General features: G+C 41.1%; 6 protein-coding genes across 10 annotated transcripts in view; 4 read left to right on the forward strand and 2 right to left on the reverse strand.

The window, feature by feature from the left end:
• The window catches only part of LOC105921311, a 9,919-nt gene extending 5,122 nt beyond the window's left edge, over positions 1 to 4,797 (forward strand). The window contains exons 5-9 of the mRNA XM_036146825.1: positions 1,742 to 1,805; positions 2,161 to 2,204; positions 2,337 to 2,521; positions 4,352 to 4,435; positions 4,555 to 4,797. Coding sequence (XP_036002718.1) covers positions 1,742 to 1,805; positions 2,161 to 2,204; positions 2,337 to 2,521; positions 4,352 to 4,435; positions 4,555 to 4,797 — 620 coding nt within the window. The remainder of the gene's footprint in view (positions 1 to 1,741; positions 1,806 to 2,160; positions 2,205 to 2,336; positions 2,522 to 4,351; positions 4,436 to 4,554) is intronic.
• Positions 4,798 to 18,151: 13,354 nt separating this feature from the next.
• Positions 18,152 to 58,662, forward strand: LOC105921310. The gene is made up of 10 exons (XM_036146826.1): positions 18,152 to 18,448; positions 20,549 to 20,789; positions 24,440 to 24,625; positions 24,775 to 25,443; positions 27,824 to 27,884; positions 27,964 to 28,037; positions 34,095 to 34,149; positions 44,967 to 45,152; positions 47,174 to 47,671; positions 58,188 to 58,662. Exons 1-10 carry the CDS (start codon positions 18,440 to 18,442, stop codon positions 58,660 to 58,662), a joined length of 2,454 nt encoding a protein of 817 aa, XP_036002719.1. The 5' UTR covers positions 18,152 to 18,439.
• Positions 58,663 to 62,684: 4,022 nt separating this feature from the next.
• Positions 62,685 to 108,113, forward strand: otud4 (OTU deubiquitinase 4). Of its 4 annotated transcripts, XM_036146731.1 has the most exons (22): positions 62,686 to 62,848; positions 62,950 to 63,122; positions 63,404 to 63,487; positions 67,431 to 67,481; positions 67,569 to 67,615; positions 70,726 to 70,798; positions 72,306 to 72,387; positions 75,491 to 75,653; positions 75,825 to 75,876; positions 90,164 to 90,266; positions 91,726 to 91,790; positions 91,876 to 91,973; positions 92,054 to 92,148; positions 93,755 to 93,938; positions 97,071 to 97,203; positions 98,933 to 99,007; positions 99,137 to 99,662; positions 101,834 to 102,406; positions 103,124 to 103,164; positions 103,256 to 103,913; positions 104,014 to 104,117; positions 107,081 to 108,113. In XM_036146731.1, the coding sequence occupies exons 2-22, from the start codon at positions 62,982 to 62,984 to the stop codon at positions 107,489 to 107,491; spliced, it is 3,759 nt and encodes a 1,252-aa protein (XP_036002624.1). In that variant the 5' UTR covers positions 62,686 to 62,848; positions 62,950 to 62,981; the 3' UTR covers positions 107,492 to 108,113. The 4 variants fall into 4 exon arrangements, with proteins under 4 accessions (XP_036002626.1, XP_036002624.1, XP_036002623.1 ...); XM_036146733.1 differs by having other exon boundaries at positions 62,685 to 63,122; positions 104,041 to 104,117; XM_036146730.1 differs by having other exon boundaries at positions 62,686 to 63,122.
• A 3,258-nt stretch (positions 108,114 to 111,371) lies between these two features.
• On the reverse strand, positions 111,372 to 129,259 carry abce1 (ATP-binding cassette, sub-family E (OABP), member 1). The gene is made up of 19 exons (XM_036146734.1): positions 129,124 to 129,259; positions 123,841 to 123,973; positions 123,693 to 123,778; positions 123,497 to 123,594; positions 122,012 to 122,129; positions 120,445 to 120,582; positions 120,298 to 120,367; positions 120,127 to 120,223; positions 119,940 to 120,029; positions 119,750 to 119,871; positions 117,566 to 117,690; positions 117,192 to 117,288; positions 117,056 to 117,115; positions 116,929 to 116,987; positions 116,725 to 116,835; positions 114,448 to 114,590; positions 112,931 to 113,053; positions 112,740 to 112,851; positions 111,372 to 111,767 (listed from the first exon to the last, which is right to left on the reverse strand). The coding sequence occupies exons 2-19, from the start codon at positions 123,941 to 123,943 to the stop codon at positions 111,720 to 111,722; spliced, it is 1,800 nt and encodes a 599-aa protein (XP_036002627.1). The 5' UTR covers positions 123,944 to 123,973; positions 129,124 to 129,259; the 3' UTR covers positions 111,372 to 111,719.
• anapc10 (anaphase promoting complex subunit 10) lies at positions 128,445 to 138,007 on the forward strand. Of its 2 annotated transcripts, none has more exons than XM_036146735.1 (6): positions 128,445 to 128,536; positions 129,807 to 129,922; positions 130,419 to 130,509; positions 131,464 to 131,584; positions 131,658 to 131,711; positions 137,673 to 138,007. In XM_036146735.1, the coding sequence occupies exons 2-6, from the start codon at positions 129,808 to 129,810 to the stop codon at positions 137,850 to 137,852; spliced, it is 561 nt and encodes a 186-aa protein (XP_036002628.1). In that variant the 5' UTR covers positions 128,445 to 128,536; position 129,807; the 3' UTR covers positions 137,853 to 138,007. The 2 variants fall into 2 exon arrangements, with proteins under 2 accessions (XP_036002628.1, XP_021168814.1); XM_021313139.2 differs by lacking the exon at positions 128,445 to 128,536 and adding an exon at positions 129,288 to 129,443 and having other exon boundaries at positions 137,673 to 138,006.
• Positions 138,008 to 162,441: 24,434 nt separating this feature from the next.
• LOC105919674 (F-box/WD repeat-containing protein 7) lies at positions 162,442 to 194,978 on the reverse strand. Its single transcript, XM_036146736.1, has 13 exons — positions 194,665 to 194,978; positions 186,254 to 186,336; positions 185,241 to 185,376; positions 184,363 to 184,497; positions 184,150 to 184,273; positions 178,647 to 178,783; positions 178,439 to 178,552; positions 170,580 to 170,761; positions 168,380 to 168,605; positions 168,227 to 168,293; positions 165,483 to 165,626; positions 165,201 to 165,350; positions 162,442 to 163,211 (listed from the first exon to the last, which is right to left on the reverse strand). The coding sequence occupies exons 1-13, from the start codon at positions 194,701 to 194,703 to the stop codon at positions 163,072 to 163,074; spliced, it is 1,677 nt and encodes a 558-aa protein (XP_036002629.1). The 5' UTR covers positions 194,704 to 194,978; the 3' UTR covers positions 162,442 to 163,071.
• Between the last annotated feature and the right edge of the window lie 15,081 nt (positions 194,979 to 210,059).

Consider the following 210,059-nt stretch of genomic DNA (forward strand, 5'->3'; position numbering starts at 1 on the left):
AATGTTGCATAGTATGCCTTTAAATGGAGAGTAGCTCCAGGGTCTAAGTGAGGTCATCTGGCACATTTTTTTTTTAATTCCTTTGTTATAAAGCATTTACACAGAAAACAAAATAATTCAGGTCAAAAGAACTGGCTAAGGAGCATTAAAAGCCTTTCTGAACAAATGCATATTTAATTGGCTTTTAAAAAGTGTCCGGTTTGGTGATGGCACAACGGTCCAAAAGAAGCTGGTTCCAGAGTTTATGTGGCTGATCACCAAAGCGTTTATGCCCAGTCCCTGGAACATCCAACAGAAACTGACTGGATGGCCTCAAAGACCCGACATGCACAGAATCACTTAAAAGTTCAGCTAAATATGGAGGTGTGAGGCCGTTGAGAGATTTAACCGCTAATATTAATGGGTTAAAATCAATTCCAAAATAAACAGGAACTCAAAATCCTTTTCAAATAATACCTTTAGAGTGATAGGTGATCTAATTTAAAGTCGAAGTACTGACATCTGAAGTGTATTTGCCGCCAAAATGAAATACCTTCAGTCTTCTGTTTGTTTAAAACAAAAAATCCTGGCCCAGCCGCCCTCTGGCAGCAGTAATGCAATCCAGTAAGGAGCATGGAGCACACTACTTCCTCCTGACTTCAAAGATAAGTAAATCTGTAGATCATCTGCGTAGCAGTGGAAGGATAACTGCCACTGAGCCATAATAGATCCAAGTGGCAGCAAATAAAGTGAAAACATCCTATTTAAAGAGCTGATGATGGCATGAAATAATAACAAAATGCCTCTGGGGTAGTGTTGTTGACTCCTAATAACTGTGGCAGGTATCTTGGGTAAAACATGGAAGGGACAGTGGCACCAAATCCATCATATCCATCCTGTGGCACTGCAGAACCCTCGTTAGATTGTTCAATTGAAAACGTTATAAATGCTGTGCCATGGTAAGGTCCCTTGCAGGAAAATGTCTACACTAAGTCTCACATCTAAAAGTGTGCACATACCTCCAAATTGCACCTATCGTTACCTGTGCTGCTTGTTGAAAGACTAGGGGAAGTTGTAACATTTTCCTGCCTGCAGCAACATGAAGCCCCAGGGATATAATCAGCATTGAAAATGGGGGTAGAGATAAAGGAAGAGGGAAAACTGTGCGTGAGCAGCCGGCCAAATTGTTGATACATTTTCAATAGCTGCAGTGTGACTCATAAAAAAACTAGCTTTGGGGTTTAGGGAGTTAACTGGCTCACAATTATCAGTAAATATTAAAGATCTTTGGTGCATGACTGGTCCTGACCCTGAACTGTTCCCATAAAGGCGTCAACACAACCTGTTGGACCAGGTTGAAATTATGATTGCATGCTTATGCAATGTGAGCACCAAATACTTTCACTTCCATCCTGGAATGCTGCTGGTAAACACGTTTCCTTCCCCACAGCAACGATGAAACTAGCACAGGAGCAGAAGCCTACAGTAATGATGGAAATTCAACATCATTGATACAGTATAGCACATGTAAACTCTGACAGGTTTATGACGCTGGGAAAAGCTATTAAGTTAGTACTAAGAATGTAGCAGTGTCACCATAGCTTACATAGTCAAATATGGCTAATAGCAATTGTAGGTCCTAGAGATCAAACCTACTATTTTCTTAATCTGATACGATAAGCTAAATATAAACTAAAACTTTTCAAGTACTGTTAAACTCAAGCGGTGCATAAAAAAATACTCAATGTGCCTTTGCTTTTAGCTGGAGAGCTGCAGCACACCCCCTGTGGAGAACTCCTGTTCTACGTCTGCACCACTTCACCGAGGTAGGCCAAAGTCCAGAGACGATGTCCGAGGAGGTTGTTTAAATTACCTTAATGGGGTTCCTTTATCCCAGAGGTTTGTTGCGTCTCAGTGGCACTGAAAATCCAAGAAGACTTTACCTTGAATGGAAAAGTAAAGCACAGAGTGCACAGTTTAGGAGAGTGTCGTCAAAACACTGGAAAGGGACACAGATCAGCACACAAACCTTAGGCTTGACACAGCTTCTGGGCAACTAAAAAGCAAAATCTGAAGGAGAACAGAGTTAATGGAAGCAATAGATGAAAGGAACGTAAAATGCTGAGTTACGACACTAGAGTTAGTCTCAAGTCTTCTAGTGCTGTCTCTGTTTTATTTCAGGTTCAGCTCCACCAGCCTCAACAGCCAAAAGCTGCTTCAGCCAGGTGAGACGGTAAAGGACCACATTTCCTGTCAGCGTAACCGTCAAATAGAGGCTATTAGAACCAAAAATATATAAATATGTCTGAGAGGAACCCTTCAAACGTTACCTAACTCTGCGTCTCCTTCCTGCTCAGGAATTGTCCCCGGGGTGCTTTTGTTTGACCTGATGTGGGACTCCAGCTCTGCTGAAGCCGAGGCGATTTTTTACTCATCCTCTCTGCTCCGGGGGCTGAGGTCTGGACACCTGACGGAGCGCTGCTACTCCAGGTTCATGCAGCAGGAGGCGCTCTACCTGAGCAGAGTTAAAAGCACACTAGAGGTAAGAAGTCGCCAGCGTTACCAACTGTAGACCTCGTTTTGAGTCTTTGGGTCCGGGCTCTTCCTAAATCCTTTCATGCAACACATCATCTGATATCAAGTCTTGTTTTGAGACTTTAAGACGACATCCTGTGTTTAAGTGCAGCTTTAGTTTAACGACTCACAAAGCCTTTCCAACAACATCCACTCACGGTCCGTTGCATTGTGCCGCAGCTCTAGTTCGTCCTTCCCAACACTTCACACCTGCTCACCAACTCTTCCCAGTGTCTGCCTCCTTCAGGGGCCGCCATTCACCTCTACCTCCTGTTTTTAGCCTTTTTACATCTACAGTCCGAGGCCTGCGGACCACGACCTGAACCGGGCTCCTGAAGTGTCTTCTGGAAGAGGGATTTCTTCACCTCTCTTTAAACCTTTTATTTTAAGCTAGTTGGAATGTATTAAACCAGTAATTCCCTGTTACAGCAATTATTTACTTTAATAACACTACTAGAAACGCTACTTGCTACTAAATAAATCACAAAAAAACAGAAAACGAATGAAAATAAAAGTCAGTAGAAACGTATTAATTGTAGAGGTAGCAATTCGTAATCAATTCACAGATGATTAAAATTCTATTGGATCCAACACTGAACAATCACCATCAACGTAGCAGCACTTTTTGATGTAAACAGCATTGAAAAACGGTTCACTAATAGCTTTGACGTAGATAAAGGCTAGCGTACACACTTACACCAGGTCTGAAGCCAAGATGGCGGACACTTCGGCAAAGCTATCCACTAGCGGTGTTAGCACTGAGCTATATAATACACTGGAGTGCTGATTTTACCGAAAACCTGAAGTCACTGGCCGCCATCTTGCTACTCCCTACTCTCACAGAATCCCACAGGATTTGGTTGCAACAAGCAGTTTTCTGGCTGTGTGAAAACGTTTCACAGGTAATTCTACAGTCAGTGGATGTACTAACACTATTAACTACTAGGAAATTAGGTGCTGAAATATTTTACATGTTATTCATATTAAATATATATGTATATATAAATATGTGTATATGTATATATGTATACATAAATGTAAAAATATGTTTTTGTATATTGTTATTTATATATTTATAAATTTTATATATATATATATATATATATATATATATATATATATATATTTAAATAAATAAAATGCTAAATATTTCAGCACATGACTTTCCCATTACTTGATAGTTTTAGTACATAACATAAAAGTATAAGCCATTTGACATTTTAAAAGTTTTAACCCCCCCCCCCCCCCCCCCCCCCCCCCCGAACATAAGAATACCTTCATTATTCGATGCTGTAGCGCACATATTCCCTAGTTACAGGGGGAAAATAGGGAGTACCAATATGGCGGCTGGTGGCTTCAAAGCGACTCATTCTAACAGCGGGCGATTAGCACTCCAGTGGATAATATAGCTCAGTGGGTGTTAGTCCGTGCAACGGTTAGCTTCTAAACCGTTCTTTTTTTAAACCTTTTTTTCATATTTCTCTTTGACCTTATACGTGTCTCATTCCATTTCATCATCCCTGCATTTACTTTCCTATGTGTTTTTTTCAATTGTTGAAAAAACAGAGCGACACTTATTCATTAAACATTAAATAACTTTAAAACAGTGCGCAATGGCACAACACGATCAAGGCTGTAAATCTCTAAATATTAACTCAACGCAATTAACCCTTTATTGCGTTGAGACCTTATCTGGAGCTGCTAACTGCTGAATTTCCTCCTTCCATTGTTTGCAAAGTTTTGGCCGTGTTTGCTCTGCAGATTAAACCTCCAGTCGGCCGCTTGTCTCACGGTGCAGGTTCTGATTAGCGGCCTTCGTGAAGACGGCAGAATAAGGTCACTCCTGCTGGACGTGTTCAGACAATACGGCACGAGAAAGCAGGTGAAACACGCGGCTGTAGCAGATTCCAGATAAATTACCGACGCTATCGCTGCTAGTTACTTTAAATCAAAACAATGTATTTTGGCTAACTTTGTGAGCTTCACATCCTCCTCCTGCAGAGCGTGCAGCCGTCTCCTCCACCCCCACAGTGGCTACAGTGGTCCCTGCAGTCTTTCCACCGGGTGGTTCTAGAGGACCCGGTGTACTGGCTGGTGGCGCTGTCGGCCCGGGCCTGCCTGCAGAACTTTGTGGCTCAGAGGCTCCACCGGGAGCTCGGAGCGCAGCCTGCGAGCTTGATTGGGAACCGCTTCTACCAGACGTGGAGGAGAGAGAACGTGATGTTTGTCTGGGTAACCAGGTGAGCAAATGTGGGAAACGTAATCAGTTAAAATATTGTATAGAAAGGTGAAGATTCTCAGTCGTCCAGGTCATGATCATTCCAAAAAAAGTAAAAAACCAAAACAACTGGACTTTTTTTCCCGAAGTTTGAAGACGTTTTGCTTCCCATTCAGAAAGTTTCTCAATTCAAAAGTCTGGAGTTGGAACTCCACACTACTCCAGACTTTTGAACTGAGAAAGCTTTCTGGATGGGAAGCAAAACATCTTAAAATTTCGGAAAAAAAGTCCAGTTGTTTTGTTTTTCCCTTTTTTTTGGAAAAGTATAGAACCTTAACATTTAGTGTAAGTATTTCCAGTTGGTGCAGGTGTACCCCGCCTCTCGACCAATGAATGCTGGAGATAGGCACCAGCACCCCTCGCGACCCCACAAGGGACAAGCGTGATGGAAAATGGATGGATGGGTGGATGGATGAATGGGTGAAAGGAAAAGTAGCCTTAGTTTTAGATTCTTTTACAAAATAAAAATCTTGAATGTAGGGCAAAGACTTGCATTCATCCCCCATTAATTGGATACGCCTGAATAATATCCAATCAGATGTCACCTAATTACTGAGGAGAGTCCGGCTGTATGTGAGCGACAGGACGGGGATGATGGGAGAGTGAATGTTGACTTCACCTGCGAATGACAAGGATGTGAACACGACGCGCAACACACCTGTGTGCCGCGCCCGACTTCCTGCTGCTCGGTTCACGCCTGGACAGCATTCATGAATGGTGGTGGCTTCCTGGTACGCTAAAACAACGGCGTGGTGAAATTCAGCGGCTCTGGCCTTGGCTTTAAACATCGTACCCGGAAATACTTACTGCAGTCAGAACAAATTGACTACTTAATGTTGACGACAGTAAGAGAATAAAATGGTCACAGGTGCAGCGGTTAGCCAAAACAAAGCAAAGTTTTTCTTGACCGTTATAGAGAGAGGAGAGAGAATTAAAAAAAAAACAGACAAGCTGAAATAAATAAATGAATAAATAAATACAAGACATTCAGATAAATAAACCTCCAGATCTTTTTCAGTGAATGCCTTTAATATCTTAGACTCCATAAGAAGGTTCTCGCCCGGTGTTTCTCCTCCAACGGTATAAATGTGTGTCTCATTAAAACCCACAGAGGCCCCTTTAAGCCCAGACTTTCACCGACTACACCATCATTAAAACCATCCAGAACAAAGGAAGCCCCGAATGCTGCCTGGGTTGAAAATAACCCAATTTGTAGCCCAGGCCTGGGTCACTTTTGGACCGAGCCGACACTGGGTTGTTTCACCTCAGCAGGGTTGGGTTACTGGGTTAGATAGCTGTCTAAAGATTGAGTTAATTTGATCAGAGGTAGGTTTAATCGCAGGAGTTGCTTCATATAACAAGGAATCTGACTTCAGCTCCACTTTGCTCCCAGTTAAGAAAGGTCGGAGCTCAGCTCAGGGTTCCACTATACTATCATAATACTATACTATACTATCATCTTATTATACTGTACTATACTATACTATCATAATAATATATACTATACTATCATAATACTATACTATACTATACTATCATCTTATTATACTATACTATACTATCATAATAATATATACTATACTATCATAATAATATATACTATACTATCATAATAATTTATACTATACTATCATAATAATATATACTATACTATCATAATACTATACTATACTATACATACTATACTATCATAATAATATATACTATACTATCATAATAATATATACTATACTATCATAATAATTTATACTATACTATCATAATAATATATACTATACTATCATAATACTATACTATCATAATACTATACTATACTATACATACTATACTATCATAATAATATATACTATACTATCATAATATTATACTATACTATACTATCTAGCTCAGGGTATACTATCATAATAATATATACTATACTATCATAATATTATGCTATACTATACTATACTATACTATCATAATATTATACTATACTATCATAATATTATACTATACTATACTATACTATCATAATAATATATACTATACTATCATAATACTATACTATACTATACTATCTAGCTCAGGGTATACTATCATAATAATATATACTATACTATCATAATATTATACTATACTATACTATATTATACATACTATACTATCATAATAATATATACTATACTATCATAATACTATACTATACTATACATACTATACTATCATAATAATATATACTATACTATCTAGCTCAGGGTATACTATCATAATAATATATACTATACTATCATAATATTATACTATACTATACTATCTATATTATACATACTATACTATCATAATAATTATGATTCATTTTATTACAGTGGTGTTGGGAACTAAAAAAGAGTAAGCTCCAAACACAATGTCTGACTTGTTTTTTCATATATGTAAAATCCGTATTTGCTAAAGACTATACGTCCTTCACAAAGTGCGTGTGGGGACAGACTTCCTCATGGAAAACGCCGGTTAATGACTTGTTGATGTCAGACCGGTTGCCCTGATTATCTATGATTAGGTGGGTGCCCTCCACGTATGCTGATTTGCATATTTAGGCGCGGGGACAGTCGGCCTTAGATAGACGTGAACTGCTGCATTTTTTTCTTCCAGCCCATCCTGTTTTATCAAGCCAACACATACAGTGACACATCCACAACGGCTTTCTGCACCTGACGGTTTTTGTGTGATGCAAGTTTCAACAATTATCGCCACCGCCGACTTTCAGCATGAAAGCTGCACACTCTTTTATGCATCAGCTGACATTCCAGTTGTGTGAAGAACGACGTGGCTTATCTCCAGCGGTCATTTAGCGAAGGGGGGGGGGGGGGGGTACAACCTGGACAGGTGGCCGGGACCATTACGGGACAACACAGAGACATACACCATGCACAGTCCAAAAACATGTGGGAGGAGGCCAGAGCACCTGGAGATGACCCACACGCACACAGGAAGGACATGCAAACCATGCAGGAAAGCCTGGATTTGAATCGAAGCAACAGTGTTACCAACTGTGTCTCTCTGCAGCCCTTCAACTAAGGGTGGGCAAAATAATCGTCATGACGATGCATCGCAATTCTAATTTTCGCAATCTACTGCATCGATTCTTGACGCCAAGTATCGATTATTAATTAAAAAAAATAAAATTGCATGAATGGTTGGCGCACATCAGCCAAAAACAAGTGGAATACAACTTCATTGGTTTAAAGGACCAGTGAGGCCATGTAAACGGCACTGATTATCCTTATTTTGTTCCAAAAAAAAAAGTAAAAAACAAAGCAACTGGACTTGTTTTCCGTAGTTGAAGACGTCCTTATTTTGTTATTTTAAGTTTTATAAATCCTAAGCACTTTTTGTCAGTGTTTCCAGTCCAATAATAATATTTATGTCCAGTAATATTAACAGTAATATGTGTTTTCATGGCAATACCTCCAAAAGTCATTTCAATAAATACAGCTATAGATGAATTCAGTTGCTTTCAGTTATGTATCAATTGAAGACACTATCCATACACAGCCAGTCAGCCACGGGTAATGGCTGTAATTTTTTCTAACAGTGTTCAGTGAAAATATCGCAACGCATCGCGATGAATCGCAATAATTCAAGTATCGTGATGCATCGTGATAGAATCGGATCGTGGCATGTGAATCGTGACTCGAATCGAATCGTGACTTTTTTGGTAATACCCACCCCTACCTTCAACCCAACCAGCTGGTACAGATTTCACCCAAAATGTCATCAAAGCAGACCCAACCTGTGACCCAACAGAAGCAGTAAAGATGGTGGGTCGATGAAAGCACCCGGCCCATCGCCTACCCAGCTTTTGAGCTTCTGAGAACTAACCTGAGGAATGTCCTAACAGCTCTGACCCAGCAATGAGTTAAGAAACTAAGCCAGCTTCTTTTTAGGTGTGTAAATTCTTCTTATTGGAAGTCATTCCCAGTCCCAGGTTTCTTTATATATGGAAAGCAGCAAGTGTCCGTCCAGTCTAATATGGAAATCTCTTGTCAGTTTGCCCTTACAGACCTACAGTATCCCCGTTCTACCCGCAACTTCTAATGTTGCAGACAAACCTGCTGTGCAACAAGTAATTACAAATGTGAGCGATACCTCCTTTCACACAAGACAACGTGGCCTCAGGGCACAGAACTGCACAGAAACTGGCACCGTGCTTTTCGGAGGAACTTCAGCTGGATGTAGCGCAGGATTCCAGGCGTTTGCGCTCCGTGCCGCGTTTCTCAGTATAAAGAGTTTTGATTATGTGAACCGGCAAGTGTTGTTGACCAAGCGAGGTGAATTCAACCTTTTGTCAGGTACCATAAAATAGTTTAACAACGCCTGCCCCCTCCGTCTGTCCACGGGTTTCCCGCAGGGATGTGTTCTAGGACCGTTCATGATCTCCTGAACAGCGTGGTCAGATCAGTGCTGCGCAAAGCTAAACGTGACCACAACAGTATCTATGCTCTTCTCCAGATCTATCAAATTCAAGTGAAATTCTTCATGTATATGTGTCAGGTATGGCAAGCCGATGAGGCCAATTATCGTCCGTACAATAACGCGCAGTTCCAACCCGTATTGGAACGCGCGTTTTTTACGTCACCGCGTGTTTCCAGCCATAACTACGTGCGGTGGCGTTAATAACGTTTGGTGGTGTTTTTTGCATATTATATCATCAGGAGGTTGTCTTTTATGTGCTCAGCCACTAGATTTAAAGGTGTTTTACCCAATAAGAACACTGCAGCACCAGACACAACCAGGAGGTCCATGATCGTTGGGGAAAGGCAGAAAGAAGATGCACCTTCCTTTCTGTTCCTGTCTAAATCCTGCTTAGTTCAATAGTACAGTCTGATATTACACAAAACTCATAAATACAAAGCATACAGAAAATGGCCTCAAGGAAGTGTTCGATAGGTGAGGAGCAGCAGAGCTGGTTGGAGGAACACAGGAGGGAAGATCTTGATGACCTGGGGTGTGTGAAGGATTAGGGAACCAAATATTTATTTTAAACATGAAACTACCAAAGCACAGGCCAAGTAGTAGAACTAAATGTTGAAAATAAATTAAAAGTTAAATAAAATAAACCAGGTCACTTAATAAAGCTGCATTTTCTGTATGCTTTGTATTTATATTCACATAATGATATTTTCAGAATTAATAATAACATTTCTGTTAAAGATTTCATTTATCTTCTGCACCAAGGGCATAAGTAGGGAGAACAAGCAGAGTGAGTTTTGTGTAATATCAGACTTTATTATTGAACTAAGCAGGATTTAGACAGGATCAGAAAGGAAGGTGCATCTTCTTTCTGCCTTTCCCCAACGATCATGGACCTCCTGGTTGTGTCTGGTGCTGCAGTGTTCTTATTGGGTAAAATACCCTTAAATCTAGTGGCTGAGCACATAAAAGACAAACTCCTGATAATATAATATGCAAAAAACGCCACCAAACGTTATTAACGCCACCGCACGTATTTTATAAAAACGCGCGTTCACATAAAATACGGGTTGGAACTGCGCGTTATTGTACGGACGATAATTGGCCTCATCGGCTTGCCATAGTCGGGAGCAGGAATACAAGTTGTTCCACAATATAAATTCATTGTAGTTTTCTGGATTTATATTTAAATGTGTGTTTAAATCTCTCGTTTGAAAAGCTCTGCAGTCGTAAACCTGCACTCTCTCTGTCTCTGCCATGCCGCCGTCTTAATACCTGGTAAAATGTCCGAAGGTTTCAGCATTTAGCGTTGTTGTTTTAGTATTTTATCCTTTCTGGGACCACAGAAGAAAAACAGCCTTCGGATTCATGTGCAGATGTTCTTTTTATTACTTACAATGTCCCTGGAATGGACTCGTACGTTGAATTATTCTCAGTACTAAACCAGCTGTCCTGTTTCTGACCTCAGAGGTTTACTAGTGAACATCCGAAAAACAAACGGCACCATGAAGAACCAAGGTTCAACCAGGGTTAGGTCGGGAAGAAACATCTCAAGATTTGAAGATCGCATTGTCCAGGGCTTCGAGAGCTGCTGTCCTGCAGCTTTTAGGTGCATCTCTGCTCTGACACAGCTGATTTACATGGTCGATTTACTTCTTCGGCATGCCACCAAGTTCGGCAATGGCCTGAAGATGAGCAATGTATTTGATCCAGGGTTATTAAAGCAGGGATGCATCTAAAAGCTGCAGGGCAGTGGCTCTCGGGGACTGGAGCTGGAGAATACTGAAACTCACAAGCTGAACGAGGAGAGCATTGATCAGGGAAGGTACCCTGGAGAAGCTGCGGAGATCCACAACTCATGTAGGAGAATCCGTAACGACAACAACTGTTAGGCCTGCATTCCACAAATTTGGGCTTTATGAGCGGCAAGAAGAAAACCAGCGTCAAAAGAAAACCATGAGAAGTCCTTCCTCGGTTTGTAACAGGTTGTGCAGGTGGCACGGCAAAGGTGAAAGAAAGAAATAACCTCTATGAATTAAATCCACATCTGGGGTAGCCACGCTATCTCCACCTGGTGGCAGCATCATGCTGTGCACTGCAAAAACGGAACTAAAAATAAGTAAAATGTTCTTAAAGTTAGTGCATTTGTCCTTGATTTGAGCAGGTAAATAAGATTATCTGCCAAGGGAACGAGTATTTTGACCCCTAAAATAAGATAATTAGATGTCCTGCACTTGAAATAAGATGATTGAGATGAATTGTTCCTATTTTAAGTGCAAAAATCTAATTCCATTGGCAAATCATCTTATTTACCTGCTCAAATCAAGGACAAATACACTAATTTTAAGAACATTTTACTTATTTTTAGTTCCGTTTTTGCAGTGTGAGCATGATGTTCTGCTGCAGGGAGGAGAATCTCGTCAGAGTTAAATACCACGGTAATCCTGGTGCCAGAGCTACACTGTAGTAGTTCAGGTATACGCATGTGTTCAAGTGGTCTAGTCAAAGTCCTGATCTAAATCTAATTAAGTCTGTGGCAAAAACCTGGAAAAGAATGGTGACAATTGCCGTCCCTCCAGTCTTACTGAGGCTTAGCTCAAAAGCACATGGGAAAACATGTCTGTAGACGTGGAAAACTGACACAGACAATAGAAAAACAGACTTACTGCTGTCAAGGTGGTTCTGCATTACAACACCTGGCAGACGACAGACCAGTTTTTACATCTTTTTTCCCCCATATGCTGAAAATGTCTTCAAGGAATTAGAAAAAAAAAAGTGTACATTTGGTTGTTAAATGTGTGGTTTCATATGAATTTTTGATTTGCTTGGCAGGTTCAAAAAGGTGATGGAGGAGCATCAGGGCCGGATGGACCCCTACAAGGCCGTCAACGTTTTCAGAGAGCACATGATGAATCAGAAGAGCCTCCATAAGGCCGTGTAAGGAGCACGCCCACCCGGCTGTTCACCGACGCGCCCAAAGAGTCTCTGAACGTGTCCTTGTTGTTGTTTCTGCTGCAGGAACTGTGAGGACGAAGAGGACGAAGAGGACGAGGAGACCCACAGCTGGGCTGATGTTTTGTAGACGCCGTTTCCTTCAGATCTCACATCAAACGTTTGGTTCCTTGATTTTAACGTTTTCTGACAGGATTCCTCCTTTGAATGGGTTTCTTGAGTTGTTTGATCCTCGAATATTAAAATCAATGTGAAGTTTATAAGGCTTGCACCAAAAATGCACGGGAGGTTGAACCAATGACCTCGGATCATTTTGGGGTGAGGGAGAGAACTTGAAGCAAACCAAGTAGAACTACTTTTGCACCTAAAATCCCTCTGAAGACTTTAGAAACTAAAGTTAACCTGTAGCTCTGCAGGAAGTTACCGTCACGGCGAGCCTACGACAGCAAAATTTCCGTTCTTCTGTTTGTGGAGATTTTGTTAAATCAGAAGTACTTCTACATGTTTTGTTTTTAGTCATATTGTTTTGTGAAGCTTGTGCCTAAAGTTTCTTTTTAACAGATCAATGGTGCTAGCTGGGCATAAAGTCTCCATATCTCTCCTCCTCTCACTATGTCAACATTTAGGATTGAAGGATGTATCCAGTAGCTCTCTGAGACACAGATCATTGCCCGCCTTAAATAAAAAAGCATGTTTTTACAGTTTTCTCTCTTCTCTGCTGCTTCCTGGAGTGAAAGATTGTGGCATAACTGGCTGACTGTGTTTCCCTCTACTGGCCGATACATGCAACTGCACTCATCCAGACGTCTGAGCATGTGCTATAATTAGAAATAACCTGATTCATAAAAGAGAAAGCCCCTTTCATATATAATTTTATTTATTATCCAAAGCTGCCTGGTCTTATGTGAGAAGGAAGCGGCTCTAAACCCGACAACTGCTTGTGAAGCCCTTGGCAGCAATAGCTGCCCCCTGCATCACTGCGCAGGGGGTTTAGCTCTCTCTTCTCTGTAGAGTTGTTTCAGAGAAACAACGTGGAAGGAGTTTTATGTCTGTCATGTCACAGTATCTCCATCAGATTTAAGTTTAGACTTTGACTAGGCCACTCTTGTTTTTTTTTTTTTTCCTTTCTTTGTTTGGGATAATTTTCTTGCTGCGTGACCTTCTGTATTTTCTGAAGCATGCCTAGACCATCACACCACCAATTCAATTCAATTCAATTTTATTTATATAGCACCAATTCATGATACATGTCATCTCAAGGCACTTTACAAAGTCAAATTCAATCCAATCATACAGACAGATTGGTCAGAAAGTTTCCTCTCTAAGGAAACCCAGCAGGTTGCATCAAGTCTCTCCAAGCAGCATTCACTCCTCCTGAAAGAGCGTAGAGCCACAGTGGACAGTCGTCTGCATTGTTGATGGCTTTGCAGCAATCCCTCATACTGAGCATGCATGAAGCGACAGTGGAGAGGAAAACTCCCCTTTAACAGTGAGGAAAACCTCCATCAGAACCAGAACCAGGCTCAGTGTGAACGCTCATCTGCCTCGACCCACTGGGGCTTAGAGAAGACAGAGCAGAGACACAGAAAGCACAGAAGCTCACATTGACCCAGGAGTACTTTCTATGTTAGAGAAGACAGCAGAGACACAGAAAGCACAGAAGCTCACATTGACCCAGGAGTACTTTCTATGTTAGAGAAGACAGAGCAGAGACACAGAAAGCACAGAAGCTCACATTGATCCAGGAGTACTTTCTATGTTAGATGGTAATAGTGGATGATCTGCATCCCCTGGATGATGTCACAGCTAACAGAACGCCAGACCAGGTGTACCTTCTATAAAGAGAAAAATTACAGAGAACAAAAAGTTAAAAGCTGAAAAAACAACAAACAATGCAGTAGGAGAAGACATCAGAGTGAGAAAAATAGACCCTGATGTCCTTCAGTAGCCTAAGCCTATAGCAGCACAACTATAGAGGTAGCTCAGGGTAACATGAGGCACTCTAACTACAAGCTTTGGCAAAAAGGAACGTTTTAAGATTAGTCTTAAAAGTAGACAGGGTGTCTGCCTCACGGACTAAAACTGGGAGTTGGTTCCACAGGAGAGGAGCCTGATAGCTAAAGGATCTGCCTCCCATTCTACTTTTAGAGACTCTAGGAACCACCAGCAGACCTGCAGTCTGAGAGCGAAGTGCTCTGTTAGGAACATACGGGGTAATCAGAGCTCTGATTCTGGTTCTGGGTTCTTTTCCGACCTCCTGGAGGAGTCCCTCATGCCCTCTCTGAGTAATTTTGGTGGGCCAGCCGCTCCGGGGGCAGTTGGCCACTGTTCCATGTTTACACCATTAGAAAACATGGAGAAATTGCTCTCTAACCCAGCCAGCCTGATCGGTAATTCAGCTTTTCATCTGTTCTTGAAATTCATAAGCGCAAAATGTTGCTTTTTAAACTCTTGTGGCCAACCTTATGTCGATAGTTGGGTCCCTTTTCAGTGCCAACTACATTTTCCATGGGGGCCAGGTTAGTTTGGACGTAAATTAATTCCTCATGTGAAACTGCATTTGGTGTTTATCCTAAAATGGTCAAGTGTAACAAAAACTGAAATAATCTGTCAGGAAGCAAATACTTTTTCAGAGCAGTCTGGGACGCTGATACTACAACTCTGATGTTCTAATATAACTGCTGTACAGAATTGTAAGCTTGGTTTAGAGGATTTTTTTTCACACCTGTAGTCACACGTTTACATCAACACTAAACTGGTTGGGTGCAACAATACAATCGCCCCCACAATTCACCATATATTTAATGTTTTACTCTATTTTCTGCTGTACTTTTTTAGTTAATTGGTCATGTGAACTGGAAAGACTATGGTAACATGGTATAGTGCATTTAAAACTAGTCATTTTTAAAACAAGACCTCACGTCTCATGAGATTTTACTTTGTAAATAAAGGGGAAATTAAAGAAAATACACATTTAAATACTTAATCTAGATCTCAAGGTTGATCGCATTGCTTCCCAACAACTCATATGAAGTTATACAGAATATACTTTTCAGATAAAGTGTTTTACATTCCATAACCTTCCTATTATGTTAATTCTTTCGGACCTTCAGCATATTTGTTTCCATTAGTTTTAGGCACATTTTGAAGGTATGTATTATTGTAAAAAAATAAATTGAAGTCTTTAACTCGGGGTGTTTTTCCATCCTTTAAGTCTAAGTTAAGCAAAAAGTTTGTCGACGAAATAATTTTGTGAATAAAGTTTTAAAATGAGACCGGATTTCGGGATCATTCAAACTCATTATTTCTAAAATCTAAATTACTAAAATATTATGATTTAATTGAATACCAAACTGTAGTATTCATGTTCAAAGTAAGACATAGCCTATTGCCTGGGAATATACAAAAGATGTTCTCTGAAGGGGAGGGTACGATTTAAGGGGAAGGGGAAATTTTAAGACAAATAGATGTAGAACTACAAGGAAAAGATTACGTTTATCAATTTGCGGAGTTAAATTGTGAAACAAACTAAATGAGAACCTAAAGCAATGCCCAAACATATTCCTTTTCAAAACAATGTGCAAAGAAATTATTTTCAGAAGGTATAGATAAGCATGGCAGAAAGTCTTGTTTGTGTTTTGTTATTTGTATATATGTATGAGGTTATATGTATATATATAATTATGTGTGTAGCTATGTATATATATATATATATATATATATATATATATATATATATATATATATATATATATATATATATATATAGCAACATAATTATAAATATTGTAAATTGAAGAAATAAAAGAATTAAATGGGTAGGAGTACATAAGTTTTACTTCTTCCTACTCCTTTTCGCACATGTAATTAACTCAGGAAAGAAGGGCACCTTGTTTATTGTTTTCTCTCCAATGTTTTTAAACATTGTTTTTTTTCTTTATAGTTTAATTTTTATATACTTTCTCCTACATGTTCGAAATAAAGATATCAATAAAAAAATCATCTCTAAGTGAGTAAACGTTGCTAATATTAACAAGAAACCCAACGGGTACAATGAACAACCTGGACTCTACCACGTATGGAAGGTTCTCGGGTGCATTTCTGCCCACGTTTAGCTGATGACTTTAAGTACAACTATTTGCTGTAGAAAAGAAATTGAACCATAAGTTGATGCTGTTACTTCCAAGGCACAGCATTGCTTTGTTAGTTTGGTTTCTGCTCACCTGTTGTTACCTGGAAGGCCAGACTAGGTCTTGGTGGACTGGTGTTTTCCCTCACTGCATCGGACCCAAGTGCTAACCGCCAGCTCCTCTGTGCGCAATGACCGGCTAGAGCCTCGGTTCTCCAGCAGGTTGCTGTTTACGGTTGGAGTAATTAGGCTGTTGTCAGCAACTGTTTACATGTTCCATTCTTGGATCTCTGTCTTGTAGAAGCCTCCCACTCACATTCTCCTCGCACCAAGCAATCTCTTTGCTTCTGTTTGCTGATCTTTTCGTTTCTTCAGAAGACCGTTTAGCGCCCGTCGCATCAACTCAGCTGCCTGTCCATCCTCTGCCATCAATGCTACCCTGGACCCCGGCTGGGTCCAAGAGCTTTCCTTTTGGAGCTCTTGGATGGATAAACTTTTCTCCTCTGAAAAGCCGTCCACCCATCCATCCATCCATCCATAATTGAATTTTCTTCCTCTTGTCACTGGTGCAACAGGTCCAGGGCAGACTCAGTTGAATTTAGGTCTGGACTTTGACTGGGCCATGCTAAAGCATCTAAGGGTTGTCGTCTTGACGTAAGATCAACCTTCTTCTTGCCTCCATAAAGTCTAGGTTTGAGCAGAGGCCTAACCGTTGTCTTCTCAACAGATTCCCCCACAGGAGTTGTGGTTCTATACCGCCTCTCCCAAAGTTACCATGGACCTCTTGGGTGTTTCTCTAAATGATGATGTCATTGTTCAGCTTGGGGGTTCAGACGTAGGTCTGCGGTTGGTCCATCCTCTTTACATTTCCTGACGACGCATTGAGCAGTGCTCAGTAAGAATAAACTACTAATTACGCGTACTTCGCTCACTTAGGATTTTGTTTTGCAGTCCAAAGGGAGCTCTATCCCATACTGAAGGTAGACACATACAGTTGGAGGGTATGGAACATCTGTTAGGCAGGAACGAGCTGCCACATGCAGTGGTTGGCACCCAAAAAAGTTAACTATGAGGCAACCAAATCTGCTAAACGTAGATAATGGCGAAGCGGTAAAAACGACCGGCATCCATATCTCTGATCTTTAGAGAGACCCCCTTGCTCCGGAGGATTTTTGAGCTGTAGACGTGGCTTTGTCGTCAGATCTTGGACCGGACATACTCCGGACTTTACTCAGAATCCACGGTGAGTATTTACTCTCTTTACAAGTACGTCCAGACAGTTTACTTTCATGGCGACTGCGCCGGAACAAAAGCAGGGAGCTGAAGTCTGGGAATCAACAGACCAAAGACAATCTGCTAGATCTTTAAGTCTACTGCCTACCGAGAACGTACTAACCGTCCCTACGGGCTATTCTGGTTGCTGTGTACAGACGCAAGACTGACCTCTACGCACTACCTACTCTGTCGCGCATCCCAATGAAAAATACTGAAGTTGGCCGTCGTATAACGCGACAACGTCTACATACGAGCGCGGTTTTCTTCCAGGACCTCCTTTCAAGGAGTTATATATATATATATATATATAGCCTGCTGCGGATGATAATGCTTCCGTTGTTCTCTAGATGTAGACTTTCGATGCTTCCTGGCTTCTTCCGAGAAGCCGAGAACTGTATGAACCGGTACTACATGTACATGTAGGAGAAACAGTGATTCTCCTCCTCTCCGTTACACACACACACGCTCACAGAGAGAAAGAGAGAGAGAGAGGGAGAGAGGGAGAGAAAGAGAGGAGGCGGAAACCTCCATCTGCCCTGCTCGGTGACCGACCCGTCATCCTCAGGAACCGGGGAGGAGACGGATCATCTCCTCGCTTCTCTTCCCTTTATTCCCTTTACTTTATATAACACTGGGTGCAGCTGCCGGGGTAAATACGGAGGAGGGCTGAGGTGAAGAAGTAGAAACAGCAGATTTAATATGGATGAGATCTATAGTCTATATATAGGCTATGCCCCGGACTGCACCACCACCACTACCAGCAGCAGCAGCAGCAGCTCCACCGCCACCAGCTGCCCCCAATGGTACCGGTAAGTCACGGAGGGGACCAGCGGGGGATCGTCTCGTCCCGGGGCGGGTCGGTCCCCAGCTTTGACCGGGCGCTGATGCTAGCTGACCCGTGAAAATGACTTTTGAGGTCTTGTGAGGTCGGGTTACCGTTCAGCCATGTTGCGGGAGAGGAGGCGGGAGGGAAGAGGAGCGTTGGTGTGTGTGTGTGTGTGTGTGTGTGTGTGTGTGTGGTCGCGCGCTGACACCTGCCCCTGTTCCAACGGTTAGCGGGAGGCAGCGCGAGCGGAAACCGTTGGAGCAGCCGCGCATCGCTCCAACGTCCCAACCCCGGGAGATGACTTCCTGACTCCGCGTGCCGGGGAGTCTGAGTGAGCGCCGTTCAGCCATGTTGCAGCAGGAGGGAGAGAGGGGAGAGGTAACCGACCAGCTCACGTTCAGCGGGGGGGAGGAGGAGGGGGGGGGGCTCTGACACCGACCGACCGACACCGAGGGGACCGGAGGAGGGAGGGAGGGTTGTGGAGAAACTGGTGTCCGGTGAATTTTTCGCTCCCCTGCCGGATGCGGCGGCGGCAGCAGCCCGCCTGGTGTCGCCTAGAGACAGGGGCGAGAGGCTGGAAGAAACGGGGTCGAGGGCAGCGAGTACACGGGGGCGGAGAACACAGCGTGTTCCTCTCTTTTTCATTTATTTCCGGGGAAAAAAACATCGCGTTCGAGGTTAAATATATGTTTAAAATAATATGTTTGTGCTTATAGTTGTCTGAAATTTTTATTTGGTTTAAAAAAATCAGCTTGTTAATTCTACTCTAATGTTTTATTTAATTTTAGGTTATAATATTATATAAAAAAAATTATAGAATTTTTAAAAATGTGTTTTATTATTTGATCATATTGTCCTTTTGAAAGAATTAAATGTAAAATTTGGATAGCTGTGATAATATTATTTTATTTGCCTTATCCAATTTCATTTTTATTTAGCCCTTTGGTCGCTAAAATTTATTGTGTTTATAATTGTAACAATATTTTATATTTTCATTATTTCTTTTGATCACATTTTATTATGTATTGTTTTGTTAATTTATCTAATAATTACATTTTAATGTCATGTTGACAGTATTTAAAAGTTTAATTTAATCTAAACGCTGTTTTAATTTTTTCCCCTTCAAAATATTAATAAAACATATTAGTTTGATACATTTTATTGTCAAACTTTTGTATGTTTTTAATTACTTTTTTTTAACATTTATGTTGTATGATCTGCAGTTACTTTTCTGTTGATTCTTTATATTTTGTTTACTTCGTCATCTTTTGTTGGAAATGTATTAGTTGAATAATTTATATATAAGATCATTTATTCAATTTCATTGTCATATTGACAATATGTAAATCTAAAAACTTTTTTATATATATTATAGTATATATATATATATATATATATATATATATATATATATATATATATATATATATGTATGTATATTTTCTAGTGGTGTTTAGGACACAGGCAGGATTCAAGTGCATGAAGAGCTCAAGACTAACAGATGGTGGCAGGCTGAAGTGACGATTATTGATCGTAATTGATGATTGTTTGTCGGTGGGAAGGTCAGGGCGGGAGATGACACAGCAGGGTTTGTTACCATGGCGGTAACCGGAAAGATTTATCCCCTTATTATTATTAGGCTCTATCTGCTCAATAATTTATTCATTCACAGATTCACTTTGTTCGTGTCCCTCTTCTCATCCTCCCTTCCACTTTCTCACCCTTGTCCTTCCTCCTCCTCCTCTTCCTCCTCCCCGCTCGCCTTCCTCTCTCCCCTGTTTCACCTCGTTCCCCTCCATTCGTCTCTCTTCTTTCTGTCTTTCAGGTCAATGAGAGGCAGCAACAGCTCGGTGTGAAGAGCAAATCCTTCCCTCTGCAACCCCCTCCTCTCCTCCTTTCTCCACCATGCTCTCCTCACTTCCATACGTTAGGAAACACAGCCTTCTTATTTTAGCAGCACTGCCTTCCTCCTCCTCCTCCTCTTTTTCCTCCTCTTCCTTCTCTCTTGCCCTTCTCTTTCTCTGAGTTTTGACTCTTGTTTTTTTTTTTTTTTATTCTCCGTCAAACACACACACGCTGTAAGATGAAGCGTGGGTCGAGTGTGTTGCAGCCTCCCTCCGATGCAGCCAAACGACACACACACCCCGCACTCACAAAGACACACCGTAGCGACGACGCCGTCTCGCTGAGCGCGTCCAACGCATGCGCCGAGGGCACGCCGGACGCGCGTGCCGCAGGTTCGAGCCCCTTCCCGTCGGCCACCTCTCTGTTCAGCCCTGATGTCAGCACCAAGATGGCGTCTGACCTCCTCATCAGGCTGTCAGGTAGTCACCCACACTGATGCGTCCCGCTTCACGCGGCCTTTTTCATGCACGTCATCCCCGACTGGTTGTGTTGTCCTCGACGTTTTCCCGAAGACTTGGCCTGTTTTCGTTTGCTCTCATCATCACGGAGGGTGTGTTAGATATCATCCAGATTGGTCTCGTCAGGGCAAAGGGAAGCGGAACCTCTGCTAAAGAGCTCCAACAGATGTGAGGGTGGAAAAAATTGGCAAAAGTTAGCTGAAACTGGGAAGACTTAATGTAATGTTACTGACACTGTGGCGAACACGAGAAAAAGCAGCCGAATCGTTCCAGCTGGAGTTGAAGAATGACCCGACCGACGGGTAAAGCAGCAGCTACTGAGACTCCTAGCGTTGAAGCTAGCTAATCTAAACCGAGCACCTGTAAACTCGTCAGACTCATCGAGATTACAGCGAAACTACGCCATGTCATGGTACAGAGCTGCATTTAAATGGTGACCCGCCATGCCGCTACGTGCCCAAACAAGCGGTGTCCAGATATCGGTATCGGCACCAACACCAGCGTCAAGTACTCATACTCAATTCAATTCAATTCAGTTTTATTTATATAGCGCCAATTCATGAAACATGTCATCTCGAGGCACTTTACAAAGTCAAAATCAATTAGATTATACAGATTGGGTCAGATTATACAGATTGGTCAAAAATGTCCTATATAAGGGAACCAGTTGATTGCTTCAAAGTCCCGACAAGCAGCAATCACTCCCGAAGAAGCGTAAAGCTACAGGAAGAGTCGTCTGCATTGTCCATGGCTTTGCAGCAATCCCTCATACTGAGCAAGCATGAAGCGACAGTGGATACTCGTACTTGTAAAAGCAATCCGATACCAATCTTGTGCTTGATTTTCCTCTTACGCTGCGACTCAAAGGCTGGACGCCTCTCCGTACCGGGTGGTGGTGCTATTACACCAAGAGGGTGTTTGCTGACCCTCAAAAAAAGAAGAAGAGGAGATAAGTTAGCTAGCAGGAGGGGCCGAAAATTATCCGTAGTTTGGAAATATTTCAAGGTAAACACGGAGGATAGTAAAATAGGAGACTGTCTGCTGTGAAGAGGTGCAAAAATGGCGCCTTTTAACACAAGAGTTACATGAAGCATTTCAAGACTAAACATGACGCAGAATTCAACACAACCAGGATTGCAACAAGTACTCCAGAAAAATACCCGAAGTCCCAATGTATTAAGTAGTCAGAATCGGTACTTGGAAGCGGCAAGTATCTAAACTGATACTGCCAGGAAGAAACTGAAGTTACCGCCTCAAACTTTTTTTATTGTATCTGTTTTGTTATGAGACATACCAGCACAAAGTAGTGGCTAAATGTAGAATGGAAAGACAAAGGCTAAATGGAGAACATGAATTAGAGGCACCTGGTAATGCAGAGATCCACAGCTCAGGTGGGAGATTCAGGTGATCGAACAGCTATCAGTTGTGCGCCCCAAAAATCTGGCCTCTGTGGAAGCGGTACGACAAGAAAGCCATTGTTGTCAAAGAAACACCAAACACTAAACTTACAGCCAGAGCTGCAGTGGAATGGCTCAGATTAAACCAAAGGTATGTGCTGGACTGGCCTAGTCAAAGTCCAGATCTAAAGGAAATTTTAAACCTGTGGCTAGACTTGAAATTTGATTTTCAACGAAATGCATAGTCATAATTTCTGATGCGCTTGCAGGAAAACCCAACTCTAAAAAGTATCGCCTCAGGTGGCATTTCAGATCTTTTTTCCTTTAACATCGTGCCATTTTGCTTCCACCTTCCAGTTACACGCTGCCTTGTGTCGGGTCTCATCGCACCAGATCCAGTGAGACACATTAACATTTGAGATTCGAGTGGAAAAATGTTCAATAACTATGAAATACTTCGCAACGATGCTTTAATATCCTTTCAAATTAGATTGTGGAGAGCGGGTTTTGGTAGTATTTGGTGGTTAGATGCATTAGAAAAATCAATCATTTGTTATCTGAAAAGGAAACGGTTGTCCTGTGGCAAGTGCCTTTGCTGGGAGAAGGTGCCTAATCAGTTTCTGATCAGAGGTGCTAATGACTCTTTGAATGAAGCGTGGAGGTAAAGTGTCTCGTATTCTTTGCAAGTGATGGCAGAATGAGGTACGAGGGGAGCTGATTATTGTCTGTCTCTCATGAAGTCATTTTTCTTGTCCGTGAGGGAGAGGACAGAGCCATCAAAGAGGCAAAGCTCTGCATCCCAGACCTCAGTTATACCCATGAGACACAGGTCATGATGGAAAGCATAAGGAGATGGATACTAGCTGCCTCAGACATAGGAGGAAAGTAGTCAGCCGAGGTCACCGAATGGCTTGGGATACTGCAGAAAACATCACTGGGGAGAGGGACAGGTTTACCTCCTGGGCCTGTTACCTCTGCAACATCTCAGATCACTAGAAAGCAAAGGATAGCAAGCTGGAGAAGCCTTCTGAACTACCTTTCACCATTGGCAACATCTCTCACCGTTGTTGGCGGGTCATTGGTTGCACCTTCAACGTCAAAACTACTATCTCGTAGGACCATCCATCAACTATACGCACGTATCCATGCACGATTGCTGATGATTATCTCCAGCAGTCTTCGGTCAAGAGGTTGGGTCCACCATGGACAGGTCTTCAGTCCATCACAGACAACCGTGCACACTCACCTTTACCCAAGGTCAATTTGGAGAGACCAATTAATCTACCAGTAATGTCTTTGGGCTGTGTGGGAGGAAGCCAGAGTACCCAGAGATGACGTGCACACTGCCCACACTGGGATTTGTACCTTCTTGCTACAAAGCAACAGTGTTACCAACTGCACCACTGTGCAGCTTTTGTTGACCATGAAGGCTACATTTAGAAATAAAACCAAACCAAACGAGAAAATATTAGTGGGAAAACACTGATAATGTTGATGATGACAACCCCCCTCAATTAAATCAGGGTGATTATGCTTGTTTTGCCAGTGTGGAATCAAATCATGGGCAGAAGAATTAATTCTTGAAAAACAAGACTAGAAGCCTTTAATATCTCATCCTCAGCAATATTCCAAAAAAGTTAAACAACAAACACCTTTCCTACTCTGCACATTCTTGTATGAGGCGATGTGGCAAGTGAATTTCTCCATTGTGAGATCAATAAAGCCTATCTTATCTTATCTTAAACAACAGGACTTTCTTTCCCGAAGTTTGAAGACGTTTCACTTTCCATCCAGAAAGCTTTCTCAATTCAAAATGTCTGGAGTAGTGTGGAGTTCCAAGCGTTATAGTACTGCCCAACAAAGGCCTTGTTATGGCTTAGATAACACGCAAATTAAACTGAAACAGGTCCACCCCCCTTAGTAAAAGGGAGTCGTTAGGGTCATTGCTGGCCTGCAAATTGAACCGAACCTGGTCCACGCCTCTGTACGTGAGGATTGAAGTGATAATTGGAAGGAATCAACTCTATTGCTGTGACGTTTTTGAGGGTTGAGAGTTGAAACCTAAGTCCTCCTCCTCTGTTTAAGGTTGGTTTTTCACCAACCTCAGCAATGAGCCCAGTTATCGTTAAGATCTGTGCAGACCTTTGACCGTGCAGGTGTAAAGACGGTTCTGTCATTGATCACCCTGTAACCAGCGGATCTCTGTCCCTTCAGAAGCCACTCAGAAGGCCCAGATGCATCCTGGGAGCCGAGAGGAGGCGGAGCAGCAGGACGAGCCTGGTGTCGCCCTCTCACCGGACGGGCCCGGGGCGAGTCCCGAGCCGCCGTCGTTGACGCACACCCCGGAGGGCAACGCCGTCACGGACACGCTGGCTTCAGACCTGCTCAGGAAACTGGCAGGTACAGCTAGCTGGCTAAACGTTCCCAGAAAACATCAAGCAGCAGTAGTGCTGCTTGATGTTTTCTGCCTATGCGATGAAAATCCACTTCTTTAGCATGTCCAGAAGTAAAAGAGAACCCCTCATCACCTGTTTGCCCCCCTGTTGCAGAGCGCCAGGAAGTGAACGTCCACATGTTGAGGCTCAAAGAGGAAGAGGAGCCGCTGGAGGTCGACGCAATGACTCAAAATCAGCCAGTCATCGAGGAGGCCACTCATTCCACCTCGAGGGTGACGAGCCGCCATCTCTTCACCGTTAAAGCAGAAAACCAGGGCCTCGCCAGGAATAAGCCAGCTGAACAATTGCACCCTGGGGCCAAAGCGGTGGACCGGTACAACTTCGACGTTAAAACAGAAGAAGGGTTTTCTGCATCCAGCAAGGCAGACTGCTTCGGCGACGCGTCAAACGGTGTTCAGTTTCAGGTGAAAGTGGAGGATTGTGGGGCAGCTGGAGCCACGGTGGAAGGTCGCCTCCATGCCAGAGCCGCCATGGACGACCTTTTCCCCGTTAAGGCGAAGATCCCCGAGACGCGTCTGTCCGGAGCCAAGATGGGCAGCAGGTTTTTCTCTGGCGTCAAGAAGGAGAACCACTACCCGTCGGGTGCGGCGCTGGAGAACGGGCTCGTGTCCGGAGCCAAGATGGCCGCTCAGGTTTTCTCCGGAGCAAAAATAGAGGAGCAGTTTCTGTTTGGAGCCAAGATGGAGGACCAGTGCCTCAGAGCAGTTCTGTGGCAGGACATGTCAGTCAACCTGGCGTCTACGCTACTGCACCAGCTCTCCGGTAAACAAATAAATCCCTTATTTTGGTCATTTTCGGGTCGATATTTATATTTTCTTGGGACTTTTACTGTCCAGGGTTGAGACGAACTCTAAAAGGGCAGGAGGGCGAATGAACGGGAATCAGGCGTAACATTATGACCAGGTGAAACATACCTTGAGTCCTTTTAGCTGCCCCTTTATTCAGGGGTCGTCATGACTGGGCAGAGATTTTGTCCTTCCTGACGCAACCAGGATTCAAACCCAGGTCCCTGTATCATAGATCCAGACTTAGCCCGCTACACCACAGAGGGACAATACTGAATTAAATGTATGCCGATGACTATCTCTTTAATATGGTACCTGTTAACAGCATGTGTTAAAAGCTAAAAAATGGGCAAGCATAAAGCTTTGACCAGAGCCTAGAGGATCAGGTCATCTCCAAAACTCCTCTGGGAGGTTCCTGGTTTGCAGTCGTCAGGGTCTATCAAAAGTGGCGCGAGGAAAGGAAGGAGTAGTGAATGGACGACAGGGTCACAAGCGGCTGAATTCAGCTTAAATTGCACGAGAATTTGATGGTAGGTTCTCATAGAAAGGCGTCAGAAAGCAGAATGTGTCATATTTAGGTGGCAGAAGTATTCTCTGATGTCGTATTTCAGCAACAATAACTGAAAAGGAACGGTTGGATTAATTCAATTCAATTCAATTTTATTTATATAGCGCCAAATCATGAAACATGTCATCTCAAGGCACTTTACAAAGTCAAGTTAAATCATATTATACAGATTGTCAAAAATTTCCTCTCTAAGGAAACCCAGCAGGTTGCATCAAGTCTCTCCAAGCAGCATTTACTCCTCCTGAAAGAGCGTAGAGCCACAGGGAGAGTCGTCTGCATTGTCCATGGCTTTGCAGCAATCCCTCATACTGAGCAAGCATGAAGTGAGCCAATCAGAGGAGGAAGCCGGGGGGTGCCAATGGAAGCAGTAGGAAAAACTAACTTTACCAAATAAAACTAAATTCAACCTCAAGACAAATGTGAAAGTAAACTCCAAAGAATGCGACCAAACAGGGTTTTGGTTTGAGGGTTTTGTCTTTTTTTTTTTATTAGGGTTGCACGATACATATCTGCATTAACATCGGTATCGGCCAATGTCGCATTTTTTTAACGTATCTGTATCGGCCCCATAAGTAAACGGGGCCCATATCGCCAAATGACGTTTATATGTGTGTAGTTGCCATTTGTGTGTGTTTTGGGAGGGGTGGCGGTTGGCCATGTGGTTTTTGTTTGGTCATGTGACCAAACAAAAATCGAAAAATCGATACAAAGATCGATATTGATGTTTTCAAAAAACGATTTAATATCAATATTCTGGCTTTCAGTAGCGATATACCTCCCAACCCGTAGGGGGCGATATTACAGAGTGACATTGCTGTTCACAGAAAGGAAGAGCAAGTGAGGTGAATTTGCGGAACGGCCGACAGGATTTTAGAAGCACCTTCGTCCCTAAAATCAGACGTTTGGGCACATTTTTGGTTTCCGTGATACATTAAATGCATTGAACCAAATGCACTTTATTTTTATTATCAATTAATTGAACATAAATATAATATTTGGCTGGTTTTGTTGATTGAATAACTTTGAGCATTAATTTGAAAGCAATAAATATTGATATTCAAGTCAAATCAAATCAAGCTGAGCTATATCGAGAATCGAGATGATACCCAGCCCTAATTGATTTATGGGTATTTACCTGAAGCTGAGAAACAATGTTAGCGGTTCTTTTGTCAGGCTGTCGTAGGGTAGGGAATACACACACCGTTCAGTAAATACTGGTTATCAACCATAAAATCAATATCAACATCCATATCGGCCCATATTTTCACATCAGTGCATTCCTAATTTTCTATTTCTATAACTTATCTGTAATTTCATGAAAATACAGAACCACCAGGAGAAATAACCAGACCGGCCAACTTGTTGAGGCCTGCTGAGGCTTCAGCACCTGGACGTGCGTGTTTTGTGTTTGTTTATTCCTGGCAACAAACCGGGGAACCTTGACGTAATCTGACATTATAACGCGGCAGAGAAGAGAGAGAAGAGCCTAAATGTTGTCTTAGACAGTGAAGCTGTCCTGCTTGGTTCTAAACCGTGTGATAACGGAGGCTGCCATAGAGGAAGCTCATTCTGTAAGCACAGGTTAACTCGTGAGGGAATCAAATGACCTGCTTTGAGTTTAAAAGATCAAAGCAAAAGCTAAGAAGGTTGCAACTCAAACTAAGCATTAAGCATCAGCTGTCGCGATCTTTAGCTGTTAAAATGACTCGCGCTATCTGGGCTTTAATTGAAGCGAGGTCTTGTTTGCGCGCATGGAGTTGTAAAATGACTTCTCATTGGTTCTTGACAGAGAAGGTCAGTAAGTCCAGCTGTCAGCAGGTGGAGAGGATGGCGCCGCCCGTCAGAAACAGGTAGCGTCGATAATAATCGAACAAATCATGAATAATACGTCCCATGTGTGCCTGACTCTGTGTGTGTCCTTCTCTGTAGTCCTGTTGCGAAGATCGGGATGGAGCGCGTCCCCTCCTCTCCGCTGCTGGGCCTCCGAGAACCTGCTCCATATGGTAAATCGCTATCTGCTCGCTTTCACGGTTCAGCTTGAGACTCAACGTCTGCCTTTATCCACCGAATTTATTTGCCATCAGCAGAGTGTAAGCTTGACGGACTGAGCACAGAGAAACGTGTGATGGCGACAAGTGAATGGTGGCATTTGTGGCAACGTGAATTGGACGTCTTGCCCTCGTCCGGACACAAACCCATCCACAATCCACCCGAATCCGGGTTGTCTTACGCTTATCTGAGATCAGGTTGTGGAAGTAATGGTTCTAGGAAGGGAAACCCAAGAATCTCTCTCCCTCAGAGATACTCTCCTGTCCAATTAGTGGCCTGAGCAGGAGAGGAAGCGCTCCCATTTAACAGGAAGAAACCAGAAGCAGGATGAGGGCCCGCCTGCACTGCAAAAACGGTACAAAAATAGGTAAAATGTTCTTAAAGTTAGTGTATTTATCCGTTATTTGAACAGGTAAATGAGATTATCCGCCAATGGAATGAGTATTTTGACCCCTAAAATAAGATAGTTAGACATCCTGCACTTGAAATAAGATGATGGAGATGAATTGTTCCTACTTTAAGTGCAAAATTCTTATTCCATTGTCAAATCATCTTATTTACCTGCTCAAATCAAGGACAAATACACAAATTTTAAGAACATTTTGCTTATTTCTAGTTCCGTTTTTGCAGTGTGGCTGCTGCACAGCCTCAACTTAGTGAAGAAACACACAACAACCACTCTGTGGGGATGTACAGACAAAACTGTGGGCCACGATCCACTGGTGTCTGTGTTTAGTCACCTTTAAATCATTTATGGGTTTATTAGTATTATTATTATTATTACAAGGTCTTGCCATATGTAGCTATTGATTATTCTCATTGGGGTTTTGCCGTACAGGGTTCAGAGGTTTGTGTTTACTGTCCTTCTCATTTCTTGTCCTCTTTCCTCCTGTACATTTTAGTTGATTCTCTCGTGTTGATTTGAGGCTTTTTTTGCTTATGGCTTGTAAATCATTTTAAGTTTTGGTTCAGCTCCCTTTTCTGTTAATTAGTCTCCCTCCCTCAGTTTCCCTGCTCTCACTCTGCCACAGCCTCTCCTCTGATCAGCTCCTACGTCATTCTCCTCTCCTCCCTCAGTAGTTAAGCTCCCTGGTTTCTGATTGGCCATCGCTGGATTCTTGTCTTACTGTCATGGTCTTTTTTTATTATTATTATTAAAAATTATTCACTGGGCCTTTCTGGTCTGGTTCTGCCTGCATTTTTTGTGCAGAATTAAAATCCAAACATGACAACGTGTCTTGATTAAATGGCAGTTTAATGTAATAATATCCTCCCTGAAGCTCGTTACGCCTCTGTTGTCATAAAGAAATGCTCACCTCTTCATGCAGCACATGGGAGTTATTGTCTGCGATGATGATATTTCTGGGGCAAATCACGGATAAGTGATAAAGCTGTAAACATTTGGTCAATAATGTTTTATTTGAACATAACACTCACACACAAACACACGCTAGGGATGAAGATGACAGCACTGAAGCCCTCGGTTTCTCCTGCTTTGCTTCAGGATGCTGATGTCGATAACAGCCTCAAGGGGATGTTTCCTTTCAATTAAACACAGAGTCTCTGTGTGAAACTCGTCACCTGCAACTCCCAACCTCATTTTGAATTATACCAAGTGTCACTCTACCAGAATGAAGCACTAAGCACAGAGCTACCATACTGATAGAACTGAATTTAGTGAAAAACAATGTGACAGTTTAAAAAAAAAAGGTTTCTGAAATGGGAAAACGCAATGGAGAAGTCTAAACAGTGTCTGAGGCGGAGAGAGATGCCTGATCCTTCAGGGATCGTCTGCTTAATACCGATTTTTAAGTTGGATGTAAATCCTTTCCCGTGTCTGGTCCTTTTTTACAAATCGCGAGATAGTCTGGCTGCTTGAAAAGAAACATATAATGGAATGAGAAATAATTTAGGACGGCTTCAGTCATGATTTATGATGAGGTACTAGAGAGGAAAGTCTGACTGTTTGTTGAACTTTCTGGAGGAGAAGCGTGGTTTTCATTCTGGTTGTGGGTTACACTGCACCAGTACTTGGGTTGTACTCTTTAGACGTCCAGGCAGTATTTATAGGTTTTGTGGGCCTGGAGGTTTCTCCCTCTTGGTGTTTAGTGTGAGGTACATTGGCAGTAAGGGGTTTCCAGAGTGGCATCATTGTTCTCATTGCCAGCACTAAGCAAAACTCACCTGTTTGAGTGTTAAACTCCACCAGGGTTAACATTTGTGATTAATTCTGTTAATAACATACATTAACTATAAATCTGGTGTTTTGAACATGCAATGCTTGGAGGAGACCAACAGCTGATAGCCTAAACTCAGGGAGATGGATGGATGGATGGATGGATGGATGGATGGATGGATGGATGGATGGATGGATGGATGGATGGATGGATTGTTAATGGATGGATGGTTGGATGGATGGACGGAAGGAAGGATGGATGGATGGATGGATGAATGGATGGATGGATGGATGGATGGATGGATGGATGGATGGATGGATGGATAGACTGATGGATGAAGGGACGGACGAACGGATGGATGGATGGATGGATGAATGGACAGAAGGAAGGATGGATGGATGGATGGATGGATGGATGGATGGATGGATGGATGGATGGATGGATGGATTGTTAATGGATGGATGGTTAGACAGATGGATGGATGGATGGATGGATGGATGGATGGATGGATGGATGGATAGTTGGATGGATGGAAGGATGGATTGTTGATGGATGCATGGATGAATGGACAGAAGGAAGGAAGGATGGATGGATGGATGGATGGATGGATTGTTAATGGATGGACTGATGGATGGACGGACAGACGGATGGATGGATGGATGGATGGATGGATGGATGGATGGATGGATGGATGGATGGATGGATTGTTAATGGATGGACTGATGGATGGACGGACAGACGGATGGATGGATGGATGGATTGTTAATGAATGGATGGTTGAACGGATGGATGGATGGATGAATGGATGGATGGATGGATGGATGGATGGATGGATGGATGGATGGATAGACTGATGGATGGACGGACGGATGGATGGATGGATGGATGGATGGATGGATGGATGGATGGATGGATTGTTAATGGATGGATGGTTGGAAGGATGGACGGAAGGATGGATGCATGGATGAATGGACAGAAGGAAGGAAGGATGGATGGATGGACGGACGGACGGACAGACGGATGGATGGATGGATGGATGGCAGACCCGGCGGCATGGGCGGGCATTGGGGGGCCGTGCCCGCCCTGTGAGCCAGCTGTGCCCGCCCTGGACTGGAAGCTGTCTTTTGTTTTTATATATATACCTCGGAGTGGCCATCGTTCTATTAGTACTATCTTTGATGTGTCAGTCATACAATTTAACCAATCAAATCAACGACTGAAGGCAACATGCTAGCCAATCACAGATGGAGTGGGGCGGGACACCGAGTTATAGCCTTCAGTCGCCGACGCGGACGCGGTGTTCGGCTGTGGTCACCGTCGGTGTCGGTAGAGCGGGATGGAAATTTGGTCTGATTACCAAACAATTACAAAAAGTGACAACGAGACAGACAAGAGCGAGCTGGAAGCAGCGCAATTAATTACTGTTTGAAATGTCAGCACTGAAGTCTAAAGTGGAGTAAACATTGACGCTAGGAGGGTTAGCTACGACAGTTAGCAGCACCAGGAGCAGATCTACTGCCAAACTGGAGAAACTTGGGTTACTTGCAGACAGAAGGGAACTCTGCTTTGTTCTGCTCCATACCTGCTGTAATTACAGAACCTTTTTTAGTGTGAATTTTTACTTCAGTCAGTGTTCAGCCTGATCTCATGCTAATAAGCGTGTAGCTTATGCTGGACTTTGAGTCAAGACACAGCACTACAGGTTACCCTATCTCACTGATAGTTTCCAGTAACCCAACATAAAACCTGCCCAACTTAAAAGAAAAAAAAAGCGCAAATCTCAAACTCTCACGTTAAAAGCACAGAACTATTAAACACATAAGAACTATTAAACATAAGAATATGCCATTAGCACACAACTGCACTGAAGCAAAGAAAAAAACTGTGCATACGGCCTCCGAACAAAATATGCAATCAGACAACCAAATAACACACACAATCTCTTTAACAATCATGAAATATCAACCGGAAAAAAAATTATTTACAAATAGCTTCCCAACATGAGTTGTAAATCTACCTTAATATAAACTTAATTTCTCTCAGTATAGGTCAATTAAACATATCTCTTACACGCAGTCATGAAATATTTTTAAGTTGGTAAGTAGAACTCAACCCCTCCTGGGCGTTTACACTGACTAAACACTTGATTAACCATTATTCTTTTCTTGTTTTATCATACCAATCAATATTATTCATTATAACTACTATTCAATGATGATGTCAGATCGACAGATTTGACTTATTTAAAAAATAAATTGACCAGTATGAGTTGTAGGAGATGGCATTTTATTAAAATGTTTTGGTTTCCTGTCTGACGTTGACAACTATTTTGATATATTTTGTTAGTAATTCTTTCTAAAAGCCCAACAAATGTTGTGAAAAGCTTCCCATTTTTTTTTACAACCTGCCCATTAACTATTTTTGTTCCAGCTAATTGGAACAAAAATTAGGCTTTTGTGTTCAAAATTGGTTGGAAGCCTGCCTAATTTGACAAAACTGACTACACTGTTGCTATATATATATATATATATATATATATATATATATATATATATATATATATATATATATATATATATATATATGTATATATATGTATATATATATATGTAATAAAAAACTTTTTAAAGTGTGCCCCCCTAAAAAAATGGAATGCCCCCCCTGTGATTTGTTTCTGCAGCCGGGTCTGATGGATGGATGGATGGATGGATTGTTAATGAATGGATGTTGGACGGATGGATGGATAGACTGATGGATGGACGGACGGACGGATGGATGGATGGATGGATGGATTGTTGATGGATGGATGGATGGATGGATGGATGGATGGATGGATGGATGGATGGATGGATGGATGGATTGTTGATGGATGGATGGATGGTTTCCAGCCTTATAGCTGTGAACAGGTCAGGTTGTGACTCTCAGTGAAACACTGTAAACTAGTTTATTTCTATGATCTCCAGTTTATTTCTATGATTTATAGTTTATTTCTATGATCTTCAGTTTATTTCTATGATTTTCAGTTTATTTCTATGATCTTCAGTTTATTTCTATGATCTCCAGTTTATTTCTATGATCTTCAGTTTATTTCTATGATCTCCAGTTTATTTCTATGATCTTCAGTTTATTTCTATGATCTCCAGTTTATTTCTATGATCTTCAGTTTATTTCTATTATCTCCAGCTTATTTCTATGGCAGATGAAGGTTTCAGCTCTGAGGAACTTCACATCCTCAGGAAATGAACCCATGTAGCAGCCATTTGCTCCTGTGTTCAAACAACGAACACGAGTCACAGTGTTGGTCCATTTTCTCCTGAAATGAGCGTAAATCAGGCTGGAAATGGCGTCTTGAGCAGCGTCGCCCCGTGAACCCTGCAGACATGCAGATACTCTTCACACCCTCCACACGTGTGAAATCTGAAGTGAGGACGGAGGCAGGTTCAGACAGAGGACTTCGTTAATTACCCTCCATCAGAATCCACTCTGGGGTCACTGCAGACAGCTTCATTTCAGTTTCCGCCAGCACAAACGGTCCTGAATGAAGCATCTTCAGTGAATTGTTTTATTCAGTTAGCCTGCAGCAGGTTTTTGTTGTCCCTCTTATTTGTAATGTTATTAGTTTTTAATGACCGTCTTCTGCCGCGCTGCTTTTGTTTTGGGTTATAGATTCATGATCCCGCCGCTTTGTCCTGTGGGTTTATAATAAAGATGCTAGTGAGGTTAAATTACCTAGTCAACAGCAACAACTCCCTAATGGATTAAATCATTAATCGGTTTATTTCGTGAATCTGTTTCTGTTTTTATGAGCACACAATTTGCTTTTTTCTCCCACAGAAACGCAAACCCACGCCGTTAGAGATCAAACCACAGCTTCTTCTTACTTCTTCAGGTAACACTCAAATATTCTGTCCTTTTACTTTTCAAAGCTCGAGGAAAACCCACTGAGCTATATTATACACTGGAGTGCTAATCATCGTCTGTTAGAAAGAATTGCTTTGAAGCCACCAGCCGCCATATTGGTACTCCCTATTTCCCCCCAGTAACTAGGGAATATGTGCGCTACAGCATCGAATAACGAGGATTTTCTCATGTTCAGGGGGGGCTTAAGACTTTTAAAATGTCAAATGCCATATACTTTTATGTTATGTTCTAAAACTATCAAGTACTGAGAAAGTCATGTGTTGAAATATTTTGCATTTTATTCATTTAAATATATATGTTTAACATTTATAAATATATAAATAACAATATACAAAAACATATATTTACATATGTGTATACATATATACATATACACATACTTATATATACATATATATATTTAATATGAATAACATGTAAAATATTTCAGCACCTAATTTCCTAGTAGTTGATAGTGTTAGTACATCCTTGCTGAGCCGTTTAAGCTGGTGTAACTAATAGTTCGGAGTTTGTGATCAAAGTGAGAGTCTAATACTGGAATGTGTTTAAGTGTAGTTTCTGCCTCAAGAGTCTTTTCTTACTTAAGAAGTCCATCCATCCATCCATTTTCTAAACCGCTTTATCCCTCATGGGGTCGCGGGGGGTGCTGGTGCCTATCTCCAACGTTCACTGGGCGAGAGGCAGGGTACTTAAGAAGTCATCAATTAAAAAAAAAGACCACTTCTCCAGGGTAAAGGACTGGGAGGACCACCAACAGGGGGCGGTAAACTTTACACCTTCCACCTACCAATGTTACCCTACTTTGTGTTGGCCTATCAAATAAAATAATTTTAAGGCCCTGTCCACACAGAGACGAGGCTAGGTGTGTCTGCAAAGCTATTTTTGTCATTTAGGCCGTGCGTCCACATGTATGCGACGTTTTGAGAGATTGTAAACGTTAATTTTTTAAACTGGGTCCCAGAGTCGTTACATTTATAAACAGCAGTTTCATTTTTCCACACATAATCGTGTGCCGCATCTTTACTTCGTAGCTTCGCCTCTCTCTGTCACCCCCATGCGCCTCACTTTAGCAAACATCAACAAAGATGGCGCCGTCGGTGTCGCAGCTTTGATATAGCTGTTAGTAGGATCCTCGGACTTGTACGTTTTAACGAACCCTCGCTACACCGCTTGTCCCCTGCCACCCTGAATAAAGATCAAGTTTAACATGCTTAAATGCTGGAGTCTAATCCCCCACCACGGCGCTGTGTTAGCTTTACATGGGTTGTCTGTGCATGCCTGGTGTTTTATGTGTGATTTATTCACACTGTCACAGCGCCACCAATGGGCCTGGCATACATACTACAGCCATTTCAATTTGTGCCGCGTCCTCTCGTGTGGACGCCCATTTATTTTCTTAATCGTTTATGAAAATTTGTCATGTTCGTCTGTCTCTGTGTAGACAAGGCCTAAACACATTAGGATTTTAACATTTTACCACTTTCCTGAATAGCGGAGTATCTCTGATTGGTTGCAAAAACTGCCTACAAATGCAGGTAAACGTGGACTGACTGTCTTTGTCTTTACAAGTTATTTAGTGAAAATGTTTTTTTTAGATTTTATTTGTAGGTTTGCGTAAACCACAAATACACAATCAAGTAAGTTTCAAGTAATAAAAAATATTTACTAGAACACTTACCAGAGTCTGATATACTGTATATCCAATGTGTATATTTTCTGACGTCTAAAACCAAATATGGCTTTCATGCACATCAATCACAGAAATAAATCCAGTAACAGTTTATTAGCACTTCTTACGTTTTTCATGGTGTGTAATGAGTTGCATGCATAGCACAGTGCTATCTCTGTGTAACGATCATGTTGCTGCTGCAGTTGAATCCATAAAATTCTTAATTTTACAGATTATAAGATGCATTAAATATTCTTCCTAAGTGTGTAATATCACTCCGCCTCTCCGCGTACACACATATTACCTGAGAGGGAGAGCTATCCGTCTCTGTGGGGAGGACAGAGTAGCTGGACTACACTGCCCTGTTTCTAACATAAGGCCATAATAAACATAACTTTTATATTGAATTAACTTAATAGGTTTTGTTGCTAGCGTGTACTCGAGGCTGCCTTACGTGAATGCACTTCTAATTTAGACATTACAGTCAGGCAGTCTTGTAGACAGCTCAGGGGTCCTATCAGGTTGCGAGATTGTGTACCGTAATGCTCCGAATATTCATTAAGCGTAGCGGCGTCATTGCTAATCAAAGTCATATTTAGACATTTTAACAGATTTTTTATAGCATTGTACCACATAAAATTGGTCAGTAAGCACAACGGTAATCATATACAAGGCACACCATCAATTTTTGAGAGAATTTAGGAATTTTAAGTGTGCCGTATAGTCCGAAAAATACTGTAGTATCCTCTTGTGTTACTAAATGTCTTCAGTCTAATCGTCCAGCTTAACAATCAGTTATTCCTGCTGGTTTTACTTTTCCACTTCATAGAAATATGTTGTATTGTGTAAGAGCCTGAACTTACATGAGAATCACTATCTTGTATTACTTAATACTGCCAAGGGGAGAAGGAGTTAATCGAGGTATGTGATTATGGGAGTGTGTGTGGTAGTGTGATGTGTATGTTCCCACCCCACGACTTAGAATAAAAAAACAGTTTAAATAAACAATTATGTTTTATTAGAGCTCTAAGCTCAGAGACTGGTAAATGTAAATGAAATAATAAAATAGTTTGTTTTCATTGAAACAATAGGACAGTAAAAAAAAAAATAAAAATAAAGAAAATTGTCTCCAGTAATTAACATAAAATTATGTTACCAAATAGCGTTCAGAGGCACCTGAACACACCCTGTTCCGGGTGAACCAAACTCTTATTTTGAAATCAACATTAGAAACTCCAAGCCATCAAATATGTCCTGCGACCGTACTAACTGAAATGATGAATCATTTAACAGTTCACCCCGGTTGGAAATGTGTAAACCTTGGTAAGCCAACCCCAATTTACTCACTAGAACTACCAAAGAGGAAACTACCACCACATAAATGAAATAACATGAATGTTACCATTAGTCTAGGCATACACATGCATCACCACCATACAATAAAACAATACAGGCAATAACGTCACGGTGTCCCGACTGTCCATTAACGCAACAGTAAGCACAGTTCCTTTAAATCAAATATCCTTCCTCCGTTCTGTGAGGCTCTGCTCAGTAGGCGCACAAAAGTTCTGTCTTTAAGGTGTTAAAAAACTCCTTAACGCAATGCTGCCTTCCGTGAAGTCAGGTGGCAGGGTATACTCACAGTCCGGTGAAGAGGGGAGAGGGGAGGAGGGAGGAGGAAATGTTCGACCTGTTCGGATCGGAGCAGACCAATGTTCATGGACCCCGGCGCCGTCTTCTCGCCGAGACTCGCCAGCTGTCACCACTCGCACGGTTTCAACATCCGAACTTGCTTAGGACAAGGTTGCCTGTCAAACATGGAACTTTACTGCGCCAAACTCCTCTGGTTGCCGGTACCCGCTGCCATGTTTTTCATTCTCTCTTTCTTCTCCTCATTTCCCCGCCTCCCTGTTTTCCCTCCAAACCTGACGTCTTCTCTCATTGGCCGAGCGGCAAGTCACTCTCTTCCCCACATTCCCCCTTTTCAAACCCTGCCACCACCAAGACTTCCCGGCAGCACTGAACCATGTTGATCAATGTCCACTCGTACATTATAGTCCAGGTGTGCCACCGGAGAGCTTTCTCTTCTTTTCTTCATCAAACATACACAAAAGTAGCATACAGGGCAAGAACATGAACATGTAACAGCAAAACGGAACATACACTTAATTCAAGATATAGTCTTTGAATCTAAGGGGAAGCTGACCCCTAGAACTTCTCTGGGGCCTAGTAGGTAGAGGCTGATTTTCACCATCAATACTTGACTCATCTGCATCGTCAAAAGACGCATCTGACTCCACTTCAGTACAGTGGTCTCCCATTATACCCGAATGTTCACTATTGTCTTCCCTCCCACTTGTGTCAGCGTCTCTGTGTGGTGTACTGCTGGATGTACTGTGGGTGGGTGAGTGCAGCATTTGAGGCTTCGGGTGAGTGTCAGGCAGTTGTTGGTTAGGAGGGGTAGGGACCGGGCTATGTGGCACATAAATCATGTCAGCATCATCAGACATGAACTCATCTGGGGCCCTACGTGAATGACAGGGTCGGGGACTTTTCTGCAACCTGGGGCACTCGAAAGTGCTGGGCTTCAATTGATCCCTGTGCACTACCCGCGTAGGGCCGCCAGCCTCTGGCTTGATGGTAAAAACTGGCATATCAGGGTGGTTTTGTGCCACCACAAGGAAGGGCTCTGATTCCCATCTATCCTGAATTTTATTTCTCCCTCTTGGGCGATGGTTCCGCAGAAGGACCCTGTCTCCAGGCCTGAGGAGTGCTCCGCGCGCTTTGCGATCATACATCCTTTTCCGTCTTATGGAGGCATCCTGCCCAGCTCGCCGAGCTGCGTCTGCAGCTGTCTGCAGTCGCTGGTGATGACCCAGGACCCATTCATCAAGGTTTTCCGCATCGCTCACTTCCAGGTCCTTGCCTCCCAATATGTCCCGAGGTAGCCGTGCATCCCTCCCAAAGAGCAGATAGAAAGGGGAATACCCAGTTGAGCGATGCACATGACTATTATAAGCCAGGGTCAACTCTGGGAGATGTTCTCTCCAGTTTCTTTTCTTTTCAGTGGGGAGGGACCTGAGCATGTCGTGCATCGTTCTGTTAAAACGTTCACACTGGGCATTTCCCTGGGGGTGGTAGGGAGTCGTCCGGCTCTTGGCAATTCCATATACCCGACAGAGATCTTTAATGACACTGGCTTCAAAGTTCCGGCCCTGGTCGGAATGTAACCTCGCGGGACAGCCATAATAAACAAACCAATTCTGGACAATTGCATTGGCAGTTGTCCTTGCCGTTTGATCTTTGGTAGGAACCGCAATGGTGAACCTTGTGAACATATCGGTAAGCACAAGGACATTTTCATACCCCCCGACCGACGGCTCCAAAAGGGTATAGTCCATTGCCAGCACTTCCAAAGGGGCGACAACATTGGTACAAGTCATTGGCGCCTGAGCCTTGGGGAACACGTCTCTTGCGAGTGTACAGCGCTTGCATTGCTGTGCCCAGCACTTGACGTCTTTAGACATAGCGGGCCAATAGTAGCCCCGCCTAAGGGCCTCTAACGTCCCCTTGTCACTGAAGTGTCCCCCATGGTCATGTTGGGTCTCAAACACTGCTCTCTGCAGAGACTCTGGGACAACCAGCTGACACACGTCTTCCCCATCCCTGGGGTCCCGCAGACACCGGAAAAGGACGCCATGCTGAGTTTTCAGACGGTCCCACTGTCCTACAAGCCGCCGCTGTGACCAGTTCATTGCCCGCAAAGCCTCTTTCATTGGCTTCTGACATGCTTTCAGCGCAAGCAGGACCGGGCGAATGCCAGGGTCTTGCATCTGTAGTTCTCGCATCTCCTCCCAGCTACCTCCACATATCTGGCCTCTCACCTTTGACTGGGCTGCTGAGTGAACCGGTACTTCCTTCGCTTCAGCGCCACTAGTTGGCCACAGACAGGCACGCACCTCATCTTCTTTTATGACCAGGAAATCCTTCTCTCTGTCTTCAACCTCTGGCTCCGTACCCACCTGGATACGGGAGAGCACATCTGTATTTTGGTTCATCCTGCCTGGTTTATAGTGAACTTCAAAGTTAAATTCAGCTAACTGGGCCACCCACCTTTGCTCAACTGCGCTGAGGTTGGCAGTCTCTAAGTATCTTAGCGGGTTATGGTCAGTAATGACTGTGAACTTAGAGAAGAGCAGTAGGTCCCGAAACTTTTCAGTTATTGCCCACTTAAGAGCAAGTAGCTCTAGCTTGAATGCACTGTAGTTTCGGTCATTTCTCTCTGAGCCCCGCAGACCCCGACTAGCGAAAGCAATGACCCGCTCGATGCCTTCCTGTTTCTGACTCAAGACCGCTCCCAGGCCTAGACAACTTGCGTCTGTGGTTACGATGAAGGGGAGACCAAGATCAGGGTAGGCAAGTATAGGTGGGGTCATGAGACACTTTCTGAGACTATCAAAGGAAGCCTGGCACTCCTCATCCCACTCAAATAGCTGTGACCTGGCATTTAGTTCGCCCTTTTTCTGTTTGCCCATCAGAGCGTGTAGGGGCCTTGCTAATTGAGCAAAACGGGGAACAAACCGCCTGTAGTAAGACATAAAGCCCACTACTTGACGGACTTCTTTCACCGATTGTGGGGTGGGCCAGTCTTCCAGGACCTTCACTTTTTCCATATCTACTTGAACCCCTTCTGCCGAGACCACATGGCCAAGGAACTTGACCTCCTTTCGGAACAAGAAACATTTCTTAGGCTTGAGTTTGAGCCCATGTTCCTGCAGCCGACCAAGCACGAGATCTAAGCGCTGCAAGTGGCTTTGGAAGTCCCTCGAGAACACGAGAATATCGTCCAAGTAAACCAGAAGCATTTCAAAAGCCATGTCCCCCAACACAACTTCCATTAGGCGCTGAAATGTTGCGGGGGCGTTACAGAGCCCAAATGGCATGCGGGTCCATTCATACAGCCCGAATGGTGTTGTCACCGCAGTTTTCTCCTGATCCTGGGCAGCTACAGCTACTTGAAAGTACCCGGCAGTGAGGTCCAGAGACGAGAAGAGCTGCGCCTGGCCCAGGGCATCCAACGACTCCTCCACTCTAGGGAGGGGGTACGCATCTCTGTGAGTTACATTATTGAGTCTTCTGTAATCACAACAGAACCGCACTGACCCGTCTTTCTTCATGACCACCACTGCTGGAGACGCCCATGGACTGCAGCTCTCCCTAAGCACTCCCTGTGAAACTAGATCCTGTACATGCTGCTTCACTTCTTGGAACACGTGAGGTGGCACCCGACGATGTCTTTGTTTAATGGGGTGAGCGCTGCCTGTGGGGATACAGTGAGTAACGGTAGTGGTGTAGCCATAGTCCCTATCGTTTTGAGAAAACACAGCATGGTGCTTCTCCAACAGGTGATTAAGCTGATGAACCTGGTCTAGGGTGAGGCCCTGCAGGTCTGCTTGCACAGGGACGGCCAATGGCCCTGGCTCTTCCAGCTTAGGTTGCAGCTGGCTCACAATGGCTTTGACCCGAAGTTCACCTGCTACCTCTTCAAACGCCACCACTTCTTTGGGCAGCACTTTATGTGGCTTATACAGCTCAGCCACTCTAGCTCTTGGAGGCAAAATAATAGGCTTGGGGCTTGGGTTCATTATTCGGACTGGAACCTTCCCACCCACTGAGTTTGCTAAAACGTTGGCTACTAACAGCCCAGGAGGCGTGTTCACAGTGGGTGAAGCCTCCACCAAGACTCTGCATTTTATTTTAGGGGACACCCGACATCGCCCTTCAATGACTGTTTCACTGCGGGGGGGAACGACAACAGCCCGCCTACCTCCTACTTTGACAAAGCCAATCCTCCCATTACAGTCCACTAGTTGGTCCTCCTTGCCCATTTCCACAAAGACACGATGAAGGCTCGCACCCCCACTCCGCTGGCCATGCCTCTCCATCTGCTGCACCCCATCTAAGCTAGCAAATAGGCTACGAAGCTCGCCGAGCACATTCATGCCCAGTATGCCTAAGGCTCCCCCTGTGCTGTCAGTCTGGTCTCGAAGCACAAACACACACTTTCCTGGAAGCTTCTTTCCCAGGCACTCGATATCAGCATACAGACACCCAATTATGGGGATGTCCAAGCCGTTGGCAGCAGTTAGTTTAATCCATTTTGCAGGCGACAGGGTCTTTCCCTCAAACTGCCTTTTAAAGTGAGCCTCGGAAATAGTAGTCACTTCTGAGCCAGTATCTAACAAGCAGCATGTCCTCACTCCATCTATCAGTACATCTATTGTAAAGCAATTGCCGAAAGCATTTTGCGGGTCCCCAATCTGTTCTACCCCGGACTGATCAGCAGGGAGTGTGTTGGGTTTTGCAGTGGCTGTGCTCATTTTTGCTTGCGCCTGCTCAGTCTGCTTTGGCTCAGTAACTAAAGCATTAGCTTGGGGCAGGACCCCCTTTCTCTGTGGGCAGTTACGGCTTGTATGTCCCGGTTGACCACAGGTATAGCAGATCAGTCTGCCCTCTTGGTCTCGTAGAGGTGGCTTTTTCCCTTCCCCTTGAGGGCTATTGTGCTGCGCAGCTCTTTGCAGTGCAGTAAAAAGCTCATCCTGTCTTGCTGCAAGTTTTTGTATGGATTCATGAAGCGACTGCAGTGACAGCCCGGCACAGGAGTTACTTTCCGCAGAAGCAGCGCTTACCGTGCCCCGGTTGGGGTTCTTTGCTGGACCAGCTGACAGACCTTCTTCCTCCTCTGACCAGTCGATGGCGGCCTGCATGAGCTCACTGAATTTTTTAGGTTCCTTCCCCTTGATCTGCCTCTTCATCTCTCTGCGTAAGGAATCGTCATGCAATCCTAACACAAACTGCTCCATGAGCATTGAATCTGGGTCTTGGAAGCGCTTTTCGTCCCGTCTTATTAATCGACAAAGTTTCTCCTGGAGGTCATACGCAAAAGCCCTAATTTTTTCGCCAGCTACTTGCTTGCGGTCGTAGAACTCTCTTAGCCTTGTGCCTACAGGGACTTTGTCACCATACACCTCCTCAAGGATTTTGAACACAGCCTCAGCATTTGTTGAGCTACTCTCCAGCATGAGCTTAACAGTTAGTTTGGCTTCTCCCTTCAGGTGTTGCTTTATGAGTTCCACTTTATCCTCTTCAGGGATTTTACATACTTTAAAGTATGACTTAATTGAAGCTATCCATTCTTCTATACATTGCTCATCACTTCCTTTACTGCCTGTGAAATCTGTGCACTTTCTATCTCTCTGTATGTAGACAGTAGGTTGGTTTTTCTGTTCAAGTACCACTTTTGCCATCGCCATAGCCTCTCTTTGTTCTTTTCTGGCCTGTTCAAGTAGTGCCGTTTGTTCTCTCATATGCGAGGATTGTTCATGAAACCTTGCTTGGAGTTCTTCAAACTGCGCCCGCAGCTGATTCATTTCTTCTGAGTCTGACATTTTAACTGGGCTTGCTAATAAGTAACACAGATATTCGTGCTGTTCGTGTACGCCAAATGTAAGAGCCTGAACTTACATGAGAATCACTATCTTGTATTACTTAATACTGCCAAGGGGAGAAGGAGTTAATCGAGGTATGTGATTATGGGAGTGTGTGTGGTAGTGTGATGTGTATGTTCCCACCCCACGACTTAGAATAAAAAAACAGTTTAAATAAACAATTATGTTTTATTAGAGCTCTAAGCTCAGAGACTGGTAAATGTAAATGAAATAATAAAATAGTTTGTTTTCATTGAAACAATAGGACAGTAAAAAAAAAAATAAAAATAAAGAAAATTGTCTCCAGTAATTAACATAAAATTATGTTACCAAATAGCGTTCAGAGGCACCTGAACACACCCTGTTCCGGGTGAACCAAACTCTTATTTTGAAATCAACATTAGAAACTCCAAGCCATCAAATATGTCCTGCGACCGTACTAACTGAAATGATGAATCATTTAACAGTTCACCCCGGTTGGAAATGTGTAAACCTTGGTAAGCCAACCCCAATTTACTCACTAGAACTACCAAAGAGGAAACTACCACCACATAAATGAAATAACATGAATGTTACCATTAGTCTAGGCATACACATGCATCACCACCATACAATAAAACAATACAGGCAATAACGTCACGGTGTCCCGACTGTCCATTAACGCAACAGTAAGCACAGTTCCTTTAAATCAAATATCCTTCCTCCGTTCTGTGAGGCTCTGCTCAGTAGGCGCACAAAAGTTCTGTCTTTAAGGTGTTAAAAAACTCCTTAACGCAATGCTGCCTTCCGTGAAGTCAGGTGGCAGGGTATACTCACAGTCCGGTGAAGAGGGGAGAGGGGAGGAGGGAGGAGGAAATGTTCGACCTGTTCGGATCGGAGCAGACCAATGTTCATGGACCCCGGCGCCGTCTTCTCGCCGAGACTCGCCAGCTGTCACCACTCGCACGGTTTCAACATCCGAACTTGCTTAGGACAAGGTTGCCTGTCAAACATGGAACTTTACTGCGCCAAACTCCTCTGGTTGCCGGTACCCGCTGCCATGTTTTTCATTCTCTCTTTCTTCTCCTCATTTCCCCGCCTCCCTGTTTTCCCTCCAAACCTGACGTCTTCTCTCATTGGCCGAGCGGCAAGTCACTCTCTTCCCCACAATTGCAATATCGACATGATGACATCACCATTATGTCTAACAGAGGGCACGTAATTCCTGGCTCAACGTCAGAGCAATTGGTGGCGGTTCTTTACATCATACTAATGAGCTACAATATCATCTGCATATTAACAAACTCAAAAGGAAGCATTAGTTTGGACACAAAACGAACACTTTCACAGCCAAAATGTCCGTCTCAAGGTTTTAAACATTGATTGTTATTGGTTGTATTTTTACAGACCCACTCACTGTTGTGTTAGTTAACCAATTATGGACAAAATCAGTGTGACAAAATAATAGTGTGTCCTACCCAGTTGTGTTTATTGGGAACAGCTACCTCTACTCATTAATTTACCAGAGTATGACTTATTGGTAAAATATGATTAAACATTTGTGACTTAAAGCTGGAGTCTGTTGCTGTTACTGTCTTCCTTAGATAAATGAATGCGTTAGCTTTTTGCGCACTCCGTCCCTCCGTTTAGGTGCCACGTGTGCGGCTTTGAGACCGAAGGCCACGCCCTTTTCAAGAGTCACATGACGGAACACCGCCAATGGGAACACAGCTCCTTCTCGCTGCACTGCTGCAGGTGCGACCACTCGACCAATCAGGAGGCAGAGATGATGGCCCATGTGGACACGCACATACATGGCGATACGGGAGAAATGAGGTGGGTTCGATTTCTGTAGCTCCTCTTCTTTTGTTTTATATTATAATGATTCTAAGATCTGTTCAACAATTGTTTTATTTATACATTTTAAACTTCACTATCAGAAAATAAAAATGTTGTTGCAATTTCTGTTATTTTTTTATGGTTATGGCGTTTAAAGTAGATACAGTTTTACCTAAATGTTTTCTATTTGAGTTTAAAAAAACAAAACTTTAATGAATGTATTTATTTTAATAGACATTATACCTACTCTAATCAGATGTTTACATACATTCATTACAGACATGAATGTCATATAATTTTTTTATATCATTTATTTTAACTTTTCTTCTTCAAAGTGGAGGAGAACCATTAGTTGCACAAGTTTAAATTGACTGTTGATTTTTTCTAATCCAAACAGAGTCAAAGTCATAAATACAGGTTTGAATATGTATATAGACCTACAGTAATATTTTTGATACATTTTCTTACCAAGTAACAATTAAACCATGTTTTTTTTTTGTGGCTGACACCAATGTGCCGGTATATTTACAGCAAGTTATGTGACGTCTCTTCTTGATAGAATTGATAAAGCTGATGTAAATTATTTCTTTTTCTGGGAAAGATGCATTATCCATGTAATTTTTCAAGAGTTCAGGTTGGAACCATTCCTGAAGCTTGATGTCAGCCATCTTGATCCGTTTTAAAATCAGTTTAGATCCGTGTTTGAGATGATAGTCCTGTTGGAGAAACCCACTGTCAAAGTTCTAGCTGTTAAATTAAGATGGATGGATGGAGGGAGGGACGGGTAGATGGATGGATGGATGGATGGATGGATGGATAGATGTGAATGGATAGATGGGTGGATGGATGGAGGTATGGATGGATGGAAGGATGGATGGATGGATGGATGGATGGACAGATGGAGGGATGGATGGATAGATGTGAATGGATAGATGGGTGGATGGATGGAGGGATGGATGGAGGGATGGGTGGGTGGGTGGGTGGACGGGTAGATGGATGGATGGATGGATGGATGGATGGATGGATGGATGGATGGATGGACAGTTGGACAGAAGGAGGGATGGATGGATAGATGTGAATGGATAGATGGGTGGATGGATGGAGGGATGGAAGGAAGGAAGGAGGGATGGATGGAGGGATGGAAGGAAGGATGGAATGAGGGATGGATGGTTGGACAGACGGATGGATGGATGGATGGATGGATGGAGGGATGGATGGGTGGGTGGGTGGATGGATGGATGGAAGGAAGGATGGATGGATGGAAGGAGGGATGGAAGGATGGTTGGACAGACGGACAGATGGATGGATGGATGGATGGATGGAGGGATGGATGGAAGGAGGTATAGATGGATAGATGGATGGGTGGGTGGATGGATGGATGGAAGGAAGGATGGATGGATGGATGGATGGGTGGACGGATGGATGGATGGAAGGATGGATGGATGGATGGATGGATGGGTGGACGGATGGAAGGATGGTTGGACAGACGGACAGATGGATGGATGGATGGATGGATGGATGGAGCGATGGATGGAAGGAGGTATAGATGGATAGATGGATGGGTGGGTGGATGGGTGGATGGAAGGAGGGATGGAAGGAGGGATGGAAGGAGGGATGGATGGATGGATGGACAGAAGGAGGGATGGATGGATGGATGGATGGGTGGGTGGACGGATGGATGGATATAGATAGATGGAGGGAAGGATGGATGGAGGGACGTACGGAGGGAGGGAGGGACAGGTGGATGGATGGATGGATGGATGGATGGATGCATGGACGAAAGAATGATGAATGGATAGACAGACGGACAGAGGGATGGATGGATAGATCATAAATGCACACCCAACTTTGCAGATCTTTATTGTGAAAGATACATTTGGTTCCTAAACATAAAATCCCATTAAATACGTTAAAGTTTATTGTTGTAACGTGACACAGTATGCTGGGTGTGACGCTGGACGTTCTGCTTCGTGTCTCTCTCCGTTTCTCGTCACGTAACGCGTGTCCGTGTCTTCCAGACGGCCGGTCCCACTCCCCGCCGCCTCCACCAGACCTCCGCCGGCCGCCGCGCCGCCGCCTCCGCCGGAGCAGAGCTCCTCCGAGCACCGCTGCCGCATCTGCCAGAGGTCGTTTCCCGGGCAACAGGAGCTCCTGGTCCACTTCCAGGGTCATCGCCAAGGCAACCAGTACCGCTGCGACCGCTGCGGTCACCTGACGCGGACGGCCAACAAGCTGGTGGAGCACGTGCGCGTGCACACGGGCGAGCGCCCGTTCACGTGCGGCCTCTGCCCCTACAGCGCCAAGCGGCGGGACAGCCTGCGGCTGCACTGCAAGGTCAAGCACGGCGCGCACGGCAGCGGCGCCGCTGACGCGCCCCGCGACGTGCACACGCACCGGACGTACGCGCACCCCGGAGACGGCCAGCGGTCAAACAAACACGTGCAGCGGCTGCACACGCCGGCCAGCCCTCACACTGCCTCCTCCCGTCCTCCTCCGCTGCTCCCTGACCGCGCCGGGTGGAGGGATTTATCCCCGCTGCTCCCCATCACCACGCTCCTCTCTCTGAAACCTCGCCCCCCTTCCTCCTCCTCCTCCTCCTCCTCCTCCTCCTCCTCCTCCCCGCTGCCTCCCTCCAACAAGCACTCCTTCCTGGGTTACCTGGGCCTGGCGTCTTTGTGAGGTTCAGCCCTCTTCCTCCTCCTCCTCCTCCTCCTCCTCCTCCTCTGCTCTCCAGCCTCCATCAGGATGGACGTGGAGCTGTAATGAACCCCAGGTCCTGTCACTCAGCACCGCCTATGAGAATGTCAACCAGCCCCTGTTATGCTCAGAGCACCCCCCCCCCCCCCACAGGAAAACTTTTCTATTTATTCAACTTCTGCATCATGCTCGTGGTTTTTGCTGCATTCCTGCCTGCTTTACCCCTCCATATAATCACTTTACTCTTAGCTAGGTAACCGTGGGACGTATTTATTGCCTGTCTCACCTCCTCCAGAAACACGAAACCTGAAAAAAAAAATCCTGAGTTAGATTCTCTCTTTCTCTCTTTCTCTATAGTTCAAGCGCCCCCTTTTTCTGACGGGTAAAATCTGTTTGAAGGAAAGATCGGATTAGGGAGAAATGAGGCGAGCGACATTCTGGAAATCAAGCCGAGCAGCATTTTTTTAAAGTTTATCTTTCAGTAAACAAAATGTCTTCATGCTGTTAGCGCACTGAGGCAACTGAGGTTCTTAGAGATGAACCGTAAACTTTAGCGGCCAAACAGCCTAAAAACTACAAGAATAACATCATTAGATTGTCAGGAGGCTTATAGGAGGAGCAGGTATTTGTTTACAAGAACTCTGGCAACACATTTAAACAAATATCCCCTTTTCTTTTTCCTATGGATGGCTGGACAATATAGAAAAAAAAGCATATCGATAAACTAGAAATCATATTTATCGATATTGATATTTATTCAAAACATATATTTTATGTGCAGCCTTGAACATTTTATGACGTTGCTTAGCGACATATTTTTAGATACGGACACAAAAACTGTATTCAAACTCAACCCTTTATTCAACCAACCTTTTACCAGAAATGCAAGTTTTTAAAAAATAAAAAAGAACCAATTCTCTCTGAACCCTTTGAAAGGGGCGGAGCTTGGTCCCCGGGTCTGCGTTGTGATTGGTTGGGAGGATGTAATGACTGTAATATTAACCTAAATGGCTAGAAGGCAAAAGGAAGGAAAACTGTTATTCTATTGAACTTTTTATTGACTCTTTTTTCATCGATATACATCTATAGATCGATATATACATCGTTATTGAATTATCGTCCGGCCCTATGTAGTCATGATGTAAAGAAAGTACACCCTCTTTTTATTCCAGTGTGTATCATACTGCGGCATCAGAAACATTATCCACTATTTTAAAAAGTTCAGAGAGCTGATGAATCAAAAATCTCAAAAAACAGATGTGACACTGACGTTGTTTATTAAACCGAGATAAAGACAAACAACTAAAAACAAAGTGCACCTTATGGTTTGGTAGCTTGTAGACCCCCGTCTAGTAGGAATGATTCATTTAGTTGTTTTTTACTCCAAATGTTACTCCACTCTTCCTTCCAGCATGGCTCAGAGTGTTGGGAGCTGCAGACATTTCTGAAGCGCTCTCTGAAGGTCCCACCACAGCTTTTCTATCTGGTTGGCTTCTGTACTTTGACTGGACCATCACACCTTGGTTTCTCTTCTTATTTAGCAGCTCTGTGGCATATTTGTCTCTGATTGGGCCCATTGGTGACTCAGTTCAGCTCACCAACAGGGGCCTGACAGCAGGACTGTCAGGCAGATGGCCTCCCATGTGGACCAGAATGGGTTGGTGGTGGAGTCGATGACTCCAGGTTACTCAGGTCATGACTCCTCCTCCACCGTGCTTCACAGGGGGCGTCTATGCTGACAGGTGGGGGGGGTTGGTTTTCTCCCAACATGTTGCTGTGTATTACGAAACATCTCTACATCGCTCTAATCTGTCCTAAAGAGAAACTGTTGGGTGGCTCTTGTGTTTTACTCACATCCAACTTCGCAAACCTGAGTCCCTGAGTTCATAGCCTGAGATCGAGAAACCCAGACATCCTCCAGTTCATTCTGAGGGACGCCAAAGTGTTCCCAGGCCAGACACGATACATATACCGTATTTTCCGGACTATAAGTCTCTCCGGAGTACAAGTCGCACCAGCCATGAAATGCATAATAAAGAAGGAAAACACATATATAAGTCGCATTTTTGGGGGAAATTTATTTGATAATATCCAACATCAAGAACAGACATGTCATCTTGAAAGGTAATTTTAAATAAAAATAGAACGTAGGCAACAACAAGCTGAATAATTGTACGGTTAGCTTACGCTACATGACACAACTGAGAACGTGCCTGGTATGTTAACATAACATATTAAAAGCTATTCAGATAACTATAGCATAAATAACATGCAAAGAAGTTAACCAAAACGCCCGTGTCACTCCAAATAACTAAAATCCAGTGAAATCTTCATCCTCTGTGTCACTTTCAAATAACTCCATTAACTCCGGAGGTAGAAGATGCGGCATTTCCGCTTCTACGTCGCTTACGTCTGATTCAACACAGGCCTAGAGCGCCCTCTGGCTGTTTGGTGTGAAAATAACAGGTGTTATGATATACCGGTAAAAATGTGTAATAATTTCACACATAAGTCGCTTCAGAGTATAAGTCGCACCCCAGGCCAAACTATGAAAAAAACTGCGACTTATAGTCCTGAAAATACAGTAGTCCCTCTAGCACAGGAGTCACCAACCTTTTAGAAACTGAGAGCTACTTCGTTGGTACCGTGTCATACGAAGGGCTACTAGTACTGTGCTTTGAACTAGCAGAATCAGCGCTCACCTTAACTTTACGTAATATAAACATGAACCTCAACATTTAACAAGCTAACTTACAGACCAAAAAGCTCACCAGCTTTTGTCCTGTTTTTCATCTCTCTTGCACAGTCTGACCTTTGGGTGAATTGTTAGGATGATCGGTCCTGGGAGGACTGTCAGTTGTCTTAAGTATTTTCCCCTTGAGAATAATCACTTTCAGTCTCACATGATGGATTTAAGATATTTGTAAATAAGATTATAACCGAGTGATGGGAAGGTCATTGCTGATATCGTTCTCTCTTGGGATTGTGTTAGCAAACACCAGTATGGTCCAGAGCAGCCAGCTGACATTAGGTGGTCACATTGATGATGGTCTTTAGATTAACTAGTGGCTAATAACAGTGAGAGAGCTGTCATCCTTTTTGTAAACTTGAGATTTGATTTATTTAACTTTACATCAGATTTAGGTGCTATTATGTCCTGATAGGCGACTTGAATGCTAGTACTGAATGAAGGTGTTGGTTGTTTGCAGGACCAAAGTGCAAACAGGAACGCAGGAGAAGCATGATGAATAGGATTTTCTAATCATAAAAGGCCAAACTCACATTAAGGCACAGGCCATGTAGCCCTGGCAGAGGAAGAGGCAAATAAACAGAGTGATGAAGGATTCAAGCAATGAACAATGAGAACTGGAGAGCTTATATACTGAGGGAAGAGAAGAGAATGACATTGGGTCCAGATGAGTTAATCAGGAGGAGAAGGTGGAGCAGCTGAGGCGAAGGAAAGCAGGGAGACTGAGGACAGGAGACTAATTAACATGATTTGAGCTGAACTAACATCCAAATAAATTACTAAACTAGAAAAAGCTAAAAGAGATCTAATAGAAATAAATCAAGTTCTCTAAAAAACAGACCACATTAATAAACCAAGAAACTAAAAACAAAGGAATTAACCAATATGGCAACACCTTAGAGAACATAATAAACAGGAAATGATAAAAAGATACATAAAAGAAAGCTAAGGATTGTAAAATGTGTCCTTTCTTTACACCATGACTATATTTAGGTTTCCAATGTCACGTCTTCTTTTGACTGAAAGTATTTATTTTTATTTTTATCCCTGGGAGAGTATACCAACTTCCATACTTACTGTTAAGGAAATCAAGCTGTCTCATTTCTATCCGACTTTAACTTCAAATCATGATAAAACCTCTTTAAAACCCAACTTTTTTTTTTCTTTTATCATCAGAAACGGCATGTTTTTCTTTTTTTAGTAAAGAAATTAGCTACAATACTTCCTCACTGTCTCTGTCTGGTGTTTTACATCCAGACCATAAATTGTATCATTCTTTTAGCTGATCATTGGAGATTCAATCTTCCATTACCTAAATAATATGTTTTTTTAAGCCAACCTGTACATAATATCTGGGTTATTCAAAATAAACAGCATTAGTTCTTTACATTAGGCTGAAAATTAATCTAACAAGTGTTTTTATTCTATAACCATTTTCTCCTACTGTTACCTTCTGAAGGAGCTTCAATTCGGAGTCTTTTCTTTGTCACTTAAGGATTTTTAAGGATTTATTGTTTCTGGAGGACGGTGATGAAATTTCTAATACCTGTGTTGTATATTGATGATGTATTTGTGTTTACATAACTACATGAGGCTCAAAGGAGTCCAAAACATCTTGAAGTTGCACTATAATGTGGGTTTGGTGAAGAGAGGAATCAGTTTGGAGCACCGCAGACATTTCTTTCCCTTTTTGTTTCTTTGTTTCCTTGCAAACTCAGACAGAAAGGGTAAAACCACAAAAAGCCAAACAGATGCCGTCTACAGCTCCGGGAGTTTGATTGTGTCCTGTTTCAATGTGGGATATTAAATATCCCATACGTGTTTTAATAAGTGTTGAGTGAGAAATTAGGATTATTAGGAGCATAATTGAAACATAAATTAATGGGTGGGCATGATTTTCTGCATCATATCCTCGATTTTAAATCAACATAGTGCTTTTTTGTATGAAGAGGATCTTTTTAAACTCAGATTTGATCAGAATATAGACTTTAAAATGGAGGCCTGTGCAATTCACCTTTTTTTTTTTTACATATATAAATGACTTGTTTCAATGGGGTAACCATAAATACAAACAGAGGGTCATTGTTTTGGTATTGCTAAAGCTGTTACCAAAACAGTTTATCCTAAAAGCAAAGGAAAGTACATCAGACGACACGCCTTAGTTTTTGCTTGTTTTTAAATATTCATTCTTTTTAAATTGAGTGGCTTGAAAAGAATGTAGCTGAACCGCTAGGTAAGGTAAGGACTGGTAAAGGTAAAGAGTAAATATGTTTTGTATGAAGTTCAACTGTAAATCAGTCATCAGTTCTGTGATTTTATTGATTTTACTCCATTTATGATTAAAATTGGGAGACATCCTGTGAAATCAGTGAGGACAGAGCCAAACGTTCGCTTTGACTGGTTACAATCTTCAAGCCTAATTAATTTTTATCTGTGAACATAGATTCTTCACACAAACTCAATTTAATGATAAAAAAAGGTTTGTGTTAGTTCTATTACTGGCGGTTCAACACCAATGCATTCACATTCACCCTCATGCATTGAGTTCAGTTCAGTTCAACACACTTTAGCCACTCTCTCGCTGGGTTGGAGAAACAAGTTAAGCCTGAGGAAAGCAATGAGATTCCAGAACATCAAGTCCTGTGATGAAAAGTTTGTGTCGCTTCTTTATGAAAAGTTGCTCTTCTGAAAGTTAAGGTACACTGGTCATTACTGGGGAGGAATTCACAGTGTCCCGCTGTGTTATAACCCGGTACGTTACTTTTCCGACATCACCGCCTGGTTTTACTATCTTTGCCAAACTACACGATCAACAGACCAGCTGGGTGTTATATGTTAATACTCTATAAGGGCCCCCCAGTTGGTAAAATGGTCATTACCCAAATTTCTGTCACTTTCCATTATATCTAGAAGTAAATAAACTGACAAACACGCTTTATCTCACATGCTGGAGGAGGAGACTTACGTCTGTTTCACGTAGAAAAGCTGACGTCACGTCCTGATGTATTCAAAGCTCGAGTTTGAGCGCTGAAATAATCAGCTTCTTCCCGTAGAACACCTGGTGGAGTCTTCATCTAACAGATTTACCTTAAAATCCACGTGGAGACATGATTCACGGGTTGCTTGACGCTCGTAAGAGCTGCATTTGCTGGTCTTAAGCCATCATGTTGTTTCAGGGATGGTGTGGCAAGACTGAGCTTATTCTGAACACAAAGCAACAATATGACCTTTTTTATAGAAGCTCACAAACTTAACTATTCTGTTTAATGTTAATAAAAAAAAAACATCATGGACCAAAGAGAGAAAGACAATTACAGCCAAACCTGCGGCTCTTTGAACCTCCTGCAATAGCTCTTACTAGCTTTGCCTAAAATATGAAAAAGAACGCAATAATGTTTTTTAAAATGTAGATATAATAACAAATGCCTTGAACAATTGCATTTAATTTCCACAACAGGCATGAAAATTGCCAGTAATATTCTTTAGATCTAGTTTTTTTTTCATTAGGTTGGAAACTATTATTTTTTATTATTATTTACATGATTTTCCATAAGTATCAACATCTTATGGAAGAAAATGTATCCATCCTTGTTTTGCAAAGGTTTTGTTTTTCTTTCATTTAAATCCCAGTATAGAAATAATAATAAAAAAAAAAACTAAAGTGGATATTAATCAAAAATTAAAAGTCTTTTTTTTTCTAATGGTCAGGTAGCATTCCCAGCTCTAAATGAGTTTAATTTAACTGGACTAGCGGCAAAACTGGCTCTTTGTGTTGTAAAGCCTGCAGGACTCCGGCCTAAACATGTTTATCTGTTTGCTGTCGGCCATTTTGCCTCAGTCGGTGTGTTTTGCAGGTTTGGTTGTTTCGTATTGAACTTTTTCAGACAAACTGCCTTCACCTGGTTCACGCCCACATTGACGACTGATGATGTTCTGCAGTCCGCTCATTGTTTTCTGTAAGCAGCGGAGATTATGTAGCTCCTATCAGCAGGAGGTCGCTTAGAGCTACTTTGATTTGATCGTTTTTTTACAAGAATCAGATCCAAGCGAAGAACAGAACCGTAATCAATGGGGGAAAAATGGGCAGCGTAAGAAATTTTTGAGTTGTTTTATGATTGTTTGTCTCCGCGATTCATCAAAACTACCCGACGATCAAGAGAAACCAACTGAAATGCGGTGTTTATGTTCATGAAACAGAAACAGGAAGGGGGGGGGGGTCAGAGTAGGTCTTTATTGGCTGCATGCTAAAGGCAGTTCTGCTGTTCATCTTATTCTAAATGTGTTTTTTAATAACCGTAAATCTTTGTTTAAGCATTTGGTGTGTTGTCCTCGCGCTGATTCTGAGGAAACGTTTGATTTGAATCCCTTCCTTTGGTGGACGTGCCAACGTCTGTTCAGACGCAGGGAATCCACGGCTATTCCTTACGGCTCTGTTTTTCAGTGCAGAAAAAAAATAAAAAACACATTGAGGTTTTGACCTTTTCAGCCGTGGGTCGCTTCAAAAATGTTACCTGAATGAGTCGAGCTCGGTTATGTCACTGGACGAACCCCAGCCACCTCTCAGCCACTCTCACTTACCGGGAGACTTCTTTATCTGGACTTCTTTTCGCCTTTTTTACGTTTCAACCTCATGCCCGTGTTGTTGAGACTGAATGTAACTCTTCTTTGTCTGTTCGATGGCACCCGGCATGTCTTAAAAAAACAGGTTTGTAATGAACATAACTCACACCTTAAAAACAAAAACAGCCTTTCATTACTCACTGGACACGGGATGTGATTACGTGAATGTGAGCCGACCGTTTCCGCTCACCGGCTAAGTGCTAAAACAGTTTGAAACACCTTTTTTTACTGCTCACGTTGTTGTGGTTTGCTGCAGATTCACGAGATTGCAATCTGAATTTTTTTTTTTTCCTTTTTTCTGAAGCTCTTTATTTATTCATGTTTTTGTTGCACAGGAAGCATGTGCGGTAGCCGAAACGTGTGATATTTCCAAACGGCCCGCAGGAGTGGCAAGACTTCCCGCCATTCCCTTTAGCGCGCCGCGGCTAACCGGACGAGAAAACCTGCACACGCGTGTTTTTAAAATGAACTCTTAACCAAACGGTGCTCGACTCCGCGGAGTCCTGCCTGCACGTCTCGTTTTTAACACTTTTTTTCACTCGCAGATGCATGAAATAGTAAATAATAAAAGAAAAAAAGGACCCCCTGTCTGTGGTTTCACCTTTCATTTCCTGGTTTTCTCTCTCTGCTGTATCCTGTAACTGTTTGCTGCTGCTGCTGCTGCTGCTGCTGCGATGATCAATAAACTTTAATTTCATCTGACTCACCTCTGCTCCCGGGTCTTCCCTGGCTCAGACGCGCCTGAGATGGTGGTGTTGCTGCGCAGGAGTGGGCGCTGAGAGCAGGCCCCGGCGCTTGCTCTCTGTCTCTGCGGCGGTTTCATAAGATCAGCTCCGGGGGAGACGCAGAAAAAAAAAAATAAAAAAAATCGCTCCAGATTGTTTCACAGCAGAGAAAAAGAGAGGAACCCGCGGATGAAGGTCACGCAGCGAGTGGGAGGATAAGTGTCAGCCGCCGTGGGTCCTGTCCCCCCCGTCCTCGTCCTCGCCCGTTGCCATGGCTACCCGGCGTGCGGCAGAATGGCGGCGTGGCGCGAAGGCCGCACTCTGCCGCGCGCAAAGGTCATTATTAGATTTGAGTGTAGAAAACGGAGCAGGGAGGAGAGGATCATGGCGGCTGGAGGAGAACCGGCACACGACAGGGATGAAACGAGGGTTAAAATCCGGCCTGAACCGAAACGTGACGACCCAGTGATGATTCGGGTCGGCCTGGAACATAGAGAGAGCAGCAGTGGACAGACACGGGCCTGCAGAGCTGGTGGGGAAGTATTTACCCCCTTGGAGGGAGAGAGACAGAATTAGATGTTTCAGATCGTCAAATTTAAAAGCAGAAAAATGCAACCATAAGGTGGGTGAAGCAATGGACACAGATCCAAGCGTCCTCCGTTTAACAGGTATCTGTCGTTTCCATCCTGGATGAAGAGTATTGGTCCACTCTTCTTCGCTGAATTGTCTTAATTAGCCACATTCAAGGGTTTTAGACACGGTCTGCCTGTTTAGGACGAAGCCAAAGTCTGGACTTTGACTAGGCCACTCCAAAACCGTCATTGTTTAAGCCAATCAGAGATGGACCTGCTGGATCAACTTCCCTGCAAGCTTAATGAATGCCAGGCTTTCTCCCTCAGGATCCTATGAGGGAGAAATTACCGGTTCCTGGCTTAACGGTTCCATCGGTCCCAGTCGTTCAGGTTCTGAAGCAGAAAAGCAGAACCACACACTGCCACCACCATGTTTGGCTGTCAGCGCGATCTATTTCTGATCTATTTTGTTCTTTCTTGGCTGTTAGGTCCGGTTTTGTGTTGGCGGTCCACAAAATGTTTCCCCAAAAGATCGTGGAGATGTTTTTGGTAAACGTGGCACGGCGGGTTCTCCGCAGTTCTGTGGACTCCCAGAGGCTTTGAAACCCTTCTGGACTGGTTATTGTCGCTGGTTTGGTTTCTCCTCCGTTCTTTAATCTCTTTGGGTCGGAGTAAAACCTTTTGACAGCACTGCACGTCTCAAACCGGGCTTTCCATCGGTCCGAGGGCCAGAACCAACCCTGCAGGTCCCGAAGTCCTTAACAGACAAAACAAGAAGCAATAAAATCAGTATTTTGTTAATGCATTTGGAGGTAACTAAAAACTTTAAATAAATAAACACATTGGAAATGATCGTTTTCCTCCTTTGCCTTTTACCTTTGCAGTTTTTTTATCATTATCTGATCAATAGACAGTATTATGATTATTATAAAGACCCTCGTGTCCCTTCTCAGTACCAGAAAAAGTCCGCTTGACCCGGATTTTCCGTATGTACAGCCCGCTGCACATCCTCATTACCCTTCCCCTGCCGACCCCATAAATTATAGATTAAATAACCCAGCAGTATAAAAACGCATCTGAGTCGGCTCCCGCTGCCCGGCTAAGTGGTCCAAGATTATCATCCAGCCTGATTATCCAAACCAGCCGTTAAGAGTCGAAGGATTGGTAAATAAATCTTTGAGCCTCTTTACAAGTGTGGGTTGGACAAAAAAAAAATACTTTAGGTTTGTCTATGTTTAGAAATCGTCGCACATGTAGCAGTTCAGATGCTTTTAAAGGCAGTTTTACTCATGGACTAGCATTCAAACACAAGGCAGTCCAGAGTGCAGAATCAGCTTTATTGGCCCGGACCGCGCGGACAAACGATGAATGAGACTTTAGCTTCTAGTACTCCATGCATCTAGCCGTCCGTCCGTCCTCTATACCCGTCTATCCATGCAGGACATGTCACAGGCAGTGTCCCAAATTAACTTTCTGATTCACCGGTAGATGACCGGCCAGGCAAAAAAATTTTACTGGCCAAAGTAAGTCTGACTGACTCCTGCTAAATATCTCTACATAATCTCAACACCACCAAAACGAAGGAGCTCATCGTGAACTTCAGAAAAGATTCAAGAGGCACGCACGACACCATCCACATCAATTGAATGGCTGTTGAATGTGTCTCCAGTTTAGAGTTTCTGGGGACCCACATCTCAGCGGACATGTCCTGGTCAACCAACACCTCCTGCCTGGTCAAGAAGGCTCGCCAGCGCCTCTTCTTCCTGAGGACACTGAGGAAAAATCAGCTATCCTCGACTATCCTGGTGAACTTCTACCGCTGCGCAATAGAAAGCATCCTGACCAACTGTGCAACAGTGTGGTATGTGAGCTGTACTGTTACAGATAGCAAGGCACTGCAGCGGGTGGTGAAAGCCGCCCAGTACATCACTGGGACTCCACTACCCACCATTGAGCACATCCAGAAGAAACGCTGCCTACATAGAGCTCCCAGCATCCTTAAGGACTCTTCTCACCCAGCCCACAGACTGTTTTCTCTCCTGCCCTCCGGCAGGCGTTTCAGGTGCCTCCGGACCAGAACCAGCAGACTAAAGAACAGCTTTTTCCCCAGAGCTGTCTCTTTATTGAACTCCAACCCTCACTGATAGACTCTCCTCCCCCTCTGCACACCTACCTCCATTTTGTTATTCTGTTATTTACAAGTCTGTAATGTTCACCTGCACTCCTGACTGTTACTATTGTAACAACTGTTTACATGCGTCTTGCACTACTAACCATGACTGAATATTGATTTGCACTGCTGACTGTTTATTCACAGTACCAACTGTTTACATATACATTTGCAATACCGTACTTTAACTGTAATATGCAATTACCTTCCACTGCACTTTAATTTAAATAGCTTCTGTCCAAACTCTAATTATTCATTTTATAGTAATAGCTACCTGTATATCATGCTCACAATTCTGCCTATAGTAATAGCCATCTGTACATATATTCATAGTACATGTAAACTCTGGTTTAATAATCATCTGTATATTATGCTATTGTACATATCTGTAAAACTCTATTCACAGTAATATCCACCTGCTATTGCACTTCTGGTTAGACCTAAACTGCATTTCGTTGCCTTGTACCTGTACCTGTGTAATGACAATAAAGTTGAATCTAATCTAATCTAATCCCGCTACGTAATTAGCCTGAGCTAAATGCTAGCTGCTAGCAAGCGGACACGACGTAGCTGCCGTCGTTCTCGAGTCATATGTGTGAGTGTTTGTGTGCGTTTGTTGTGATACGAGCTGAAAGCAGAGGAACATAAAGAAGCATCCACCCAATTGATGACTGAAAAACACGATTTATTTGGGACAAACATTTACTCGCCATGTGGCAGCTAGCCCTCTGAAATTTACTAGCTAAACGGAAAATTTACCCGCGTTTTGGCGTCTGGTGAGTGTTAATTATGTGTCACCAGCGCAAGCATGAATAACGCTGCAGTTTTGAAAGATTATGATGAAGTCGGTCTATGATTGAAGCCCAGTGTGGAGTGACTGGAAACATTGGAAACTAAATTCATCCAGATCTGTGTGAGCAACATGAGTTTTGACAGCGATGCTGCAGGAAATAAAACAAGCCCTTGACTTTTTAGGAGCAGGAATGTCTGAGGAAAATGTTTAGATGAAAAAACGGATTGGCTTTAAAAAGCATGAATGAATGAACGAACAGAACAGAACAACATGTTCCAGCTGACCAGAAGTCCCACAGCACCCAGCCTCTCTGTGCCTCGCAGCTCTCTGACCACTGAAGGCTGAAAATCGATGCTGCTGCTGCTGCTGCTGCTGAGTGGAGGAAGAGGAGGAACCACAAGAGATGGAAGAGGAAGAGGAGGAAGGGAGGGACGGTTTGAAGAGACAGAGAGATGAAGAGATGTGAAGAGAAAAACCTCCCTGTACGGAACAAACATTTTAAAAAACATTAATTTTACTTTTACTTTATTGTTACAATTCTCTTTATCTGCCTATTTTGTACATATTTCATGAATTAGCGCTATATAAATAAAATTTAATTGAATTGAATGTGAACATGCGTCTCAATGCAGCCGCCTACTGAGACAAAGGTTTAATAATAAAAATGAAAAATGTGACAGATTTAGAGCTTTATTTTAAGAAAAACAATTTTTTTTTTCTTTTACTATGATGGAGCTTTTATTGAGCCCACAGTGGAGCTCCCAAGAGTTTATTCACAAACTGCTTCCTCTGAAGGACCAAGTGGAGTTTTCCCACAAATCTGGCGCACTTAAACGCAACACGCAGTCGAGGACAAAAAGTTTTTTGCCCGTCATCAGAGTTTTGTTTTCTCCAAACTGCTGCTGTGAGTTTTACACGGAAAATAACCGTTTTCTGGATCATGAAAATGTTTCAGGGCAGAAGGTGAGAGACAGGGAAAAGACCTGAGGGGTCTGCAACATGTGGCTCCTCTTAAACAGATGACAACAAATGTCTACAATCATATTCAGTAAGTAAGAATGTTTTTTTTTAAAAAATATCATTTGTTTCAGTTACGGAACTCACTAAGTTAATAATGATATAGATTTTCCACTTACAGCTGATGAAACACTACGTTTAAGATCAATATAATACATCAGACCAATAAAAAATAATCAATACAGAAGTGTGGGTTTGGTGAAAAGTATGTTTAAAACCTGCTTATTTTCAAAAGGGACTTTTAATATGACAAATGAGCTTCATCTGGGATGCATATTCCAGTTTATTGAATGTGAATGTAGATATTAATTTAAAAAATAACATTTTATTTAGCTGGACTGAGAACAAAACTGACTCTTTTAGTTGTAAAAGCTGGTCTTGAATCTTTGGACCAGTGTTCCAGGGGGTATAAAGTACCACAGTCCAATCAGGTATTAAAAAAGTCTAAGATTTCTATGTCAAGATTAAGTAAAATTGTTTAGGTGAAAAAAAGTATGTTTTTTGTCCATAACTGACGAAAGCAGAAATCCACAAGTCTCAAAATTAGGAATTCAAACTTTAATTTCCTATTTTCAATTCAATTCAATTCAATTTTATATATATAGCGCCAATTCATGAAACATGTCATCTCAAGGCACTTTACAAAGTCAAATTCAATCATATTATACAGATTGGGTCAGATTTGAATAAGTAATATATTAATATGTCACCATTTTATTATTTCATATTTCCTGTCCTATACAGTCCATTGTGTAGTTATTCATGCTGTAACTAAAGGTTAAATAGGACCTAACCTCTGATTGGTCAACATGCACAACAACTCAACTGCGGACCAACCACCTTGTCTCTAGCAGTGAGCAACGCCTACTGAAAATTATGATACAACTATGAAATCATTAAAATAAATAAGTAAATAAAAAATATACTGAAATCATTATAGAGGTTTTTAAGATATTATGTATACCTATTTTAGATTTTAAAAATTCACATGGATTTCTTAAATTATTATAAATTACCACCAGCAACCCCCGCGACCCCATGAGGGATTAAGCGGGTCAGAAAATGGATGGATGGATGGACAATACAATTTATAATTTAATAAAATACATTTATGTTACGTATTCCAGTTGTTTTAAATATCACCAATGCTTATTTTTTAAGACAATGTGGCTGTTTTTTGTCATTGAGTCAATAAGGGATGATGAAAATCTAAAATAAAATACATGCCCAGTTCATTCTTTATTTCTTTAAAATACACTATTTTAATTAGTAGGACTACATACAAATGTATTTAAAAATGCACATAATTCCATTTTTTAAAATACTGCATATGTAAATTCATCTTAACATATTTTTCATATATTAAATTGTGGCACTTTGGATCCTTGGCAAAGGAGGTTTAATTTTGAAAATCCGGCATTGCCTCTAGTGTTCAGGTTGTCAATAAATATAAAATAAAATATATATATATATATATATATATATATATATTGTTTTTATTTTATTTTGTGAGTTGAAGGTGTTTGTTTTCTTCAACTATTCATCGCTAAAACACTGCAGTTGTGCAACTTTGGGCTAAAGTTCACAATTTCCTTGGCTCTTACTTTAATTATTAAAAATGTTACCAGTTTATAAATAAGAATGTATTTATTTCAGGTTGGTATTTGCAGTTGTTTTAAAGGTCACCCATATTTATTTTTAAAGACATTGTGGCTCACTTTATCATTAAGTCAATAAGGGACGATAAAAATATAAAATAAAATACATGCCCAAATCATCATTTATGGTTTTAAAATAAAATACACAATTTTTATTAATAGGACTACCTCAAAGTGAATTTAAAATGCACATAATTCCATTTAAAAAAAAATTTAAATTCTTTTAACATATTTTTCATATATTAAATTGTGGCACTTTTGATCACTGATAGTTATCAAGTTTGGCGAAGGAGGTTTTATTTTGAAAATCCGGTATTGCCACTAGTGTTCATGTTGTCAATAAATATTAAACGAGTATAAAATAAATACATTGTATTTATTTTATTTTGCGTGTTGAAGGTGTTTTTCTTCAACTATTCATTGCTAAAACACCGCGATCGCGCAACTCGGCGCTCAAGTTCACAATTTCCCTGGCTCTTATTTTGACAGGACACCGGAAACGAAGCGCCAACACTGCGCGAGAGTTCCGCGCCTCGACCGGAAGGGGGCGTGTTGTCAGTTTTGTAGCTCGCCGGCTAACTGCAGGCTAAAGTTTCACTTTCTGCCGCCGAGGAGCAACCCGCCGCTGGAGGGACAGCGATTCCCGGGAAACGAAACCAGAACCGGTTCTCCTTTTACCGGAGGACGTCCAGGTCACAGATGCGCCCTTGTGTCCGGCTTAGCAGTTTGTGTTAAAGTTTATTTTTTATTTATTTATCCGTTTCCTCCTCCTCCAAACCGTCGCTCTCCTCAGCTAGCTTTAGCGGCTAGCTCCCCCCCGCTAGCATGGACAGCGGCGGAAACATGCAGAGCAGAGAGGAGCGAAGCGCGGAGAAACTGATGGACAACTACCTGAAGTCGATCGGTTTCCACCGGAAGAAGATCGCCAAGGACGGGTCGTGTTTGTTCCGCGCCGTGGCCGAGCAGGTGAGCGGCGTGAAGCCCCGTCCCGGTGTTTTTGCGCGAAGTTAGCTCGGTGAGCTCAGGTGAGGCGTGTTTGTTGTCCCACTGCGCGACAGCAACTCCTCCCGAGTTTAAACGCAACTTTTCCCCCCCACGCAGGGTGGACAGACACAGACCTCCCGTGGAGTTAAAAAAAAAAAAAAAAACTCAAAATGTAGTGAATATATTTTGTGTGTGTGTGTGTGTTTGGTGGTGGGAGTGACGTAAGCCGCCCGGTTTAACTGTTGACCCTTGACCCCGGCCAGGTGCTGCACTGCCAGAGCCTCCACACCGAGGTACGGGCCCAGTGTGTGGAGTTCCTGAGGCGGAACCGGGACAGCTACGAGGCGGTAAGTAATGTGGCTTTAACCCCGTTTAGTGCCTTAAAAACAGGCAAATCTCACTAAAACACAAGATTTTAGTTTGTTTACTAAAAAAAAGAAGAGGAAATCCATTTATACAGGATATAGGTCTGGTAGTTTTGATGATTGGGTCTTGTAACAAATGAAAACACGTCCTCAGGTTTTTCAGACAGCCGTCCAGCAGTGGCGCCTCCAGAAATATTTCATAGGGGTGGCCAGATGGACCCACTTAAACTCTTAGGGTGGCACTGAAACTAAAAGCCATAATATCAGGATTTTATTCTACTGCTGTAATAAAGCTGCCTTTAGAAAACTGCAGAAAGACTGATGTAAACGCCTACTAATATCTTATGGTTTTTAATGTTTTGTTTTGGATTTTTAATGTTCCCAATGATCTAATGTGCATAGACCAATAACAGTACAGTTAACATTTTGAGTTGAACAACAATTTATGTTTATTGTGTAATTATATGTAGAATAAGGTGTACATTTATTAATATATTGGAAAACAAAACAGTTACTAGGGGAAAGTAGATACTGGCAGATACAAATAAAAGTGCGATAGAAGCTCAGGAAGAGCGACGGGTTTGATGTGGGGGAACCGGAGAACCCGTCCTGAGCACTGCGGGGGCCCCCACACCTGGGTGGCCCGGGTTTAGGCTTCTGGTTCTTGTCGGTTCTGGCGTCTCCTCCTCCTGACGGTGCCCGTCTGGTGATGGAGCGGCGCTGAGACCTGCTGGAGAGGAGAGCAGCATCTCCAGGATGGTTGTGAGCGCTGCTGTCCCTCCTCTCCTGTGACGGTGTCTCTAGTTCAGGAAGTGGTTTAACACGAGGACTACAGCTGTTGTAGTCCTCGGCCCGGCTGGGCCCCGTCGGTGGTGGATCCGGCCCAAACTCCTGACTGGACGTCATCTCAGCCATCATCTCCTGTTGCCTCCCTGCTAAGGGTGTCATGGTGACGGACTTCCCCGTGGTTACTTCTCCGTAGCGTTTCTGTGTTTAAAATGTTTTTAATTAATCCTCTGTTTTCATTGGCTGTCAGCCTTAAGCTGAGCCTGAAGGATGTTGTTCTCCATTTAGTGGATCTTTGTAGATTCACTTTGCAGATCCACAACCTGCTGAAACAGATGAACTTTGTGAATGTTTAGGAGGCGCAGCTGTACGTTTGACAAGGAGCAGCTTAAGCGCTGATTCAGGAAGACTAAGGCTACCTGAATCCGACCTTTTTACCTACTTCTTTTTTTTTACAGCAGTGTGAACGGTCCTATTCTGATCTTTCCAGCCCCTTTAAAAAGAATCAGATCTGTGCCTCTTCTATATGTGGTGATGATTCAGATACGTATCAGATTTTTTTTCAAAGCGTGCGCAGTCTGAACTTCCTAATTTACTTCGACTAGCTGTGATGTGATCTTAACACTCTTGGCTCTCATTGCTCTACATCTTTCTAATAACAAGGAGAGATGCCGGCTGGTATGTTTTTTTTTTTACAATATTAAACACTTCTGGAAACAATTACATTCATCATTACTTCCGTAAACGGTGCGCTTTCCTGTTTTTACTTAGACTTCTTCAAAAGAGCATCTTAAAAAGGGAGAGAGAACGGGATGGTTAAAAATATACATTAAATAATTCACAGAAAACTGTTCATATAGTCGTTTATACAAGTTTCTAGTTCTACTGCAAGTTAAAAAACGATTCCTGGGTGTTGGAAAAGCCTGTAGAGCTGGAGGTGGCGCTACGACACAGTGCTGAAAGCAGGTGTGTGAGCTAGATGTGGCTAACAGAGGGAGGCGATATATCCATTTATTTACTCTAATTTACAATTTATTACGATTTAATTTTTGGAAAAATCAGGATTTTATTTTGCTAATGCGCTTGTTTGGCATCCAGGAAGGGAGCAGCAGCGACATTAGATAGATAGATAGATGTGTAATTAGGGCTGGGTATCATCTAGGAGGAGCCGATACGATTCTCGATAAATAGCTCGGCTTGATTTGATTTGGCTCCAGCATCGATATTTAATACTTTCAGATTAATGTTTAAAATCACTCGATCAACAAAACCAGTGATTGACATAAAAAGAGGTTTTTCACTTTATTTCTTTAATTTCTTGTCGTGAAACGAAAAGGAGGGAGAAAATAAATGAAAATGAGCGATGCCTCAGATCTGGTCCAATCTCTATAATTTCTTTTTTATTTCTATTGGCTAAGCAGCTACTTTTTACACTGGTCAGCGTAACGTTCAGATGTTTTTAACAGGATCAGGAAGGCTGCAGTTTGCTTCCAGTGGTTCTCAGGTCTGAGTGACTTCTGCTGTTTCTCTGCTTCAGAGCCGTGCAGGGCGTTTTAATGGGACGTTTGGTATTAAAGCATAAATATCATGATGATATCAGCCATGTGTGGGTGCTTAGATGCTGTGGTTTAAGTCCAGCTCAGCTGCAGGGAAGCAGAAGGCAAAGTTTTAGAGCCGCGGTCCAGGAATGCTGCTCGCTTTCTGCAGAGCGGCGTTGAACCGGCAGCTTTCAGGCCCGCCTCAGACCCTGGCGCCTCGGGTTATGGCTCGTCTCGGTTCTGCTTCCTGGCCGCCGTCTGCTCTGAATTCTGGGATTTTGAGTTCTTCAGTCTGCCTAATATTTTAATCATATTCTGGGGAGAAACTTTTATTCTCCGTTTGTTTTTAGGAATTAAAGGTGATTGTTGCTTAATCTAATGTTTAATTTTAGCAAAATTTTAAAAATGGGCTTAAAAAAGCAGCAAATGTTGAGAATTTTATCTTCCTTGGTGAATATTATAAGTGAAGCGGCTCTTTGTAGTAAGGCTGGGATCCTCTGCAGCGCCCCCCTGTGGTGTGGAGGGCTAAGAGCGCCTCGCACACGCGGGTTTGAATCCCGGTGGCGTCAGGAAGAGCATCCCTGCTCATAAACTTCCGAGTCTGTTAGAAATAACTTCCTGATGGGGTTAACTTGTTTTGGGAACATCAATAACAACAAAAGAAGCTTTTAGTGGAGATGTTTGATCCTTTTCTCAAAGCAAATGGTTCTCCAGAGAAAGATGCCATTTTAAGACGTTAAAATGTGTCGCCTTTCTTCATCTATTCGTTCTTTCTTTCCGTACCTTCATAGAGGTGATTAAAACTGAATTACTGAACCTAAAGTTGTCCCTAATAGAGCCTTATAGGCTGAAACCAGCAGCTTCAGTCACTAAATCAGAAACTGAAGCTCTGAACCACAGAATGGCGCGTTTCATTGGGTCTGTGGACAAAACGCTGCAGCACACGTGAGCACAGACTATATATATATATATATATATATATATATATATATATATATATATATATATATATATATATATATATATATATATAAAGGATCAATTTGTTAAATCTAAACATTGTGGTCTTCATTATTTCATAAAACCGTGTCACATGTGAACCTTTAGGAACAGACTTTTTGGGTGAGTATTAAAGAGGTAAAATTTATAATATGAGAAAAAAGACCTAGGACAATAAAGTAAAAAAAAAACATAAAAGTGGTAATATTATGATAAAAACATCATATTATGAGAATTAAGAGGGAACATTTCCAGAATAATCACAGTTTGCAGAATTATTTCACTCCTGGAGTAATAGGGCCAGATTAGATTATTTTAAATACTTTTATTCTTTAGGAGAATAAATTCAGGAGAATGAAGCTAAAGGGATATGAAAATAAACTTGTAATATTACAAAAACAAAAATACTACGAATACAAAGTATATTCAGAGATTAAAGTCCCTCTGATACTGTTTAAGTGACTGAGTAACTGCAGATTTGCCACATTTAAGATGGCGGACGCTCTGACGCATCGCGGCATAGGCAGAACCCGCCCAATGACGCGTCTACTCTTATATTATGTCTACGCACGTGAGCCTCATTGCTGTCGTTTCTCTTTCAGTTCATCGAAGGAGACTTTGAGGAGTACCTCTGCAAGCTCCAGGACCCGCAGGTAAGCGCCGGCCGCCTCATTCACCGCCCGCCTGTCTTTAATCGCTGCTGCAGCTCACTGAACACAAACTGCTGCTGGTTCTTACAGCAGTGGGTGGGAGAGGTGGAGATCAACGCGCTGGCCGTCATGTACAAGTAAGTCTGAAAGCCAGGATCCCTTCATCAGCTCTGCTTTTCTGCTCTGGGGGTGCTGCGGAGGCTGCGTGAGCCGTCAGTAGTCGCCTTTCCATCGGCAGATTTAACGTGTCGCGTTAGATTGATGGAAACGGCAAAAAAATTAAATAAAATTCATTAGAGCTTTAAAGCTCTGTTACTGATCTGTGGTCTGTGCTCGTTAGCAATAAGGCTGGAGAATTAACCGCAGTTAAAAAAAAACAAAAAAACCCGCAATTTCCAAATCGCAGAAGTCTGGATTTTTTGTCAACGTGACAATTAATGGATCAGACGCGTCCTTTAGGTGTCGGTAATGTTTAAAGTGAGTTTGTCTCCATGTGAAAGGGAAGAGAGCTGCAGCAGTGAGATAATCTATTTTTATTATTTGTTTTATAGTTTATAAAATCAATACCAGAAACTTTAAAGAACCTCGCCACAGCATTAAGTAGCATTCAGACTGTTTAATACACCGACTTATGTTCAACAAGGACTGATGTCCAGCTCAATTAAGTTAATCTCCTGAATAACAATATTCTGATTAATAAAACTAGTTAAATTTCTTGTTTTAAAGGCAAGGCACATTTATTTCTATTGTACATTTCAGTACAAAGACAATAAAAGTGCTTTACATGAATAAAATATAAGTTAAAACAGAATAAAAGCAAGTTGGAATAAAATGTAGAAACAAAATAGAACATGGAAAAATGGACACTAAAAGCAAACATTAAAAACAATTGAAATACAAAGTTAACTTTAGTTTAACTAGAACAGTCGAAGGCAATCCTAAACAAATGTGTTTTTAATCTTGATTTAAAGGAACTCAGGCTTTCCGCACTTTTACAGTTTTCTGGAAGTTTGTTCCAGATCAGTGGAGCATAGGAACTAAATGCTGCAGAGAAAAGTCCAAATTAAATCTGTTATGGTTGAAACAAATCACAGTTTTGGTTTTTGGTAAAATCGTACAGCGTTGGTTAGCATAGTCTACTTCCTGTTTGCTACATCCAACATTAACTCGTGACGACGTGACGCTGGGCGCCGCCTGGTTAATTCGCTACAGACCAGGAAATACAAACACGACTGATTCTGTTTTATATTTTTTTTTTCTTTTTTTTGGCGATATTTTAAAAGTTTGCTCAGAGTTGGCATGAGAATCGGATGGAAACATCTTCGCTTGAACTTCACGTTAAACACTGCAGGTCTGACCAATGAGACGGGTCGGTCACCGTGAAGACAAGTGAAACGCATTTAAACCCATTAATTACACCGTTATACCTTTTGTTAAATCAAAGTTTAATTATATAGCGCCAATTCATGATACACGTCATCTCAGGGCTCTTTACAAAGTGAATTTAGTTCTGCTTAAAAGTCGCCCTTAATCTGACCTACAAGCCTCTCTGTGACGCATCTTCTAATGGATAAAATCTGATTTTCTACGTTTATTATATCCGACCCTCATAGGGAGGATAGAAGCAGCTTGAACTGCTCCGGCGTCACGAACGCTGTGGCTGTCTAAAACCTTTTTATGTGAAAGGGAAAGTAAAACCTCCTTTGTTTTGTCATTAATGATTAAGCCGATTGAGGCGTGGCGCTCGCTGCTTTAAAGGAGCGCCATGCAGGTGAAAGGAGCCACAGAACATGACTCAGATCCAGCTGGACGCAGGCGGCTGATTGGACGACGTTTTCATGGAGCAGACCAACCACGACCCAGAACCCGGAACGACGAGCGTCTCGCCCGTTAAAGACGGAAACCCGGACAGAAACGCCACAAATTCATGTTTCACAGTAAAATGAGACCCAAACTCCACACGTGTAGTTTTTATTTTAATTTATTTTACTCCCTGAACGATCCGCTCTGCTCTGGATCGGCGTGGAGTCGGAGCGGCAAAAGTAGAACAGAAACAGCAGAAAGATGAAAAATAGTTGACAATGAAAATAGTTGTTTTTTTAGCCAGATAAGGAACATTTTATTAATGGTTATTTCTCCAAATATGAGCCTTTGAGAAGGGGTTGGGTTAAAATGACTTATTTCCTTATTTTTAAAATTTTTTAAAAATATCCATATTAAAAAAAGACATATAAAATGAGACTATATTTTTTTATATCGAGATTGTTGCGTTGTAATTATACTTTTGTGTTGCAGGAGGTGAATTTTTTTTTTCTGTCATTTTCCATGTTTATCTACGGCTGTTTCTTTAAAAAAAAAAAAACATCCCTGCACTGAAAAAAGGGAACCAAAAGTAAGTAAAATTGTCCTAAAATGTGTGTATTTGTCCTTGATTTGAGCAGCAAGTTTAAATGATCTGTCACTGGAATAAGATTTTTGGTATAAAATAGTAACAACTTACCCGAATCATCTTACTTCAAGTGCAGTATGTCTAATTATCTTATTTTAAGGGTCAGATAATCTTATTTAGCTGCTCAATTAAAGGGCAAATACACTCATTTCAAGAAAGTTCCTTTTGCAGTGTGTGAGACATTTGGGATAAAACGTCTATTTTTATAATTAATTTATGTAAATAGAAGCACGTTGAGGTAAATATCGTGTATCTGCGTTCAGCCTTATAACAATTTTGCTCTAATTAATTAACTAACTATTAACTAATTAATTGCTCTAATTAATTAAGAGTAAAAAGTCTCCATTTGCATTAGTCAGATGTGTTGGAGCGTCAAATAATTGCAGTTGGGGGCCGCATAAAAATCAATGCAGGGGCCAGAAACTTTAGAGACATTCAGCGTCCAACAGGAAGTCCCCACAGGTCGTCCAATCAGGACCTTTCTTTGTTTCTGTACCTCCTGGTGAGCTAGCAGGCAGGTTGCTGGTTCGGTTGCTTTGACTGCGTCCCTGAAAGCTTCAGCAGATATGAAAGTAGTTGAAAGTCTGATTGTAGACGTCCTTAAAGGAAGAGCTGTCCTGATGCCCATATTTGGGCATCAGACTGAGCGTCTCTGTGGTCAAAGACGTCCTCTGACAGCGTAAAGCTCTGGTTGGGCTTCATGGCCTCTGCAGCGCCCCCTGGCTGTGGACACTCTGCTCAGTCTAGAGCCCCCCCCTCTCTTCTTTCATCCCTCTCTTTCTTCTTCTTCTCCTCCAGGAGGGACTTCCTGATCTTCCAGGAGCCTGGCAAGCCGGCCGTGAACATCACTGCCAACAACTTTAAAGACGAAGTGAGACCCGCCGCCGAGCCGCCGCCTCGTTAACGCCGCTCAGCTCTGCCTGCAGCTCTGGATCCACTCTGAGCCGCGTTTAGTGTTTTAAAAAAGCTTTAAACATTCAGGACAAGCTGAAGCTGCATATAACGGTTCAGGAGGTTTATATTCTGGTGTTTTAACGATTTTTAGGACAGTAATTAACACTGATGCGTGCATTTTTTAACCTTTTTACAAATAAGTCGTAGGTATTGGACTAATATGAGAGGAGAAAAATGACATTTACCGTATTTTTTTGACTATATAGTCTGAAAAATACAGTAAACTGCAAAAAAGGAACTAAAAGTTGGGCAAATACTAATTTCCAGACAATTTTGCTTTTATTTGAGCAGCTGAAGCTGAATATAATGATTCAGGAGGGTCGTATTCTGGTGTTTTAAGGGTTTTTAGGACAGTAATTAACACTGATGCGTACATTATTTAACCTTTTTACAAATAAGTCGTTGATATTGGACTAATATTTAGAAAAAATTACATTTACCATGCTTTTTGGACTATAAGAAGCACTTTTTTTCACAGTTTGGCCGATCCTGCGACTTACACGTTTTTTCCTCTTTATGATGCATTTTCTGACTGATGCAACTTATAGTCTGATAAATACAGTAAACTGCAAAAAAGGAACTAAAAGTTAGTAAAAGTGTCTGAAAATGAGTATTTGTCCTTTATTTGAGCAGCGGAAGCTGAATATAACGGTTCAGGAGGGTCATATTCTGGTGTTTTAAGGGTTTTTAGGACAGTAATTTTAACTGATGTGTGTATTATTTAACCTTTTTACAAATAAGTTGTAGATATTGGACTATTATTTGGGGAAAAAAATGACATTTACACAGCAAAAAAGAGACTAGAAGTTAGTAAAATTGTTTGGAAATTAGTATTTGTCCTTTATTTGAGCAGCTGAAGCTGAATATAACTGTTCAGGAGGGTCAAATTCTGGTGTTTTAAGTGTTTTTAGGACAGTAATTATAACTGATGTCTGTGTTATTTAACCTTTTTTACAAATAAGTCGTAGATATTGGACTAATTTGTGGAAAGAATGACATTTACACAGCAAAAAAGGAACTAAAAGTTAGTAAAATTGTCCTATAATATGCATATTTGTTCTTAATTTGATCAGGTAAATAAGATTATCTGCCTATGGAGTGAGATTTCTGCTCTTTTAGGAACAATTCATCTCCATCATCTTATTTCAAGTGAATCTGTCTAATTATCTTATATTGGGGGTAAAAATACTGAGATAATCTTATTTACCTGCTAAGATCAAGGAAAAATGCGCTCACTTTAAGAACATTTTACTTATTTCCTTTATGCGGGTCAGAGCAAACAGAAGTTAGTCATTTAGTAATGTTTTAGTAATGTTTTAGTAATGTTTGAGGATCTTTTAGTTTGTAAATCAGCCTCTGGTTTCACTTTCCCAGCAGAGGAAGGTTTAGAACCGGGTTCTCTAACGATGTTCTCCTCCTCCCAGGTGCGGCTGTGCTTTCTGAACGGGAATCACTACGACAGCGTTTACCCCGTCAGCCGCATCAAGAACGCCGCTCTCTGTCAGTGTAAGCATCAGCGGCCGCCGACAAAAAACCTCCTCAGGTCGCTTTGTTGCTCTAACAGGGCTGGACGACATTTAAATAGAAACCATGCTGATCAAGTCAAAACAGATTTTATGTGCAGCCCTGAATATTTTATGCTTTAGCAACCTATTTTTAGATAAAGACACACAAACTGAATTAAAACTCAACCGTCTATTCAACTTTTTACCAAAACTGACAGTTTAAAGAAAAAAAAGAGCTCTTTGAAGGGGGAGGAGCTTACCTGGGTCTGCGTTGTGATTGGCTGGGAGGATTAACGACTGTAATATTAACCTAGATGACTAGAATGCATAAGGAAGGAAAACTGTTATTCTATTGAACTTTATCATAGATATACATGTATTAATCGATATATATTATTATTAAATTATCATCCAGCGATTTGTTCTAATTGTTCCTGATAAAATGAGGTGAAATTCCTCATTTTGACGCTGGTATAATAAATCTGATTAGGGTCAGAGTTGGCCTGATTAAAGGGGGTTCAGCTAATCACCAGGAAATTCTTCAGAAAAATAAAAACATCTTTTTAAACTTTTTTTTTTTCTTTTAGGTTTTAAATCTAAAGGAAAGCAGTTTAAACATTTGTCTGCTGACTGAAAGTCTTTCTAGTCGGGCTAAATCGGTTTAATCGATTAATTTGAATTTACAATTCTTTAACAATATATGTTTAGGAAAATATATTGTCAAAGTATTTTTTTTTTCTCCCGTAATCCAACTTTAATTTACTCTTTTACTTTTACACCAGTGAAGTGAAGCTGTGTGTAAAACCAGCAGCAGCAACATTTAGTTTTATTTACATTAGCGGCAGGGCGGCCATCTTGTTTTTCCAGCCTGGTTCATGGCTGGTTTTTAGCTGCTCTTTGATTTTTGGTCGACTCACAGAATGAATGATTGACAGAAAAGCATTTTTTTTTTTTTTTTTATTATTCATTTAATTTATTTTTGTGAAACAAACAGAAGGGAAAACTTGGATTAATCAGATTTGGTAAAACAAAAGCGGGAGATTTTATTTTTAAGCCCCAAACGTTTCAAAGAGTGACGCCGATGTTCAGCTCGTTCATCTGGAAACAGCTTTGACATCTTGTCCCATCGTCTAAATGTCCTTACTTTCTTCCTAGTGTCCTCTCTTCTGTCCCTGGGTCCTTTCCTTTCCTGTGTACTTTATTCCTTCCTGCCACCTCGTGTCCTTCCCTCTCTCCTTTCCTCCTTTCTTTGCTCCCTGTTGAGTTTTCTTTGGTCCATTATTGTCTTTCAGTTCTGTCCTACCTTGTTTCCTTCCTTCCTTCCTTCCTTCCTTCCTTCCTTCCTTCCTTCCTTCCTTCCTTCCTTCCTTCCTTCCTTCCTTCCTTCCTTCCTTCCTTCCTTGTGTCTACCTGGTATTCTTCTTTGAGTCCTACTTCCCTTCAATGCTTGCCTTCTTCCTTTTCTCTTCTCCTTCTTTCTTTACCTTTTTTCTCCCCCTTTCCGTTTCCTCGTGTCCTTTTTCTGTTTATTGTTTGTGTCCTTCCTAACTCCTTCCTCTTTCTCGTCTTTCCTTCCTTGCTTCTCTACTGTTTCTCACTTCCTTGCTTCCTTTCTTTCATTGTCTTTTATTTTCTTCCTTTCCTTGTTTCCTTTTTTCTGCTCTTCCTTGTGTTGTTCATTTTGGGCTTTTCTTTCTTTCCTCGCATCCTTCCTAATTCTTCCTTTTTTTCCTTGACTGTTTCCTAACTCCTGTCCTTTGTCATGTCCTCCCTTTCTTTCCTCCTGCGCCTCCTTCGTTCCCTTTCTTATATCCATCCCTTATTTCCTCCAATTCTTTTTGCTTCCTTTTTCCCTTGCATCCTTCCTTTATGTCCTTTCCTTGTTTCCGCCAATCCATCTTTGCTTCCTGCCTTTCTTTCCTTGTCTCCTTCACTTCCTTATTTCTGTCCTTTCCTTGTTTACTCCAGTCCATCTTTGCTTCCTGCCTTTCTTTCCTTGTCTCCTTCACTTCCTTATTTCTGTCCTTTCCTTTTTTCCTCCAATCCTTCTCTGCTTCCTTTTTTCCCTTGCCTCCTTCCTTTATGTCATTTCCTTGTTACCTCCAATCCTTCTTTGCTTCCTTTCTTTCCTTGTCTCCATTTCCTTCCTTCTGTCCTTTCCTTGTTTCCTCCAATCCTTCTCTGCTTCCTTTCTTTCCTTGCCTCCTTCCTTTATGTCATTTCCTTGTTACCTCCAATCCTTCTTTGCTTCCTTTCTTTCCTTGTCTCCTTCATTTCCTTCCTTCTGTCCTTTCCTTGTTTCCTCCAATCCATCTTTGCTTCCTGCCTTTCTTTCCTTGTCTCCTTCACTTCCTTATTTCTGTCCTTTCCTTATTTCCTCCAATCCTTCTCTGTTTCTTTTTTTCCCTTGTCTCCTTCATTTCCTTCCTTCTGTCCTTTCCTTGTTTCCTCCAATCCTTCTCTGCTTCCTTTCTTTTCTTGTCTCCTTCCTTTATGTCCTTGTTTCCTCCAATCCATCTTTGCTTCCTGTCTTTCTTTCCTTGTCTCCTTAACTTCTTTATTTTTGTCCTTTCCTTGTTACCTCCAATCCTTCTTTGCTTCCTTTCTTTCCTTGTCTCCTTCATTTCCTTCCTTCTGTCCTTTCCTTGTTTCCTCCAAACCTTCTTTGCTTCCTTTCTTTCTTGTCTCCTTCATTTTCTTCCTTCTGTCCTTTCCTTGTTTCCTCCAATCCTTCTCTGCTTCCTTTCTTTCCTTGTCTCCTTCCTTTATGTCCTTGTTTCCTCCAATCCATCTTTGCTGCCTTCCTCCCTTTATGTTTTTACCTTTCTTTCCTTATGTCCTTTCTTACCCACCTTCCTCTTTACCTCCCTTCTTAAGCTCTTCGTCCTTCCTTCCCTCCTTCCTTTCTTCCTTCCTTCCTTCCTTCCCTCCTTCCTTCCCTTCCTCCAGTTCATAATTGCTGTTTCCTCGTTGTGTTTAAAGCTCAGAGATCTTCAGAGCAGTCCAGTCTGTCCTGGTCTCTGTGCCTCTCTCTCTCCTGCGTGTCTCTAAGCCGTCTCCCTCCTGTCCTCCCGGGTCCTCAGTCGTGTCCTTGTCTCCTGCAGCCGTCCTCTACGAGCTGCTGTACGAAGGCGTCTTCAAGGTGGACCGCCACTCGCTGGGTCCGTGCCAGAGGGTCGGTCGGCCCATGGACCTGCTGAGCGACGACTGCATGGCGTTCTGCGCCAGCAGCGACGAGTCCGACCTGGAGAACGAGGAGCCGCTGTGGTGGGCAGATTAAACCCGGATTAAACCCAGATTAAACTCAGATTAAACCCAGATTAAATTCAGATTAAACTCAGATTAAACTCAGATTAAACGATCCAGAACCGTCTCTGCTGGGTTAGGATGCAGTAAAACTGAACAGGTCTCGTTTCTCTCTCTCTCCTCGCGGTGCAGGGTGGAAAACGGAGGCGTGTCGTCTTCCCCCAGACCCAGCAGCAGCTACAGGGTAAGATCTGAGCGGGCGTCAGAGTCCTGTGGAGGGGGGGGGGGGCATCACTGAGCTTTATTATAAACGACTGTTAGAACGAGTGGCTTTGAAGCCACCAGCCGCCATATTGGTACTCCCTATTTCCCCCCGGTAACTAGGGAATATGTGCGCTACAGCATCGAATAACGAGGATTTTCTCATGTTCAGGGGAGCTTAAGACTTTTAAAATGTCAACTGCCATATAGTTTTATGTTATGTTCTAATACTATCAAGTCATGTGCTGAAATATTTTGCATTTTATTCATTTAAATATACACATATAACATTTATAAATATATAAATAACAATATACAAAAACATATATTTACATATATGTATACATATGCAGGGCAGTCAAAAGTAGCCGATCAACGGCGGCAAATCGCCGTCTATAGCAGCTCCTGCCGCCGCCTACTTTTCCCCGATTATACATCCCAAGAATCACCTTAGCATCTGTCTCCACTGAGAGCAACATTAACGAGTGATTGGGTTCCTTGTTCCAACCGAGATGCTACTTTTCCGATCAAAACACAGACCGGTGTTATGCCGAAAAGTGCAATAAAACCGTGAGAGCCGACGTGAGTTTTGCTACTGCAAAGCTTTTTAAGCGAAGATCAAACATTCACAGCACACAGCACCGCGTTCATAGACCAGTGTGATGCATTCACGAGCGTCAGAAAGCTATGGTGCATTCAGGAGCATGGGACATTTCAAACTTACAAGGAAAGAGGCATAAAACGGAATAGAACTTAACTCATACAATAATGTATTTATCCAGAAACAGTGTGGGCTTTCTTACAATACTGAATGCTCTATAATTGTATTTCTGATATTTTTTGATTATGCACATCTGTTAGCTTTTTATTCTGAAAAATCTATAATATTACATATAATATATTACAGCAGCAAATTATCAAAGTTTTTCAGGGGATGCATTCTGTGTTCGTCTCTAGAATCCTCGTCGATGATACGATATCATGTGTGTGTGATGAGTGCAAATGAAATTAAACTGAGATAAGAGATTTCGAAAGAGCGATATGACTGAAATAAATTCAACATGTAAATTCAATTTCAAATTCCAACCTTGTATTTTTATCATAAAAATTCGACTTTGTTCGTGAAGAAATGTTACGATCGTTTTTAGAACAGAACTGTGAATAATAATAATAACTAGAAAAGGCTGTTCCTGCGAAACAGCAGTGAGAATGCTAATCTGCAGAATGATTGAGCAGAAGATGCAGAAAACATTGAAATCAGATTTGAAGAATTTGAAAAAGTTTGAAGAATTGAAAGAAATAGAAGAATTTGAAGGATTTTGAAGTTTGAAACATTTGAAGAAATTTGGAGAATTTGAAAAAGTTTGAAGAAATTTGAAATATTTGAAAATTTTCAAAAAATTTGAAGGAATTTGAAAAATTTGAAGAATTTGACAAACTTGAAGAATTTAAAAATTTTGAAGAAATGTGGAGAATTTGAACAAATTTGAAGGAATTTGAAAAATTAAAAAAATTGAAGAATTTGAAGATTAAAAACAACTAAAAAAATTCTGAAGAAATGTAGCAAGGCGCCTGCCTCGTGGTACCGTCAAAAATACTAACAGGGAGTAACACTGCGAATTTCAGCTTCCTACGGTCTTCACAGCACCCGCAGTAGCCTTCGAAAGGTACCATGTTAAGTCAATGGACCTCCTAGAAGCCTCTGGCTAAAAGGGTTGTCATGGAGACTCCCTCACAGCTGTAGCCCTCTATTTGTCTGTAAAGGCAGAGCAACCCCGGCTAAGCAGAAGTTGGTAGGACCTTTCTAAAGCTATCTGGTTAGCAACATGCTAACCGTTAGCCGCTAGCATGGTTGTGTTCAGTATCACCGGGTGATTGTACTCTGTCAGTTTGGTCCAAATCCTGTACTGGGAAGTGCCTCAAAAAGGGGTGCCAATACTTAATGTCACCAAACGTGACCAAAGTTCATGGGTCAGATTGGCCTCCTTTAGAAACTCAGCCTCACCACATCTGGGCCCAGTAGTATGGTGTAGGGCCTCCTTTTGCGGCCAATACAGCGTCAATTCGTCTTGGGAATGACATAAACAAGTCCTGCACAGTGGTCAGAGGGATTTTAAGCCATTCTTCTTGCAGGATAGTGGCCAGGTCACGACGTGATGCTGGTGAAGGAAAATGTTTCCTGACTCGCTCCTCCAAAACACCCCAAAGTGGCTCAATAATATTTAGATCTGGTGACTGTGCAGGCCATGGGAGATGTTCAACTTCACTTTCATGTTCATCAAACCAATCTTTCACCAGTCTTGCTGTGTGTATTGGTGCATTGTCATCCTGATACACGGCACCTCCTTCAGGATACAATGTTTGAACCATTGGATGCACATGGTCCTCCAGAATGGTTCGGTAGTCCTTGGCAGTGACGCGCCCATCTAGCACAAGTATGGGGCCAAGGGAATGCCATGATATGGCAGCCCAAACCATCACTGATCCACCACCATGCTTCACTCTGGGCATGCAACAGTCTGGGTGGTACGCTTCTTGGGGGCTTCTCCACACCGTAACTCTCCCGGATGTGGGGAAAACGGTAAAGGTGGACTCATCAGAGAACAATACATGTTTCAAATTGTCCACAGCCCAAGATTTGCGCTCCTTGCACCATTAAAAACAACTAAAAAAATTCTGAAGAAATTTAGCAAGGCGCCTGCCTTGTGGTACCGTCAAAAATACTAACAGGGAGTAACACTGCGAATTTCAGCTTCCTACGGTCTTCACAGCACCCGCAGTAGCCTTCGAAAGGTGCCATGTTAAGTCAATGGACCTCCTAGAAGCCTCTGGCTAAAAGGGTTGTCATGGAGACTCCCTCACAGCTGTAGCCCTCTATTTGTCTGTAAAGGCAGAACAACCCCGGCAAAGCAGAAGTTGGTAGGACCTTTCTAAAGCTACTTCTGGTTAGCAACATGCTAACCGTTAGCCGCTAGCATGGCTGTGTTCAGTATCACCGGGTGATTGTACTCTGTCAGTTTGGTCCAAATCCTGTACTGGGAAATGCCTCAAAAAGGGGTGCCAATACTTAATGTCACCAAACGTGACCAAAGTTCATGGGTCAGATTGGCCTCCTTTAGAAACTCAGCCTCACCACATCTGGGCCCAGAACTCAACATTTGACCAAAATGGTCAGTAGCTCCATTTCCCACATGTGGGTGATGCTGTATTGGCCAATTGGGTCATGTCTGGGCATCATGCCAGGTCCTGTTGGAAGCAAAGGCCCAATAGGAAAGCATGTGACATCCAAAATGGGACAGCAAAGTGACATATCGCTGAAAGTCACTTGAAAATTTTAAAATGTCAAGAGGAAGTGACTGTGCGAATTTCAGATTGCTACATTAATCATAGCCGCTGCAGCGGGCGTCGAAAGTTGCCATTGTATCTCAATGGAGATTCTCCCTCTGGCCCTCAGAGTTCCGTCGTCATGGAAACTCACTGACACAGCTGCAGCGGGCTAGTCCACAGAAGTGCAGAGACTTTGTCAGACTCTGCCTCATTGAAATAGAATGGAATACTTTGCCTCAAACAACGCTCCATATCTCTTGTTCCGTAAATGGTAGAGACATAATTTTTTCAGCGTTTAGTTCCTAACGGATAGGAGAACAAGAAAAACTATCGGTTTTTGCTAGAAATATTTTAATTTAGGCGTAAAAAATTATGATATAAAGAGGATTTTAATGAAATTTGAGAAATCCTCTACAAACGGTCCCGAACAAATCGCTGTAGCTGAAAAAGTATAAGAGATATCAAAATAATTCTTTCACTCTGAGTATCAGCAGGCTTTTGAGGACTATGGAGTTCATTTTTAGGTTTGTACAAAAATCGGTGTAGGCACAGCGACGATGTAAAAAGTGGATGATGTGGAAGAATGAAGCTCCAAAGCGTTTTAAGGATTTTGCACATTCGCTACTCCCGAACAAATTGTTCCTGCGTAAAAACCGTAACAGTTATCCACAAAATTCCTTTTTTATGAGTGCCAGAAGGGTCGGGACATTCATGTGTGAAAGTCTCATGCCTGTAAATAAAACGGTTTAGGAGTAGTGACGATGTAGAAAAGTGCCTCATTTGGGGAGATTGAAGTCTGATCCTGTTTTAGCATTTTCCCAAAACGCTACTCCCGAACAAATTGTTCCTGCGGCAAAACCGTAACATTTATCGACAAAATTTCTCTTTTGTGAGCGCCAGAAGGGTCTGGACATGAATGTCTGATAGTGTCGTGCCTGTACATGAAACGGTTTAGGAGTAGTGACGATGTAAATACATGTGATGTTTTGGATTTCCAGGTGTCATTTTTGAAAACCGCTCCATAGGAAATGAATGGGGAAGGTTTCGGGTTAGTGTCGCTCTGAGGTGATTTGCGAAAAATCTATAAATACCACACCAATGATGGTTACATTTTCCGAATCCAGACAAAAATTCCTACGTTTTGATGTATAATTTATGTGGATAGGTTGAAAATTGAGCGAGTGAGAAGAAGTTGTTCGGAGAAGAAGAATTTGTTGAATTTCTAGAGTGCGCACTCTAACAGAGGCTCCTTGACAACCATAGCAACGCATGTTATTTGCTGAATTTCTTGAAAAGCCAAAATTATTTTAAGGAGGTACTATATGAAAATGGTAAAATATATGAAAAAGCTGAACTATACCATAATAGCTGAAAGATATCACTACATTTTAAAAGTTGAATGGCGTTTCTAGCTGAAAGTAGGCTGAAGCAGTAAGATGACAAAAAGCTGAAATATTAGAAGAATTTGAAGGATTCTCCATTCAGTTGAATGAGAGCAAAAAAGTTACAAAAAGTTGAATATTTTAAATATTATAAAAGTTATAATTACCAAAAGTCTTAGCAGTAATGTCCTGAAGGAGCTGAACGTTTTGATACCAGAATGGTTGAAATCGGTTGAAAAATGCAGAACTAGTAGGAAGTCGAAAAACGTACGGAATAATAATAATAATAATAACTAGAAAAGGCTGTTCCTGCGAAACAGCAGTGAGAATGCTAATCTGCAGAATGATTGAGCAGAAGATGCAGAAAACGCTGAAATCAGATTTGAAGAATTTGAAAAAAAATGTAAAAATTTGAAGGGATTTGAAGAATTTTAAAAAGTTTGAAGAATTGAAAGAAATAGAAAAATTTGAAGGAATTTGAAGAGTTTGAAAAATTTGAAGAAATTTGAAGAATTTGAAAAGTTTGAAGAATTTGAAGAAATTTGAAATATTTGAAAATGTTCAAAAAATTTGAAGGAATTTGAAAAATTTGAAGAATTTGACAAATTTGAAGAATTTGAAAATTTTGAAGAAATTTGGAGAATTTCAACAAATTTGAAGGAATTTGAAAAATTTGAAAATTTAAAAAAATTGAAGGAATTTGAAAAATTTGAAAATTTAAAAAAATTGAAGAATTTGAAGATTAAGAACAACTAAAAAAATTCTGAAGAAATTTAGCAAGGCGCCTGCCTTGTTGTACCGTCAAAAATACTAACGGGAAGTAACACTGCGAATTTCAGCTTCCTACGGTCTTCACAGCACCCGCAGTAGCCTTCGAAAGGTGCCATGTTAAGTCAATGGACCTCCTAGAAGCCTCTGGCTAAAAGGGTTGTCATAGAGACTCCCTCACAGCTGTAGCCCTCTATTTGTCTGTAAAGGCAGAACAACCCCGGCTAAGCAGAAGTTGGTAGGACCTTTCTAAAGCTACTTCTGGTTAGCAACATGCTAACCGTTAGCCGCTAGCATGGTTGTGTTCAGTATCACCAGGTGATTGTACTCTGTCAGTTTGGTCCAAATCCTGTACTGGGAAGTGCCTCAAAAAGGGGTGCCAATACTTAATGTCACCAAACGTGACCAAAGTTCATGGGTCAGATTGGCCTCCTTTAGAAACTCAGCCTCACCACATCTGGGCCCAGAACTCAACATTTGACCAAAATGGTCAGTAGCTCCATTTCCCACATGTGGGTGATGCTGTATTGGCCAATTGGGTCATGTCTGGGCATCATGCCAGGTCCTGTTGGAAGCAAAGGCCCAATAGGAAAGCATGTGACATCCAAAATGGGACAGCAAAGTGACATATCGCTGAAAGTCACTTGAAAATTTTAAAATGTCAAGAGGAAGTGACTGTGCGAATTTCAGATTGCTACATTAATCATAGCCGCTGCAGCGGGCGTCGAAAGTTGCCATTGTATCTCAATGGAGATTCTCCCTCTGGCCCTCAGAGTTCCGTCGTCATGGAAACTCACTGACACAGCTGCAGCGGGCTAGTCCACAGAAGTGCAGAGACTTTGTCAGACTCTGCCTCATTGAAATAGAATGGAATACTTTGCCTCAAACAACGCTCCATATCTCTTGTTCCGTAAATGGTAGAGACATAATTTTTTCAGCGTTTAGTTCCTAACGGATAGGAGAACAAGAAAAACTATCGGTTTTTGCTAGAAATATTTTAATTTAGGCGTAAAAAATTATGATATAAAGAGGATTTTAATGAAATTTGAGAAATCCTCTACAAACGGTCCCGAACAAATCGCTGTAGCTGAAAAAGTATAAGAGATATCAAAATAATTCTTTCACTCTGAGTATCAGCAGGCTTTTGAGGACTATGGAGTTCATTTTTAGGTTTGTACAAAAATCGGTGTAGGCACAGCGACGATGTAAAAAGTGGATGATGTGGAAGAATGAAGCTCCAAAGCGTTTTAAGGATTTTGCACATTCGCTACTCCCGAACAAATTGTTCCTGCGTAAAAACCGTAACAGTTATCCACAAAATTCCTTTTTTATGAGTGCCAGAAGGGTCGGGACATTCATGTGTGAAAGTCTCATGCCTGTAAATAAAACGGTTTAGGAGTAGTGACGATGTAGAAAAGTGCCTCATTTGGGGAGATTGAAGTCTGATCCTGTTTTAGCATTTTCCCAAAACGCTACTCCCGAACAAATTGTTCCTGCGGCAAAACCGTAACATTTATCGACAAAATTTCTCTTTTGTGAGCGCCAGAAGGGTCTGGACATGAATGTCTGATAGTGTCGTGCCTGTACATGAAACGGTTTAGGAGTAGTGACGATGTAAATACATGTGATGTTTTGGATTTCCAGGTGTCATTTTTGAAAACCGCTCCATAGGAAATGAATGGGGAAGGTTTCGGGTTAGTGTCGCTCTGAGGTGATTTGCGAAAAATCTATAAATACCACACCAATGATGGTTACATTTTCCGAATCCAGACAAAAATTCCTACGTTTTGATGTATAATTTATGTGGATAGGTTGAAAATTGAGCGAGTGAGAAGAAGTTGTTCGGAGAAGAAGAATTTGTTGAATTTCTAGAGTGCGCACTCTAACAGAGGCTCCTTGACAACCATAGCAACGCATGTTATTTGCTGAATTTCTTGAAAAGCCAAAATTATTTTAAGGAGGTACTATATGAAAATGGTAAAATATATGAAAAAGCTGAACTATACCATAATAGCTGAAAGATATCACTACATTTTAAAAGTTGAATGGCGTTTCTAGCTGAAAGTAGGCTGAAGCAGTAAGATGACAAAAAGCTGAAATATTAGAAGAATTTGAAGGATTCTCCATTCAGTTGAATGAGAGCAAAAAAGTTACAAAAAGTTGAATATTTTAAATATTATAAAAGTTATAATTACCAAAAGTCTTAGCAGTAATGTCCTGAAGGAGCTGAACGTTTTGATACCAGAATGGTTGAAATCGGTTGAAAAATGCAGAACTAGTAGGAAGTCGAAAAACGTACGGAATAATAATAATAATAATAACTAGAAAAGGCTGTTCCTGCGAAACAGCAGTGAGAATGCTAATCTGCAGAATGATTGAGCAGAAGATGCAGAAAACGCTGAAATCAGATTTGAAGAATTTGAAAAAAAATGTAAAAATTTGAAGGGATTTGAAGAATTTTAAAAAGTTTGAAGAATTGAAAGAAATAGAAAAATTTGAAGGAATTTGAAGAGTTTGAAAAATTTGAAGAAATTTGAAGAATTTGAAAAGTTTGAAGAATTTGAAGAAATTTGAAATATTTGAAAATGTTCAAAAAATTTGAAGGAATTTGAAAAATTTGAAGAATTTGACAAATTTGAAGAATTTGAAAATTTTGAAGAAATTTGGAGAATTTCAACAAATTTGAAGGAATTTGAAAAATTTGAAAATTTAAAAAAATTGAAGGAATTTGAAAAATTTGAAAATTTAAAAAAATTGAAGAATTTGAAGATTAAGAACAACTAAAAAAATTCTGAAGAAATTTAGCAAGGCGCCTGCCTTGTTGTACCGTCAAAAATACTAACGGGAAGTAACACTGCGAATTTCAGCTTCCTACGGTCTTCACAGCACCCGCAGTAGCCTTCGAAAGGTGCCATGTTAAGTCAATGGACCTCCTAGAAGCCTCTGGCTAAAAGGGTTGTCATAGAGACTCCCTCACAGCTGTAGCCCTCTATTTGTCTGTAAAGGCAGAACAACCCCGGCTAAGCAGAAGTTGGTAGGACCTTTCTAAAGCTACTTCTGGTTAGCAACATGCTAACCGTTAGCCGCTAGCATGGTTGTGTTCAGTATCACCAGGTGATTGTACTCTGTCAGTTTGGTCCAAATCCTGTACTGGGAAGTGCCTCAAAAAGGGGTGCCAATACTTAATGTCACCAAACGTGACCAAAGTTCATGGGACAGATTGGCCTCCTTTAGAAACTCAGCCTCACCACATCTGGGCCCAGAACTCAACATTTGACCAAAATGGTCAGTAGCGCCATTTCCCACATGTGGCTGGTGCTGAATTGGCCAATTGGGTCGTGTCTGGGCATCATGCCAGGTCCTGTTGGAAGCAAAGGCCCAATAGAAAAGCATGTGAAATCCAAAATGGGAAAGAAAAGTAACATATCGCTGAAAGTCACTTGAAAATTTTAAAATGTCAAGAGGAAGTGACTGTGCGAATTTCAGATTGCTACATTAATCATAGCCGCTGCAGCGGGCGTCGAAAGTTGCCATTGTATCTCAATGGAGATTCTCCCTCTGGCCCTCAGAGTTCCGTCGTCATGGAAACTCACTGACACAGCTGCAGCGGCCAGTCTCCCGAAGTGCAGAGACTTTGTCAGACTCTGCCTCATTGAAATAGAATGGAGAACTTTGCCTCAAACAACGCTCCATATCTCCTGTTCTGTAAATGGTAGAGACATAATTTTTTCAGCGTTTAGTTCGTAACGGATAGGAGAACAAGAAAAACTATCGGTTTTTGCTAGAAATATTTTAATTTAGGCGTAAAAAATTATGATATAAAGAGGATTTTTATGAAATTTGAGAAATCCTCTACAAACGGTCCCGAACAAATCGCTGTAGCTGAAAAAGTATAAGAGATATCAAAATAATTCTTTCACTCTGGGTATCAGCAGGCTTTTGAGGACTATGGAGTTCATTTTTAGGTTTGTACAAAAATCGGTGTAGGCACAGCGACGATGTAAAAAGTGGATGATGTGGAAGAATGAAGCTCCAAAGCGTTTTAAGGATTTTGCACATTCGCTACTCCCGAACAAATTGTTCCTGCGGAAAAACCGTAACAGTTATCCACAAAATTCCTTTTTTATGAGTGCCAGAAGGGTCGGGACATTCATGTGTGAAAGTCTCATGCCTGTACATAAAACGGTTTAGGAGTAGTGACGATGTAGAAAAGTGCCTTATTTGGGGAGATTGAAGTCTGATCCTGTTTTAGCATTTTCCCAAAACGCTACTCCCGAACAAATTGTTCCTGCGGCAAAACCGTAACATTTATCGACAAAATTTCTCTTTTGTGAGCGCCAGAAGGGTCTGGACATGAATGTGTGAAAGTCTCGTGCCTGTACATGAAACGGTTTAGGAGTAGTGACGATGTAAATACATGTGATGTTTTGGATTTCCAGGTGTCATTTTTGAAAACCGCTCCATAGGAAATGAATGGGGAAGGTTTCGGGTTAGTGTCGCTCTGAGGTGATTTGCGAAAAATCTATAAATCCCACACCAATGATGGTTACATTTTCCGAATCCAGACAAAAATTCCTACGTTTTGATGTATAATTTATGTGGATAGGTTGAAAATTGAGCGAGTGAGAAGAAGTTGTTCGGAGAAGAAGAATTTGTTGAATTTCTAGAGTGCGCACTCTAAACGAGGCTCCTTGACGACCATAGCAACGCATGTTATTTGCTGAATTTCTTGAAAAGCCAAAATTATTTTAAGGAGGTACTATATGAAAATGGTAAAAGATATGAAAAAGCTGAACTATACCATAATAGCTGAAAGATATCACTACATTTTAAAAGTTGAATGGCGTTTCTAGCTGAAAGTAGGCTGAAGCAGTAAGCTGTCAAAAAGCTGAAATATTTGAAGAATTTGAAGGATTCTCCATTCATTTGAATGAGACCAAAAAAGTTACAAAAAGTTGAATATTTTAAATATTATAAAAGTTATAATTACCAAAAGTCATAGCAGTAATGTCCTGAAGGAGCTGAACGTTTTGATACCAGAATGGTTGAAATCGGTTGAAAAATGCGGAACGAGTTAGGCGTCGAAAAACGTACGGAATAATAATAATAAAAAGTAAAGAAAAACAGGAAAACAATAAGTGAGAATGCTGTATAGCATTCTCACTTGATAATAAAAATAAAGAAAAACAGGAAAACAATAAGTGAGAATGCTGTATAGCATTCTCACTTGACTAGAAAAGGCTGTTCCTGCGAAACAGCAGTGAGAATGCTAATCTGCAGAATGATTGAGCAGAAGATGCAGAAAACATTGAAATCAGATTTGAAGAATTTGAAAAACTTTGAAGAATTGAAAGAAATAGAAGAATTTGAAGGGTTTTGAAGTTTGAAAAATTTGAAGAAATTTGAAGAATTTGAAATTTTTTAAGAATTTGAAACATTTGAAGAAATTTGGAGAATTTGAAAAAGTTTGAAGGAATTTGAAAAATTTGAAGAATTTGACAAACTTGAAGAATTTAAAAATTTAGAAGAAATTTAGAGAATTTGAACAAATTTGAAGGAATTTGAAAAATTTGAAAAATTAAAAAAAAATTGAAGAATTTGAAGATTAAGAACAACTAAAAAAATTCTGAAGAAATTTAGCAAGGCGCCTGCCTCGTGGTACCGTCAAAAATACTAACGGGGAGTAACACTGCGAATTTCAGCTTCCTACGGTCTTCACGGCACCCACAGTGCCCTTCGAAAGGTGCCATGTTAAGTCAATGGACCTCCTAGAAGCCTCTGGCTAAAAGGGTTGTCATGGAGACTCCCTCACAGCTGTAGCCCTCTATTTGTCTGTAAAGGCAGAACAACCCCGGCTAAGCAGAAGTTGGTAGGACCTTTCTAAAGCTACTTCTGGTTAGCAACATCCTAACCGTTAGCCGCTAGCATGGTTGTGTTCAGTATCACCGGGTGATTGTACTCTGTCAGTTTGGTCCAAATCCTGTACTGGGAAGTGCCTCAAAAAGGGGTGCCAATACTTAATGTCACCAAACGTGACCAAAGTTCATGGGTCAGATTGGCCTCCTTTAGCAACTCAGCCTCACCAAATCTGGGCCAAGAACTCAACAATTGACCAAAATGGTCAGTAGCGCTATTTCCCACATGTGGGGGGTGCTGTATTGGCCAATTGGGTCGTGTCTGGGCATCATGCCAGGTCCTGTTGGAAGCAAAGGCCCAATAGGAAAGCATGTGACATCCAAAATGGGACAGAAAAGTGACATATCGCTGAAAGTCACTTGAAAATTTTAAAATGTTAAGAGGAAGTGACTGTGCGAATTTCATGCTCCTACATTAATCACAGCCACTGCAGTGGATGTTGAAAGTTGCTATTCTATCCGAATGGAGCATGTCCCTCTGGCCCTCAGAGTTCCGTCGTCATGGAAACTCACTGACACAGCTGCAGCGGCCAGTCTCCCGAAGTGCAGAGACTTTGTCAGACTCTGCCTCATTGAAATAGAATGGAGAACTTTGCCTCAAACAACGCTCCATATCTCCTGTTCTGTAAATGGTAGAGACATAATTTTTTCAGCGTTTAGTTCGTAACGGATAGGAGAACAAGAAAAACTATCGGTTTTTGCTAGAAATATTTTAATTTTGGCGTAAAAAATTATGATATAAAGAGGATTTTTATGAAATTTGAGAAATCCTCTACAAACGGTCCCGAACAAATCGCTGTAGCTGAAAAAGTATAAGAGATATCAAAATAATTCTTTCACTCTGAGTATCAGCAGGCTTTTGAGGACTATGGAGTTCATTTTTAGGTTTGTACAAAAATCGGTGTAGGCACAGCGACGATGTAAAAAGTGGATGATGTGGAAGAATGAAGCTCCAAAGCGTTTTAAGGATTTTGCACATTCGCTACTCCCGAACAAATTGTTCTTGCGGAAAAACCGTAATAGTTATCCACAAAATTCCTTTTTTATGAGTGCCAGAAGGGTCGGGACATTCATGTGTGAAAGTCTCATGCCTGTACATAAAACGGTTTAGGAGTAGTGACGATGTAGAAAAGTGCCTCATTTGGGGAGATTGAAGTCTGATCCTGTTTTAGCATTTTCCCAAAACGCTACTCCCGAACAAATTGTTCCTGCGGCAAAACCGTAACATTTATCGACAAAATTTCTCTTTTGTGAGTGCCAGAAGGGTCTGGACATGAATGTGTGAAAGTCTCGTGCCTGTACATGAAACGGTTTAGGAGTAGTGACGATGTAAATACATGTGATGTTTTGGTTTTCCAGGTGTCATTTTTGAAAACCGCTCCATAGGAAATGAATGGGGAAGGTTTCGGGTTAGTGTCGCTCTGAGGTGATTTGCGAAAAATCTATAAATCCCACACCAATGATGGTTACATTTTCCGAATCCAGACAAAAATTCCTACGTTTTGATGTATAATTTATGTGGATAGGTTGAAAATTGAGCGAGTGAAAAGAAGTTGTTCGGAGAAGAAGAATTTGTTGAATTTCTAGAGTGCGCACTCTAACAGAGGCTCCTTGACAACCATAGCAACGCATGTTATTTGCTGAATTTCTTGAAAAGCCAAAATTATTTTAAGGAGGTACTATATGAAAATGGTAAAAGATATGAAAAAGCTGAAACATACCATAATAGCCAAAAGATATCACTACGTTTTAAAAGTTGAATGGCGTTTCTAGCTGAAAGTAGGCTGAAGCAGTAAGATGACAAAAAGTTGAAATATTTGAAGAATTTGAAGGATTTTCCATTCATTTTCAATGAGAGCAAAAAACGCACAAAAAGTTAAATATTTTAAATATTATAAAAGTTATAATTACAAAAAGACATAGCAGTAATGTCGTGAACGAGCTGAACGTTTTGATACGAAAATTGTTTAAATCGGTTGAAGTATGCAGGAGTAGTTAGATGCCGAAAAACGTACGGAATAATAATCAAGACCTGAAGGAACTTAATAAGTGAGAATGCTGTATAGCATTCTCACTTGATAATAAAAATAAAGAAAAACAGGAAAACAATAAGTGAGAATGCTGTATAGCATTCTCACTTGATAAAGAAAAACAGGAAAACAATAAGTGAGAATGCTGTATAGCATTCTCACTTGATAAGATGAATAAACCTCACCTAATCTGATTAGTTTTTTTGTGGCGCTAGTAATTCAAATTAAACTAATTTTATGCAAATGGAGATTACCTTACCTTGTTAAAACATGATGATAACATCATGTGAAAAAATAATGTTTTAAGAATAATGATAAAAAAGAAATGTTTTTGAAGAATTGATCATTCACTTCTTTTTTTGCCTTTTATTCCATTTAAAACATGCACTCTGACTCTATTCTTTAAATAATCACCTGTCTTAAAAGCTTCCAAAATACATCAGGGAGACTTTATTTTTCAAAATTCTCCCCTCCGGGACTCGGGCACCGGCATAAGTGCACCCTCCTACCTGATAGTGTGTGGCCTGCTACTGTAAAAATGTTTGACTGCCCTGCATATATATACATATATACATATATATATATTTAATATGAATAACATGTAAAATATTTCAGCACCTAATTTCCTAGTACTTGATAGTGTTAGTACATCCACTGACTGTAGAATTACCTGTGAAACGTTTTCACACAGCCAGAAAACTGCTTGTTGTTGCAACCAAATCCTGTGGGATTCTGTGAGAGTAGGGAGTAGCAAGATGGCGGCCAGTGACTTCAGTTTTTAGGCTAAATCAGCACTCCAGTGTATTATATAGCTCAGTGGGTCTGGTCTAACCACGGCTGTGTTTCAGGGCCGGGGCCGAGGCCGCGCGCTGCCTGAGAGGGTGAGGCGCTCCCTGAACCCCACGCTGCTCCGCAACGTCGACTACGACATCTGGCACAAGAACAAGAGAGGTGACGCACCGACACTCTGACGCTTCAGTCAGGTTCACGGTCAGGTTCACGGTCAGAGCTGCACTGGAACCTCAAAACGTTCCACATTAAGCCACTTTAGACCCAGAGAGCCACTAAAACACATCCCTAAATCAGCTGAGAAGAGCTGCAGCAGCCGCAGAGAATCAGACCTGAGAGCTGGTGATGTAACAGGAAGTGAAGTGTGACGGCGCGGTGCTGCCCTCTGCTGTCCGTTTGCTGCCGTTTCTGGTCTAGATCAGACGATTTGCTGCTGCTCAGTGTTTCTAAATCAAAGGGACAGAACAGAACCTCTGCCTTTATTTACCCCATGAAGAACAACCACAATTCTGCGGCTGTTTTATAGAAATTAGGGCTGCACAATTAATCGCATTTGCAATATAATCACAATTTAAAAAAAACGCAATTTCCTAATCGCAGAGGTCTGTAATTTTTTGGGGTAACATGTTTAAAGTGGGTTTGCCTCCACATGGAAGGGAAGACAGTTGCAGCAGTGAGATAATCTAATTTAATTACTTGTTTTAGAGTTTATATATTAATACTGTTTTACCAGAAACTTTCAGGAATCTTACCATAGCATCAAGTTCTGGTCAATAAGTTTAATTTATAGACTTGTTTGTTAGTTGCACTTTATGTTCAACAAGGATTGATGTCCAAATCAATTAAAAGCTGTTCTCTTGAATAATATTCTGATTAATTAAACCATTAAAAGTTCTTGTTTTAAATAGTCCTTGTTTACAAACATCTTTATCTAGAGGCCATTTTTGTTGCTTGTGGTTTAATGCAGAGAAATGTCAAAATAAAATCACAATTTTGGTTGAAATATATTGTAGTCAGAACGCAATCATTTCTGCTCCGAGTTGAGACGCAGCGGCTCTTTTAGCTCCTGATCTGCACAGCGATGAAACAGACTGATTTGTTGTTTGTATATGTTTAAAAAGACATGATAAATTAAACTGGAAAAAAATTGCATTAAATCACAATATTAAAATAAGAAATTGCAGTTCGATTATTTTCCAAAATCGTTCAGCCCTAAAGGAAATTCAACAACTCTGCCAGTGTCAAAAGTTTCTCCTATGAACAAATCTTGGTGAAGAAAACTGTGATTTCAGATTATTTTCTTTGCTTTGAATCCGAACACGTCTCGATCTGATCAGGGAGTTGTGGCTGTTTATCAGAATCAGAAATACTTTAATAAATCCCAATAATCCCATTTTTTTTTTAATAATCCCAGAGGGAACTTGCTGTTTCAGACTAATAATTCAACCTTCTGCTCCGTCTGAGCGTTGAAGCGCTCCTCTGGGATTCAGCTGAACTAGAGCTTCAGGTTTCAGCCTGTTTTCAGCTTTAATCTGACTGTTAACATAAAGCTGATGAATAAAGGACAGGGACAATGAGAAAACATGGATTTATATGTGTCTGTGTGTCTGTTTGCCTCCAGCCCAACAGAAGATGGACTACTCCATCGCCGCAGGGATGCAGTTCTCTGCGGGGGATCGCTGCCAGGTCGGTGCCGTGCGTCCTCTGTTTGCTCGTCTTTTAAAAACGCAGACCAGAGTTTCCATTTTGTTTCTCTATGTGCCGCCCTCAGGTCCGCCTGGAGAAGGGCCGCACCTACAAGGCCACCATCAGAGAGGCGGCGGCCGAGAACGGCCGCGTGACGGTTTACGTGGAGGAGCTGGGGGAGAAGTAGGTGGCGGCGCTGAGGACCGGAGGTCACCGCGCGTTCAGGCTAGCTAGCGCCGCTAACCGGCTGTGTTGCTGTGCAGGCAGGTACCCCTGTGGAGCCTCCGGCCAATCAGCGAGGAGAACAGCTGGACCACCGTCACCAACCGCGACAAGAGGCTGAGCAACGGACACGGAGGTGAAGCTGCTGCTGGGAGCAGGCGGGTTAAACGCCTCACAGGGGGCAGAACGCGTACGCCGCCGTTCATACGGAGGACAGAAGGGTTCTTTACATCCTGTAGGAAACAACCAGAGGGAAAATGTATCATTTATATATATATATATCTATATATATATAGATATAGATATAGATAGATATAGATATATAGATATAGATATAGATATATAGATATAGATATAGATATATAGATATAGATAGATATAGATATATAGATATATAGATATAGAGATATAGATATAGATAGATATCTAGATAGATATACAGTGTGTGATTTGCAAAAAATAAAAACCAGAGGGGTGGGGGTAATTTCAAAAGTTTTATTAATGAATAAAAGTTTTATTAATAATGGTTAGCTAGCAGGTGCTCTTTCAGGTAGCTAGCTAGATCCAGTAGGTTAGACTATTGTTTTTAAACTTGCGCCATCTACTGTCGGGACTCGGGAGTGGGTATTAGTTTACTTTAACCGCTTTGAGCAGAAAACGTAATAATTCTCTTTAAAAACAAACAAAAAAAATTAAATTTACAAATGTGAAGGACACAAGACGTATATTAATATAAATTTTGAAAAAAAAAAAACATAATATTACTTATTCCGATCAGAGGGGAGAGGAATGTATCCCCCCCACCCCTGAGATAAAACATGAATTATATATATATATATATATATATATATATATATATATATATATATATATATATATATACTCTCTGATTGGAGGACTTCTGGTACATTTCTGGACTAAGTCAAAGTTATAAATCTCTTGACATCCATAGGGAATTATTCAAAGATGCTGCACTGCAAAAACAAAACTAAAATTGAGTCAAATGTTCTTCAACTGAGTGCATTTGTCCTTGATTTGAGCACGTGAATAAGATGATTTTCCAATGCAATGAGATTTTTGCACTTAAAATAGGAACAAGTCATCTCTAGCATCTTGTTTCAAGTGCAGGATGTCTAATTATCTTATTTTAGGGGTAAAAATACTTATTCCATTGGCAGATATTATTTACCTGCTCAAATCAAGGACAAATGCACTAATTTCAAGAAAATTTGACTTATTTTTAGTTCCGTCTTTGCAGTGTGATTCACACGTGCAGAATTGTCGCACTTCTTCTGAGCGTGATGCCGGACGTTAAGCTTCCAGCGGCCGCTCACCTCAGCGGCGATCGTCTGCTGGAAGCTTAACGTCGGCCAACGTGTCGCCTTCAGCCAGAAAACCTGAAAGAAAAAAAAATCACAGGAAACACAAGAGCCTCTTTACTGACTGTGGTACTCAAGTAAAAGCAGCAATACTTCCCCATATTTCTGCTCAAATCAAAGTAACATCAGGATGTTTACGCTCAGCGTGACGTAGATATTTAGCGACATCCGAGCTCGTTTTAGAGGAACCTGTGTAACTTCCTGCTGCTGACAAACGACGACAAGCTCCGGTTTAGTCCGCCGTTCTTCCTCCGTCGTCGCCGTAGCTGAAGTAGAAAGCGTCTTTCCTACTAAGCTCTCTGCGTGTCTCCGTCTGCTCTCTCTTTCTCTTCTGCCACTAACCAGGTTCTCTGACTCTTTCAGACTGGGAGGCCCGGGGAAGAGGCCGAGGAAGAGGGAAGTCCATCCCGGCAGCAGCAGCCTCCTCCTCCTCCTCCTCCTCTGTTTCCCAGGCAGCCACGGTGGGCTCCAGTGGGCGCGTGCAGAAGCAGCACTCATGGCCCCCCCAGGCCACCGTAGAGGAGCAGGGAGGGCCCAAGTCCAGCAGGTCAGCGTCTTTACTTCACCCAGCTTTCCCTTCACATGCCTGAATGTTCAGTTTTCTCCTCGTTCAGCTTAAACTGTTCTTTAGCCATTATAGAACCGCTCCTTATTTATAATAACTGTGGTAAAGAACAAAGGTTTGAACTAAATAACTCAGCACTAGCCAGTCAGTTTATCGTCGTTTTTAAAAGGTCTTTTAAAGTTTTCATTAGACTGTTGGACTCGTTTTCCTCTTTATTTCTGACGTGTACCTGAAACCGGCTTCTGCAGTGTATTCTACAGGTCGTAGATGATACTGCAGACAATTATATATACAATATAAAATAGGTCTCGAGGTTCCCTACGTTCATGCAGAAGCAATCTGTGGTCCAGGGACCCTGAGTGACTGTTTTTAAAGGTATATGGCCTCGTAATATGCTTATTATATTATTATTTATATGCTGATAATGATAAAATAAGATTATATACACCAAGCTTCCATCTCGATAATGTTTTATGGTCCTTTTAGAGCCGTAAGATAATCCCCTCTCTGGTTCGATCAACAATTATAAACAGACGTGGCGCCATCTAGTGGCAGCTATTTAATAAATCAACATTAAATAATGCCTGGAGCCGCTGGCCTCCCATTGGCTGGTTCATGTCATGTGACACTGATTAGAAAGCAGCTCAACTTAAGGGTCAATTATTGGCTCTTCTTCTGCAGTTTGGTGGTTTTTGCTGAGCGTCAGCAGCATTTTGCTGCCCCCAACAGGTCAGATGGAGAACTTGGATCCTGTTATGGTCCCTTTTACCCAGTGGACGTTTTCTGTCTCCACCCAGGGGTTTGATGTCTAAAAACTAAATAAAATACATCAAATAAGCTGTTAGAGCTGCAACTGACGATTATTTTTATTGTCTACTAATCCATTGATTATTTTTTTTTTTTTTTTGTATGGCCTCCATTATCCCTTCAGTTGCTTGTAAAGATATGTTGACTCAGCTATTCTTGTCTGCACACCTTTGAACGGCTCTTTATTGCCTCTCATTGTCTTTTATTTATTAGTTAGTTAAATTTAAAATATTTTATGGAGGATCATTTATAGAGCTTAGTTTATTTTTTTAATATTTCTATCAAAGTAGATTTTTTATTTTTTTTTACCATAAAAATGTTTTAACATTCAAGCTTTTAACGTTGCTTAATGTTTATAAAGATTTTAAACTCTAGTGTAAAAAATTAGCATATTAGCATGTTTACAGTCAGGCTTGTTCTCTTTAATTAGGCGATATTCACTGCATCAATATTAAAAACAAGCAAATTATTCATTTCCAGATAAACTCCGGCGCTCTAGTGACTAAATAAAACGATGCCGTCACTTTAATCTGAACCGTTAATCTCAGTGATGAATGAACTCTGAAATAATCCCAATAATAACCGTCAGAAATCACCTGACTGAAATGTAGCGGTAGATTTAAAACAGTCTAACCCCCCGGAGGCCTCGCCTCCTCCAGGACTGAGGAGCTTCGTCCTCCTCTCAGCGAGAAAAGACATAACGGGCTTCACACCACTGAGCCACATCGTTAAAGACCAGGCAGATATTTCAGCTTTACAGCCATATTCCTGCCTAAAATCAACCTAAAACTCAAAGAAAGTGTAATTTACAAAACTACCAAAGTAATGCCTTCTTCTTTGGTCCATTTCTGCGTGGAGCTGCAGTTAATTATAAGAATCTAACCTGGTCCTGTTACTCCAGGACTAAGATAGTGACTATTCTGGAAATGTTCCCCCTTAATTATCACAATATGAATTTTTTTCTCATAATATTACCACTTTTTTTTACTTTATTCTCCTATGACGTTTTTCTCGTATTAGTAATTTTATCTATTTAATACTCCCCCAAAAAGTCTGTTGCTAATTTGTGTTGCATCCAGATGAATCTTAAAAGGTTCATCTGGCTGCCAATCTCAATTATTCTCTATATATTTTTTTACAAGTGTGTATATATAAGCTCCATCTATATCAGGGGTGTCAAACATACGGCCCGCGGGCCAGATCCGGCCCGCCGAACAATTTAGTCCGGCCCTGTGGCTAAATGCATTATCATTATTTTAAAAAAAAAAATGTTTTTTTTTTTCCCCCAGTGTCCTGTCTGGCAATGTGGCAATAAGAATTGTTGTCTTAATGCCAAAAAGAGCTCATCAGATTTGACTTTCACAGGTGGAACAGTACGGCTTTTACCATAGTGCTCTGCTTGATTTATGAATGTGAATAGTTTTATTATGATTCATGCGGGGAATATCTCAAATGATATGGACACTACAATGGGAAAGTAGGAGAGGAAAGGAAGAACAAGAAGAAAAAAGAAAAGGTGAAAAAAGGAGGAGATAAAAGGAAGAGAATGATAAAACAATTATTGAAAAAACATGTACTTTGTTTAATTGAAAATCTGCAGTTCCTATTTTGTCCACGAGGGGCGCTGTGTTTTAATTAGCAGATTAAGCTTCAGGTGTGGAAAAATTTAAATCATTTCTTAATTTTTATCTGTTTGATGTATTTTGTCATGTAGGACAGTGTTTTTAAGTTCCAAAAAATGTGAATAAATGTTTTTCAACATTGTATAATCACTCAGCTCTTATGCATAATGTACAAGTAAATGTTTAACTGAGTAAAAGTATTGTTGAAATTGCACATACTTTTCTTAAAAACGCTGAGGTTATTCATAATATATTGTGTAAAAGTGAAATTAATTTAACATAAAAATCAACAAGTCCACTTTTATTAGTTCTATTTATCTTGCAATGAGTTTACTCGTGTGGCCCTCTTGAGATCAGATTAAGCTGAATGCGGCCCCTCAACCAAAATGAGTTTTACTCCCCTGATCTATATCTTTCTATCTGAATACTTAAAACATATATAACACATATATAACACTGAGACCGCAGCCATGTTTATATATTTTTAGACAACGCAGGATAACATCAATAACATCAACCAATCATAGAAAAGGAAGAAATCTTGGTCGTTGCATTTAACCATAACCATCCCTTAGGGAGCAGTGGGCAGCTGTCACAGCGCCCTGTGAAATGATTAAAATGTAGTTCTGGCATGAAATGTGTAAAGGCTTCCTGGACCTGAACTCTTCAGGGTTTCTCTGTGCAGGAAGTCGCTGGGCGCCACAGAGCCGTACTTTGGTCTAACGGAGAAGGAGCGCTTGGCCAAGCAGGAGGAGGAGATGAACGTGGCGCTGGTGGAGATCCAGCTCCGGGACGAGGAGAGCTTCCCTGCCCTCGGCGTGAGTTCACCGTGCTTCCTCTTAGAGATCGTGATGAAGATGATGTTTTATTTGCTTTTTAACACCCTGCACTTTAGGCTGGGCGTACACCGTCCGATGTTTTCAGCCGTCGTCCTCAGATGCAGCTTTGAATCGCTCACAGCTCTCCGTCTCTGTTCTGACTGACGCTCTGATGACCTGACTGCTGTCACTGTAAAAACCCAAAGTCAGCCTCGTAGGGAGACGGCGCTACTCAGACTCGTCTATCCGGAACGTAGACAGTAGAAGAAGAAAAAGGCGGAAGTGTCGATGCTCACTGTTAAATACGCTGAGCTATATTATACACTGGAGTGCATTAAAAACTGAGTGGCACTGATCGAGTAAAGTTTTTCAGATTGTTAAGTCCACGCAGGAGTAGAATCAGAGGAAATCATTTAGCGATTATTGGTTAAGGCGAGAGCAAACTGTCTTTACCTGTCTTTGAGTTTATACAAAACTTCTACATTTAGTTTTAAAAGCAAATGTTAACTGAGGCTTTCAAAACTTGGCTACCCAGTAGAGGGCGATAAAGCGCATTGAGACGGCTTCAACTCGGCAAAGAAGAGAAGGGCTCCTTGCACTGAGCTATATAATACACTGGAGTGCTGATTTATCCGAAAACCTGAAGTCACTGGCCGCCATCTTGCTACTCCCTACTCTCACAGAATCCCATAGGATTTGGTTGCAACAACAAGCAGTTTTCTGGCTGAGTGAAAACGTTTTAACACAGGTAATTCTACAGTCAGTGGATGTATTAAAACTATTAACTACTAGGAAATTAGGTGCTGAAATATTTTACATGTTATTCATATTAAATATATATATATATATATATATATATATATATATATATACATATATATATATATATATATATATATATATATATATATTAATTTTATGACCCGCTTAATAAATAAATAAATAAAATGCAAAATATTTCAGCACATAACTTTCTCAGTACTTGATATTTTTAGAACATAACATAAAACTATATGACATTTGACATTTTAAAAGTCTTAAGCCCCCCTGAACATGAGAAAATCCTTGTTAGTCGATGCTGTAGCGCACATATTCCCTAGTTACTGGGGGGAAATAGGGAGTACCAATATGGCTGCTGGTGGCTTCAAAGCGACTCGTTCTAACAGCGGGCAATTAGCACTCCAGTGTATAATAGAGATCAGTGGTTAAATATGAGGCTCACTAGAACAAAACGCGCTGCCTTTGCAATTCTATGAGTTGCTCCTCCGTAGTTTGACTCCATGTGACATGTACCGCCGTCATGCTTCTCTCCACTGTTTTCGTTTAATAATAATAAGAAGAATCTACTTGTTTGCACATGCTCAGTGCGCGAGGTCGGGGGAAATCGGCTCATAGCTCTGCTTCAACAGCAGGAGGCGCTCACGATCGCTCAGGAAGGCCGACTGAATGTCAGACATGTTTAATTTTCATCCCACCACCTGATTCCTGATCAGGAGGTGATGGTGAGAAGCTAATCGCACCTCGTTACCCTCGTGTACGCCCGGCTTTAAATGTACGGCACAGTTGTTAAGCATCGTCCTGGCTCAGGATCTCCATTAGGAGGAGAGTTATTTGATGAGTGAGCCAAAGGAGTCTGTGACTCTTTGATCGGTTCGTTTCTCCTGTGGAAAGCAGACGTTTCCTCCTCCAGTTTATCCAGTTTAAGGCATGAGAGCGTTTCTCCCCTCAGAGTCAGGCTGCGGCTCAGGCTGACGCCGGCAGGAAGAAGAGCGCAGAGAAGAGGCGGCCCCAGAGAACCAAGGCTGTGAGTTCAGAGCAGAAACTGATCATTTAGGCCACGATGGACCAAACATAGACTTAATTCATCTAAATATGGCCACTTTTTGGTGTTTGAACCTGTTAGTTTCATTAAATTCAATCTGATTCTCCACAGAAGAGTCCGGTGGAGGACGTGGCAGGCGACAGACCTACGTCCTCCTCCCCACCTCCTGCACCTCCGCCCAGCGCTCCTCCTGCCGTCAAACCCGCTGCTAGCTCCGACCCGGCCGGCCGGAGCCATCCGAATGTAAACATGGCCGCCGCTCCAGGCTCCGCCTCCGTTCTGCCGCCGGCCCGTGCCGCCGAGGAGCCCGGACCGGACGGCGAGTCCTACGCCTCCGCTGCCACCGTGCCCCTCTCCCCTCCGCCGGGCATCAAGCCGCCCGCCCCGTCCTCCGCCAGCCTCTTCTCCTTCATCACCCTGGTCCTCCCCGCCGCTTCCTCGGCTCCGCCTTCGTCTTCCTCGCCCGCCGCCTCTCCTCCGACCTTCATCGCTCCCATCGCTCCGAGCCCGACGGCTGCCCAGGGCTTCAAGCGGCCCTTCTCCCCCCTCGCCTCCCTGCCCCGCTCTCCCAGTCCCACGTCTTCCTCGACGGTCCCGCCTCCTGTTCAGGTCCAACAAGCTCCGCCGGCCCAGACAAGTAAGTTTAGAGCCGTGCGAGCGCACAAACGTGGGCCTGCACTGCAAAAAATGCACTAATTATATCCAATTATCTTATTTTAGGGGTCAAAATACTCGTTCCATTGGCAGATTGTCTTATTAACCTGCTCAAATCGAGGACAAATACAGTCATTTCAAGAAAGTTTTTACTTAAAATGTTCCCTTTTTACAGTGTGACACGTGGTTCTGTCTGCTGGGTGTTTAATATGTGCAGCACTCCACACCAAACTAATGCAGGAGTGGCTGATAACCATGACAGACGGAGGCTGAAGATGAATTTAACCTGTTTTTAACCTGCAGAGTTGTTATTTTCAGTGTCGAGTCAGCAGAGTGAGTGAGGGTATGGCAAGCCCAATGGTCATATAATGAAGCGTTTATGCTAAACACTGATCTTCTGGACCAGATATCTGGGTTTTTGCCTACTTGTTTCTCACTGGTACAACAAATAAAAGATAAATACGCCACCACACACTAAATAATCACTAGTGTCACGCCACCTGGGTGTGTTTTAACATTTTTTTATAGAGCCTTTTGTGTTACTAAATCAAATTGAGCTGATTGTTCTCTTCATAACAAGAATGATTTGGGTTTTAAGGACCCTGCGGTAGACGTATGTCCAGCTTAGTTTAACTTAGCTGGAGTTTCTTTTTGCTGCCTGGGATCCTTTAGGTGTTCTATGAAGGTAAAATTACTCCAGTCTGCTCACGTCTCATGCTGCAAATTTAAAAGAAACTTAGTAAATAAAAACAGGTGGTGTGCCTGTTTACCATTCATATTTCAGTCATTGTGGATAAAAATGGCCTCAGGCGTCCCTGAATCATCCAGTGAAGGGCCGTCCTTCAGTCAAAAGTCCCCATAGGGACACTTTAAGCCAGACTGGAGACATTTTCTCTCCCTCTATGGGATTTATCATCTTATCTATGATCGTCGCCCTGGAAATGTGTGGCATTTGATTTCAGGACCTTCCCTCTTCAATTCACTTTTATTCATATATTGCCAATTCACAACATATGTCGCATTAAGGCACTTTAAAAAGTCAGACTCCATCAGATCCTCCAGGTTGGTCAGAAAGTTTCCTCTCTAAGGAAACCCAGCAGGTTGCATCAAGTCTCTCCAAGCAGCATTCACTCCTCCTGAAAGAGCGTAGAGCCACAGTGGACAGTCGTCTGCATTGTTGATGGCTTTGCAGCAATCCCTCATACTGAGCATGCATGAAGCAACAGTGGAGAGGAAAACTTTATTCCTTTTTCATCCATTTATCTCCATCCATTACTTGTTTTTCCCTCCATTATTTTGCCCAAATATTTTAATCCAGGCCTTTTCAGACCTTCTGGAGGGTCGAGGTGGAGTCAGGAAGAGCACAGGATTTATTATTAATGGAGAAAAGGTGTAGCAGTTAGTCTGAGCTGCCTAGTAATGGTCAGAATGAGCAGCTCTGGGTAGAAAGTAGGGCTGGGCGATATGGATTAAAAAATAAATCTCAGATTTTATCATACCAAATCCGATTAATCGATTTTTTTTCCTCCTTTTTGTTTCATAAAAAGAAATTAAAGAAATTATTTTAAAACCTTGCTTTTTATGTCAAGCATTTCGTCAGGGAGTTGACCTGAATTCAAAGTGCAACTAAAAACAAGCTGTGAAACATGCTTGTAAAACAAGATGGCAGCCGTGCCATTATAAACAATGAAAATATAACAAAACATTTGCTGCTAGTGGTATTACACATTGAGCTCAGAACTGGCTTCACTGCACTTGTGAACTTCAAACTAAGTAAAAAAATAAGTAAATGAAGTACCTCGTATTATGGTAAAAAAAAAAGTTTCTACTTAACAATATCTTGACAATATATTTGCCTAAACATATATTCAGCATCACATGCTGTTCTCTTCATGGAAACCCAATGAGTGTATTGGCAAAATAAAATCCAGATTTTCCAAAAATGAAATCTTAAAGAATTGTAAATTCGAATTAATCGATTAAATCGATTTATCGCCCAGCCCTAGTAGAAAGTGAGTAGAAATCAGCACCAAATGATGCCCGCTGTCCGTCTCTCTAAGCGTGTTTGACCCGTTCCTGTTGGTCTGAATACTTTACACCCTCATCTGCAGGTGATCCTTTCCTGTCTCATCGTGTTTTTTTTGTATTTTTCAGACGCTTTGCCAAAGATTGAGGAGAGTCTGCCAGGAAGTCAGGCTTCACAAAGTGGGACGTCCGTCTCTCCGGAGCCGACCAAAGCTCCGGTTCCCCAGGAGGAAAAATCGACCCAACAAGAGGCCCAGACCCAAAGTCAACCTTCTGAGCCGCAGAGCCAAGCCCAGACGCCCCAGACTGAGGCCCGGGCCTCGGACCACCAGCCCCACGCTGACGTGGCTGCAGAGCCTCAAACACTCCCCCAGACTGAGGGCTCCCCCCTTCAGTCCCCACCTCCAGAGGCTCCCCAGTCCGCCAGCACCGAGAGCAGAGAGGAGCCTCCGCCTCAGAGGTCTGACTCTCCTCCTCCTGCTGCTGCCTCCCTGCAGCAACACCCCCCCAGTCTTCCCAGTCTCCCCCAGTTACACCCTCAGTTTCTTCACCCTCACTCCATCCCCGGGGCCGTCCCCCTGCAGCAGATGTCCCAGCTCTGCCAGGACCCCCTCTACCCCGGCTTCCCCCAGGGGGAGAAAGGAGAGGTCGCCCAGATCCCTCCGTACTCGTCCAGCGAGTCTGGAGACGACCTGCCCAAAGGTGGGCGGATATCAGAAAAAATAATCTGTTTTAATAGTATTTAGGAGTATTGTTTAAAAGCAATTTATTTTCACCTTTTAACCAAAAAATCACAAAAGCACATGTTGGGTGTTAATTGTATCTGGAAAGAGATAAATGGTTTTACACAAATCATGTGTTATTGACGTTTAACATTTAACATTCATTGTTGTTTTTGTAGCAGGTGCCTCCACTATTTCATTTCATTTGTAAAGTAAATCTTAGAATAATTGTCTCAAAATGTTTATTAGCTGAAATGGGGACCTGGACTGAAGCTGAAGATGTTCATTGGTTGAGTTAAAAATTGAGTTTTTGAGGGACGTCTCTGGCTGAGATGTCTAGAAAGACAGCGGGAGAGGTTGATTGGACACTTGCAGAGGAGAGATGGTCAATAAATTGCACAGATGTGGAGCTCCTATAGACGAGAAAAGGAGGAAACAGGAGGTTCAAAGCAAATCTATGAACTGATTGTTAATCTATTAAAAAACTAGCAACTATTAGATTTCAATCAAAGAACACCCTATGATCTATATAATTATATCTTGTTCAATAATCACTATTTAGGTAGGAGCAACCTGATTAATCTTGATTTTTTTTCCATTTTTTTTTCTATCTTTTGTTTATAGAAAAAAAGCCCTAAAAAATATCCAGCAAAGACACATAATGATTTAACTAATTGTCTTTTTATTTTCCGTGCAGAGGTCAACATATTGAGATTTTTCTTCAACTTGGGCGTCAAGGTAAGCCGAGACATTACTTTTGCCGTTTTTTTTTAATAAACACAACTTTAAAAAGTCGCATTACTAAACTCAAACCTCGTCTGTCCTTCAGGCGTACTCCATGCCCATGTTCGCCCCCTACATGTACCTCTTCCCCCTGCAGCAGTACTACACCATCCAGCTCAAGCCCCAGACCCACCCCCCGTCCCCCCACTACCCCAGCCCCAGCCCGCCGGCCAAGCTGCAGGAGGCTTACCAGCCCAACCCGTACCCTCCGCCTTCGGCCTCCCCCCAGTACGACCACCAGACCCCCCCGGCTGAGCCCCCTCGCCCCACCGAGCCCAACTTCACCCAGATTCCTTACCAGGGGGTTGCCCAGCCTCCCCCACAGAGGATGCCCTGCGCCTCGTTGCCGTGGCAACAGGTGCCCCCACCCAGAAACCCCCCGTGCACGGTCGGGTATCCCTCGCCGCCCCCGCCATACTCCAACCTCGCCCCCTCCTCTCAGGCGTACCACCCAGGACAGCCCCCGGTGCACTCGGTGTACCCCCCGGCTGCAGCCCCCTACCCCGCCTTCTCCCTGAGATATCAGCCGTCGTCGGCGCCTGAGGAGCTCCAGGTGAGCGCGATGGAGCAGCTCCAGGCCGCCAACGCGGACCACATCCACGGCCACAGCCACGTCAGACTCCTGGGTCCTCTGGAGACTCCCCCCGCCGCCAGCATGGCTAACACTAGCAGCGGCAGAAGCATCGTGGTCACCAACAACTACGGTGTGTAGCCGGTTTTTTGTTTTCATTGGTTTAAATAAAGCTTTTAAAACTGCACAGTTTTCCCACCAGGGAGCGCTAACACTGAAATGTCTCAATGCAGCTTATAACCCAGCGTTTTCCCCATCAGCCATGAAGAAGGAGGGCGGAGAGGGTCTGACCCGAACGGTGCTGCTGGTGGACCCCCCACTCAACAACAAGCCTATAGTACGTACCGCACGCTCGCTCAACGCCCCTTTTATTTTAGACTTAGACAAACTTTGTCATTTTGTATGCACAGAGTGCGTACAGAATGAAATTTAATTTGCATACAGCTTAAGAATTGCAGTGGATTCCAGAATACAGTAGCTTTGCAGGATAATAAAGTAACTTTGCAGGAAAATAAAGTAACTTTGCAGGAAAATAAAGTAACTTTGCAGGATATAAAGTAACTTTGCAGGATAAATACAGTAACTTTGCAGGATAAATACAGTAACTTTGCAGGATAAATACAGTAACTTTGCAGGATAAATAAAGTAACTTTGCAGGATAAATGCAGTAACTTTGCAGGATAATACAGTAACTTTTCAGGATAAATACAGTAACTTTGCAGGATAAATACAGTAACTTTGCAGGATAATAAAGTAACTTTGCAGGATAAATGCAGTAACTTTGCAGGATAAATGCAGTAACTTTGCAGGATAATACAGTAACTTTGCAGGATAATAAAGTAACTTTGCAGGATAAATAAAGTAACTTTGCAGGATAAATGCAGTAACTTTGCAGGATAATACAGTAACTTTGCAGGATAATAAAGTAACTTTGCAGGATAAATAAAGTAACTTTGCAGGATAAATAAAGTAACTTTGCAGGATAAATACAGTAACTTTGCAGGATAAATACAGTAACTTTGCAGGATAATAAAGTAACTTTGCAGGATAAATGCAGTAACTTTGCAGGATAAATACAGTAACTTTGCAGGATAATACGCATCACACACACGGCACCCCCTTAGATATACCCTGAGAAAATCAAGTAATGGTTTATAATAGTTTATTCAACTGTTTGGTTAAATCCCAAAAGTTACGGTTCAGACGGCTAGAAATGGGAATTTGAGGCTGAAAACTGAAAGGTCAGCTGAGGCGTCTCCTGTCGGGTCTTAACGGCATTTTCTCCTACGGATGCATCTCAACCACTGACATCATCATCATCGAGGAGCTTATTTCTGTAATTCAATTCAAAACGATAAACTATAGCGATATATTCAGGCATTTATCCATCTACTGTATTTTATGGACTAAATATTCTTCCAAAGTGTGTAATGTCATTCCTTTAGGTCCACAGCTCTCTATTCGTCTCTGTCTGGAGGACAGAGTAGCTGGACTACACTGCCCTGTTTCCAACATAAGGCCAAAATAAGCTTAACTTCTTATGATCAGCATTTATGTTGTCCTCCTCTTGTCCACTTTCACCTTATAATCTGCTGTCGTGGTCAGAATAAGGCTACGTTCACACTGCAGGTCTTCATGCTCAATACGGACTGTTTGCTGAAATCTAATTTTCTGTATTTTATATTGTTTTTGTGGCGGCCGTTCCTATTACTATTAAATGCGACCGCCATCATGCTGCTGTCTGAACGATTTAAGACCGCTAACCGACCCTAGTAGTGTTCAATAAAGTTTTATTAAAAAAATTATAAAGCTGTTGAGCAATGGGAGCCGACGATATTAAGACCACGTCATAGCGAGACGAAGTATGATAAGAAGAAACCAGCACAGCTATTATTGGTCTTCTATGGAGCGCTAGCTGCTGCTACTGTGTTGGACGTGTAGCAAGAGACGATCAGGCCGCGAACGCTTTGATAAAAACTGATGCATAGACGAATTAGTAGCACATATGGAAGTGGCTCAAAGATTTTTTTTTTGGGAGTGAAAAGATCGGAATGGCGTACCGCGCACGTGACGTCACCGTCTCAAGAGCAACGCCCCTTTTGCCGCTTAGGTAGGGCATACAGGTAGAGAACGCCCGTAGCAACCAGCTATTACACGCACAACAGAACCAGCGATATGACCGACTTTATAGCCATCCCAAGACGATGTTCCAGGCGCACGGTTTACCGGTCGCACTGTTGAAGAACACACCAACCTTCAGCTCAAACGATGGCTTAAGTGTCGAGGGCTTAAAAATACCCGAAAACGGGCCGACTTGATCGAACGGTAAGCTTTGTTTGTTTTTTTTCCTGCGCGGTGGTCATGGCGTCATCGGCCGTTTTTTTTTGTTTGTAATCACCGTCCAGGGATCGGTATATGTTGCCAATAGGTAGCTACAAAACAACTGTTTACATCTCAGCTACCATGATAGCCTATATGCTATCATGGTAGCAGGCGCTCGGTTGACAAAGGTAAATGGTATTCAAAAAACTCTTACCTTGACTTGATGTCGCTGGAATTGGGTCAGGATGTTCTTCGGTTGGGCCCTTTCCTCCGACAAAATGCTTGCTACATATGTACGTGAATTTGGTAACTTTTTCCGGGTTGAACTGTTGTGTAGGCCGACCGCCCCGGTGTACCCAGCGCACACATTTCTCCTTGGCAGTCTTGAAGAAAACATCCTTCATATACGGCCGATCAGCGTACCTCGAGTCGCTGTTGCCCGTTCCATAGCAACAATGTTTATAAACCATGGTCTTAGATTTGGAAAAAGCAGTCGTTTACCGAGTAAATCCAAGGGTAACGCACGTCTCTTTTACAGCAAAACAGCGGCGGACTATGCAAGCTTGTCCTACTGCGTACCACGTGATGTGACGTCATCGTGACGTTATGTTTCTAAAAATAGCTCGCTCGCGGTACGCCATTGGACCGTGAAAAAGATAAGATATGGGTCTCATATGAGCAAAAAATATCGAGTTTGAGTCGCATCTCCTTGCAGTGTGAACGTAGCTTGAATGTCTTGACCGAAAATTATTTTAAAAAGCGTCCGAAACCCAAAGGAAAACTTTGAAACACCCTCAAAAGCTCTTTAAAAGGCTGCTTCTACCATTCTGACCACTAGGTGTCAGTAGCTGCACACCTTCTCCGGTCACATGTCGTTTTCAGATCTGAGGAACGTCCCCATGTGACGTAACGTGTTTCCGGTAGTAAAGCATCTTTGACCCTGAATCTTCTCCTCCTCTCTCTCTCTCCCTCGCTCAGCTCGCCGTGGTGTCCGACCCTGACGACGCCTCGCTAAGGTCCGGCTGTAACCCCGGCTCTCCGTCGACCTACCGAGGCGCCCGCAAACACTTAACCAGCACCAAACCCTACGTCATGCCCGGCACTCACGAGCCCGGCCAGCTGGTGTACTCGCCGGCCGGGCTCAGCATGCCGGAGCCCCAGTCGGTGGCGTGCGGCACCGAGGACGACTACGAGGCGGATGCCTTCCCCATGAACTACGCTGGGCAGAGGAAGCCCTACAGGGGGCGAGGAGGACGGGGGAGGAGCAGCTACGACCCGGGGAGGGGGGGCCACAGGCGGCGACACGGGGACCCGGGGGCGGGGATGGGGGCGGGGACTCATTACTTTAGCTCCTCCTTCAGGGGCCGGGGGCGGGAGAGGGGGTACTAGCTTCAGCCAATAAGGGAGGAGGATATAAAAACGCCTGGTTGTCTGTAAAATCACAAACACTATGAGGTTTTTTTGTTCTGCCTTCGTTCTGCATGTACAATCTGAAGTTTACATCTGAACGGTTGAATGTAAAAAATTAAAACGTTGAGCTCACAGTGCTGGAAATGTCGGGACGTGCGTCCGTTTGGACCACCATAGGAATTTGCTCTGTGTTTAAGGCCTTTTCTGTTTTTCCCCTCATGTTTAATACGAAGCACTGCTGCGTCTCTCCACTCAAACAAATACCGCTTCCTTTCATAACTACAATTTACGACAGTCTCCTGTCACTTGAACGCACCGTAAGGCCTGGACTAGTGGAGGAACAGGGGGTTGTGTTTTGGTGTGAGAAGCTCTGGATGCGTCTGCGGGGGTTCTGCTTTTACTCAGCGCTGTGTGTGTGTGTGTGTGTGTGTGTGTGTTTGTTATGCTGCTGGTTTCATCTTCACTCTAGATCTACGTCTAACCCCTGAGGAATCAGTGCCTTAAGTTTGCTACTTTTATTTTGGTGAGAAACACTGCTGTACAGAACAAAGAATGTCTGCCTTGGATTTTTCTATGTGGTTAAATAAAAGTTTGGTTCAAATCTGGACTCTCTTCTTTTTTTACGTTGATGTTCAGGTTGGTTGTTGCTGCTGGGAAACCAGAATAGAAATTGATCCTGGATGGTCAATTATTAAATTTAAGTAAAGATGAGAAACTCCCTTGTTGTCTCCAATGGCAAAACTACTGAAATAACTGGGAATTAACGCATCAGAAAGGCTAAAATAAAAGTAAAAAATACAGAGTAAGTATGGTGCAATTATCGATAGTATCGCACATTTCCAAGATTTAAAAAAAAACTAAATGTAAAAATACATCCGATTGTTTTAACAATAGAGTAAATAATAAAGGCTATTGATCAGAAACATGGAGTATTTCTGAGTCTCAAAATCGAAGCAGTTTAGCGACCAATAACCAGTAGTATATAACCTGGGTGGGTAGTTATTTAAGTAATTTACACATTTTTTTTTATCAAGTTGTGGCGTTCCCCAGGGCTCAGTACTGAGCCTAGAACTTTCTATGAGCATAAATTAAGCGGTGAGGTACCTGCTGTTAGATTATTTGCAGATGACAGCACTTTTTTTCTGGGGAAATGTAAGTTACTGATACGGTAAAAACGTTAAGTAGTTTGGCGTAATATTCAATCTAAACTAAAGTTATTAATCTGGGACTGAAAAATTAAACATTCTTTCAAACTTAATGTTTTCCGTTTCTTCTAAACAGAGAAAATATTGTTTAACATTCAACAACCTGTTTGATCTCTCCAAGTTAAACTTTACAGTTATGGTCATAGTTTTGTTTCTGATTGGCTGGCTCAGACAACGTCACACAATCCTGGCGGGAAGTTTGGAAGCCTCTTCTGCTCTCTGATTGGACAGCTGTCTGACGTCTCCTCCAATCACTGAACAGGTTTGTTTGAATCCAGCTTTGGATGTAATTAACAGCTCTCAACGTCTTGATTAAAACTACAGCTCCTGGCTTTTCTACGCATTAATGGCATAAATTTAAAGGTATTCACTTTCTGCAGTTAGTAATTGACTCATTTTAGTCCCTTACAAATAAAACTAGTTGGTAACTATTTTTCCCAAAGGGTTGTAACTGGAATTGTGAATCGTCTAGCTAATTTCTACTCTGTAAACTGTAATTGGTATTATTGTGAAGTTGTCTTTTGTTTTAAAAGGGATTTTTTTTTTTACTGATTTAATGTTCTTATTCGCCCTGACTAGCCTGAACTGTGTCGTACAAATGTAGTAAAGCAGAGGCAGAACAATTTCTCTAGAAGTTTAAGAACCAGTTTGGAGATCAAATTTAAAATTTTCTTTTCTCTCCCTTTCACATTGCTGGTGGTTTAATTTCCCCACTTCAGAACAATAAAAGGATATTTCCATTCTATCGTCACATATGTGATATTTACTATACAGTATTATATATAACAGAGACATACATTCATATTGTTAGTTTTCCAGGTAATTTTTTTAAAGAGGTCAGCAGTATCCACTGGGAGGATTTAAATGGTAAAATTACTTTATAAATAAAATAAAACAAATTCAGTCTGATCTCACATTAAGAGTAATTTTTCCCAACAAAGAAGCTGAGCAGCAGCAATGTTGATATTAAACACCAAACATGGAGTCAAACCTTATATGGCCGCTGACAGGTAAAGGTGTGCCAGGACTGATGACCCGACTGTTAAATGTGACAAGCCTCACATATGAATACAAATCAGTTCTCAAAAACACAATTTTGTCAATTCCTAGAATTAAAATGACAATATTGCCTCCCTGGCCAATCAGATTTTTTTTTTTTTTTTCAGATGAACTCCCACAACGCTTCAATGTGTTTTATATTTATTCACCTTTTATCAAAGAAGGTCAACCTCTAATCAGTCACACTCCTTCCTTCATAAAACTCTTTAGGTCAGTAATGTTGAGAAGTGAACAGCTAAACTAACTTTGGACATGCCAGGGACATGTGTAATAATAATTTACTGATTCTGGATGTCCCCTCAACTGCATTGCAAGAAGGATTCGGTCCACCAGCACAGGTGGCAGATGCAAGATTTTAGTTTTTAATTAGAGCAAAATTATTACAAAAAAGTTTAAATCTTTCAACTGAAAATGGTAAGTATAAAACAAAGTATTCATTTTTTTAATAAGCACTTTAATTTCATAACATCTATCCAATGACATTTAATTACTTCAATACTTTAGTGCATTAAAATCTGCTTTGAATTAAATTTTTAAACTTGGCTAATTACAGAAACAACCGACCCAAATACTGTTATTATATTGCTAGATCAAAAAGAGTTCAGCTTATTCTTAGATTCTAATAAAATTATTCTAAATAATCAGCAAACTGGACAATAATCTTTTAATACAACAAATGAGCTAAACACACGTTTACCTCTTAAAATTATCACATTTTGTAGAGTAGGTAAAGAATTAATATTGTATTTTATGGTTTGAAGAGAAACTGTATTCATTTTTTGAATTTTGGCTGATGTACATAAGTTTAATTAGAGAAAAGACAACAGGAAGGAAGCACGGTATTATAGGATGGGTTTAATAAGGAGAAAAGACAGAATGATGGTGGAAAGGATGATTGAATGATAGAGTGAAGGAAGCACTCAAGGAAAGGATTCAATCATGAAAGTGGATTGAGGAGGAAATTGTTGGTGCTAGCAAGAAAGGAGCAAATTAAGGAGGAGAGAAGGAATGAAATGAGTGTTTGGAAAAAAGATTGAAGGGTTACAGGAAATATTTAAGGATTGAAAAGGGACAAATTGATAAAACATCCAATCTAACAAGTATGCTGGTGAAGATTATCAGTCATCCAGGTCATGGTCATTCAAAAAAAAAGTAAAAAAACAAAGCAACTGGACTTGTTTTTTCAAACAAAGGCCTAATCTAAGCCATTACAAGGCCTTTGTTTGGCAGTGGTATAAAGCTTGTTACTCCACATTACTCCAGACTTTTTGAATTGAGAAAGCTTCCTGGAGAGGAAGCGAAACGTCTTCAACTACGAAAAACAAGTCCAGTTGCTTTGTTTTTTACTTTTTTTTAATCTAACAAGTAAAACTGGAAGTATAAATATTTCCATACCTTTCCAGCAGTGAGGGATACTTGCATGAAGCTGTATTATATTCAGACTAAAAGCTAAAGTGATGATAAAGTCACGGCAGACCTGCTGTTTCTCCTGTCACATTAAACCCATAACGACCTTTTGAGAACATAAATGCGGTTTCCCTTTTGACCTTTTTCAGTAAATAAAATAAAGTCAGTAGAAAAGATGAGCGAGTCGGTTCCGGGTCAGGAAGCATCTGTTTATTATGGGTCGTAAATGCATGAGTGATAAAATTCGCTGCTGAATGTCCCACGGCGTCGCCGCCGCCGCCTCGTGATCTCGGCTCACGCGGTCGGGCCGGCGGCCAATCAGCGCAGAGCATTTCATTATCATCTTACACGTCACAACATCGCTGGACAGTGAACGCAGCGCGGTACAGAAAGGCGGATGAGTTTCGTTTTTTGTCGCTTCTTATGGTTTAATCACGGCTGGTTAAAACGCAGCCTGGCTGTGAACGTGGAGGCGATGCGATGGCGGGCACCGGCCTGCAGCCAGGATGTCGCAGTTGGTCAGGAGGGACGCCATCTTAGTCGTCCAGGAAGAAATAGTTCCCACTCTTCTTCTGCTCCGTGTCCTGGAAGAGACATGAGAGGTAGACATGCTTTTATTTTCAGCGCCGCGTCTTTGCACAGCGTCGTCTGCGTAGAGCAGGGGTGTCAAACTCATTTTGGTTGAGGGGCCGCATTCAGCTTAATCTGATCTCAAGAGGGCCACACGAGTAAACTCATTGCAAGATTAAATAGAACTAATAAATGTGGACTTGTTGTTGATTTTTATATTAAATTTATTTCACTTTTACACAATATATTATGAATAACCTCAGCGTTTTTAAGAAAAGTATGTGCAATTTTAACAATAATTTTACTCAGTTAAACATTTACTTGTGCATTATGCATAAGAACTGATCACAGTGACTATACAATGTTAAAAAACATTTATTCACATTTTTTAGAACTTAAAAACACTGTCCTACATGACAAAATACATCAAACAGATAAAAATTAAGAAATGATTTAAATTTTTCCACACCTGAAGCTTAATCTGCTAATTAAAACACAGCGCCCCTCGTGGACAATATAGGAACTCCAGATTAAACGAAGTAAATGTTTTTTCAATAATTGTTTTATCATTCTCTTCCTTTTATCTCCTCTTTTTTTCACCTTTTCTTTTTTCTTCTTGTTCTTCCTTTCCTCTCCTACTTTCCCATTGGTGTGTCCTTATTATATGAGATATCCCCCGCATGAATCATAATAAAACTATTCACATTCATAAATCAAGCAGAGCACTATGGCAAAAGCAGTACTGCTCCACTTGTGAAAGTCAAATCTGATGAGCTCTTTTTGGCATTAAGACAACAATTCTTATTGCCACATTGCCAGACAGGACACTGGGAAAAAAATAAAAAAAATAATATATATCTTTTTTAATAATGATAATGCATTTAGCCACCGGGCCGGACTAAATTGTTCGGCGGGCCGGATCCGGCCCGCGGACCGTATGTTTGACACCCCTGGTGTAGAGGGAGAGTCGCTGTGACCGGCCGTACCTTGATGGAGTTGAGCTTGTTGATCCTCGGCCTGAAGTTGTTCGGGTCTCTCCTGAACGTGATCTCCAGCAGAGACAGGAAGCGGTTCATCCCGGCCAGCAGGCCTTGAGGCCTGAAGGCGAGAAATCGAAGTCTAAGACCACAACAAAAAGTGCCGAGCTCGACAGACTCTGGGGGGGGGCGGGGCTTACGTGTTAGCCGTGGTCTTCTTGGAGGGAACACCGTCGAACACGATGACTCTGTCGGCCAGGTACGTCGCCATGATGAAGTCGTGCTCCACCACAAACGCCGTCTTCTTGGCGTGAAGGATGTACCTGAAAAAAACTAAAAAGTTAGACAACAGCGCCCCCACAGGAGCGGAGGCGTATACAGAAACACTAGAAGAAAATATTTTCTATTCTCAGTGGTAAACTTTTAGTTTTCTAGAGATGCACCGATCCAGTTTTTTCTGATACCTGGGCGATACCCGATAACTGATCCAATGCTACTGTTGAATAAATGAACCGTGTAGCTTTGCTGTGAGTGAAGTTATCAGGCTTGAAATAAACATGGTGCTTATGGAGGTGCTTATTTAAGTTTGTGGTGTTCAATTTACGAACTTTATCAACCCCCTCACAACTTAAGCACTGCAGCTACTACATGTTGCAGTCGGACTTGTTGGTGTATCAAGTCTGAAATGTTTCCAAACAGCAGACTTGGCTCGGTCCGGCACTTTCTCCATGTTGCTCTGAGTTTGCTAAGCGCTAAAAGTGACTAGAACACGGTAACTATATTGCTGTGTATGATATTAATAATAAAAGAAAAGACCGGATCGGCATCAATCCTACGATATCTGATCCAGCTAATTAGTCAATATCGGAGCCGATATCTGCATCTCTAGTGTTTTCAGATTCTTCTCCTGGATATTAACCAGAAAATTGTGATTTTTCAACACTTTGATCAGTCAACAGGTCGTCACAGAATAAATTTCTACACACCTAGAAGGGAAATACTCGACTGTGAAGACTCCAAAATATTATGTGAGAGAAAAACACGGCAGGATGTTCAATATAAAACAAGGATATAAAAAGTAAAGGTCTTTCTGAAATAAAAGGCTGCAAGAGTTAGCATTTGACTTTTACAAAAATTATCAATAATGTTTTGGGCTGAAGCTACAGGGTGTGTCATTACTTTCTTGCTCCCAGGTTTTATAATTCATTTTGGGCTTATGGCAAATATTTTCACACCACCCAGGATTTAAATATGGAGACGGTAAAAAACAAACAATCAACAGACAAATAAATGGACGGATGGATCTTCTCAGTCAGCAAGAACGGGAATAAAGCTGGCAGATTTTTTCTTACGTTTAAAAAAAAACGTGGAATGTTTTCAAGAAAACTGTTCATCTTATTTCATTTACAAAATAAAGATCACACTAAAAACTGGCTCAGGATACCAAACAATTATCAATCAGAGCTCCTAAACTTCAATTTATTAAAGTTTGGGTTTTTTGTGCCACATATTAAATATAAAATCGCTGTTCTTCATTCTTAATCATTCCTAGTGGATCAGGGTTTGTAAAAGCAGCTAAAATTATTTTAACTACAACTTCTCAATAAAAGTGTCCAGGATGTAACATTAATTAATAACATTCAGTTTGTTCTCTTAGGGCTGGGAAAACGGGATCTGGGTCGTGTAAGAATAGAGAAGACGAGTGTTGGCGTGGCACCTCTTGATGACCCTGGCGGCCATCAACCTCTGCTCAGAGTCCAGGTACGCAGACGGCTCGTCGATCAGGTAGACGTCGGCCGGTTTACCCAGACACAGCGTGAGAGCGACTCTCTGCAGCTCTCCACCGGACAGGTTCTGGACCTGGAGGAGGGAAGAGAGGCGAGTTAATCACGGCATCCCGTTACGTCTCCTACAGCCGGCACGCCACCACCTGCTACTTCTATACCAGTTATTCTATATTCTGTGAACGTGTTTTTTTACTTTTAACGTGTGAAGACACAATTTCTTATTTACACATCAAGAACTAACAAAAAAAAAAAAATGATGTTTTGCCTCCCTAACTTAAGTTTAGTGGATACCAAGTCCTAAATCAGTATTACAGTAAAGGTAACAAAGTTACTGCCTTGTTTTTGGTTAGATTTGGTCCCAGGCAGAATTTCTACAGGACAGACCTTTATGCTGCTGTTAAAATTAATCTATGATATAGATAATTATTTATATCCTGAAGCAGGAATAATTTTACTGCTTTGTTTCTAAAAGGATTTGACTCAAATAAGCCAAAATCTACAACATAGCCACAGTTAGCTCCTGCTAGCTTTGGCGCTAGGCTAACATTAGCACTAGCATGTACACTCTTGTTGATCAGTTCGGGTTTTATTATATTCCACGATGGTTGGAGTTAATTATGTGTGGACAGAAGCATATAATGTTGTTCTGATGCTTTAGAAATGGACCGTTTCCGTTTAAAGCTCATCAAATTTTAACGCCCGGTGTTTCAGCTGCTCTCTGTGCAGCTCAGCCAGAGGAAATGGGGAAAAAACAAACAAACAAAAAAAAAAAAAACCCCACTTAAAACCTATTTTTTAGAGATACCCGAGCCATTTTCTCAACATGCTGTATTTTTCGGACTGTAAGTCACACTTTTGTTCAGTTTGGCTGATCCTGCGACAGGCATTTTCAGAATATTACTTTTACAATTATGGTTAAAAATTTCACAGCAACTATTCTTCATTCAAAATTTTTTTAAACAAAACTCCAGAGACTTATAAAACCAACTGGGCTCACACATTTAAACTTACTTTAATAAATTTGTCACAAATAAAAACCTAAACTCAAACTGGCGTAATATTTCTTTTGTATGATGTTGGACCAAAAACCCTTAAAATGCATCAACAAAAGGCCAAAGTAAAGATGGCGGCGTCGGTACAGTAAAGCCACGATGAGAACACTGAAGGTGGTTCTACTGGATGTATTCAGTCTTTATTCGGCTTTCCAAGATGGACGCCATCAGCTCACACGTCTGAGACGAGAAACTGTCCAGCTTTTCAGGCTTTACTGAGAAACGATGCGTATAAATGTCTGTCCTGTTAGACTGACTAAAACTGCTGTAAGCGACGGGGAAACATGGCAAACTGAGCTTCTAGAAACACTGAAACCACTTTCTGTTTATTTAGTCAGAGTTTTGCCTGGTGGAAGATTGATTATTACATGTCGGACTAGTTCTGTCTGAAATAAAAGGTGAATAATCTAAAATTAAAGCCCGTCATTGGTGGTAAATATTTAGCAGATCCATCCAGATTGATTCCATCGGGTCCAGTCTCTAGATACATTTTCTCCCTCTAATCGGATGAAATCGCTCCTTAAAACTGCGTTCTTCAATTATGCATTACGTGTTGTCATTTCTGCTTTAACTTTCTGTTCTCTCTCTTTTCTCTTCATAGTAGGTACACCTGGTCTGGCGTTCTGTAAACTGTGACATCATCCAGAGAAGACGGCTCACCCGCTACTTCCATCTAATGTAGAACAGATTACTAGATCAATGTGTGCTTCTGTGCTTTTTTGTCTCTCTTGTTGTGTCTCTGCTCTGTCTTCTGTAACCCCAGTCGGTCGAGGCAGATGACCGTTCATACTGAGCCCGGTTCTGCTGGAGGTTTTTCTTCCCGTTAATGGGGAGTTTTCCTCTCCACTGTCGCTTCATGCTTGCTCAGTATGAGGGATTGCTGCAAAGACATCAACAATGCAGACGACTCTCCCTGTGGCTCTACGGTTCCCCAGGAGTGAATGCTGCTTGTCGGGACTTTGATGCAATCAACTGGTTTCCTTATATAGGACATTTTTGACCAATCTGTATCTGATTGAATTTGACTTTGTAAAGTGCCTTGAGATGACATGTTTCATGAATTGGTGCTATATAAATAAAATTGAATTGAAAACTGTCTGCCATGTTTTTTTTTATTTGACGCGTTAGGAGGCAGCGGTGCCGGGCGGTTCTTACATCCTGGTCGATGATGCTCTCAATCTGCATCGGCTTCATGACGTCGGTGATGAACTGCGGGTGCGTGTAGGCGTCTCTGATCTTCTCGTGGAGCAGAGCTCTGACGCTGCCCTGCAGACAAAAATAAAGACATTCATTTAGGAAATAATGTTTCAAAAGCTCGTCCAGTGCTCAATTACGCGCGGACCTAGCTGAGTTCCTGACCTTAAACTTGGGGCTGATGGTCTGAGGTTTGTAGCTGACGTTCAGGATGGGAATTTCACCTGAAAAGGCAGACGGCAGGTCAAACCTTTGGTTCAGTAAAGCTACCACTCATGAGAGAGAAACTCACCTCCTCCGTCGGGTCTGAGTCCCCCAGCCAGCATCCGGATGAAGGTGGTCTTCCCTGTGCCTGTACGAAACACGTATTTCAGACTGCTGCTCTGCCAGGACCTGGTTCAGGACTGGAAACAGGACCAGCGGCTTACCGTTCTCTCCCAGCATCACCATGATCTCAGAGTCTGTGAACTCTCCGCCTTTGATGTCCAGACTGAACTCGCCCATCGTCTTCCCCATGTCTGGGTACTGAAAACCAGCACAAATAGGCCTCCTGTTAATCGCTTCCTGTTACCTGTATCTGCTGAGTAACTCGACGGGCGAAAAGATCAAAGTTCTTAATGAGAGAAAATAAAAGGTGGTTAAAAAAAAAAAACAACAGGAGAAAAAACCCAAATTACAGCCGTTCAGACCTATTTTGTCTGAATTGGGGGCTCGTCCGGGATATGCACTACAGTCTTTACAGGAAAATTGCACTTTAAAAACACAGTGACAGAAATCTGTATAAATCTAAGTGAATACAGACCTGGTAGTGCCGGAGACGCTTCACTTCCTCCTCGTTTGCCGTTTCGGCCACTTTGAAGACCAGCGAGGTTTCCCGAAACCTGAGATTCTCCGTGGGAACGTAACCGTCCAGGAAGATGTTGATACCTGGTAGATTAAATGTTGGGGGTTAGAAGACAGGGAATAGGCTTTAGTACCATGGACCTCTATATCAATTAAAAAGCAAAACACATTATGAGCAGGACATATAAAGGGCTTGCCATAAGGTCTCTGTGGGGCTGATATAGACCCAACAGCTGTTATCCACTAGGGGGGAAAAACACAAAAATGTTTTACCTCTTTAAGCTGCTGATTGAAAACAAGCAGGTCAGCCTCCTATCAATGATTATTGCATTAATTTGGTATGGAGTGCTTCAGATAAAGGCTAAATCTGCTCTTTCTAGCCTTGCTTTGAACAAAAATCATACAGTAGTTAATGAGAGCAGCATTTCTGTCACTTACTGCAAGTAGGGCTGTACAATTTAGCCAAAAATCTACATTTTTATATATTTCAATCATAATTGTGATTTAATTTAAACTTTTCTCTGTATTAAGCACAAGTCCAATCCAACTTTATTTATAAAACACACACAGACAAAAGTATTATACAAAAAGGACAAATATAAACAGAATGAAATTCAGTAATATTGAAAAAAAAAAACACTGGCAAATAAAATCAACAAACACCAACATCCTCGAGTATTAAAAAGTGAAAAGATGAGTCTGCAAAAGAGATTGCAGGATGGGGCAAGGCCATTTAAAGACTTAAAAACAAATAAAAGAGTTTTAAAATGAATCTAAAATTAACAGTCAACCAGTGAAGTGAGCTTAACATGGTTAAATGTTTCAGCTATTAGTCGTGCAGCAGCACTTTGCACCGTTAAAGATCCACATGCACCAAAATAAAGAGCGTCACAGTAATCCAGCTGAGTGGTCACACATACTTTATTTAGGCCAAAAAAGCTGGACTTCACAACATCTGGCTATCGAAAGTAAGACGATTATCTAGTTTAAAACCCAAGTTTGTGGCCACTAGCTTTATAAAACGACCAAGATAGTCCAGGCCACCAAAAAAAATCATCTCCTTTGTCTATTTTTAACTAAAACTTAAAAAGTTAAGATATTTCAGAAGAGATCTGACGGAGGCTGTGTTTCGCCTCAGTGGCACGTAGATCTGGAAATGTTTATAATCAGAATATTATTATTCAAGAGAACAGCTTTTTATTGAGTTGGACGTCAATCCTTGTTGAACATAAAGTGAAACCACCAAACAAGTCAATGTATTAAACACTTTGACCGCTACTTAATGCTGTGGAGACATTCCTGGAAGTTTCTGGGAAAAAGTATGATTGTATAAACTCTAAAACAAATAATAAAATTACATTATCTCACTGCTGCAGCTCTCTTCCCTTGCATGTGGAGAAAACCCACTTTAAACACATTAATGACACCTAAATGACGCGTCTGATCCATCAATTGTTATGTAGCCAAGAATTACAGAGCTCTGCGATTTGGAAATTGCATTTTTTAATTTGCGATTATATTGTAAATTAGCTCTGGACAATAATTCAATAACGATATATATTGATCGATAGACGCATATCGATAATAAAAAAAAGGGTCAATAAAAAGTTCAACAGAATAACTCCATTCCCTCCTTTTGCATTATAGCCAATCATGTAGGTTAATATGACATCCTCCCAACCAATCACAACGCAGACCCAGGAACAAAGCTCCTTCCCCTTCAAAGAGTTCAGAGAGCACATGTTCTTTTTTTTCTTTTTTTAAAAACTTGTAGTTCTGGTAAAAAGTTGGTTCAATAAAGGGTTGAGTTTGAATTCAGTGTTTGTGTGTCTGAATCTAAAAATAGGTTGCTAAGCAACAGCATAAAATGGCCAGGGCTGCACTTCAGATATAGGTTTTGAATTTGTTGATGATTATAGATATTGATCAATATGATTCCTATTTTATTGATATACTTTGTTTCTATATCGTCCAGCAGCTCTACTTTTTGTCCGTTGTTACGTAGACAAGCGATTACAGACCTCAGCGATTTGGAAATCGCGTCTTTTAAATTGTGATTATATCGTAAAAGCGATTAATTGTGCAGCGACGTGTATTTCCCCCCCCCCGACGGTTCTGATTTAACAGGGAGTCTGAGTTTCACCTTCTCGGACGCTGAAGGGCATGGTGACGACTCCGTAGGCGCTGGGGACGCCGTAAAGGCAGCAGATGAAGTCCGACAGGTAGTCCAGCACGCTCAGGTCGTGCTCCACCACGATGATGTACCTGCAACCAGCGACACAGGTGAGCCGCTGCGTCTGACAGCAGCCGGCGAACGCGGGCCGGGCGCTCACCTGTCGGGGGTGATGAGCGAGCGGATGGTGATGGCGGCCTTCAGCCGCTGCTTGACGTCCAGGTAGCTGGACGGCTCGTCGAACATGAAGCTGCGGCGGAGGAGGAGGAGAAGCGAACAGACGCGTCAGACTCTGGCATCGGCTCTGAAGTACGGCCAAAAAAAAAAAAAAAACAGGCGGGACTCACATGTCGGCCCTCTGGATGCAGACCACCGCGCAGGCGAACCTCTGCAGCTCCCCTCCGGACAGATCCTCCACGTTTCTCTCCCGCAGGTGACTCAGATCTGCCCGCACACAGCATGGGGGGTTAGAGGAAAAGCCACCGGCTGAGCCTGGCTTCTAAAAGACGCGTTTCTACCTAGCTGGTTGCAGATGATGTCCTGCGTGTCTGTGTCGTCTTTCCGGCTCAGGATGGCCCCTACTGACCCCTGCAGGCGGAGAAGAGCAATTACAGCGGGCGGCGTGGGGGACACCTGACGCAGGTACGTGGACGGAGACCACCGACCTTGACGGTTTTGGGGATCTGGTCGACGTACTGCGGCTTGACGATGGCCCTCAGGTCGTCCTCCAGGATTTTGGTGAAGTAGTTCTGCAGCTCAGAGCCCCTGAAGTAGGTCAGGATCTCCTGCCAGTCTGGAGGGTTCTGACACGCAGACAAAATACATTAAAAAACAGAAAAAAAGACACAAAACTAAAAGTAAAACAAAACTACCGTATTATTTGGACTATAAGTTGCTCTTAAAATCCTTAAATCTCCTCATAAATTAATGGTGCGCCTTATATCTGATCACCGATGTGATTACTGACTGATTTTATGTGGTACAATAAGCTCTAAAATCATTAAAATTTGTAAGTATGACTTTGGTTAGCAACAATTGATATTAGCAGCATTACGGTACACTGTGTCACTACCTGATAGGACCCCTGAGCTGTCTACCAGACTGCCTGACTGTAATGTCTAAACTAGAAGTGCATTCATGTAAGGCAGCCTGACAACAATAAACCTAGTAAGTTAATTAAATATAAAAGTTTAAGTTTATTTTGGCCTTATGTTGGGAACAGAGCAGCGCAGCTACTCTGTTCTCTTGACAGAGACAGATAGAGAGCTGTGGACGTGAAGGCACTGTAAAAAGGGAACTAAAAGTAAGTAAAATATTCTTAAAATTTATATTTTTTTCCTTGATTTGAGCAGCTAAATAAGACTATATGCCAATGGAATGAGTATTTTTACCCCTAAAATAAGATAATTAGACACCCTGCACTTGAAATAAGATGAATTGTTCTTATTTAAGAGCAAAAATCTCATTCTGTTGGTAAATAGTCTGATTTAGCTGCTCAAATCGAGGACAAATACACATGTTTCAAGAACATTTTACTTACTTTTAGTTCCTTTTTTGCAGTGCGGAGTGACATTACAGTTGGGAAGAATATTTAGTGGGTCTTATAATCCGTAAAATACGGTCAATAAAAGTTTTTTTTACAACTTCAGGTAAAAACTGTAAACAGCCTAAAAGCTGCAGATAAAAACCAGGTAGTTACTGATTAAAACTTCTAAATTTATACATATAAATCTGTTAAAGTGTTTCTAATCTGAGCTGTATCTTTAGCACTGCAAAAACAGAACTAACAATAAGAAAATTCTTCTTGAAATGAAAGTATTTTTCCTTCATTTGAGCAGGTAAATAGGACTATTTGCCAATGGAATAAGATTTTTGCACTTAAAATAGGAACAATTCATCTCCATAATCTTATTACAAGTGCGGTATGTCCATTTAGCTTATTTTAGGGGTAAAAATACTAATTCCATTGGCAAATAATCTTATTTACCTGCTCAAATCGACAGCAAATACATTAATTTCAAGAGAATTCTACTTATTTTCAGTTCTCTTTTTGCAGTGAGGGTTTTTTAAAATATCAGCAGGTTTGGTGCCTGAACTTAAAGAAGTCTAGAGCCAAATAAACCAAGCAGCTAATGTCCTGATGATACAGCGTTAAAGTTTAGATCAGAAAACTAAAGCTGGACATGACAGCCTGGAGCTCCTCAGCCTGTCAGCATCCCTGCTAAGTCTCACATCAAACTTTCCCAGGTTGGGCTTCTGTTTCCCGGCCAGGATCTTCAGAGCCGTGGACTTGCCGATCCCGTTGGTCCCCACCAGCCCCAGCACCTCGCCGGGTCTGGGGATGGGCAGCCTGCAGACAGGAGGAGAGCAAAACTACCCTCAGTGTCGCTGCGTCACGCTGGTCCTGAAGGGAGGAAGACCAGAGGAACCTCAGAGGAACCTCAGAGGAACCTCAGAGGAACGCTGAGGACGTTCTGCTGCTTCTGGTCCATGTTCCTTCAAGAACTGATGGATTCTAACCTCCACAGGAACGTTTGACCTGAATATAAACCACGGCTACGTCTGGACGGAGGAAGGAAAGACAGAAGGGAGGACGGGACACGAGCAAAGAAGATGGAACTGCAGAAGGAAGGAACAGAGGGAAGGAAGGAAACAAGGAAGGAAGGACAGGAAATGAGGAAACCTTTTTTGTCCACAAGAAAAGGTGGACAGAGGACAGAAGGACACTAAATGAACAGAGGAAAGGACAGAAGGACACTAAGTAAATGGAGGAAAGGACAGAAGGACACTAAATTAACAGAGGAAAGGAGAGAAGGACACAAGGAAAGGTGGACAAAGGGACAAAGGAGAGGTGCATACTAAATAAACAAAGTAAAGGACAGAAGGACACTAAGTAAGCAGAGGAAAGGACAGAAGGACACAAGAAAAGGTGGACAAAGGACAGAAGGACACTCAGAGGAAAGGACTGAAGGACACTAAGTAAATGGAGGAAAGGACAGAAGGACATGAGTGAAGGTGGACAAAGGAGGGAAGGACACTAAGTAAACAGAGGAAAGGACAGATGAACACTAAATAAACAGAGGAAAGGACTGAAGGACACTAAGTAAACGGAGGAAAGGACAGAAGGACACTAAATAAACAGAGGAAAGGACAGAAGGACACTAAGTAAACAGAGAAAAGGAGAGGAGGACACCAAGTAAATGGAGGAAAGGACAGAAGGACACTAAGTAAACGGAGGAAAGGACAGAAGGACACTAAATAAACAGAGGAAAGGACTGAAGGACACTAAGTAAACGGAGGAAAGGACAGAAGGACACTAAATAAACAGAGGAAAGGACTGAAGGACACTAAGTAAACGGAGGAAAGGACAGAAGGACACTAAATAAACAGAGGAAAGGACAGAAGGACACTAAGTAAACAGAGAAAAGGAGAGGAGGACACCAAGTAAATGGAGGAAAGGACAGAAGGACACAGGGAAGGCAGCCTGTGGACAGATCAGGAACGTGTGGGACAGATCAGGGACGTGTGGGACAGATGAGGGACGTGTGGGACAGATCAGGGACGTGTGTGGACAGATCAGGGACGTGTGGGACAGATGAGGGACATGTGGGACAGATCAGGGACATGTGGGACAGATCAGGGACGTGTGGGACATTGTCTCCGCCCTTCAAGGGACCCATGAGCCTGACCCCGGCGCTGCGGTTAGAAGACGCTGACCTGTGCAGCTTGAAGGAGTTGGCGCAGTATCTGTGGGTGGTCTCCTTCTCCAGGTTGCTGGGGAGGTTGACGATGGACAGCGCCCCGAACGGACATTTCTAGGAGGACAGGGAGGAGGACAGGGAGGAGGTGAGAGACGGAGCGTAGGGAGCGTAGGGAGCGTGACGAGCGTCCGTCCCACCGGTGGAGGCGTTACCTTGATGCAGATGCCGCAGCCTATGCACAGAGACTCAGAGATCCACACGATCTTACTCTGGGGAGTCACCTCGATGCACAGCTTACCTGTGGACACACACAGTCAGCCAGCGTCCCCCGTCCCCCCCCTCAGTGGGACGGACACTCACCCATGCGGACCACCGGGCAGCTCTTCTTGCACTCCTGCCTGCATTTCTTAGGCTTGCACTTGTCGTGGTTGACGATGGCGATCCTGGTGTTCTTGTCCGCCATGACGGGGACGGAGGGACGGACGCTGTGGAGCTGCAGGACGGGACGGAAAGGACAGAGGAGTCATCACACCTGTGACCTCTGACCTTTACAGAAACAGAAAAACTACCGCCAACACGTCCGCAGAGAAAGAGTGCAGCCTAAATCTCAGTAGATCTCAGTAGTCATGAGATCTACTGACTCCTGATAGGAGGAGATAAAATCTAACCTGGACAGAAAAGACTTTTTAAATAAATGTAGAAATAAAGACGCAGCGAAAAAACTGCAGCGCTGTACTCAGAAGTCCCGTTTGGACCCGACTTTAGAGAATGAAACCAACAGGAACATGAAGTCTGAAGCGCCTGAGTCTCTCCTGTACAGCAGCTTGACATCATGGCCGCTTTCTGAGTTTCTGAGTACCGTGTTTGTCAGAATATAAGTCGCATCGGTCAAAAAAGGCGGCATAAAGAGGAAAAAACACAACATATAAGTCTCATTTATTCAGACAGAGTAAGAGTAAAAACTGACATTTAATCTGGTAAACCAACTTATTAAATCACACAGCTGCACCTACAACAGGCTGAATATTATAAAACAGACCTGGGAGGATGAATGGAGTAAATTAGTAACTCCAACCAGCAGGTTTTATCCAGAGCATTTCAGAGTAATGACCCGCTACGCTGAAAATTACACCTAAATTAGACCGTAAGCGTAATGGTGCTACGTGCTAGCAGTACGACATGGAATTTTCAGATCTACATAAAGCTGACGTACATCAGAGAAGCTGTAAACCGTGCAGAGCTGTTAGCTAGCACTAGCTGCTGTTAGCTTCACAGACATCAGAGCTGTTAGCTAGCGCTAGCTGCTGTTAGCTTCACGGACATCAGAGCTGTTAGCTAGCGCTAGCTGCTGTTAGCTTCACAGACATCAGAGCTGTTAGCTAGCGCTAGCTGCTGTTAGCTTCACGGACATCAGAGCTGTTAGCTAGCGCTAGCTGCTGTTAGCTTCACAGACATCAGAGCTGTTAGCTAGCGCTAGCTGCTGTTAGCCTCACAGACATCAGAGCTGTTAGCTAGCGCTAGCTGCTGTTAGCTTCACAGACATCAGAGCTGTTAGCTAGCGCTAGCTGCTGTTAGCTTCACAGACGGCCCAATAACAGGTTCTGTTGCGTTCTGGTTCCTTTAAGCTGCATCACACAACGCTCTGCTGCGTGAATGCAGACTGAAACAATGAAACAAGAAACACGTGTTCAGTCTTTGTTGTCTATAAGTTAATGTTTTAATTCATTACTAAGTGGTACAGAATAGTTTTCACAAGCCTAGATCGCCCTCTTGTGGCTACAGACGGTAACGTTTACTCCTTGGTTCATCCTGGTTAATATGAATTACCATTTAAATTTGATACTGAAGTCACACCTGACTGAATATAAGTCACAGGATCGTGCTACTTGTAATACAAAGAATACGATAATTATGTATTCTGGGCCGCTGTCGTCCTCTCCATAAATTTCATCATGGTAACAGATAATAGCAACAAAACTTCTTGATTCTCACTGCAAAAATAGAACTAAAAATAAGAAAAATCTTCTTGAAATGAGAGTATTTTTCCTTGATTTGAGCAGGTAAATAAGATTAATTGCCAATGGAATAAGATTTTTGCACTTAAAATAGGGACAATTCATCTCCATCATCTTATTTCAAGTGCTGTATATCTAATTATCTTATTTTAGGGGTAGAAATACTCATTTCATTGGCAAATACTCTTATTTACCTGCTCAAATCAAGGGCAGATACATTCATTTGAAGAAAATTCTACTTATTTTTAGTTCTCTTTTTGCAGTGCTTGTGTATTTAGATCTCTGTCAGTGGTTCTGGTTGTTTTAGCTGCCTGACATCCTGGTTTTAAAGTCTGGGAAACTCATTTTGTTTCCCCCGTCGCCTCCTTCCTATGAGGAGGTGATCAGGGAGAAAACGCAGGAGCAGGTTCTCCTCCGTCCTGCTTCATCCTCTCCTCCAGTCTACAGGACAACCATCTTGTGGTTATGGACAGTAATGTTTACTCCCTGTTTCATATTGGTCTGTATAATTTATCATTTTAATTTGATATTTAAGTCACAGGATCGACCAAACTAGGGCTGAACGATTTTGGAAAATAATCTAATTGCGATTTTTTTCTTAATATTGTGATTTAATGTGATTTTTTTCCAGTTTAATTGATCATGTCTTTTTAAACATATACAAACAACAAATCATTTTATTTCCTCGCTGTGCAGATTAGTTGCTAAAAGAGCCCCAGCATCCAAACTCAGAGCAGAAATGATTGCGTTCTGCCTACAATGTATTTCAACCAAAATTGCAATTTTGACTTTTCTCTGCATTAAACCACAAGCAACAAAAATGGCTTCTAAATAAAGATGTTTGTAAACAAAGACTATTTAAAACAAGAACTTTTAATGTTTCTATTAATCAGAATATTATTCAAGAGAACAGCTTTTAATTGATTTGGACATCAATCCTTGTTGAACATAAAGTGCAACCAACAAGCAAGTCTATGTATTAAACTGATTGACCTCTACTTAATGCTTTGTATGATTATATAAACTCTAAAACAAGTAATACAATTAGATTATCTCACTGCTGCAACTGTCTTTCCTTCCATGTGGAGGCAAACCCACTTTAAACATTTTACCAACACCTAAAGGACGCGTTCTGATTCCCTAATTGTTACATAGCCAAAAATTGCAGACTCTGCGATTTGGAAATTGCGTTTTTTTAAATCGCGATTATATTGAAAATGCGATTAATTGTTCAGCCCTAGACCAAACTATGAAAAAATGTGATTTATAATCCAAAAAATACGGTATTTCCCCTTTTTTTCTGGTTCTCAGTCTGATTCTTTCTCCCACTCCGGCCCATTATTCTGGTATTTACGGTAAGTAGCACAAACGTCTCACCACATGTGTTTCATTTGGTGCCTTGATAAATATTTTCATGTTTTCTAGGGTCTTAAGATTTGTGAAAAAGCAACAGCAGCTGCCGGGTCCCCGCCCGTCTCCGTCTGAGCTGTGGCTGCAGGATAATCAGCCAGATGAGCCGCGTTTTAAACCTTCGTCTCAGTTCTCAGACCAGAGCTGCCTCTGTAGGCTGGGAGCAGGTTACTCTGACATTACGGTCACATTATTATCTGTGGCTCAGGCTGACAGCCCCGCCTGGACCCCAGACAAGATCATCTGGAGCGGCCCCGCCCGCCCCAGCATTCTGTAGCTGGTAGACAAATTATTCAGATTTATCCTTTAAACACAGAAGCCAACAGCGCTACGGATAAACAGCCGACTAAATGCATTGTTATAGGTGATAATCTGAAGAAAACTGGACATTTCCCCCAAATTAATAACTAAATATGTATTTATGCATACTTTTAACGTCACAATTTATCACTCAAAGTACAGAATTTTTCTGACTATACGTCGCACTTTTTTTCATAGTTTGACTGATACTGCGACTTATAGTCAGGTTAAACAATATAGAAAAATGCATATTGATAAAATAGAAATATTGATCAATATCGATGATTATCAACAAATTCTAAACATAGATTTTAAGTGCTGCTCTGGGCATTTTATGCTGTTGCTTAGCGACCTATCTTTAGATAAAGACAGAAACACTGAATCCGAACTCAACTCTCTATTCAACTTTTTACCAAAACTGCAAGTTTTTAAAAAAAGAAAAAAAGAACATGTGCTCTCTGAAGGGGGCGGGGCTTGATCCCTGGGTCTGCGTTGTGATTGGTTGGGAAGATGTAATGATTAAAATTAACCTGCATGATAGGCTAGAATGCATAAGGAAGGAAAACTGTTATTCTATTGAACTTTTTATTGACCCCTTCATCGATAAAATCTATGGATCAATATATATCATTACTGAATTATCATCCAGCCCTACCTTTTTCATAGTTTGGTCGATCCTGCGACTTATATTTCAATTTTAAATGATAATTCATATAAACCAGTATGAACCAAGGAGTAAACATTACCGTCTATAACCACCAGAGGGCGCTCTAGGCTTGAGAAAACTATCCTACTGCTGTACCACTTAAAAATTAATTGAACCATTAACTTATAGACAACAAAGACTAAACACATGTTTGTATGTTGTTCAGTCTGCGTTCACTTAGCTGTAATGTATATTGATATACATCATATATCAAAAATTTAATTTTGCCTTTATTGAATAAAGTTATATTGCGATATATTACTGACATCACTGAACTATAGACCACCTCTAATTAGTGGTGGGTAATAGATTTAAATTCACGAAAGAAAAAAAACTGTTTATATTATTTCTGGGCAGTAAATTAGTGAATTAAGGGGGGAAAAAAACAGGAAAATTAGCTCCTATAAGCATATGCAGCTGACAGCTTTAATGTGGTTACTGCTGGTGCATTGATCTCATTAGGCTGAATCCTTCAGAATTTCACCTGCAGCTGCTTTAATTCAGACCCTGACAGACAGGAATGTGATTTAAAGGCCTGATCAGGATCAGCTCCCAAGCGTGGAGGAGCCACTGTGACACCCGAGCCTAAAAACTGCCCGACTGACGCCTGATTTAAGAAGGAAAAGTATTTAAAATGCGCTTTTCTGCCGTGGCTGCGTCTGTTTTAACCGGTGGTGAAACTATTAGCATGATGCACCCACATCCAGCTAACCCACGGGCGACGTGTCTACACGAAACGTGACGGGCGGTGGCGAGCGGCTCGATCCATTCATTCCAAACCGAATCACACGCCGGACTCACTAACCGACCCACGCGTGTCACAAAACACGGAGACAACGCGCTGCTAAGCACGCAAAAAGCCATTAGTCGTTGATAAAATGGGGATTTTTGATAAATAAACCGCGGTTCAGGCTAACATCCTCTCGTCGGTGGGAATATTAGGACATTTCTGGCTCCCCCTGAACCCCAAATGAACGTTCGGGCGACAACTACGCTTCCTGTTAACCAATAAGCTCGAACACGCGCACTTTGGTGCATAATCGTTCAATTTAAATCCTGAAATAGAGGCTGAAACGCGTCATATGGGCAGGTAGCAGGGAATGCTAAATGTTAGCAGTTAGCTGCAGGCCCGCGCCGTGTCAGCTGCTCATTTCTATAGCAACAGACGCCAAAAAGCGAATAAAATCCCGCGTGTCAGGTGGGAAAACTTACCCTCTTCGGCTCCCTTAGTCCGTCTTGGGTGAAAATAAAGTAGAACTCGCGTTCAGAAACAAATATTTACGAGTAAAACGTGTTTTTTTCCCCCCTTCCAGCAACGTGTTTCACCTGAAGCCGGCTAGAAAGATGGCGGGAGTGACGTACATCTTCCCGCGACACGGCGCCGGTGTGACGTTGTCAACGAGCGACACGGAGCGGGAGCAAGGAAACTGCAGAAAAGTGGCAGCTCGTTAGGTGTTTCTTATACGTTTTTAGCCTTAAACTATGATCTGATGTATTCACGGTGTCTTTGGAGGATCGACTGAAAGCTTGTTGTGAGTTCGGCCTCCAGAAGTTTATGATTAACTGTGTATTTTGTGACTTTAAAGTAGTTTGTTGTGTGAAGACGTTAGCTAAAAGCAGCTAGCTGTGGCGTTTCCAAAATGTAACTTGTTGTTTCTGTCGGGATAAGAGGCTCGGAGTTAGGTCTGTGGCACGCCGAATTTTTCATACGGTCCAGATTAACGTATTATAGTCTCTATAAAGAACATTTTAAGGTGTTTACATCAGTTCAGGAGTAAATAAGTCTAAAACGTGCAAGGGTTCTGCGTTGCTGCTTAACGTTGTGGGGCTATATTTAGCTAAATATCAGTTTTCAGCGGATAAACCCGAGGATTTATACCTCTGCATGGTTACAGGATGGCCACCCCGAGCAAGACCCCACCGGGAGCCGACCCGAAGCAGCTTGAGCGGACCGGGACGGTCCGGGAGATCGGCTCCCAGGCGGTCTGGTCCCTGTCCTCCTGTAAGCCGGGTAAGAACCAGTGTCCAAACTTTACGGCTTTTGGCCCAAAATTGTTCACTAGAAAGCGCTTGAGGGCCAAAAAATGAATACAAAATAAATAATATAACCAAAAATATGGTTATGCCCAACAAAGTATGATCATTTTAAGAAAATGTAATAACTGGATGTAGCTGGATTTTTTTGTGTGTGAAGGAAAACCTTTTAATTGGAGCTAATCTATTATAGACAAGTGAAAATGTTTAATTGAATGTTTGGTACAACACAAAACATTTGCCTTTTAATAAGCACACTTTTTTACGTTCGCTTTAATTTCATAGCAAATAGGGCGACTTTTACTCAAATGCAAAATCTGATTGGAATTCATTTAATAAAATAGGCCAAATTTTTATTGAAATTCAGTTGGAGGGCCACACAAAATCAGCAGAGGGGCCACGCTTTGGACACCCCTGCTCTAGAACCACTAAATGTGGCGGTGGTGGTTTGTAAAGGCGCTTCCTGTGCGCAGGTTTTGGCGTGGATCAGCTGAGGGACGACAACCTGGAGACCTACTGGCAGTCAGACGGATCCCAGCCTCACCTGGTCAACATCCAGTTCAGGTACCTGTCAAAGAGAAAGTAGCTGGTTCGCCTTCAGTCTGCATGTCGAAAAGATCAACCTAGATTGAGACAGCAAGCAAGAACCTTTTGGAGTCAGGTTTATTTTTTTTAGTTCTGGCTGTAAAAATCCAGAGCGCTCACACCGGTTCCCCTAAAACAAAGGTGACAGATTAAAGGGCCTAAAATGTTAAACTGCTGTTAGAAATCACTGAATTTACGCCGCCACATGTCAAAGTTAATACTTTATGATCAGCGTTTTACTCTGTACTGATGTTTTTTAGATTCAATTTTTGTTTTTACAGAAGTCATCATCATAAAATTAATTATTGGTGATATTGTCCCTTTTTTATAGATCACTATTGAGCTATTATTTCTTTCAGTAACTGAACAGAGAGTACCTTAAGAGTACTCCCATCTTTTTTCACATTGAAACTTTCATGATCCTAAAAATACGGTACTAAGAAAAAGATGCGCACAGCATGATGATGGCTCCATGTTTACCGAGGGAACGGTTCAGGCTCAGGTGTGATGGTGGCTTTACTTCACATAAGTTTTAGCAGACCAGTGTTTGTAACATAAACTCCCGGAAAAAAATGTGGAATTGGGTGTTTTTTATGTGACAAAATGTGGAATAAAGTTCCAGGGAAACTATAGTTTTATGGTCACACGGTGTTACTCTGTGGATAATTAGGATTTGATCTTAAAGAAAGCTTAAAGGACAAAATATTTAGCAGAAATAAACCATGTGGAGGTTTGTTTTTATCCAATCTGTTCGGGAGAAGCTCTACGGTCTTAGGCTGGTTATAATTTTAAAGGCCTTCTCTCAAGCAGAAAATTACCTTGTTTGACCAGTAATTCAGAAATGTCAGAGCAGAGTCCTGTAGCTTTAGCGGCTCGTGTTAAGCTCCAGGCTTCTGTGTAAGTCGCTGAGCGTTTTGGCCTGATTGTCTGCAGGAGGAGGACGACGGTGAAGATGTTGTGCATCTACGCCGACTATAAATCCGACGAGAGTTACACTCCGAGCAAGATCTCCGTCCGAGTGGGCAACAATTTCCACAACCTCCAGGAGATCAGGGTAAGGCTGTGATTGGTCTGCGCGTGGCGCCCAGGCTGCCGCGCCTCTGATTCTGTGACCTTTGTCTCAGCAGCAGCTGGAGATGGTGGAGCCCAGCGGCTGGATTCACATCTCCCTCTTAAACCAGGTAAAGGGGAACGGCTTCTGTTCTTACCTGTCGGATCTCTGGTTTTAGTGTTTGATGAAAGCACGAAGAGGTGGAAGAACTACCGCATTGTTCAGACTATAAGTCACAGTTTTTTTTTCCATAGTTTGGCCGATCCTGCGTCTTATATTCAGGTGCAACTTGTATATCAATTTTAAAAGTTAAATCCTACTGACCATGAACCAAGGAGTAAACATTACCGTCTATAGCCACAGGGGGACGCTCTAGGCTTGTGAAAACTATCCTGCTGCTCATTAAAAATGAATTGAAACATTAACTTATAGACAACAAAGACTGAACACGTTTCTATGTTTTGCTGTGTCAGTCTGCATTAATCTAGCAGAGCGTTGTGTGGTGCAGCTATAATAATAATAATAATAATAATAATAATAATAATAATAATAATAATAATAATAATAATAATAATAATAATAATAACTAGAACTGCAAGCAGTTATTAACGGGTTCCAAGCCCACGCACCGCCCCCTTTGAGCATGTTCCTGGACTTTAGCGTTCAACACCTCCTGACCACTGTCGGTCCGGGTCTGACAGACCACCTCTGATGTCATCACCCTCAGCACGGGCTCCCCTCAGGGCTGCATCCGGAGCCCCTTGCTGTTTACTCTGATGACACACGACTGCACCCCCAGGTTCACCCCCAATCACATCATGAAGTTCGCAGATGACACAAACTCATCAACAGCTCAGCTGTGGAGATGGTTAGCAGCACCAAGTTCCTGGGGGTGCACATCACGGTCAATCTCACCTGGTCTGTGAACACCACGTCACTGGTGAAGAGGGCACAGAAGCGCTTGTACTTCCTGCAGAGGATGAGGAGAGCCCACCTGTCCCCGCACATTCTCACAACCTTCTACAGAAGTACCATCGAGAACATTCTGACCAGCGTACCATAGAGAGCATTCTGACCAGCTGTCTCTCTGTGTGGTGTCGAGGCGGCAGCACCTCCGACTGGTGGAAAACAACGGTTGTCAAGCTTCTGAAGTTTGCGCACGACACCACTCTCATGGGATTTATCTCTGATGGTGACGAGTCCACCTACAGATGGGAGGGTGACCATCTGGTGACCTGGTGCAGGGAGAACAACTTAGAGCTCAACGCTGTAAAAATAGTGGAGATGGTTGTGGACTTCAGGATGAACTCAGCCCCAGCTACCCCAACACCCTCTGTAACTATATATAATATATTTCAGTCATCAGTCAAGTCAAATTATGTTGCGAGTTCAGTTGTTTTTTTCTTTTCTTTGTTCAGTGGTTCATGTTGTTACCACTGGCAAGTTCACGTCAGTAAGAAAAATGGAGTTTGTCAATGGAGGTTCAGTTCTGCTTGGGGCACAGGCTCGCCATGTCCTTTCAGAGAGAATCCATGGAATCTGATCCAGTAGTCTGATCCAGCTTTTTGATCAGCAACAACAAAAAAACCTAGCCTGCACACGATAATACTATTATTGCATTCAGCTAAATAAACTCACTTTATCAATTTTTACAGCATGGTTTTTTCTTCATTCCTCACATTAACATTGTGATGTTTTACATGCACTTTAAATTTTTTTCCCAACTCAAAACACCGGAATCATCTTTAACCCATGTAAAACAAAAATATAAAATCCTTTTTAATTATGAAACTATGACCTGCAATTTAACAAATTACGGCATATGTTTTTTTAATCCTCTTCCAAGTCTTTGTAAATCATGAGATGAAATACAGTTATCACCTTACCAAAGAGCATGAAATCCTTCTACATCCAATACTCTCCATCATCATCCATTGTATGGACCAAACCCAGCGCTGAACACAGAAATGTCGGACTGGATCAAATACTGCGTGTGTGATGTGTTCAAGTACCTCGCTCAACGTAAGAATTTACACATGTACAGCCTCAAGCTATTTAACTAAGATGTAAATGAGGTTTAAAATGTCTAATGTTTAGTTTGATATTAATGAACAGTCATAATTTTAATTTACATGAAGTATGTTTGAACTAGAAGAATTAACAGTGGGATGTTGATAAACTGACTGTATATTTGTATTGTAGTGCTTAACCATAGATTTACTTCTGAGTCAGTTAGCTTGCAGTTGAATTCATGATCTAGAGACAGGAAGATGCATTCACGGAATGGAAGTCAGCGCAGTTAACGTGGGATTGCGCAATCCCAGGGGAGGCCAAGATCGCTGGCTTGGTGGCGCTTCACTATCAAGCGCCACCAAGGATTTACGTTAAAAATAGTGAAAAGTCTTCGATTTTAAAGAGAATATGATAAAAAAATAAGGAAATTAGATTAAAAAAACAACTATTATTACAAATGACTGCGTGAATCACAATATATATTATGTTATCATTATTCTATATTTTCTTTATTTCCATGATTGCCTCCACTGAATGCATGTAACTGCTATCTATAACTATAACCCATAAACTCTGCACAACATTCGCATATTTGCTCATTTTGCATCATTGCATCTCCAACTAGCATTACAAATCCTGTCGAAGTCTCAGTTTCTAAATGCATTCTCGCACAAATGCCCTTTGCACAATCAATCCAGTACATACAAATGGTTTTAAAAATACTTACCTGTACACTGTGACTTTCTCATGCATTGTTTACACTTCAATTGTTTACTTTTAAATCACTGCTGCACCTTATACTGTAATTTAAATTGACTGTAATTTACAAGCTGTATTCTTGCACAAATTGCCCTCTGCACAATCAATTCTGCATATACAAATGTTTTTTAAAAATACACACCTGTACACTGTGACTTCTCCTGATTTGTTTGCATTTCAATTGTTTACTTCAAATCACTGCTGCACCTTATACTGTAATTTATTTTACTGCAATTTACAAGCTGTATGCAACGGAATTTCATTCTGTATGCACTCTGTGCATACAAAATGACAAATAAAGTTTTCATATTCTCTTTAAGTGTATCTATCCATATTACATTATAGCGTTACTTTTTAAATAAGTCTGATCCATATCTGAACTATGGATCGTTGCATATGTTCTTGCCATTACTTCTACTTTTTCTTCATTTGTTAATGCTGTTCCTTCTTCATGTTTTAGAACTGGATATGTTCTCTCTGGTCTATTTCCCTTCATTTTCTTAATCATTCCCCATACCTCAGCTATAGAAGTTGTTCTGCCTATTGAATCACAAAAATCTCTCCATTTTGTCTTCTTTGCCTTCTAAATAACTTTCCTTGCTTCTGCTTGATCTTTTTTATATTCAATTAAATTTTTTAAATTATGTGTTCTTCTCAAAACTCTAAAAGCTATCCTCCCATTTCAAGTCTCTGCTCCGCTTAGAAAAAACACAGGATGTGACGTCACTTCCGGTGATGTGCCCAAATATGGGCATAATGGCCGCTCTGTTCACAGTTCTGCATGGCAGAGCTCCTATATGATGAGAGCTTTGAACTGATCACAAACTTCAAAAATTTGTTAAAAATCAACGGTTTGCTCTAAAATTCTGAAAATATTCATGGATCTCAAAGAGTGCTTTATCTAACTATGTGATTTTTTAAACGCCCATTAAAAAGAGCGTTTCAAAGAAAAAAAATATTAGCCTTTATAGTCTTGCAAGTGTGAATTTCAAAGTCTTTGAAATAGTTCAAAATCGGCTGGATTTTTACCAAACTGAAGTAAACATTTAGTCTGAATGTGCTTTACAAATAGTGGCCATTTTTATTGGGATTGAACAATATTTGTGGAAAATACATTGATTTCTCCATTTTACAAACTTTTAAAAAATCAGAGTGTGCAACTTTGAAAAACCTCAATACATGCAGTGAGAGAATTGTTACACCTTATTCATGGAATACATCCTGAAAATCTGAGATCGTTACACCACAAAATTGATTTTTAGTAATTTTTTGAAGTTTTATAGGTTTTTTTCACACTTTTGGAAATAGGCCCCGCCCACTTGTTTCAATCATTACCATATTTAAGACTTTAGTTAAGGGCTATTACTGGAAGGGGATGAAAAAGGTTTTGTAAAAATCCGATAAGCCATTCTTGCGCAGTAGATTTCTTGACATCACAGCGCCCCCTAGTGATGGACGATCCTCAAACGCGGGTCACATGTGCAAAATCTTATTTGGACTATGTGTTATGAAGGACATGTCAAAATCTGTTATAGTTTTAGAATAATCAGCAATTACATTTAGAGCTAGCTAGCTAACCATCACTTATTTTAGCGTTACTTTTCGAAAAAGTCAAAATTAAAAAATCCGCCATGATAACTTTTTTTATTTGTCCATTATATGGTTATATATGGAGTTTTGTGCGGATTGCACAAAATATGTAGGAGGAGTTTAACAAGAAAGGTTTAACCTTTGTAGCCATGTAGCGCGAAAACTAGCTGGGAAACGAAGGGTGTGCCAATTCCCTTTATTTTGCAGAATCATCCAATAAACAAAGTGCCATCAAGTTTTTGAGTGTAGGACCAGTAGTTTGGTGGTTATAGGCCAAAACGCATTGTCCTTTGTTATAGCGCCCCCTAGTTGTTGAGGGGTCTGAATTTCTGGGTTTGAGTAGGGGCGCACGTTCTGAACTTAGATACCTGATCCAATTGATTCGTTACAAATCCACGTGGGCTCCACAACGCGTTTTAATTCCGTAATAATAATAATAATAATAATAAATAATTTAAAAACACTAGAAAAACAATAGGGTTCTCTGCTCACAGAGCAGACGAACGGCATAGCCGTTCGCCTGCGCTGCGGGCTTGGAACCCTAATAAATAGAACTTTATTGATCTCACAATGGAGAAATTCACTTCTGCATCTTAACCCATCCCTTTGGGGAGCAGTGGGCTACCACTGTGGGGCGCCTGGGGTGCAATCTGTGGTTAAGGGTCTTGCTCAGGGACCCAAAGTGCAGGCAGTGGGGATTGAACCAGGTACTTGCAACATTCTCAGAGAGCAAGCGCACTGCTTGATGTCCAGGTGCGGTACAACTTGGCTGATTCACATGAGTTTTATGTTGCTTTGTAACATCCGTGTCGTACTGTTAGCTTAGCATGTAGCTACGCTCACGGTCTGATTTAGACGTAATTAGACCGAAATGCTCTGAGAACTTTCCCGGTTGGAGTTGGTGGCTTTGTTATACTAATTTAGCCGATTCAACCTCCCAGGTATGTTTTCAATTCAATTTTAGTTATGTAGCGCCAAATCATGATACACGTCATCTCCAGGCTCTTTCCAAAGTCAGATTCCATCAGATCCTCCAGGTTGGTGAGAAAGTTTCCTCTCTAAGGAAACCCAGCAGGTTGCATCAAGTCTCTCCAAGCAGCATTCACTCCTCCTGAAAGAGCGTAGAGCCACAGTGGACAGTCGTCTGCATTGTTGATGGCTTTGCAGCAATCCCTCATACTGAGCATGCATGAAGCGACAGTGGAGAGGAAAACTCCCCTTTAACAGGGAGGAGAACCTCCAGCAGAACCAGAACCAGGCTCAGTGTGAACGCTCATCTGCCTCGACCCACTGGGGCTTAGAGAAGACAGAGCAGAGACACAGAAAGCACAGAAGCTCACATTGATCCAGGAGTACTTTCTATGTTAGAGAAGACAGAGCAGAGACACAGAAAGCACAGAAGCTCACACTGATCCAGGAGTACTTTCTATGTTAGAGAAGACAGAGCAGAGACACAGAAAGCACAGAAGCTCACATCGACCCAGGAGTACTTTCTATGTTAGATGGTAATAGAGGATGATCTGCCTCCCCTGGATGATGTCACAGCTGACAGAATGCCAGACCAGGTGTACCTTCTGTGAAAAGAAAAAAGACTGTATTTTACATTTTAATAAACGTATGTAATCAATCGCAGAGGCGTAGTTCCAGATTTCCCCACCAGGTGGGGGTGTTGTTTTAAAGACGGTGGTCCTAAAGCAGCGGCGTTGGTTCAATCCTGTGTTTCTTCCAGCGGACCAACGAGCCGATCAGCACCTTCATGATCCAGATCGCGGTGCTCGCCAACCACCAGAACGGCAGAGACACGCACATGCGGCAGATCAAGGTGTACACGCCCGTGGAGGAGAGCTCCATCGGCAAGTTCCCGCGCTGCACCACGGTGGACCTGATGATGTACCGCACCATCAGGTGACCCCTGGGGGGGCGGATCTGGAAGGTTTGGGAGGCGGGAGGAGAGTTGATGGAGGCCGAGCTGCTTTAACCAGGGAGTCAAACTGGGTTTGGAGCCAAAGTGCCAACGGTTCTTCTGGGTTAGATTTTTTTTTTTTTTTTTTTAACTGTGAAATAAATGATTGTAAACTAAAATGTGACTCTTGATTTATGAGTGAAACAGAAATATCAGGTCTCTGGGGGGAAATCAGCAGATAATCGCATCGGTTCTATCCCAAGAAGCCACAGAACTGCTCCATGAGACAAACTCTGACCCAGTGGCCTCCAGAAATGTTTCATAGGGGGGTCAGATGGGGGCACACTAAAACTAAAAGCCATAATTTCAGGATTTTATTCTACTGTTGCATTAAACCTGCCTGTAGAAAACATGGCATGAAAACTGATATTTATTTAAAAGGGGACAGATAGGGCATTGGGGCTTGCTCTACAGCCGATCTTGCGACCTGACGTCACAAACTGGGAGGAGGCAGTACTGTTCTTCACCAAGATGGCGGCCCCCATAAACGGACCTTCAAATCAAAATTACTCTTAATTAAAAAAGCTTATAATTTATTGAACAGTAGGTAATAATTTTATATTTAAAGTACTTTCAGCAGTTTGAATTCTGATTTTGACCGGACTTCTCCTTTAAAGACGTAAGTACCGTAAACACCCACTAATATCTTTTGGTTTATTGTTTGATTTTAAATGTTACTAATGATCTAATGTGCGTAGACCAGGGGTCTGAAACCTGTGACTCTGGAGCCACAAGAGGCTCCTAATAACTTTGGCTACAAATTATATTTTTATGATGGTATTTAAATTTAATAATGATAATAAATGCAGGTATTACCAGTTTTGTTCCCATGGAATAATTGCTTTTAATTTTCAAGACAGAAGGATGCTAAAAGCACCAGTAATATTTAATTTTAAATCATCATTAAGTTGGAAACTGATTATTTTTACATCATTATCTACAAATATCAACATCCCAGCCATCTTTTTTTTTATTAAACCTGAAAAGGGACATAAAAGGGCGTTTCTTTGACAATGACAACATATTCCCTACAATAACTTATAAATTGTCTTTTTTCAAAAGGTCATGCTATATTGGTGACTCTGAACCAGTTTAATTCAGCTGGTCTGAAGGTAAAGGTTGCAGGCCCCTGACATAGACCAATAACGGTACAGTTAACATTTTGAGCTCAACAACAATTCCTTTTTATTGTGTAATTATATTAGGAATAAGGTGTACATTTATTCATTTACTGAAAAACAAAACAATTAGTAGGGGAAAATAGATACTGGCAGATACAAATAAAAGTACAATGGTGAAGAAGAGCGGCTGCCTTGCTGGCTGTGCATGATGGGATGAAATGCTAAACTGATGCTACTATTTATACCCAGTGGAGCTAGCAGGCTACGTTGCTTTGTGAAAGTATTTACAGCTGTTGAACTTTCTCCATTCGTCACGTTGACACCAGAAAAGGAAAGTGATCCGTCCGTTTTCTCAGTCCACCTCCTCCCTGGTGTTTTCCAGGCAGGTTGGCTCCTGTAGCGGCCGGCGACACCCGCAGAACCTGGGCTGGTCGCCGGTGACTGTCATGGTAAAAATGGATGGTTGTCAACATTTTTGAAGACATTAAGCAAATAAAAAAGCTGTGTGCCACACTTTTCAGAACTTTATTTGCAAAGAAAAAATGTGTTACTGTGTTGGTTTGTCATGAAATCCCACTAAAACGCCTCACACCGCAAAAAGGAAACTAAAAGTAAGTAAAATTGTCTTGTAATGAGTTTTTTACCTTGATCTAAGCAGGTAAATAAGATTATCTGCTAATGGAACGAGCATTTTTACTCCTAAAATAAGATAATTGAATAAACTGCACTTGAAATAAGATGATTTGTTCCTATTTCAAATGTGCAAAAATCTTAAATTTATTCCCAGATGATCTAAACGTGCTGGACCACCCAGATGTGGTCCGGGCCTGGATAGAGATGGTGGATAGAGATGGGCCTGAACCACAAGGGTCACACTTTGCCGTCTTGGGTCCTTGGTTCTGGTTCCAGAGGATTGCTTCTACATCCGTGTATAAAAGTTGAATAATGCAGGTCAGCAGACGAAGGGAAGACCAAACAAAGCGAGGGACATTGTACTATGCGCCTGCAAACCTTCAGCCTCCGGGTCAATGATCCGTCTTTGCAGAATTTCCTTGACCTTTACATTGGAAAGGTCCTAATTCTGAATAAAGGTAGCTGAAATAATTTCTTAGGGTAGCTCTAACCTGCCTTTTTAGCACCTCAGGATGCCACAGCTGGAGAACGTAGCTGGGTCTGATCCTGGGAGCTGACCCCGTCCCGGTTAAGCAGAGGATTGGACGGAAACGGTTGAGGATCCTCGGGTTTTTCCGTCCGTGGTTCAGTTTCCGGAGGATCGCCGTGTACGTTTATCCAAGAAAGCTGGAGGAGTAAGTTGGAGGCTGATGTGTGGCGTTAGAAGAATGATTGCTGAGCTCCTGACGTCCCCTCTGACCTGCCCCCTCCATGCGAGCAGCTGCACTCAGGGAGGAGAAGACACCTGCTGTCGGCTTCTCTCTCCCCGGGTCCGTCAACGGTGGCGTGTTTTCTGCGTGGGACTGTAAATGTTTATATGATGAGGTGTGAGTGACGCTGGGGGGAGGCTGCGGCCTAGCCAAGGGTTCTGATTACTTTATCTCTGCTCTGGGTCTTAATAACATGCTGGAACTGGGTTCTTTTTATTTAATAAGTAACCGAGGAATCAGTTATCATCAGCTGTGGAGGTGGTCAGCAGCACCAAGTTCCTGGGGGTGCACATCACGGACAATCTCACCTGGACTGTGAACACCACATCACTTGTGAAGAGGGCACAGAAGCGACTGTACTTCCTGCGGAGGATGAGGAGAGCCCACCTGCCCCCTCCCATCCTCACGACCTTCTATAGAGGCACCATAGAGAGCATTCTAACCAGCTGTCTCTCTGTGTGGTGTGGAGGCTGCAGTGCCTCCGACTGGAAGAACGTGAGGAGAGTGGTGAGGACAGCAGAAAGGATCATCGGGGCTCCTCTTCCCTCCATAAAAGACATTTCATCTCAGCGATGTGTGTCCCGAGCCCGTAACATCATCAGAGACCCCTCACACCCCCATCATGGACTGTTCTCCCTGCTGCCCTCTGGGAAGAGGTTCTGCAGCATCCGCTGCAGGTCCTCCAGGCTCTGTAAAAGCTTTTTCCCTGCTGCCATCAGACGGTTGAACTGCTGAAGCTATAACTGGACTCTGTACCACATGTGTCCTGCGTTGTTTACATTTCAATTGCTGAACTGTGAAATCACTGCTGCACTTTATCCTGAAACTATCCTGCAAAGTTACTTTATTCTGAAATCCACTGCAATTCACTGAAATTCATAGAAAAACATTCGCTACTTATCAGCAGTCAATATGGATTCAGAGCAAACCGGTCAACATCGCTGGCCGTAACTGACTTAATAGAAGAAATAACCAACGCAATAGATAGTAAGAAACTGGCAGTAGGGATATTTATAGATTTAAAGAAAGCTTTTGATACAATAAATCATGAAATCCTACTTAAAAAATTAGAACGCTATGGAATTAGGGGAGTAGTTTCTGACTGGATGAGGAGTTATTTAAAGAGCCGGAAACAATTTGTGAAATTGGGAGATGTGGAATCTGATTGGCAGGAGACTGTCTGTGGAGTACCACAAGGATCAGTATTGGGACCAGTTTTATTTAATCTTTTTATAAATGATATCAGTAAAGTGTCCAATGTATTAAAATTTATCTTATTCGCTGATGACACAAATATTCTAACCTCAGGAGATAATTTAGAGCATCTTCTCTCAACAGTCACTTCAGAGATTATTAGTAAGTTAAAGATATGGTTTGACCATAACAAATTATCCCTAAATTTGGACAAGACGAAATTCATGGTCTTTGGGAACTGTTATAAAAATATTGAAATTCAAGTTCAAATAGAGGACGTAACTCTAGAAAGGGTTTTTGCTAATAAGTTCCTCGGTTTAATAATAGATGACAAAATCAGTTGGAAACCTCATATTCAACATTTACAGAGTAAACTCAGTAGAAGTATATCCATATTGGCCAGAGCTAGACATGTATTGAATGCTAAATCACTTCATACTCTATATAACTCTCTGATTTTACCATATTTATCATATTGCTGTGAAGTGTGGGGAGTTAATTACAAGAGCTCTTTACATCCGGTAACCGTCCTACAGAAACGAGCCATTAGAATCATCCATAATGTCGGTTATTATGAGCATACAAACCCGCTCTTCATAATATCCAGAATTCTCAAATTTGACGACCTTGTAGAATTTAAAATGGCTCAATTTATGTTCAAGGTATCAAAAAAGTTGTTACCTGAGCACATACAGAGCACGTTTTCTGAAAGAGAAGGGGGGTATAACTTAAGGGGTCACTCAATCTTCAAGATCCGCAATTTTAGAACAACAAGGAAAAGCTTCTGTATTTCAATTAAAGGTGTAAAGTTATGGAATAAGTTACATGAAGATTTAAAACAAAGCAATAGTTTAACACAATTCAAAAGAAGGTACAAAGAGGTAATTTTCAATAGATATACACATGGGGACAGAAAGCAATAAGGTGTGTATTGAAGATAATAACTTGGTGTAAGGGTTTAGAAAGATAAACCAGCATAAAATGGGGAAATGTATAGGTAAATATTAGTAACTGTTACTTCAAACTGCCACTTTGATTTTGATTTTTTTTTAATGACAGTAGGACTCTAAAGTCTCAAGTGTTTAGGGGTAGGAGTTTATAAGTTCTCACTTCTTCCTACCCCATTTTGAGCATGATATGTTAACTGAAACAAAAATCTGTATTTTCTCTTCTTTCTTATGCACTTCTTGTTACTGTGCACTATTTTATTTTTATATTTGTATCATGTTCATGTTCGAATAAATTTCATTTCATTTCAAAAAAAAAAAATTCTCAAGCTGTATGCAAATGAAATTTCATTCTGTACGCATTCTGTGCATACAAAATGAATATAAAGTTTGTCTAAGTTTATCACTTCCCATAACATTGGCGAAGACCAATCAAAGAACCTTTATCTCGTCCCTGTAAGGCTTCACCGCGCTACTAAAACCAGCAGGCTGCATGCAGGAGCTGCGAGAACGCCTCAGTCCAGCCGTCAATGGTCCCGTTTGGCTCCCAAACAGCCACACCTTCTTGTAGTCTTTTAATGTGGTCTTTACCTTCAGTCTTCACGTGTTTCTGAAGGTCTTCTTAGGACTTTGTCGGCTTCAGACTCGTTTTCAGTTTAGCTTTAAGAACAATTGATACTTAAATAGATTAAAACAAAGCGTGGCCCCATTGGAAGGAAAAGGTAAACTCCTGTTCCTGGGTTTATGTCAGGATGGCGGTGCAGTAGTAGCATCTCTGATCACTGCAGACTGGCCACCAGAGGGAGCCAGAGATGCCGGAGAACTGCAGAGAAGCACCGGCAGCAGTGACCCAGTGTGAGGCCTGGTTTCTGAGGCGACTGGGTCTGTCACAACCAGGAAGTGTTACTCCTTCCTGAATCACACTGATGTGTGCATCTTGATCGAATCAGAACACCCAGCTTGGTGAAAACACATAAAATCACGCAGATAGACCAGACTTGTCTGGAAGCTACAAATACTGCATATATGCACACAGTACGTACAACACCCATAAAACAGTCAAATGAAAATGGAAAGAAGTTGTTGGTAGTGTCAGAAAAAATATTGTTTTTAAGTGGTAGATTTACCTTTACTGCACAGAGTGACTAATGAGGGACAATAAAGGAGATTTCTATTCTAGTCTACCTCAGAAATAAAAAAGAAGAGCCACGCAGGGGCTTTAGTCCTTGTGTTGACAATTCTCTTTTTGTTTTAGATTATTATGCACAGTCATCAGATGCAAATTAACTCTTTGCTTTGGAGCTTTATTAGCTTAAAGCTTATAAAACAGATCAGCTAACTTCATTTTGGCATAGTCAAAAGTAGAGAGTCAAAGTGAATTCAGTCCAATTAGGAAAGAATGCGACTGAAGGAGGGTAGATGTGCTTAGAAGCACAGTCCTCCTGGGTTTCTGCATTGCAAACACGGATCTAAATATAAGTAAAACGTTCTTAGAATTAGTGTTTTTGTCCATGATTTGAGCAGGTAAATAGGACTTTCTGCCAATGGAGCAAGTATTTTGACCCCTAATATAAGATAATTAGATATCCTGCACTTGAAATAAGATGCTGAAAATGGGTTGTTCCTATTTTAAGTGCAAAAATCTTATTCCATGGGCAGATCATCTTATTTAGCTGCTCAAATCAAGGACAAATAGACTCATTTCAAGAACATGTTACTTATTTTTTTGTTCCGTTTTTTTGCAGTGCGTGTGATAAGATGGACGCCACAGAGGGTACTTCTGTCGAAGAAGATCGTCAAGGTCAGATGATTCTGCAGTTGGTGGTTGAAAAAAAAAATATTTTCTTAGATGAGATTAGGAGAGATGTCTGGAAAATCATTGTCCAGGGGGAAAAAAGGTGAACGCTAGCATGAGTCAAGGTTTATCCTGCCTGGAGAGCATCCTGACTCAACTCAAGAACAATGCTGTGGATAAAAAAATGGGATTAAAATGTCTCTCAAGATCAACTTTCTTTCCAGAGATCCAGGAAATATCCAGAGATCTTTTTTTTGTCTCAAACATGATGGAGCACTTGTCCTGCGATGGACTGACGACCTGTCCAGGGTGTACCCCGCCTCTCGCCCATTGACAGCTGGAGATAGTCACCAGCACCCCTCGTGACCCCACAAGGGATAGACGTGTTAGAAAACGGATGGATGATGGATGATGGAGCACTATATCACAAAGTCCTACTGAGAACTGGTGGTTGGTTCTCAAAAAGCAGGCAGATAAACAGAGCCCAACAAACCGACCAACTCCAAGCAGGAATCATTTCCCTTTCCTATCTTTAGATTCAGATTTGCATCTGGCCAGGTTAGACAGAGGATGCGTTATTTCCCTGACGGCTCGCACACAATCAGCTGTTTGTGTGTTTTTCCTGCTAATGTAATTGATGCAAAACGCACACCAACACCAGGCCGGTTTCATCTCGCTAAAAGCACAGCTCTGCCTGTTTTTTTACGAGCGCAACGCACCGGCATGATGATGCTCAGCACGAAGCTCTGGAGAGACCCACATAGCTGGATGTGCTTCCTCACACAGAGCAGGTGTTTGTGGGTTATTTTTTTTGATCATATATCACATATGTATATATAGACCAGCCTGCCTGGTGGTTTCTTTGTGACCGATGGGGGTTTGAAGAGATGGAGGAGATGAAACAGGCTGGCATAAGCACAGCGCAGTGCTACGAGCCCAACGTACATACACAACAAATCAGCCCTCAGTGTGCGGGAGAAGATAAAATAAGGTTTACACACAGCGTAGTGGGGCAGGGTGGTATGCATACAGGATGAAATAAAATAAAGGAGCTCTGAGCCTGAGCAGCACACAGAAAAACACAACACAATCATTTTTTGTAAAGGTCTAGGTCTTGGTGTTCTGTATATTTAAGTTATTTAAGTGTTTCTTATTTAAATTATACATATTATAATTTAAATAATTATAATTGTGGTATAGCTCTGTGTTTGCAACACAGAGCTATACCACAAGTCCCTGGTTTAATTTAGAGCTGAGTTCTTTGAAGCCCAACGTTAGGAAATTGGAGAGAAAATGGCGCTCTACACATCTAGAGGAATCTGACCTAATCTGGTTTCTCTTCAGTACAGTTGCTAAACTTACTCAGTCATAGCTCCGTGGATCCATCCATTTCCTTTAGCTCTTAGCAGTAATGACTTTATGGGATTCTTCATAAATAAAATTGACTCCATTAAAAATAAAATAATTGGCATCCTCCCAAACATGATTACCTTGTCCTCAGTAAGTGAGGCAGCGTTGGAGGAATCTTTAGAACCTGCGCAGTGTCTGAACTGTTTAGACGCAGTAGATCTTTCTGAGCTATCTAAAATTTTAGCTTCATCTAAACCTTCTACCTGTATGTTACACCCAATCCCAACCAAGTTGTTTAAGGAGGTATTCCCTCTGATCAGTGGTCCTATTTTAGACATGATTAATCTGTCCTTAGTAAATGGATATGTACCACAGGCTTTTAAAGTAGCTGTTATTAAACCTTTACTTAAGAAACCATCTCTTGATCAAGATGAGCTAATAAATTACAGACCTATATCTAATCTCCTTTTCCTCTCTAAAATTCTTGAGAAAGTAGTTGCTAATCAACTTTGTGAACATTTACAAAGTAATGACCTACTTGAGGAGTTTAAGTCAGGCTTCAGAGCTCATTATAGCACTGAAACAGCTCTGGTGAAGGTCACTAATGATATTCTCATGGCCTCAGATAATGGACTTGTGTCTATACTTGTCCTATCAGTGCTACATTTGATACAGTTGATCACAATATTCTCTTAGAAGGCAAGGCAAGTTTAGATAGTAACAAGACGATTCAAAGTGATGTACATGAACAATAAAAGAAAGCATTATAGAGTAAAGAAAAAAATTACAGCGACAGAGGGAAAACATTACTGAGGAAAGCACATTGCAGTGGAATAATAGCAGCAGACCAATATATAAGACAAGTTGGACTAGAAACTTCAACATTAACATTTAAAGGCAACTCTAAACAAATTGGTTTTAAACATTGATTTAAAGAAACTCAGGGTTTCAGCATTTGTACAGCCCTCTGGGAGTTTGTTCCAGATAAGTGGAGCTGAGGAACTAAATGTTTATTCTTTGTGTCTGGTTCTGGTTCTGGGCATCCAGAGTACATTTGGGCCAGAAGAACTTAGTGGTCTGGATGGTTGATACACTGATAACAAGTCTGTGATGTATTTAGGTGCTAAACCATTCAGGGATTTATAGACTAACAGAAGTATTTTAAAGTCTATTCTCTGAGATACAGGGAGCCAGTGCAAGGACTTTAGAACTGGGGTGATGTGCTCTTCTTTCTTAGTCTTAGTGAGGACACAGGCAGCAGCGTTCTGGATCAGCTGCAGCTGTCTGACCCACTTTTTAGGCAGACCTGTGAAAACACTGTTGCAGTAATCAATTCTACCAAAGATAAATGCACGGAAAAGTTTTTCCAGATCCTGCTGAGACATTAGTCCTTTAATCCTGGAATGTTCTTCGGGTGATAGAAAGCCGACCTTGTAATTGTGTTTAGATACTGTTGGAGGTTCAGGTCTGAGTTCATCACTGCTCCCAGATTTCAGGCCTGATTGGTGGTTTCTAGCTGAAGCAGCTGAAGCTGTGTGCTAACTTTTGATCACTCATCTAATAGTCAAAAGGTATTTATTAAGTTTTGTTTTCATTGAACTGTAGAACATTTTGCCACATCAATGCATTGCTTTCTTCTAAGCATTTACTCAGTGCTGCCAGACAGGACTCGCAAAAAAGAGATAAGAAAAATAATAAGCAATATGGTCCATCTGTTGGGTTTCTGCAATTTTCTCACCAAGTGAAAACACATCTTTAGAACCAATCTCAGCACCACTTGATCTACTCTCAGTAGTTATTGTCGGTTATTCTAACCATAAGCTGCAGAAAATACAGGCAAAGTTGCTCCCTCTGTGTTTATTCCCGCTAGCTCCCACACCAGCCTAGAGTAGGAGAGACCAATATCCAATATGGTGCCGACGCAAAATGTGCTCCAGCACGTAATGAGGCATCTACATAATAATAATAATAATAGAATGTCTATGGTTAATAAGGCTCAAGCTAACAGCTAGTAAAATATAAGCTAACAGCATCTAAGAATCATGTTAACAGCTTCTTCATGGTCAGATTAAGAGCAGCAATGGCAAACTAATTACTAAGAGTCAAGATAACAGCTACTCAAGGTATGTTGAAGGTCCTGTGCACATGACAACAGTCTACTGAAAGTAAAAATCTTACAAACAACCTCAGGTTGATTTTGCATGTGGGTGAGTCTTTTTGCATACGCCCAAACACTCCCTGTTTAGTCTCTCTACTGCAGTCATACTGCATATGTGTCAGGGCTTCTTCATACAGCGAGGTTCTGTTTTTCCTGTGTACACTGCAACGGATACCGGAATGATTTTAAATCCATCCATTGTGTACCCATTTTCATATCATATGGTTTTCAGAAAAAAGTGTTTTGGTGTACACAAAAAGCGGAAATGCAACAAAACTTTTCTTTTTAACCAAAAAACGTCATGTGCATGGGAGCTAGCTAATGAGCCAAGCTAATAGTGACTTGTCAGATTCAAGCTAACAGCTAGTCAAAGTCAAAGTTACTATGTATGGTAATTAGAGTTCAAGAAAGAATGATAGCGATCAAGGTTCAAGCTAACAGCTAGTCAAAGTCAAGCTATCAGGCAGTGACCATCTAATTAGCAGCGAATCTGAGACAGAATACTAGCTAGTAAGATTCAAGCTAACAGCTAGACACAGTCAAAGTGACCATATATGGTAAATATTAGAGTCCAAGACAGAATAGTGGCTAGTAAAGTTCAAGCTAACAGCTAGCCAGAGTCAAGCTATCAGGCAGACCATCTAATTAGCAATGAATCTGAGACAGAATAATAGCTAGTAAGGGTCAAGCTTAAAGCAAGTCAGTCAGCAACTGCTAGTAGTAATAAAATAAACATTTATTCTTGGTAATTATTGTTGTCATAACCCCACAGCAGCTAATACAGAAAAATCCTGAATGCAGCAAAGCTATTTACATACATATCTGACTTTCAGTGGCAGCTAGCTGTGCTGTATTGCTAACTTTAGCCTGTATGTAAACCTGGACATTCAACAGATTTTTAACCCCCAGCTGTTTTAATTCTCTTAATTTTTGTTCAAATATAATGCCACCACTATAACATCTTTATCATCATCTCCATTTTCAATGTTTGCTGCTATTGCAGTTTATAGCACACCTAACTTGTGTTAACCTCTATGTGGGAGATGTAGCAGATTCTCTGTTTCTGTGTGTTGATGAGATTTAGATGCAAAATAATATACAGTACAACATTTTGGTCAAGGCAAAACAGTTTTATTAATGTAAGTTATGTACAATATAAGATGACATAATATCAATTGTAAGTACAAGAATCACAAAAAACAACACTACATTTTGTCTAGTAAAATATAGAAAGATAATTACATGTGGGTTTGCTATTTTTACAGTCTATATCTAAGCATCACCATCTGTAAACCCGAACAATACTAAAAACAAACTTTTTAAAAGTGCCTCCCATTAAGTTTGATTGAGAGTTGAACTTTCAATATTGAAGACATATTGGAAGGATGGAGTATGGAAACTAATTACACAATTAAAACAATTATAACTATCAAAATTTGATTAACTTAGCTGTATCCCTTCCTGGATATGAAAAATTGAAGGGAAAGAATCTAATCCCAGTATGTAGAGGCTGAGTGAATTTGGTCTGGATTCTATGAAGGAGAGTCATGGTTTCAGAGACATTGTAGAAAGACAGAATACCTGCTCTGTGATCCAAGTACACTCCTAATCTGGAGGAAACTGGACCTGAGACATTGCTTTGGACTTTGTTATACCTGTATGTGTAACCTTTGTTATCACATCGTAAAGCCCAGGAATTGTCATTGAATCCAAAGGCACATTCCTGCAAATTACCTACTCTTTTGATATTCTGGTATGAAACTGCCAGTTCAATACCTCTTCCTTCCCACTCGACCTCCCAGTACCAACGTCCGGTCAGACTCTCTCTACTCAACACCTGAATCGAAGCACTGAATCTGTCTGGATGGTCAGAATAGGGCTGTTTTTGTTTCATCAAAGTTGCTCTTCTTTCCTCCTCAGACAGCAACAGATTTATGTTTGCTGTGTTTGGATCCAGAGTGATTTCCCGAAAATATTCTAAAAACTCTGCTCTGGTCGTTGGTTGTGGTCTTAACAAAACATCCACTTCAGTGACTGTCAGTGAGATGTTTGTCCATGTACCTCTCATTACGTCCTGTATTTGATCTCTGAGCTCTGACACAGCTGCTGTCACATCCTTAAAGTATCTCAGAGGACGGATATTGACGCTGGGTGAGTGTGTAGACTCACTGAGTACTGACAGTGAGGGGTAGTTGTGGAGAAACTGGTTGTGATCCTCTGTGCCTGAGAGCTGCTCCAGATCAGCGTCTTTCCTCTTCAGCTCAGTGATCTCCTGCTCCAGCTTCTCCTGAAGCTCTTTGACTCGACTCACTTCAGTTTCCTGCTGGGATCTGATCTGCTGCTTCACATCAGACCTTATTTTCTGGATGAGACGCATCATCTCAGTGAAGATCTTCTCATTGTCCTCCACTGCTTTTTCAGCAGATACATTAATGGCCTCCACCTCCTGTTGAAGCAGCTTCACATCTTTCTCTTCGTCCTGGATTCTCTGCTGGATTTGTTGTCGTCTCACCTGGAGCTCCTTCTGCTTCTCAGCCCTTTCTGCTGCAGCTGGGACGGTTTCGTGTCCTTTATGTTCATCCATAGTGCAGAGATAGCAGATACACTGCTGATCAATACGACAGAAGATCTTCATCACCTCATCATGACGAGAGCAGATGTTCTCATGGAGGTTCTTTGAGGGTTCCACCAGCTTGTGTTTCTTCAGACCAGACACATTATAGTGAGGTTGGAGGTGATTCTGACAATAAGAAATTAAACAGACCAGACAGGACTTGACAGCTTTCATTCGCCTCCCAGTGCAGATATCACAGGCCACATCTTCAGATTCAACATAGCAGTGATCAGGATTAAGTTGATGTCCAGCTTTTTGAAACTTTTCCACTAAAGCTTCCATCTTTGTGTTTTTTACCAGGACAGGTCTTTGCATGAAAGTCTTCTTGCACTGAGGGCAGCTGTGGGATCTCCTCTGGTCCTCCCTTTCCCAGAATGCTTTAATGCAGTTCATGCAGTATCTGTGTCCACAGGGAATAGTCACTGCATCCTTCAGTGGATCCAAACAGATGGGACAAGAGAAGTTGTTTCGGTCCAGCTGAAGTCCTCTCTGCGCCATTTCTGCTCCTAGTAACGACTGTTGATATCAGGAACAAGCACTCAAACTACTTTCTGTAAATAGTGGTATCAGTGAATGTTCACTAATGCGCAACAGTACATGTTGGCTACACCCTTAAATATCCATCATATGAGAGGGAGGGTGGGGGAATAGCGTCGATGGGTGGAGCTTTCTGTGGTTTTCTAAAAAGAGGGTGGAGCTTTGATACCCAGGAAAAGAAGAAGATTGGCACTTTGTCAGAGTGTTTATAATAGGACACAACACTTAAAACAACGGCAGTCCAATGCCACTAAACAGATAACTCACTATCATTGATAGAAACTATAATTCTACATGGCAATAATTTACTAGCAGGTGTTGAAGAGTAACAGAAAAACATGCTGCTGCTTCTGTGAGACCAGTCATTGTATAAAAACATGGGCATCAAACAAGCGGCCCTTATTTAAGGATGAAACAAGCAACTATTGCACATGCCGATTTATAGTGTAGCGCTCTCTGAAAACCTGAATAAAATGGGTTGTTATAGACATTGTTCAGAGGAGCAGTATTCTATTTTTAAAGGGAAAATATATTGAATGAATTCAAATTCAATTCAATTCAATTTTAATTACATAGCGCCAATTCAAACCACATGTCATCTCAAGGCACTTTACAAAGTCAAATTCAATCAAATTATACAGACTGGTCAAAAAGTTTCTTATCCAAGGAAACCCAGTAGATTGCATCAAGTCTTGATAAGCAGCATTCAGTCCTCCAAACAGCCACAGTGGACAGTCGTCTGCATCGATGGCTTTGCTGCAATCCCTCATACTGAGCATGCATGAAGCGACAGTGGAGAGGAAAACTCCCCTTTAACAGGGAGGAAAACCTCCAGCAGAACAAGAACCAGGCTCAGTGTGAACGCCCATCTGCCTCAACCAGCTGGGGTTAGAGAAGACAGAGCAGAGACACAAAAAAATAGAAGCATAGAAGCACACATTGATCCAAGAAGATTGGATATAGGTAGAGCACCATTTTCTCTCCAATTTCCAAACATTGTGCTTCAAAGAATGCAGCTCTAAATTAAACCGGGGAGCCAGCTTCCTATGAATAATCACCTTCTTTTTCAAGGGGACTATGTTGTCTAATGCAAAACGCAACAAGGAAGTGACACCATCAACAAAGGCGTCAATTTGTGAATGGGATGAAACAACATTGCTGCCATCTGCCATTTCTGTGATACTGAGGAAATTAAAAGGGGGACAGATCCTTTAAAGTTTGATACAGTATTATCTGATAAAGATCTACTAAAATGAAACCTTATTTTGGGGGTGGAGAACTCAGTTAAATTTAAATCAAAGGTTATTAAAAATGGTCAGATAGGACAGGGTTGTGAGGAAATACTGTTAATTCTTCACAATCAATGCCATATGTCAGTACAAGGTCCAAAGTATGAAGGCAAGAGTGGGTAGGTTTATGCACATTTTGAGCAAAAGCAATTGAATCTAGGATAATATTAAAGCCTACTTTAAGGTTATCACATTCAGTGTCAACATGAATGTTAAAATCCCCCACTATAATAACCTTGTCAGTGTTTAACACCAAATCAGATAAGGAGTCTGAGAACAGATCCAAAAACTGAGTGTAAATGCCTGGTGGCAATACAAAACAAGAAACAGAAGAGGTTTTATTGCTTTTCAGTTTGGATGAGGGAAACTAAGGGCTAAATGCTCAATTAATTGGCCTGAGACTAATTAATAAATCAGACTGAAAGATGGTTGCTACTCCTCCTCCTCATCCTGTAGTTCTGGGAATGTAGAAATTTAAATAATCAGAGGGAGTTGACTAATTTTTACTAACATAGTCCTCTTGTAGCCAGGTTTCTGTGAGACAAAATCTGATTTTCAGAAATTTATTCATTAACTAACAAAGTTTTTGGAGGGATAGACCTTATATTTAATAAACCACATTTAATTGTTTTACTTTTTTGATTCATGTTAAATCATTTAGATTTTTATGATTTGCTCCTTTTAGATCCGTTTTTAGTCTGTTCAGTTTTGGCGTGGGAAAGATGCTGTCTCAATGGGGTAATGGGTGGGTAACAGTACAGAAGCTGCAGAGAGGTGTGTTAAACTACGGCTCTGCTTCCTGGTCTGGACCCTGGGTTGTCAGCATTTAGGAGAACTAATAAATCCGGCCAGATTCCTAGAAAGAAGAGCTGCACCATCCAAAGTGGGATGGAGGCCGTCTCTCCGGATCAGACCAGGTTTTCCCCAGAAGGATTGCCGGTTATCAATGTAGCCCACGTCGTTTTCAGGACACCACCTAGACAACCAGCGGTTGAATGATGGCATACGGCTAAACATGTCATCACTGGTCAGATCAGGCAGGGGACCAGAGAAAATTACGGAGTCCGACATTGTTTTAGCAAACTTACACACCGAAGCAACACTAACTTTAGTGACCTTCGATTGGCGTGACTGGGTGTCATTACACCAGCGTGAATAACAACCATAGTCAAATGGCTGGCATTTGTCTATGGGAGCATAGTCAAATGGCAGGCATTTGACTATGGTACCTGGTGTCTCTAGTTCCACGTTTCTGACTATATAGTTACCAATCACCAAGGTCGGCTTCTCAGCGGGTGTGTCGCTGAGTGGGGAAAATTTGTTAGAAACGCAGACGGGTTGGTGGTGACCTTGGGGCTGGAATCTAGAGCTATGTTTCCTACGAACCGTCACTTAGCCGGCCTGGTTACCCGGCTGCTCGGGTGCTTCTGGAGGGCCGCTACGTGAAGGTAATTTATGTGGCTCCTCGCTAACAAAGGGGCGGCTATTAGCTGGTATTTAACAGCACGGAGCCAGGTCTCCAATTCTGACACCCTCAACTCCAAAGCTACAAAAACGCTACATTTGTTACATCCACCATTATCACTAAGGGAGGCAGGGGAATAACTACACATTACCCACAGGCACCATATCGATGACCCTATGTCTAGATTGATTCATGGTCGTGTCAGGTCCAGACACAAACAGGAGAACATTTAGTAAAGAAATTACTTACAAATACAGGTGGAGACACAAGATGAACTGGAGAACAATGATGGCAGGCCAGACAATGGGAAAAAGCAAGACAGAAAGTGGATCTGATGAGGAACAACAGCAGAAAACTGCTTATAACTTCTGGGGAGATCAGTGACTCATTTGAGTCTAATTTACAGCAACTCTGAAATGAAACGTACCGAGCAGCTGGGGGACATGATAAATAATGAATACATAGTAAACGAAACAGGAAGCAAAGGGGTCTACTGGAGATTAAATTATTGACTAAATTTAAATAGAATCTGAACTACATGAATAATAAAATAAACAAAGGCATACATTATAATTGACAAAAACAAAAAAATAATAAGAACATGATAAAACAAAAATTATGTATGAAGCCAAGGTGTCAGCAAGAAGCCCCCCATAAAGGCATCTTGTTGAAAAAAAAATATGACATGCTGAAGAGGTTACATACAGTCACACAACACACCGAGAGGCCTCCAGAAAAATGGCGAAGATTTAGTTGTTTGATGAAAGCAAGATCGTTCGTTTTGGGTCCAGGGACTACTTAAAATTTGTCAGCCACCCGGTATCCAAGGATCATGGATCTGTTTGAATACATTAAACTACTTGAAGTTATGCAGTCTTATGCAGTGGCAGACAGTTATTGCTTAAATGGCACCCTGAGCGAGGCTCTACTGCTGCCAACCACTTTATTTTCTCCCTTTCATGCTCCATGATATGAACATCCACAGAAATAGCCCCAGGTCGTGGAGAAATATGCTTTAAATTTCCTAGTAGTTAAAGGTGCACAAAGATAAAGCAAAACTATGTCATAAAATAACGTGTGCATCACTCCACCATGGGCATGGAGTCACTGACAGCTAACATAACCTTTCCCCGGTTCAGCAGCGAAAGTATCAAAGTACCCGGGGGGGGGGGCAATGTAACAGACCTAGGAACTGGGCCTGTTAAACAAATTAAATGATCCGGTAAAACAATGGCTCCATCCGAATACCCTTAATTATACCTCCTAGATCCTGCACTTAGCTCCAGTTCCGTGACGTCTCATGGGGTCATCAGTAAGAACTCTGTCATGGGGAGGAAAGTAACTTTGACCAGCTGTGCCAATTTGGGACAGCCTTTAATACCAACGTCATTATGTGACGGAAATCTGGGCCTACAGCCTTCTGAAAATTTACTACATAGTACACACCCTCTTCTCTCCTGATATTTTCGTTGGTTTCTGTGAGGTGGGCTGAACTTATAGCCCCATTTACACTACCCATGTTAAACCGATCCGAGCCGAGACCAGTCCGAGCTTGGATCAGTTAACCAAGCCGAGCCTCGTTCTGATGACCGTTTACACATTGCGCTATCCCGGTTCCTTGGTTTCTTCACCTCCTAGTGGCGATCTGCGGTACTGCTGCTCTCTGGGATTGAAGGCGGGACCGAGCAAATCAAAACAGCGCCGCGCGTAACATTCAGGAAGTTATGGTTGGACAGAGTCGGCTTTTGGGACGTGGATAAGACAAACAAACGTCTAATAAGGATTTACAGACGCAGGAAACAACGCCAAACGGTCTCGGCATGGTTAAAAAAGGGTAGTGTAAATGGGGTATATATGTCACGTCACTCAAAGGATTGTGGGATTCCTTATAGCTCCTTAGCGCCTGTAAGGGACATTGCGAGGTTCCTAGGCTAAATTAGCTGTGAGAGGAAGCATACAGGCTCCTTTTCCTACCTCCTTCCTCATGGCGACTGCTGACACACTTCCCCTTAAAGAGTCCTTACCCAGTCGGGGGTGGGGGGTAATGACAACTCAACTTCTTTAAGTTGTCAAACTCACTGTCTTTCCCCATCTAGACCAAGGCCACTTTTTAATGTGATTACACTTTAGTTTGTCACACAGAGTAGTGTGCAAGTTCCCTGGTTCAAATCCCACAGAGTGCCACTCTGGGTCCCTGAGCGAGACCCCTAGCCCAAGAATGCTCCCTAAGAAGGATGCGTTAAATGCAGAGGACACATTTCTTGGAATGTGTGTTACAATCACTAATGAAGTTGATGATAAAATTGTACTGGAGTGGACCCCCTATTTCTACGGCTGGAAAATGTTTTACAAACGATCTGCAGCTACTTTTCTACAGAATAGTAAAAAGAAAACCCTTGTTGTGATTCTTATGGAGTCCACGTGTGTGTTCATGTATGTTTGTGAGTCACAGTCTTGTTCTAACCTGCAGAAGGAAGCTGAAAACATCTCTGATCCACGACCCGCAAGGATCTGCAGCCCAGAGCAGAATGCCCTCAGGTGGTGACGGGAACTCACAGGGAAACCAGTCGGCTCCAGAGGAGAGACGGGTGTGTTTAGTGAGAACAGAAACAGCAAACCAATTAGTGCAAACCAATTATGAAGTTGGTAGATATACCAAGTGGCCTACTTCTTTTTTATTGCTTTGTTTGCTTCAGTTTTGGCTTTTGTTACTTAACTGAATCAGCTTTTTGCTTTTTATTGCATTTCTTTATTTTTTGTTCCCATCCTTTCTTGATTTATACTCAACTGTGCATTTATTTATTTCCTCCACCATCACTGTTTTTCCATCCCTCCTTTTTTCTGTCTTTAAAAATTGAATTTCCTTTTCTGTTAATTTTCGTTTCTTGTCCCCATTTCTTCTATTTAAATTGTCTCTTTGCTTGAATTTTCTTATTTTTTCCTGAGATGCTTTACACCGTGCCTTGCAAACGTATTCACCTCCATTTGGCTTTTGGCCTATTTTGTTACATTCCAACCTGTTATTGAATATTTTTTTTAAATCTTATTTTATGTGATGGATCTGCAGAAAAATAGCAGCACACTAGAGGGGTTTAAGGGTAAAAATGTAATGTGTTGCAATGGCCTAGTCAAAGTACAGACCTGGATTTAGTTGAGAATCTGTGGTTAGAGTTGAGGAATGGCCAAAAATCCCAGAAGTTGAGCTCATAAAGTTGAATTCAAAGCCACCTCCTGCTGGAAATGCTGCAAAAAGTAATGACTTTAGGGGGAAGTAAACATTTATACACCCTGAAGTTTTCTGTTATTTTGTCCTGTATGTCATTTGCTTAAAAATACTTAAAAATAACCCATATTCAGATTTTTATTCATGTTCTGTGACCTAAATAGAGCAATCTCTCAAACAATCCATTTTATTTCCCAGCTTGTGAGGCAACAACACAGGAAACATCCCAAGGAGGGGTGAAAACTTTAGCAAATTCAGTGTGCTGGGTATATTTTATAAGCCACAGCTCATAAAACAAAACAACAACAAAAAAAGGCTTACAGAGAGCAGGAATAAAACAATGAACACATGTTGAAAACTAACAAGCAGGAGTGGCAGGAGTGGCAGGATGTTGGCGGTTTGGGTTTTTGTTTTATTAATGAAGCTCAGAGAGAGAGAGAGAGAGAGATCCACACACCTCCTACGTGTTTGCTTCTTGTTCCGGACGCAGAGCCCGGCTGCTGTTGCGTAACGTTATCCGTTCTGCTCTCCCACCAACTCCCACGCACCAAAACACAAAGCTCTGCTGAGAGGTGCAGACGGGAAGTGTGTGGGAGGACGGAGGCTCAGAGCTGGACTTCATTCTGCTGTAAAATAAATAAATAAATAGACAAAAACCTTTTTCTACTTTTCATTCAAAATCTGCTCGAAATCTTAGAGTTTCCCAAATAAGAAGTTTTCACTGAATTTCTACGTGCTGCTGGTTGAAATGTATGTAATATTTTCTGTTGCATGGACCTGACGGAGCAGAGTTGGAGCGTCCGGATGGTGTGTTTGCTCCTCCAATCAGCCCAACATATTTAAATTAATTATTCTGCATGTGTATGGGAGAAGGCCATCCTGATTTATACGTCGCTATAAAACACAAAGCCAGGAGAAAAGCGTGAGATTCTCAGGTGGAGTGAAATATTCACCGTCTCCTGAGTGCAGGAGGTCATTTTGATGCAGGACAAAAAGCAAAAAAAAAACTGTTACTTTCTAACAATGTTTGACTTTTCAATGTCCGATTTTTCAATGCCAAATCTTGCGCTGTTGCCTTGCGACAAGAAGGTCCTGGGTTCGAATCCTACCCTCGCCCTGGGTCTTTCTGCATGTTCTCCCTGTGCATGTGTGGGTTCACTCTGGGTACTCCGGCTTCCTCCCACAGTCCAAAAACATGACTGTTAGGTTAATTGTTCTCTAAATTGTCCTTAGGTGTGAGTGTGTGAGAATGGTTGTTTGTCCTGTCTGTCTCTGTGTTGCCCTGCGACAGACTGCTGACCTGTCCAGGGTGAACCCCGCCTCTCGCCCTGATTCTGTGACTCTAGAGGGCGCTGTTTCGCTTTTTTCAGGAAACAGGCTTTGCAATACCATGTTTACCCCTATGTCAGATTTTAATGGTGCCATTAATAATTAATACAAGCATTGTTTGCATTTAAAAGCAATAAATACAGAATCTCAGACAAATGGAAATAAGGTAATGTAGGATAGGCCTTCCTAATATTAAAAAAAAGATCTATTCATGATCAAAGATGTCAAATAACATCAAATTTCTTTCTTTTTAACGGTTGTTAAGTCACTGGGCCTTATGATTTGTAATTTTTTCATTTTCACATGTGGGTCACTAAGTTTGTTCTGGAGAAATCAGTGGAACAGCGCCCCCTAGAGACACAATGTCTGATGAAAAATGGTGTAGCACCTTTACTTCTTCATCAGCAGCGTTCATCTAATTCCCTCAACTCACGCAATAGTCCATTTAAAGCCTTTCTGTCAAAGTTAGAACATCAGTCTTCAGAAACACAAATCAAACAGTAACAATGCCCACATGAATAATAAAGTAATAATGTTATAGGCTACAGTAATAATGCTGGAATAATAATAGTGCTTGACTGAATACCAATGTGCATCAGTGGTGTTTTAATGCAGGCTGATAAAAAATACCAAAACTCATAGATGAGAAAACAGAATCACTGATACACTTATTGGTTTCTGATCAGAGTGACCGCAATTAGATCTTTTCTCTCTCTCTCTCTGTTTTTAACATCCCTTCCTAAAACTCACCTCTTTGCCCTGGCCTTTGACATCACTTGAGATGCAGATTTGATTTACTCTATTTTATTGTTTTGTATCCATTGTATAATTGCTCCTATCTTTCTTAGTAAATTCATTTTGCCTTTAATTTGGTACTGCATGGTGTTTTAAACTGCTTTAGAAATAAAGCTAGATGGGATTGGATTAACTCTGTGTCCTATAGAAAGTACGCCTGGCTCAGTGACTCTTTTCTTTTCCTGTTGACTTCCTGCCCTCTTAACTTTCAGCTGGTTGCTGCAGATGTATCATTGCTCTTAACCCCAAGTTTCTTAGTTTATTCATTTGGTCTTTTTAATTTGGTCCTACATGGTGTTTTAAACCGTTTTAGAAATAAAGCTGAATGGGATTGGATTATTGGTCATATAGAAAGTACGCCTGGCTCAGTGAATCTTTATTTATTTTTTCTGTCGACTTCCTGCCGACTCGATGCGATCAGCTGTGCCTCAGTAGACGGCGGACCTTTTACTAATCGCCGTCTTTTCGAGTAAATTTCACCGTATTCTACCGTAATTGAATCGGACGGCATGTAACGGGATCTGAAAGTGGAAATACGATCAGAAGGACTTTGATTTGAACCGAACACAAGTTGAAAACTGAAATAAATTTAATCCCATCTGCTTGACAGGTGTGTAATTAAATCTATTTACTTGACAGAAGCAACTTTCCAGAGCTGTAACCATAAAAGACCAGCAGTCTGCGTTTTATAAAACTCGTCTTTATTGATTCATATTTCATTCATCCAGTTCTTCTTTCACTCAACCCGGGACAATATTTTCTCAGTTTTCTTTTAATTATAAAAAAAACTTCCATTATGTACATCCTCTCTTTATTTACACTATTTCACAGAATACGACCGCCGGAGAGCCTCACACCTGCAAAAGGTCAACGCTCCTGCCTGAAATACCACTTGTTGCTGGGGGAAGATACGGTCCAAACTCCGCTTACTGGCTGGAGGAGTTGCCTGGCAACAACGGCTTATTGAATTAACGTCTGCAGCCAGGAACCGGTTTAAATTATTTATCCCTTTTTATGTGTTTCAATAGCCGAGGGAAAACATGATCATTAAGAGGAAGGAGAGCGCCTCACATCATAAAACTCAAAGAAGAAATTAATTAGAAGACTTTAAGTACGGATGTTAAAAAAGAACCAGTTTCCTTCTCAGTTATCCTCCTCGAAAGAAAGAAAGAAAGAAAGTGGGAAGGTCTAGAAACTGAAATCCGGGCGAATTTGCTCAAAAAAAACCCTGCAGATTTACGTGAACATCATTAAAGCAGAGTCAGTATCTGCATTTTAAAATCACTTCAGGTCAAAATGGGGCCGAACGTGTCGCACAAGGCCGGTCTCTGGGGTTCATTAGATTAAATTTAAACCTGCTTTAGTTGGATTAAGCGTGCAATTGAGGAATGAACATGTAGGCAGACATAATTAGGGTTCACCAGAGCAAACACATGAATAATTACCAAAAAAAAAAAGAGCATCATTACTGACAGAATGATATAAAAAAAGAAAGCTCCCTGATATCCTGCACCACCAAACAGGTGTGGTAGAAACCATATTGTTAGGATATTAAATAAATATTTTATCATGGTTAGAAATGAAGCAATAACTATTAACTGGTGCTTCCCTAAAAGAAAACAAAACATGATTTATGAGGCTGTACCTGAAACTAAAGCTGCAGATATTAAAGCAGAGCATCAGGAACAATAATCTGCTTCTCTTTGCAGTTTTAGGTTTTCCATCTATGCCTAAAAAACACTGTTTTAATCCTCTAATCTTAATGTTGGTAACGTTCAGGGAGCTTAAGGAAAAATGGAAAAGAAAGAAAAAATATAGGAATAATGGGTGCTAATACTAAATATATCCAGTCCTACTGCGTTTGCTGAGGTAAAGCTGTAATTGATATATTACTTTAAAAAAAAAAATCATATTGAGGGTATATTTCAGTTTTTCTACCTCTCTTTCAAGTAATAGATGCATTTTTTGGCTTTTAAAAAAGGAAAGAAAAAAAGGCACAAGGTGATAAATGCACTGTTTTCATAAGCTGTACTCCTCTCCTGCCGCGATCATCATTGCATTAAACCCAAGTTTATAAGGCTGAATAAAATAAATCAGCAGCAATTTCAAGGTTGCTGCTGGAGGCGGTTTGGGCGTACAATAAAAAACATTTTTCCTCCTTCATATGAATGATGTTTTTTATTGTTCCCTTTTCTAAAGCAGGTGATTACAGACGCTCCTGGGCTCCAGCCTGTAACGTTTACAGAAGCTGAACAGCTCTGCTTACGACTGTAACGTGGATGTTTCTGCGTCGTTTCTAAATAAAAAAATAAAAAAACAAACTTGACCTCGGTGAAGGGGAGATTCGACGTTAGCGATTAAAATCACATTCATCTTGTGTATGTTGCTGAGATGAAAGTATCAGTACAAGCGTGGTTTAAATAGAACAGTTTCAGAGCATTTCCCAGGGTCAAAAGTTAGACTGTCGCTCTCATAAAGACGTTAAAACCTTTAGATTAAAGTGGGGCTGTTTAAGAACCATAAAATGTATTAAAAAATGCCAAAAAGTGCAGCTTTCTGAGACATGTTTACACCTTGAACGGTGTTTGTACCATAAAGTATGGCTGAGCTCCAAAGAAAGGTTGATCATCTTCCTCTTGGCATGCTCCTTTAAAAGCATCTATTTTTATGAACGTTTTCACATTTGTTTTATGTCCTTATTTTTTGTACGGCACTTATTTTTAAAATGTGTATCGTAAATAAATTTGACATGGACTTTTTTTTTTGCCAATTTTTAATCACTGCCAAAAAAATATTCCTGACTGAGCTAAGCATATTCACTGCAAAAACAGAACTAAAAATAAGTAAGATTTTCTTGAAATGAACGTAATTGCCCCTGATTTGAGCAGGTAAATGAGATTATTTGCCAATGGAATGAGTATTTCTAGCCCTAAAATAAGATAATTAGATATACTGAACTTGAAATAAGATGATGGAGGTGAATTTTTACCCATTTTAAGTGCAAAAACCTGATTCCATTGGCAAATAATCTAATTTACCTGCTCAAATCAAGGGCAGATACATTCATTTCAAGAAAATTGTACTTATTTTTAGTTCTCTTTTTGCAGTGTTTAGAGGAGCTGAAAACTGACAAGAATTGGAAAAATAAATATGTGGAAAAAAGGGTGGAATAAACAGGGAGGACAGTCATGGTAGCGATTCTGTATTTAACAAACTGCTCCTCGTTAACCACGAGGAGGAGGTAAAATCCTTCCTTTTCAGACGACTTAGTTCCATTTTCTCCCCTTTTTCGTCCCTTTTCAGCAGCAAAGCCTGAGCTGAAGGATCAGCTCAAAGCGCCAAACTGCAACAGCTCAATTTTTTTTAGTGTGATTGATTATTTCTGACGAATGTTTTTTTATAGCTCCAGCTGTTGCAGATGTGAGGCTCTGGTTATGTGTTTTTTGCTCCAGCACTTTGTTTTCCGAACGCGTCCCAAAAAGAGACACGCCTGGTACGACGCCGGTTTGAAAACAACGCTGACTGAATGTAAGCAGAAAAAAAAATTAAATAAATCACTCGCCTCCATTGCCCTTCTCTCTGGCTGTAACGGTTTGGTAGATTTGGTTAGTTTGAACAGCATCGTCACCTCTTCATTGGTACAGCAGCAACAAAAAAAAAATGTTCCTCTTCCAACGGCTACATTCAAAGCTTTGAGCCGTCTTCCTGTCATATACAATCATATATTACATCCATTTATTCTGAGCGTCACACACCGTTTCAGTCACTTTTTTGATTCATCGTCCGAGCAGCAAGTTTTCCTCCATCTATCCCTGTCTCAGCCAATCAGGTCATTCGTTGTAACATTCGCAGCCGACCGATTGGTTCAGTCAGGACTTTGGTCAACAACAACTAAAGAAATAGTCCGTAGCTTCGCCGTTTAAAAAATAAACCCCATCTCCAGTCGGTCCTTTTCGTTTTACTTTCTTATTTCGTATCCGCGTCCTTCTTCCGGTCGCCCAGGTCAAAGTCCAACACCAGCAGCTTGGTCTCCTCGGTGCCGTTCCTGCTTCCTGCAGCACACACCAGCCGGGTGTCGGACGCTCTGATTCGCCACACCACTCCACCTGAGGAGGGATGAAACATGATCGTTGTTATCAAAATGTTCTCTGGTTATTCTTGTTGTTGTTTTTTTTACATTGGAGTTTGGGCTATACGTCTTTAGTATTGATCCTAAAAAACACCTAAAGGCGTTCCTCAGGGATGATTATTTGGCCCACTGGTATACTCGAGTCATAACTGTAACATCTGCTTCTATGCTGATGATATTGTCCTGTACACTGTCACAGCATGAACAACCCAAGCTTTTACTCTCCTTTAAACCTTCCTTTATTTTATAGAAATAGCAAAAAAAGTAGACTTAAATCAAAACCCAAAATTTAAAAAAAAATCCATGAAACTGGTTTCAATGCTAAACTGGTGCTGTCATATGGTAGGAGATCAGAAACTTGGTCGGGATTCACAAACATCCAGATTTGTTTCAAGTGGAGCTTAGAAACTGAGCCTGAGATCTTAAAACATATTTTTAAATAGTTAAAACAAAAGATTTACAGGTAGAGACGTTTTTATTGACTTTTTCACCAGCGTGATGTTTCTTACCACTATCTCTGAGCGGGGCCAAACAAAAAAAAACTGTTTTTAATGTGAGCTGGAGACATGCTGAAGGAGACCAGCAGCCGATTGCCGTGTTAATATCTTTTGATTATTTTTTTTAGCTACTTAATTTAAGACAAAAATTATAATAATAAAAAAAAAAACGGTTCAATGTTGTGGGAAATAAAGATAGCTGGTCCCTCAGTTACTTATTGAATAAAGGAAACAGTGATTTCATCAATTTCCAGCAACCAGAGCAAAGAAAGTAATCACACCCCTGGCTAGACCGCAGTCTGTCTTCTTGTCTGCTCTCCTCCAAATCTAATCTCCTTCTCACACTCCGCTATATTACATATATTATATATACATATGTTACAGGCCCACAGAGAAAATACACAAGCGTTGACCTTCCTTAACTGCTTACGTGTTTTCACAGAGAAAGGTCAGGGGTAATTTTAATATCTCAAGTTTTAATCACTCCATTAACATTCAACAAATTTCGCTCATCGGTGAGTTTAAATATGCCAATGCGCCATGCAGAGACAGGCTAACGTATTTTGAAGCCTGACACGTCATTCCTGACTCCTTTCATAAACACTGTTGGTCTTTTCATAACATTGGGTAATGTTAATAAATCCTGCTGTAACTTCTGTGTTTAAAAATGATTTTCCAGGACTGCTGGGGCCAGTCAAACATCAGCTGACTGGCCCCACTTGTTGTGTAAGAAGTAAATAAAACTGTTCCAAAAAAGTAAAAAAAAAACAAAACAAATGGACTTTTTTTTCCAAAGTTTGAAGTCGTTTCGCTTCCAGAAAGCTTTCTCAATTTAAATGTCTGGAGTAGTGTGGAATTCCAAGCTTTATATTATTGCCCAAAAAGGCCTTGTTATGGCTTAGATAACATGCAGATTAAACTGAAACTGGTCCACCAGTTAGATATGGGGAGTCGTTGGGGTCATCGTTGGCCTGACTTACAGGAGAGATGTTGTGATCCTGCATGGAGGTGAGTTTTAAAATCGTAAAACTTACAACACAGCAAAAGGTAACGACTCCCCATATCTAAGGGGGTGGACCCGTTTTGGTTTAATCTGCATGTTATCTAAGCCATAACAAGGCCTTTGTTGGTCAACAATAAGTAAAGCTTGGAGCAATAAAAATAATAAAGTTTGGAGCTCCACATTACTCCAGACATTTGAATTGAGAAATTGAATTGAGAAAGCTTTCTGGATGGGAAGCGAAACGTCTTCAAATTGCGGAAAAAAGTCCAGTTGTTTTGTTTTTTAAACTTTTTTTGGAATAACCATGACCTGGATGACTGAAAATCTTCACCAGCATAAATAAAACTGTTGATATTAGGGCATCTGTAGTAATGGAGTAAATGTCGGAAAACCAAACTGGTTCTTTCAGGCTCAGAACCTTCAACCTGTGTATGTGTGCTTAACGGCGCTGCTTTGAGATGCCGACCTGATCCCCGGCTCTGCAGCGCCACCACGTCCCGCAGCCAGGCTCCGGTCCGCAGGTCCCACAGCTTGACGGTCCCGTCGTCGGAGCTGGACAGAACCAGACCTCTGCAGAACTGCAGACACGTCACCGCAGACTGATGCTTGTTGGGTCCTAAACCAGCCACACCAGAACAGAAAGTCCACACACAGGTATATTTAGTCTGGCTCCAGCCACGATGGAGCTTACAGCTGTTTTAATTCTGTTTCCTGTCGCCTACGCTCAGCCCCAACGTGAACGTCTCACCTTGCAGCGTGTGAAGACACTGTCCCGTCCGGATGTCCCACACTCGCACGGTGGAGTCGGCGTTCCCGGACACCAGGATGTTGTCCCGTAGCTCCATGCCGCTCGTCAGCGACTGGTGGCCGGTCAGCGTGTGGACGCAGCCGCCTGAGGACACAATTCAAGTTAAAGACAGCCAGTAAAAACCTGAAGGGAAATTAAATTCATTATAAACACATTTTATAGACTAAGTCTGGTTTGACACTCGAGGGTACACTGCAAAAAGAGAACTAGAAATAATTAAAATGTTCTTAAATGTAGTGTATTTGTCCTTGATTTGAGCAGGTAAATAAAATGATTTGCCGACGGAACAAGATTTTTGCACTTAAAATAGGAACAATTCATCTCAGTCATCTTATTTCAAGTGCAGTAAATCTATTTGTCTTATTTTAGGGGTAGAAATACTCATTCCATTGGCAGATAATCTTATTTACCTGCTCAAATCAAAGCTAAATACTCTAACTTTAAGAACATTTTAATTATTTTTAGATCCGTTTTTGCAGTGTACAAAGCACGAATTATTGAACCTGAATGAAAAAAGCGTGCCGAGATGGTTCTGAAAGCTGTCGTTTCTGTTTGATATTTATCTCGCTACTACATTCACTGCAAAAAGGGAACTAAAAGTAAGTAAAATATTCTTAAAATTTGTATATTTTTCCTTGATTTGAGCAGCTAAATAAGACTATTTGCCAATGGAATGATCATTTCTACCCCTAAGATAAGATAATTAGACATCCTGCACTTGAAATAAGATGATGGAGATGAATTGTTCTTATTTTAAAGTGCAAAAATCTTATTCTATCGGCAAATAGTCTGATTTATCAGCTCAAATCAATGAAAAATACATTATTTCAAGAGGATTTTACCTACTTTTAGTTCCCTTTTTGCAGTGTTGACTTGACAATAAAAACACGGTAAGTAATTATCCCCATTATTGATATGCTAGCATAAAAGATGACAAACACAACATTTATGCCCTTCTCATTTCCACCTTTGGTGTATTTTTGTTATTAAATATGAGGGAGAAGGCAAAGTTAGTCATGTGTTGCTGCAAGTCATCTAAAAAAAAAAAAAAAACACGTCTCAATCCACAAAAAGAAACCTAGGATCACTTTCTGGCCACCCCCATGGAGATTTTCTGGCTCTGCCGCTGCTCTGCAGCTCCTCCAGAGTTATCATGGGGCTCTTTGCAGCTTGACTGCTGAATGCTCCCCTTGCCTGTCCTGTTAACTCAGACAAACGGCCACATTTTTGTAGTTCTGAAGTTGGTCCGTCCCCGTTCAGATGACGGACTGAACAGAGCTGTGATGTAACTCTGCTTTAAAATTCTCCTTTAACCTGCCCTGACCTTGGTCATCAGGCATATGTCTTTAGAGAAGCCTCTGAGGTCTTCACGGAAAAGCTGAATGTATACGATGTGAGTAAGTTACAGGTGGAGGCCAATGAATAAATAGACTTCTGTATTGTTGCAGTGGATTTTATATAACGGGTATCAGAACAAAGGGAGATGCAGCTCCCTCTGCAGAAAGGGCTGGGTTTATTTGTAACGATCAAAATCATTACACAGCGTTGGTGTGACGTTTGTGGTTATAACATGGAAAAGGTCAAGGGGTGGGATTACTTTAGCAAGGCACTGTATTTAGCTTTGGTCCGTGAGGCAGACACCCCGTCTACTTTTAAGACTAATGTTAAAACTTTCCTTTTTGACAAAGCTTACAGTTATAGTGGCTCATGTTACCCTGAGCTATCTCTATAGTTATGCTGCTATAGGCTTAGGCTGCTGGAGGACATCAGGGCCTATTTCTCTCACTCTGCTGAGTTCTCCTACTGCTCTCCAATCTGCATTTTGTTCTTATTTCAGCTTTTAACTTCTTGTCCTCTCTCTTTTTACTTCATAGAAGGTACACCTGGTCTGGCGTTCTGTTACACTGCAAAAATGGAACTAAAAATAAGTAAAATTTTCTTAAAATGAGTGTGTATGTCCTTGGTTTGAGCGGGTAAATAAGATGATCTGCCAATGGAATGAGATTTTTGCACTTAAAATAGAAACAACTCATCTCCATCATCTTATTTCAAGTGCAGGATGGCTAATTATCTTATTTAAGGGGTCAAAATACTTATTCCATTGGCAGATAATCTTATTTACCTGATCAAATCCTGGACAAAAACACAAATTTTAAGAACATTTTACTTATTTTTAGGTCTGTTTTTGCAGTGCAGTTGTGACATCATCAGAGGAGGCAGATCACCCGCTATTACCATCTAACATAGAAAGTACTCCTGGGTCAATGTGAGCTTCTGAGCTTTCTGTGTCTCTGCTCTGTCTTCTCTAAGCCCCAGTGGGTCGAGGCAGATGAGCGTTCACACTGAGCCTGGTTCTGGTTCTGCTGGAGGTTCTCCTCCCTGTTAAAGGGGAGTTTTCCTCTCCACTGTCGCTTCGTGCATGCTCAGTATGAGGGATTGCTGCAAAGCCATCAACAATGCAGACGACTGTCCACTGTGGCTCTACGCTCTTTCAGGAGGAGTGAATGCTGCTTGGAGAGACTTGATGCAACCTGCTGGGTTTCCTTAGAGAGGAAACTTTCTGACCAACCTGGAGGATCTGATGGAATTTGACTTTGGAAAGTGCCTTGAGATGAAATGTATCATGAATTGGCACTTTATAAATGAAATGGACCTGTAACTAGAATATAGTGTCACATATTTACCTGTCTCCACGTCCCAGACTCTGATCGAAGTGTCCAACGAGCCGCTCACCACAAAGACGCCGTCAAACTGCGTGGGGAAAAAAAGCAGGAATAAAACGTATTTAAACCAGATGAAAGCGTTTAACCAGCCCTGCTGTGTGTTCCTGCGTTTACCTGCAGGGAGTACACCCGGTTGGTGTGGCCCTGGAGCGTGTGCAGACACACCTCCGTCTCGGGGTCCCACACCTTCACCATGTAGTCGTAGCCGCCCGACACCACGCGGCGCCCGTCGTACTGCACGCAGCGGACCGCCGCCACGTGGCCCGTCAGCACGTGCTCGCAGCGGCCCGTCGACACGTCCCAGACGCGCAGCGTCGTGTCCCGGGAGCCCGACACCACCCTGTCAGAGAAGGCACCGCGTCACTGCAGCTCCAGCCAATCACAGACCACTCCGAGACCTCAGGCCGCTTCTCAATTCACGAGGAATGCAAGTCCGTTGTTGGCCAAAACACGGGAAGTACGGACTTTGGGGAGAACGGGAGCACGCAGAACGTATCTCTGCACTGCAAAAACAGACTAAACTAAGCTAAAAATAAGTTAAAATTTTCTTGAAATTAGTGTTTTTGTACTTTATTTGAGTAGGTAGATAAGATAATCTGCCAATGGAATAAGATTTTTGCACTTAAAATAGGGACAACTCATCTCCATCAACTTATTTCAAGTGCATTATATCTAATTACCCTTTTTTAGGTGTAAAATTACTCTTTCCATTGGCAGATAATCTTATTTACCTGTTCAAATCAAGGACATATACACTAATTTCAAGAAAATTTTACTTATTTTTAGTTCTGTTTTTGCAGTGTGTGTATTGGAACAGAAGCTGCAAAAATGGAACTAAAAATAAGTCAAAACTTCTTGAAATTAGTGCATTTGTCCTTGATTTGAACAGGTAAATAAGAGGATCTGCCAATGGAAAGAGTAATTTTACACCTAAAATAAGATAATTAGATATAATGCACTTGAAATAAGTTGATGGAGATAAGATCTTCCTATTTTACGTGCAAAAATCTTATTGAATAAGAGGATCTGAGTAGGATCTGAGTATTTTGGCCCCTAAAATAAGATAATTAGACATTCTGCCCTCTAAATAAGATGATGGAGATGAGTTGTTCCTATTTTAAGCACAAAAATCTCATTCCATTGGCAAATCATCTTATTTATGTGCTCAAATCGAGGACAAATACACTAATTTCAAGACATTTTGACTTATTTTTAGTTCCGTTTTTGCAGTGTACAGACGTGTTCTTGTGCATTTCATTTGATTTATTAGTAGTCTTTAGATCAGGGGTGTCCACACTATTCGGCTTGGCCGAAATTGTCCCGTCAAAAGCACCAGAGGGCCAAAAAATTAATACAAATATACGACATAACCAAACGACAGATTTTTTTAAACCTGATGTGCAAAATATGATCATTTTAAACCATCTGTATTTAGCTAATTTTAACACATAAACTCTAATCAGGTTTTAATGAACCAAGGTCTGCATTTGAGTAGAAGTCCTTGGATAGCTTTGGTCCTAATTACCAGGAAATTAAAGAGAATGTAAAAAGTTTGGTTATTAAAAGACAAATGTTTTGTGTTGTAACCAACATTTAATCAATAGATTTGTTGTAGATGTTGTCTCCAATTATCTTGCCCTGATTAAATACAAAAAGTTTCTGTCTGCGCATGAGACACCAGAGCTGGTCGGCCAAATCTTTGTTGAAATGCAGGTCGGGGGGCCACACTTGCTTTAGATGATAGTAAATTATTACTTATATTGATCATAAAACAAAATAATTGCATGAATAATGTATTCATTGTTGAATGTGAGAGGTAATATTGTGTGTTAAATAAATTAACTGATCTTCTGCGACGAGCTCTAGAAACACCTCTAGTTTAAAGTAACCGCAGTTCAAATTAAACTCCTGTTTCTGTAAAAAAAACAAACAAAAAAAAAAACATCTGCTAACAGACTCCAGTGGAACCACGAGAAATTTATTTTAAAATATCTTTCAAGCTCAGGAGCAAAAATACGGGAGAATATGACCAAATAAATCAGTACAGTGGACAAACCAACCCGGCATGATGCTATGAGCTGCAGTCTACGTTAATCTGTGGAGTATCTGCTCTGAAAACCCTCCTCCTCCTCTAAATCCACATTACTGTGATGAATTATTGATGACTAAGCGATTTCATGTTCATATATACCTCCCAGCTCTGCTCTGCCGGCTGTAAGCGTAATCATGCATGCACGACCAAGATAAATGATGCTACAACAAGAAAACACCCTGCATCAGCAGGTCACCATGGCGACTACCCAGGCGCGTTTACCTGTTGCCGTGCAGGTGCATGCAGCGCACGGTGGACGTGTGCCCGTACAGGGCGTGCACGCACTCCCCGCTCTCGGCGTCCCACACCCGCAGCGTCCGGTCGGTGGAGCCGCTGATCACCGTGGCGCCGGCCATCTGACTGCACCACACGCCGCCGCTGTGGCCCGTCAACGTGCGCAGACACTGGGAGGCAGAGACGAGAGGGCGGTCATGTTTATGCGTATTCCTTTAAAAAAAAGGTCTCTAAATGAAAGTTAGTGTGCTAGAATAACCTCACACTGGACATTTTAGAGAAATCAAATACTCAGTCTGCAGAAAGCACCTGTGCAACAGCTGCTGGCATCCCTAAATTATCCTATAAAATGAAATTAAAGGTAAAGATTCAAGTTTTCTTGACCACCCAGAGTGAAGAAGACGGTGAGGTTAAAATAAATAAGATCTCCTAAACTCACAGTTAGACAACCGCTTCAAACACTGCAAAAACGGATCTAAAAATAAGTAAAATGTTCTTAAAGTTAGTGTATTTATCCTTGATTTGAGCAGGTAAATAAGATTATCTGCCAATGGAATGAGTATTTTGACCCCTAAAATAAGATAATTAGACATCCTGCACTTGAAATAAGATAGAGATGAGTTGTTCCTATTTTAAGTGCAAAAATCTTATTCCATTGGCAAATTACCTTATTTACTTGCTCAAATCAAGGACAATTGCATTAATTTTAAGAACATTTAGCTTATTTTTAGTTCCATTTTTGCAGTGAAGTGCCTCATATTGGGGTCACAACGTTTCCTTTAAAAGCTGCATGTCTTTACCCAGTATTTGTAAATGAAACAATGCATGAAACCTATTCATGAATTGCTTTAAACTGTTTTGGATTAAAAGGTAAATAAATAAAAAAAAGCTTAGAAAGACTGTGTCACAGTTATAAAAAATAACTCCAAATAAACGCTAAAATAATTCATCCACTTGTAAAATAGTGATCTGATCCCTAAAAACAAAAATCGCTGCAAAAAAAGTAATTCTTGAACAACAAATATTAAAAATGGTTAAATAAAAAGGCAAATGTTCTTTTTTTAAGGAAGTTTTTAGAAACAGTTACGCTAGAAATAAATGATACCAACTTTAATATTTTTTCTTATGTACACACACACAATTGTAGGATTCCCCCCCCCCTACATTTAAGAAATCATCATATGAGAAAAGTTATTTAAAAGGTATCAACTTTAAAAAGTAAATTTTGCTCAGTCTTTTTTAAGAAATGTGTGAAATTAGCACCAGAAATGTTTACAGATCTTCCTCAAATTTTAATTTAAACTATTTGAACATCATTTAGGAGGATAAATAAAGTCTCCTTTTGTCTAAAATGCCATTAAAAGGGGTCGAATCCCATTTTAAATATTTATAATAATGATGCAAGCTCTGATATTGTTTCCATCCACTTGTAAAATAGTGATCTGATTCCTAAAAACAAAAATCACGGTATAACCAAATGTAATTGTTGAACAACAAAAGTTAAAAACAATTAATTAAAATGGCTGTTAAAATAATCCAACCACTTGTAAAATAGAGAACTGATCCCTAAAAACAAGAATCACGGTTAAAATATGTAATTATTGAACAGCAAAGGTTAAAAACAATTAATTAAAAATGCTAATGTTCTTTTTAAGGAAGTTTTTTTTAGAAATAGTTACGCTACATATCAAAGATACCAACTTTAATTATTTTTTCTTATATACACACACAATTGTAAGATTTCCTTCCCCTTAAATTTAAGAAATCGTCATATACGAAAAGTTATTTAAAAAGGTATCAACTTTAAAAAGTGTGTTTTGCTCAGTCTTTAAGAAACGTGTGAAATTAGCACCAGAAATCTTTACAACTCTTCCTCAAATTTTAATTTAAACAATTTGAACATCATTTAGGAGGATAAAGAAAGTCTCCTTTTGTCTAAAATGCCATTAAAAGGGGTTGAATCCCATTTTAAATATCTATAATAATGATGCCGGCTCTGATATTGTTTACTCTGAACCATCTTTTGTTGTGTGGAAAATCTACATAATATATCAATTATAAACATTTTTTCAGACAAGGGGAAATGAAAAGCATCCTGCCTGTGTGAGTATTCGCCTCGTCACATTCTCCACAAACCCCTGAGTCTGTGTCAATATTTGTTTTACTTTCCCCGCCGCCGTCGACAGAAACAATTCAGATTCTGAGGCAGAGGCCTCCGCCCCGCCAGGGTTTCTACCCGACACGTCCCGATCCTCCTGTTTGTTGAAACTACGCCGACGCTTGAAGCCTGGATGATGGAGCGCGCTCCTCTTCATCGCTCCAGGCTACGCAGGAAGACGTGTCTGTTTCCTCCACATGACAACATGGCCTCCCCTAACTCAGCCAGATTTCACTTTCTGCCGGTTTGGAACTCAAAACTAACTTCCTGGATCCAATTATTAAAATGCAGTTATTCGTGCGGTGAGCGCTGTTTTTTTTTTTTTTTTGTGCTGTGAAAAAGGTCCTGACAACCTGAGTAATTAGGGTTCACACCGAGGCAGGTCAGGACAAAAGCAGGAGCAGGTGTGTCACGTTGAAGAATGCTCGACCGAAACCACAAAGCTCAGAAAGCTCCTGCTGTTTGCTCTTAACTAGATGTCAAATCCAGTGACCTCTTTAAAACTACAGTGATATATATGGGAACATAAAGGCGGTAAATTATAGGAGCTATTACATCACACCTAAATTATGTTGGTGCCTTGAACGCATCACGGTGGATTATCTGTCAGCGTCTCAGCGTGTGAACTTTGTACCGAAACTCTCTCTGAATAAACTCTGAACTCTCACCTGTTCTGATAGCAGAGGACTCCCAGTGATGCCGATCTGACTTTATGGGTATCTTTGAAATCTGTCAGCGCATTTTTGGGATTGCTAGGATTCATAAACGAGTCCCCACCCTCTGACGACCCAGGCTTATCATCGTGACAGAAACTCTCTCTGATTTGAATAAATACCAAGCCCAGCAAGGCATGGGCAGCTATGAGGCTCTCAGTGAGACGGCTTTGAGTAAAAACTAATGCTATTTACGTAAATAATTTATATTTTCAAGATGTAAAATAATCAAATTGATTTCATTTTAAAAGCAGAAAAGCAAGAAAATTATTCATATTCAAAGATTCTTTATCGTCACCGTGTATTACTGCGGTGACATTTCTTTTTGGACTATTTGGACACATAACAAACAGTCAATAAACAAGGGTTACAGTTTTTTATATATATATATATATTTCACATTATAGCATGCAATAGGGCTGTATGATATTGCAAAAAAAAAAAAATCTAAATTCCGCTAAATTTCGACCATAATTGCAATTTTTATTTAAACCAGGGGTGTCAAACATACGGCAGGCCGGATCTGGCCCGCCGAACAATTTAGTCCGGCCCTGTGGCTAAATGCATTATCATTATAAAAAAAATATATATTTTTTTTTTCCCAGTGTCCTGTCTGGCAATGTGGCAATAAGTTGCCACAAAGAGCTCATCAGATTTGACTTTCACAAGTGGACAAGATAAAAGGAAGAGAATGATAAAACAATTATTGAAAAAAACATGTACTTCGTTTAATTGAAAATCTGCAGTTCCTATATTGTCCACGAGGGGCGCTGTGTTTTAATTAGCAGATTAAGCTTCAGGTGTGGAAAAAATTAAATCAATTCTTAATTTTTATCTGTTTGATGTATTTTGTCATGCAGGACAGTGTTTTTAAGTTCCAAAAAATGTGAATAAATGTTTTTCAACATTGTACAATCACTGTGATCAGTTCTTATGCATAATGCACTTAAGTAAATGTTTAACTGAGTGAAAGTATTGTTGAAATTGCACATACTTTTCTTAAAAATGCTATTCATAATATATTGTGTAAAAGTGAAATTAACTTAATATAAAAATCAACAACAAGTCCACATTTATTAGTTCTATTTAATCTTGCAATGAGTTTACTCGTGTGGCCCTCTTGAGATCAGATTAAGCTGAATGCGGCCCCTAAAACAAAATGAGTTTGACACCCCTGATTTAAACGTTTCTCTGCATTAACCACAGGTAACAAAAAAATGGCCTGTAGATAAAAATGTTTATAAACAAGGACTATTTAAAACAATAAATGTAACTGTTTTTATTCATCAGAATATTATTATTAAAGAGAATAGATTGTTGAGTTGGACATCAGTCCCTGTTGAACCAACAAACAAATCTATGTATTAAACTGATTGTCCGCTACTTAATGCTATGGTGAGATTTCTGAAAGTTTCTGGTACAAAAGTATGATTATATAAACTCTAAAACAAGTAATAAAATTAGATTATTTCACTGCTGTAACTGTCTTGCCTTCCATGTGGAGCAAACCCAACATTTTACCGACACCTAAAGGACGCGTCTGATCCATTACTTGTCACATAGCCAAAAATTGCAGACCTCTGCGATTTGGAAATTGCTTTTTTTTAATTGCAATTATATTGTAATTGTGATTAATTGTCCAGCACTAGCATGCGAAAGATTAAAAAGATGAAGATCAAAAGTTTGGGTCACAGTCCGAGGACTTTGATATCAACCAGTCCCTTGGCGAGTGTCCCCTAAAATATTATAACCTGTTAATGATGACAGTTAAAGTAATGTTATGAATGGCATTTCTTCGTTGCTTCCTTTATTACAAAATAATTTACCATTCAAAATGTTGTGGCCAATTTCCAGTCTCTGGTTTTTTTTAAAGCTTTGACTGATTTGCTGATCCTGATTTTAGCCGATGCTCATTTCTATTTTAAGAGCCTAAAATATTTATTTCTAGCCTTCCTGTTTAAGCGGCCATTAATTATAAATATTAGAAGCAACACCGTGTGAATAAGGAAGCAGCTACTAATTGAAACGAATATGATTTAGGATTTTGTTAAACTTCCTTAGCATCTCATGCTAGCGGTTAGCTGGGCTAGCATTAGCAACAGTCAAAGGCAGGTTTGTTTCCTACAGAAGGTTTACCCCTACTTTAACTTGGACATTTGCACAACACTGCTAACAATTGAATAATTTGCAATAACAGACAAATTAAAAGATAAAAAAAAATGAAGTAGAGCCTAATTGCTGGACTCAGTTCAGCCTTCCTGTCATTAGCACCATTAGCACCAGGTCAGCTAAATGTCTCCAAAGCCAGAGTGAAATGTCGTCCTTTGACGATACTTGACTATTTTGGTTAAAAAAACTGCAAAAGTACAAAGTGGTGAAGGAGAGAAAGAACCAGCAGCCACCAGTGCTGGTATCTGTGTTGTAGCAACCTCAACAAACAGCAGATGTTTACATTAAAAGGACAAAGAATACAGTTACCTGGTAAAAAACTTCTTAGCACTTTTGTTCTATCTCCTTTTTTTTTAGCTTTTCTCCCTCTTCAACAACTTCTACACTAAAGAGTGTTGCTGGTACCACGGCCTTGTAGCACCTAAAAGGATAGTTTTTTTCAGTCTCAAGCTAGATATCAGACAATTGCTTAATGTGTTTCAAAATTTGATTCATGTTTATGACATGATGCACAGACTTAAGAGAGATTATGGAATAAACATCCACAAACATGTACTACTAGTTTTCTAATGCTCCTTTTAGCAGAAACACTGGCTTGTTAATTAGTAGGGCTACCTGCTGAAGTAGCCAGCATGCAGTCAGTAGCTTGTCAACTATAGTATTAAAGCATAATTACCTTAATGAGGGCATTACTTGTTGCTACTTTACTTTCTGACTGTGTTTTTGACATTAGAAGGATTTCCAAACGTGTCTCTCTTGTTTCTGCTGTCTGACGGTGGACAGTACCAACTGGAGCTTTTAACTTTCCGTTGGGTCTCATTAAAAAGGACTTTAGGGAAAATAAATCGCAGTATCAGATCCATAAGTTTGAAATATCTCAGCATGCCTTCATACCAGTAACAACTGCGTGCCTGAGTCCTAACCACTGAGACGCTACATAGCGGCAGTCTCAAACTTTCCCTGGTAGAACAATAGAAGTTAGTTACCTCAAGGCAGAGTAGCTCAGCTAAATTATTTCTGTTTCTTTTAAATGATTTATTGTTGGCGTTGAGGCTCAGAGTACATTTATTTCATGTCTGTGCAGGTGTCTGCTGCGAGATGAGAAGGCAGAAGAAGAACAGGCTGTGAGCGTTAACAAACAGAGCCGATCACTGTTGACTCTCTTCTCCACCTTTAACAACACATGCTATACATGCTGTGCACTGAACTGACGCCGCTGCAGGCTGTGCGCGGTCCGCCGTGTCTGTGTGCACAGGCAGTGTTTGAACAGCCTCTCCAGAAACACACCCAGACTAACAGAACCGGTCCATCTGCCTCCACTTTCTTCTCCTCCGCTCCGTTCAGTGAGATCTATGGATCTCCACGAAAGCCTCCGCTACGTTTTGAGAACTAATTAGGGCTGAACGATTTTGTAAAATAATCTAATTGCGATTTTTTTTCTTAATATTGTGATTTAATGCGATTTTTTCCCCCAGTTTAATTTATCATGTCTTGTTAAACATATACAAACAACAAAATCATTTTGTTTCCTCGCCATGTAGATTAGTTGCTAAAAGACCCACAGCATCTAAACTCAGAGCAGTAATGATTGCGTTCTGCCTACGATATATTTCAACCAATATTGCAATTTTGACTTTTCTCCGCATTAACCACAAGCAACATAAATGGCCTCTAAATAAAGATGTTTGTAAATAAGGACTATTTTAAATATGAACTTTTAATATTTCTATTGATCAGAATATTATTCAAGAGAACAGCTTTTAATTTAATTTGACATCAATCCTTGTTGAAGATAAAGTGCAAAGTCCAACTAACTAGCAAGTCTATGTATTAAACTTATTGACCTGTACTTAATGCTTTGTATGATTATATAAACCAGGGGTGTCAAACATACGGCCCGCGGGCCGGATCCAGCAATTTAGTCCGGCCCTGTGGCTAAATGCATTATCATTATAAGAAAAAAATATATATTTTTTTTCCCCCAGTGTCCTGTCTGGCAATGTGGCAATAAAATGCCACAAAGAGCTCATCAGATTTGACTTTCACAAGTGGACAAGATAAAAGGAAGAGAATGATAAAACAATTATTGAAAAAAACATGTACTTCGTTTAATTGAAAATCTGCAGTTCCTATATTGTCCACGAGGGGCGCTGTGTTTTAATTAGCAGATTTAGCTTCAGGTGTGGAAAAATTCAAATCATTTTTTAATTTTTATCTGTTTGATGTATTTTGTCATGCAGGACAGTGTTTTTAAGTTCCAAAAATGTGAATAAATGTTTTTCAACATTGTATAATCACTGTGATCAGTTCTTATCCATAATGCATAAGTAAATGTTTAACTGAGTAAAAGTATTGTTGAAATTGCACATACTTTTCTTAAAAACGCTGAGGTTATTCATAATATATTGTGTAAAAGTGAAATTAACTTAATATAAAAATGAACAAGTCCACATTTATTAGTTCTATTTAATCTTGCAATGAGTTTACTCGTGTGGCCTTCTTAAGATCAGATTAAGCTGAATGCGGCCCCTAAACCAAAATGAGTTTGACACCCCTGATATAAACTCTAAAACAAGTAATAAAATTAGATTATCTCACTGCTGTAACTGTCTTCACTTCCATGTGGAGCAAACCCACTTTAAACATTTTACCAACACCTAATGGACGTGTCTAATTCCCTAATTGTTACATAGCCAAAAATTGCAAACCTCTGCGATTTGGAAATTGCGTTATTTTAAATCACGATTATATTGAAAATGCGATTAATTGTTCAGTAAGTGATCCCAACACGCCTGTCTCAGCCCTACCTTTCCGGTGATGGCCGACCACACTTTGAGCGTGTTGTCGTCCGAGCCGCTGACGATCAGGTCGCCGCTGAACTGGAGGCAGGTGATCACATGGTCATCGTGACCTTTCAGCACCTGTAAAAACCCCGTGGGGAGAGTCGCCTCCACTTAGTTGGTGTTTCCTGAGACGGAGGAGAGTCTGTGTGGTCTAAGGTGTGTCGAACGATACCATGGGTTCCCCCGTGTCGCCCTTCCTCCAGTTGGTCTCGATTCGATGCTGTCTTATGTAGGCAGACTTCCAAGGGCTGAAGGGAGCGCTGGGTCGCATATACTCTCTACGCTGGTGCGGGGCACTGTCTGATATACCTGAAGGAGGAGCAAAAAATTAATACAACATAGTCTTCTGTAATGGTTGTCTTTTTACTGTATAAGATGATCAACATAAAAATAAATTACCGCATTTTCTCGCATTAATGCACTTCTAGTTTACCCATTACAGTCAGGCAGTGTTGTAGACCACAGACATCATATACGTAGACGCGTCATAGGGCGCAGGTTCGCACGTCAACATCACCGCCATATTGTATGTGGCAGAAAAAAGTTGAGTTCTGTTATTGTGAACGTGAATCAGAGAAGATGATCATTCCTGTGCTGCATGGAAATGTATTCGGGCTGATTTCACTACTTGTATCTGCCTTCTATAAACCGTGTGGCAAAACTGGACACAAGCTGCACACTAAAGCTGTATATATATATATATATATATATATATATATATATATATATATATATATATATATATATATATATATATATATATATATATATATATCTATATACTATATATATTTGTTGTTTATATATATATATATATATATATATATATATATATATATATATATATATATATATATATATATATATATATATATATATTTGTGTGTATGTGTTATGAATATAAGGATCAATTTGTTAAATCTAAACATTGTGGTCTTCATTATTTCATAAAACTGTGACACATGAAACTTTAGGAACAGACTTTTTGGGTGAGTATTAAAGAGGTAAAATTAATAATATGAGAAAAAAAAAGTCCTAGGTCAATAAAGTAAAAAAAACAAACAAACACAAAAGTGGTAATGTTATGAGAAAAAGGTCATATTATGATAATTTTATTTTAAATATTTTTATTCTTTAGGAGAATAAATTCAGGAGAATGAAGCTAAAGGGATAAGAAAATAAACTTGTAATATTACAAAAACAAAAATACTACGAATACAAAGTATATTCAGAGATTAAAGTCCCTCTGATACTGTTTAAGTGACTGAGTAACTGCAGATTTGCCACATTTAAGATGGCGGACGCTCTGACGCATCGCAGCATAGGCAGAACCCGCCCAATGACGCGTCTACGTATATAATGTCTATGTTGTAGACAGCTCTGGGGTCCTATCAGGTAGTGACACAGTGTACCGTAATGCTCCGGATAGCCATTCAACGAAGTGGAGCGGCTTTGTCGCTAACCAAAGTCATATTTACACATTTTAACAGATTTTTGAGCGCATTGTACCACATAAAATCAGTCAGTAAGCACAACGGTAATCATTTAAAAGGCGCACCATCAATTTTTGAGATAATTTAAGGATATTACATGCGCCTTATAGTCCGAAAAATACGGTAAACCAAGTAGTAGCAGAAGTGCCACAGTAGTTTCAACACAAATACCTTTCTTGTTGAGTTAAGGGTATTTGTGTTGTTTTTTCTGTCTATTCCTCTCCTCAAGGAACAATCTGAATGGCTGATATTTAAAGTCTTATTTCATTTGCACAGCAAAACAAATGTCTTTAAGCTCCAACCTCTTAGTAACGCTGTCTGACTTCTGAAAAGCTGCAGTTTTAACAATATGAACGGGCTTTTTTGGTCATCCTATGAAAGTTTGATGACTATCAGAAATCTGTAATAAGCCAACTATGAAGGTACAAATATAATTTGGAAAGTGACCAATTAGACCAGTGTGAAGGTCAAAATTTGGAATTTAATTGCCCCCAAATCAAAATTTTCAACAAATGCATCAACTTCTTACAAAAGAGAATGAGATTATGTAATGTAATTTAGTTTGTTAGTATGTTACACACATTTCTTGAAGAAGTATTTTAATTGTAGCACTTTGAGTGCTACAATTTATTATTATTATTTATTATATATCAATAATGTTAGGATACATCAATAACTACTTTTGCAGCTAATAGCCAACTAACTTGGAAGATAAGTTAGTTTAGTTTAATCTAAACCACTAAAATATTTCCATAAGGACAAAATCTACTGATATCCACCAGTCCTCACAAGATATAATCAATTATTCTATAACTGGTACAGAGTTAGGCTACCATCAGCGTTAAAGTTAACATCTAAAATACCTTAGGTAATCAGGTTAATGAAGTTAAGCTAACAACTGAAATAGCTGCTAAGTGAGCCAACACTGGCTTCTCAGCGTTATATAAATATTAATCACACTTTTATATGCAGATGACAGCTAAAAAAAACTATGTCAGCTTACATAAATCAGGACATGATTCCTCAGTTGGTCTAGAGCTAAACTAATAGCTAGTCTCTTCAAAGCTAGCAACACATTAGCTGAGCTTCTTTATAATGAATCCCAAAAATTCATATCAATAGAAACAACCACAGAAAATATTCCCTAAGCTTGAGAACAACAGAATGCTATTTTTTTTATTTGGTTTAATAATTTTAACTGCAGTGGTGGAGGCTGACATTAGCAGCTGGAATCATAACATTTGCAGTTAACGCTTCAATGCTGGGGGCAGTAATTTTGCTTTTTGCAATCATTTACGCCTGATATCTTATAACATAACAGTCTTTGGTGCTACTGCTCTGAACTAAACATCCTCTGCCGTGGCTTTGGTTTTAGTTAGTTAGCTCTGTACACATGAAAAGTTGTCCAATTAGCATGTAAATGGGACGATGCTAATGAAGGCTAGCTGCATTTGTATTCTCACTGACTTCATGCGAGCGGCAACGCTGTTCCCAGTGGTATGGTGTGAGGGTTAATAATTAGCCTTATTTATGAAGCTGGTGAGCTGCAGTTAGCGGCCCCTTCATTAGTATGGCTGTGGCGTGGAGCTAACGTTAGGTAGCTTCATTGGTATGGCTGCTGAGCGCTGGCAGTGAATCTCCGCTGACTGGCTGAACGCCCAGCCGCACACACAAACACACACACACTCATCCACTGCATTGCGCTGAATGAAAGAGGAGTGATGGATTGCCGTATTAGCATCTAACCCTCAGGTTGGAAGGCATTTTACATCCAGAAAGTTCCTTCTTTTTTCTTTTCTTTTTTTTATAGTGAATTCATGCTTTTTTTTGTTTTATCCTTTTAAAACTGAAACATACCTGCAGGGTTTCTGCTCTGAGCACACAAACATAACAGACCAACCTTCCTCTACTGCTTTAAGATACAGGGAGGCATTTATATATATATATATATATATTTATATATATATATATATATATATATATATATATATATCTATATATATATATATATATATATATATATATATATATATATATATATATATATATATACATATATTATATATATATATACATATACACACACACTACTTTACTTTCCGTCTGTATTGTATAAATCTGTTTAATTCGTTTTAAGTTAAATTCTATCTGGGTGATACTCAACTCTGCCAAGACTCCATTAAGAAAATGCTCAGTCCATTAGCTACGAGTAAATCTGGCAGAGGGTAATTTAACGGTTTTTAAATAATCTCTCAAAGGTAGTAATTTTCATCATCTTGTGTTATTTTGAATTGATTATATTTATGGTTCAGGCGTTTGGGCAGATGAAAACAAGAGTTCAAATTAAACATTTTTGTGATCATCACACGTGAAGAAATGTAAGACTAAGAAAGAACAGCAGCCCATTGGGTTGGATAAGGTCAGAGTTAAGCGGCCTAACGAGCCTTATGAAAAACTTCCTCTGTAAAAAGGGAGACACTAGACTGAAAGTGAGTAAGAAAGCAGGAAAAGTCCAACATAAAGACTTTGACAGATCTTTATAAAGCCCAAAAGCTACTGATTAAGACCACTTTCAAAGATTAGAATTAAAATATTCCTCTAAAAACTGGAAGAATAATTGAAATTAATGAACCTGACTAGGGTTGGACGATAATTCAACAACAATATATAATCGATCTATAGACGCATATCAATAATAGAAAAAAGGGCGGAAAAAAAAGTTCAATAGAATAACAGTTTTCCTTCCTTTTGCATTCTAGCCATTTAGATTAATATTACAGTCGTTACATCCTCCCAACCAATCACAACGCAGACCCAGAAACCAAGCCCCGCCCCCTTCAAAGAGCCTGATTCCTTTTAATTAGGAATGAAAACATTTTTGTTTTTTACAGCAGCTTTCATTCAAACATTATGACTAATAGACTTCTTGAAACCTTTGTTTCTTTTATGCCTTCAGTACATATCTGTGTCTTCACATTTGTTTCTTTTTGACAAAGCATTTATGCAGTCTTATTGTTTTGTTTCAATGTTACATACTTATACCTGCACACGCTGTAAATAATGCCATAATTTTACACAATTTTGCAACTACTAAGTACCTTAAAACCCAACATCCACATAATAATGTATCTACTTATTCACAAACATACAAAGATGCACATTGTAGATACAATTTACATAATGCAGAGGGTTTAATGTGTTTGCTTATTTTCTGCTCAATCATGTCAATCTATGGCTGGACGATAATTCTATAAGGATATATATTAAACTATAGACGTATATCAATAATAGAAAAAAAAGGTCAATAAAAAGTTCAGTAGAATAACAGTTTTCCTTCCTTTAGCATTCTAGCCTCATTACATCCTCCCAACCAATCACAACGCAGACCCAGGAACCAAGCTCCGCCCCCTTCAGAGAGTTCAGAGAGCACGCGTTCTTTTTTCTTACAATTTTGTTGAAAAGTTGGTTGAATAAAAAGTTGAGTTTGAATTCAGTGTTTGTGTCTGTATCTAGAAATAGGTTGCTAAGCAACAGCATAAAATGGCCAAGGCTGCACTTAAAATATATGTTTTAAATTTGTTGATATCGATCAATATGTTTTATATTTAATCGATATGTTTTTTTTTCTATATTGTCCAGCCCTGAACCTGACGCTCTAAAGCACAGATGTCAAACTCAAGGCCCGCGGGCCGAACCCGGCCCGTCAAGGCAATTTATCCGGCCCTCAAGAGTAAAAAAGCCGTATCATGTCATAAAGTAGAGGCATATTTTTAAAGTGTATAAGGTGGCTAAAACTGTGCCTCCTGCAGCGAATATTGTTTTTTTTTTTAAGTGTGTAGTAACGGCATCTTGCCACTAGACGCTAGTTTTCCCACAACATATTATAATAACTCAGAAAAGAGAAAAGGTGATGCAGAATGATAAGTTTAAAGTGTAACTCACCCTAATATCAACCTTTTTTGCAGACAAACTGGGCCTAAGGGTGCTACTTTAATGTTACTGGTCATTTTTTTTAAATATTTCTATGAAATTAAATGATGAAATCAAAAGTATCATCTATAAACGTGCAGCCGGCCCTAAATGAAATGAGTTTGACACCCCTGCTCTAAAGGAATTCTGTGCGTTGATAAAGCAAGAGGCAGACTAAAAGAGGCCTCTACGATGACGATGATGAGTGTTTACCTTCCTCGCGGCATTTCTCCCTCCACAGCAGGTTGTCCTCGGCCAGGATCCTCCAGTACCTGCAGGTCTGCGCCGCCTGCAGCAGGTCTCTGGGAGCGAGGAAGGTGAGCACGTAGAGGGCGAGCTGCAGAGGCGACCACAACCACAGCGTTAGGTCGCCGCACTCCTGATGCACGAGAATCACAGCCAAATAAATAAAAAAAAAGGCCGTACCTCTTTGGGCAGCAGAGATATGAAGTCTCTCTGGAACTGAGGCTCGATGACCTGCATCACGTGCTTCACCTGGATGGTCTCGCAGCGGTCAATCAGCTCATCCAGAGCCAGGAGCCTCTCAGGGCCGCTCCACATCTGCAGCCAGACAGGAACGAAGACACAAAACTGTTTTTTAGCTTAATAACAACAGATTTTCTATTTGTTTATATCAATTACTGGTTTATTTCTTGCTATGTTCAAGATTTCTTCATTTCTTTGCTCTTGGTTCATTGTGCCCTCTTGAATCTGAAACAGGTTGCTGCAAAAGAATAGTCCATGTTTTTTTTGTTTTTTTTTTCATTCATCTGTGCGCAGATGGGTTCTTTTATGTGACATTTTTTTTTGTTTCCTTTCCTTTTAGTAGTTGCATCAGGAGAGCTCGGAGGCAGCACTCGTCTCTGTTTATGTGCAGCCGGGCGGAAGATACGCACAAAGTCACGGCAGCAGAAATCCATTCAAGTAAATGCAGAACGTGAAGAAATATGGATGTGTTTTGCAGCGCTGCAGGACAGGAGAGGTGGAGTCTCAACCCGAGACCGAGTGAGTCATCAAGCATCCAGCCCAAAGTAAAAAAAATGAATAAATCTGAAAGACGCTCAGAAAACCTGCAGAACCGTTGATTAAGACCACTTTACAGGATTTTAACAATGTATGGTTGTTTGGAAACAACTAATGGGTGGATTTCCAGTCTTATATTGTTTGTTACTATTTAATCTGAGGCTTTCATCCACAGATACCAGAAAAAACAGAGGATGAAAAAAGTGTTTTGCGTCTTTTCTGATTCTAAATATGATAATATGTTTCTTTAAAAATCCGTAATCATGACTTAAAGGGTTCACCTGAAAGGTAAGAAGCCAGTCCTGCAGCCCAGAAGGAGGCGGGCCGGAGTTGACGCGTCGCCGCTGAGCTGAATGCCCATTGGCCAGCCGCAGGTCCCCGAATGTTGTGGGCGTGGCCTGAGCCAGACTGGAGGGGCTGCAGGGTAAAATGAAAAAGTTAAGATTTCCTGTTATATATCAACTTTTGAAATAAATTTCATTTCATTTAAAAAAAAAAAAAAAAAACTTTTTCCGCTTTGTTACAATGAAGCGACCAAATTAAATGCATACCATCAGGGTTTTATGAGGCAGACATGGTTGTGAAGTGGAAGTAAAACATTAAAAGTTTGAGTTTTCTACAAATTTAAATCTGAAAAGTGTGGCTTGCATTTGTATTCAGCTGCCCCTGAGTCATCACTAGAACCACCTGTCATTGTGATCATAGCTGCTACAACTTTTTGGGTGTTTTCCCAGTTTTTGAACGTGTCTACTGAGTGGATTGTTTGCAGATTATTCTTTGCAAAATAGCAAAGAATTGATCTAGATTGAATGGAGAGTGCGTATTGACATCAGATTTTAATTTTTGGCCCAGATTTCCAAGTGGATTTAGGTCTGGACTTTGACTAGGCCATCTTCTCATCAACTCTAATGTTCTCTTAAGAACCTCTGAGGCCTTCGCAGGATAATTTACACACATGTGGACTCCATTTACTAAACAGGTGCCCTCTGCAGGGAACCGGTTCTTCTGAATTGTATTTAGTGGTGTCAGAGTAAAAGGGGGAGAAATCAGTGTATCCCTTTTATTTTGTAAATATATTCTGCTACATGTTGGTTTATTATACAAAATCCCAATAAAACCTAAAGTTTGTGGTAGCAATGGAACAAAATGTGGAAAACATCAAGAGAACTGGGAGCTTTAGGGTAATCTGAACTGAATAGCTTGATGATTTCAGATCCAGATCATTTCCATCACATTGTTTCTAAACATGCTAAGGGGATTAAAACCTTTCCAGTCATGTTAAAACAGCTTTTACCTGAGGTACCCGTTCCCTTTGCAGTGCTTCTTTCCCGAGGGGAACGGCCGGCCGTCTGGACCGTGATCCAGCTTCCTCTTCATCTGAGGTTGTGAAGACAGACGAAGGACACGGTGAGTCTCAGCAGGTTTCAAAAACAACCGACACGAAATCAACGACAGACATTTACCCAAGGAGTCAATATTCACCGCCAATATCAGGTCATTTATTTTACTGAGAACTTACTCTTCTGAATACACTGAAAAACAGAACTAAAAATAAGTAAATATTTCTTTAAATTAGTGTATTAGTCCTTGATTTGAGCAGGAAAATAAGATTATCTGCCAATAGAATGAGTATTTTGACCCCTAAAATAAGATAATTAGATATACTGCACTTGAAATAAGTTGATGGAGATGAATTGTTCCTATTTTAAGTGCATAAATCTTATTCCATTGGCAGATCATCTTATTTACCTGCTCAAATCAAGGACAAACGCACTGATTTCAAGAAATCTTTACTTATTTTTAGTTCTGTTTTTGCAGTGTAATGCCTCCTATGTGATCCAGCATAATAACTAAACTGACGTCTTTGGACTTTTAGAAACTTTACACAATAACTCCAAACAAGTTTTTGGCCTAAAAAGTGTTTTTTTTTTTTCAAACCCCCTGTTTTTTTTTTATGCTGCATTTAGATGTCTTCAGTTTTTACTTTATCTCTCCCCCCTGAAATCTTTCAGATCATCGGATAACTTTCAGTCTGACAACATAAAAACTCGAGTAAATACAAAAAAGAAGTTTTTAAATAAGGATATCGTTTATTGAGGCTAAAATATTACCTAAACCGACCTGGCGCTGTGTGAAAATGTAATCACGCCCCTAACTGTGGGAAGTTTAGTGTCACCAGCCAGACCCAATAATGTTACAAATTATAACTGCCTGGCCCGTAGAACCGAGAAATCCTTTAAACAGAACCTGTCTGGCAATAGGAAGTAGGCTAGAAGAGTTCGAAAAGCAACGCATCACGCTCCGCTCTGAAGAAATTCAACAACAGATAAGAAACAAAGTCACTGACATCCATCTGTCTGAAAAAGGGCTACAAACCGATTTCTAAGGGTTGTGGGTCTCCAGAGAACCACAACAAGAGCCGTTATCCACAAACTGAGAAAACTGAGAGGAGAACTCCAAAAAAAGTAAAAAACAAAGCAACTGGGCTTGTTTTCCGTAGTTGAAGACGTTTCGCTGCGAAACGTCTTCAACTACGGAAAACAAGCCCAGTTGCTTTGTTTTTTACTTTTTTTTGGAATGAGATCTTCCCAGGACCGTCTCACATTTGCCAAAAAACATCTTGAGGATCTCCAAAACATTCGGAAAAAGTGGACCAATTAGGAAAAGGTGGAATCTTGATGCACAACTAACAGAATTTCAGATAAATAACGTCCTGCTGACTGTCAAACATGGCGGTGCTAGTATGATGGTCTGTTTTGCTTCCTCTTTATGGAGCTAAACCAGAGACAGCTTGCAGCGAGATTTCATTAATATTATCTTCATTAGCTGATACAGCTAATGATTATAGTGACATGGAGCTAAACCAGTGACAGCAGGTAGATGATGAGTACCGGAAAAACAGACAGCCCATGAAGGAGCCTTCAGTTTAGCCCCGCCCCCGATGGTAAAACAGTGCCAGCTTGTAGTGATGTCATAGCTGAAGGAACTCTGCAGTGACACTAAAAACATCTCACTGAAAGAAGCTGCAGCATAAAATGAGAATATCATCATAAGTTTTTACTTTCTAACAATGTTTGACTTTTTAATGTCTAATTTTTTAAAGTTTAGTTTTTCAATGTTTGGCTTTAAAATGCCAAATCTCTTTTTCAATGTCGCTGCAAGGTGTCACTGGTTTAGCTCCATACTTCAGGACCTGGATGTCTTCCTGCGATCGACAGAACGAGGAATTCTGCTCTCTGCCAGAAAACCCCAGAAGAAGAACATCCAGCCATCAACTGTGTAACTTTCAGACGAGTTTTTTAGCGTGGCAAATAATCCAAAGCTCATCACCAGGTCTGCCTTTAAATGGGTCAGAAACAAACCGTGACCGGTTGTTTTGGAGCGTCCTAGTCAAAGTACAGGATCAAATTTAATGGGACTTCTGTGGCATTAGCTAAAACAAGCAGTGATGCTCAAAAAACATCCAATAAGACTCAATTAAAAAATGTCTGCATAGGAAAGGGATTTAAAAAGCCGATTGCCAGATATTACACATGCTTGATGTGAGCTGCAGCTGCCGAGGGTGGCTATTACCTTTTCACATTGGGCCGGGTTGGTTTAGATAGCTTTTGTCATTTAATTAATAAAATCGTAATCTGAAAAGGGCTTTTTGGGTGATTTTATATCTTATATTTTGTCAAATAGACAGATCAAACAAAATATGCTTCCTAAAAAAAGAGCAGGAATGACATTTGTGCTCTTTACAGGCCCATTGTAGGAGCACCTTACACCAACTCCTGGGTAAAGTTTAGCAGAATATCCCTTTTAGGGGGCGTAGCTGTGGTGACAGAAGCAGGACAAGATCCTGTAAACATTTGTGGGTTTCTGGGTCGTCCCTGGCACCAGGGAAGAAAGGACCAGAGCAGCTGCTGCAGAGTCCAGGCGTAACGAGGAGATGCAGATAAACGTTTTCTGCTGGAAACACCCACGCTGCGAGGGGAACACACGAACACAGCGGCCCGGAGGTCTGACTCAGTCTCCCTCCTCCGGGCGTCTCTCTCAGCGAGTGAATGAATGCAGGAATGCAGAAAATCGGAGGAATGTCGCCGGTGCAGCGCTGCTTTAAAATAGAGCGCGGCGCGCTAACAGGCGGCGAAAACGCGCACGCCAACCTGAAGGTCTCAGGGTGAGCTTCAGTGAAGGCAGACGGTCTCATTCAGAATCTGGTTTTTATTCCCTGACGCTCTGACTTCCAGCAACAGATGTCACATCTGTGGCAATTCTGCTAAAAAACTGATGTGGTAAAAACCAAAAGAATGCGTTTCCTGTTAAAACCAGAACAACTCGGTCCTGATGTTCTGACTCTGATGCTGCTGCAGCTGAATCCTCTCTGCAGCCAGAGTCCAATATTATCAGGCAGTGGTCGTGCGGTGACCTCGCTACGAACCGAGTCCACCGGCACCGGATGAACCATTCAGGAGCCTGGCTTCTCATACAGGCACCAGATCCTAATCTTCCTGCTGCAGTATGAAGATATAATGATACCAAAACTTTTAAAAAGTCAGAATCTTAGTCATCGTTGTAGATTAGAGCCCTTCATCTGTTATATTTAGAGATGCAGGCTTTTCCTGGCCCAATTTCTAAACTTCCTTCAGGCCTAGTGAGCCGAACCTGAGCCTCTGAGAAAACAATGTGCAGCCAGGTTTGCTGACAGGACAAAAATGGAAGAATCATCTGTTTATAGTTTGAAGATCATTTATTAAACGGTAACTTCCCGTACCAGTGACTGACTCCACCCACATCCAATATTAGAAACAGGTGCTCAAACGAGGCGGTGCCCGGCTTGGTTTTGGCTACTAGGACAAGGTAGAAAAAATATGCTAAACAAGCTAACTGAATGCTAAGCTAATAAATTACTAACCCGAAATATCGACAGAAGGATCGCAAAGTTCAACATCTAATGTTTCAAACATGTGCCCTATGGAGGCGGTTTCCAATGTGGGCGTGGTTTTGGCCACTAGAACAAGGTAAACAAACGTTAAACAAGCTAACTGAATGCTAAGCTAATAAATCGCTAACCCAAAATATCGACAGAAGGATTGCAAAGTTCAACATCTAATGTTTGAAACATGTGCCCTAAGGAAGCGGTGTCTGGTGTGGCCGTGGTTTTGGCTACTAGAACAAGGTAAAAAAAACCCCGCTAAACAAGCTAACTGAATGCTAAGCTAATAAATCGCTAACCCCAAAAATCGACAGAAGGATCGCAAAGTTCAACATCTAATGTTTGAAACATGTGCCCAAAGGAGGCGGTGTCTGGAGTGAGCGTGGTTTTGGCTACTAGAACAATGTATAAAAATGCTAAACAAGCTAACTGAATGCTAAGCTAATAAATCGCTAACCCAGAATATCGACAGAAGGATCGCAAAGTTCACCATCCAATGTTAGAAACATGAGCCCTAAGGAGGCGGTGTCTGGTGTGAGCGTGGTTTTGGCTACTAGAACAAGGTAAAAAAAATGCTAAACAAGCTAACTGAATGCTAAGCTAATAAATCGCTAACCCGAAATATCGACAGAAGGATCACAAAGTTCACCATTTGGCCTCCAACTCGCCACAGAAACACGTGGCGGAGCCGCTTTTATACCCCACAGCGGCAAAGCCACAGACGTCAGTTTTTCTGGGTGACGTCACAATATCTTCTAAGGCAAAACCAAAACTGACCTTCAAATGCAGTACACTCGTTTAACGCGAGGGGGCGCCACACAGGCAGTTATGGACACAAAAGCAGGATTTTAACAATAACAATGGGCAGTAAACTGTCAAAATAATGACCGGGAGACGTAGTAAGACAACCATGTAAGCAGTTTAGCAGCAACAAAGTCAATTTAGTGGCGAGTTACCCTTTAAAAAGGGGGTGGATGTATTTTTCAGTATCTGACCTGCCAATTAACGACCAGAGCCACTTAAGACAAAATAACCTGATCTCTGAAGACTGAGCTGTGCATCTCTAAACACAACTGGAGAGGTTTATTCATTAAGAATGATCTCATAATGATGTTATAGCTTTAAAAAAAAGACAGATTAGATGTTTACAAAAGAAATTACTTGTATTTTTCATATATTTTATAGAAGACTAAGCCTTATGTTTTAGTTTCTAAAGCGATCTAATTCTGGTTTGAAGCCATAATGATTGAAAACTATAACTTGGGGCATGTTTGCATGATTTTAGGTGTTATTTTTTGGTGTTTTTGTTGATTTTAAGGCCGAGTCTGACCATAACATGGGAGGCGCCTGCAGCAGCGTGACCCTCTTCATCCTCTAAATATTGGATCCTAAAAGCTCAGCTCAGATATTACTGAATAATTCCTTGAGACGCAGATCTGGTTTGTGATATCTCTTCTTCCTGCAGGAATGGTTCATTTGCCAGAGGATTAATCTGGTATGCTGAGGTTTTAATGCTAAGAAAGCATTTCAAGCTGAAACCGAATACGACAGTAACTGATTTTTATTGACTTTTCTGAGCAACGGGCCAAATGAAGACGAGGTGTCAGCCGTGTTTTCACAGCGTACGGACGGAGGCATGTCACTTTCAGGTTGCGTCTCGGGGTTTCTTGCCGTCAGGATCAACGATCAGTGGATAAAACGGAGAGTTTTGCTGCTTTACTCTTCATATGGGATCTAAGCCCTGCAGATTACAGCAGCTGTGCTCTATGAAATCCCTTCTCCTGAGAGCAAAACTCATATTTTGAAGGCTTTAATCTCATTTTCCGCAGCTTTTAAAACATTGGAAACAACGACGCATGGGGTGGGGGACATTTTGCTGAGGCTCGATTTGATAAAATACAGAATAAAAGCATAATTCAGGGTCTTCATCTACCAGGTTGGAATCCATATTTAATCATTTTGAATTAGATGAAACGAGACCAGGTTCGTCCTGGAAACAGGCGTCTATAAGACTGAAGTGAGCTGATCTCCTCTTTTATTTGCACTTTTCCAGAAAGCCCCCCCCCCCTGCTTCCAAGCTTTTAATCTGCCGGTTTGCATCAGCAGAGACAAACAAGCAACAGATAATCAAGAGGAGCCGGATTCCAGTTGAGGTTTGACCCAAACAAAGCAGATTATAGCTGCTGTAATTTGCAGCGTTTCCCCCACTCTGCGGAGCTGAAATTTCAGTCTTTCTTCTCGGAGGCGTGTGTGTGTGACCAGGCACTGAGTCAGAGCCGTAGTAATAAAGCACCTTTTTTATTATTTTAACCGCTTTTATTCCTAGAGTTTAAAGGTTTGATGATAAGTTTACCCAAACCCATTACAGCAGCTGTATGTTGTGATATTCATCCCCCAGGGTTGAAAAGCTGCACTTTACAGATCTAGAACTGCTCTTAGTGTAGGATATCAGCTTTATATTGCTTTTTATGAAAATCTCTAGCCGTGAAGCCATATTTGAGGAGAATGGGGGCGCCACCATGGCGGTGCTGAGCAGTCATCCTCCTTCATTTACATTTTAACAGAGCAGAGAAGCACCAAAGATCCTGTTTTAGAGGATTTAATGTCTTTTTCTTCAGCTGAAACGATAAATTCACGTAAAATATTAAAGTCTAACTGGACCAGGGTTGAATTTTTCTCAGATTTCTGACCAAAACAATGAAAACTGCTGCAGCTGCCCTTGGAAATGGCTGCAGGGAAGATTTCAGAGGTTTTAATCCTGAATCTTTGAAGCTGCTGAAGGATCTAATTAATGTTTATGTTCTTTTGTTTGTTATTAGGCAGCACTGCTCCCTTGTTTGAGCTTTCTCAAACCAGAAGATTTGCATTTTTATTTAATTCTTCAGGCTATAAAATATATATATATATTATATATTATTTTTACACATTTTCCCAACAAATCTTTCAAATGTACAACTGATATTTCCTTCCTTTCTTAGCTTTTTCTCTGGGATATTGGGGGTTTCAAGATTTAATCTTAACATTTCAAAGGGTAAAGATATATTATAAACACAAAGGAAATTTATTCAAATCAAGTTTATGTTTTTTTACACCTTTACAAGATAAGAAAGCAAAGCTAGTCGCTTTTTAAAGGTTTTAATCTTTAGGTTTTAAGCTAAAAAGTGTAAATTATTGTAATTTAACAGGATATACAAGTAGATTTTCCCAGAATGCCTTGTTTGAATAAATCCACAGGGTCAACATGTTGGTACCAAACACAGCAGCTCCTTTATTTTTGTTTTCAGAGGGAGGCAGAACATTTGTGTTTTTAACATTTAACCTGGAGGTTTCAACTTTTAAAAGACATTTACTGTGTTTTTAAAGTGATTCTTTTTCTTTACTTTATTACAGAATTGCCTGAAAATAATTGAACCAAAATAATTAGTTTAAAAGAACTATTCAGAGCAGTTCTCCCTTTTTAGCAGTGTTTGGAGCGGGAAATTAATCTAGAAATGTAGCATTATTAGCGCTTAACTTTAAGATTTTAAGATCTAATTATAAAAATACAAACACATATTATTCAAACTTAATGACATTTTCTGTAAAACCAATTTTGACCAGATTAGAGACCACATGGCTCCCAGCTCTTCTCCTTTTTGATATTATTCGCAAAACCAAAAAGCAGAGCTAATTGTATTTTAAAGATTCAGTTGATATAGTTTAGAACAAAAAAAAAAAAAAAACATAGAACAATTAGTCACATTTTAAAAGGAACATGCACTGGTTGGAGTCCTTAAGAGTGCAAACGAGGAAATAAAATTAGAACAATGTTAAATAAGTGATAAAAAGCAGAAAAAAACTAACATGAAATATTGATCACAGTTGCATTTTACAGAATATTAATATGTTGGTGAAGATTCTCAGTCATCCAGGTCGTGATCATTATAAGAAAGGTTAAAAAATAAAACAACTGGAGTTTTATTCTGAAACAGAATATTAAGTAAAATATTATTTTAGTTAATATAGGGGACGGAATGCCACTTATTAAGCTTTTACTCTCATTATAAACCACAGGCATATGTTAAGGATTTTGCTATAGTTGAACAATATTTGACCAAATCAATGAGTTTTACATATCTGTTTTTTTTTAATGTTTTTAAAGGTGTTAAGAAACATTTAAAGTGATAAAGTCAATTTTTTTAAACATCCTTTAGCCCAATTAAAGCAAAGTTGGGCGGACTAATGGAGTACTTGTGGTGATTTATTTGCACTTTCACAACACAGGGAAGCACAAAGTTGTATTTGAAATGCTTAATTCTTGTTATCTGCAGCCAAATAACAATAATAATAATAATAATAATAATAATAATAATATAAATGAGCCTGTAATGCGCAGCGCTTTGACCAAATCCTGACAGAGGAGGAATGAGATTTTAATCCTGTAATCTGCAGCTGTGACGGTGTCATTAATCTTAATTGATTGTTTTAATCCGAACTTCTGATGGTTCTGACCCGCAGGTTCCGGTTCCCCGCAGAGTCCAGAACCATGACTCAGAGCGCAGGGTGGATGGAGGGAGTACCTCTCTCTCTCTCTCTCTCTCTCTCTCTCTCTCTCTCTCTCTCTCGGTTCCGCAGTGGTCCACTCACACACGCGCGTCGTCACATGCACGCGCCCCGCTGTCAGGAGGCTGAAACGCCTCGTCATCCCGCCGGTGCACGAGCCCGACAACCTTCGGGTTCTGCACGAAGACCCTTGAATGCCCCCCCCCCCCTCCTCCCACGCGAGCCGCAGATCAATGACCCACCTTGTAGAAGATGAGCTTCAGGGTGCCGTAGAAACCCATGGCCGCAGAGCCGGGCCGATCAACCTGGAAACACGCAGAAACACGCCGACAACACGTCCCCTACGCAGAAACACGCAGTCCCACGGCCACGGACACGTCACTGATCCATCAGGGGGTGATCGGTGGGTCGATGAGGGTCCACGCAGAGCTCTGTCGCCGCTGCTGCTTGCTGCTTCAGGATCCACGGACAGACCTGCTCTGTCTCCCTCTGTTCTGGCTCTGCGTGGATCGACCTCCGGCAGGAACACGCAGGGACATGCCTCTCTCTGCCGCGTGCTACAGAGGGGTGGAGCCGCGTGCACGGCGCGTGCGTGTGTGTGTGTGTCTGTGTGTGAGTGAAGTAGAGATGCAGGGCGATTATTGTGCAATGATCAATAAATCATTAAAAAAACAGACTAAAGTCACACGTTTATCTCCGGATGACGTCAGGATTTCGTCACAATTTCTACTTTACTGTAATAAAATGAAATCACATTTCAGCCATTATTATATAGATTAAAAGAAATGTACTGACTATTTTAAGTTTTTATCGTTTTTCTTAAATAAAAAGTACGTCTCCATAGAATATTACTTAATTTATGGAAGAAAAGTTGCACAATTAATCGATTTATTACAAAGAATGATAATATATATATATATATAAAGCATTTATTTCTGTTACGTTCGATGACAACCCAACATCCAGTTTCTCAAAAAAGTGAAAAAAAATATTGTTTAGCAGAAAAGTTACATCAACATACCATTCCAATTTATTTACAAAGCGCTTTAAACACACACAGGACCAAAGTATTATACACAATCATAAAATACAAATGATCATAAAAACAATAAAATTAGGGAAAGTAAAATGCAATAAAACAAAGTCCACATCTCAGATTGTGTTAAAAGTCATTTAAGAGAGATACGGTTCTTAAGAAGGGATTTAAAATCAGAAAGATCAGAATAAAAAAAGGAAAATAGAATGATGAAGCAGACTTCTGGTGGGACGGGTACGATCACAAGGCATCGTTGCTGAAGAACCTGGTCTGTTCAGAGAGCTGTGAGATTACAATGGAAAGTTGAGTGGAAGGAAAACATGGGAAAGGTGTCAAGAGTTTGCAGCTGGAGTCAGAGCGTCAATAGTCACCACCCAGAGACGTGTCCAGGAAATGGGCCATAGCTGCCATTCCCTGCTAAAAAAACTAAAAAAAGAAAAAGCCTAGTCTCAACCTGTCTTGGACTCATGTTAAAAGTGTGGAACTATTAAAAACACAATAATTAAGAACATGTCATTAGGGCACAACTGCAATGAAGCAAAGCAAAGAAAAGAAAAATTATGCGCATACAGGCTCCAAACGGAAAGTGCAGTCAGGCAACCAAATAACACAAAATCACCTTAACAATCACGTTATATTAACTGAATATTTTTATCAATAGCCTCCCAATGTAAGTTGTAAATCTAAATTAACATAAAACTAATTTCTATTATAGCGTATAGATCAATGTAACATTTCTCTTTCACACACAGCCATTAAACATCTTTAAGCTGATCAGTAGAACTCAACCACATTTGGAGCGTTTTCTAACGTTGACCAACACAATTTCATTGTGACACTTGATTAACCAGAGACTGTTATTCATTGATGATGTCAGGTTTGACAGATTCTACTTATTTCAAAAAAATAAATCAATTGGTAAAATAAGTTCAAGGAGATGGTGTGTTTTTAGTTTTCTGCCTCACAATGACAACTGTTGATGTATTTTGTCATTAATTCTTTCCAAAAGCCCGCCAAATGTTCTGAAAAGCTTCCCAAATTTTTACAACCCGCCCATAATCTCTTTTGTTTTAGCTCAATGTGTTCAAAAGAAGCCCAGTTCTGTGGAAACCTGCCCAATCTGGCAACAATGACTAAATCAAAGCTCTTTTTTTTACTTGTTTTTCAAGATGTTGGGATTTTCCTGAGATAATTTTCCTCAGCGCTGTAGGAGTGGTCACTGTTCAGCCTGAAGCATGCAATGTATTTTGAAAAAGTTTGCACCCCTAAAAAAATGATATGCCCCCCCACTTGTTAATTTAGTTGATAGAAATATGATGAAAAGTAAAATTTCCATCATCAAAAAAACTAGAAGAAACCTTAAAAAAAGCTCTTGAAACTGACAACTATGACAAAAACTGGCAGAATTTTTCTCAACGATTGAAAACAAAATCAAAATCTTGGAGAAAGACGGGTTTTTGTCGTTCGGACCGGCGCGACATGTTAGAAAATTAAGCAACGATGCCGAATCCCATTGAGCGGTTTGAAGTGAACGCTGTTATCCAGAGCGGTCAGGATGCCCATTCAGAACCCGGACAACCAAGTGAAGAACCAACCATCAGAACCGGACCACGGCGCAATGGTAGAAGGTGGCCTGGACCGCTAAATGATTTTTTTCTCGTACGTCGGGTAGATGGATGAGCGCGTGTTCTCACCTGGGGAACACATAGCACCAGGACGGACTGTAAGGAGAAGGCCAGGCCGGCGGCGGCAGTGTCATGGTTTGGACATTCGCCTGCTGGGACGTTTTGGATCCTGCCAAGAACATCTCAAAGTTAGATGGTTAAAAAAAAAAAAACACTACAATATGAGAGAATTCAAGCTTTTTATTTGTTTGGTTGTTGTAGTACTAGATACTTCCTAGTAGAGAAAATAAATAGCACGCTATGCCGTAAACATTTATTAAATGAAGTTTGCGTCATTTTCTTTTTACACTTTGTGAAACTTTGAAGGCACACTAAGCCAACCCAAAACCTGCGCCGTAAAGCATCCCCCACTACGACAAGACGAAAGGCCAAACCAGCAGGTTTGACTGCAGATCCATAAATTAACCCGCACAAGCAGCCTGAGTGACACCCAGCAGGGGAGGGCTGGATGTCGCAGCGTTCCCACAGAGGACTAACCTGCAGGTTCACACACCCAAACTCCCACAGGCACATGGGGGAAGCGGGAGGAGGCGGGGGAGGTGAATAGGGGTGTCATTTAGGAGGTCAGACCCTCAGGTCAGCCTGCGGAGACTAAACATCCAACAGGCCTTTCAGCCTCACCTGTTCAGCCCGTCTTCCTGCCTTCTCCCCCCTATCTTTCTGTTCTGAGCCCGCAGGTCTGAGCTCGCTGGAGCGGCGGGGGGCCACGGCGTCGGTTCAGGCTGAGGCCTCCCCGTCTTATCGCCGCTACGGCAACAAAAAAAGGGAAGCTGCAAAATAAACCCGACATCTGTACAGAAACACCTGTACAGTCACGTGTAATCCAAGCAGTCAGCGTGAAAGGCTGTATGAATGCGGCCGATAATCCTGCTTCACACTGTGCGTGTTTGAATAAGGTACAGGATACACGGCGTCTTTATGTTTCAACGTCTGCCATCCGAATCCAAACAGGGAGAACATCACAAAAGGAAGCTGCCATCTCCGGGAGTTTGTGTAGACTAAGGAAACACTGAAGTCCTCTTGAATGCAACGCCAGTCATCACAACTTCACCAAAGATTAAAAGCTTAGTTTACCTCGTTAGTCTTCACAAGTGTCTGCTTGTTCACTGAAAAGTGAACAAGCAGCACTGTAACTGCAGGTTTACGGTGGATGCACTCCAAAAAGAGGCAACTACTGGCTCCTGGGACAATAGCTTGCCAGTTTACACTCCTTGAATGAGTCTCAAGTGTGGTGGATTACCATCACAACGGGTCTGATTTGATGTCTGACAGAAACTCTGGGTCTTGAACCCGCGTACCTGAATTTTTTTCCAAAATCATATTAAAATATTTGTGTTTCTGCTGTCAAACAGATGTCTAAATGAAGTAGGGATTGTTAACTTGAATGTAGCACAAACAACAGGTATAAGTGTAGGCAGGGCTGGATTTAAAAGCATGCAGGCCCCTTGTTTAGAGCCAGATTTTGTTCTGAATTGATGCATGTAATTTTAAGTCATCATGTAGCAAAGAGCTCCATGTCATTCCCTAAAAGATGAACCATTATTTCATAATATTCAAATACTTGAGCAGTGTTTATATTCATAAAAATACAACACTACTAAAACACCTATAGACTGGAGTTTTACATAAAGGACATTATCTGACAAAAACACGCATTCGTTAGGGGCCCCCAAAAACTCAGGGCCCCTATGTCACTGCCCCCTTCTAAAGTCTGGTCCAGAGTATAATTATTTAATAAGCAAATTTGTGGAAAAAGGTATAACTTGGCATAACTCCAACCACAAGATGGCAGAAAAACATGATCTGTGGTTTGTGCCAAATATGCATCAACAGGCATTAAAGATCCTTTATGCTTAATATTAAATACTCAAATGGATGAATCCTCTTTTGCTTACAGATGTGTCCCCAGTCACAATAAACAGAGCACCGGTAATGGTGGGGGCAACGAGGTGCCATGTAGCTAACATACGATCAGCAAAAAGAACAAAGAAGAAGACAATGAAAGAAATGGCAGCGGTTCTCCTTCCATAAGGCGCAATGTATTCAGTGAGATCACAGATCACCTTCTTCCATTTGGGTGCATATTTCTTTTTATTTCTCTTTCTGAGAATGTACATTATCATGATTTCCTTCACCATGGCCATGTTTGCTATCGTCTGAAATTCACTATTTGAATTTGGAAGTTTACTGGAAATTGCCCTCTAGTGGCTACAGGGCCTAACAACCAATCTATTGCATCACAGTTGCTCCTTCATAGTTAAAACTAGGCATGAGATGCCTAATCCTAACTTTTTTAAAAAAACTATGTGTTTGAGGAAAAAAAAAATTCCCAGCAGAGCTGGATAGGCTGCTCACTGTCCAGGGTCTATGATTTCAGTCAAAACCAGTAACACTGATTATTCAAATATTTGTTTATTTTAGGTGAGTCATATAGTTATTGCAATGTTTACCAGCTTTATCACATGTTACATGTTTTTCTAAAGTGTATGTGCACCATTAATGCCTGTTGTTGCATTTTCTACACAAACAAAGGCTCTTATTGTAAGCAGTTTGCTGCCAACTAATTGTTTTAATTATTACATCTTACGCCTAATTTTGCCAATTTGCACACTAAATACCTAAATGTACATCTATTGCATGTGTTATATTCAAGGGAACAATCGTTCCTTACGTTAGATTCTGTGTGACAGAAAAAAAAAACAAATACAAAAACAAATACATGATTTTAAAAACAATATTTTACAACATAACTTTTTCAAAATTAAAATGAGATTTCTTTCCACCCCATTAATGTGATCAAATTAAGGGTGGATTTATTTCTAAAAACCTCAATGTAAGTTTATATTATTACAATAACAGATTATTTGAATACCAAAAACTGTGTCCAGCTGTATCTTTGTATTGGGAATTATTTAAAAGAAATAACAGATGCATGCAAACAAGCCACAGGACACAATAATGTGCATTTTTTTATTCAGCCAAAGCAGCTGTTTCCTGATGAAAACGTTGATATTAAAGTCGCCTCAGAGGAGCAATCATGAAAATGAAATCCAAGTGAAGTCCTGCAGCAGACGACATAGATCCCAAACAGATCTTTATACGTTCCCACCATCATGGAGTCGGTCTGGAATAAAGATGCAAAGAACACTGAGCTCTGTGCTGAATTGAAACACAAAACATCTATAGATGACAATAAGTGTGAGCCTGCATCTCCTCCTCATCTGTTTTCCCTGCAGCTTGTCTAAAGCTTTGAAGGTTGTCACCCCCGCTCTCCCCTCCGCTCTGGTATTCATCCCTCCAGGGTCTCTCTCCCTGATGGCCTTGTAAAACCTGAAGCTCTGCTTAAAACAGACTCTTTCCCACATTTAGGGACTGGCAGAGCACGTAGACATTAAGGAGGAATATTCCACTTCAGTAGGTGTGTTGTTAGGGGACTGCAGATGTTGAGACTTCCTGTTAAAATGCAGCGAAAGGCAGTCAGCTGACGGATGGCTGGTGGCTGTGAAAAATTCAGTTCATACCAACAGCACCTAGAATGTGTTTATAACACAATCAGGATTCTAAACTCACAAACATGCAGATTTTGGCATATTAATACAATTTGTTCTATTCAAATAAACAAATTCAAATGATTGTCCTCATTTTGAATTGATGTAGTCATTTTGATGTAAATCTGACGAACCACCTAAAATAAACAGGTTTAGGGTCACTGATGTCCAAGAGGGTGGTAAACAGAATCCAACGTGGATTCTGGAGCAATTTCTTCCACTTAGATGGACTTTTTACTTAGAGGTGCATAGTGCAAGTTTTGAAATTTAATATTATTTATTTTCTTTCCCATACAAGCCCCTTACAATTCCTTGCCGTGCAAAATTATATATTCTCTATTTACCGCAGTTGCCCCTATAGGTTGGATTAGCCAGTTTATGAGAGAGTGATTTGAGCCAAATCCTCTGGGCAATTCCTCACACTGCTACTTTGCTGAGTCTCCACCGTAACAAAGTTAGCACGAGAACACAGGCTAACTTCAATATGTTTTGTTTTCTTACCACAGGAGACATTATGCCTCTGAACAAAAGACCCGTGTGGTTGCAGCAGCATATGATTTTCCTCTTCTTCCATGCACTGATGTAATTTCAACTTGCCGCCAGAGGTGGCAGACGTCTGCAAAAATCCTCAAATTTACACTACGCTCCTTTAAGAAATACATATATTTTGCACTTAGACATTGACATTTTGCCTTTCAAATTTGCACCAAATTATAACTGATGATCCTGAAGTCATGTTGAATGCTAACATGGATGCTAACATGCATGCTAATGTGAATGCTAACAAGAACGCTATTGTGGATGCTATTGTGAATGCTAACATGGATGCTAACATGAATGCTAACAGGGATGCTAATGAGGATGCTAATGTGGATACATAAGTAGTAAGAAGATTGTGATCATCTTTACAATTTAAATTATTATCTTTAAATTCCTGTTGGTAATAGTAATAGTAATAGTAATCAGTCTATTATTGATTAATGGAAGTAATGAAAGGGATCAGTCTGGGTAATTTCTGCAAATGTTCACTTTAAATAAAATTTTCAACTGTTGTCTGCTCTGCTGTTTGACACGATTGAGCAGACAATAAGAAAACACATTATACCCTCTGCATTATGTAAATTGTATATACAATCGTTTTTGTGTATCTTTGTATGTTTTGAATAAGTAGATGCATTATTATGTGGATATTGGGTTTTAGATACTAGTAGTTGCAAAATTGTGTAAAATGGTGCCATTATTTACAGTGTGTGCATGTATAAGTAACATTGAAACAAAAAATAAGACTGCATAAATGCTTTGTCAAAAAGAAAGAAATGTGAATACACAGATATGTATTGAAGGTATAAAAGAAACAAAGGTTTCAAGAAGTCTTTTAGTCATATTGTTTGAATAAAAGCTGCTGCAAACAAAAATGTTTTCATTCCGTGTTAAATGGAATCAGCAGTTTCTGCACATCTCAAGTTTTCTGGGAGTTTCTTCCAGAACTGAGTAGCATAACTAGATGCTGCTTTACCTTGTTGAGGTTCTGGTCCCAGGAACACTGAGTAAGTAGATCTGATGGGTCTGGATTGTTCATATTTGACAAGCAAGACAGAAATACACGTATGTCCAGGACCATTTAGTGCTCTACTGATAGTGGTGCTGTCTGGTGCAGGCTGTAAACATGCACCGTAGATCCTGTTTGTAGTGCAGTTTGACTAGATTGGAACCCTTCATGAACCACTTCCATGCCTTTTTCCTTGATGTTAACTAATCTAAACCACCCTCAGCATGTGGCCCAGGGGTTTCTCTGCAACCATGGAGAAAAACACATGAACCTGGAAAAACATTGCTAACAATTTAACAATAATATGATCTGCTGTCCAAAGTGTCTATAAGACTTCTTTGCCAGCTGAATGTTGGAGGCTCACCATTTTTACCAGTCCCTGCTCTAGATATGTGAGCTTTTTTTGCTCTTCACTGGTCTACATGAGATCCAAATCACATCCAATTCAGCCCGGCGCATCTACCTGCTGCACTCTTGTCATCCATGAGTGGAAATGTGAAATTAACCTAATCATTTCTAACCTTGACGGTGAACTTTCTTATCTGCATTTTCCACTTGGACGTTGGGTGGTTTTCACCTGACGCCGTAATGTTTTCAAACATCGTCCGGAGAGAGAGCGGCTGGAAAAGTAGAAATGTCAAAACATTCACTGTGGGATTTTGGGTCGGGTTTGAACGGACCAAGTGTGAATCCAGCAGCAGGCGAGCGGGGCTGATAGCAGCTTCTACTTCACGCTTCTTTCCGCCCTTCTTTGATGCTGCAAATCTATTCACGATTGAAAAACCGTCCATAATCTTGCCCACAGTGTATTTTCTATGGTTTGGAGCATGTCCTGCCAAGACGCTCCTCTCGCAGTGTGAGGTTACGTGTTCAGTAAAGAATCTCCAGCTGCGAATGGACATGTGTAAGGAAAGAAAAACTGCAGAGACCCTCTGAATCGTATTCTTCTGAAATTCTCTGCCATCCATGTGTGAAAACAGGGACACAGAAGCTTCTTTAAACGGGAAAAAAACAAATAAAACTATCATAGAAACAGGACATGTGTCAGTTTTTGTGTTTTATTCATACAAGTGTTGGAGACGGGAAACTGAGAAAAACACTTCAAAGTCAAGAACCCTCAAATTTACACTTCAAAGACACGGGCAGATATGTGTGTGTGTGTGTGTGTGTCGTCTGGATGATCCTACAAGTGTGTGAAGAATCAATAAAGAGCGGCTGAGGCTGAGAGGATCAGAGGAATGTGTGAAAGATTGATTTTCAGGAGATGATGTTTCATCTCACTCTGGAGATGCTGCGGGTGGACTACAGTTGGAGCGGAGGAAAGTCTCACAGTCCGTCACCGAGAGCTCCCACTGAGCCTCCTTAATGAAGTACAGTCGGCTGCGAGACCTTCAGGGGTCAGCAGCCTCCGAGAGGTTCGTCAGTGTTTGCAAATATGGCCGAGGTCGGATTGATGAACCGAAGCGTCAGATTACAGCAGAAACCGGGTTTAAGGCTTCTCAGACAGATTCAGTGCAGCAATAAATCTAAACGTAGCAAACATGTTAAAACGAAAGTAAACCTATGGAGCTAAAACAGCGACAGCTTGCAGCGACATTGAAAAGAGATTTGGCATTGTATAATCAAACATTGCAAAATTAAACATGGAAAAGTCACTTGCAATGACATCGAAAAAGAGATTTGGTATTGAAAAATTAAACATTGAAAAGTCAAATATTGTTAGAAAGTACAAACTTATGATGACTCGTCATCTACCTGTGAACTACTATGATTGTAGTGACATGGAGCTGAACCAGTGACAGCAGGTAGATGATGATGAGTACTGAAAAAACAGAGGGTCCATGAAGGGGCCTTCAATTTAGCCCCGCCCCCGACGGTAAAACAGTGCCAGCCTGTAGTGACGTCATAGCTGAAGGAACTCTGCAGTGACACTGAAAACATCTCTCATTAAAAAAAAAAGCTGCAGCATGAAATGAGAACATCATCATAAGTTTCTACTTTCTAACAATGTTTAACTTTTTTAATGTCTTATTTCTCAGTGCCAAATTTCTTTTTCGATGTCGCTGCAAGCTGTCACTGTTTTAGCTCCGTATAAACCCTCTTTCAGCACCCGAGGAGTGGAACGGCTTTGCCTGTCTGGAGCAGGTGTGTGCTGACACAATGCCAATGTGGAAAGAAATCAGCAAGGATCTGAGAAGCAACTGCTCCCACCCATAAGTTGGGGAAGAGTCATGAAAACAGATTTTTGTGGCACCACTGGCCTTTATTGAGAGTAATGAGACAAGAAACCAGCAGGGAGGGACGCGGGGAAGACATACAGCAAGGGTCCTAAGGTACGGAATCGACGTCGAGGACTAACAGCTTCTGAATACGGGTCGCCTGCTAAAGAAATATCCGCCCCATTAGGCCGTTTCTAAATACTTTGAGGTCCATCGTTCTACAGGGAAAACACATTTTAACAACCGTTAAACATTTAAAACAGCTGCCTCCCAGCAAAGTAACCCCAAACTCAGACCATGTGAGGCTCAGAGAAATTATCTAAAAAAAAAAAGAAAAGAAAGAAACCCCAAGAGCTGGGCTACTAACTGGTAAAGTTCTTTGCAGGACAGTTATGTCCCATTTTTTTGTTTTGGTTCCTGGTTCCTGGGAATGATGTCCCACCAGAGTTGTGTGAGCTGGGGTTTCAGGTTGAAAAACCACTAAGAATGTAATGGTTGATGTGCTGACTATTGTTACCAATACAAGTTCTGTTCCCCTTCATGTCATATGGATAGCAGCCATATTGGATATTGAAGTCAGGATTGCTCAGCAGCCTCCAACTTTCTTGGTCACGATTCTGTTTTTTGGGGGTAGACTTCGATTTCCAATTACTAGACACTATATAAACAGACGGAACAAGTGTGTCTTGTTTCCAAGTGCGGATGAGAAAAAGCCTCTTCTGTCTAAGGTGAGTATGACTGCTTGGAAAGGTTTAGATTAGATTAGACTTAACTTTATTGTCATTACACAGGTACAAGGCAACGAAATGCAGTTTAGGTCTAACCAGAAGTGCAGCAGCAGCAAGTGCAGGATAAACAATGGTTCCATAAGTACAGGACATGGATATGTACTGAATAAATATAGAGATGGATACTATCATAGACAGAATTTTGCTGATAGATTTGTCCTATGAGTATAATATATAGGTAAATATGTACCGAATATAATGTACAGGTGGATATTACTATAAATAGGTGGGACCAAAGACCAAAGCGGAGATGTTTGACCTTAATGTACAGTACCATGTTTGGAGAAAACCAAACACAACATATCAGACACGTCATTCCAACAGTCAGGCACGGTGGTAGAGGGCTCATGAAGTGGGCCTGTTTTGCAGTCGTTGGGTTTACCATAGACTCCTCTGTAGACTGAGTCGTTCTGGACCATGACGCCGTCAATCAGAAAGATGAAGTTCGGTCCAAACCGAGTCGTCAACAGAACAACTGTCCCAAACACAGCAGCACCGCTGAACCAGCGTGGCTGAAAAAGAAAAGAATAAATTTTACAATGGCCTAGTCAAAGTCCAGACATCAGACTGATTAAAAGGTTTAGTCAGACTTTAAGAGAGCCGCGTTGAAACAAATGTCTGCAAACATCGATAAGCTAAAGCAGCACTGGCAAACAGAGTGGGCTGAGATTCCTCCACAATGACGTAACAGACTGGTTAATTCAGACAGAAAGGCTACAAAATATGGTCCTAAAAGCTGCCAAGGGGTGTACTTAGTTTTTACAAACAGCTTTTCCATTTCAGTTTCTGATTCATTTATTAACTACTGAAAATGTGGACTCTGTCGACTATTTTTTTGTACACTTCAGCTTTAACTTTAGAACCCAGAGGACTTTTATCACGTTTTGATGCATTAATGCCAGGAGCTGAACGTGGGTGTGCTTACTTTGCACCATCAGAAATGAAATTTAAGTCGGAACCGCGACGTTATTTCAACATTTATCCACAAAATAGAAGCCACGTCACTCTTCTCACGTCTCCCGCAAGGCACCAGACTGAAAGTGCAGCTCTTGCGAGGACTGTTTAGAAAGCTAACACATTTTTCCAAAAATAACAAAAGGTAAAGTTCAGACTAAACAGCAATTTTCTTTTCAAAAAACAAAAAAAAAAACAAAAACCTGACATTTTCTCAAAACAAGTGGCCTTTTGGTGTAACGTGAGAGGAGGAGAGCAGCGCCGGGGGTGAAACCATAACGCCACTTACCAAACCCGCCTGTGACAGCACTCTGCTTTTCAGTTTTACCTAATTAAACCAGGGTGTTCACAAACTGCTATAATAAGGCAACCAGAGGCTCAAAAATCTGTGTGTGGATTAATGTGTTTTCCAAAGTGCTATATATATATATATATATACATTTATAAATGTAATTAAAGGAACTCAAAGGCTTCAGCAAAGACCTCCAGCATCTTCCAGATCTGATCTGATAGAGTAAAACAACTGTTTCCTTTCCTCTCCGGCAGCGGCGACAGCGCCTGAAGCAGCTACAGCCGAGGGCGTCTTCATTAAAATCCATCTGGAGGAGCAGCACTGCGACGGTCAGCCACGACACAGACCGTCGCCGGCGAGCTAACAAGCTGCCTCTCGTGTCTCCAGTGGGTCCGAATGCGAAGGTGCAATGCAGCAAACATGTGCTTTAATAAAGACAATAAACAACGCTGCTGCAAACTGCACTGTGTGTGAGTGTGTGTGTGTGTTCATCAATAATGAATGCTGGCGGTGTTGCAGGGATGTAGGAGACTTAGTGCTCATGTATATTTTAACAAGCAGCCATGTGCACGTCTCTAAGCTCTGAGCACTCTCAGAGGAGACGCTGAGATTTAACAGACTCGCCGATCAAAGCTGAAAAGGATGGAGTGAGTTAAGACAAAGAAGAGGAAGAAACAGTTGTTATGCGTTGGTAGAACCTGCACAGCTGAATACGGTGAGGAACCTCCTATGGGTGCAGTACCAGAAAGTGGCCACTAGGTTTTACCTGAATAGTGATAGACGTCTGTGTGGTTTGAGAGTAATCCCATTTTGTGTTGAGTGAAATATTTATGAGTGGTTTACAACCTTTCCTGTTTGGAAAAGGATTGATTAATAGTTCTCGGTATGGCTACGTGAAATTGGTCCGCAGCGGGGAGTTTATCCACAGAGCTGAAGTTGGCAGGTATTTAGCATTTGGCAGTCCGGTGATGTGTTGTCCTGTTATTAATGGAGCTGAGGGGACAGGTTAGAGGGTGAACAGGTGGAGCAGAGGAGGAGGTACGGAGTCAGGGAATAGTTACCAGGAGGCCTGATGGAGGAGGCGGAGAGAGGAAGGGTAGGGTAGGGTTAACCTGACTCCGCCAGATGGATTTGCTCCGCATATCCATCTGGAAACCTTCCGTTGAGGTAATTTTGGGAAGGGGCGAAAATACTGGTTAGCTGATTGGCCTATGTTGGTGATAGACGGGCCAAATAAACCAATCAGATCAACGAAGCATATGACGTACTCGTCAACATGCTTCGTCGTCGCTCGTAACAGAGCGACGATGAAAACACAAACACAAGCCAAGCTACTCTTGCTGCTGCAGGTAAAGGCTCATTAGCTCAGCAAAGAAATACTCTGTAATTCCGATAAAACTTGCTCGATAGCCACGCTAACGCTAGCTTCATCGGCTGAAGCCGCCATGTTCTTTAGACTGAACTGTCGCGCTTCTCGTTGCGTCACACCTCAACCCGCCTCAAAGCCAACGCTGATTGGACGTTCGTTTGGTGAACGGCTCCAAATTTTCTTTAACGGAGAGTAGCCAGACTGATCTGCGAGTGAAACCTTGAAAGCTCGCGAGATCAGGATGGTCTCACAAGGCTAGGGTAGGAGTTCTCGACGCAGACTCCACGAACCAGGAATCTGGTCACAGAAATCCAGGACTCGGACTTAAACGGGGAAATCCGGTGTTCAGACGCGTGAGGAAACGATTCTGCTCCTCTTTAAGCTCCTCCTGATGAGCCGTGATGAACTGCAGCTGTGGAGCCCGTGAAGACAGGGAGGAGAAAACGACTGATCTGTGATTAAATGTGATTAAATGAAGCAAACTTTTAGAGCTGTTATGGTTTTAAGCCGTGAAGTCTAAACCCCGAAAGAAAATCTAATTTTTCTACAATTTTAGCAGCTTTCCATCGGTTCCTTTAAAGCCACATGAGAATAATTTCTCCTACAGATCTAAATTTTTGAGACTATCTGCTGTTGTTGCTCTTTAACTTCAGATTTCCTCGTCTGGTTTTCTCTCTACAGACGTTGAACTTGGCCCAGTGGTCTCTTTCCCGGAAGAAGGTATTTAAACCTTTGCGGCTATCGGCTCTGTTAGCTTCCGTTTTCCATCCCTAAAACTTCATTTCTTAGCTCGCTTGTTTAGCTTTGTGTCTCTCCTAGATGAAGCCACTAAAGGAACTATTTCCTTTCTATAGAAAGTAACCCTTTTCCAGTGTTTTTTTTTTCTTTCTTTTGTGTTTCTCCTTCAACCGCTACGGCCAAAACACACAAATCAAATCCAAACTAAAACCAATCCAAACAATATTTCTGCAATTCAGGAAAATGTCCCTGACAGGAAATAAGTTTTTACTCTAATTTCTTTTGATCTGTACCCATTTTTGTGGGAGGGATGAGACGCGGGACGGGAACCCAGGCGAAGACAAACAGAGCGGAGGAGCACGAGAACAACTCTGGCGTGGAGGTTTTACTGGTATTTATCTGGTGTCGCCTTACAAACTGTAAAACACAGAGGAGTCGGGACGCCGCGGCACCTGTTGCTCACTGCGTACCCCCTTCACCCGTCTGTATGTGTCCGTTTAATCATTACTGTTTCTGTTTTTAATGGCCAAACCCCAGATGTGGACTAATTAGTCCTCGGGGCACTCATAAGCAGTTTGGTAAACGTACAGAACTATAATTTATCTGTAAATGTTGGCGTGTCTGAGGAAGAATACACCCCCTCCCAGCTCTTGAGGATTTCATTACATGCCGATGATGCTCTGCCTTTAGTGCTATCCCTCCAACTCGTGCTGCCACCGGGTCCCTCTGGCTGCCCTGCGGTGGCTCCTTGCACATTTTCTGGGGCTAAACAGTAACTGTGAGGTCAGAGGTTTGAGTTACAGTCCTGCCGAAGACTTCAGGAATGCTGCTGCAGCTCAAAGACCACGGCTGAGCGTGTGTGTGTGTGTGTGTGTGTGTGTGTTTGTGTTCGTCTGCTGACTCGGCCGGATCGGTCGCAGCGAACCTGAATGGCTGGAATGCGGCCCGGGCGCTGGAATGTGACCCTGTGCTCAAACCCAGACGCACACACACGCGCAGACGGACGGAGCGGGTCTGAGGGCGTGTTAAAGGTGTGTGTGCGCGAGCTGAGGCGAGGGACTTAATCGCCAAGAATGTGCGAGACAAAAGACAACAGGAAGAGGGCTTATAGGGGAGAACTGTCAGGTACTTTCACACGTAAATCCCGAGTGTAGGAGGGAAAATGATGAAAGAAAAAGGGCCGTCTTTTATAAATTAGGCCTCGTCAATGCAACTATTGTCATTTTGGAGACTGAGTCAGATGAGCTCATTTATGTTTGCTCAAGCCCAACCTGACCAGTACAGGCCATGCCCATATTTCCATCTTTCCCAGACAGGATTATAAAGTCAGATTTTAGAGTAATATAATCGTCGACTCATCTGTTTGTTAGTCTTTATCACACAGAGTTATTTTCAGCACCTTTCTTGTCCGAATCTCTTTGTAAATTGTTTTCCCAGAGAATAATCTGCAGAGTGCACA

Source organism: Fundulus heteroclitus, chromosome 14 (genome assembly GCF_011125445.2).
Source record: "Fundulus heteroclitus isolate FHET01 chromosome 14, MU-UCD_Fhet_4.1, whole genome shotgun sequence".
NCBI lineage: Eukaryota > Metazoa > Chordata > Actinopteri > Cyprinodontiformes > Fundulidae > Fundulus > Fundulus heteroclitus.

Excerpts from the sequence above, each read along its gene's own strand:
- anapc10 (XM_036146735.1), top strand. The coding sequence starts at position 129,808 with ATGGCCACCCCGAGCAAGACCCCACCGGGAGCCGACCCGAAGCAGCTT. Across the intron at positions 129,923-130,418 it reads CCTGTCCTCCTGTAAGCCGG|GTTTTGGCGTGGATCAGCTG; the intron begins GTAAGAACCAGT and ends TCCTGTGCGCAG. Across the intron at positions 130,510-131,463 it reads CTGGTCAACATCCAGTTCAG|GAGGAGGACGACGGTGAAGA; the intron begins GTACCTGTCAAA and ends GATTGTCTGCAG.
- abce1 (XM_036146734.1), bottom strand. The coding sequence starts at position 123,943 with ATGGCGGACAAGAACACCAGGATCGCCATCGTCAACCACGACAAGTGC. Across the intron at positions 120,583-122,011 it reads CCAACCTGGGAAAGTTTGAT|AACCCTCCAGACTGGCAGGA; the intron begins GTGAGACTTAGC and ends TCTGCGTGTCAG. Across the intron at positions 113,054-114,447 it reads GCCGCCAGGGTCATCAAGAG|GTACATCCTTCACGCCAAGA; the intron begins GTGCCACGCCAA and ends AGTTTTTTTCAG.
- LOC105921310 (XM_036146826.1), top strand. Across the intron at positions 25,444-27,823 it reads GCTACTGCACCAGCTCTCCG|AGAAGGTCAGTAAGTCCAGC; the intron begins GTAAACAAATAA and ends GGTTCTTGACAG. Across the intron at positions 28,038-34,094 it reads CCGAGAACCTGCTCCATATG|AAACGCAAACCCACGCCGTT; the intron begins GTAAATCGCTAT and ends TTTCTCCCACAG.
- otud4 (XM_036146730.1), top strand. The coding sequence starts at position 62,982 with ATGGACAGCGGCGGAAACATGCAGAGCAGAGAGGAGCGAAGCGCGGAG. Across the intron at positions 102,407-103,123 it reads TGGAGACGACCTGCCCAAAG|AGGTCAACATATTGAGATTT; the intron begins GTGGGCGGATAT and ends TTTTCCGTGCAG. Across the intron at positions 103,914-104,013 it reads CGTGGTCACCAACAACTACG|CTTATAACCCAGCGTTTTCC; the intron begins GTGTGTAGCCGG and ends GTCTCAATGCAG.
- LOC105919674 (XM_036146736.1), bottom strand. The coding sequence starts at position 194,703 with ATGGGTTTCTACGGCACCCTGAAGCTCATCTTCTACAAG. Across the intron at positions 168,294-168,379 it reads ACCGGGTGTACTCCCTGCAG|TTTGACGGCGTCTTTGTGGT; the intron begins GTAAACGCAGGA and ends TTCCCCACGCAG. Across the intron at positions 165,627-168,226 it reads AGTCTGGGACGTGGAGACAG|GCGGCTGCGTCCACACGCTG; the intron begins GTAAATATGTGA and ends TTGTGTCCTCAG.